The sequence below is a fragment of the Ursus americanus genome, chromosome 14 (genome assembly GCF_024610735.1).
Source record: "Ursus americanus isolate L20-20 chromosome 14, mUrsAme1.1.p, whole genome shotgun sequence".
Taxonomy (NCBI): Eukaryota; Metazoa; Chordata; class Mammalia; order Carnivora; family Ursidae; genus Ursus; species Ursus americanus.
In genome coordinates, this window is record NC_142140.1 from 43,619,124 (window position 1) to 43,837,240 (window position 218,117).

The 218,117-nt window shown below is 55.3% G+C and overlaps 11 protein-coding genes and 1 pseudogene across 21 annotated transcripts; 5 read left to right on the forward strand and 7 right to left on the reverse strand.

The window, feature by feature from the left end:
* Positions 1-10,735: 10,735 nt before the first annotated feature.
* Positions 10,736-15,966, reverse strand: TMEM59L (transmembrane protein 59 like). The gene is made up of 8 exons (XM_045778589.2): positions 15,759-15,966; positions 14,672-14,828; positions 14,461-14,570; positions 13,176-13,328; positions 12,483-12,585; positions 11,859-11,976; positions 11,641-11,758; positions 10,736-11,385 (listed from the first exon to the last, which is right to left on the reverse strand). Exons 1-8 carry the CDS (start codon positions 15,921-15,923, stop codon positions 11,257-11,259), a joined length of 1,053 nt encoding a protein of 350 aa, XP_045634545.1. The 5' UTR covers positions 15,924-15,966; the 3' UTR covers positions 10,736-11,256.
* A 6,070-nt stretch (positions 15,967-22,036) lies between these two features.
* Positions 22,037-35,516, forward strand: CRLF1 (cytokine receptor like factor 1). Of its 3 annotated transcripts, none has more exons than XM_045778744.2 (9): positions 22,037-22,283; positions 26,880-27,161; positions 27,465-27,594; positions 27,763-27,932; positions 28,947-29,104; positions 29,195-29,363; positions 31,701-31,888; positions 32,005-32,047; positions 35,405-35,516. In XM_045778744.2, exons 1-9 carry the CDS (start codon positions 22,172-22,174, stop codon positions 35,407-35,409), a joined length of 1,257 nt encoding a protein of 418 aa, XP_045634700.1. In that variant the 5' UTR covers positions 22,037-22,171; the 3' UTR covers positions 35,410-35,516. The 3 variants fall into 3 exon arrangements, with proteins under 3 accessions (XP_045634700.1, XP_045634698.1, XP_045634699.1); XM_045778742.2 differs by lacking the exon at positions 35,405-35,516 and adding an exon at positions 32,536-33,045 and having other exon boundaries at positions 32,000-32,047; XM_045778743.2 differs by lacking the exon at positions 35,405-35,516 and adding an exon at positions 32,536-33,045.
* Positions 33,172-35,988, reverse strand: REX1BD (required for excision 1-B domain containing). Of its 2 annotated transcripts, none has more exons than XM_045778746.2 (5): positions 35,834-35,988; positions 35,657-35,739; positions 35,070-35,274; positions 34,038-34,117; positions 33,172-33,402 (listed from the first exon to the last, which is right to left on the reverse strand). In XM_045778746.2, exons 1-5 carry the CDS (start codon positions 35,933-35,935, stop codon positions 33,330-33,332), a joined length of 543 nt encoding a protein of 180 aa, XP_045634702.1. In that variant the 5' UTR covers positions 35,936-35,988; the 3' UTR covers positions 33,172-33,329. The 2 variants fall into 2 exon arrangements, with proteins under 2 accessions (XP_045634702.1, XP_045634703.1); XM_045778747.2 differs by having other exon boundaries at positions 33,172-33,421.
* Positions 35,989-37,464: 1,476 nt separating this feature from the next.
* On the reverse strand, positions 37,465-40,972 carry UBA52 (ubiquitin A-52 residue ribosomal protein fusion product 1). Of its 2 annotated transcripts, none has more exons than XM_045778621.2 (5): positions 40,860-40,972; positions 39,662-39,775; positions 39,307-39,393; positions 37,753-37,855; positions 37,465-37,662 (listed from the first exon to the last, which is right to left on the reverse strand). In XM_045778621.2, exons 2-5 carry the CDS (start codon positions 39,762-39,764, stop codon positions 37,569-37,571), a joined length of 387 nt encoding a protein of 128 aa, XP_045634577.1. In that variant the 5' UTR covers positions 39,765-39,775; positions 40,860-40,972; the 3' UTR covers positions 37,465-37,568. The 2 variants fall into 2 exon arrangements, with proteins under 2 accessions (XP_045634577.1, XP_045634578.1); XM_045778622.2 differs by having other exon boundaries at positions 39,662-39,772; positions 40,860-40,970.
* Positions 40,973-42,163: 1,191 nt separating this feature from the next.
* Positions 42,164-49,907, reverse strand: KXD1 (KxDL motif containing 1). 2 transcript variants are annotated; one of them, XR_015726696.1, is made up of 6 exons: positions 49,782-49,907; positions 46,834-46,955; positions 45,685-45,837; positions 43,991-44,037; positions 42,729-43,029; positions 42,164-42,302 (listed from the first exon to the last, which is right to left on the reverse strand). XR_015726696.1 is itself a non-coding variant. In XM_087867155.1 (5 exons), exons 2-5 carry the CDS (start codon positions 46,932-46,934, stop codon positions 42,800-42,802), a joined length of 531 nt encoding a protein of 176 aa, XP_087723281.1. In that variant the 5' UTR covers positions 46,935-46,955; positions 49,782-49,907; the 3' UTR covers positions 42,529-42,799. The 2 variants fall into 2 exon arrangements, 1 of the variants encoding a protein (XP_087723281.1); XM_087867155.1 differs by lacking the exon at positions 42,164-42,302 and having other exon boundaries at positions 42,529-43,029.
* Positions 49,908-55,882: 5,975 nt separating this feature from the next.
* FKBP8 (FKBP prolyl isomerase 8) lies at positions 55,883-65,791 on the forward strand. Of its 2 annotated transcripts, none has more exons than XM_045778675.2 (9): positions 55,883-55,996; positions 57,391-57,743; positions 60,548-60,717; positions 60,918-61,006; positions 61,286-61,506; positions 62,142-62,314; positions 64,094-64,171; positions 64,688-64,819; positions 65,260-65,791. In XM_045778675.2, the coding sequence occupies exons 2-9, from the start codon at positions 57,416-57,418 to the stop codon at positions 65,344-65,346; spliced, it is 1,278 nt and encodes a 425-aa protein (XP_045634631.2). In that variant the 5' UTR covers positions 55,883-55,996; positions 57,391-57,415; the 3' UTR covers positions 65,347-65,791. The 2 variants fall into 2 exon arrangements, with proteins under 2 accessions (XP_045634631.2, XP_045634632.2); XM_045778676.2 differs by having other exon boundaries at positions 61,289-61,506.
* Positions 65,792-74,573: 8,782 nt separating this feature from the next.
* Positions 74,574-149,694, forward strand: ELL (elongation factor for RNA polymerase II). Its single transcript, XM_045778392.2, has 12 exons — positions 74,574-74,729; positions 119,288-119,335; positions 125,606-125,727; positions 126,168-126,331; positions 128,317-128,591; positions 132,323-132,447; positions 139,932-140,028; positions 141,198-141,732; positions 144,932-144,998; positions 145,225-145,396; positions 146,600-146,644; positions 147,347-149,694. The coding sequence occupies exons 1-12, from the start codon at positions 74,595-74,597 to the stop codon at positions 147,461-147,463; spliced, it is 1,902 nt and encodes a 633-aa protein (XP_045634348.1). The 5' UTR covers positions 74,574-74,594; the 3' UTR covers positions 147,464-149,694.
* A 3,097-nt stretch (positions 149,695-152,791) lies between these two features.
* ISYNA1 (inositol-3-phosphate synthase 1) lies at positions 152,792-156,035 on the forward strand. The gene is made up of 11 exons (XM_045778646.2): positions 152,792-152,881; positions 152,988-153,116; positions 153,264-153,425; positions 153,715-153,847; positions 153,948-154,141; positions 154,369-154,518; positions 154,602-154,817; positions 154,943-155,107; positions 155,194-155,307; positions 155,378-155,595; positions 155,733-156,035. The coding sequence occupies exons 2-11, from the start codon at positions 152,997-152,999 to the stop codon at positions 155,932-155,934; spliced, it is 1,674 nt and encodes a 557-aa protein (XP_045634602.1). The 5' UTR covers positions 152,792-152,881; positions 152,988-152,996; the 3' UTR covers positions 155,935-156,035.
* A 216-nt stretch (positions 156,036-156,251) lies between these two features.
* On the reverse strand, positions 156,252-170,653 carry SSBP4 (single stranded DNA binding protein 4). 4 transcript variants are annotated; one of them, XM_045778647.2, is made up of 18 exons: positions 170,241-170,653; positions 164,404-164,476; positions 163,987-164,048; positions 163,814-163,898; positions 160,123-160,212; positions 159,554-159,619; positions 159,272-159,331; positions 159,111-159,180; positions 158,879-158,946; positions 158,725-158,792; positions 158,346-158,391; positions 158,206-158,241; positions 158,046-158,100; positions 157,886-157,956; positions 157,715-157,793; positions 157,278-157,306; positions 156,893-157,116; positions 156,252-156,643 (listed from the first exon to the last, which is right to left on the reverse strand). In XM_045778647.2, the coding sequence occupies exons 1-17, from the start codon at positions 170,297-170,299 to the stop codon at positions 156,907-156,909; spliced, it is 1,227 nt and encodes a 408-aa protein (XP_045634603.1). In that variant the 5' UTR covers positions 170,300-170,653; the 3' UTR covers positions 156,252-156,643; positions 156,893-156,906. The 4 variants fall into 4 exon arrangements, with proteins under 4 accessions (XP_045634603.1, XP_045634606.1, XP_045634605.1 ...); XM_045778650.2 differs by having other exon boundaries at positions 157,009-157,116; positions 170,241-170,650; XM_045778649.2 differs by lacking the exon at positions 159,554-159,619 and having other exon boundaries at positions 170,241-170,651.
* Positions 170,654-182,920: 12,267 nt separating this feature from the next.
* Positions 182,921-186,586, forward strand: LRRC25 (leucine rich repeat containing 25). Of its 2 annotated transcripts, none has more exons than XM_045778801.2 (3): positions 182,921-183,057; positions 183,459-184,496; positions 186,136-186,586. In XM_045778801.2, the coding sequence occupies exons 2-3, from the start codon at positions 183,712-183,714 to the stop codon at positions 186,272-186,274; spliced, it is 924 nt and encodes a 307-aa protein (XP_045634757.1). In that variant the 5' UTR covers positions 182,921-183,057; positions 183,459-183,711; the 3' UTR covers positions 186,275-186,586. The 2 variants fall into 2 exon arrangements, with proteins under 2 accessions (XP_045634757.1, XP_087723282.1); XM_087867156.1 differs by having other exon boundaries at positions 182,954-183,057; positions 183,703-184,496.
* Positions 186,587-188,883: 2,297 nt separating this feature from the next.
* On the reverse strand, positions 188,884-189,710 carry LOC148108953 (pancreatic progenitor cell differentiation and proliferation factor pseudogene; annotated as a pseudogene).
* Positions 189,711-189,813: 103 nt separating this feature from the next.
* GDF15 (growth differentiation factor 15) lies at positions 189,814-192,581 on the reverse strand. Its single transcript, XM_045778629.2, has 2 exons — positions 192,299-192,581; positions 189,814-190,754 (listed from the first exon to the last, which is right to left on the reverse strand). Exons 1-2 carry the CDS (start codon positions 192,579-192,581, stop codon positions 190,111-190,113), a joined length of 927 nt encoding a protein of 308 aa, XP_045634585.2. The 3' UTR covers positions 189,814-190,110.
* Between the last annotated feature and the right edge of the window lie 25,536 nt (positions 192,582-218,117).

The following is a 218,117-nucleotide window of genomic DNA, read 5'->3' on the forward strand; positions in this document are numbered from 1 at the left end:
AGTGCCGATGGATCACACGTCCTTTATTCATTCATCCACTGATGGACATTCGGGGTGTTCCCCTTTTGGTGACTGTGACTAGTGCTGCTATGAACAGGTACGTACAGATGGAGGAGTCCTGTTTTCACTTCTCTTGGGTACATCTGTAGGAGTGGAATTGCTGGATCACAGGGCAGCTCTGGGGGGATCTTTCTGAGGAATTGTCATGTATTTCTCTTTCTTGTTTACCATCCACCCTCCCCCTGGAATGTCAACTCCGCAAAGGGCGAGGACTCTCTTTCCTTCCTGGCTATGGTAGTTGCACAACATTGTGAATGCGCTAAATGCCACTGGATTGTTCACTTTAAAATGGTGAATTGTGGGGCGCCTGGGTGGCGCAGTCATTAAGCGTCTGCCTTCGGCTCAGGGCGTGATCCCAGCGTTCTGGGATCGAGCCCCACATCAGGCTCCTCCGCTGGGAGCCTGCTTCTTCCTCTCCCCCTGCTTGTGTTCCCTCTCTCGCTGGCTGTCTCTCTCTCTGTCAAATAAATAAATAAAATCTTTAAAAATAAATAAATAAATAAATAAATAAATAAATAAATAAATAAATAAATAATAAAATGGTGAATTTTACGTTATGTGAATCTCGCCTCCATGGGGGAAAAAAAGGTGGGGCATATAGACCACTTCCTTCCAGGATTATGCGTGGGCTCAGTGAAGAGCAAACACAGTCGCCCTTGATCTTGCTCTCTCTGTCAGCCCAGCTGACAGCACCTCCGGTGCCTCCTTCAAGTCAGGTCTGAGCTAGGTCCACCGGCTCTAACTTACCCGCAGTCTAGAAGGTTACCTGCCTGCGGCCCCTCCCCCCCACCACCATAGCTACGCCTCCTAGGGTCCTTCTGGGGGCTGGTGACCCCCAGACTTTTCCCCTGGCCCTGACCATGACCTTGCAAAACAGGGAAAGTGAAACTCAGAGAGTGGAAGAAGCCTACCAAGGCCAGGAGCAAGAAAAGGGACCCTCCCTCTCTGACTCTGAGGCTCGAGCCCTCCCAGAGCCCCATGCTGACCCCTTTTCTCCTTTCTTTTAATCAGGCATTCAGCAAGCACTTATGGCTTCCTGTGCACCAGGCCCTGTGGCGGGCATGGGACACATGTGCCAGACAAAACGAAGAGAGCCCTGCCCCTTGGGGGGAACAGCCTCGCTGAAAAGACATTGAATACTCTCAAGATACCAATTGAATGGTGTCCGCCCAAAAGACGTATCTACCTGAAATCTCAAAGCGACTTTTTTTTTTTTTTTTTTTTGGAAGAAGAGTCTTGGCAGATACAATTAAAGTGAGGATCTCAGGATGAGATCATCCTGGAGCAGGGTGGGCCCTAAATCCAATAACTTGGTGTCCTCATAAAAAGAAGGAAAGCTGGGGGTGGGGGTGGGGGCGCCTGGGTGGCTCAGACGGTGGAGGGGGAGTGTGTGACTCTGGATCTCGGAGTTGGAAGTTCAAGCCCCACATCGGGTGTAGAGATTACTTAAAAATAAAATCTAAAAAAAAAAAAAAAAAAAGAGGGAAATTCAAAGAGAGAGAAGGCCATGTGAAGAGAGAGGCAGGGACTGAGGTGATGCTGTCACAAGCCAGGGAACAGCTGAGCAGCCAGAGCTGGAAGAGGCAAAGAAGCGTTCTCCCCGAGAGCCTTCAGAGGTAGCGTGCCAGCCAGCGCTTTGATTTCAGACTCCTGGCCTCCGGGACAGCGAGGGAATACGTTTCCTGCGGTTGGTGGCCGTTTGTTATAGCGGCCGCAAGACACTGTGCACGCAGGTGCAGCAGAAGGGAAGATCAGAGTGGTCTCTGGGCATCCTCCCACGTTTTTCACACCCATCACAGGTCTCCTCCTCCAGGGAGCCTTCCTGGCTGCCCGGCAGAGGAGGACTATTTTCTTTCTGCCCAGCCTGGCGGCCCAGGCTGTGTCTAGCTTGGGACCTTGCCAGGGTCCTAGCCTCCTGCATCCAGCCTCAATGGGCAACAAATCTGTTGGTAAATGAATGAATGAATGAATGAATGAATACGTGAATGAATGAATGAATGAATGGGGTTTTCCTGTGCAGACTATGCTCTGACTCACCTTAGTCACTTTCAGCCCTGTGGCCTCTCTCAGGCTTCCCAGTGTCCCCCACCATCACCCCAGAAGCCAGCCTCCACTGGCTCCTCCTACAGGAGGCAATGGTCCCCACCTGTGTGTGACCCGGGCTGGGGACAAACAGAAAAACCCAACTTTAAAGATAGATGGAGACAAGTTGCATCTTGGCTGCCATTTTTTGTTTGTTTGTTTGTTTGTTTTAGTTACCAATGCCGCAAACTGTGTGTTCTCACCACATCCCCAAAGGGAAGGAACATGTATTACTATCTCCTCTGGATCCTTTGCTAAATTATACCTGCAAAGACTCTATTTCCAAATAAGGTCATGTTCTAAGGTTCCAGGCGGATGTGAGTTAAGTGGGGCTACCACTTAATCCACTACAGGTATTTATCCAACCGAAAGGAAAATATGGTTTTACCGAAGACATGAACACGAGGGGTCATAAGAGCCCCAAACTGGAAACATCCCCTAGGGCCATCAACAGGTCAGTGGGGAAACAAACGGCAACACCATCACATAATGGAATACTACATGGCAAGGAAAAAGAACAGACCACCACTGAGTACCTCCCACAAGTGGATCTCCCCAGTCCTGAGTGAAAGAAGCCAGCACGAAGAGGACACACGATACGATTCCGTTTATGTGACATTCACACACAGGCCATACCAATCTGTGACAGGTTGGGGCCACCTGGGGCAGATCATCAGGGATGAGAGGCCTTTACCACAAAGAGGCACAAGCAGTTAGGGTGATGGAAATGTTTTCCATCTTGGTGACAGAGCAACAGGGAGGTTTACATTTGTCAAAACTCGTTGAACTGCGCATTTAAAAACAGTTGTGTTATTGGACATCAATTATGTCTCATTAAAGCTGACTTATTAAAAAGCAAACAAAAAGTGAAACTGGTCAAATGGAGCCCACGTGATAGAGGTCAGACCCAGGGCCACCTCTGGGGGGTGACCAGCTGGAAGGGGGCATGAGGGAGTCCTCCCACCCAGGGCTGGGAGTGCTCTGTATTTGGGTCACAGGAATGTAAACATTCACGGAGCTGTAAAATGGGCACGCCTTGCCATTTGTAGATTACGCCTCACTGAAAATGAAAGACCCTGGGGTTCAGAGAGGTAAGTAACTCTCCCAAGGTTCCAGCAGGAGAGCGTCAGAGTTGTCCTCCTCTGGAGCTCAGCACCAACTCCTGGTCTCGTCCCTGACCCCCTCCATTCAGTCGCATGGGGGTCATAACAGAAGACTCTGTTGTGTGTGTTACAAGGAGAAGGACAAACCTGATACGTGTGATCGGATCAATGACCGAGGCCTTTCCAGATGGTGGTAACGGTCATAAAGGCAATGGGCTGAAAGTGACGAGGCGGAAGGGACTGCTTTAGCTAGGAGGTTAGGGAAAGGCTCTTTGAGAAGATGATGTCCCAGCTTTAATAAAAGCAGGCGACAGAATGGTCTAAGATGTTCTGGGACATTCCAGAACATTGTAGAAGGGCCCAGAATGTTTCAGAATATTCCAGGTGGAAGTAATATGTAGGGTCCACGCCTGGTGCCAGAAAGAGCCTGAGGGACAGAGATGAGACCACATTGTCTGGGGTGTTGTGGGCAAGGCTTGGAGTGAGAAGGGAGAGTGTCGACAATGATGTATTGAGAGCAGCCTCCTTGGTGTGTGGGACACAGCTGTGACTGAGACTGCTAACGCGTCGCATCTGGCAGGGGGAACATTTATTAAACCAATCATCACACAAGCAAAGAAGCAATAAGTTAATTGTCAACATGATAGAGGCTTGATTTGGGGCGTAGTGACTTAGAGGGGCCAGGCTGAGCCAGGAGGTCAGAGGGGGATATTCGGGCTGAAGAGTTGCCCGGGAAGACAGCAGAAACTTTTAGGCAGAGGAAAAAACCTGTGTGGGGATCCTGAGGAGGGAGAGTGCCAGGAGCCGCGGGGAACCTGACAGGACAGGGTGTGAAGGGGGGGCAGTGGGCAGTGTTACGTGACATAGGACGCCTGGAGGCGTCAGCTTCCCTGTTGGGTTCATGCCTGGCCCTGAGCAGGAACTGGGGCAGCCCCCAGCTAGGGCCCAGCCTGAACTGCCCCCCACCCCTGCCCCAAGGGAAAGACATGAGTCCCCATCCTTTTTCTTTTTCTTTTTTCAGATTTATATTTATTTATTTGACAGAGAGAGAGAGAACACAGGCAGGAGGAACGGCAGAGGAAGAGGGAGAAGCAGGCTCCCCGCTGAGCAGGGAGCCCCCGGGGACTGGATCCCAGGACCCTGGGATCCTGACCTAAAGGCAGACACTTAGCTGACTAAGGCACCCAGGCACCCCGAGTCCCCATCCTTTCCTCCATGTGTTTACAAGTGTTGCCAGGTGCACCTTGCTCCCTCTCTCCCTTCCTGGACAGATTACCACCTCTGGGCCCAGAACTCAGGCCTGTCACTAGGGAACCAGGACTGCTAGTTGCCATGGCAACGCTACACTACAGGGACACATGGGCGCTCCTGCCTTATGCCATGACGCCAGCCACCCACCCACCCACCCTCCATCAGGCCTGTATCAGTGTGGGAGGAAGACACAGGAAGGGGCAGAGGGTGCAACGTCCTAGATGACTCACAGAGCTGGGGGGAAAGACAAGGAAACTGAGGCTCAGAGAGCTATAGAGAGTCAGAGCTCTTCCTCAAGGTCACTTCTGCCGGCCCCTACTCCTTGGAAGAACCCTGGACAGAGGCAAAGGGCCTTCTCACTCCTGAGACTCCAGAAGGGGCCAGGAGTTACTTGGAAGAGGAGTCTGAGGGCATTTGCTTGGCACTTGGGGTGTCTCCCTCAGAGGTCCCAGGTGGCCCTGCTGGGAGAGTCCTCAAAAGTCTGCCAGTATGGGCGCTAAGGTCACACCAGACCCAATCACGCCCTCCCTGTGCGTCCAGTTTGGGGTGGGGAAGGAGACAGATCATGGAGCCATAAGCAAGTCAATGGAGGAGAAAGACTCAGCAGGTGATGAGCTGAAATAAGGGCCTCAGGGAGGAAGGAAGATCCTGTAAAAAATGAACCAGGGACAGGGCCAGATTATCCAGGGAAAAAGAATTCTGGGGGGAGGGTACTGCCGCGCAAAGGCCCTGAGGTGCGCGCTATAGCAAGGGGAGAGGAAAGTAGAGGGAGAAGCAGACAGGAGGTGGCGGGGGCCAGGCCATGCGGGCCTCGTGGGCAGTGAGCGAAGCCCTCAAAAGGGTGGCTGATAGGTGTGAACATTGGTTTTCTCTGCACACACAGACACACACCTCCCATGCACACATGCACACACCCCCGGCACGCCTCTAACACACCCACGTATCGGAGACACCCTGCCCTCTCAGATTCTATCCATCCCTGAAAGCCCAACCAAGTCAGCTGCCACCTCTTCAGGCAACCATCACTCAACATGTATTTGGAAGGGACTCCTCTCCCCACACCACACACCCACGGCGCTCATAGTTTCTACCCACACCACCTGGCATTATTCATTCCACATCTATGAGGCACCCACTCTGGGCCCAGCCCTGGGCTGGTCACCAGAGCTTCCAGAATTCATAGACTAGACACATAGCAGCAAAACATACAAACTAAAATAAATAAATAAATAAATAAATAAATAAATAAATAAATAAATAAATAAATAAATAACCACTCTGCCCTTAGGGGGCTTAGTCCCAAGAGAGGGGAGGGGGATGAAGAGACTGGGACCCGTCACAGGTTTTCAGTTCCAAGAAGCCCAACACAAACTGGCTTAAGGCAAAAAAGGGACAGGGTGGACTTCAGGCGCATTTGATGCAGGACTTGCAGCACTGGCAGGAAGACGTGGCCTCTCTCCGTCCCTCCGGGAGGCTCTGTTGTGGTGGGAACCAATGCCCTGTGGCAGCTGCAGACTCACATCCTCCCAGCTCAGCAACCCCAGCTAACAGCGCGTGCCTCTCTCCCAGTAAATCCCACCAATGCCTGAGAAGGCTCGGGTCATGCTGCTCAACCTACCCTAAGCCCCCTAAGCTTGGTCCCACCAAACCAGAGCTCTGTCAAGGGGGAAGAAGAGAGGGGCACCTGGGTGGCTCAGTCGTTAAGTGTCTGCCTTCAGCTCAGGTTGTGATCCCAGGGTTCTGGGATCGAGCCCCGCATCAGGCTCTCTGCTCAGCGGGAAGCCTGCTTCTCCCTCTCCCACTGCCTCTGCCTGTGTTCCCTCTCTCGCTGTGTCTCTCTCTGTCAAATAAATAAATAAAATCTAAAAAAAAAAAAAAGAAGGAAGGAAGGAAGGAAGGAAGGAAGGAAGGAAGGAAGGAAGGAAGGAAGGAAGAAGAGAGCAACAGGTGGCAGGTAGATTCCTGTCAAATCCGCAGAGGCCTCCGAGCAGAAGGAGCAGCTATAGCAAAGGCCTGGAGGCTGGACCACTGATTCATGCGGAGGCTACCGCGGAAAACAGTGAGGACAGGACCCATTTTGTCTTCAGACCAAAAGGTAGGAGGGATATAACAGGAAAGGTGGTTGCCAGGTTGGAGAGTATTGAAAGCCTTTATTTTTGGGGCACCTGGGTGGCTCAGTCGGTGAAGCACCTGCCTTGGGCTCGGGTCGTGATCGCAGGGTCCTGGGATCAAGTCCCACATCCAGCTCCCTGCTCAGCAGGGGAAACTGCTTCTCCCTCTGCCCCTCCCCCTGCTTAGGTGTGCTCTCTCTCTCTCTCTCTCTGACAAATGGATGAATAAAATCTTTAAAAAAGGAAAATTTAAGGGGCGCCTGGGTAGCGCAGTTGTTAGGCCTCTGCCTTCGGCTCAGGGAGTGATCCCAGCGTTCTGGGATCGAGTCCCACTTCGGGCTACTCCGCTGGGAGTCTGCTTCTTCCTCTCCCACTCCCCCTGCTTGTGTTCCCTCTCTCACTGGCTGTCTATCTCTGTCAAATAAATAGATAAAAAATCTTAAAAAAAAAAAAAAAGAAAACTGAAAACCTGATATTTTTTAAAAAAAGGAAAATTTAAAAAATAAAAAAGATAAATGATACATAAGTTAAAAAAACCCTTTATTTTTCAAGATTTTATTTATTTATTTGAGAGAGAGACAGAGAGAGCACAAATGGGGGTGGGGGAAGGCAGACGGAGAAGCAGACTCCCCACTGAGCATGGAGCCAGACATGGGGCTCGATCCCAGGACCCTGAGACCTTGAGCGGAGCCAAAGGCAGATACTTAACCGACTGAACCACCCAGGAGCCCCTATAGCCTTTAAAATGTAAGCAGAGCAGGGGCGCCTGGCTGGCTCAGTCGGTAGAGAAAGTGACTCTTAATTAATTTCAGGATTCTTCATTCGAGCCCCACGTTAGGTGTAGAGATTATTTAAAACTAAAAATCTTCAGGTGCCTGGGTGGGTCAATCAGTTAATCGTCTGCCTTTGGCTCAGGTCATGATCCTGGGGTCCCGGGACCCAGCCCCGCATCAGGCTCCCTGCTCAGCGGGAAGTCAGCTTCTCCCTCTGCCTCTGCCCCTCTCCGTACTCGCGCTCTCCCGCTCTCTCAAAGAAATAGATGAAATCTTTTTAAATCTTTTTAATAGTAAATAAATAAAAGGTAAACAGAGGAAATCAGGTCGTGTCAAAGGGCAACAGGGAGTCATGGGGGGGTCAGCAGGGGAGGGATAAGGTCTAACCGCATGGAGGCAACGGACTTGACCAGGTGAGGCTGCTTCTAGAGTCTGAGAAACAGGGAGACATTCAAGCAAAAATAATTAATAATCACCTGCCCCATGCCAGGTCACATCTGAGGCTCTTGGGAGCTGCCTTCACGGCGTTTATAAAATTACGTTAAAGCAGGCCGACCTTGAAACAAGTGATTATTAATTAGCTGTAAACGTCAGGGCAGGGGCCGGAGCCGAACATGAGGCTAGCAAGGGATGCTGGCCCACTCTGAGGAGGCCAGGATGTCTTTTCCTGAGGAGGACCCCTTTTAGATGAGAACTCGGGCAAAGCAGGGCCGTGAGGGCGTTCCTGGCGTAGGGACATGCAAATGCAAAGGTCCTCGAACAGGAAGGAACAGGGTGGGCTCCAGGACGCCAGAGAGAACCACTGTGGCTGGAGCATAGTGGGCAAGGGGGAGAGCCTCCGTAGAAGTGATTGGAGATGCTCGTGTGGACAGATTGGGGGATGCCTCATTGGCCCATGTGGCTGTTTGGACTACTTGTGACAGCAGGAAACCCCGGGCGGGGCGGGGGGGGGGATGATATCCAGGATCAGATTGCTTTATCCTGACACCTCCAAGCTCCTGCATGGAGCTAGAGGGTGGCTGGAGGGGAAGCAGGGAGCTCCAAAGGGAGGCAGGGGCAGCTGTTGGACGAGAGGTGGTGGTGACCTTGACCTTGGTGGTTGCCAAGGAGATGGAGAGAAACATGTGGGCTGGAGGTCAGAGGAAACAGGCCCTGCCAATGGGATAAGGTGGAAGGAGGTCAGGGAAGACTCAAGATGCCACCCAGGTGTTCAGAGCCATTGAGATGGGAGGCGGTGGGCAAGGCGACTAGGGTCCCCTTTGAGCTGGACTGAGCCGTTACAGTGGCCATGGAAGAGTGGTGATGGTCACACAACATTGCGGATGAACCTAATGTCACAGAATTGTACACTTAAGAACCGATCCAAGTGGGGCACCTGAGTGGCTCAGTCAGTTAAACGTCCAACTCTTGATCTCAGCTCGGGTCTTGATCTCAGGGTGGTGAGTTCAAGCCCCGCATTGCATTCCACACAGGGTACGAAGCCTACTTAAAAATAAATAAATAAAATTTAAAAATTTTAAATTTGGGGGTGCCTGGGTGTCTCAGTCAGGTAAGCATCCGACTCGACTTCAGCTCAGGTCATGATCTCAGGGTGATGAGATCGAGCCCCGCACTGTTAAGCTCCTCGCTCAGCGGGAAGCCTGCTTGAGATTCTCTCCTTTCTCCTCCCCACCTAAAATAAATAAACCTTTAAAAATAACTGATTAAAATATGTGATATATGGGGTGCCTGGGTGGCACAGCGGTTAAGCGTCTGCCTTCGGCTCAGGGCGTGATCCCGGCGTTATGGGATCGAGCCCCACATCGGGCTCCTCCGCTGTGAGCCTGCTTCTTCCTCTCCCACTCCCCCTGCTTGCTTGTGTTCCCTCTCTTGCTGGCTGTCTCTATCTCTGTCGAATAAATAAATAAAATCTTTAAAAAAATAAATAAATAAAAATAAAATATGTGAGATATATATATATATATATATATATATATATATATATTTGACCATCACAAAAAAAAAGATAGAGGAAAAACCTTAAATGTGCACTAACTCTACCTAAATAAAATGAGAAATGAAGTACTTAGGTCTCACTGGCCGCGTCGCAAGGGATCCATAACGCCACGTGGCTGCGGGTGTTGCAGACAGAATGTTTCCCTCATTGCAGGAAGTTCTATTGGGCAGCACTGGTCTGCTGCTGCTTCTTGCCTCCACCCAGGGACCGTTTCTTGGCAACATTCCAAGAGGCTGCCTTCAAAGCCCACCGGGACCCAGAACAATACCCAGGGGGCGAAACTGTCTTTTAATGTTGGATCCTGATGCTCATGGTATCAGGCAAGGTGCTGGCAGGAAGGGATGCCTCAGGAGTCAGTAAAGGGGCTATTTGCAAAGGTGTGGGCAGGGTTGGGGAACTGACATGAGGGGGTGCAGCACCCCGGGGGAGCAGTAGTGGGGAGCTGTGACCACGCACAGGCTGAAGGTTGGGGGATGCAGGGAGGGACACCAGGAGAGAAACACCCTGACTTCTCACTCTTCCCTCCTCCTACCTCCTGCCTGTGCTGGTCCCCGCCCACTCCCACCCCCTCCCCGGCTGACTGTAGCCGAATGCAGAGAGCCCAAGCGGATCTCCTGGGACGCAAAGCAAGGTGAAGGATGGATGGCTGATAATCAGCCCCACTTGGTTCCCTCTAACCCCCTGCCCCCCACCCACCTGTCCCCCATAGGCCTCCATCACCCCCTGAAAACCTCCACCCCACTGACCACCACACCACTCATCCCAAACTCTCCCCAGGAATCTCTGACTGCCAGCAATAGAAACCACTTCAGTTGACTGAAGCTAAAAGGGGATTTTTTTGGAAGGATCTCTGGGAGTCTGCAGAATGGACAGGAAGGATGGAGAGCCAAGGCTCTCATCGGCATAGGCTGCTCCTGTCCTACAAGCTTCCTCTCCGATGCAAAGTACAGGGCAAGAATGCCAAGTCCGGACCCCTTGGACAGGGAAGGGGATAGGACCCACGGTCAGTGCCCTGAAGCTGCCCCCAGTGGGGCAGAGCTCCATCCCCGAAAGAAAGGGGAATGGAAGCCAGATGGCTGCAGCATTAACCAAACATTCTCCTCAAGATTCGACCTATGCATTTCAGAGGAGGGACCCCAAAAGGGAGGCAAGAAGGGGTACCGACCCATCCGGGCCAAGCAAGTAGCATAAGCCACTCTTCCAGGGACATCCCTAGTCGGAAGTGTGATGTGGGCTGGGCAGCAGCAGAGGGGCTGTCCCCATCTCAGGAAGGGCCAAGTGGACAGGGACCATGGCCTTGCTCAGGTTATTTTCCCAAGGGCAGATGGAAAGACAAACAGAAGTAGGCTCAGTCCAAAATATCTTTTATATACACGGTTTATTCCTCCCGACCCCCACACTGCAGCCCCAGCCTCAGCCGCCCTCCCAGCGTGGAGCTGCCCACCACCAACTCTCTCAGGGGCCTCCTCTCTCGGGACTGGATCTCTGGAGGGGGGGGGGGGAAGGAGGGAGCCCTAGCACAGGGTGGTTCCCCTGTGTCCTCGGCCCCCATCCTCCAAAGGAGAAGGGAGGAAGGAGGGAGACAGCACAGAACTGGGGTTTGAATACTCAAGAAGCTACAAGATAGAAGACAAAAGTAGCACACTCTGGGAAAGGGGGAAGCAGGGAGGAACCAAGGCCAGATCTCTCGTCCCCCCCCCCCCCCAGTAGGGGCATGGCAATCCCAGGACCCAGAGGGGCAAGAGGCGGGACTGGGGAAAGAAGGAGGATCAAGGATGGAGGAGCCCAAGGATGGTCCCACCCTGACATGGACTCCTGGGCACAGGGCAAGGGAGGCCCGAGGAGCCCCTGCACTGGGTGATGCATGGGCCGATCGAGACCTACAGCTTGGTCAGGTCCAACTTCAGCTTGTAGGGTGGGGGGCTGTCCCCAAAAGCATGCGACGGGGGAGGATACAGGGGCCAGTCTGGCTCTACCATGAAGCCCTTGTGCTGCTCCAGGGTCAGGGGCTGCAGGGGGAGGAAGAGGGAGGGAGGGAGGGCTACTGAGCCCCCACCCAGCCAGGGCTCCTTCCCACCCCTGATCTCAGGTCACCCCATCTAAGGGTTGGCATTGTTTCCCCACACACACTCCATAAGGAAGCGAAGAAACTTGCCCAGTGTCCCACAGCAAGTCAGGGGACCTTGTCTTCAGCGGAGAGCGGGTGGCCCAATTCAGAACCAAGGAGCAGCCCTTCTCCCACCCCTCCGCCCGGCCCCACCCACCTGGAACTTGAGGTGCTGGCCAGGTGCGGTCACCAGGGTGGAGCAGCTCAGCCACAGCATCACCAGCACAGAAAGGAAGAGGCAGCAGGCCAGGATCCAGCGAGGGAGCCCCGAGCGCCTGACCCGTCCAGAAGGCACGCTCAGCGGTCCTAGTGGGGTTTGGGAGACCCTTCCCTCCAGCTACACTCCCATCCCACCCCCAGGGTCCTGCCACCCACCGGGACATGCAACTGAGGAAGTCGTTGTCCTGCAGCTCATCGGATTCCACCTTGGCCTTACTGCTGGTCTTGACTCGGATCTTGGCCTTCCTTACCTTGTCCAAGGGGCCTACAGGGTCTGAGAGACAGGTCATCTCTTAGCAGCCCCCAGGCCTCCCCCAAGAGGCCATGGCAGCCATGGAGAGGACAAAGGAGACCAGGCCCTGGGGCAATGGGGCATGGAGTCCTGGAATGGATCAGAACCCTGGGAAATGGACCATGGAATCCTGGGAAATAGACCATGGAACCTGGGAGCGCTAGGAGATGGACCACGGAACCTAGGAAGATGAATCACAAAACCCTGGAAGACAGACCACGGAACCCTGGGAGGTGGACCAGGGAAGCCTGGGAGGATCATGAATCTCCAGGAGAAGAATAGCAGACCCCTGGAGATGGACTGCGGAATCCTGGGAAACAGACCACAGAACCATGAGAGATGGATCATGGAACCCTGGAAGATGGACCAAGGAACCCTAAAAGTTGAGAAAGAGAAATCCCATTCCTAGAGGGTTCATTTGCCAGGAGGATTCCTTCTGGCACCGGAGCCACCTGTAGAAGGAACATTGGTCTAGCCTTGGACCTTACCCACATGCACCTCCAAGGCCTCAGGGTGGGATCCCCGCCAGGTCACCTCTACTCGCTGCAGACGGGCCCCCTCATGCCCCAGGCTCTCTACCACAGGCTGGGTCTGGGTCAGGAACAAGACAGCACAGAAGAGCCATTTAGAAACGCACCACCTTGGCCCTGATGTGTGTCCCATGTAGGCTACATTGTCCCATGCCCAGCCGGCACATAGTTCCGCTGGGTGCAGAGAGGACACCCTTCAGTGGGGCTGTGTCCTGTGACATCTGGGATATGGTTCCCTGCTCCTGCGGGCCTCTCAATTCTTCTTGACCCGATCCTTTAACTCCTGAAGTAGGAACATTATTTAGGCCAAGCCCATAGGATCACAGGGATTGGCTGAGAGATGGTTACATGACCCAGCCAGGGCCAATCAAAGTAAGTCTCAACTGAGCAAAACCTTCGGAGAGGTTATACTCTAGAGCCTTAGGCATCTACCCAGCTATCAGGTGGGAAGAGCTTGCCTGGGAATGCAGCTTCCGCCAAGGGCAGCAGAGTCAAGGAGGGGAGTGAGACCATGAAGCCCTGAACCTAGCTGGGTCTGAACACTGATCCCCCGAGGACTTGGCATCCCGTGAGCCAACAGCCAGTGCATCCCGCCGTCTTACCCTGATCACCCACTTACCACACTGGCACAGCCCCCACCAGAGCGCTCACCTGGAACACCACAACCTTCCCGTTGTCAGTCTGCAGGTAGTACGTCCAGGTGGAGGAGACAAAGCCCTGGGCCGAGTTGACAAGGTCATTGCAGAGGGTGGAAAACAAGTCCAGGAGCGAAAGGGCCCCACTTGGAGCTTCCAGGACCTTTCTCTGCCAAGGGAAGGCCCAAGGCACAGACATGTCACCAAGGTAGGGAGGTGAGCTGGGAGAGTTCACCGTGACCGGAATTTGCTAAGTGGTTTGGGGCGACAGGGCATCATGCCGTGAATGCTGCATTTGGCTCGCTGCTGCCCTTGGAGAAGGGGATTGCCCTTTCTGAGCCCTGAAATGGGGATGATTCTCTTCCGTCCTGGGGTTGTTACAAGACTTTAACTAGACGATGGCACAGCACCAATGCATAATATGTAGTAGCTGCTATTATTAAAAATTCCCATCATCATTCTTATTTTGACAGCATCAGGAGAGAATTCAGAACAGGAAGGAATGATAGCGCAGCGTGCTTTTATGAACAATGAAGTCCTGGAGGGGGTGGAGGAAAACGGGTGAAGGGGAGGGACTTTCTGGGGAACCTTAATCCAGGGGTCTCTGGCTGTGATAAATGATTTCCTATGCCTTAGTTTCCCCTGATACAGTGTTTCCTAGACTCACTCACGGACATGATGGGTGAGCAGTTATTCTCTCTCCCTGGGGTGGGGGGGGTTGCTCCTCCCTGAAACTCAGTTCGGAGCCCCCCCCCATGACAGTGGCCACCTGTTCACCAAAAGGAAAGTGCTTAGACCAGCACCTGGCATGCAGTAGGAGCTCAATAAAGTCAGCTCTGATAGCACTGAGGATGAGTGAGGTGAGGGGTGGTCACAAGCCTGGGTGGCACCAGCTTTAAATCCCATCTCTTGCCCAGCCCTAACTGTGTGACCTTGGGCAGTAGCTTCGTGGGCATGAAATGGGAGTGACACTGTCCCAGGTGCCTCTAGGTGGCATGAGGAATTTGGGACGGGCTGTGGTCAGGCCCAGACCAGGACAAATGATTGATATCCACTGGCTGTTTTCTGCCATTTACTCCCTGTACGGTGGTGGGAGGGGAGGCGCTTCCCATATCACAGAGATGATAATTAAGGCTTGAGGCAAGATATGACTCCATCGAGGCTCCCCAGTGAGGATCCCCAGTGAGCCCAGAATGGACTACAGAGCCTGGGAGACTCCAGACGTGAGTGTAGATTGGGGGGGCGGGGTAGAGAGAAGGGGGAGGGGATGGTCCCAGGGCCACAGGTGGGAGGGTGCCCACCTTCTGCTCTGGCTCTGGCTCGGGTTCAGGCTCCGGCTCCGGGTTCTGGCTCCAGCAGCCCTCGCTGCAGGCCTGCTGCTCCGTCTCCTTCACGTAGGCCTCCACACAGGCTGGGGGTGAGGTAAGGTGGGGAGGGGGCAGGAGGGGTGACTAGAGGGGGACCCTTCCCAGGCCACCTCTCCCCACCCTGGCCCACCCGGCCAGCCCTCACCTGCTTCACACTCAGTCTGGGTGGCGTTAGGCTTGGAGCTCCTTGCCACAAATCGGCAGATGGAGAAGAGGCGGCAGCCGCGCTCACAAGCACTGATCAGGACAGCCCTGTCATACTCATAGGGGGACTCAGAAGGGTCCTCCTCCTCAAGCTCTGCCTGGGAAAGGGGACATGGGTTTCAGGCGGGGGTTGGGGTGGAGGAGGGCTGCACTGCACACAGTCAGAGCAGGAGGTAGGAGATTTGTTGTCCCCTCCCTCTCCCCCCAAACCCAGAGAGACTGAGGTGGGGAGGGGAAGGCTAAGAATATTAGTGGGGGTTCTTAGCTCTGAGGAAGGGAGAGGGGGGTGGACCATGGAGGACACTGGGTTTGGGCAGTAGTTGTAAAATGGATAAGTTGAAGAGAAATGACCCCCCCCCCCAAGGGTCCAGGCAGGAGGGCAGAGATTGAGGGGGATTCTCAGGCCTGAGGAAGGAGGGAGGAGGCTAAGAGGAGGAGGTTTTGTCATCTCTTCTGGCCTGGGAAAATGGAGATCCAGCTGGTGGGGGGTGGGTGAGGATGTGAATGGGGGCTGGTAGCCCTTGGAGAGGTAGGGAGGAGGATGTGGAAGGAGGAGGAAGAGGAAGAGGAGGAGGAGAGGACCGTCAGACCTGAGGGAGGTGGGGGATGGGCGCCCCAAGGGTCTTTGCGCAGCAAAGTGCGGCCAGAGCCAGCGAGGGGGCCTAAGAAACCTCAATCCCCTCCCCGCCCCTCCCTTGGAAGGACCCCCCAACTCCGCATTCATCGGAGGGACTCGCATCTCCAAACCCTCTCCCAATCCGAGGGACCCCCCCCAGTCCCTTCCCCGCGGGAGGAACAACCCCCATCTCCATCCAAGGGATCCCCGACCCCAGCGCTCGCCTCGACAGAAGGGACCCCAGTCCTTCCCTCACCAGAGGGACCCACCTCCATTGTTGAATCCCCATTTCCGACTCCTTCCCGCTCAGAAGAACCCCTATCTCGCGCTCCCAACGGAGGGAACCGCATCCCCCGCCCCTCCCCCACCGGAGAGATCTCGGGTCCTCCGGCTGGCGCCGCATGCGCTTCACCTGCGAGAGCTGCGGACCAGGATAGCGGTCGCGGCACCGCAGCTGGCAGCTCTGCGTATCCCCGAGTTGCGGGGCGAAGGGGTCGCGGGCGGGCGGCGCAGGGGTGGCAGGTGGAGGCTGCAGCAGCAGCAGCAGCAGCGGCGGCATCAGCGCGACCGAAGCCATGGCCGTGCCGGGAGCGAGGGGCTCGGGGGGACGCCGGCTCCTGGCAGGCACCGAGGATGCAGCGGCGGCGGCGGGGACCGGGTCGCTGACGTCACCCGAGCGAGGCAGCCTGGGAAGGGGGGGCGGGGGATGCGGAGAACGGGCGGGGTAGCCGCGCTGCGGCACCGTCGGGGTGCGGGCGGGGCGGGGCAGGTGGACCGTGATCCCCTGCCGTCTGTCCCATCCCGGGGGTGCTATGGCACCGCCCTCGTATCCACGGGCTAGAGGATCTCAGCCAGCGCTATGGGGCCAAAAGGAAGCAAATAGGGTGATTGAATGGGGTGTCTCTTGGCCAGGGGATTCAGGGATGGCCTCCCCGAGAAGGCAAAATTTGAGCTGGCCACGCGGGGAGGGCAATCCAGGCACAGGGAACACCGAGTGCCCTGAGGCGGGAAAGAGAGTGTTGGAAGAGAAGGTAGGAGGGCGGTGCTGCCGGAACCAGAGACTGGAGATGAGGGACATGAGCGAGGGTCACAGCGCTGTGTCAGCGAAGGTGTCCGGAAGGTCCGTGGCATCATGTCCTTTGCTACCCAAGTGAGAGAGATGGCAACTTTGTAATTGGTTTGCCTCTTGTAGGAAGCCCTCCCAGGCCCTTCAAGGTCCCCCCAGCCTCGCCCACTTCTGGCCCAGCGGTGACCCACAGGCCTGGGGGATCTAGCGCTCTCTACCCCAACTGGGGGCCTCTCGGCCCGGGGCTGAGTGAGAGGGGGCACAGAGGTGCAAGTAGGCGCGGGTGGGAGTGCTGCTAAAATTCCTAATTCTTGTGGGAAAACTTGGGACAGACAGGACACTTCTGGCTTCCATAACTGCCACACTCCAAGGTGACAGATTGGAGCCCCATGGATCTCGGTTTAAGAGGTCTCCCTAGCTTCCTCTCTGTCGGGCATGATAGTGGAGGCGCCTCCCTAAGCCTAGGTCCCCCGCAAAGACGACCCCCCCCCCGCCCGCTGGCATGCCCCGTGCAGGTGCCTGCCGAGGTAGCGCTGCCGCCCGCGTGGCTTCCGTCTACGCTCCGCCCCCACAGACGGGGCGGCAGCCACTTGGGGTCGGGGGGTGAGAGGGCGCCGCAGGTTCCGGCAGAGGAGGAAGGGACCCCGGGGGGGGGCCTGGTGCACCCCCTCCCCGGCCGGCCCCGGCGCTTTCATCTCCGCAGCCTCGGCCGGCCCCCACGTGGCTTAATCAGGCGCGGCTGTGCCTGGCGGACCCTGAACATCTGGATCCCGGCGCGGCCCCTCCCCCGCCCCGCCCCTCCTGGGCTACTCCGCTGCGACCCTGCGGCAAGGGCCTCCAGCCCGCGGTTTTCGCGAAAGCTAGTGAACCCCGGGTCTAACCCGCCGGAGTCAGAGCCTGTGCCTTGGGAAATAGCCATTGGTTAAGACCAATGCTGTCTCCCATTTCACGGTGGGAAACGTAGGCTCCAGGACCCCTCAGCAGAGCTAGGATTCAAGCCCACACTTGTCAACTCGGAGCCCTGCGCGCTTCTTCTACAATTACTGTGCTTCATTCATCCCAAACAAAGCCCTTCCCAGGAATTTTCTTGCAACAACCTCTAAGGAAGTACCGGTAGCGTTGTCTAATTTACAGATGAGGAAACTGAGGCTCAGGGTGGGAAAAGGGGTGGGCGAGCGAGAGAAGCAAAGAGAGGCGGGAGGAGGTTGTGGCATCGGACATAAGAGGCGTCACTTAAAGCGCAACAGGAGGGAAAGACTCCCCGCATCCTTTTGCGGAAGGGGAAACTGAGGCTGGAGAGGCTGGGGCGCTGGCCTAGGTTGCCAGAGAAGAGCGAGAGGGCTTGGTTGCCGCCCACCCACCCCCCTTTCCGCTCCACTAGGCCGCTGGGGGCTGGAGCGGAAGGAGGACTTGACCCTGGCCCCCCAGGTGAGCCCCCGCGCCCCTCCTGCCGTTCCCGAGGGAGCAGGTCCAGGTGAGGGGCGGGAGGGCCGGCGGGCGGCCGGGGTCGGGTTTCAGGAAATCCGCCGACATTCCTTCGGGGCTTAAGAGGGAAAGTTGACTCGGCGCCGCCCCTCGCCCCCCCCCCCACTTCCTACCCCCCGGGGCGGCCCGGCCGGGGGCGGCAGGCGCGGGGCGCTGCGGCCGGCCTGGGCGTGAATCAGCGGCTGGCCGGGCGTCCGGGAAGCGGCGGCCGAGGTCAGGGCGGGCATCGGACAAGCGCCCTTTGTCCCTTGCCGCCCTCACCACGACCCCGCTGACCCCCACCCTCAAGCTGGGTACAGGCTGAGGAGGAGGCACGGCACGGTGGCGCCGGCGCTTGCTGACGGAGGGGCGGGGGGAGGGGAAAGGGGCACAGCTGTCCGCCCCCCACACACACACCGCAGCTGGCGCCTCCTAGAACCCAGACGGCCGAGGTTCTCCAGGGTGCCCAGGGGCGGGGAACCCAGGCCTCCGGGGCCAGTGCGCAGAGGCCCTGACCTAGACCTAGGCAGCACTCCTGAGGCCCCACCTCCAATGCCTATGGGGTCTGAATTTCTCAAGTTCAGCGCACAAAGCTTTGAACCTAGGCATCCCAGGTACCCGGCTCAGGCTCCAGAGTAGAAATGATAAAGCTGCCTTCTCCTGCACACAGGTCCTGAACCCAAATTCTGCTGTCCCAACTCATGTCCAGGTCCCCTGCTTCCTGGGAACCCAGGCCTGGAACACGGGTGCTAATCCCGTACTGAGGGACCCTGAGCATGGGAGAAGCAGTGCTGTGCTCTACTCACTCCCACTGGCTCTGGGTTCCTAGGGACCACTGAAGGTGCTGTTACTACTGCCTTCTCCCCAGGGTCCCCTCGATGCCCTTCAGTTACACAGGGAGCTGGGGCTGGAGGGTTTCCTCCAACCTAATCCTTAGATGCAAAGTGTGCGGACTAAGAAGGAGCCCTTCCCTGGCCCAGGTGGGGCCCTCTCTCCATCTGCCCCCTCAGTACATTCCCAGCCACCTTCAAGGACTTGGGTCAATATTTGCCAGAAGTTGCGTCAATGCTGGTTCCCCTGCCAGCGCAAAAGGCGGTCGGACTGGGAAGGAAAGGGTTAAACCTCTGGGAGCACTGCGGGCAGGGAAACGAGCACCTGGGGGTCAAATCTTTCCTTAAAGTCAAAGGTACGATGTAAAGGTTACCCGGGGGAGAGAGGGCTTGCTCCAGGGCAGGGCTGGGCAAATGATCCTTACCCTTCTGTGGGTAAGGACCAGAGAGGGATGGCTACCAGCTTGGGTCACATAGCAAGTCAGGGGGCGTGGGCCTCACTTGGGACCCCAGGCAGCATCATTCACTGGGACCCCAGGCAGCATTATTCACTAGGACTGAGTTTTCTTGCCACTTGGAAGAACTGAGAATTCATCCTTCCATTTTGCAAATATTCATTGAGCTCTTCTGTGGCCCTCACTGGGCCCAGCATGAGGTCCTAATGGCTCTCAGGGCACTCACAGTGGAAAGAAAATAAGTCTCAAGAGAAAGACAATGTTCAAAAAGCTGTGTTAGAAAGATAATTTTTAAAGGTGAAGGGGATGAAGGGTGCCTGGAAAGGGTGGGGGGCCCCTCTGAGGTGACACTTGACTCATGACCTGATGGAAGAGAAGGTGCTAAGTGGGGGGAAATTTGGGGGAAGTGCATCCCTGCAGAGGGAACAGCAAATCTGCAAAGACCCTGTGATAGCAACAAGCATGGTGTGTTTGGGGAAACAGGGCTGCAGTGACTGGAGCAAAGTGAGGGAGAGGAAAGGGAAAAGGAGAGTGGAGGAGAGGAAGGGTGCGGGGGGGGGGGGGGGGATAGGGCGGCTGGGCAGAGAAGACCTGCTTTGCTTCTTTTAAAAGCTCCCTCTGCCTGCCATGCAGACGAGGAAGGGCAGGAGGGTCCCTGGGGATGCCCAGGAGGAGGCCGGGCACTATCCCAGAGGGAGATGGTGGGGCCTGGACCTGGACGGGGTGGGGAGAAGGGGTCAGAATCTCAGAATGGGGATGTGTTTTGGAATCAGAGCCAACAGGATTTGCTGATGGATTGGACATGGGGGATGAGCGAAGGAGAGAGTTGTCACGCACGCCTCCAGGTCTCTGGCCTGAGCACCTGGGTGGATGGGGGAGCCTTTTCCCCGAAACCCAGGGATGACTGGGGGAGGAGCAGAGATTGGGGGGAAAATATCAAGATTTCTCTCCAGAAGCCTGAAGTCCTGCAGGAGGGAGTCAAACTTTGCAGGGCAGAGGTTGTGGGGGAGGGGCTGTGCATCTCCTGAAAACACAGTTCCAGTCAAGAACTGCCACCGCCTCTTAACCCTCCCATCACCGGGCAGGTGGAACTATAGTCCCATTTTTCAGAGGTGGCAAACTGAGACCTGGGGACCACCCCTGCTCCAAAAGAGCATGCCCCCAGCGCCGGGTACTGTGCCAAGGGCTTAGACTCTGGCACCTTCTGCGGCATTGCATCTTCTCACAGAAGACCTTAGGCTGGCTGGGAGCCGCCCACTGTACAGAGCAGAAAACTGAGGCCGAGAGGCCTGGTTGCATCAGTAAACGGCAGCATACCACTCCAGGGCTTTACTCTCCGCCTCAGAAACCCATCCAGGATCCAGACTGTGGGTGTGCAGAGCCTCCAAGATCCTGTCCTCCAATCCTCTTTTCTCTGACAGTCTGGGGTCTGAGCTGGGGATCCAAGTAACAGGAGTGCAGGGTAGCCTTGAGCAAACAAGCTGGGGACTCCAGAGCCACCCTCACACTTTTACCCCATTGGCTGGTTAGGGATATGGAGAGAGGGTCCAGGCCTCTAAGGGAACCCCCCTGTAAGGGGGAGTTAGAGCCCTTCCTCTCTCTGGGCACACCGCTGGGGGCAGGGCTGAGACTCGAACCTCCGGGTTGGAGGCGTCCCTGGAACTCTCGTCTCAAGCACCCCCTAAACCTCCTTGGAGGCCAGGAGCCCTTCTAGCTTGGGCGCCGAACCGGGTGCTGAGCGGGGCGGGGGGGGTTCCGGCGCCGGGGCCAGGGGGGGTCCCGAAACCCAAGCAGTGGCCAAGAATAATAACACGGAGAAGGATCCCGGAGCAGAAAAAGGAAGACAGACTATGCGTCGCTCCGGGCAGCCGGCGTTACCTGGAGTCGGCGGGCGGCGGCCGCCGGAGCGATTACTCACTGCGTGGCGCACCCCACCCGCGGGCCGCTGAACTGATGTTTCCGTGGGGAGGGGTGTCACCGAGTCGGGGGGGGGACTCCTTACAGCTCTCCTTCTGGGAATCCTTCCCGTTCCGCTTGCGGGCACTGGGCAAACCCCCGTCCCCGCTCCCACCAGAGCCCATTTCTCCCCGTCTGTCCACGCGGGAGCTCCCTCCTAAGGTCCCCGGGAGCCTCCCGAGGAACCTCAGCCCTGTCCTGCGTGAAGGGGACAGCTGAGCCAGGGCGAGGGCCCGGGACTCCGTTGCCTTCCAGCCTTTTCTCAGTCTTCCCTCCAGCAAAGCCTGGGACCGAGGCTGCGCGCAGAGGACCGAGGAGAGGCGGGATGAAATGGGAGGCTGGGGGCGCTGGGCCGAGAGCGGTGGGACCGGCGCGTCCAGGGCGTGGGGCTGGGGGGGGGTGGGGTTGCGACTCTCAGGCCCCTGGGGAAGAGGGGGGGTGGAAATGGGAGCAGGCGGGGCTGAGGGACCACTCGGGGGGGCGGGGCCAAAATCTGGGGTGGGGGCCGAGACAGGATGGGGGGAGGAGCGGGCCAGGGCTGGGGGCCGCAGGAGACACTTAAGGGGCACAGGGCTGAAAGCAGGGTGCAGGGAAGTGGACAGGGGTATGGAAACGGGATTGGGGGCGCCAGGTCCCAGACTGGGGGTGGGGAGCCTGGAGCTGGCGGGGTTGGAAAGAGAGTTCTCAGGCTGGTAGGGGCTGAGTGGGGGCTTCCAGGCCCCGGGACAGGGCGCACGCGGTGCGCAGCGGGGCGGAGGCCGGACGGGTGGGGCGCGCGGTGCCCGCGGGCGGGCGGGCGGCGGGGAGGCCGGTGCGGGGCCCGCCGCCCCCCCGGGGCCGGGCCGGGCCGGGGGCGGGGCCGGGCGGGGCCAGCGGCGCATTAGCGCCTTGTCAATTCGGCTGCTCAGACTTGCTCCGGCCTCCGCGCCCGCGCCCAGCGACGTGCGGGCTACCCTGCCCGCGCCCTCCCGCGCCGGCCTCGAGCCCCGCGCCCAGCGCCGCCGCAGCCGCCGCCCGCCGCCTCCTGCCGCGCGCCCCCGGCAGCGCCGGCCCCATGCCCGCCGGCCGCCCGGGCCCCGCCGCCCAATCCGCGCGGCGGCCGCCGCCGCTGCTGCCCTTACTGCTACTCTGCGTCCTCGGGGCGCCGAGAGCCGGATCAGGAGCCCGTGAGTACCCGGCGTCCTGTTCCCTTCTTCCCGCCTGGGCCGAGAGCGTGCGCCCCGGGGGCAGCTGCGGGGGGAGGGGGCGCGGGCGCCACCTGGACGGCCCGGGAACAAAGGAAGGAGCCCCCGGCGCGGCCCTCGGGGCGCCCTCACCTGCGGGGCGCACGGCGCCGCAGTCCCCCGGCCCGAGGGTCCGGCTTCCGCGCCCTAGGCCTTCTTACCTGGGCCGCCGGGCCGGGGATACCCGGCCCTGACCCGGGGGGTCGGCGGGGGGGGCCGCGGCCTGGGACTCTCTGAACTCCGGGACGCGGCGGGTGCACGCAACAGTGCCCGCGGACTCGGAGACCTAGAGGCCGAGGGGCACCACTCCCGGGCAGGGGCGCACGCGGTAGGCGCGTTGGGTGCTGGCCCTGGGCGGCCCCCCCCCCCAGTGGAGGGATGAGCCCCGCGAGGAAGGCGGGGCGGCGGGAGGGGGGCCGCTCTGGCCGCCTGGCGCGCGGCCCGGGGTCCCCGGGGACGCGCCTCTCCGCGGGCCGGCGCCGCCGCCCTCCCCTGGCGGGACCCCGCGCGCGGGGGTCCGCGGAGTCCCTGCCACCGGCGGGCCCGGAACCATTCCTGGCCAGGCTGCGGGTGGCTGAGAGCCTCCAGCGAGAGAAATCTTTGTGAGAGAGTGGGTGAGAGTGAGAGGGAGCAGGAGCCAGAGAGTCCGGGCACCGCGGGCCCAGCCTTGGTGGGGAGGGGGGGGGGCAGGGGGAACTCACAGCCCCGCAGGCCGAGACCCCTGCCCTGTCAGGAGCTTCTGGGTTGCTGCATTCTCTGTACCCCCACCCGAAGCACACCCCCTCCAGGACACCGTCTCTACATCCAGACCCTCTCTGGGACACACCCAGAGACACACAAAGACACACTGGCTTGTGGCCCGTCACCCTCGCCCTCAGATGAGCGCACACTGCATCCCAGATGCACATTCGCACACCATCGGGGCGCGCACACACACATTCCATGCCTGACACACACACATTCGTGGTCACATACATTCCGCGGGGGGAGGCAACACAGGGGTATACACGCAGGCACAGCCTGCCCTAACCGTTCACAAGAACTCCACGCACCCCATCCGGGCGCTCCGGTCCTTTCGGGACAGCACATAGTGCTCCCCAGGCCATCCCACACTGCACAGAGCTGTTACAAGCTTCCTGTGGTGCGTCTCCAGAAAGGACAGGGTCCAGGCACCCCCTGGGGGCACTTGCCGAAAGCCCAGCGTGCCCAAGGTGCCTGGGCAGGTGAGGGGCTGCCCCAGGCCCTCGTGGGGCCCCTGGCAGCTCTGCTAGGCAGTGAGCAGCACCCGTAAAGGCTACTCTTAGTGGCCGGCTTTGTTTCCCAGCTCATAGAACAGCAGGCAAAGGTGGTGGTGGTTGGGGGGGGGGATTGTTGTGCGTGTGTTTTTTCCTTTAAGGGGGAAGAAATTAAATAAAAGATTCTCACACCTCAGCAATATGTTTCTACTTACGGTGTGTCTTAGCACCTGACCAGCAGGCGGGTGGGTCGTAAAGTGTCTGCAGGTACCAGTGGGACGGGAGATGGGGACCCCTGTCGGGACCCCGGGATGGAGGCCACCCTCCTGCCTTGCTTGCAGAGAATCTCACACTTTTCCCTTTTAAAACACGTGGTGTTCCTTTTTAATAACGGCAATGGCTCCAGATTGGGAAGGGAGAAGGAAAAAACTTTTAAAGGCCCCAGCTCTGTGTGAAAGGCAAGGAGGCAGGGAGCAAGGGGGTGGCGGGTGGCTGTCCAAAAGCTGAGCTCAGGGATCTGCTTTGGGGAGCCTTCTAGGAGGTCCCCCCAAACCAGGCAAGGGCCCCTGCAACCTTAGTGGGCTGTTCCCAGCTGCTTCGCCTGGCTTGCAATGCGTGCATCCCGGTCCCGGGCGCCTTGGCCCATTGTTTGGGGAGGCCTGAAGGGGGCTGGGAGTCAGCTGGGACCCCAGAGCTGGGAGGGGCTGTGATCTTAATAGTTCCTAGGTGCTGCAATGTGCTGGGTTCTCTGGACATCGTGATCACATCTCATCAATCTCCCCAACAGGTAGAACTTATTTGCCTCCCACTTTATGGAGGAGGAAACTGAGAACAGGAGAGGGGAAGCCCGTTGCTCAGGTGTTCCAACTGGGACTGGCACCGACGTCCCAGAAGTCCTTCCTCTGACCTTTTCTGGTGGAACGTGGGGGGGGTGGCTGGCCTGTCCAGGCCCGCCTGGCCTTGCCCTCTCGCCCTGTCCCCCGCCCAGCCCCAAGAGGGCAGCTGCAGCTGCTGGCAGGCAGTCCACGCCAGCCCAGGCCCGGTGGGTGTGGCAGAGGGGCAGTGCCCCCCAGCCAAGACCCCCCAGAGAGCCCCTTCCTGGCTAGACCATGCTGGTGGGTGGGGGGTTGGAGGGGCGTGACCTACCCCCAAAGGGTTGAGAGTGGGCCTGGGGTCCAGGCAGGCCCGGCTGTGCCTCCCACCCTGCTGGGGGGGCCCAGGCAGGAAGCGGTGGGTGGGCCGGGGCAGAGACGCTGGCACGCCCGAGTTCATGCCGAAGGAATTCCGAATTAGCGGGCGGCTGACTGCCTGGGACCTCCGGGGCGGCCCCCTGGCCCCCGCCCCCGGCCGCCCCCGCCTCCTCGGCTCTGGCCCGCTCAGCCGGCTCCTTCGCACGGACGCTGAGACCTCCGGCGAGCCCTGGGCCAAGCCCCAAACGCAACTGTGATCCCAGGCTCCAGCAAGAAATGGCCTTCAAGCCAAGTTTGCCCCGGAAAATTGTCAGGGCCGGCTGGGAGAACCGCGTCCACCCCACCTCGCCCATCTGGGGCAGTGAGGGCCAGCACAGGGCAGTTGCTGGCATTCAGAGTGCTTCCGAAGGGGCCGGGATCACCCTGTCCTTGGCTGCCATCACAGAGAAGCTGGGCTACCCCCCTGTCCCCTGCTGCCCCCTACCCCCCTCCCCAGTCCCTTTTTACAGCTGCCTGGGGATCCTTTTAAAATGTAAATCCTCCCCTGTGCAGATCCCTGGAATAACCCCTCCCTGTAGATCTGGTACTGCTGACCTCCCAGACCTCATTCCCCACCACTCCTGCCCCAGGACCTTTGCACTTGCTGCTCCCACTGCCTGGTCACTCTTTACTAGATATTCTCATGGTGACGTCTTTCACTTTATTCAGGTCTCAGCTCAAATGCCTCCCCAGATAGGCTTCCTGGGCCACCGAGCTGCCACCACTAACATGTGCTTCACTTTCTCCCTTATTTATTCTTAGATATTTATTTGTTCTTTCTCCTGTTGCTCCCTTGGATTCAAGGCCCACGAGGGCAGGAATTTTTATTAGCTTGGTCACCATTGTGCCCTCAGCTCCTGGCAAACTGTAGGTGCTCCATGCGTGCATGCATGAATGAATGAATGAACAAATGAGTGAATGAGTCCTCAAAACTGTTCTTGGTGGAGGGGGAGACCCCTTCCCAGAGGCTCAAAGAAATAAAATGAATGGGCCAAGCTTCCACAGTGAGCTGGGGGCATTTGAACCCAGGTCACCCTGGCTTAAAAGTCTCACAGGTTTGTCCTTAAGACAATATTTTCACTCCTCTCAAACGTGGTTGATACCATGATTCCCACTTCCCAGATGGGGAGACTGAGGCTCAGAGAGGGGTATCAGGGTCTTGGACTGTGCAACCCCTCGCCCTTATCTGGACCTTGACTTCTCCTTGGATAAAAACAGACTTCTCTTACGTTCTAACCTCCAGAAGGGGAAGCCCTTGGCATCCCTGAGAGCCTCGTGGCCAGCACCCAGTTCACACACAATCCTGTTTAGAAAGTCACTTTCCATCTAATCTTCACAATGGCCCTAGGGATCATGAGCTTTCTTGTTCCCATTTTGCAGATTAGGAAAAACGAGTTGAAGGAAAGAACAATGATGCCAAGTCCCTTTGGATGGGGGTTGGGGTCCTAGAGTTTGCCCCAGCCTCCTTCAGTTCCAGCAATAGCGCAGAGCAGAACTCTGGAGACCAACAAATCGGGGTTTAAATTGTGTGCCCTGTCTTCATTCAGTGACTTTGGGCAAGAGATGATCTCACAGAGCCTCGGTTTTTTCATCCATAAAATAAGCAGGATTCTAGTAAGAGTCAGGGCACCCCTTTTTAGAAGCGTCTTTCCCCCCAAAGACACACTATGTGTGACGCTCTAGGGGTACCAGTCTCTTATTTCTAAATGCCAAAAATAAAATGCATTTTTTTTTTTAAAAGGCAGAATGTAATAGTCGTCAGGACTGAGTGGGCATTTAGGCCTGCGTTTTGTGTCCACTCCCAGAGCCTTGAGGAGGTCCGTGAGGAAGCGTCTTGGAAGGACCTCAGTTGTGGAATCACACAGTCCTGGGGCTGAATCTTGGTTTTGCTACCCACCTTGGGTTGGTCACTTGGTCTAATTGAACCTCAGTCTCCTTCTCTGTAAAATGGGAGGGAGACCATAGTAAACAGCTCCTTCGCGGGTCTGCCACGAGTCCTGGAGGTCCTATCATGGTTGGGGGGGGGCTCAGGGCGACTTATCTCAGGCCTGACAGGCCCTCCTCTCTGACCCCAGACACAGCTGTCATCAGCCCCCAGGACCCCACGCTCCTCATCGGCTCCTCCCTGCAGGCCACGTGCTCAGTGCACGGGGACCCGCCAGGGGCCACAGCTGAGGGCCTCTACTGGACCCTGAACGGGCGCCGCCTAGCCCCCGAGCTCTCCCGGGTGCTCAACGCCTCCACCCTGGCCCTCGCCCTGGCCAACCTCAACGGATCCAGGCAGCAGTCTGGCGACAACCTTGTGTGCCACGCTCGCGACGGCAGCATCCTGGCCGGCTCCTGCCTCTATGTTGGCCGTAAGTGGGCCCCCAGGACAAGCAGGGGTAACTCTGGAGAGGGGCATGAGTCACGGGCCCTCTGGCCCAGGACTAACAGTGACAGTGCTGGTACAGACTGAGAGGTAGGGACCTCTGGGGTGGAAATGAGAGCCTGGAACCCCCAGCCCCTATCCCCAAGAGATTCCAGGCAGGTTGTCCCGCCCACATCCGCTCTCTTCACCCTCCTTCCACTCCAAGGTGGGGGCCCGGCTGGTGGCTAGCAGCTTCTCCCCCTATCCAGGGCTGGTGCAGGCCCTCAGCCCCCTGCACCCCCTTCCCCAGTGCCCCCAGAGAAACCTTTCAACATCAGTTGCTGGTCCAAGAACATGAAGGACCTGACATGCCGCTGGACGCCGGGGGCCCATGGGGAAACCTTCCTCCACACCAACTACTCCCTCAAGTACAAGCTGAGGTTGGTGGTGGGCCTTGGGTGACGCGTGTTCCAGCCTGGCTCTGGGGCCTCGGCAAAGCCCACCGTCTCCAAGCTGGGTGTCCTGTCTGCACTCTGGGGCTGCCATGGGGAGGTCTGGGGGGCCTGAAGGGACCTTCCTGTGCCCTCACACCCCCTCCTGCCCCGCAGGTGGTACGGGCAGGACAACACGTGTGAGGAGTACCACACCGTAGGGCCGCATTCCTGCCACATCCCCAAGGACCTGGCTCTCTTCACGCCCTACGAGATCTGGGTAGAGGCCACCAACCGGCTGGGCTCGGCCCGCTCCGATGTGCTCACGCTGGACATCCTGGATGTGGGTGAGCCCCCCACCCCAGCTACTAGACCCACGAAGGATCCTGAACCCCCTCTCCTAGCTCAGCTCCCGGCTGCAGCTCCAGCCCGGACCCTGCTCGTTGGGGCTGGGAGGAACTAGGCATCCACCCATAGGTCCCCAGTCCCCTGAAGCAGCCAGGATACCCCCACTCTGTGGAAAACACCTGGCCTGGCTGCCTCCCCCTCGGCAGCCCAGGTGTGCAGGAGGGGGCCCCGGGGGAGCTTGGAGGGGGCGCCCAGGTCGGGAGGCGCCCCAGGAAGCCTCAGCCTGGAGCTGGGGGGGGGGTGCGCAGGCGGGAGGCAGGAAACGGATGATCTGCGAGCAGAATTGGGCCTAATCTAATTAGGGTGTTTCTCAGCCCCAAGCAGGCCTGTGCCTTAACCCTTTCAGACCCTTACAAAGGCCTCAGGGGGAGAGGCCAGACCTCCGTGCTGCCCACAGGGCTCCCAGAAGGATCCCCAGGAGGCTGCTAGCCGCCCTCCACCCCAGTCTGCTTCTGCTTTGCTTCCTCAAGTCCTGAAGCTTCAGCGGGCAGGTTCTGAGCCTCAGTTTCCCTCTGCTCCAGCAAGGCAGTCCTATTGAAAACCTCTGCAAAGTAGGAAGGATCTGGAGGTGCAGGTGGGCAGTGGAGGGTCAGGAGGAGCTTCTCAGGGGTCTGGCAGCCTGCTGGCCCCCTGGCCTCCTGGGCATAGTAAGAACAATGTCATCAGCCAAGCAGTGTCTGCTTTTCCATAATTCCCTGAAGATGGGATTATGTTTCTCCTGTCACAGATAATAATGGTGATAACAGCTAACATTAATTGAATGCTTCTAGGTGCTGAGTGTTTCCCAAATATTATCTAATGTAATCCACCCGCCTGGAAGGGGGGAGGGGGGAGAGGGCAGAACCGAGGCAGGTGCCACCCAAGCCATGTGCTCTGAGATTTGAACCCAGATGGGGGCCGGTCAGGTCCAAGCACGGCTGAGTGATTAAGCCCTGCCCTGCCCCGTCTCTCAGTGACCACCGATCCCCCACCCGACGTGCACGTGAGCCGAGTTGGGGGCCTGGAGGACCAGCTGAGTGTGCGCTGGGTTTCCCCACCGGCCCTCAAGGACTTCCTCTTCCAAGCCAAGTACCAAATCCGCTACCGAGTGGAGGACAGCGTGGACTGGAAGGTGCCTGACAATCCCCACCCCCCCACGCCACGCTGCGCCTCCCCTGCCCCCGCCCCCGCCTCTGGCCTCTGACCCTGCCATTGCCACCAGGTGGTGGACGATGTCAGCAACCAGACCTCGTGCCGCCTGGCCGGCCTGAAGCCAGGCACAGTCTATTTCGTGCAAGTGCGTTGCAATCCCTTTGGCATCTATGGCTCCAAGAAAGCAGGGATCTGGAGCGAGTGGAGCCACCCCACGGCCGCCTCCACCCCTCGCAGTGGTGAGCATCCCAGCAGGGCTGGGTGGTCGGGAGACCAGTCCCAAAGCAGCCAAAGCCTTTGTTTCTTTGTTTCCTCCAAGACAGCAGAGGTCTCAAATTGGTGGCCCTTAGGGGCCAAATCTGGCCCTTGGATCCATTTTCTTTGACCTGCTTGAAGAAAAAAAAAAAACAGTCTGACCTACTTGCAGACATTTAAAAACAGAAAGTTTTCACACAAATATCCTAGGTTTCCTAGAAAAACTAATTGTCTAGAAAATGTTGGAGCACCTGGCTGGCTCAGTTGGAAGAACATTTGACTCTTGATCTCAGAGTTGTGAGTTCAAGCCCCATGTTGGGTGTGGAGAGTATTTAAAAATGGAAACTTAAAAAAAAAAAAAAGATTTTATTTATTTATTTGAGAGAGAGAGAGCAAGCAAGAGAGAGCATGAGTGTGGGGGGGGGCGCAGAGGGAAAGGGAGGAACAGACTCCTCCCTGAGCAGGGAGCCTGATGCAGGGCTCAATCCTAGGGCCTTGAGATCATGACCTGATCAGGTCCCGAAGGTAGACTCTTAACTGACTGAGCTGCCCAGGTGCCCCTAAAAATAGAATCTTTAAGCAAAGAAAATGTAACAGGACACTGCCAGTGTGTCCACAGCTCCCATCAGCCCCCATCATTCAGGGGTCTCACTCTCCAGTTGCCCCATCCCCACCTGGCCCATTTTGCCCACCTGTACCCCCTCCCCAGCCCCTAAAGGCAAGTAAGTTTGAGACCTCTGCTTCTAAGGCTGATCGGCTGCCAACTCTCCCTCTGATGGGCCTTGGTTGCGTTGCCCTTCTGGTCAAGGTATGGGGATGGGGGAAACCTGGGTGTGACTTCCCTTGCTCTCTGAGGTTTCTCTAAGCCCATGATCCTCCATTCTCTCCTTTCTGAAATGTTATGAAATATGTTAATTGAAATGTCTGGCCTCAGCTTTTCCATCTGGAAAGTGGGTACAATAATCATACCCACCTCAAGCTATTGTTAGGGTTAGATGACATAACCCAAGAAAGTGCACTCATGCTGGGCACTGTCTAAGTGTTTGCCGGTACTAGTTACTAAGGTGCCCATCTCTTGCTCCTCCATGATTTCATCCCAAGGAAATCCCTTTTCTCAGGTGAGGACACTGAAGCCCTAGGACGTTCAGCCAGCCCCCAAGGTCACACAGGGATCTGAATTCAGTTTCCTGAAGTCCAGGCCCATGCTTGCAGGACTATGGGGAAACTGAGGCCCAGAGGGGTCCCAAAGCCAGGGAGGGGCACAGTCAGGCTCCAGCCAGTTCCCCAGCCCCCATCCTGGGCCCCTCCAGGTTCTGGGGGTGGGCGGGATCTAGCGGGGCCGGGAGGGGCCTGCGCCTTGGCCCCTGCTCGTGCCCAGCACCTGCGATTCTTGCACGGGAGCCAGCAGGCGGCTGCGTCCGCTGGAGAGGCTGGGGAGGCCGGGGGAGGCCAGCAGGGGCGGTGGGGGCCGTGGCCGTGCCAGGGCCTGTCAGCGGGTTCCCGGCGTTATTTATGACGTGAGGCCGATGTCCTTATCTGCCGGCCTGCTAGGGGCTGGCTGCGGTGCGGCCGGCAGCTGGACTGACAGGCCGGCCTCCCACCTGGTCCTCCCAGCCCACTCCCCATCCCACTGGCTCCCGCTCTCAGGCCTGTCCTGGGGACTGCCTCCCCGCTGTCCCCCCTCCAGGTCTCCTCTGTCTCCCTTCATCCCTCTGTCATTCTCTTCCCCTGTGTCTCTCTGTATTTTTGCCTTTTTTGGTTTCTGTGCCCCTATACACCCATGGTCTCTGTCTCTGCCTGCTGCAGCCCTCTCTTGATCTCGCCCTTTTCTGTCCCTCTGCATCTCCTTGGCTGTCCCCCATCGCTTTGGCCCTCCCCACATCTCCCTGTCTGGCCTTGTCTCCATCTTTCCATCTCTGCCTCTCTCTCTCTCTCTCTCTCTCTCTCTCTCTTTCCAGCTCTCACTCTCACTGGTGACTCTCTCTCGCCCTTTCTCTGTCCCTTCCTCGGTGTCTGGGTCTCATCCCTCTGGCCCTGGCTCCTCTCCTTCTTGCCCTCCCTTTCCCTCACACCTGGCTCAGGCCACGGGAATCAGGTTCTGCAGGAGACATGGGGGAAGAGCCCCCTTCTTCCCCTGCCTCCCACCTCCTCCCGGGCTCAGCTGGCCTGCCGTGCTGGGCGGTGGAGAGGACCCGATCCCGGAGACACCGGGAGGGAGGTGCCCAAGGGGAACACGGTCCCACCGAGAAGCCGAACGTCCCTCTCCTGCCCTCGCGCGCCCTCTGCCGGGCGCGCCGTGACGCTGCCGCTCCCCCCATCAGAGCGCCCGGGCCCGGGCGGCGGGGCGTGCGAGCCGCGGGGCGGCGAGCCGAGCTCGGGGCCGGTGCGGCGCGAGCTCAAGCAGTTCCTGGGCTGGCTCAAGAAGCACGCGTACTGCTCGAACCTGAGCTTCCGCCTCTACGACCAGTGGCGAGCCTGGATGCAGAAGACACACAAGACTCGCAACCAGGTAGGAAGGAGAGACCGGCGGGCGAGGGATGGAGTGGTGGGGGCAGGGAGGGAATCGGGCTGGGGAGGGGGGAGGTCCGCAGGCCGCAGACACTGCCTCCTTCCTTCCAAGCACAGGACGAGGGGATCCTGCCCTCGGGCAGACGGGGCACGACGAGAGGTAAGGGGAGCCCACCCCAGCTGGGTGGGTGGGCAGGGAGGGAGACGAGGGCCCTTCCTGGTGGCCACAAGGCGTGGGCCCCCCACCCTCAGCCTTAGGGTTGCTGAGATGGAATCCCTTCCTCCATCTCCTATTGATCAGCATTTATGGCCTTTAGCCTAGTAAAAGCATCTGACCCCCGAAAATGTCCGAAGTGGAATATAATCCTCAGAAATGAACATACTCACTGCAGTTAGCATGTATGAGCACCTACTGCATGCATGCTCACCTTGTGCCAAGAGCTTTACCCACAGGACACCCCTGGGGACAAACAGATATTCTTACTTCTCAAATGGGGAAACCAAGGCCCTGAGAGGGGCAGTACCCTACCCAAGGTCCCCAAGCTGAAAGTGGCAGGGACAGGACCTGAACTGGGGCTTCTTCAATTGCTCTGTGGTACTGGCCCCTCCCAGGCTCCCTGCTTAGCTTGGCTTCCCCTCTGCCTGCAGGTCCTGCCAGATAAGCTCTAGGGACTGGGGCCACCCTCCCTGCTGCGTGGAGACCCGGGGGCCGCACCCAGGCTGGGGGCTAACTCTGTACCCTCACCTCAGGGCACCCAAGCACCCTCGGCAGGAGCTGGGATGGGTATTCTGAGGGTAACAACATCTTTGGCCTCCACGTGAGGCCACTCTTGGGTGCAACTCCAGTGGGGGTGTGCGTGAGGGTTGGCTAGGCTGCCCAGAACCCCTGCCAGGGCTGGGGGTGAAGAGGGGTCATTACTCCCCCTGCCCCATCCAGGACCCCTGCAAACAGTCTTTTTAAATAAACAAGCTATTTAGGTGCCCTGACTGTGAAGATATTTGGGGTTGGATTGGCCCAGGGTAGGGACTGGGGGGTTTAGGGGAAGCATGAGGAATCCTAATGACCCTGTGGGATTGGAATCTTTGCATCCCAGAATTTCAGACTCTCCAGGATGTGAAATACCTGGTTTTAAACTCATTGGAAGGTGTGATTCCAAATGCCAGTTCTACTGTCAGGGAGCAGGGGTGCGGGGCCTTGCACCTGTCATTCCTGGCCTTGTGGGGCCTCCTCCTCCCCAGGGACACCCCTCCCAGCACCCCAGGACACAGAGACAGTGGAGCAGCTGCAAATGAAGGGTCCTTTATTGTGCGAGTCACAGAAAACTCAAGGGCGGTGAGCAATCTGGTGAAGCAGGACCCCAGCCAGCTGACGGTCCAGGGGTGGGCTGGGTGCCATTCACCCCACTTCCCGTAGCCCTCGGCGTGTCCCTGGGGAGCCACCATCACTCGGCAGATTCTGCATCAAACCTAAGGTCCTGAAGAACCTCGCTGATTGCTTCCATGGTTTTAATTACCCTACAACAGTGGATGGGAACTATAAATAAAACCCAGATGGGGCGAATTAGCCGCCACTGCGCAGCTCCTAGGGGGCTGTGGCAAGCCCCGGCCCTCCCACCTGCCACCAAAGTTCCAGGCAGCACCAGTGGCCACGAGGACCATTGGGATGCCAGGGAGGAGGGGTGGCCTGTGGGTGAGAGTGGGCAGAGAGAAAAAGCCATCTGGGGCGGGTGCCATCCAAAGGCTGTGCTGTATTAGAGCGGACAGCAAGTGGGAGTGCACTCATGCGTGCTGGAGCGGGGCTGGAGGCAGGAATGTGCAGGCCTGTGTCTGCTGGGCCTGGGCAACCACGTCCAAGCTCTAAGTCCAGCCATGTGAGCGGGACTGGCATGTGTGAGGTGCCCAGCTGTGTCCCGGAAATGCACAGCGAGTCTGGTGTGAAACTGCAGGGCACGTGCACTGGGGGCAATGTGTGCTGTATGTTGGGGAGCCACTGGGTAAGGACTCCAGTGTGCATACCCTAAGGGTTGTGTGCGGGTCCAGAGGGTCAGCCAGCGCGACTGTGCCAGCCCTGGGGCACACCTGGCTAGGCATGGGGGCCTGAAGGTGCACGAGCCTCTACCACTGCCAGCCCACTAGGAGGGAGTGCTCACTTCATCTTCAGCGGGTGCATCTCCAGAGCGTTCTCCTGCCCAGACAGCTCCGGTGCCCCCATCAGCTGCAGCAGGGCCACCTGGTGTGGGCAAGGAACAGGGAGCATATCATGGCTGGCAGAGGCCCTCCCCCGCCCTCCCACACAGACCCGGCAGGGAGGCACTGAAGCACCCAGGAAGGCAGCCACGACCGGAGTCTCAAGGGGCGGTGCTTTGCACGGGAGGAGTCTGGGATTCAGTTTATAGGGGCTCCTGGGGAGCACCGAGTGGGCAGGCGCTAGAGTGAGTACAGGGGTGGTGGCACGTGGGTGTGGCCGCAGGAAGGCCTGGTATGGGAAGAACGGAGAAGGCTCAGCCAGGAACTGGTGACACGGGTGGAGTAGGCAGGGCCTCATGGTCTCAAGGACGGGAAGGGTGGAGGTAGGCCAAACACCTAGACTGGGACTGGGGTCTCCTAACGCAGCGAGGCCTGGATATCCCAGTTTGGAGTGTGATGTGGGCGTGGCTTCACGTGGGCTGGGGCTGGGAATACTGGGTCTCGGCCAGGATTGGCTGTAGGGGCAGAGTGGGCGGGGCCTTGGAACCCTGGTGGAGGAGTAGGCCCAGAACCCAGGCTGGGATATAGGATTACTCAAGAGGGGGCGTGCCGTGGAAATTCACACTCTGCAATCTGCAGGGGGCTGAGGACCAGACCTGAATCAGTGGGAACAGCCAAAGGGGTAGGAGCGGAGTGGGGGCAGGCTCTGTGCATCCCGGCAGAGCGCCGGGGCTTCGGAGGGGCTGAGATGAAATGGGCGTGTCCTGGGACTAAACAAAACCGGAATGACCCGGAGAAGGACTGGAGGGGTCAGGGCCAGAGAATCTCGAGTGAAACCTTAGCGGAGTTTTGAGGTGGGAAAGGAAGAAGTGGGGTCTGGGACGCCGCGGGTGGGGTTGGGGGGCCGGATTCTGGCCCTTCCCTCATGAGGCGCATAGTGGGCCGTGACACACCGGGCGCTGGGTCGGGGACAGGGGCTGGGGGTGGGGCCTCACCGTGGCCAGGCGCGTCTGCTCCAGCTGTTGCAGGCTGCGCACGTGGCTCGCGAGCAGCGGCTGCCCTCTGGGCCCGGCCAGCTCGGCCTCCACCGCCAGCACCTCCCGCGAGGCGGCGGCGAAGGCCTGGGTCACCTCGTGCACCGTGCTCCGGTAGCGCGGGAAGTCGTAGGGCGGGCCGCTTCGCAGGTACTGGAGGTGGCCTCTGCGGCAGGTGGGGGTCCTGAGGCTACGCCCTCAGGCTCTCAGGCCCTGCACCTGCACTGACCACCTGAAAGCCCCCAGGAAGTGTCCCTGGACCCCAGAGTGTGGAGGACGCTCTCTGACTCCCGCAGGGTAACCGGAGATGGGCCCACTCCTGCGCTTGGGGAAGGGAGAGACGCCACGCGCAGTGGCCCATCCGGCAGAGGGGCCGCGCCCCGGGTCCCAGAGGGGGAAAGCAAAGATCTGGTCCCCTGGCGAATCCCGCCCCACCTCCGACAACTCAGCCGCAAGGCGATCCAGCTCCGCCCCCAAGCACGCCTATCCCCAGCGCCCACAGGGGGCTGAACTCTGCGACCCCGGCCCACCCCTGTGCCCGCACTTACTCCTCCAGCCGGCGGAAGGCCTGCGCGCGCTCAGCTTGCAGCTGGTGGATGCGCTGCACCAGCGCCCGGATCGGGGCATCTTTCTACGGAGTGGGGGGCATGGCTGGGGCATGAAGCCGGCGCCCCCAAGCCTGCACCGCCCACCCCGCGCCTGTTCCTGCTCGAGCCAGGGCTCACCCAAGGCCACGCCGGCTCCTCGCGCTCCGGGACACCGGTAGCCACCGCAGTACCGGGCACCGAGGGGACAGCGGAGTCCGCCGCGGCCTTGGCAGTGATCATGACTGCGCAGCCCCGGCCCGGCCCAGGACTAGGGTGCTCAGCAGCGCCAGGCGCCCCCTGCAGGCCAGGAGGTCTTCCGACCCCAGCCAAAACGGAAACCTGAGGACCTGGAGCAAAGACCGGAGGGTTAGGCCTGCCCTGCTCCACCCACCCCACCCCCCCCCCGCCCCCAGCTTGATCAGGTTGAGCGCCTGCTTTCCATCGTCTGTCCTGGATGTAAGGCGTAAGGCTTCGTATACAGCAAGGCCGTCCCTCGGTTTGCATACATTTATCCCAACATCGACTTCATTTCAACCTCACATCCTCCCCCCACTCCAATAAAGAAAACAGAACCCTTGTCGTCCAAGGTAACATGGCTGTGACATGAGTATTTGAACAGAGGTTCTGATACTGGAGAGCCCAAAAGGCTGGAGTCCAGCTGACTTTAACAAATTTATCAGGTACTATGTGCACTCCTCAGAACTGGGCCTGTGCAAAGGCCCAGAGTCTGGGGTAGGGGTTAAAGTCAACAGGGCCTCATTTTAAGTGCAAGGAAGGCTTCGCAGCTCTCTGCTGGGGATACACTACGTAGTTTGAGCTTTCAGAAGCTTCTTTCTCCAGGGGTAAATGTGGGAAAGACCAGAAAGGTGTTGGTAGCCTAGCCTAGGGAGCAGGGGGCAGTTGACAGGGAGGAGACCCATGGAAAAACTGAGACACCAGCCTTTGGCTGGCACCCCAGGTCTCAGCTACTACAGGATCACTGTCCTGGCCTGGGTCGTCATCTGACACCTAGTCCCAATCACCCTGAGATAAATAAAAGGATGGCCTTCCCAGAGCCAGTCCAGGGCACTACAAAGCTTATCTGATTCTCAAAAGAGTATCAGCACGAGTTTTATAAACACCAAGGCCCACGCCTCCAAGACTGACCTCATAGGTCTCGGGAAGGGCCCAAGGGCTCATGTTCAGCAGAACAGAGGTTTTACACTAGGTGGGGTGTTTGTCTACCCACCCACACCTCAACACCCCCAGGGCACAGCAGGAAAGTCATCAAAGTGCCTGAGGAGGGGGGCGCCTGGGTGGCACAGTGGTTAAGCGTCTGCCTTCGGCTCAGGGCATGATCCCGGCGTTATGGGATCGAGCCCCACATCGGGCTCTTCTGCTGTGAGCCTGCTTCTTCCTCTCCCACTCCCCCTGCTTGTGTTCCCTCTCTCGCTGGCTGTCAAATAAATAACTAAAATCTTAAAAAAAAAAAAAAAAAAAAAGTGTGTGAGGAGGGCCCAGCCAGTGACGCGGCTGACCTGCAGTCCCACAAGAGCCTGGGCTGGGGGCTCTCTATCCCCATTTATAGATGAAGAAACCCGGATGTGCAGGTTCGCTAGGCTACGTGGCAAAGGGCCGAGACCACAGCACATTTTACAGATGAGACAACCACAACCTAAAGGACACAGGATGCTCAAGGGCTAGGCAGACTCAAGTAACAGGAGGCCCTAAGGGACATGCCCACGACGGAACCAGCTCCTCGTTGGACAGACCACCACACAGACACCAAGTTACTGCTCCAGTCAACGAAAGGGAAACTTTATTGAGGCTCCAGGGCCTTGGGGCTTGGGCAGGAGGCCGCCCTGCGGGCAAAGGAAGAGCCGGTGGAGGGGCCTTATTTGACCTTCTTTTTGGGGCGCAGGTTGTTGGTGTGGCCACACTTCTTCTTGCGGCAGTTGACAGCGCGGGGGTGCAGGCGAGCATAACACCTGCACAGAGACAAGAGCGACTGGTGAGGGCACACCCTAACTCCAAGCCCTCCCCACCAAGGCAGCCGCCCCCGCCCCCAGAGGACCCACTTGCGGCAGATCATCTTGTCGCAGTTGTACTTCTGGGCCAGCTGGCGGAGGGAAGGCTCGATGATGCCACCCCGGAGGCGAAGCACCAAGTGCAGGGTGGACTCTACGGGAGGGTTAAAGAGAGGCAGTGACTGAGCCCAGCCCCAGCACCTCCGGTGCAGAGCAGGGTCCTCCAGACCAGAGCTTCTCAAATGTGATGGGGTGTTCGACACGGAGGTGGACACACTGGCTCACGCCACCCCAGAACCTCCCTCTCACTTCCCACTTGCCCTTGGGGAGTCTGAGGCTAATATATGCCAACTATAGTGAGCATTGGGGTTTCCGGACAGACAAGGCAATTTCTAAGTGGTGCAAAGATGATAAGCAAAATAATTAAATCTAGTTGCTACAAAAAGTGACATCAAGGGGGTACCTGGCTGGCTTATTCAGTAGAGCATGTGACTCCTGATAAAAATAAAATATTTATTTATTTATTAAGATTTTTTAAGATTTTATTTGTCAGAGAGAGAGAGAGAGAGAGAGTGTGTGTGTGTGTGAGCAAGCAAGCACAAGCAGGGGGAGCAGCAGGCAGAGGGAAAAGCAGACTTCCCGCCAAGCAAAGAGCCAGATACGGGACTTGATCCCAGACCCTGAGATCATGACCTGAACCAAAGGCAGTTGCTTAACCAACTTAGCCACCCAGGAGTCCCTAAAATCTTTCTTTTTAAAAAAAATTTTATTTATTTTAGAGAGAGAGAGAGCACAAGCAGGGGAAAGGGTAGAGGAAGGGGGAGAGAGAATCCCAAGCAAACTCCCTGCTAAGCCTGACTTGGGGCTGAATCCTAGGACCCTGAGCTCATGACCCCAGCTGAAATCAAGAGTCCATCGCTTAACCTACTGAGCCACCCAGGTGCCCCAAAATAAACTCTTGGGGGGAAAAGAAAACAACAACCAAAAACGTGGCACCAATTTTCTTTATAGCAGTGATAAAATTTCTCTTATCATTTTCCCCCCAAGATTTTATCATTTTGAAGATTTTATTTGTCAGAGAGAGAAAGTGTACAAGCAGGGGGAATGGCAGGCAGAGGGGGAGACAGGCTCCCTGATGAGCAAGGAGCCCAGTGCGGGACTCCTGGGACCATGACCTAAGCCGAAAGCAGATGCTTAACCGACTGAGCCACCTAGACATCCTTAAGATTTTATTTTTAAGTAATGTCTACACCCGACATGGGGCTTGAACTCACAACCCTGAGATCAAGAATCCCATGCTTTCCTGACTGAGCCAGCCAAATACTGTTTTACCGCATTTTTAAACAAAACAGTCTTAAAAAAAAAAAAAAAAGGTATGCAGATAAGCAAGAATATGAGAAACCACTGCCACTTGGAAACGTAAGTGGAGACCATAAGATGCCTCCCCTCGATGAAAACATTACTTCATAAAAATACAACTCATCAGCACCATCTGATCTTCACCTTAAGACAGCCACCTCCCCCCCATTGCCAATGAGGCCATCAAAGCTTGATCCTTGGTCCTAGACTTAATGGGGCCCTGTCCAGCCACCCTACTCCCAGTACCTTTCTGGATATTGTAGTCTGACAGAGTGCGGCCATCTTCCAGCTGTTTGCCCGCAAAAATCAGACGCTGCTGGTCAGGCGGGATGCCTGGAGAGAAGAAAGCTCAGTTACTGAGGCTCTGGCAAGCATATTATTAGCAGCTTCTCCTCTCCCCACAGGGATGCTCTGGCATTACCCCCAATCTGTCAAAAGGGAAACTAAGGTAGAGAGAACAAGCTGCCTTCCCAAGATCACACAGGGGAAGTACTGGCCAAGGCTGAGGTCTCTACGAGCCCAGCACCCATCTTGCACATGACAGTGGCTCCTCTGGGCTGGGGACTCCTGCGGGACAGCCTCTGGACTCAGCCCAACTCACCCTCCTTGTCTTGGATTTTGGCTTTGACATTCTCGATGGTGTCACTGGGCTCGACCTCAAGGGTGATGGTCTTGCCCGTCAGGGTCTTCACAAAGATCTGCATCTCTGCGTCTGCTGGAGGGTAGGGAGTAGAACGGAAGGGTGAGAACTGCAGGTCTGAGCAGTTTGAGCTTGAGGGCTGGCAAACCTTGGCCCTGTCAGCCCTGTGCCAGCATCAACCACAACCAAAGGCCCACCCCAGTGCCTGTCTCCTTCCATCCCTCTAGGCCTGCAGCCCAAACTTGTCCTATAATCAAGGATCATGCTTCCTCCACCTTACTCCCTGACCCCTGTGGCAAAGTCTGCTTCATGGGAACAAGGACCGTAATTATGCTCCTTGGGCCCAGCAAATGAGATTCTGTCAACTTTGATCATAGAATGAGTAGTACATGGCTGGGGCACTATTTTGCCAGACACCTTTTCTTCAAGTGGGGTCTGGAGATCCCATCCTCCTTCCCCTACCCCTCTGTAAGCCACATTTGCTCCACAAGCAACCCTTCCTGCAACCTGAGTGGGAATCCCATTTTAGTAGCCACCCCTCCAACACACTTTCCTCCCTTGCAGTTCTCTACAACTCCAAGCTCAGACACCCAACACCCTGGCTTCCTTCCCAGTTTATACCCAAACTCGCCAGACCACGCTTCCTACCTTTGCTCCAACTCATAAACAGTATCTGCCAACCACGTGCCAAGTACTTGTTTACACATAACTCCATCATCATCCCCCCCCCCAACAACAAAAAAAGCCTAGAAGGTGGACGCTACCACCCTCTCCTTACGGATGTATTAAAGAAGGCAGGTAGAAAATAATCTTGTAGGGGGAAGAGGACTTAGTAATTCTAAAACGACTAGCGCACTACATGGCACGGGAAAAAGCTATACGCTTCATATCCCTCCTTTATTAAGGGGTTTGCCCGGGAAGACCATCCACGCCCCCAGGCCTTGTGGGAGAGCTTGGGCTGGCAGGGCACACAGGACCCTCTCCCAAAGGACGGTTCACATCCCGGGACCCAGTCCGGGCTCGGAATCCCAGCCCCACGAGGCCAACTCAGCCGTCCGGGCCACCCTGCCGAACCAGGCCCGCGCGGACGGGTGCCGGGCCGCCTCCTCCGCTACTCGGACGCCCGCGGCCTCCCACAGCCTTCCGCCCGACCCCCGACCTGGCGCGAATCCGCAAGGCCGCCGCCACCAAACCGCTCGGCCACCTCGTTGAAGAGAAAGAGGGCGGCGGAACCGGAAACCAACGAGTTGCCGCCGAGAGCGCCTGCGCACCGAGCACGCTGCGCGCTTGCGTCACAATCCGCGCCGCGCGTTTTACCCCACCCATCGGCCCCGCCCCGCTGCCATGTTGGGTGCTGGCAAACGAAGCCGCGGCGCATGTGGGCGAGTGTAGCCAACCCGCTTCCGGGCTCGGGCCTCGTCCTCCAGGTCACGTGAAGGGAATGGCCTCACCTTTCCAGGTGTTTCAACCTGTTGTCTGTGGGTTAGCCAAAAACTGATGGCATGTAGCCGCCTCTCGGGGAATGCTTGCTGACTAGAGTAGAGACCATTTGTGCTAAAGCGAAGGAATGAAGCAGGGGGTCAGCGCGTCCAGGACTCAGGGGTCAGGACAGGGAATGTAGGAGGAGGCGCAGGGGTGGGACGTGCGAGACTCTTGGGAGCCACCTAACACCAGGAGTCAGTTATTTGAAAACTTTCTGGACTCTGTGCGTGGATGAATTTCAAGGCGGTGCTTACCAGGGCAGTGAGGGCAGGTGGAGCTGGGGCACTCAAGAAAATGGAGTGCGACCCAGGGTGTTTTGGGCTAAGGAGGGCTTTAGTTAGGACAAGGGAGTCTTGTGGATAGCTAAAAAGTGCAGGAGCGGGAAGGGTGGGGACTGAGAAGTTACTTATGGGTTTGGCAGCGTAGCTCTTTATTTCCTTGAACGCTTACCAGCGCCCCCTATTGACAGGCAAAAGCACACACTCTTGGGTCTAGGAAGATGCCTTTAATAACAATCTCTAAATGCTTAAAAGGTGAGGAAATTCTACAGTGTCTATTGAGGGATGGGACCCAGCCTGGCTCCCTGAGGAGTCCATCGTGAGGCAGATCTGGAGAAGTTATTCATAGAGGTAAGGGAACAGTGTTGTAAGCAGTGGGAAGAGCATGTGTGAGTACATAGGTGGTGACAGGAACTTGGATTATTATGGTTGCTACCACTGGAGACTCCCACCAAGAGCAACCACATCTCTTTCTAGCTCAGTGGTGCCTGGCCGTCCATACCCCTCCTGTCTCACATCCTGCACTTGTTCCCCGTATGGCCTACTGGGCCCAAGGATGGAAGGAAGCCACTGCTAAGTACACCCTTCCCTTTTTAGTAACAGAGTCTTTTTATTGATAACTTCCCAATAGCATCTGTAAACATCGGGTACAAAAATATTCCGTTTAACTCTGTTTTCCAAGGTGGCTCAGCTTGCTCCGTGGAGGCCCTGGGAGAGGCCTGCTGGGCCTTCAGGGTTCACACCTCTGGTCAGAGAAACACAGGCCTTATCAGGCTTGCAGCTGAATGGCCAGCCTCCACCTTGAGCCTTCTACAATTGTCTCAGAAACCTCCTTGAGATACCTATTGGAGACAGTATTCGATACTTTTGTTGGAAGAAGGGACAGGGAGACCAGAATTAGTAGGTGCAGGGACGGGCTGGGGTGAACTCAGACAAGACAGTGCTGGTCCACTTTGAGGAGGTCTCAACCGGGGCACTGGGGCAGGGGCTATCTGGCTCTGGTCTCTGGGAGCCTTTAAATGTTGTTTAGAGCAGACCGCAAGCTTGGCTCTGGAAAAGCTCCTTTATGCCCACCCCAACAACTCCAGCTGAGCTGGTCACCCCCTGGCCTGGCAGAGGGGTCTGCAGAAGACAGATGTTCTCAGTGCAGAAGAAGTAGGAATGACAGACCCCCTAGGAATTCCACACCCCAGAGGGAGCCAAGTCCCCCCAGGAGCCCTGGGTGACAGAACAGGGTGGCGAAGCTGCTGATCTCCAAGCAGGATTACCTGCTGCCATCTCAGACACCGGGGGAGTGCTGCCACTGCCCTGAGACCCCTCGGGGCTCCAGGGAGTAGTGTTACTCGCCCGGTGTCTCCTCATCATCTGTCTGGCTTCGGCCATTGATGGCAGGAGAGCTGGACCGGACATGGGAGAGGTCCTCGAAGCCGGGGCTGAGGGAGGGTGAGATGGTGTCAGGGCTGGTGTCACAGGAGCCCGTGCTCTGTTCCGAGGTGGCAATGGTGGTTGTGGTGCTGGGTGGGATGGGGTCTTCATCCTCATCCTCCAGGAGGGATGCTTCTGGGATGTCTGGGGGATGGAGGCGAGGAGTTGGCTTAGTCACCATGGTGGGCACCGTGATGAAGGATTACCTGGCCAATGACCCCTGACAGCTCCCCTGCCACCCCATGGGGCATAATGTGGCCCAATTTATAGAGGAGGAAACTGAGGCCCAGGCAGGTGAGAGGTTTTCCTTCAAGGTGCGGTCAGGACCTGGCTTCTCTGGGGTCAAGCCAACATGGGCCCTTGGGGTGAGCCTGGGCCTGATTCTGCTCTCTTGACTGTGTTGCTGGGCCAGGCCTCTCACCACCCTTGCCTCAGTATTCTGCTCTATAAACCAGGCCTGATGACAGCATTGCCTTTTTTTTTTTTTTTTTTTTTTTAAGTAAGCCCTATGTTCAACGTGGGGCTTGAATTCACAACCCCAAGATCAAGAGTTGCATGCTCTACTGACTGAGCCAGCCAGGCTCCCTGACAGCACTGCCTTTGTGCCTATGGTTGTTAGCAGTCTTGGGGACGGGGGGAGATATTGGCCCATTTGGCAGAGGGGGCAAACTGAGGCTTGGCATGGGGGATGCTACACTTCCTCTGAGAAGTCACTGCTCCTTTGGGCTACAGTTTCCCCCTGTATGAAATGGGATACTCACAGCCCCCACTTCATGGGTGGTTAGAGGTAAGAGCCTGGCTCATAGGGCTATGTTACATCCACTTGGGCAAGGGCTGTCATCGTTCTTATCCACATTCCCCTGTGTAACCTCCCCCCAGGAAGGGGTCCTGGTCGCAGCACCTGCTCTGCAAGTTGCCAACACCAGCCAAGCACCTCCGCCCCTGCCCCCTGCTCCAGGTCTCTCTGGATCTACTGCCCACCAGGGCCTGGGCTCAGTGTCAGCCCCTACGGTGACCTTCTAGAAGCCAGGCCTGGGGTAAGGGCACTGGCATCTGCGGGTGCAGAGGCCAGGCATGGGGCACAGGAGCCCTGGGTGACACTTACGGCTGAAGGCCTCCGGGTGCTGCCTGGCCAGCTTCCCTTTCAGCGTCCTGCAGGGGAAGGGAAGGCATACAGGGCTGAACCTGCCAAGCAGACAGGCTGGGCCTGGTGCACGCCAGGAACCCTTGCTGCCAGCTCCAGGTGGGTGGGGGATGAGAACCCCCCCCCCACATACTGTTTGTCACTCTCTGCTCCCAGGCTGGAGGGAGGCCCATGTGCTCAGCCCTGCAGACCTCTCAACCCTAGGGCAGGTGGCAGCCCCCCGCTGTCACAGAGCTTGTGCATGTCCTCGGTGCTGCGTCTGGCTGGGCCCTCTACCCGCCATGCCCTTCTTAGGTCTAACCCTCCTCTGCCCAGATAACCTTCCAGGAAGCTTCCTCACCCCCTCCTCGGCAGTCACTCCTCTGGGTGACTTGTCCCAGCCTGTCCCCCATCAGGGGGATGAGGGTGGCTGTGTGGGGCCAGGAGTGGCTACCCACACCCCAAATACTGAGTGCTTGGGCCAGAGGAATAACCTGGGGCTAGGGAGTCAGGGGAGTCAGAGTCTGCTTGACAGAGGGGGTCAAGGCTATGTGAGAAGGAGGTACTTGGGTGGGGTTTTGAAGGTTGAATAGGAGTTTGCTAGATGGCTCAAACAGCAGGTAGAGTTCTGCAAGGCAAGGGAACAACACATGCAAAGATCATGGAACAGGAAGGGACTCAGCATGATGAGTCTGTAGGGCACAGTCATTTTGTAGGGCTGGTTTGTAGGAATGTTAAACTGACGTTCACAGAGAAAAGCCTGCTTCATTTTTAACCAGCTATTTTTCCTCTTTTCCCCCAAAGTCATGAAGTTATGTTTACAAAGAATGAAAAGGGGGTCTTTGGGGTGGAGTCTCATCATTGATTGTGGCCAGAGAGTCCCGTTCCCCCCCCCCCCCCGGAAGTACCACCACTGCTGGGTCCCCACCCACGGGGCAACGGAGCAGAAACAACAATCTTCTTCCTGCACAGATACGCACAAAGGGTGCCAACGCTTGGGGTTCCTGCTCACCCCAACACCACGCCTGGGCAACCAGCCCGATGAGACGCCCCAGAAAATACGAGCTTTTATAAAGGATTTAATTGGCCTGTCTCATGATTTCTGCTCCTGAGTCTGCCAGTGGGTGCGGCCGCCCCCAGGGCCAAGGAAGTGGCTCCGTCAGCGGGAAGGACGGCCACAGCTCTGGCTCCTTCTAGGCCCGGGCACGTGGCCATGCTCGGTAGCGGTGGCACTGACGCAGGCTCTGGGCGCTGCATGGAGCGTTCTGTGTGCTCGGGGTTTGAGCATCATTTTTCTCTGTCCTCACAGAAAACAGCTCAGAAGGGGACCCACGAAACCCAGCAATCTCATCCGCCTCTTGAGAGAACACCTGGGCTGGGGACTGGAGGACCAGAGGCTTGCCTCACCCTGGCCGCACTTGCCTGCCTTTTGCACGATGCATCTGGTGCTATGCTGCATTTTTGAAAAGATAAATAAAGCTTAAATTCAGAAACTTCAAGATGTTTTATCCCAAAGTTCGGATCTTCTCAGATGCTAAGTGAGCATTGAAGCCTCATAAAACGAATGGGCTGAATCTCCCCCATTGCTGTTATGGGGAATGGATGGTCCTTATTGAAGAGGGGAGGAACCTGAAACTCAGAGGGGGAGGCAGAGGCGGGAGGAGCTGAGGACCCACCTGATCCTGCGGAAGATACTATCCAGGTCCCGCTTCATCTCCACCAGGGTCCTCGTGTGGTGCAGGAAGCGCTCACTCATTTGCTGCAGGCGGGCGCTCGACAGGTTGTTGAAATTCAGCAGCATCTCGTTGGTCTTCTCAAAGCGGTCCAGCCTGGCAGCAGAGAGAAGGCACCAGCCCTACAAACCAGCCCTACAAAATGACTGTGCCCTACAGGCTCATCATGCTGAGTCCCTTCCTGTTCCATGACCTTTGCGTGTGTTGTTCCCTTGCCCTGCAGAACTCTACCTGCTGTTTGAGCCATCTAGCAAACTCCTATTCAACCTTCAAAACCCCACCCAAATACATCCTTCTCACATAGCCTTGACCCCCTCCGTCAAGCAGACTCTGACTCCCCTGACTCTCTAGCCCCAGGTTATTCCTCTGGCCCAGTTCTGGCACCATGGGGCCCAGGAAGGTCTGTGTCTGGTTTTGTCTCCCTTCACTGTGGGAGTTCACCAGGCCAAGCCTAAATCTGACCCAGACAAACCCAGCATCCCTGTCACAGGCTGAGAGAAATGGAAGGGTGTCAGGTCTGTGCTGTGTCATAAATGGAAGGAAGAGCTTTGTCTTAAATACACAAAAATCAAGCCACAGGAGGCTGTGCTTCCATCCCAAGATTGTGTAAGACTTTCTTCCCCACAGAGCAGGTTGGAATTAGGGTGAGGCTGTGGCAGTCACAGTGCCAAGCCCCAAGGAGGGCAAAGGCTGTTGACGGGCCCTCCAAAAGACCATGGGTACTCTCCAGAGACAGCCTAGGCTCTGAGAGACCAGGCTCCTAATGGAGACTAGCTCATTGGCTTCCTTAAATCCCCTCCTGCAGCCCCTTCCTTTCCCAACTCCCCACCCCAGGCCCTGGGATAGGAGCTGCTGCGGCCCCTGCCAAGCCATCCGCAGCTGCAAAACCATCCCAAAGCCCTGCTTCCTGTGCCAAGGCCTCGCCTCCAGGCCAGGAAGGAATTTACTTTGGAGCCAGCCGGCAGATTTGCTCATTTCCTTCATTTTATCACCAGTGTGGGCCCAGGGTAAGGGCGGGCAGGGCAAGAATGCTGGCCGGCGGGTGGATTCCTTCCCACGCCTGGGGGCCCACAGCCCCTGGCCACCACTCACATGTTTTTCTGAGCCAGGATGATAGCGTTGACGTCGTCTGTGTTCACCATGCTCAGGATGCGGCTGCAGAAGACCCTCGAGGCCGAGTCCGGGGGGTCCATCTCTTCCTCCTCCTCCGCTGCCTGAGAACAGGCAGGAAGAAAGTCTTCAGTCTACGCCAGGCAGTGGGGTAGGTGGGGCAGAAAGGAGGGGTGGGAAGCCTGGGCCCTGTGACCATAACTCGGTCATACCGCCTGAGCCTCAGCTTTGTCATTCTGAGAATTCAGGGGTGTTGGGAGGACGTATCTATAAATTGCACCCAAGCACATCAGAATCCCATCACCCACCTCTGTGGCCCTCACTCTCCATGGGCCCAAGGCCATGGCCACCTTCCACCTGCACAGATCTGCCAGCCTCCTCCCACATCCCCCTGACTTTGCTTATCCCATCCCAGGGCTTTTGCAGCTGCTGTCCCCACATGCATGACTGCCCCCTCAAATCATCACCACCTCCAATATTTTCTCCCCCAAGAGGTCTTTGATGACTACCCCCTACTCCAGTCACATTTAGCAATTTGTTTTTTCATTGGCTCATTTTTTTCCTGAAATTATCTTAGTTATCAGTTGACCGTTTGTTTTTTTTTTTTAGACTTATTTATCTTAGCGAGTGTGCGTACACACATGCAAGTGGTGGGGAGGGGCAGAGAGAGAGGGAAAAGGAGAGAATCTCCAGCAGACTCCCTGCTGAGTGCAGAGCCTGACCCCGGGCTCGATCAAACGACCCCAAGATCATGACCGGAACTGAAACCAAGAGTTGAACTTAACTGACTGAGCCACCCAGGCGCCCCCATCAGTTGACCTTTTTGCCTGTCGCTCCGAAAGCAATGTCAGCTCCAAGAGAACAGAAGCACATCTCTGCATCCAGAGCCCAGCCCAGAACCTGGCTCATAGCAAGGGATCACCAGAACTTAGCTTGGCGGCTTTCAGACTCAGCTCTGACAGCAGACTTTTATTAGCAAATTAAAGCCAAGAATTTCAGTCAGGCTGTGGGCCCCAGCAACCTACATGGCTCTGTGGCTAGGCAGATGACCATGATGGAGGGTGGGGGCCACAGGTTCAGCACTCACCCTCCAGGGGCTGGGGGTGGCGGTGTCAGGCAAAACTCGGAATCTTGACATAGCTTGGCTCTGGGGTCCACATATCTAACTCCCGATACAAAGGTCCAGCTGCAATTGGTTGCGATTCACATGCAGGACCAGGAAGGGCTTTCAGAACCCACTTGATCCACCCTCCTCTTTATTGAGCACTTACTGCATGCTACCAAACCACTGTTTGGTACACACAACTGTTATCCTTAATTACGAATTAGGAAACTAAGACTCAGAAACTGAGAACTGGACCATTGCCACATAGCGAGTAAACCTGAGTCATGACTCAAATGCCCACAGTCTGCAGGATCCACAAAGGTGTAAATGTGAACAGATGTTCAGTGCCCACCTATGCCAGAACAGCTGTTTCTTACAACTGACTTCTGCCAGACTTCTGAATTTTTCCAGAAAAAAAAAAACCCAGAAACGTGGATGGATGGATGGATGGATGGATGGATGGATGGATGGATGGATGTGTGTGAGTGTGTGTGTGTGTGTGTGTGTGTGAGAGAGAGAGAGAGAGAGAGAGAGAGAGAGAAATCGCCTCATTTACAAATGTTAGCCATGAATATTTTTCTCCCCGCAAAGCATGGAGGCCAAGAGTTATTTGTTTGCAGCCCCTATGTGCCTTCTGGAAATAAACTGCCACACCTGGTGAAGTTCCCCCCCACCTAGTAATCACTATGTTTATTGAATTCCTACTATGTGCCAGGTACCAACACCCACAGTATCCACATTTCCAAAGAAGCCTGATCATGCATAGGACACCTGGGCAGAGTTCCGTGGCAGGAAGCCCCACAGCTACTGCTTGGCAGGTGCAAGATTTGGACCTGTGGAAAACGGCTCTGCTTCCAAGTAGGGCTCTTTCCTGTCTCTGGCTCCCAGATGTGAGGGCTGAGGGATTCAAGAAACACTCTCCACCCATCTGCCTTTGTCAGGAAGACTTTCCTAACAGCTAGTCTGGCCCACATCCAAGGTGGAAACGACCCAGCAAGGGCTCTGGTCCCTGCTCCAAATATAGTTATGAGGGAAACACGCAGAAAAGGAGGCTGTGTGACCTTGGGAGAGTCCCCTCACCTCCCTGAATCAGTTTTCTCATCCAGAAAATGAGAATAACAAAGAACCAGAATCTTACAGCACTGTCTGTGGGGACTGAAACCAATAGTGATAAGGAGCTGGGCTTGGAGCAGGCTGTTTCACCACGGGGAGTATAAAGTCCAAGGGTGGAGCCGGGGAACAAGCATTTTAGCAAGGGGCTCCCTGGTACTTCCAAGAACAGGAGCAAACACATGTACAGCACTTCATTTAATCCCCAATCATCCCTATGAGGCAAACACTATTATCTCCAAAGGCAACTAAGGCTCCCAGGGGTGGGCTCAGTTACCCAAGGTCACACGACAAGGCGGAGACGCCATGATTCCACTCAGTTATTTAACAGAATTTAATTTGGCCGCCCAAGCTCAGCAAAACCCGCGAGTTAGGTGGGACTCTTATACCCCCTCACGCCCCGCCCCTGCAAAGCGGGGAAACTGAGGCCCAAAGAGGGCAAAGCCCAGGTCCGGGTGACACTGCACAGCCTGAACACAAGCTGCCCCCGCTCCCGCGCCCCGGATCCGGAACCGGCCCGTGGCGCCACCGGCGCATACATTGCGCGGTCGGGGAAACTGAGGCCTGTACGCAGGAGGGGTGCCCAGATGTGGCCAGCGGCGCGCCCCACCCCGCGACAGCCCGGGGGCCGCGCCCGACCCGGCCCGGCTCCCCAGCGGCCCCGGCGTCCCCAGCCCCACCCAAAACTCGGCCCCGGCGTCGGTGGCAGCAGCACCTGCACATCTGGCGGCCTTGCTCGCGCTTCCGGGATGGCGCCCGAGCCCCCCCGACGTCACCACGCACCATGCGTGCGACCGCGCGTGTAGGCGACGTGCTCGGGGCCGATCTGCGTGTTAGGAGGCGCGGCAGGAAGGGGTGGGGCTTAGGTGCAGCTCCCGTTCGCGAGTGCATCACAACGAATAGCCAATCAAGCAGTCCCTCTCGCGCTTGCGTGGTTTCCAAGGCCGCCAGAGGCCTGACAGCCCGGAAGGGGGTGGGGGACTCTAAAAGCCATCCTACTTAGTAGGTGGTTAGGACCGAGGTGCGGCAGCGGCAGGTACTCCCTCAAGGTCATGCAGTGCTCAAGTGGCCAGTGGTACCCAGCGCCAGGCATCCTGGTTGGTAATCAGATTTATCCAGTTCAAAAATCCTGCTCCGCTTTTGGTGACCTATCTCTGGTCCAGGATCCCATCCAGGAAGGATCCCATGTTACGTTTAGTCATGTCTCCGTAGTCTCCACTGGGTGACAGTTCCTCGGTCTTTCCTAATCTTGTATGACCTGTAGTACTTTTGAACAGTGCTGGTTTTGTAGACCACTCATCAGTATGGGTTTGTCCAATGTTTCCTCAGGATTAGACTGAAGTTTCTCACTTTGGGCAGGAATCCCATGGAAGTGACTTTGTGTCCTTCTCAATACGTCATATCTGGAGTCACAGGATATTGATGTGTCTCATTACTGGTGATGTTGACTTTGGTTACTTGCTTAAGGCAGTGTCTGCCAGTTTCTCAACTGTTAACTTACTCTTTTCCCCTTTGCAATAAGTATCTTATGGGGAGGATACCTTAAGAGACCATGTAAATAACCTAGCTTTTTTTTAAAAAAGATTTTATTTATTTATTTGACAGAGAGCCAGAGAGTACAAGCAGGGTGTGGGGGAGGAGATGGCAGAGGGAGAAGGATAAGCAGGCTCCTCGCAGAGCAGGGAGCCTGATGTGGGGCTCCATCCCAGGACCCTGGGATCGTGACCTGAGCCAAAGGCAGACCCTTAACTGACTGAGCCACCCAGGAGCCCTGATTTTTTTTTTAAACATATTTTCACCCACTAGTTTTAGCATCCATCCATGGCTCTTGCCAGCAAAAATTACTATGGTGATTTTCTATTAATTAGTTATTAATTGGAATTCTATTGTCGACAAGAACTGTCCATTCTTCTCTAGTTTTGCATTTATTCAGGTATATATAACACTATGAACTCATGTGTATTTATTTTACTTTGCAGGTTACAATAATTTCTTTTTTTCTCTTTTTTTTATGTAGGCTTCTTGCCCAACATGGGACTTGAACTCATGATCTGAGATCAAGCGTCACACGCTCTACAGACTGAGCCAGCCAGGCGCCCCTACAATTAATTCATTACTTACTTTGCTGCCCCTTTAGGTTAGCTTCTGTGTTCTTTTAATATGTCTCCGTCTTGGGGCACCTGAGTGGCTCAGTCAGTTAAGTGTCCGACTCTTGATTTCGGCTCAGGTTGTGATCTCAGGGTCAGGGGATCGGACTCTGTGCTCAGTGGGGAGTCTGCTTGAGATTCTCTCTCTCCCTTTCCCTCTGTTCATCCCCCTCAAGTAAAAAATATATATTAAAAAAATATGTCTCCATCTTTCTCTGAGTACTTCCTTACTTTTAGCACTACATGATGTTCCAAACTTGGTTTGGAATATCCCTGGAATCAGCCATTTCTCCAAGGCACCTGGTTCCTTTTCTTGGAGAATGGTATTGAGAAACCAAGATCTGTGTGCTGGGTGTCCTCACTGCTACTGGGGTATCATTGTTCAGAGACCTTCTCAGCAGTAAGAGTTAGAAAATACACGTGTGCATACTAACCAATACATACACATGTATATTTACTTCTATATGTGTTCTCTTTTATCTGTCCTGAAAACCATGAGTTCATAATGATACAAAGATGCACTTTAAGGGGCGCATGGGTGGCACAGTCGTTAAGCGTCTGCCTTTGGCTCAGGGCATGATCCCAGCATTCTGGGATCGAGCCCCGCATCAGGCTCCTCCGCTGGGAGCCTGCTTCTTCCTCTCCCACTCCCCCTGCTTGTGTTCCCTCTCTCGCTGGCTGTCTCTATCTCTGTCGAATAAATAAATAAAATCTTAAAAAAAAAAAAAAGATGCACTTTAAGTGAGAGCATTCAAGTTAAATGTATGAATGAAACAGGGCAAATAGTACTTGCTCAATAAATGTTAGCAATCAATTATTGTTAGTTATTGAGGTCTTATGATGTCTATATGTTATATATTATGCACCTAATTTTTCCAGGTCTCAGTTTACTAACTACGAGTGATCACAGAATCTGCCTCTTAAGGTTATTGAGAGCTTGGAAATACACACATGCCCTTGGGTACATGGAAGACTATGAGTCCTGAAATTGGACATATCTGAGTTATATTTTTTTAAAGATTTTATTTATTTGACAGAAAGACAGCGAGTGAGAGAGGGAACACAAGCAGGGGGAGTGGGAGAGGAAGAAGCAGGCTCCCAGTGGAGGAGCCTGATGCGGGGCTCAATCTCAGGACTCCGGGATCACACCCTGAGCGACTGAGCCACCCAGGCACCCCAGACATAGCTGAGTTCTAATTCCAGCTCTGTCACATTCTAGCTGAGTGGACTTGGGCAAATGGCTTAACCTTATAAAAGCATACAAATTAATTCCTTACAATAAGGCTTGGCCCACTATAAGCCCTCCATAAACTAAGGGTAAAGTTTTATTACTCCCATATTCTGCTGCCTTTATTCATTGAAAAGTTAATGAGGACCAGGATTCTTATACATTTAGATCAACAGTTTTAAAAATTGTTCAGTAAACCCTCTAGGTGCTTTCTCTGGGTGTGGCCCGTATTCTGGGGATCCAGAGAGTAGTTGGTCCCTGCCTAGCCCTGGAGGATGAAAGGAGACAGGGTCTGACATAGACAGTTCCAGTACCAAAGAGAACAATGCAGGGCTATAGAAAGGAGAGACACAAGCCTGGAGGAAACTGAAGAGTGGGGTATGAGGACTCATTTGGGGTCAAGGAAGTACATCTGGATGGTACATCTGGATGGGGTTTTGAGATAGGATTAGGAGTTTTCTCGGTGCTGACAATCATTCAGGACTGAGAGAATAACAGGAGCAAAGGCAGGATGGTGGGAACGCCCATAGCATGCATTTGATTTCTCTAAGAATCTGTGAGCCAGGCAGCAGCCAGTGCTGAGGGAAGAACCTGGGTGGGGGATGCTCGGAATCATGGCTCTTGTCTGCAGACTGCAGCAGAAGAGGCCCAGGCTGGAAAAACCAAGCTTTTCAAAGGGTCCCTCGGGCTCTGTTGGAAGCCAGGAAACATTTATGAGGGTCCTGGAAGGGGTGGGGCTACAAGTTAAGGCTAAAAGGGACTAGATTGGCCCCAAATGTTTTGTGCAGAGTGGAGTAGAGACAAGAAAATATTTTTCTCCTTTGTGCGCTCAAGGGAGAGGGTGAAAAGTGATGGGAACACTCAGACCAGTGATGGGGACATTGTTGAAGGGAGGCCTAAGTTTGGGGACTGGAAGCAGCTCTCTGCCACTTTTTTAGTTTTATTTCCTATTTAGTGCTTATCACAGCTGCAATTAGAGTCTTATCTGAATCACTGTGCAATATCCAGTTCCCTAGGTGAAATGAAAGTTCAATAGGGAAGAGACCTGACCTATATTGTTTTTCATCACTGTGACCTTGAACAAGGCAATTACATTATTTGTGCCTCGGTTTCCCCATCTGTAAGATGAGGATAGTCTTGCCAAAAAACATGCATCCGATCCTAAAGAAGGCAAGAAAAGGGAGAGAAAAGGAGCACAGAGCAGGTGAGTCAGAGAAAAAACACACAGGAAGTAAAATTTAAGCCCAAATAGGTCCATAATCATATTAAATGTAAATAGGCCAAATGCCCCAGCTTAAAGACAAAGATGGGCAGACTAGATCAGAAAGCAAAACCCGATTCTGTGGTGCTTACAAGAGACACACATACAACATAAGGATACAGAAAGGTGGAAGGTAAAGGTTGCAAAAGTATGGTGCATTTAAAAAATAAGCCAAAAGATGGGGCGCCTGGGTAGCGCAGTCGTTAAGCGCCTGCCTTCGGCTCAGGGCGTGATCCCGGCGTTCCGGGATCGAGTCCCACATCAGGCTCCTCCGCTGGGAGCCTGCTTCTTCCTCTCTCACTCCCCCTGCTGTGTTCCCTCTCTCGCTGGCTGTCTCTCTGTCACATAAATAAATAAAAATCTTAAAAAAAAAAAAAAAGCCAAAAGAAAAAAAAATGAGCCAAAAGTGAACACGTGCCATCTTAATATCAGACAAAGTCCACTCCAAGGCAAGAAACATTGAAATAAAGAGGAGTACATCATAACAACAAAAAGTTCAGTTCACCAGGAAACTATGACAATTGCAATACCGTGCAGTCAATGGCATGGCCTCCAAACTGCAGAGCATTTGTCTCATATGGCTGACGCGAGGATTAAATACATGTGAAGTGTTTGCCTGCACCTGTGATGTCTGAGTGTCAGCCATTACTATTACTGTTGCAATAGTTGCTGTTATCAGTTTATACTTAACTTTGTTGTTTACTTATTAGTATCATTATTGTTTATTACAGTTCTTCCTGCCCTTATAATAGAGGTGGGGCTGGATGGTTAAGAGACTCCACTGTGCAGATAAAAACACTGAGGTTCAGAGATGAAGAGGGAGTAGTCCAAGTCCTTCAGAACCAGCACTGGCCCAGGGTTTATTTGATGTTCTTTCCCAAGAAATTTCTCACATATCTTCACCACCCTGGCACCTCTCTGGCTGGCTAGCCTGCCCTCCTTCCAACCACAATGATTTCCCTGAATTCCCTCCACCTCCTCTCCTTCTATGCCAGTCACTGTGTAGGCCCCTGTGCTAAAACAATGACAAACAACAGACCCTTCCCAGACTATGGGGTTTTTCCAATCTAGTGGGCAAGGCAGAGGTAAGTCACATAATGGTACAGACATACAATCATGATGAAATGAAGGTTCATCATGTTGAGAGGATAGCCTTGGGAAGGTCAGGGAGAGCTTCCTGTAGGAGATGACCTTGGAAGGAGCGCCAATCTGATGACTTAATTACCTCCAAAGCCAGTTACCTCCTCCAGTGTTAGCTACCTCCAATAGCCATTCATTCATTCATTCATTCATTCATTCATTCATTCATTCATTCATTCAAACTCCCATAACACAGGTGCTAGGCACCATTCAAGGATGCAGGGGGGACAAAACAGGCAAAATTCCTTCCAGGATGGAGTAGAGAGGGATAAAGGGAGGGAAGCAAAAGAATGAACGAGATCATTCTGTAAATGGGTAACTCCTGGGAAGGAAACAAAATAGAAGGAAGAGTAAGCGTCCCCCCCTTTTCAAAACAAGATCCGTAAAAACCCGTCTAATCTAAGCTGCCACCTTCTTCTGAGGTCATGGGTAATTTATCATTCTCTAGCAGAGGGTGCAGGGAGGAGAAACTCCTTCCAGCAGCCCTGCTTGCCAGCCGCTCACCTAACCATTAATTGAGTTTCTTCTATATGCAAAAGGCAACCTTTCGGGGATTGGACAGACCACGCGAGGGGTTCTGTGTGCCCTTGGGTGATCGCTCCCCCTCGAGACCTTGGGTCCATATCTGTAATTAGAGCTTACGGGTGGGTTATCCAGCAGTCCCAGAGCTGCACTGACGGTCAAGTCTGAGCTCCTTAAGGAAATACCTTTTAGGGCTGTCCTCCCAACAGCCCCCCCCAACCCCCTGCCAAGGTGAGAATGCGTGGATGGGAGTGTTTAACCCCATTTCGCAGATGAGCAAGATGAAGCTCAGACTGGAACGGTGAGTCCCTCTAGGCAGCGCGGCGCCGATTGGCGAAGAGACTCCAGTCCGGAGACCCCGCCCCCGCCCCCGCCCCCCCCCCCGCTTCTGGTGGCGCTTCAGCCTCTGCCCCTTTAAGAACACCCCGCGGAAACAAGCAGGAAGGGGGTGGTGCTTGCTCCCGAGACAGATGTGTGCACGGACCAATGGGTGCTGCAGTCGCAGCAGCGGCGGCCAATGGGAGCGGTGGGGGCGGGGCCAGGCTCCCGAGCCTAGTTCCCGAGGCGCGGCGGCCGCGGCTGGGGGCGGGGAGGGGGGCGCAGGACCCCAGACTGGGGTCCCGGAGTCGGAGGCACGTGTCCCGGCGCGCCGACGGGGTTGCGCCCGCTGGGGGCGCTGCCCAGGCCTGGGCTGGTCTGGGTGCCGGGGCGACGGGGGCTGGGGCCGATGGGCGGGGCCAAGCGCCGCGCGGGGGGGAGGCGAGCCGGGGGGCGCGGAGGGTCGGAGTGCTAGAGGGGGCGCGGCTGAGCGCGGGCGGCCGGGGGTGGAAACCGAGGGGACTGAGGGGAGTGGGTGGGGGCGGTGCTGGCAGAGAAGTGCAGGGCCGGGGGCCCCGAGGGGTGCCGGGGGTCGGGGGCCCAGACTGGTGGCGTCAAACAGGCATGAGGCGTTGGGGACCTGGGTGGGAGGTTGACGGAGAGCCAGGTCCGGGCGGGGGGATGTCTGGAGGGCGTAGGGTGTTATGCGGTCGGGAGAGGAGCGTCTGGGGACATCAGGGTGTTTACGGGTCGGCTGAGCGGCTGTGGGGGGAGCTGGCCTGGGCTGGGGGCGGTGGTTGGGGGCGGGGGGAGGGCGAGTTATGCGGGCGCAGGGGATTGTGGGGGTGGGGGCTGGGAGGGTCTCAGAAAATGGGGCCGGAGCCCGGAAGGAGCAGGCAGGTGAGGGTTAGGGAGGAGATGCTGTGGGTTAGAATGAAGGCTGGGCTCTATCACCTCCGAGCTTGGGGCCTGGGGGAGGGGGCAGTTGTTCATAGCCAGAGGAGGAGGCTGTAGAATGCCGTGGGGGTCTTGACCACTCCTGTAAAGGAGGCTACTTTGAGAGAGTGGTCTGGAGGCTTGAGGAGAGGAGAAAGCTCCCAGGGAAGGGTTTGGGCCAGGGTCCTTGGTGTTGGGGGAGTGGTATTAGATTCAGGGTTTGGAAAGAAAAGGCTTGGGGTTTCTAGTGGCAACCCTTAGGAGAAGGGGCTGCTGGTGGTAGGGAGTCCTGGTAAAGACACAGTCCCTTTGGGCTCTAAATATAGATTTCCTGAGCCTTCAGGCCCCCTAAAAAAAAAATCCCAGCACCCCGTCTGGGCATTTAATCAGATAAAGCCCCAGGTTCAAATTCTATCCCTGCAGTTGCCTTGCTCTGTGACCTTGGGCAAATAAATAGCTTTGCCCCTCTGGGCCTCAGTTTCCTTTTCTGCAAAATATGGGGGTGGGGGATGTTTCCTACTTCTCTGGGTATTTGTAAAAACTAAAAAAAATAATTAGCTGTAATAACAGCTAACATTGCTTGAGACTGATTGATGCCCAGGGTTTGATGTGTGGATCAAGCCCGGGTTGGTCTTTACCCACTGTCTAGATGAGGAAACTAAGGCCTGGAGCCCCTAAGTCACACAGCAGGTGATTGGCAGTGTGGTGAATGGATGCAGAGGAGAATTTGAGGGGCTGGGTGGGATTCTTACCCATCCATTCCCCCCACCAGGGCCAATTCCCATCCCCCCAGCAGCATGGCATCCTGTGCTGAGCCCTCTGCCTCCGGGCCTGAGCCCACTGCCCCACCACCTGCTGGGGTCCCACCACTTGAGGACTTCGAGGTGCTGGATGGGGTGGAAGACGCAGAGGGCGAGGAGGAGGAGGAGGAGGAGGAGGAGGAGGAGGAGGAGGAGGAGGAGGAAGAAGAAGAAGACCTGAGTGAGCTGCCACCACTTGAAGACGTGGGGCAGCCTCCACTGGAGGAGGCTGAGCAGCCTGGGGCCCTGGCCCGAGAGTTCCTGGCCGCCATGGCGCCTGAGCCCGAGCCCGCCCCGGCCCCGGATGAGTGGCTGGACATCCTGGGTAAGGAGCAGGGGTGGCTTGGGTTGACCCACACGGCCTGGACCGCTGAGGTTCAGGAATGACCTTGGCCTAGGCCCCCTCTTCTCCCTTGAGCCTCATTTCCCCCCTCTCTGCCATGAAGTAGGTTGGAAGTAAAACATGTAGCCACGGTGATCGCCCGCCACAGGCAGCTGGTTGAGACACTTCATATTTAAAAACCTCTTTCATTGTCACATGCTCGCATACACACACGCACACGCACGCACGTTGTGTTATATCCCTGTTTCCCAGAGCTGCTAAGAGCAGCTCAGAGAGGCTAAGTCGCCTGCCCAGGGCCACGCAGCCGGTACGCCAGGTGCTGGCAGCTCCCAACCCCCCACTGCTGGTTTTTTTTTGGCATTTGTCTGACAAGTGCCTGTGTCCTGAAAAATGTGTCCAGGGGTCAGATAGATCTGGAGAACATCCCATTTTGTTCAGTCCTCTGTCTGGCTTATAGCATGAATTAGCATTGCAGCTGCTCAGAGAAGTCCTACCAGAAAAACTAGGGAAACCCACACACGTGCCCCACCATGTACCCCATGATAGCGACTCCAGAAACTAGAGGAACATATTGGTACTGGTACTGATATCTAGTATATTAAATAACGTTAGTATCCGCTAATAAATATGGTAGTGAAACGTTAATCAGATCACGGATACTGATTTTAAAGCAATAGTATCAAATAATCCTGATTTGATAATGCAAAATTGTTACTATTATCATCTCTACTGCTGATAGAAATGTTACTTCTAAAAATAACACCAGGTTGGACCACCTGGGTGGCTCAGTCGGTGAAGCATCTGCCTTCAGCTCAGGTCATGATCTCAGGGTCCTGGGATCGAGTCCCACATCGGGCTCTCTGCTTGGTGGGGAGTCTGCTTCTCCCTCTCCATCCTCCCCTCTCCCAGCTCATGCTCTCTCACGTTCTCTCTCGTTCTCTTTCAAATACATAAAATATTAAAAAAAATAAATAAAAATAACACCAGGTAATATTTACTGAGCAAGCATTGGGTCTGTGCCAGGCCCACACGTCATATTTTAGCCTCACAGCAACCCTGTGATGTAATTCTTACCATATCCCCATCTTTTTTTAAAAAGATTTTATTTATTTATTTGAGAGAGAGAGCGTGCACGCATGAGAGGGGAGAGGGTCAGAGGGAGAAGCAGATGCAGGGCTTGATCCCAGGACTCCAGGATCATGACCCAAGCCCAAGGCAGATGCTTAACCAACTGAGCCACCCAGGTGCCCCACCATATACCCATCTTACAGATGTGGGAACTGAGGTTCAAAGAAGTGGAGGTGTTTGCCCAACAGACGCCTCCTTGGCTATATTAGAATTTGGGAAGCTCTTCTTTACTGATATTAAGAGCTGCCCTGCTCTTACCTCTGAGCACGAACCTGACTGTCCATTTATATTTGAGCTAGCCGCTTTCTGAGGTCAGAATTTGGGCTTCTGTACAAGGAAACTGAGGCCTTGAGAGGGTACATGATTTGCCCAGAGTCCGCCGTGATGAGAGGCAGTGCCTGGTTGTAACCCTACCAGCACATCCACCATTGGTGCCCAGAAACTTAGAGACACAGGGATTCTTAGGGATCCACTAGATCAGAGGTTCTGAGACTGGATGTGGGGCATGTACAAGTTGGGGAACAGTACAGAAATTTGGAATATTCTAGAATATTACAGAATATTAATAGATATTTCCCTGTCCCTCACCTTTAGTCAAAGGTCTATTTTAGTCAAACGTCTATTCAAATATTATGGAATCCAGGTAAATGTCAGGAATATGGGTAACTGCAGATATCAGTCTGATGGGCCTCACAGGTGTAAGCCCTCAATTGCCTCAGTGGTGGTCGTGGGATGACAGTGGCTGTCTTTGTTGTGGGGGTTCCTTGAATGGATTCATGAGGGTGTTGGGCCTCATGGCTGTTCAGTAACTATTCGCCATGACCATTTGGCCATTCCTGTGATTGCTTGGGGCTTGGAGGAAAACATGGGCTGTGGGCCCATCAGGGGCACTGTTGCTTATAGGCCCTTTGGCTGCTAAACTTTGAAATGTAGTGATGTGGTGCTTTGGTAGGGACACACTCATGGTGTCACAGACACTCTGCTAACCAAGCAGACTGCTCACTGGGTGACACCAGGGGTCTCCCTGATGATCCCGTTTCATGGCTGGGTAAATCAAGGCCTAAATGTTGAAGGGCTGGATTGGAACATGGAGAGGGAGTGGAGGGTGGCTCCAGAGTCTCTTTCCTGGACATCCCTCCCAGCCTGATTCTGCTGAGCAGGATGACTTTTCTCAGCTCTTTGCCCTGGCTGAGTCTTAATTTTCTTTTCTTTTCTTTTTCCTTTTTTTTTTTTTTTTTTTAGATTTTATTTATTTATTTGTCAGAGAGGGCAGTGTGCGCACAGGCAAGGGCAGTGGCAGGCAGAGGGAGAAGCAAGCTCCCTGCTGAGCAAGGAGCCCAATGTGGGGCTCGATCCCAGGACCCCAGGATCATGACCTGAGCCGAAGACAGACGCTTAACTGGCTGAGCCACTCAGGCGCCCCGAGTCTTAATTTTCTTAAGATAATGGTCAGATGGGCCATTATCGTTACCCCTCAAATTGATTCTTTCATGCCTAGTGTCCAGCCAGGGACAGTCCCGGGTGCATGGGATCATTTACTCAGTAAGTGGCAGAGCAGCTGTTTGAGGCTCAGCTGGGTGCTGGGAGAGGGGTGCTCGAGAAGCAGGCACCCATCTCACCTGCCTGGTGACAGGCTGCTTGTCCCTGGTCCCCGGCAGGGAACGGGCTGTTACGGAAGAAGACGCTGGTCCCGGGCCCACCCGGCTCAAGCCGCCCAGCTAAAGGCCAGGTAGTCACTGTGCAGCTGCAGACCTCGCTGGAGAATGGCACTCGGGTGCAGGAAGAGCCAGAGCTGGTGTTCACCCTGGGCGACTGTGATGTCATCCAGGTGGGAGGGGGCGAGGGGCCTGGCAGCCGGCCTGGGCCAAGTGGAGGAGGCCGGTCGGGATGGAAGGGAAGTGGTGGTGGCTGGAGGGCAGGGGCTGGGCTGGGGGGTGGGGGGTGGCGGGTGGTGGTATGGTCAGGGTGGGCATGGCATTGCTACGGTGTACCTGAGCCTGCCTGACCCTCTTGCCCCCACATACCCAGGCCCTGGATCTCAGCGTTCCGCTCATGGATGTGGGGGAGACTGCTATGGTCACTGCTGATTCCAAGTACTGCTATGGCCCCCAGGGCAGGTGAGAACCTGTTACCAGCAGGGTCCCCATGGGGAACCCCTTTGCTTACCAATTTTATAGAAAAAGAAACTGAGACTTAGGGAGGAGACATCACTCACCAAGTCAGGTAGCCCATGAGTGGCTAGTTACTTCCCTTTCGTTTTACTGAGGAGGGGGTGACGGTGGGGCCAGCTCCCAAGTCTTGAGCCCTTTCCCCCTGCTCCCTAGCCAACCCAGTGTGTCTGGGGTTCATTCATGGTGGCCGCTGGGTCTGAGTGCTGCTCTTGCCCCATCCCCCAGCAGGAGCCCATACATCCCCCCACACGCGGCCCTGTGCCTGGAGGTGACCCTGAAGACTGCCGTGGATGGGCCTGACCTGGAAATGCTCACAGGGCAGGAGCGTGTGGCTCTGGCCAACCGGAAGCGGGAGTGTGGCAATGCCCACTACCAGCGGGCCGACTTCGTGTTGGCTGCCAATTCCTACGACCTCGCCATCAAGGCCATCACCTCTAGCGCCAAAGGTGACTGCCAAGTCAAATCCTGCCACCCCCTCCAAAGGCATCCACTGGTGCCAGAAACATCAAGCCACAGAGGGACTCAGACTCAGAATGTTCTAGAATATTCCAGAATATGGATAGATGTTCAACTATTCCTAACCTTTAGACTAGAGTCCACTGTAGAGTTTTGATACGTCCCTGATCAACGAAATGTTAACAGAACACGGGTAGATGTTGGAATGTGGGTGACCGTAGACCATGTCAATCCGTGTGCCCTGTGGTTTTAGCCTTCACATTGCTTAGGCTCCATCTGACTGCTTAGGAGTGCCCTGAGGATGGGCTGGTCTTGGCCCATGTTAGAGATAGGGAAACTGAGACCAGAGAGGCTTGAGGTCCTCTGAGGAATAGATGGTAGAGGCCCTGCCCCTTGGAAATCAGAGCCCCTCTCTCCAGTCTCTTGGGACTGGGGAACTCAGAGGCCCTCCCCACCCAGTCTCCTGGGCCACCAGGTGCAGAGGGAGTGGGCCTTGGCCTGGGTCACACAGTGTGTGGGGCGCCTCTCCCTAGGGTAGAAGGCAGCCGGCGCTGCACAGATGGGTGGCTGTGGGGGGCTGGTGGTGTGGTAACCACTGCCGCAGTTGAGCGCCATCCCCCCACAGTTGACATGACGTTCGAGGAGGAGGAGCAGCTCCTGCAGCTGAAGGTGAAATGTCTGAACAACCTGGCAGCCTCACAGCTGAAGCTGGACCACTACCGCGCAGCGCTGCGCTCCTGCAGCCTCGTGCTGGAGCACCAGCCCGACAACATCAAGGCGCTCTTCCGCAAGGGCAAGGTGAGCTGCGGGCTGCGGGTGGACGCGCCACAGGCCACGGGCAGATGGGCGTAAGCTGCAGGTGGGCAGGCTGATTCCCCCCACCCGGAGCAGTGGGGCTGGTTCCAAACTCTGGATTTGAGACAGGCACAGGTATCAACCAGCCAAGCTCTCTGGGGTACAGGTGGGGAAACTGAGTCCCAGACAGGTGCTGGGGTGTGGTCTGGATCATAGCAATTCATTGAGGCCAGACTTGAACCCTAGGTCTTAGGTTTTCTCTTACCCCTGACACTGCTCTGTGGTCCTTCGGTGACTGCTCCTTGTGTGTAATTCTCCATGGTTCACATGTCTCTTGGAGTAAAAAGCCAAGTCCTCATTGCAGCCCATGGGGCTCTGAGCCATATGGTCCTCCCGCCATCGCCTTCCACCTCTCTTCTTCCTTCTCTCCAGCCTACTCAGCTTCACTGCTTACTGCCCAGGTCAGGGCTGATCCCACCCTAGTAACTTTGCACAGGCTCTGCCCTCTGCCTGAGACGTTCACACCCCAGATCTCCCCATGGGTCCCTCTTTCACCTCCTTCAGGTCTTTGCTCTGATGTCACCTCCTCAGGAAGCTCTCCCTGCCACGCCCACCTGACCCCCTGCCTTGTCTTCATGTTTTCCATGTTGCCGTCGGCACAGGCAGGTGTCATCGTGGCTGTTATGTCCCTTACTAGAAGCTGGAGATTTTGTCTGTTTGACTCACTGGTAAATTTCTAGCCCTGCAAACAGGGCCAGGTACACAGTGGGTGCCCAGTAAGTGCTGTGGAATGTAGGGATGAATTTGGCCTGTGTAGACTTGACCATAATTGCTTTTGTCCCCATCTCGGTTCATCCCCACCTTCGTGTGTGTGTGTGTGTGTGTGTGTGTGCGCGTGTGTGAGTGTGTAAGGGGAAGAGGTTCAACACCTTTTAGTAGCAAACTGAAGAAATTGAGACACAAGCAAATGGTGGGTCTCCTAGCCTGTTTATGAGAGGCATGAGCAGGGCCTCCCTCCAAGCAGCATTTTTTTAAGCACTTGTGTGTAGGGTTCTGTGTAGAAACGTGGGACAAAGATGCTGTCTCTATTTTTTCAGGGGTCTACAATCCTCTTGGGGACAGTGGGATTGTCTGCTCATGTAGCCTCACACATGTATATTTGCTGGTTGTAGGTGACAGAAACCTATTCAAACAGATTCAAGCAAGAGGAGGAATGAATAACTTGTGGAATTGCTAAGTACAGGGTGTTGGCTTCAGGCATGGCTGGATCCAGGCGTTAGCAATGTTGTAGGGTTGCTGTGCCTGTCTGCTGTGGGTTTTCCCCTCAGGGTGACCAAGATGCTTCTCCCTGCCCGCTTAAAACTTCAAGGCTTCCATTCTCCCCACTTAGTATCTAGTCTCTCAGTGACACCAGCATAGTTCAGGTGGATCTTATCGGCTGGCTTGGAATCATTCACTGTCGTCACAGCTTTGCAAAAGCTCAGTGGCTTCTTGAGTCAGCTAGGGTGGCAAGGGAGGAGGTGAGGACAGCACCCAGGTTTCCTGCAAAGGCTGAGACAGACATGCTGGGGAGGAAGCAGATTGGATTGACACTGAGCCTAGTGGGGTGTTTATGTAGTCTGAGGGCTCGGGAATGGTATAAGGGTGGCTGGATCCCTGGGGTGATTGTTGGTGATAGATTTGGGATTAGTCGGGGTGGTCAGGAGCCTGGCAGGGCTGGGCCTTTTGAAGAAGATCATGGTGTATTGTGGTTCCAGTGATGCCATCCACTTCCTCTCCCAGGTGCTGGCCCAGCAAGGGGAGTACAGTGAGGCCATCCCTATTCTGAGGGCAGCCCTGAAGCTGGAACCTTCCAACAAGGTAAGCAGAAAGGGGGCAACCTTGGGACTTGCCCTGCCAGCCTGTCTGGGAAGTCATCCTGTGGTCTTCATCTTGTCCTTCTTGCTGTGGCCCTCCCTGTGGTGTTCCAGCTTGGGCAGTGACAGGGAGGGGGTGGGTGGCTGAAGAACCCCAGCCAGCTTGCTGAGACCCTTGTAACCCCTGCGGAGATAGTCTGGGCTCAGCCCTCCCCTGCAGGGATCCCAGAGGCCAAGGGTGCCACCAATGTCGCCAGTGTCAGCGTCCTCAGCTTTTTTACCAAAATCTTCCTCTCTCCTGGCCACCTTGCGCTCTGCCCCATCCACTGTTTACCTAGGGGGATAGAGATGGCAGCCCCCACTTTGCTGATGCCCCAAGAGGGGCAGATGGAACTTTCATGTCCCAGTGGTCTTAGCCCCAAAGTGACCAGGGGCCCAGAAAGGCAGAGCTTCAGAAACAATGGTCAGGTTGGCTGCTGCTGCTTGTGTTCTTAGCCCAACTGACACCCACCTTTTGCAGACGATCCACGCAGAGCTTTCCAAACTGGTGAAGAAGCATGCGGCCCAGAGGAGCACAGAGACCGCCCTGTACCGGAAAATGCTGGGCAACCCCAGCCGGCTGCCTGCCAAGTGTCCTGGCAAGGGTGCCTGGGTGAGCTGGGGCTGGCAGGCACGGGGATGCTCCCAGAGGAGGGGTAGGGGGTAAGGGCGGGGGACGCCATCCGGAAGGAGCTTCTTCATTTTGCAAGCATTGATGTCCTTGTCAGCTGGGCTGTGTTGGACCATGTTGGGGACACACAGAAGCCTCAGCCCTGTGCAGCCAGGGCTAGAGCGGAAGAGGAACACAACTTGGAGGGCTCCGGGTGGGGAATGGTAATGGTAGCTCTTCCAGAGGGGAAGGGGAGGCGTTCTAGAACAGGGGGACACTTGCCTTGAGTTTTGATGTATGAGTAGGAGTTTGCCAGAAGGTGGGAAAGGCATTGTCAGGCAGTGGTTTCCTGGGAGGCCTGTTTGGGCCATGTTGGTAGCTGAAGCCCAGGGTATCAGTCTTGACCGCCCTCCAGCCTTCTCTTCCCTCCCCTTTATCCACAGTCCATCCCCTGGAAGTGGCTGTTTGGGGCGACTGCTGTTGCCCTGGGGGGCGTGGCTCTCTCTGTGGTCATCGCTGCCAGGAACTGACCACCCAGGTGGCCACCACCCCCTCGCACACCACGGACCCCACCCCGCGCTCCCTAACTTCCCCAGGCTCCCTGTCCACTGCCCTGTCTGATCTAGCCCCCTCCTCTGGGGCGGGAGCAGTGAGGTGTGGGGGCCACGTGGCCCCAGTGAGCCAGGAGGGACTATGGCCCTATAGGAGGAAAGTGAGGCAGGGCCCGGGTTCCATGTCCAGCCCGGAGGGAGGGGGCCCTCATTCCTCCAGACCCAATTCCCATTCCCACCCCCACCCCCTTGGGTTAGGTCTCAACAGAGGCCAGCCTCAGTTTCTCCTTCCCAACAGGCCTGGGGGCAGCCCTTCCCCAACCCAGTCCCTGTCCAAGCGTCATCCCCCGCCCACACCGCCTGCTGCCCTCTGTCCAGGTTCTCCCTCCCACCCCTCCAGTGAAATAAAGCCTCCTACCCCGCACTCTACTGGCTCCAGTCCCTTCTTCCACTGTCACTTGGGGCTGGGCCAGAGACAGCCTGTGTCACATCCAGGGTCATGCAGGACTAGAACGGGGGGTGTCTCCTCTCAGGCCACGGCAGACCTGCTTTACAAAGGGGACAAGAGAGGCCTGGAGAAGTGGGGCGATGAGTTCAGGGTGCTCAGCTGGGCTCTGTGGGAGTTCACACCCAGTTTTGCTGGGTACTCCACTTCTCTTGTCTCTGTTGCCCCATCTGAAAATGGGGATCCTGACAGGATCTAACTGGGGACAGTGCTGAGACGTCAGCAACCACAGGGGGCTGGCTGTGCGGCAAGCAAGCAGCCCCATGTCTGGGTAACAGCACAGCCAGTGCAAAGGCCTTGGAGCAGGACTGAGCCCGGTGCATTCAAGGCTGAGAAGAGGGTGTGGTCAGCAGAACTGGACCCTGTGGGGCCTCAGGGACTATGGGGAAGGGTTAGGGTTGATTCTAGGAGCTCCTCTTGATCTCCTTTAGTTTTCCCCCCAACCTGGGGCTGTAGGAGCTTCTCCCTTAAATGCTGCCCACCGTCAGAGCCAGAACAGGCAGAGCCAGTGGTCAGGCCTCTGTCAGCACAGCACCTGAGACCCTTCTCACGGCTTCATCCTGCCTCCAGGAGAGGAGCGCTCCAGGAATAGATCACCACCACAAGTATCTGTCCTGCACCTGTCCCCTAACAGCCACGGGAGGGAAAGCCACCGGCCACAGCCACCTGGCAGGAGATAGCGGTTAGGCCTTGAACTTGCCTGTACCAGGCCCCTGCCCTGTGAGCCACCTGGATGACTCTCTGGGCACAGATCTGTGGGTGGCTTGAACCTGCTGCTCCTTTCCACCATTCAGCCCCCTTAGGCTTATACTTTGTACCCACACAGCAGGGGGGCTCTGGGTGGCGCTGTGGCAGGGGCTGTGGGTTGGCCAGGCTTGGGGGGCCAGAGTCCTACATAGGACACCCCCTCTTTCCTTGGTCTTGCTGACCTCAGGCTGGGAAGCTGGCCTGAGTGGTGACCAGTGGGACGGTAGGCTGGCTAGGGGGACTTCCTGGCCTGGGTTGTGAGGGTCACTGCTGCTGTCCTTCCCAAGCTTGCGGTGGCATTAGTCCACCAGGGACCTGCAGTGGCTTCATTCTGTGCCCATTCTTCTCATATTCTGGAGACAAGTCCTTTGTTGGGTAGGGATATTACAAATATTTTTCCCATTCTGGGGCTTGCTTTTCATTTTCTTAGAGCAGATGTTTTAAATTTTGTTGAAGTTCAGTTTATGTTTTTGTCCGTATTTGCTAACCAGGTTTATAGGGATTTTCTAGGCTTTCTTTTAAATGGTTTATGGTTCTATGGAGATCCACGATTCACTTTCAGTGAACGTTTGTATGCAACGTGAGGTTGGAGTTGAGGTTCATTTTCCAGATAGCCCATCCAGTTGTTCTAGAAACATCTGCGGGGAAGACTTTCTTTTTCCTAGCATGTTATTATGGCAGCCTTCTTAAAAATCAACTGATACACATGCGTGAGTCTTCTCACCTCTGCTTCATGCCCAGGGTCTCTGTGTCCTTGGGATCTCTGTGTCCTCTTCATGGGTCCCACACTGGGCTCCATGCTGTCCTGAAATCTGTAGCTTTTTAGTAATGCCAGAGTCAGGCTTTGCTCCAAGGTTCTTTTGGTCGTGCCTGTTATTAGCTGAGCATACCGAGTCCCAGGAAGGAGTCACAGGGTCCCATCACCAGAACACAATAAGCAAGATTAGGCCCAGGTCAGTCTGCCTTCAGAGCCCATGCTCTGACCACCAGTCAGTTCTGTACCTCCCTGCAAGTTAGAGCCAGGAAACGAGAAGCTTTGAATGCTGTGGCCAGGAGTGTGAACTTTAGTAGGTTCATGCTCTTGGTCATTCCATCCTCAGTGGTCTGAATGGGGGAGGGGACGATGACAGTGTGTCCAGGACGAGGGGCATTGAAGTTTCCTTGAAGGCACAGGAGTCCTTTGGCAGGCGTGAGGAGTGCTCCCAGGACTGGCGTGGCATGCGCAAAGGTGTGCTGGCGGGGCAGTACGTGATACATTCAGAGGACAGCTAGGATGGATTTTTCTTTCATATGGAAACATGTACCAATGCCTCCTGTATACTTTGTCTTAGGCAATGACTCAGCCTGGCCTTGCCCTTGAGGGGTGCAGCTCACAGTGGGCTGTGAATTGGAAGTGAGCATGCTAGAATGAGCTGTGTGTGTGTGTGTGTGTGTGTGTGTGTGTGTGCACCTTTGTGAGCAAGAGAGGGAGAGGGAGAAGGCATTCGCATCTCCTGAGCACTTCAGTGGGGTGTCCTTTGCATGCCTCCATCTCATGTCATCATTAAAGGACACCCTCCTGGGTCATCCAGCGTGGGACCATGAGATCCCTGAATGCCTATCCTCTATTTCTCCTCCCGGTGGAACTCCCTTTCACACCTTTCCATGCAGTTGGGCCTGGTTCCCCATCAGCCCTCAGGGATGGGTCTGCAACCCAGGCCTGACCAACCAGAGCATTCTAGCCCCCTGGCTACTGTGATTGGCTCGCAGATGGTCATGTGACCCACAACTAGCCAATCAAAGCCTGCCCTGATACTTCAGGAGCCATGGGGAAGTAGGTACTCTTCTCTAGAGGCTGCTGAGCTGGTGGGATGATGGCCTGGTACTGCTGTGGTTATCTTTGTCTCTCCAAAGAGGAGCCTGAGAGTGAAGGCCACACACAAAGCAGAGCTGAGAGAGAGACCTGGGCACGTCCTGGTGACCCCATTCAGGTCCTGGAGCTAGCTGGGCCTAGAGTCTGTCATTTCTTCCATCATTAGAGCCAATAATTGTTTTTGCCTAAGTCAGACTAGATTTTCTGTTGGTTTGTGGGCATTTAGAGGAGGGGGGTCCACTGGGTTATATCAGTTTTGTTTCGTGGCCTGCTGTGTATTCCTTGGGGAGCCTCTCTCACTGGGTAGAGGACAGAAAGGAGTGATCATAAATGTTTGTGGGCAGATGGGTGGGTAGAAGAAAATTACCGTGGAATCATCAGTCACCTGGGCTGATGGAGGTGTTTTAACTGACATTGAAAATTTCCCAGGAGGCCTAGCAAGCACATAGGCCACCTTTGAGGAAGAGTCCTCACGGCCATCACTACAAACTGTTCCCAGGTAATGCTAGGCCTTACCTTCTTCATGGCTCATGGTGAGGATAATACAGCTGATTCATGAAGCAAAATGGAGGTTTGGGGGTACTTGAAGGCCCTACTAATGTAGATCAGTAAAGAAAAACTAAGCAGGCCTAGGTTGTCCAAACCCTGCACATTCCCAAGAAAGGAGTGGCCCTCGGGCTACTCCTGGCAGGTCACGTCTAAGTTCTTGGGATGTCCTGACTGATAGTCTATGCTAACAATATAATTTAGGGTGGGGCTTTTGGTCCCATGGTTTCAGCTTGACCTGTGGAGGGGCTGGAGACTGAAATCAAGCACATGGGTGGTCAGCCCTCCTTCCCAATAAACCCTGGACAACGAGGCTCAGGTGAGCTTCCCTTGTTGGCAGTACTCTGTGCATGTTGTCGCAAAGGTTGCTGGGAGAATTAAGTGGTCCACACCTGGATGCTTGCCTGGTTTCTCCTGGTCTCTGCCTATGCGCTCTTCTCCTTTCACTGTGATCAATCATAGCCATGAATATCACAGCTAGACTTGCTGGCTCTGAGATGCCCAGCTGAGGGAGCACTGGAGCAGGCATGGCACCCTAGGGCTGCATGCCAGCTTCCCTACCATGCAGAGGGGCTAGCTCCAAAGTGAATGCTCTCATGGATCCTTGCATTCCCCCTGTTACAAAATAGTACATTTTAAAGTCCTAAGGCTCATTGGCTGACTAAGCACCTGAGCTGGTGGGAGGCTGTGGGACAGGTGTGCAGAGATGTGGCTCCAAGGGCTGTGGGCTGCAGAAATTGTAAGGTGTTCCTGAGATTTCTTCTTATGTATCATCCCAGGACCAGAAGTGGGACAGATCTCACTCCTGTGATTATGTTGTTATTGGGCACAGTTGACTTTAAGATATGGAGATAATCTGGGTGGGCCTGACCTCATTGGTTGCAGATGAGGAAGTCGGAGAGACTTGAACTATGAGAGGGATTCAACATTCAACATTCAACATTCTCCCTCTCAAGAGAGGGAGGCTCTCTATCACTGAGGTGGAGGGGGCCATGTGGCTAGCACCTGAGAGTGGCCCCCAGCTGACAGCAAGGAAATGGGGACCATAGTCCTACAACCAGTAGGAAATGAGTTCCGCCAACAACCTGAAAAAGCTTGGACATGGACCCTTCTGTTGAGCCCCCAGATGAGGATGCAGCCCAGCCAACACCTTGCTTGCAGCTTCATGAGACCTTGAGCAGAGGACCAGTTCAAACATGCCAGACTTCTGACTCACAGAAACTCTGAGATAATAAACGTTTGTTGTTTGAAGCCACTAAGTTTGAAGTACTTCGTTATGCAGCAGTAGCTAACTAACTAATACATGTATTGGCAATAGCTATTAGTTAGCAGTTGCTGACTAATGAATAGTGGGTGTTCATCCCAGTGTGGTTGAAAAAGACAAAAACTGCAGATAACATAAATAGGTGGCAGAAAGGGATTATACAGATAACTTATTGTAAACTCATTAATAATAATGATTTCCATGATGAAGCCATTTGCCATTTCTCCAGGGCCAGGCTCTTATGTAAATGTTGTGATTATCCATATTTCATGATGTGAGCACATCGAGGAGGGCAAGGCATGTCCGAAGCCATATAGGGAATAAGGAGCAGATAGGGAATAAGGAGCAGACTGGGGTCACTGTTCCCTTCACAGAGCTAGAGCTTCTGCAATGAGCTTGCCAGGTGGAGTATGTGTCCAGGGGCCATCCAGTGGTGATCAACCAGCTTCCTGGGGTTCCACTGGGAGCCACTAGGGCGTGAAGCATAAAGTGGAGAAATGTTTGTTACTAAGCAGCACAGCCCATGGTTGTGGTGTTCTTAATTCTCTCTTTTTTTCGGGGGGGAGGGAAGGTAAGGAGAGGGGTTGGGAGGGGCAGAGGGAGAGGGAGAGAAAATCTTAAGCAGGCTCCACCCAGCGAGGAACCCGACGGCTTGATCTCACAACGCTGAAATCGACCTGAGCTGAAGTCAAGAGTCAGATGCTTGACCGACTGAGCCACCCATGTGCCCCCTTCTCTTTTCAAAAATATTTATTTAAGTATCTCTGCACCTAACATGGGGCTTGAAGTCACAACCCCGAGATAAAAAAATCACACACTCCCCAACTAAGCCAGCCAGGCAGCCCTGTTCTTAATTCTCTTAACTTCTCCAAGCCTCGGTTTCTTTATCTGGTGGACGAGTCCAAACCACTCTCTTCACTCCAAAAGGTAGTCTTGGATGCCAGACACTGAACACAGAGCCTGGTGCATTTTAAGCACTCAGTGTTACTACTGTTGTCTATTTATGAGCTAAATCCACAGAGGCTCAGAAAGGGGTCATGCCTCTCCCAGCGTCACACAGTGAGCTGGTCAGCCCTCAAAGCTGGCTCTTCCCGTGTTCTCCATTCATCAGTCCAGCTGTCTCTATCCTCCCCATCCTTCACTCCAGACCGCTCACGCCTCACCTACCCTATTCCTTGCCCTTCTGTGATCCCTCTGGGCAGTGCAGCCCTGCCTGCTCCAATATTTACCTGGCCTAGCTCCTGGATAAACAGCTGGGCCCAGACAGCAGGCAGAGGGCTCAGTGTGTCTGAGCAAGTGCTGGCATCTTTCCATTTAGGAGGGACTGATCCCAGCTGAAGGGTAGAGGATTCCAGAGCTTTGACCCTGGGTTTAGGCAGGCTGGAGTTGGAATCTCTGCAGCAGCCTGGAAAACCATTCTGAGCCTCATTCTCCTCATCTACAAAATGGGCTGATAGCTGTGTTGTAAGAATTAAATGATATCATTTATTCATTCAACACATTTCCTGAGCACCTACTCCATGCTGTGCCCTGTGCTGAGGGTGTTCAATGAAGAAATATATAGAAAGGGACCCAGGTACCTGAGGCAGAGTGGAGGGTAATCAGGGCTCTGGGTCAGAAAGATCTTAAGCTCAAGTTCCAGCCAGCCCGCTCACTGGCAGCGCCTCTCCCCTTGAGTGCTGCCTCGCCCCTCTGAGCCTTAGTTTCTCCATTTGTAAATGGAGATATTAACGGCAGGTATGGGAGAATGTTTCCAGGAATCTAGCATTGCCTTGGGCTCAGCAATTTATGGTGGGGGGGGGGGTAAATGGATGATAGTGCCAACTTGGCAGTGGTGGACAGAACTAAGGGGGTCACCTTGGTAGAGATACATAAAAGGTCCCTGAATTTCACCTTTCTCTCTTAACCTCAAAATCTCCATCTTATGACCACTGTCTATAATTAGATTGAAGGGGAAAAGAAAGCAAATCAAGAACTTCCCATAGGTTAGGAGATCCAGGAGCCCAGGAGAAGCTTGCCCGGGCAAGCCAGTTGCTGTTTTCCAGCCTCAGTTTCCCCACCTGTAGAATGAGAGATTAATAAAACTGCACAGTTCCTGTGAAAAAAAGTCTGGCAAGTTCTTGAAAAGTTAAACATAGAATTACCATAGCACCTAATAATGTCACACATAGGTATAGACCCAGGAGAAGGGAAAATATTCAGTCACACAAAAACTTGTACATGACTGTTCACAGCAGCACTATTTATAATAATGAAATGGTGAAAACAACCCAAATGGCCATCAATGGATGAATGAAAAACAAAATGTGGTCCATCCACACAATAGAATATTACCCAGTCATAAAAAGGAATGAAACATTGATACATGCTACAATGGCACCAGCCTTGAAAATATCAATTTTGAAAATAAAACAGCCGCTATTTTGCCAGCAAAATGGGTTTATTCAGGAATAGCAGAGGAACTGCAACTCAGGACACGCAAACTATGATAAAACTATTGGCAAAACCGAACAAAGGAGTTGAAACATTACCTCCTAAAGAAGGAGGAAGTTGGGAGGGGCTGTTATGGAGGAAAGTAAGAGTTCAAGGTAGTGACAGTTTCTCATTGGCTGAGTTGTGGCAGGTTCATTGGCTGGGCTATTGCTGGGCTAGGGGAAAATCATCCTTCATCCTGCTGGGGTAGCAAAGTAGACTCCTTTCTGTTGGGGTTTGCACTTGACAATGAGTCAGTAGGGCACAGAGCTCCCTCTTCTGACTTCCTGACTTTATTTATTTATTTATTATTTTTTTAAATTTATTTTTTTTAAAAGATTTTATTTATTTATTTATTTATTTATTTATTTATTTATTTATTTGACAGAGAGAGAGAGAGCCAGCGAGAGAGAACATAAGCAGGGGGAGTGGGAGAGGAAGAAGCAGGCTCCCAGCAGAGGAGCCCAATATGGGGCTCGATCCCAGGACTTTGGGATCATGCCCTGAGCCAAAGGCAGACGCTTAATGACTGAGCCGCCCAGGTGCCCCCTGACTTTATTTATTGAGAGAGAAAGAGAGAAGGGGCAGAGAGTGAAGGAAAGAATCTAAAGCAGGCTCCATATCCAACAAAGAGCCTGACTTGGGGCTTGATCTCACAACCCTGAGATCATGACCTAAGCTGAAATCAAGAGTTGGACTCTTAACCCACTGAGCCACCCAGGTGCCTCGACTCTATTTTAATTGAGGTTGTCTTCATTTAGTTTTTAAAAAAAGTCATGCTGAGTCTTTCACTGAGTGCCAGTCATAGAAGATCACATATGCTATGATTCCATTGATATGAAATGTGCAGAATAAGTAAAACCATAACAATAGAAAGTAGGTTAATGGTTGCAGGGGCTGAGAAGAGGGGATGTGGAATGACTGTTCGGTAGGGTAGGGCTTTTCTTTAGGGGTGATGAAAATTTCCCCAAATGAGATAGTTGTAGTGGCTGCACAGTGTTGTGAATGTACTAAATGCCACTGAATAGTACACTTTAAATGGGTTAATCTTATGATACATAAAATGTTTCGTTAAAATGGGAAAGCTGGACAACCACCATATCTCAGGAACCTTGAGGATATAGAATTTTATTCTATTAAAACTGTACCCTTATCATGAGCAAAATTTACCTCCTCCCCAACACCCTTAATTCCTCAACAGCCCGGGGCAGGGAATCCCCTCTACTTACCTTAAGGGAAGCTCCACCAACCCAACCCAGCGTCCAACGCGCTCTCGGTTTGCATAGCCACGCCCACTCATCAAGCCGGCAGCGGCCCCGCCCCCCACGTGTTTTGCAGCTGCCCCGCCCCTTTCATGCATTGGCTACTGCTCTCAACAGAAACCAAGGACGGAAGGCTAGGAGCGACCTCATAAATAATGCATCACGTCAGAGGCCGGTGGGGCGTGGCTTCGGCCCTTGCCTGGTTGAGCCAGGGTGATGAATTATGCATGTTGAGGCGGGGCCTGGAGGTGTGCGCGTGTCGGGGCGGAGTCCAGGCACGGAAGTGGCCCCCTCTGGGGCCTTGAGAGGTGGGGCATCCACGCCTCATGAATATACAGCACATCGGGGCGGTGACTGTGAGCTTCGCCAGGCCCATAGGGGGCACGACCAGCTGCATTCATGAATAATGCAACACGCGGTGGGCCGTACAGAGGTGACTGTGGGCTTCGCTAGATCAGAGGGGGCGTGGTCATCCGCGTCTCATGAATAATGCAGCGCGTCAGCGGGCCGCGGGGCGGGGCGGGTCGGCGCGCCGGCGCTGGAACCGGGAAGGGGGGGCGGGGGAGCGATGGTCGCAAGATGGCGGCGCTAAAGGAGGCTCGGAGCTACGGGCTGTCGTGCGGGCGGGTCAGCGACGGCAGCAAGGTGTCCGTGTTCCACGTGAAGCTCACCGACAGTGCCCTGAGGGCCTTCGAGAGCTACCGCGCCAGCCAGGTGAGAGGCGCGGGGCCCGGCGAGACCGTCGGGGACGTCGAGGCGCAGGCCGGCCTCATGCGCCCCTCGCGGAGGCGTCCTGTACTGGGGGCTCGGGGTCCGGCGTCCGGGGTGCTGCTCGCGGGTCCCTGGGCCGACAGGTCGCGGGGTGGGCACCTGTCCGGCTTGGAGCGCGGGGAACCGCGTTTCTTCACGGCTCTGGGAGGTGACACTGGCGGGCGGCCCGGGGCGGCCGAGGGGCCCTGAGCTCGCGCATCTGGTCTGCGGGGCGGGGGGTGGGGGGAGGCGCGACTGAGTCGGCACCTGGAGGCGTCCGGAGCCTTCTCGGGTTCACCCAGCCCCTGAGCAGGAACTGAGCTGTTCGTTCACCTGGCTGGGGGACGGGGGAGGGGGTTGGGGAGGCTTGAGGCTTTTCCGTCTGGGTCCCAGGCAGGGTGGGTCAGTGGGGCACCTCTTTTGGGGCACCTGTGGAGAACCTGTTCCGTCTGTGTAGGGAGGCTGAGTCTGCACTTGAGGGCCGGCTTTAAAACCAATGAACCCCTTGGAATTGGGCTTACTGTTCTTGGTTTGTGGGAAGGGGAGTTTGGGCAGAAACTGACAGCTTGTTTCCAACTCCCCTACCCCTCCCAGGTGACCCTGTCTCACTGGACATTTTTTGAGAGTGGGAGTGTTTTGGGTGGGGGAGAAGCTGTGCATGTGTGTGGGGTCGCTGGCACGGTTCCTTTCCCAGGCTGGGAGCTCTTGGTGGGCACCTGGGAGGGAGCTCTGGCCACTGCACCTGGCTGCTTACTCTCAAACTTCTCAGGGGCTGATTTAGGCCCGTCTGGGGAAGTTAGAGGCGTTTCACTTCTGCCACCTGGCCCAGGGTGCGTGGGTTGGGGGGAGGCTGCTGTGCACCTTCTTTCAGGCTTGATTTGGGAGCACATCTGGGGCCCTGGTCAGAAACCTGCTTCTTCCCATTTCTGTTTGTCGTGGTGCCCTCTGTGTCGGGACAGAAGTTGCAGGTGCCCAGAGTGGTCAGGACCTGAGGGGAAGTGGTTTGGGAGCCCTTTTCCTTGTTGCCTGGAAAGTGGTGGGTTTATAGTCATGAAGTGGCTGGGGAGGGGTCTGGTGTCTGGCTTAGGGAGGCCCTGCTCCCTTGTGTGTGTTTGTGTATACTGGGAATGGGGGGGCTGAGGGCGGGTGAGGAGAGAGACTAACTAGGAAGGAATGTGGCTTTCTTCCTGCCCCAGACTTGTTCAGCACCATTAGCTAAGCCGGGAATTTCTTCCCCTGTTACGTTCCCACCACTTTCCTGGTGCCCACCCTTCCCGTGCTTCTTCCCACTTTTTTTGGGCAGTTTCCTTCCTGTCCTGGTGTCACAGTTTCCCATTCGTAGAAGGGGTCTTTTTTTTTTTTTTTTTTAATTTTAAAGAGCGAGTTCTCGCTTGTCCAAACGATTCCTCAGGATGAGGCTAAGGTGCCCTTGCAGGTGAGGAGTTGCGGAGGGGGGGGGGGCGGGGAACGACACACACTGTCTAGCTTAAGTCTCCCTTCCTTGTGGAATTCCAGTCTGGAGTCTTTTCCCTAGGCAATTTTGACTTGTTCTGCAGGAAGACAGGCTTTCCTAGAAACAGCTGGGGGAGAGCTCATGAGTCATGTAAATAAGGTGAACTTGGTACCTGGTCACTTATGTGCCCCGCCTTCCCAGCCATGCTGCCCTCGCTTGATCTAGTCGTCCGGAAGGCCTGCCTGTATGTCCACCTCATGCTGTCACACGGCTATTTTTAATTTAGGGTGTTGGTTACATCCCCTAACTAAGCTGGATCTTCCTCATGTGAGGGTGAAGGTAACTGCAGACTCCGCCTCATCCCACTTGGAGCCCAGCTGTGTATGTCAGCCAAGAGGGGCTCCCTTGAAGAACTTCTCTAAGCCAGTTGGGGCATCTTGGCTAGCTGGGCTAAACTTTGAGGGTGACCCAAATTTGCATTTTTCTCAGAAGCTGATTGGTCATTTAAGTTACTCGGCAATTTCATATTTAACATTACTTGTTGGGCATTGTAGTGGACTGAGCTAAAATCAGGGCAGCTTGGGTGCTTTTGAGTGGTGGGCATGGGGAAAGTGACTTGAAGAACTGGTTTGTGTGACTAGAGGAGTGTATGGATTATTAACAAAACCTCTTATGTACAGCTGTCAATAGTGTCTGGAGTTTTCTATTCTGTAGTGCTGTGGTTATATGGTTTGCCAATGGCAACTTGTGGAGAGGGTTTTTATTTTTACTTTTAATTGCAAAGAGGCTTTTACAGATTCAGATGTGGCAGGGGACTGGAGAGGAAGTTCCTGTGAAACTTTCTCTGTGGCCCAAGAGAGCCTGTAATCCTAGCTCTTGGAGTAGCGTGAGTCAAAGTCCCCCATGGTCCAGAGGGGTGTGGAGTCTGAACTGCCTTTGTGCAGACCTGGTGGCCAGCCTGGAATGTGGCAGAAGGTAATATACGCAGCTGCCACTGTCTAGACTTGGGCTTCATGCAGTTTCTCCTTGAATATAAAAAAACTCGAGGGAGTCCTGATGTGGCTACTCCCATAGATCTCCCTTTTCACTGTGATGGGCTACTTCTGGGAGAGAAGAGAGAGGAAGTGTGGACCCATTCTTCCAAGATAGCGTCATGCACCTGCTCAGAGAAATGTTCCCTGGCCACTCTGAGGAAGTGTCCCTCCTTGGGGCGCCTGCCTCAACCACCGGGTATTTCATTGTTGGATTTGGTGGGCTCTGTTGCTGAGTGACTTTCTCCTCCTGGTTTATAAGCTGCTTGGTGGAGAGGAGCATATTGTTGTTCAGTAAAAATTGAGGGCCCGGGGAGGGACTCAGGAAGCCTGAGGATTGTAGCCTATCTGGGTTTAAATCTTGGTGCTACCTGCTTGAGGCCTTGGGCCAGTGCCTGACCCCCTCCCAGTCCGGATCCTCCTCTTTGGAGCTATGAGGATCCTAGTGCCCAAACCTCTCCCAGCTCCACATCCTTCTTGTCCTCAGGATTGTGCATGTCCCAGTATCTGACCCCTCCCAGCCCTGAGTCCTTCTTCTCTCAGGATTGCAAGGTCCCCGTGCCCTACCCTCTTTGAGCTCTGGATTCTTCTCAGGGCTGGGAGGGTCCTAGTGCCTGACCATTTCTGAGCTCTAGATCCTCCTTCTCAAGATTGTGAGGGTCCCAGGACCCAACCCCTCCCAGCTCCAGATTCTTCTCTCAGGGCTGTGAGGGTCCCAGTGCCTGGCTTCTTTCTGACCTCTGGATCCTTCTCAGGACTATTGAGGGTCCCAGTGCCCTGCCCTGTCTAAGCTCTAGCTCCTTCTTCTCTCAGGGCTGTGGGGATTCTTTGGCACATGTGTGGCCATCAGTGCAGCCCTGACACCTCCCTCCCTCCCTCTGTGTTCTCAGCCTTTGGTGCCTATACCCAGAGCTGGTTCCACCTGGAGGTTTGAATAGAGACTGTGGGAGACAGGGAGCCTGGGCTCCTGCATCTGCCTAAATCTGATTGAGCACCTGACTTGTACAGGGCTACTGCTCAAGTGCTGGACATTCAGAAGTGACCAAGATGAGCCCCTAGCATCATGAGCTGACATTCTGGAGGCAGGAGACATATTGTGAACAGGGCAGCACAGAAATTGGTACAAAGAACTTGTCAGCAGTCAGCATCAGGAAGGAAATATAATGGGGTGATGTGATGGTGCACGGCAGTGTAAAAGGTACCAATTGAGAGAGGTGCTTCTAGGAGATGCCAGAGCTGAGGTCTCCCTGGTGAGGGGTCCTGTGCAGGGAGGGGTGGGGGTTCCAGGCATGCTACCTTCAAGCCTTAAGACCCAAGAGGCTGGGGAGGGTGTTGGGGCGTGGAGGGCAGCTGCTGTGGCTCTGTCCTGGGGAAGGGTGTGTGGGGAGAGGAGGTGGAAGGGACCTGCAGCAAATAGTCCATGACTCTTGTAGAGCTGTGCTAGGGGCTGCTCACCCACTGCTAAGGGGGCGGCTGTGTGGATGTCAGCTCGGGCACTGGTGGCAGGAGGAGCCTTAATTTAGCCTCTGGTCCCCTCCCACAGCGAGGCCCTGGGAGGTAGGCTTGTCTCCCCTTTCTGGAGAGGGGTGCACACTGGGACCAAGCAGGGCAGCTTCTTGCCAGCCCTGTCTGCTTTTCAGACTGGCTGTCTTCAGGAATAGCTGGGGGCTGCCCCTCTTGGCTGTGGGCCAGGCCCCTCTAAGCCCTTTGTCCAGGCTTCTGACATCTTCTTGGTGACCTTGGCAGGAAGGCTAGCTTGCTGTTTCCCCTATGCATTGGGGGCAGTTGGGGCTTAGAGGGTCCTCGTCTACCTGCCCAAGATCACTTGGACTGTCCTCACTGGCCCAGGCTGCCACTTGAGTTGGGAGGGAGTTTGAGCCACCGGGGTGCAGCTATGGAAAGTTGGGACCATGGTCTCGAGTTCTCGTTAAACGCCAGCGTTCTGGACTCCTGCAAGCCCTGGTGACATGAATGGCTGTGCAGATTCCTGAGGTTGCTGCAGTGCCCCCTGCCCCTGAGAACGCCTAAAGACGGGGATAACCAACACCTGTGGATCACACCCCACATGCCAGCACTGGCCCGAGCTGCACACGCTCATTTATCTCACCGCTGTCTGTCAGCCCTGTGGTGGGGAATGGTTCCCACCTCTCAGGTGAGGAGATCGGAAGAGACTCTGGGAGGCCAAGTCACTGGAAGGAAATCCCCAGCTCGGACGGGACTGAGAACCAGTCGTCAGGCTTGAACTCCATGCGTGGCTCCAAGCTCTGCCCTCTCTGAAGGGAGGTGGTCCGGTGGGCTGGGCCAGGTGTCAAGAGCATGGCTTCCTGTCTCCTGCCCTCTGGCTGTAGGGGTTCAGTGTACTTGTGTGTTTCAAAGTGGGCTCTTCATAGTTCTGGCTGGGGTGAGTCCTTCCTAGAAGGTGCATGTCTCGTAGGTGCCGTGGGAGGATGTGTGAGTGACCTTGGGTGTGGGGTAAGTGATGGAGGTTTCCACAGGCAGCCAGTGAGGCTGCATATGAGGGCCCAAACCCGGCTTCAGCCACTGTGACCCTTGACTAGGCTTCCGGCTTGCATGCTGATCCTGCACCACGGTGACTGTGGCGATTGTGTGTAAACAGCAGTCTGCTTGGCGGAAACCCACCCTCTGTTGACTCATCGGCAAGGCCAGAGTTCATCACCCTTGAAGTAGTTTTGACATCATACCCGGATTGTGACATCTCTGGGGAGTCTTTGAAAATAACACTGCTTCTCCCGTTCTGAGTAACTCTGGTCCTGGAGCAGACACTGGGTTCGGGAAATCTGCTTCTGTGGCAGCAGCCCTGCTTCATGCAGCCTGGCCGGGCCCACGCTGGCCATCCCTGTTGTGCCTTTGGGGTTTGGCCTCCTCTGGGTCCTTCATTTTTAGGGCCTTGCTCCCCCCCCCGACCTTTAGGATTTTCCCTTTAGTCTGTGGTGAGCACAGCCTGGAGTTGTCTGACCTCCTGTAATATGTGACTGCTCTACAGTCACCAAGTGCCCAAAGGGACGCCTTTGAGACCAAATGACCTCTGACCTGTAGGTGCAATGAGTGGTAGACAACTACAATGTGTAGTTGTTTTGTCACTTTACTCTTTAATAAAAAAGCTGGTGTCCAAATGAACCATCTAGAGAGACCTCCTGTGCCCACACCAAGTGGCCGCACTGGAGTCTGATGCTAATTATATTCTCTGGGCTCGGTCCCTCCCTGGCCACATTGTGACGCGGATCTCGGCTGAGTCACCAGGTCAGCGGGGCACGTTGGTGACTCCCCACAGCCCTTCTGGAGGGGAGTGGACATCGTATGTTTGTGAAGTTCGTGGGGTCACCGAACTCTTATTTAAAAGTAACACATGTTAAGAAGTTTACTGTAAAGGGAGTGTAGTTCAGCGTGGAAACTTGGAAAATACCTGAAAGGACTTCCTGTTCCCATGGGCACAGGCCATGGTTGTTGTTGACACCTGGGCGCCTTCCTCTGCCTTGTGTCCAGGCAGCTCATCATCACAGCGGTACCCTCATATGGTGTCAGATCTTACTTCTTCCCTGACACCATCTTGGTTCTGTTATTGAATATAACCGTAAGCTTTACTTTCTAGTGACTGCGTCTCCCTCGCAGTGTGCACTGTGACGGATCAGTATTCCTCAAGTATGTGTGTTTGGGGCAGCACACCAATCCTGGGGATTCCCGTGTGCTGGGAGCCTTGTCTGCCGTCCTGCGCTATGGGCTGTGCAGAGGCGCTGCACGGCAGTGAGCGGCATCTCTGGTGTGCCTGTGAATCAAAGGGGAGCATGAGGCTGCGTGTGGCCGAGTGGACACCACTTCTGTATGTTGAAACTGAGGTTCGGGAGAGATGTGGTCTGGCCCGTGGTGGTGAATGGTCAGGGAGGGCAGGGCTAGAGGCGGGCGGCTGGGGAAGGAGGCTCTGAGGGCCTGAGCTGGGGTGGCACTGGGGAATGGGCAAGGGGACAGATGTGAGAAGTATTTGGGCAGCCATCTGTGGCTAGTTGGGGAGGCAGACATTTCTAACCTTTCCTGATTCTGGCCATGTGGCAGAAACATCTTCACACTCAGCTTGATTGTTGTGCCTGAGCCCGGATTGTGAGAGTCGGGTTATGTGTGGCTTGAAAAGATGTTGACAGCTGTCTCTGGAGTGACGCTGGGCTGGAGGAAAGATGAGGACAGCTGATCAGAGAGCCGCTGCAGGTCTGTGGTGGGTGCGTCTCATTGTCACCATCGATGTCGAGGGATGGGGTAGTAGATGTGTTTGTGCTGCCTCATTGATGCTGGCTGTGGAGCCCACACCTTTCTGCGTTGCTGCTTTTGTCCCCAGATGTGGATGTCATGTGGTTCTTTAAGTGGAAGGTGTTTTGAACTGATGTGGCAGTTCTGGAAGCCAGCAGCCTTTTTCTTCCCAGTTCTTAGATGGTGTTCTTTGCTCGGGGGTAGTTGGATGCCAGGTTTCCCTTATTGTGCTGGTGTGACCAGTTTCTGGTTAGTGGGTGCTCAGGATATTGGGGGAGCCAAGGCTGGATGGAGGGCAAGTGATGCCATCCAAAGCATTGGGAAAGTTGGGTCAAGGGGCTTGTGCCCACTCATCTCTTCCCAGCTTTCTCAGATGTGCTGTGGAACAGGCGGCCTTGGATCACCCCATCCTTGAGAAGTTAATGAGCTGCCTGGTATTGAGGACTGTGGTTAATCCTCCATGCCTTTGTGCTGTTGTGGGTGTTTTCACTGTTCTTTAGATGGGGAGACTGAGGCTTGACTCGGGGACACCTTTCCTGAATGTGTGCCCTTCCAGCAACCCCCACTCCTACCTTGCGCTGTCGGTGGGTGTCAGCTCCTTACTATTGGCCTTGCTGTCCCTGGGTCCATCTAAGACACGAAGGGAAGGTGTTCTAATAAGGAGGTGCCTCCCTCAAAGGATGCTGAGGACCATGAGTTGGGGTCAGGTAAACTGGCTCTAGCTAACTCCAGTTGACAGCCTGGGGACCCAGGCTTCTTCCTTAGTCTCAGTTTTCCTGGGTTGAAGCAGCACCTAAGATAGTAGTGGGCACCCCAGGTCAGAGGGTCCTGTCATCCCATCCCGTCTGGTCAGTCACCCCCCCCCCCCCGCCTTGTATGCACATGTTGGTATACCACAAGTTTAAAATATCTGCTTGTTTGTGTCTATTGTAAAGGGTTTCTTTTTTAAATTAAGAAATGGCTTTCCCCAGATTCTTTAGCAACTTTCCTGCCAGGAAGCCCACCCCACTGTGTTGAGGGAGCTGGGCCCTTTTGCATGTTCCCCTTCTCTATCCCTTGAGCAGCCTCACCAGGTGGTGATGGTGGAGTGGGCAGTGAGCAGGGGCCATACAGAGCAGAGGAGGGGCAGGAAGTGCTGGCTGAGTTTCTGAAGAGACTTCTGACCTGACCTGGTGGGGGGGTGGTGGTGACTGCTGACCCACCAGGCTGGTGGCCACTGCGTATGGAGTGTGAGGAGTCAGGCCCAGAGCTCTGGATGCAGTGGCTCCGCCTTTGCCTTCAGGTTACATGTGAGCTCTTGGCTGTCGGGGAGTCACATAAGGGCAGTCTCGGGGGCCAAGCCCCCTCTCCACTGAAGAATGCTGTTTCTTAGGGATCGGAGGTGGGGGTTCTGTTTCCTCCATCGTCTACCCTGGGCAAGCGGAGCCCCAGTGTGTAAGGGCTGAGTAACAAGGGACCATCCCTTATATTTCCTCACACTCCTTGGCCTCTTTCTGATATGGGTATGTGTCCTCCGCAACCCTTACCTGGACATGTGCATGTGGCCTCGTTGTTCTGTTTATTAGACTGACTTGGGATTTGCTGGTGGGTTGAGGCAGGCCAGGTGCTATTCTGGGCCTGGGGGCTTCATGGTGGGCAGGCTAGCCAGGCTGCATCCCAAGGTCCTCACATCTCTGTGGGGGAGGCCCACATGGTGGTGATGGTGACCATGGGTGATGACTACCAGGAGGGAGAAGCACAGTGGGCTGTGGGCAGGAGGTGCCGTGGGAAGTGGGGCAGGCAGAACCGTCTGGGAAGAGGCTGAGATTGCCGAAGTCTGCGTGAGATCTGAGAGGGTGGCCATAGGAGGGAGGCTGGGGTAGTGGGGCAGCTGGAGGGCGTGGGGGTAAGGGGTGTCCAGGCAGGAAGTTGGGGTTAATTTCATCATCTAGCCAACTAAGCATTGTGACTGCAGTGACCTATGCGGGTGTAGACGAGCTCCATCATCCCCTGCCTAGGCTCACTGGGGGGGGACTGACCCAACGCTGATTTCATTCCACTGCATGGACAAACTTTTTTTCTGGGGTGTTGCATCCTATGACCATGGTCAGGGAGGCCTTGGGAGTGCTAAGACCAATGAGTGAGTCTTTACTGGAACCTCTTAGAGCCTTTCTTAAATTGTATTTTTATTTTTATTTTTATTTATTATTTTTTTGGTCTTCTCCTTGTAAAGGGAGATTCAGGTTTCTTGGAGCCTTTTTAAAAAAATTGTGGTGAGATACACATAACATAAAATTACCATCTTAACCATTTTTTTTCCTTCTTAACCATTTTTGAGTGTACAGCTCAGTGGTATTAGGTGCGTATGCAACCATCATCGCCATCCATCCCCAGAACTTTTCCGTCTTCCCAAACTGAAACTCTGTCCCCATTGAACACGAACTCCCCATCCCCCCCCCCCCCCAGCCCCTGGTGTCTGCGGTTTTGGTTTCTGTCTCTGAATTTGGTAACTTTTGGGATCTCATATAAGTGAGATCATATGGTATTTGTCCTTTTAAATTTTCTTAAAGTTTGTTTGTTTGTTTATTTAAGCAATCTTTACACCCAACATGGGGCTCGAACTCATGACCCCGAGATCAAGAGTTGCATGCTCTGAGCCAGACTGAGCCAGACAGGCGCCCTGGTATTTATCTTTTTATGACTGATTTCTTTCACTGATCATGATGTGTCCAAGGTTCATCCATGTTGTAGCATGTGTCAGTTTCCTTCTGTTGTAAGGCTGAATAGTATTCCATCGTATGGATATACCACATTTTGTTTACCTGTTTGTCTATTGATAGGCACTGGATTGTTTCCATCTCTTGGCTGCTGTGAGTAATGCTGCTGTGAACATGGGCATACAAACCTCTGGTCAAGTCCCTGCTTTTTTTTTTCTCCCAGTTTTATTGAGATGTAATTGAGATCCAGCACTGTATAAGGTTAAGGTGTACAGCATAGTAATATGACTGAAATATATCGTGAGATGATGACCACAGCAAGTTTAGTTAACATTTAGAATCTCATGTTGGTACAAAAACAGAAGGAAAACTTTTTTTTAAAAGAACTCTTAAGATGTACTTTTTTTTTTTTTTTTTTTTAAGATTTTATCTATTTGAGAGCGAGAGTGAGGAATGAGAGAGAGAGAGAGCACAAGCTGGGGGCAGGAGCAGAGGGAGAGGGAGAAGCAGACTCCCTGCTGAGCAGGGAGTCCAACACGGGGCTTGGTCCCAGGACCTGGGGTCTTGACCTGAGCTGAAGGCAGACACTTAACTGACTGAGCCACACAGGCACCCCTAAGATCTACTTTCTTAACACCTTTCTTAGATACACTCTTCACAACTTTCTTGTATATCATACAGCAGTGTTAGCTATAGTCATCATGTTATACATTACATCTCTGGTGCTTATTTATTGTATAACTGGAAGTTTGTACCTTTTTTATTTTTTTAAGATTCTATTTATTTGAGAGAGAGAAAGAGCATGAGAGGGAGGAGGGTCAAAGGGATAAGCAGACTCCCTGCTGAGCAGGGAGCCAGATGCGAGACTTGATCCGGGACTCCAGGATCACAACCTGAGCCGAAGGCCGTCGCTCAACCAACTGAGCCACCCACGGACCCCGGATGTTTGTACCTTTTGACCCCTTTCCTCCAATTTCCCCTCCCCCCACTCCGTGCCTTTGGTGACCATGAGTCTGATCTCTTTTTCTGTGGTTTATCTTTTTCTTTTCTTTTTTTGTATTCCACATGTAAGTGAGATCTTGCAGTATTTGTCTTTCTCTGTCTGATTTGTTTCACTTGAGTCCTTGTTTTCAGTTCTTTTGAGTATATAGCCAGAAGCTGAGTTGCTGGATCATATGGTAATTCTGTGTTTAACTTTTTGAAAAAACTGCCACGCCGTTTTGCACAGCGGCTGCCCCATTTTACATTCCCACCAGCAGCGCCTGAGAGCTCTAGTTTCTCCAGCCCGCCATCCTCACCAACACTTGTTCTTTTCTGGGTTGTTTTTTGTGTTGTGTTGTGTTTTGTTTTGTTGCTAATAGCCATACTGATGGATGTGAAGTGGTCTCTGAGCCTTTAAAAGTGTGCGACTCTCGGGGCACCTGGGTGGCTCAGCCATTAAGCGTCTGCCTTTGGCTCAGGTCATGATCCTGGGGTCCTGGGATCAAGCCCCGCACTGGGCTCCCTGCTTGGCAGGAAGCCTGCTTCTCCCTCTCCCACTCCCTCTGCATGTGTTCCCTCTCTCACTGTCTCTCTCTGTCAAATAAATAAATCTTAAAAAAAAAAGAAGTGTGCGACTCTCCAATGAGAGTTAGGGTCTTTTAGGCTTCTGACACCTGCTAGACCATTGATGGGCTCAAGAGTCCCGTTGTAAGTGACAGAGAGCTGGACCCCAGTGGAATCTGGCCGTGTTGGTCCTCACACTTGAGGTGGGCTTGGGGTAGCTTCAGGTCCTGCCTGAGGGAGGATCTTGATCAGAGTCACCTGGGTGCAGATGGGAGGAAGGGCAAGGAGAGCTGTTACCATCCCCCAGCCCTCCCAGTGGCAGGACTTCTGTGTCCCTTCCTGTCCTCAAACCAAACAGAGGCCCTGAGGGTGATGGGCAAGGCTAGGCTCTGCCCTTCGGCACTTGAGGCTGCTGGGCCCTTCCCTGGCCATAAGTTCAGATAGGGCATAATTTGTGCTATGGTGAATTTACCTCTTTGTGTCCCATGTTGAATCACAAGGTGTCTGGTGGGAAATGGGCTTTCTTCCAGATAGGAAGTGGCCTGGAGGCCCCTCAGGTCGGGTGCTGCCCTTTGCGGGGTATTGGACAGGTAGGGAGCTATGCCATTGTGTTTGCTCCTGCCTTTGGCTTGGCCTTGGGCTGGGGCCTGTGTTGGTGCTGAAGGTGGATGGGAAGGAGGAGTGGTGTTTTTTTCTGACCCTGTGGGCAGATGCAGTCCACTTGCCTCAGGGCTTCTGACTGTGGAGGCCGTGCTCCCTGCCTCTGTCATGCTGCCGTCTCCCCTTCTCCTGGAGGGGGATGTGTGTGTGTGCCTGGGGCTCCACACTTGCTTTCAGGCCCCATGGGTAAGCACAGGCTGATCAGAGGGGCTGAGGGGCTGAGGGACTGGGCTGAGGCAGCTGTCCCTTCATGCCGCCCTTCCTGGTGGTGGTGGTACTGCTGGGACCCAGGGGGTTTTTGGAGCAGTCTCGCCTCCTGCCATTGGCCTGAGGAGGATAAGTGGGCTGGGAGGTTCCTTTTTTTATTTTCCCCTTTTTTCTGAACAGTGACTTTTTGGAGGAAATTCAGCTTCCTGATATGGACCTTGTGGTTCACCCCACATCTGGAGGGGATGATGTAAGGGTCTGATAGCAAAACTTACAATGAGAATGCCCACTGACTGAAGTCAGGACAGCTTGGTTTGCAGTAGCTGGGCTGGAACATGAGCTTAACATGGCTTTGCCTTTGACAGTGGGCACCTCCTGCCTTTGACAGTGGGTGACCTCCCCACCATGTTCTCAAGGTCCTGTCAGGGATCCCATGCCTTGTCCCCATCCTGGCTGCTCTGTCTCCTTCCTTCCTTCCTTTTTAAAAAAGGTTTTATTTGTTTATTTGAGAGAGAGCATGATTAGGGGGAGGGGCAGAGGGAGAAGGAGGAGCAGACTCCCTGCTGAGCAGGACCCTGGGATCATGGCCTGAGCCAAAGGCAGGGGCTTAACTGACTGAGCCATCCAGGCTCTGCTCTTGGCTCTTTTCTCTTTTCTCTCCTCTCCTCTCTCCTTTTCTCTTCTCCTCTCCTCCTCTCTTTTCTTTTCCCCCCTCCCTCTTACTCTTTCTTTGTTTTATTCTTTAAAGATTCATTTATTTATTTTAGAGAGAGCATGTATGCAAGTGAGCTGGGTGAGGGGGATGGGGGGCAGAGGGAAAGAATCTCCAAGCAGACTCCCTGCTGAGCATGGAGCCTGTTGCAAGGCTCAATCCCAGGACCCTGAGATCATGACCTGGGCCAAAATCAACAGTCAGCCAACTGAGCCACCCAGGCACCCCATGGTGGCTCTGTTTTCTGTGCTGTTAGTGATAGAGCTTTCCCCATATTATTTGTGGTAGTGGACCTCTTTTTGTCCTCAAGGAAGCTGAGGTCTGCTGTGCCTAGTGTTGCTGCCAAAGCTGCTAGCCCCTAAAACGAAGGCCTCTGGCATGTTTGTTGCCATGTTAGGTGAACAGAATTGGATAAGGATGCCAACAAACTAGACTGTTATGGCATTCTCTTCTTTCAATGCCGACCTTAGAGTCTAAAACATGTTGGTAAACCATGACCCAAGGCACAAATCCAGCCTGCCAACCGTGTTTATATTTTATTGGGACAAAAGCATCGTTTATGGCTGTTTTTGCTGTATGACAACATCTGAGTCTTTGTGACAGAGATTGTCTAATTCTCAAAACCTATGATATCGATTCTCTGGCCCTTTATGGAAAAAGTTTGAGAGCTGCTGGTTTGGAGTATTGGGATGGGTGTGTGACATGAGGACTATGTGTGTTAGTGGAGTGTGCTGTCCAGGCCTCACACCCTGGGCCCCTGTGCTGTGGCATGCCACCCTGTGGGTCGTGGCTTCCTGTCACATCTCAGGGCTGGACTGACATCTTGGCACATCCTTTTGTTCTGGCCCCTTCATTTCACTGATGGGATGCCTGGAGGGTGGTAGCTAACCCGAGGGCATGTGGTCAGTGTAGATTAATTTGTCTCGGACCTGAGGGTGTCTGCTCTGGGAGTGTCCCCCTCCTCCTCCTGATTTCGTGCAGACTTGAAATGCTTCCCAGGAGCTTTTCTCAGGCACAGCGGCAAGACTGACACAGCCTCTGGTGGGCCTGGCTTTTTTGTTTGTGACCTCCTGGTGAACTCTGGAAACACATTCACACACAGCCTGGGAGGAAGGGCCCAGCATGGGTGTCCCTGGTGGAGCTGGAGGGTGGGCCTCTGCCTCCCATTGGAGTCAGGCTCTGGCTGCAGCATCCCCCTCCCTTCCCTTCCTCTCCTCAGCCTCAGTTCCATGGGGATATAGTGGGACCAGTGTCATCTTCCAGGGGAGGATTGTGCTCAATTAAGGGTTGGTTGTTTGTATTGGCGTCTTTCAAACGTGTGCTTCATGGCATGAAGGACAAGCAGATGACAGCGGCTTCAGATGAGTCCCTTGTGTGGAGACAGTGGGCAGCAGGTGTCTCCTGTTCCCTAGGAGTGAGCTTTCCATGGCCTGGGGGGCCTTGGTGAATCTTCCAGAGCGTTCTCAGCTCAGGATGAGTATCATCTATAAATGGATTCGGAATTAGATACCAGCAGCCTGAAAAACCTGGAGAAGGGCTTCTCAGGCAGGCCTCTCTGCCAAGGGGCTGAGGTTTCTGGGTTCTGTCAGCAGAAATGGCATGATTTTGCTGTTCCTTTCTTTTCTTTTTTTTTTTCCTTTTATTTCTCTTTCTTTCAAGATTTATTTATTTGAGAGAGAGAGAGAAAGCGCGCAGGCCTGGGGGCGGGGCAGAGGGAGAGAGAATCCTGAAGTAGACTCCCTGCTGAGTGGAGCTCAATTCCAGGTCCCTGAGATCAGGACCTGAGCCAAGATCAAGGTTTGGCCACATAACCTACTGAGCCGCCCAGGTGCCCCTGCTGTTCTTATCTTTTGACTTTGTTTCTCCCTTTTCAAAATCAGGTGGAACTATTGAACTGCTGCAGGCTGGGTGGGTGAGGGGGTTGCAGTGTGGTGGGGAGGATCTGGTGGGGGACGTCCCCGCCTGGAGAGACTGCAGGGAGATGTCTGAGGCAGAGACAGGTCACAGCTAGAAGAATGTGTTCCTTCCTCCCCTGGTCACACTATTTTTGGTGTTGGACGCTCGCAGATGTCTGCCTGTTCCAGCGAAATGTGCTCAGCTCACAGTGGATCTGGCAAGTGGGATGAGGACAACCAGCACTGGTCGCCTGTGTTCAGCTTGGCTCCAGCTTGCTTTGGCACTAGGATGAGGCTTTGCTGGCACCCTTACCTGTGCACAGGGTCCTGCTGGTTGGGGGCCTTGTGCACAGGGCCTCATGACCCAGTGATCTGTGGCAGTTTCTCCTAACAGGAAGTGGAGCTGTGTTAAGAAGGATTCTGAGATGGGCTTTGGCCTGGAGTTGATAATACTGGCCCTCCCACCCTTTAGCTCTGTCAACTAGTGTCTCTGTGGGGAGGGTCCTGTCTGGCCTCTGAACAGATGAGGTTAATGCCCCCACCCTGTCCTCTGGGTGATCCTGGGCTGTGAGAATGTGGCCAGTTGACAGGGTTTGCTGGTGCCCAGGTATGCAGGGCAAGGCTCACAGGCTGTCAGCAGAGTTGGGCTGGGCTGATGCCGTTCTGAAAAGACCCGAGGCTTTGGACCCCTATCTCCTCGGGTGGATGGCAACTCACTAGGGTCTGTTTCCCAGATCCGTGGCTCTGATTAACATTTCATTCTGGAATCTTCACATGGCTTCTGCCACCTGCCTCTCCTCTTTCTTGTCTTGGTCTCTCACGTGTAAATTCACTGAGGCCTGGATGTTTTCGGGTGATAGGAATTGCCAGGCGTGTGATCTGCTAGGCACAGCTCAGCTTTGGGGAGTGGCTGGTCTGAGTGGATGTGGTACTACCTCCGTGCTCTCTCCTTGGGGCTCCTGGTGCTGTTCGGGGCTCAGCTAGTCAAGAGCAAGCACATTGCGTGTTGCAGGTGTGGGCGTTCCTCTGCTGTTGTGAAGTTCAGGGGGCGGACAAGCTTGGGGGTGTTGCAGGTCATTGGAGGATGCAGGGCTCAGGCGGGGAGGTGGTGGAACAGGATGCCTCACCTTGGGTGAGTTGGGGCTGGTTCTGAAGCAGCCTGCAGACCCAGGAGGTTGCCACTGCCTGGTGTTCACGTGGGTGTCCATTGGGCCTAGGCACAGACGTTCCAGCTGTCTGAGCTGCTGTCCCTTGGACAGCTGAAGGCCAGGGTAGGGAACAGTCTATATTGCTTCCCAACCTTCACTGGTATTGACATGGCTAGGTGGCTGCGAAGTTCAGAGCAGGACACAGGGCTGGGAGGAGTAGGGGAGAAGGGACTGACTGTACAGTGATACCACCCTTTGGGCCTCAGTTTACCACCCTGCAGGGTGGGGGGTCATCATTACATTGTATGTCTGTGTCTTCCTTACATGCTGTAGCCCCGGCTGTTCAGGAGAATAATTAAGGCCTGAAATGTCTCAGAAAGTTAGGACTTTCCTCCTCCATTGGTACCCTGGGTGAAGGGTCTCCTGGCACAGACACCGTAGACCCCAGGCCAGCTGGCTCTATGGGTGCTCAAGGCTACAGGGTCTGTGTGAGTCCCCAGGACCCGTTGACTGGACAAGTTAGTGGCAGGACTCAGTGGTGGCTATGGAGGGCTTCCCACAGAGGGGGCTGTCTCAGGACAGCCGCAAGGCATGTTGGGGGTGGGGAGTGGGGACACGACTCCCGTGTAGACACTGTTGGGCCTTAGCCAGGATGCAGTCTGGATAGCTGTGTTTGTGTGAAGTTGGGCCTAACATTTCTTGTTACTTTTTAACCTATTGATTAACCCTGTGGGTGGTGGTGAGCTCACCTTAGGCTTGACAGGTGGGGTCAGGAGGCCCAGAGTCCGAACTCTGTAAGTTGGCCAGTTCTGGGGAGATGAGCATTGCTGTTCTGAAAACCGAGTTCCACACTTGAGGGTTCTGAAGCCTCTAGCTGCTTCCCCTTCTGTCTGCCCCAGTCACAGATGAACACGACAGAAATCAGATGTGCACAGCAGTTTTACGTAGGAGTCCAGGAGGAATCCTGAAGTCTGCGGAAAATTTAGGGGAAATTTAGAAAAGTGAGCCCCATGTCATCGTTTTTACTCAGGATGTGTGTTGAGATTTTGGTAACCCAGAGAGTCACAGGATTGCGCTTAAAAAACAGAACAGGAGTGACATCAGTCAGCCCACACAGGCAGATCGCTTAACAGAGCAGCTGGCCTCCCTGTCCTGTGCCCACTTACGGGACTGGCCTTCCTCAGCCCCTGTGCCAGCCTGGCCCATCTGCACAGTGGATGAGCAACCATCACCCAGGGCCTGAAATGAAGCCGTGTGTGCGTATCTTCCATGCACTGTGGCCACCTGGTGGGTCATCCCCAGACTCTCCAGCCCAGGTGAGGCCTGGGCAGTGGATAGTGACTGAGTGGAATGTCCACGTGTGGGGTCCCAGTCAGACCTGGGCATCTGGCCCACAGTGTGTGTCCTTAACCTTGGCCAGACTGCAGCCAGGTCCCAGGTATGACCATGAAGGAAGCATGTGCTGGGCAGTGAGGGTCCCAGGTGAAGAGTAACAGGCTCATGGGCTCTAATACTGCCTGTGGGCCAGGAAAGCTCCCTGGTGAGAGGATATTTGCCAGGACCTGCAGGAAAAGTGGCTTTTCTGGGCCCTGAGCAGGTGGTGGGGAAGAGCCTATACCCTGAGGAGGCCTGGAAGGATGTGCCGAGGGAGCAGCCTGGAAGGATGTGCCGAGGGAGCAGCCTGGTCCTCTCCCTCGGGTACCAAGGTCAGGGTGATAGGTCAGAGAGGCGGGAGGGTGACCAGGACACACTGCACCACAGGGCATCACATGCTTCTGGGCTTCAAGACACAGTGCACTGTGCCCACACCTGGAACGCTCTTCCTCCAGGTCTTCCTGGCCCTCCCCCCGCCCCTTCCTGTTACATCTCTGGTCGGAGGGCCCCTCCTCCATGTGCCTTCCAGCACTCAGTGTGTCCCTTGAGGTCGGCCTGCTTCTGTCACAGCTGTCTGGGTCTGCTTCAGCACATGGGGGCGCGGTGAATCGTTTGTTATCGGATGAAGGTGTGGGAGGGCCATGTCAAGGAGGGACGCAGGTCCTGTGTGATCCCCTGGTCCAGCTCACCTTGCACAGTCTTTTTTGTTGCTCCAAGGGTGAGCATCTTGCTGTGGGTCTGGATACTAGCAGCTCAGCTCCCATGGTAGAGCCCTGGCCTGGTGACACCTGGTAACTCCTTGGTGGAGGCCTCTCCATTTCGTGTTTGATTTTCTTGCTGTTCTCCAGCTCTGCCAGATTCCTTTTCCATAAAAAAAGCCCTGCCACCTCCTTTTCACTTGCATTATCCCGGTTCTCAGCCCAGGAAGGTGGTGTTCACCCCCGAAGCTGCCTGCAGCAGCAGCTTGGGCCCGCGGATGGCCAGTGTAGTTAGACGTGCCCTGGCATGGCTGCTCAGGGCATCTTCCCGGTAGTGGGCCTGCGCCTGGTGTGCCACACTGATTTTAACGCTTTTCTTTTTGAGCTGAATTCCCTTTTTACCAAGTAAAACCAGATGTAAAGTGCCACTTTATAATGTAGGTGACAGGACTGGGGGCCAGGGAGTCCTACAGTGCACCCTGGCTCTGTCCAGGAGCTGGTGGCCCGTGGCAAGTTCTTGGCCTTGTGTGGTTGTGGACACTGCCTTCCCCTGCAGGGTGCTCCCAGTCCCTGGAACCCGTGTGTGCGGGGGTGCCCTGGACAGCAGCATCAGGGCCGTTTGCTTGGGGCCCCAGCCTGTATGTTCCGAGCAACCAGGCTCGTGCCCAGCATTGGCACACATGGCCAGACTGCTGAGTGGTTTCCCTGGGCAGGGGCTTTTGGGTTCTGCATTTATGGTCCCCGAACTTCTTCCCTAAGTTGGTTCAGAAGCAGAAAGATGGAGGTCATGGGTTTTCCTCACAGAACACTGACCATGCTGCATGCCCCATATCCTGGCACTTTGCGATGTAACAGGTGGCAGATGTCCTCATTGAGGTTTGTCTTCCTTCAAAGATGGCGTTTGGGGAGCTCCCATGTTTGGGGTACTGGAACATCCTTGGTGGGGGACATTTAGCTTTTCAATTCTGAGCATTTGCTCCTAATTTAGCTGGTCGCAGGATTTTCTGTGGTGGTGGGGTTAGTGGTCCTGTTTGCAGCATTGACTGAGGCCAGCTCAGTCTGCATTCTGGCTGCCTTGCCTGTGGCACTGTCATCGCAGTACACCTCGGGGCGAGTGCCTGCTGCTTACCAGTGCTTCTGCCTGGAGCAGGGGCTGCAGTCAGTGCAGACCTGCGCCTCTCCCTCCTCAGGGGCCTGTGCTCCCCGCCCCCCTCACCTGAGAAGCCTTCCATCCTCTCCTGACTCACTCCTGTCATGCCCAGGCCCCATAGAAAGTGCCCTGTCAGCATAGATAGCTCTGTGGTCACGGCTCCCGGAAGCCTCTTTCTACCCACAGCCACGGGGCCTGTCCTGTGTTCCTGTGGCTCATCACCCCAGGGTGGCTGTGCGTGTTCCCTGGGTCCCCTGCTGTCTTGGAGCCCTTGTTCATCTCCGGCTGGACTGAGAGTGTGGGTTCTTTTTATTTTATTTATTTTTTCTTTTTTTTTGAGTAGGCTCCACACCCAGTGTGGAGCTCAGTGCAGGGCCCGAACCCACAACCCTGAGATAAGACCTCAGCTAAAATCAAGAGTCTGACACTTAACCGACTGAGCCACCCAGGTGCCCCAAGAGGGTGGGTTCTTACTGGAGGATATTGAGCCATAGTGATAGGGGCCACTCCTGGGGCCTTCCTATCCCACAGCTCTGGGACATATGATGGCCTAACACAGGGCTTCTTCCACTGGTTGCAAACACCTTGTCTCAGCCAGCTGGGTAGTGGTGCCACTCAGTGCCGCTGGGGGATGCTTATAGTGGCAGTGAGTGATTGCTGGTCATGTGTCTCCCATGCCCAAATCACCCTCCCAGCGTGCCTGGGGACTCTGCTGCTCAGACTCCGGTGTGGTCTCCTTGGCTGCCCAGGGCCTTTCTTTGGAAGTCTCCTCTCCAGCGTCCATGCCCTCCCTGCCTCCCCACCTTCCTACCCATCAAGAGGCACATTCCCAGAGCCCAGGACTCTCCCCAGGACAGAGTGTGCGTGGGAGGGCAGCACACACCAGGACTTTGCTGTGAGCCTGTAGATTTGATTGGACCTTCCTTTTCTGGATCAGTGGCTTCTGACTTTATTTTGCTTACATGTTGTAACTCGCTCTTGGACACCAGCCAGGTGTGTCAGCCATACCTGCGGGAAGTGCCTGGGATTGCGTTCTTCATGCACATCCTGCCGAGGCCCGTGGGTCCCACCTCATGACTCCTGTCCATCCTTGCCTAAGCAAGTGGCCCCTGGCCTGAGACGCTGGCCCAGCCTGCCCACACAGAACCAAGGGAGGGCCCAGCTCTGAGCTCCTGCCCCGTGGGTTGCGACTTATTCCCTCCACCTCCCAACTCCACCATGCCTTTCCCACTTCCTCTTGCACACCAGATTATCTGATTCTTCCTAATTTTGTGGTAGTGCTGGGCAAAAATGATACCTCCCTCTCGTTGTTTTGCTGATGACTTCTCATGTGTTTCAACCACTTGCAGCTATCTTTTCAGTCTGTGCTCTGTTCATTGCCATTTCCTGTTGGTTGGTCTGTCTTTTAATGGGGCTTTCTCCAGCACGGGTTGACCCTGGTTCTCTCTCTGAGTGCTGTCTGCTGGCCGAGAGGGTGAGGGTGGCATCGTGGTATGCTCATTCCTTCTCCCTGCTGTGACCCACCATGCTCCTCATGGAGCAGGATCCCCTCTCTTGCTGTGAGCTTTGGCCTCAGTTGGCGGCTGGAAGTGGCGCTTACTTAAGGCTCTGCTCTGGTGAATTAAATGTGTGAAGTTGGCACCCAGCGGCCTTTTGTCATTACCTTGAGTGTGACTGTGGACCCAGCTAGCTGGTGACTTTGAAGCACTCAGGCCGTGTTGTCAGGCTCTTTTCCAGGATCTTGGGTTTGCTTCACCTTCTCTTAGTGACATATTATTGAAAAAACTAAAGTGGCATTTGTGAATTGGAAAATACTACTAAATTCTGTATGGCCCCTGATGGTTCCCAAAGTCAGTTCATACACATATCATGTTCAAACCCACAACTGCTGACTCTTAGAAGCAGGGACAGTCAGTCAGGGCCATCGTGCTAGGCCATGTGAAGTGCTTCCTGTCCCTGGTGCAGAGCAGAGGCTCACCGGGAGGTCTGGGCACCTGTGCCATGGTGACCTCTGCAGGGTCAAGGGTGCACTGTCAGCTCTGACCACACAGCCTCTTCCTTAAAGTTCATGGTTCCTCCTCTGTCCCTCCATCCCTTCCTCCTGCAAGGACATTTCCCATTTCTGCCTCTGTCAGAGAAGGTAGTTGGAGGAGGAAGGTGCCAGCAGTCCTGCTTGGAGAAAACCACATTCGGTGTGCAGGATTTCATATATCATGACTGGAGGGCTGGTGGGGCAGCTGTTCAAGCAATCCATGACAGACATCCACATGGTGAGTTCTTGGCATCACCTGAGGGGGTTCACTCAGATGTTGAACATGCACCAGACTTGTTGTGGTGATACCTACCACATATGTGACAGGTGTGGGAGCATGAGCATGGCTGGTAGCCGTGTTTTACTTAAATGAGCACTTATTATTATTGATTGCTTGTTATTACTTTGCTGAATACTGTTTGAAGTTGTTGATGCAATTTTGGGAAAGGTTCTGTGGTTCTGATGATTCTCTTGGTTTGGGGGCAGGGGCACTCCCTTTGTTAGGGCCTGTCCCATCGGCTGTCCCTGGTGGGGCCTCCTGGTGCACCCAGAGAGAACTGATGCAGTGAGGTCACGTGCGTGTTACCTCTGCATTGCCTCTCAAGGTTGAGGGGGTAAACTTGCCAGGCCCTGACTGCAGCCTTTGAAAGTAAAAAATGGGATCATTCCCATTTCACAGATGAGAAAACTGATTAGCGCAAGCATGACATCCATCATCACCCAAAGTCACCTGGCCAGTTAAGGGGTGGTCTCCCTGACCCTGGTGGCCTTGCCCCCTTGCTTGTGTCAGGGTTGGTTTTTGTTTGTGTGTTTCTTCTTCCCCAAGAATGTTGCAATGCTTTATTTTACAGCACTCAGAAACTTGGAAGTGGGAGCTAGAGGTCACGTGTGTGGCAGAGCTGGTTTGTGCTGTTCCATACTTTGTGTCAGCAGCCTAGAGAGCTAGATCACCAGCCCTATGAGACCAAGCCAGGGACGTTAAATATGTTACTTAGATCCCACAGCTTTTATTTTTTAATTTAATTTTTACATTTTATTTTATTTACTTTTGAGAGAGAGCGCGCATGCGTGCACAAGTTGGGGGAGGGGCAGAGGGGGAGGGAGAAGCAGACTCCATGCTGAGCAGGGAGCCCAATGTGGGGCTTGATCCCAGGACCCTGGGGTCATGACCTGAGCTGAAGGCAGATGCTTAACCGACTGAGCCACCCAGGCGCCCCTGTCACACAGCTTTTAAATGGCATATCCTGAAGCGGAAGTGAATCTTCTGATCTCAGCTTCTGGCACGGAGACAGAAGTTTTGCTTTCAGTTCCCAGTAGCTGTCAGTGGCCTAGTGTATCATTCCTGTTCTTGAGCCCTTGGTTCCCTGTCCCTGCTAGGACTGGTCGATTGATGTGGAAGCTGGGCAGGGGTGCTGCTCAGATCTAGATCTCCTGTAAGGAAGGGATATGACACCTTCAGGCACTGCCTCAGCTTTCAAGGGAAGTCGGGCCCTTTCCCTCCAGCCCTGGGCTGGGTTTGAGTGTCCAGGAGTGGTGTGGAGGGGGGAGCTCGGGACCAGGGCTGTTTTAGTGCCTTTAACTTTGTCATTCCTGCCTGTGTCTGTGAGTTTCATGTTGAGTTCTTTGTAACCCAGGCCCCTGGCTGTGTGACATTTGCTCACCTCCCAGTATGGTGGGCAGCAAGGTGGTGGTGTGAAGCCAGACCAGCCTCACGCCATGAGGGAGGGCCTTAAAAGGCCTTGAGAGTTAACCAGACCTCTTGTCCTGGTCAGTTATGGGTTCCTAGCCTAGAAGTCCAGAAAGGGTTTGGATCGTACTGTGCATCTCACTGCTGATACATGCGGCTGCCCAGCGCCAGCAAGACAGTTCCGTTTTCCTTTCCTAAATAGACCTTCTGGCCCTCCTCCGGCGGATGCGGCTGGCCTGGAGTCCGGCCAGCTTCTGCTCCTGTGATGGCGCACATCATGAGCTGCTCCCAAAATTTAATTTCAGGCCTGAAGTAAAATGATTATAATGACCTTGGGTTGGCGAGTAGGAAGACAGGAGACCTGATCTTTCCTTCTGGATGTTTCTTGTTACTGATGTGATGTTTGCTTACTTGGAAGACTTGATATTATAGCCATAGTGAGCCACTGTGCTCCTCCAGTCACCGAGGCTCACCTCACTGTTCCTTCTACCCAAACTACCTTTCTAGTAATGTTTTTAAAAAGTTGTTTCTTGCATCTGACTTGGTTTTATTTATCTTTGAGCGCAGGTAACTGTCCGGTGTGGCTTGTATTCAGGTCTGGTCTGGCCTGGTGTAGCCCTGAGAGCCGCTGAGTGGTCGCAGTGGCACTTTCCCAGGGCACCCTTGGGGAGTGCTGCTGGAGGGCAGCAGTTGCTCCGTTGTGCACCCGGGTTGTAAAATGCTCCAGGAGCTCCTGCCGCATTCAGAATTTTGGCCAGCATCTTCTCAGGTCAGCGCTTGAGCCCTTTTTGCATGCGGAGGAGGTTTCTGGATGACGCAAGGACACACTCTGCCCATAGGGGCTCGCATGGAGCTCTCCTCCCCTCAGACAAGCCACGTGTTACACGCTCAGGCATGGTGGTCTTGGCTCATTGCTGTCACATTCTCACATTTGACTTGGGGGTGCCTGTAGGTGTCTGCGTGGGAACCTGGTGGGTCTGAGTCGAGTCTTCCTTGTTAAGGGACACCTCTGTGGCTATCTTGCCTGCCCTGCTCATTGGGTCACTTGGGTAGGTTAGAAATGGAAAAATAGGCCACGTTAATGTCATTCTATCCTCCTGAGTGGGGTGTCTCGCTCCCATTTAATGGTCTCTGTTTTCACCCAAGAGGAAGGCCTCAGGCTGTGTGTTTGGGAAAGTCCAGGAGGGACAGAAGTGTCATCATACTGCCTGGGTCCAGGGGAAGCTCTGTGGAGCCGTGGTACAGAGAGGGTTTTTTCTGGAAGGTGCAAGGCAGAGCTTTCCAGCATGGCCTGGTGGGCAGCTCTGGTGACAGTGGCCCCTCTTGTCACTCTGGTCTCTCAGCTGCCTCTGTCTCCTGCCTTTTCCTTTTTAATTTTTCAGACAAATCCCTGGGCTTGTAGAGATGGTTTATCTTAATTGGTATAAGCCCTCACCTTCTTGGTTGCCCTAGCGGTCCCGTCTCGATGCAGTAGACGAAGGCAGCCTGTGCTTGCCTCTGCTCGTCCCTGTTGGCTTTAGAAACCACACTGGATCGGGAGCGGCAGCATGGTGAGATCACTGTGTGGCCTGGCCTGCTCGTTGAGGTACTCAGAGCCGCGCTTTTCATTTTAGGGGTTGGAGGGGATCTAAGGAGGAATCATGAGGGTGGGCCTGGGGCACATACTTGTCCCAGCCTTTCCTGGAGTCATCTCAGCTTGGCCAGTAGGTCTTCATGGTCCTATTTTCCAGAAGAGGAAACTAAGGCTCAGGGAAGCTTGTCCATTTACCCACGGCCACAAGGATAGGAAGGCAGAGGCCTGGGTGTGTGGCCTGGCCGCTGGACTCAGAGCCCTGCTCTCTGCTCCAAGCTGCCCTCCCCAGCTTCAGCTTGCCTGTTGTCACCTCTCTTCCTTGGTCATTGAAGGGTCTTGGAACATCTTGGGCAGAGAGGGCAAGGGGGCACCCATGTGCTTTGGGCCCTGGTGGCCATGCAAAGTGGCACCTCATTTGGGTCAAAATGCTGGAGGTTGGTGTCGGAAGCTGCCTTGCTCATTACTTAATGCCGAATTTATAAGTAGGTCACTGAGTTTACAAGATACCTCAGTTGCCTGTGGTCAGGCCTAGGTGGGGCTCAGAGGTGAAGAGAATGATGTGCAGAGTACGTGCAGAGTACTTGAGTTTGGGCAGGGCCTCCCAGCCTGGCATGCTGATGGAGGTTGAGCTGAGGACAGTGCACAGGCGCTGGCTGCCAGGGGGTAAGGGGAGTTGGGGCAGAAGGGGTAGCCACTCCAGGGAGCACCGTTTTTGCCAACCTGGAAACCTGTGGGAGGCTCCCAAGAAGGGGAGGCTCAAAAGAGTCCAGGCAGGGGGTAGGCAGGGGCTCCCAATAGAGCCTGGGGTGGGGGGTGGGCAGACCTCTCAGTCATGTGATGTCTTGTGCTCAAGTACACCTGTGTTCATGATGTAATTATGGCATTTTTAGTAACTAGAACCAAACGCTTGTGAAATTTGTCCATGTGTTCCCTGCTGCATGGAGACCCCCTACCCTACCCTTGTGGGTACCAGGAAACACCAGGGATGTTGGTCTCCCAGCAGCACTGGTATGGAGATTGGGGTATCGATGTTCCATGCCTGAGCTAGCGTTACGTGGCTTTTCTGGTGAGTCCTTACTCTGACTTTCTGCCACCAGGAGTAAATATTGGTTTAGAAACAGCAGATTAGTGAGGCTAAGTTTTTCTTTCTTTCTTTTCTTTCTTGAACTCCAGTTGACTTTATAAGTACCCTTCCAATGAAGCCATCCATGGCTGAACCTTAGTTGGGGCAGGTCCTGTCAAGACAGCGAGTCCTAGGCAGGAGCCTTGGTCTTTTCTGGACACAGATCCCTCTCAGATGCCCAAAATATGTAGAATTACCAAAGCAATGTGCTATGTGAAGAACGAGTAAAGTGTTAAAGAGAAATATGTGACCTAGTAACAAACTTAATGTGTTAAATGATGAGGTTTAATTGCCGCTACATACATTGTAATTTCAAAATAGCGGTGAGTGAAACGACATTTGAAGGCATCAGCACAACCGTCATTGGATGTGCTAAAGCGTATCAGAGTTGACGCTCCTCGTGCTGCTGCACAGTTGACCCTTGACCAATGTGGGGATTGGGGGTGCTGACCCCGCCACACAGTTGAAAATCTGTGTATGACTTTCGACTCCTCAGAAACTTAATAGCCTGGGGCGCCTGGGTGGCTCAGTCGTTGGGCGTCTGCCTTCGGCTCCGGGCATGATCCTGGCGTTATGGGATGGAGCCCCACATCAGGCTCCTCTGCAGGAAGCCTGCTTCTTCCTCTCCCACTCCCCCTGCTTGTGTTCCCTCTCTCACTGGCTGTCTCTCTCTGTCGAATAAATAAATAAAAATCTTAAAAAAAAAAAAAGAATGAAACTTAATAGCCTACTATTGACCAGAGGCTTTACCGATGACATACACAATTAACATATGTTTTGAATGTCTTGTGTATTATATACTGTATTCTTACGAAGTCAGCTAGAGAAAAGGAAACGTTACTAAGGAAATGATAAGGAGGAGGGGCGCCTGGGTGGCTCATTCGGTTAAGTGTCCGACTCTTGATTTTGGCTCTTGTCATGATCTCAGGGTGGTGAGATGGAGCCCTGTGGCAAGCCAGGTATACAGCTGCTTGAGAGTCTCTCTCTCCCTCTGCCTTAAAAAAAATCATAAGGAGGAGAAAATACATTTAAGTACTATTACTGTATTTCTCGAAAAAAACCTATGTGTAAGTGGCCCTTGCAGTTTAAGGCAGTGTTGTTCAAGGTCAACTGTGTTTGTAACTGAAAGAAATGCTAAATTTCAGTTAGTGGAAATAGATACGTTTTTTTCCTTCCCACTCAAATGCAGGAACACCCCAAGTTCAAGCACTGTCCTATGGACTTTCTCTGATGCAGTGCCCTCAGGAGCTATCCTGGTGGGGGCTTCTGAAAGTTGCTCTGACAGATGAGGAAGCTTCCACGTCTCAGTCTTGGAACCAGGACTCCTCAGAGAGGTGGGAAATGCCACTCTTGTGGCTGCAACAGGCCAGGTGGTGCCAGGACTTCAGGGAGGGCTTAGAGGAGAGCAGGGATGGGTCCGGAGCTAATACCAAGGGCTCCAGAGCCAGCCTGGGACAATCTCAGCATCAAGATAATTAAGGATTGTAATGCATTTGAGGCCATTGCAAAAGGCACTCCACAAATCTGTCTGTATTAGGGTTCTCCAGAGAAACAGAACCAATAGAGAACAAGAGGGAGAGAGATTTATTTTTAAGGAATCAGCTCATGCAGTGGTGAGGTGGTGAGTCCAAATTTGCAGGGCAGTCTGGCAGGCCGGAGACCCAGGGAAGAGCTGATGATGTATCTTGAGTCCAAAGGCAGTCTGGAGGCAGAATTCCTTTTTTCTCCAGGGGATTGTGGTCTTCTGGCTCGTAAGGCCTTCAACTTATTAGATGAGGCCTACCTACATTGTGGAGGATAATTTATTCAAAGTCTACTGATTTAAATGTTTTTCCCATCTAAAAAATGTCTTTGCTGTAGCATCTAGACTGGTGTTTGGCCAACAGCTGGGTTCTGTGACCTAGCCAAGTTGACACATAAAATTAACCATTACACTGCCGATGGCAAGCATGGAAATAAATGATCGAGGAGAAGGGAAGGCTCCTGCTTACTATAGGATGCTGAGGCTGCTAGAGACAGGAACTTGGTTTTCTGGCCGCAACACTGAAGCTGTGGATGGCAGGGTCGAACCCGGACTGTGAGTTGGGAGAAGGCATCCACCGTGAGCTGCACAGGGAGAAGGTGGACTGAGCAGGGCGGCCCTGCCGGGGTGATCAGTATTCACAGCCCTGTGAAGGCAGACCGACTCCGTGTGCTGAAGGTGGGGTGCCATGGAGGACCACTGTCACCTCGAGGCCTGCAGCTGGAACACACAGTGAGTTTCATCGTGGGTTGCATGAGGCCGACCTGAAATGTGGCACACTCTAGTCAAGAAAGGGGTGCTGTCCCGAATTATCCAAAAATGGCAGTGCCTAAATGTCAAAGAACTGTTGAGAAACTTCCAGATTAAAGCTGGCTTTCAAGATGGGGTGGCTCATTGTGGTATGCCGTTCTCCTCGCCAGAGGGAGAGTGATGCGAGGACACCACTGAGTTGGGTTGCAGCGTGGAAGGTGGACAGTGGTGTGAAATGTCCTGTTAATAATAAGCATAGTGGGGCGCCTGGGTGGCGCAGTTGTTAAGCATCTGCCTTCGGCTCAGGGCGTGATCCCGGCGTTCCGGAATCTAGTCCTACATCGGGCTCCTCCGCTGGGAGCCTGCTTCTTCCTCTCCCACTCCCCTGCTGTGTTCCCTCTCTTGCTGGCTGTCTCTCTGTCACATAAATAAATAAAATCTTAAAAAAAAAATAATGAGCATAGTGAGGCTGGCTGCTGCCGTGCGGTTGTGGAAGAGAATACCTTCACGTTCCCAAAGCATGCCATGTGTTAGGGTTGAAACGTGGTGATGTGTGAAGCTTGCTCTCCGGTGATCCAGGAAAGCAAGCATGCGCACCTGAGTTGGTTGGTATATGATGGTGTGCGTGTTGGGAGGGTGCAGGGAGAAAACCCACATGCCTGTGTGCATGGTCAGCGTGGGGTTTAAATGCATTTGGGTGTTCTTTGCACCCTTGCGGCTTTTCTGTGAGTTTGGGCTTGTTTTCAGATCACGTCTAGGAGAGAGAACTGGGCAGTGGCGCTTATTCCCTGCTTTTGGAAGCAGCATGTCTCACCTGCCACACGGTGTAGCTGGGGCTGCCTTGAGCCTCTGTCAGCCTGGTCCCAGGCTCTAGGCCCTGGGGGTCAGCTATGATGCGACATAGTCTCCTCCTAGGACTCACCTTCAAATAGGGAGAGACTATTTTAGCACGTTGGTCAGGGAGATGTCCTCAGTTGGTGGCAGGGGTCTGAGGGAGTGTGCCTGGTGGGAAGTCTATCTGAGGAGCCTTCTGTTGAGAAGTCAGTGGGGTGGATCCCAGGAGCAATGCCATAGACGGGGGTTCACACAAGTGCTGGGTTTGAGAACCCTAAAGGGGGCCAGTGTGGGCCCGAGGGCTGCAGGGCAAGATTTGACGGATGCTTGTACAAGATTGGAGCCTACCTCTTAGGAGGCTGGGAGGAGCTGGGGAAGCTGGTGGAGCTGGCTGGGAAAGGGGTACAGTGTCTGGATGTCATTGAGTGAGAAGGTCCACTCAGGAGGGAACATGGCAGGGGTGAGCCTGGTCAATTTGACAGGGAGGTGGCCAGCCTGGAGTCCACCTGGGCTTGGACTGCTGTCCGCAGACCTCTCCATGACAGTGAGATTGTCTGATTTTACATACTTTAAGAAATACTCTTGTGAAGCTCCGAGGATTGTGCTACAGCTCCTGGAAGGGCTCCTCGTTACAACTACGCAGTTCTTACCTGGATCTGCAGTTTGCTCAGCAGAACTTGAGCTGCCTCCTGGTTTCTGGGGCGCATCAGCTTTTGGCAACTACGTGATGCTCATCTTGTCACTCTGAGCTGAGATCAGTCACTTTTGTTTTTTAGGCAGGTGACAAAATGTTCTGTAAAAAGGCTGTTGACAGTTTCAGACATCTGGCTCGTTCGTGTTTTCGGGGCAAGGCTCTTCCCCAGCAGGTGGGTTAAGGAAAGCAGAGCTGCAGAAATGGGGAGTGCCCCGCGTAGCCCCAGCTGAGGAGGCTGGTTAGCCAGCTTTGGAGGGTAGCAGGCATGTCCAAAGCAGCATGACCCCATCGATGTGGAAGGAAGGGCAGTTAGGAGAAGAGACACATCCGAAGTAGCTGAGGGCCTGCTCTCTCATTATTTTTAAGAATTTTCTATTGATTTATTTGAGAGAGAGACAGAGTGAGCACAAGCAGGAGGAAGGGCAGAGGGAGAGGGACAAGCAGACTCCCTGCGGAACAGGGAGCCCAATGGGGGCCTCAGTCCTAGGACCCCAAGGTCACGACCTGAGCCGAAGTCATACGCTCAACGGCTGAGCCACCCAGGCACCCCTGCTCCCTCCTTATTTGAGGAGGGTCCTGAGTTCAAGTGCGTCCTCTGCTGCTTACTGAGTAGGTGACCTTGAGCAAGTTGCTTGGCTTCCCTGGGCCTGTTTCCTTGTCTCCCTGAAGCTGACCCTGGAAATGCATGGCCTTGTACATAGGAGGTCCCTATGGTCAGGCTCTTGAGGCCCAGGGGGTACTGGGCACCTAGCAGAGCCCATGCTGCTCTGTGCCCTCACCACACAAGAGGCGGTACCACTGCCCCGTGTGCTTTGCAGGATGAGCCCAGTTTGGCGCCCTTTTTCACTGGGCGGTGTGCTCGAAGGGATGGCCCATCTTTCTGTGGAGTAGTCGGTTGGTGGATCTTGGTGGATGCTTACACATGACTTAACCCAAGAAGGGACCGATCCTTTTGTGTCATGGGAGCCAGGCCGCAGCTGCCGTGCGTAAAGCAGCAGTGTGGGACGAACTTCCCTCAGCTGCTCCCCTGCCAGGCGCCCTCGGGGGGTGGGTAGTTGAGGGTGTGTGCCCCTCGGATGTTCTTCAGCCAGCCTGCCGGCACTTAGAGGGGCCACACTCAGCACCAGGTGGGGCTAGCAGGCGGAGTGCCTTTCTTGGGATAGGTCTGGAGCCCGTGGCTGAGATTATAGCTGGATGGGTAGATAGGCTCTGTCCCTCTGGGCGCCACAGCTCCTGAGCCTCCAGAGTCTGAAAGTCCAGATTATTCTGGGAGGGTCCATTCTGTTTGTCCCAACTGATAGAGGATCTTGTCCCAAAGACAACAGTTAGGCCCCCTAGAAGCCAAGCCAGGATCTTAAGGGATTGGTCTGTCCTTGGCTCTGATAGTGATGAGAGCTGAGTGCCTGGCGGCTGCAGGGAACCTCACTGAGGAGACATGGTGACACTCTGTGGGTGCAGGATGCAGGGTGTTGTTTGATCCTGGAGCCTCCCTGCAGGACCTAGCCCAGCTCTGACCCCCGAACCCCAAGCCTGGCTCGCTGCACAGTGCCTGCTCACTCCTCCAGGAGAAGGAATACCATGGGCTGAGGGCAGCCGGCTTGGCTTTCTGAGGCTTCACTGTACCCACGTTACATGCGTTGGTCACATCTGCTCTGCTCTCATTAGAGAGTAGGTCCAGTTGAGCCCTGGACCCAGTGCCCTCCGTCTGGTGTCAGCAAGAGTGTGTTGCCAATGACCGAGGGACTCAGAACTGCCATGTGGGTGGGCGCAGAGCCCCAGACAATTTTGACACTTCTTTGAGATGTTTGGAGTGTTCTGGCTCAAAGTATTAGAGCTTCTAGAACAAGAGAGAGTGACCCCGCTCTCTGGGGAGGTTGGCTTGTCCGGACATTCCCCTGAAGCCTCAGGGATGTCTTTGGAGGTCTCAGAAGGGATTTCCCAGGTGAACCTCGCCCTGTGTTCCAAGGTTGAATCTCTGAACCGACCTTCTGGCAGAAGCAGCCTCCTTGGCTCAGAGGCAGTCCCCGTTCCCAGGGCGCTGGCTGGCAAGTGTCAGGGTCTGCCTTCTCTTTGTTCCTGAGCAGTTAGGATTTACTCCAGTGCACTGATAAAGCTGGCAGAGGATGTTGAGCACGGCCTGGAGCTGACACCCAGGCCGGTTGGAGGCTTCGCTAGGGCTGGAGGGGGTGGAGACACTATGGAATCAGCGCATGCCCAGGTGGCAGGGCTGGACCAACACTGAGTGCTGCGGCTGGGAAAGTTCCCTGACCTGGCGGCTCCCTGCTTGCAGGTCATGCTGTGTGTGTGATAGGAATGTAGGAGAGTGATCTTTCAGTAGGCACTGACCAGAGGCCATGGGGTACCATTGCGCCTCAAAGGAAAGAGAAGGCTGGGTTTGCAGCCAGGGCTTTCTTTGTCTGTGATTTGGGCCTGCATCTCTGGGGATAAGTTTGTGGCACTTTGCAGGGAGTGGGCGATGAGATGGGAGACGTGCAAGCTGTGCCCACTGTGAGATGTGGAGCGTTGGGCAGCCCGCTTCCTGGGCCGTACCCCGGAGGACCCGGTGAGGTCAGGCCCTCAGCTTCCTCCACCGTCACTCGATCCTCTCTCAGCTGTCTGGGGGGCGGGGCTGTCATGCTCTCCACCCCTGCCCACCGGCTCTGGGTAGAGTGAAGGTTGACACTGAATTCAGTGCCCGGTGTGATGAGTTTTAGTCGAGTTAGAAAAACAAAAGAAGCCCACCCAGCACTCAGGCTCCTCATGAGGCTGTCAGAAGAGCATTATTGCAAAGTGCTGTGTGTTTTCTTGCTCGTTGATCCGCGTTTCCCATGTGTTTTCATTGGCCTGGTCAAGGACTGTGAGAGAGATGAGAGGCCAAGGACACACCTTCCTGAGGTTGGCTCCTGCCTAGACAGAGAAGTCTCGGGTCCCAGGAGCAGAGCGAGGGACCGGGGACTGGGGTTCTGTGCCTGAGTTTGTTCTGTCCCAGAAGGTGAGTGGTAACACACAAAACGAGATCTGAGGTTTGGCAATTTGGCTATTTGCCACCGTGGGGATAGAGGGACCGAGGCCAGTGTGTGGACCTGGCCCCTCCGCAGGCTGTGCTCAGCACTGCAGGCCGTGTGCACTGCGGTCATGCAGCAAATATCAAGGTGGGGCAGCTCTTAATTTTTCTGTTTGAGGAAAGGCAGAGGGGAAAGATGAAATAGTAATGAGGGGCGCCTGGGTGGCTTAGTCGTTAAGTGTCTGCCTTTGGCTCAGGTCATGATCTCAGCGTTCTGGGATCAAGCCCCGCATCGGGCTCCCTGCTCAGCGGGAAGCCTGCTTCTCCCTCTCCCACTCCCCCTGCTTGTGTTCCCTCTCTCGCTGCCTCTCTCTCTGTCAAGTAAATAAATAAAATCTTAAAAAAAAAAAATAGTAATGAGACATAGGTGTTGAAAAGAGGGCCTGGCCTAGGCATGGGTGGCACCACTCAGAGAGGTGGCAAGGGCTGGCAGCTCATGTTAGCCACACTCCCCTGGGAGCAGGCCTGAGACTGTGAGGGCATCTTACAGAGGGCCGTGTGTTCTGTTGATGCAGCAGGGCTCAGCGGCATAGAAGCACTTCAGTGTGAAGAGTTTTGTTTAGCAAATGTGTGTCTCATCCCATTATCATGGGGTCATGCACCTTTCACAAGGAGTTTGGATAAATTGTGAAATTGGATTAAGATCAAATGGGGCAGTGACTGAGCATGAGCCATGCAGGGACCCCAGGGCTGGTCTTCCTGTGAGGTTGAGATAAGCTCTGCTGGTGGAGTGGGGACCCCAGCCCCCCATGACCTCCAGCAGCCTTGTCTTCTCTTTGTGCCTCATTTTCCTCTCTTGTAACAATGGTTATCTAATACCTGAGTAATTGAACATGGGGTTTTACGATGGAGGCTGGTGGTTTGAGATATCACAAGTTGTTGTGTTCGATTTGGCTGCAGATTCTGTACCGAGTCTGTGCCTAGAGAGTCATGTAGCACCCTCTTTTGTCAGGGCTCAGGTGCTTCCCACTCTCATCTGAGTGGAGCATGCGCCAGACCCTGCCCTGCGGGTCCTTCTGCCCTTCCTGTGTCCCCATGTGCCCTGTGTTCTGATTCACTTGGTGTCCCAGCTGTAGGGTCATTGCTTTGGGCACCCAGGGGTAGTCGTGTTGGCTGTTACACAAGGGGACACAGGGAACCCAGTGGGGGAACGATCTTGGCCCCGTGTGGCCCCAGCCCAGCTTGTTGGCTGTACCAGTGTATAAGCCTTGAAGTAGTGAGAGCTGTAGTTCAGGGTGAGGGGCAGGTGTGGTGGGAGGAGGACAGTACCTGGCCCACCCCACCAGGGTCATGAGGCCAAGTCCAGACGGTGTCTGAGTGGTCAGCATCCAGGGAGCATCCGTGGTCATGATCCAGAGTGCGCAGACACGGGAATCTGAGAGAGACACTTCAGTGGGGGCTGGGGGGATGAGAGAGCTGGACCCGGCAGTTCCCTAGAGCTTCTTTTCTGGGAAGGGAAGGGAGAGTTGGTAAAAATAGCAATTTAGAAGATTTTCATAAAATAGAACTATTTAAAAAAAGAAAGGGGGTAGCTATAACACCAGAGAGCAAGTCCCATAAAAGAAAAAAATAAGTGCCACTTCATCAGAATTAAGAACTTCTCTTTGAAGGACACTGTTATAAGAAGGCAAAGACAAGGCATGGACTGGGAGAGACTTTTCAAAACTCACGTGATAAAGCTCTTGTATCCAGAACATATAAAGAACTCTCAAAACGCAATGCTAAGGAAATGACCCATTTTTTTAAAAATGCGTTACAGCTTTGTGTAGCTTCACCAAGAAGATGCAAGAATGTCAGATTAGTCCATGAAAGACATTCCACGTTAGTGGTCAATAGGGAAATGCAGATTGAAATCACAATGAGCTACCACTTTACACCTATGAGAATGGCGAAAATTAAACAGCTGACAATGCCAAATGGTGGTATGGACAGGACGCAGCTGGGCTCCCCTCATTGCTGGTGGGAACGCAAAATGATGTGGCCACTCTGGGAGATGGTTTGGCAGCTTCTTGTAAAGTTAAACAGATGCTTACCAGAGGACCTCCCAATTGTGCTCTTGGGTGAAATGAAAACTCATGTCTGTTCAAAATACTGTATGTGAGCGTTTATGGTAGCTTTATTCATTAGTCCCCAGAACAGGAGATGAGCCTTGTGTCCTTCAGTCAGCAAATGGATAAACAAGCTGGTACAATACAGCAGGTTAACAGCAGTAAAAAGGAATGGGCTTTGGAGAGCAGCATAGATGGATCTCAGAGGCATTCTGCTAAAGTGTATGTGGTCAGCTGGGTAAGGGTCTGATAAATGTCCAGGACTCAACCCCTAGAACTTGTGAATGTGACCCTAGATAGAAAAAAAGGACTTTGTAGATGGGATTTAAGTTAAGGATCTTTAAATGGGGAGATTGTCCTGAATTATCTGGTTGGGCCCTAAATGTAATCACAAGTGACCTTGTAAGAAAGAGGCAGGAAGGGGCACCTGGGTGGCTCCCTTGGTTGAGCCTCTGCCTTTGGCTCAGGTCATGATCCCAGGGTCCTGGGATTGAGCCCCACATCTGGCTTCCTGCTCAGCGGAGAGCCTGCTTCTCCCTCTCCCTCTGCTGCTCCTCTTCTTGTGCTCTGTCAAATAAACAAAATCTTAAAAGGGGGGGGCAGGAAGAGATTTGACACAGAAGAGAGGGTAGTATGACCACAGAGGTAGAGATTGGGGTGATGTGGCCACAAGCTGAAGGATGCCTAGGGTACCAAGAGGCTGGAAGAAATGAGGAAGGATCACCCCCTAGAGCCTCTGGACAGAGTGCAGCCTGCTCTCACCTGGATTTCAGCCCGGGAATACTGATTTCAGACTTCTGGCCTCCCGTACTGTGAGAGAATACATTTCTGTTGTTTCCAGTCACCAAGTTTGTGGTGATTTGTTACACTGGCTTCAGGAAACTAAGACGGTATGATTCCATTTATGTAACCTGGGAGAGGCTCAACCACAGGGACAGAAAAGAGATCTGTGATCACCAGAGACTACTGGGGATGGTGGAGGGTTGGAGTGCAGGTGGGTGTGCGGGAAATCAACAGAAAGAAGGTAGTCCTTCTAGCCTGCCTTTATTTTCTGACCCCAGAAGAGCAAACAAAACGCACGGGGGTGGGGGTTGTCCAGGTCACAGTTTCAGGTGATTTGCATCTTTTTTTTTCTCTAATCCTCAAACTTTTCTAAACCTCAAACAATACTCTGTGTACCTCCATGAATTTAGATAGAAATATGTGCTGTGCTGGCCATTATGTGGGTCCTGGTTTACACCTGACCCCTGGCCACTCGGAATCTCTTTTCTTGCTTTTATGTGTCCCTCCACGTAGTGGTGAATGTGCTGCCGTTCTCCCTGTCTGTACTTCACAGAAACGGCCCCTCACGGTCACAGACACTGTCTAAACTCTCCACAGCCTCGGCATCCTGCTCAGAGTCTGCCAGGAAGTTGCAGGGAGGATTCCTTGAAAGGAGTTTCCCAATTGTTTGTGCTTTACTGGAAAGGGGGGGACAGCTGCCAGGAGGTCGGCAGCCAGGCCTTTCTCAGGACCAAACTGCCCTCTTTCCTGGCCACATTCTGCTCAGGAGAGGACTGATGGATGGACTGCAGCCCCTGAGAAGTGCTGGGGCGCCTCACTTGTGCTTTGCCAAGAAAGACCCTCTTTAAGGAGGAGCAGACTCCTCTTTTTGGTCCATTTTCCACAGGCACTTCTGTGTTATGGGGGTCAGGCCGTGTAGATTGCAGGGAGCGTGTTTCCTGGGGCAGAGTTTGACACTGAGCCCAACAGGCACTTGACGACTGGGAGGGGAGAAGTTCAGTGCTGCTTCTCACGCAGGGCCCGTGGCGCATGTCCTGGGGCTCTGTCCAGGTCAGGCCAGTCCTCACTTGTCCTGCCTCTGCCGGCTCTGTCCCTCTTCCCCAGATGATGTGCAGACTCCGTGCCTGTCTCTCTCACTGGCCTGCCCCGTGTCCATTCTGTGTGTGTGGGAGGTCCGGCGCATGTACACTTTTTATTTTAAACCTTTCACGTGGGAATGTTAATGTGGAGATGACAGAGATAACCGTCGGCCCTGTGCCGTCACCCAGCCTTGCCCTCCGTGAGGGCCTGGCCCTTCTCGTCGCAGCTCTTCCCGTGCCCTCCCCCTTCTGTTTGTTTAGTTTTGTCGGAGCATGTGTAAAACAATCCCAGGTATCTTTTCATGTCATCCTTGGCTTTTTCAATGACCGAGGGGACTGTTAACAGATACGGACTGTGTTTTTCAGACACATCACGCGTCTCTGTGAGAGCACCTGAGGCGCAGGCCCTGGCACCCTTGCAGGCAGTCTCCGCTGGGTCTTCACGTGGCTGGGCCCATGCAGAGCCACATGTGATGTGCATGTCAAGTCTGGTAATTTATAGCACTCCATCCTTCTGCCTTTTGTGCCATCCATCTGTTGAAGAAACCAGGTCATTTGTCCCGTGGAATGTCCCACGTTATGGCCCACATTCTGCTCTGACGATTGCTTTCCCCTTTGTTTCCCTCATGGCAGCAGTTAGCTCAGGGCTTCTCTGCCTTGGCACTGCTGACACTGGGGGCTAGATCACTCTGGGGGGGTTTTGTGGGCCCAACATCCCAGGCCTCCTTGCACCCGTTTCCAGGAGTGCCGTCCTCCCCAGCTGAGTATGTCTCTGGACATCGCCAGTGTCCCCGGGGGCAGGATCACCCAGTTGAGAACACCGAGTGTAACTCAGCGCCTTACCCAGTGTGCTTCCTGGACCTGGAGGTGGATTTTGTAAGCTGTGTCCTGTGGCTTCACCCAGGAAGTGCTCTTCGTGGGGAGCTATACCGGGATTCTGGCCAGGGTGAGGTTCCAACTCGCCCTCTCCCAGTCCCAGCATAAAGGGGTCTTGAGCAGCTCTCCTGCCTCCTTCCATGGGGCTGCCTGTTCCCCTGCTCTGCTTGCTCCCTGTGTCTTCCTACCTACATCATCTTCATGATACCTGTGGGAGCTGCTTGGGGCCAGAAGACTGCAGGGTGTTCTGTGGTGATGCCTCCTCACTGGCCACCCCCACCAGGCCTCCTGACTCAGCCTGGACTCTTTTTTTTTTTTTTTTTTTAAGATTTTATTTATTTATTTGACAGAGATAGAGACAGCCAGCGGGAGAGGGAACACAAGCAGGGGGAGTGGGAGAGGAAGAAGCAGGCTCATAGCGGAGGAGCCTGATGTGGGGCTCGATCCCATAACGCCGGGATCACACCCTGAGCCGAAGGCAGACGCTTAACCGCTGTGCCACCCATGCGCCCCTCAGCCTGGGCTCTTGGCTGAAGCACAGCACCAACAGTGACACTTGTCCCAGTGAACTCTGATTTCAAACCCTGCACACGCCCAATAGGAGATGGCGTTCTGCTACGCAGGGTCCTGATAGGGCCAGTGGGAGGGACGGCCCTCCATGCCTGCTGCAGTCACTGCAGTCACTGGGCTGCCTGGCCCCTGGGGAGGATGTGACCTCTGAGCCTGTGGTGGGAGCGACGTGACCCCTCAAGAGGGTCTGCAGGAACTAGAGGCATCATGTGTAACTTGGCCAGCCTGAAGCGCAGCCCACACAGGCACTGAGCATGACACATACAGACAGGTAGGACCGTGTCCCAGAGACTGTTCTAGGAAGTTACATGACCTGGTGACTTGCTAATCATAGTCTGGGAAATAATGCAAAAGCTCCCGAGGCAACAGGGAAATGGGCAGCTCCCCAGCTAGTCTGTTGGACCCTCCTGGCCTTGACATGTTCTCTGTCTTTTGCCTTCTGTCCTGCTGAGGAGGCAAGGTAATAGGTGACAAGGCTCCCCTAACAAATGACATGTCCCTGGTCCCATGAGCTGTTGTCCCCTGCAGGGAACAGCCAGCCAGAAGGCAGTGGTCGGCCGTGTTAGCACGGTGAGCCCATGCATTGCCAGGCGGGTGCAGAGAGGGAGCGCTGGTCCCGCTGCAAAGGCATCGCTGACAAGGGCTGTGGCTGCTCGCTCCACAGACACTGTTGGTGCCCCGCCTTGGTGGGGGGTCCAAGAGCCCAGGAGGAAGGCCTGCACCCGCCACACGGCCGCTGACTTCCATTTGCAGCATGCCTTCTGACCCAGGGCCGCTGTCCCGCTGCTCCCTCTGCAGCCCCTGCTGCTCCGTAGTGCCACACCAGCCTCCGTGCCCCCCCACCCCCGTTCAGGTCTGCTCTCTTGCCCTGTGCACCGTACCCCTCCCTTGATCCTTCCATGTGCGGCCATGGCCACGGGGTGGGGTGGCCTATGTCCAGTTGTCCTGCCCTGCCTGCCATGCTCTGTGAGGCACGGCCTGGGACCGGAGGGACTCAGTGCATAAAGGGGTAAGTGGTCCAGCCACGCTAGAGGTGCACGGCCGGCATGTCCAGCAGGCAAATGTGCAGAGTCTGGCTGCTGCACTCCCCCAGGGCCATGGCTCAGGGAGGTCGGGGTTAGCTTGGCACTGGGAGAATGCAGCCCTCCAGTTAGCCTCGTGCATCAGGTCATATGGTGTCAGGACCCTGGGATAGTTTGCTTCTATCTCCGCACCCCCACGCACCCCAGTCCTTGTGCCTCACTGCCACCCTTTCAAGGCTACACTTCCAAATCCTTACTTGAATGGTCACTGATTTTCTATAGAAATGTAACCACGAGACAGTCTTCCATGTTCATACACACATTCCCTGTGCCCCCGTGCTCTTCATCCTGTATGCAGATCCGCATGTCCATCTGGTGTCACTCTTCCTTCTTCTGAGGGACTTCTGGAACCTTCCTTGCAGTGCAGATCTGCAGAGATGATCTCAGCCTTTGTCTGCCTGAACAAGTTTTTGTTTCACCTTCTCTTTCACTGGATAAGGAACTCTAGGGGCATTCATTGTTCTTCCCTCAGTATTTTTTTTTTTAAAGATTTTATTTATTTATTTGACAGAGATAGAGACAGCCAGCAAGGGAGGGAACACAAGCAGGGGGAGTGGGAGAGGAAGAAGCAGGCTCATAGCGGAGGAGCCTGATGTGGGGCTCGATCCCATAACGCCAGGATCACGCCCTGAGCCGAAGGCAGACGCTTAACCGCTGTGCCACCCAGGCGCCCCCTTCCCTCAGTATTTTACAGATGTCCTTCCACGGTCTTCCAGGCTTGTTTCTGATACTTGGCCTTGTGAGTCTTATCTTTTGCTCCTTGGTTCGTAGCATGTCAGTCATCAGTCATATGATTTGCTTGTGGTGTACTGTGACATGGTTCTTTGTTTTCCTGCTGGAGCTTCTTGGATCTATGGAATTATTGTGTTCCTCACATTTGGGCCATTATTTCCTCGGATGCCATGCTCTTGGGATTCCAGTTATGCATATGTTGGAACTCTTGGTACCATCATCCCACAGTTCACCAAGGCTGTGTTCATTTTCCTGTAGACTTTTTTCTGTGTATGATTCATTTTGGATAGTTTCTGGTAGTTTGTCATCAGGTTTATAACCTTTTCTTCCACATTGTCTAATATTAATCCCACCTCGTGAGTTTTTCTTTCCAGAGATTTCATTTCTCAGCTCCAGAAGTTCCATGTGGCTCTCTTCTCATACCTCATATTTCTCTTCTCACCAGTCAAGTTTCTTTTAAGCCCTTGAACATTTTTCAAATGTTGTTCTAAAGCGAAGCCCTTGTCTGTCAGTTCCATTGTCTCTATCCTTTGTGAGTCTGTTTTCATTGGCTGAATTTTCTCCCGGGTTTGGGGGGGGCAGTCACATTTTCCTATAGCTTCACATGTCTGGAGGTTTTTGGTTTTGGATACTGAGTGTTGTAAATTCCATGGGGTTGTGTGCTGGATTTCGTTGTCTTTCTGGAAGTGTGTTGGTTCTGGCGCTGGCTGCTGGCAGGCAGTTTGGTTGGTGGTGGATCAGCTGATCCTGCGGAAGCTTGTTTCTGAAAGTTTTTAGTAAAGGCAACTGAGTGAAGCCTTTACTTGGCTAGTTTCGCTCCACTGCCAAGTGGGGTAGAGCGAGGACTCCCCTGGACTGACAACACATATGGCATCTCCTAGGCCACTTCCTCTGGCTTGGGGCCCTGCCTTGGGGAGTGGCCCCAAGCCTTCAAGTGGAGCAGCTCAGAGCCCTGTGCGGGCTCTGGGAGAGGCCCTGCCCGGCCCCCTCTTCCACGGGCCTCTGCCCACACATCCAGCCCCTTCAGCCTCCCCAGCCCAAGATCTGGAAAGTTTCTTGAGGCAGTGAGCTGGGCAGTCAGAGGCTGCCACAGGGGCCCATGGCATTTGGGGTTCTCCCTCAGCCTGTCTGCCCCACCCTGAACCTGACTCAGAGGGAAGGTTAAGAATTGGTGAATTACGCAGCCAGCTTTATTCCAGTAGGTTCTTGGAGTTGACAGGCTTGATGTGTTTTGAGTCATTCAAATTAAATATATTTGCTTTACAGTAAATAGCTGAGAACTTTTGTTCAGAAAAATAAAAACCTTACTTTGATCTAAAAACGGATTTCCATTGCAAGTAGCAACCCCCTCCCCCCAACAAAACAGTGTGTGCCAAAGGCCACTTTAGTGGATGGTGGAGACACACAGTGGTTTCAGTACATTTTAGAAGTCTTAGAGATTTCTCTTTTCTTAAACCTTCTTGTAACAATCTTAATTTTGTTATGCTTCAATGAAATGTTTCCGGGCCTCTGAGCGGGGAGTTTGTGGCAGGTGCAGCGGTCACATGCCAGCGTACAGGACACCGCAAATCAGATCCCTGCAGCCCTTGGAGAGGCGGCCCAGCTGGCGCCTGTGGTTCCTCCGAAATCTTAAGGTGGGGGGGGGTGTTGCACAGTGGCAAGCAGGTGCCCCATGTGGAAGAGTCTGCACAAAAGGTCGAGTTAGTCTGCCTTGGGGTGGAGGAGCGTATGGGCAAGAGCTACAGCTGACTCAGGCATCCTCATTAACCCAGATTACCAAGGGTGGGCCCTGCTGGGCCCGTAAATGTGGCTATGACTGACCGGCTGTCCACTGTTGGGTGGCGTGGCCTGAGTGCCGTTAGAATACACCTTGTCATCCAGTGAGTGTGAGGGCACTGAGGGCTGCTTCTCCCTTTGTTCTAATGTCTTACCAGGTGGGGCCCCTTTCCCCTGCCTGCACAGGGCTGGCAGAATGTAGTTGGGTCTGGTCCTGGTGACTGTTTTTGTTAGTGGCTATAGACGGGGCCTGCGGGGAGTCACCCAGGTATGTATGTGGATTGCTCTGCTGTTGACAAGAAGGGCCTGGTTCTCCTGCTGGAGGGAGGAGGCACCATGAGAACCAGGGGCCTGGTTCTGTGATGACAGCCAGGCTGCATGGGGACATGTACTTGGCATTGTTGAGAAAGTCTGGGTTTTTAGGCCTCGCTGCCAGCTTCTTCAATGGGTAAAGTCACCGCCGTTGGGAAATGAGTCTTCTCAGGAAAGGAGTCTTCTAGATAACTTGCTTGACAGCTACCAAACCAGTTAGATGCTTCACTAAATGGCCCACAGGGAGCATGTGGTCCAGGGAGAGGGTGGCCCACCACACCGGCTGGTGTGGGTGCTGGTTGTTGTCACCCAGGCTCTGAGGGGGCTGCCCTGGTGGAATTCCTTCTGGGGAAATGCGCCCTTTTGGGTTCCTCCCCATTATTGCTCTACAACCAGACTTGCATCATCACCATTGTCATGTCCCCGGTCCCCCAAGCCCCTGGAGCACACAGGCCTTGCCCTGTGTTAATAGGAGACACACATGGCAATAGTTAGCCCCAGGCTGGCTCCTCCACGGGGGTCTGGGCTAACAGACCTGGAGGTGCAAGAAGCAAGCCCCAGCTGCTTTCTGCCACTGTGGCGTCCCATGTGTCTGCTCTGGGCCTTGTTCCTGCTGTTCCTTCCGCCAGGAGCGGCCTGCCTTCCTGTCTTTGATGATCAGGTGAGGTCCGTAGAGAGTTCCAGAGGACTGTTTTGCCTTAGCATTGCCTTTGCTGTGGTGTTCTTGTGTCTTCTGCTGTTCCCTTCCATCTACTCTATATCCTGCCCTGGAAATGGTTAACAGACTGGAATATCTACCCTGGGTGTTCCGGGGTCCTCTCTGTTCAGGTGATGTTGCTCAAAGCCCAGGAGTCTTCAGAGAAAGACCCTCTGTGAGCCTGAGGGCAGGTCACGCTGTCATGGAGGTGTGTTGATGGCCCATGGAACTTACCCATTTTAGGTGTAGAGTCTGTGAGTGTTCATACACCACCCTAGACGTTGCCTCTGGAAGCCTGCAGCCACTGCCTGCTCCCACCCGTGGCCCAGGCACTCACTGATCTGCTTTCTGTCTCTTTAGTTTTGCCTTTCCTGAAAATTTATATGAACAGAATCAAACAATGCAGGATGTCCTATGTTGAGGTACTTTTACTTAGCCAGTGGCTTTGAGGTTTGTCCGTGTTGTGTCCATGAGGAATTTGTTCCCTTTTCTTTCTGGCTAGTATTCTGTTGTTATTTAGTCCACTAATTGATGGACGTCTGGGTTGTTGCTGCCTTTTGGATACTAAGAGTGATTCTGCTGTGCACATTTTTATATACGTTTTTGTGTAGACCTATATTTTCATTTCTCTTGGGTCTGTCCCTTGGAGTGGAAAATGCTGGGTCATACGGTAACTGTGTTTAACCTTTTTAGAAACTACCAGATCATTTTCCACAGTGGCTTTGCTGTGTGTGCTCCCACCAGTGTGTTGGGTATTGTCCTTTTCGTTTTAGCCATCCTGATAGATGCATGGTATCTCCCTGCGAAACCTGGACTTCACTGACGGCTGCTGGCTTCTCATGTGCTCATTGGCCACCTGCAGGTTTTCTTTCTGGTCTCTATCTTTAACCCAATTCCAAGCAAAGCCCTCTTAAATGTTGTGTCTCCAAGGGCCGAGCCAGCCCGGGGACCCCACAGGCGCTGTGTTTCTCATTCTCTGAATGTCAGCCCAGGGGTGGGTGGGTCAGTTTGTGGCTTATAGGATGGGTCAGCTGGTCCTGCTCCTGCTTCGGGGAAAGCCTGGCCCCTGTCTTCAGAGCACGATGACCCTCCGAAGCAGGGGCTGGTTTTCAGTGCTGGAGCGGGGCAAGGGACTGGAGGATATCCCGTGTTTGACAGGCTGGCAGTGAGAGGTGATGTGCTTTGGAAGTGTAGGGTAGTTTCTAGAGGGTCAGATCCTATGGGGGTAAGTGCTAGTGCTTGGTGTGATCTCTCAGGACATTTGGAAATTCTGCCCCAAGGTCACTGACAAACTGCTCCAGATGACAGAGTCCTTGAGATTTGGCAAAAGAGAAGGCTCTTGGTAAACAAAGTGTGTGTGTTGGTGCGGGGGGGCGGATATATGTGCGGCTTGTGTGGTCCCAGTTGGCTGAGCCATGTCTGCCTCATACAACCACAGCCCTCAGCCCAGCAGCTCATGGACCCATGTACACCGAGAGGCCAACCTGCCCGTTGGTTGGTTCTTCCTGTGATTCTGGAGAGCTGCTTCACCCACCCAGGGCCTGCGGTGGACCTGATGGTTTGGGTGGGGAGCAGACAGGTAGTCACTCCAGACACCCGGTGTCTGGGAGTGTAGGGGCCAGCTGGGAGGGCCTCCTCTCACTATGGGTGGGGGTGTGGCTGGGGCGCAGGCCCAAGGGGCAGGCTCGGGTGGAGATGGGAGAGCCCAGCCATCTGGAGGAGGCTGGGGAGGACAGTGGGCACAGAAGTGAGGAGGGTTTGGGGGCTGAGGGAAGGGGCCATGGTGACAAACCAGGACCACACTGTGGGGTGATATGTGCTGTACAGAAGGTGGGTGCTCGGGGCCCAAGATGGGTGAGAAAGAGAGGTGCGACCCTCCATCTGGATCCATGTTCTTTCTAAAATTCTGACAGAAGGCTGATCTCTGAATAGCTGAAGCTTAAAGTATTTTGAGTTTTTAAGTGTATTTTTTCTTGTGACATTTGGAAATTCCGCCACCCGAAGCTCAGTGACAAACTGCTCTGAAGCTGTGACGTGGGAGCTGAGCAGGCCTTGGGCCCTGTCGTGGCAGGGTGTGTGGTTGGGGTTGGCGGGGGGCATCACCTCATCACCCTACCTTCTGGCCAGCGGTGCTCATCCATTGTAATTCACTTCTGAGGGGTGTCTCCGAAGCAGGGCGGTCTGGGCTGATGTTGATTTGGGTGGAACAGTGAAGGGCTGCCCATTGCCTGTGTCTCCGCTCTTACCTCTTATATACTTGGCCCCCATGCCATTCAGGAACTCCTGCTGATCCTTCAAAATCCTGCTCCAGTGACCTTTCCTGTAATTTTCAGACATGTGTGTGTTTTCTCTCACCTCTCCTGAAAACACTGTCCTTAGCCTACTCTTTCTATAACTGGGAAGTGAGTCTCTGGATTTCGAAATATAGTTATTGACATTTTTCCATTTTTGCTTTTTTGCAGGAGTCTGTTTCACTGAGACCGTCAATCCGATTTCAAGGAAGTCAAGGGGTGAGTCTTTTTTGTCATAAGGATATCTGAAATTGTGACAGTGTGCTCTCTGGCCTGTCATGGTGTGCTGGGCACAGAAGCAGGCTGGCGGCAGCATTTTGGTCACATCCACCTGTGTGTCAGGCCAGGCGCTGTGCTGAGCTAAGGTCTGCCAGCTTGGTCCCATGGCCAGGGCCAAACCAAGAGGCTCTCTGGGGGCGAATGCAGCTTTTCTGTCCAGCGGTCCCTCAGAGTTTCCCCTTCCTTCCTGTAGCCAATGCATAGCTGACTCCCAGGCCCCCAAGTCTCTGTTCTGATCTGATCTATGCGCTGATTCAAAACTGAGGTATCCTAGGCCAAGGAGGCCTGGAGCTATGGCCTCCCCAGGAGCTGGTTTGTTGGTGCACCTGGGACCATGGGTGTCTGATTTTAGTTCTGGGCTGCCGATGGGGGGAGGGGGTTGTTATAGAAACGTGTTTATTTCTGAAATGTATCCATTTCATTCTAAATGACCATCTTACAGAAAAATTGGAGAATAAAAAAAAAAGGATGAGTTGTTCTCAGTCCTTGCCCCCCAAGGCTTGGGGGACCCCCCTGTGTCCCTCATCCACCAAACATACTTTGGAACATTTCAGTTTTTTTCCCTGGTCTTTATTGCAAGTCTTTTTTATTTATTTATTTTTAATCTGAAGTGTCGCCACAAGTGTCTGAGTCAGTTTCCACCTGACAGCTGGCTGGCTGCCTCCTTTTGGGGGAGGTCTGTGGGTTTCAGCCCTGCCAGTGTGCTCTGGAGAGACAGGGCCTCTAGAAGATCCACGAGTCTGTGTGTGCAGATGCAAAGATACCAAGAAATCCATTGCAAGGCATTGGCTCCCGCAGTTGTGGGGCTGGTGAGGCCGAAGTCCATCCATGCGGCAGGCAGGAATGGGCACTGTGGTCCACAGACGAACTTCTTTGTCTTCAGGGAAACCTCAGTTTCTCTCTTAAGGCCTTCAGCTGATTGGATGAGGCCCACTCAGATCACTGAGGGTCATTTTCTTAAAGTCAGCTGGTCGTGGATGTCACCACATCTGTGGAATACCTCCACCCAGATAAGTGTTCATGGCGTCACTTGGGGCTGTGGCCTGGCCAGGTGCACATGTGAACTGAACTGACCATCATACCAAGACCTGTGAAGGTCAGCAAGACCCCCTGAAAGGCCCCAGAGTCCCTGCTCCCCCAGTGCCTCCTCTGGGACATCTGCACCTCTGTCAGGCCCCTTCAGAGTCTTGTGGCAGCCTTCCCTTTATCCTCCCTGGGACATTTCCCCAAGAGCAGAGGTCAGTGTTGGGGGCAGGTCTCCCTGGGCTTGCTGCCAAACTGGCCTCATGGCGCCCTCTGGTGGCCAGTGGTCATTCTGTGCCCTCAGCAGTCAGGGAGAGAAGAGGAAGTGGATCCACGGAAAGGGCCACTGAGTTCAGTGGCTTATCTAGTGAGCAGCATTTTCTGGTCATCAAGACACCACATGACCCCTCACATAAGCCAGAGAAGCACCACAAGGTTCTCCTGGGCTGTGCCTTGTGTTGCCCAAATTTATGTGCAAAGCCTGAGAGCCATATCCATTCAACATAGGGGTCCTATCACCGTAAATTTAGAATCATGCTGTACCCGCTCTTCCTTCTCTCTGGATTTTCTCATGTGTAACAGAGTTTCTAGAAGGTTCTGAGGGTACAGAGGCTCTGTGCCACAGCTCTGGTCAAGCCAGACCCATGATTCTCCACTAGGAGGCTATTCCCTATGTGAGCCCATGTGAGGGCTGGAGGGCGCCAAGCGGCGAAGAGGAGTGCTATTCTTTCCCTGCTTGCTGTGAAGGGTCAGGCACTAGGTCTACCCTCTTTGTCCTCTGGACCTTGTCTTCCTCCTCCTGGGCATTGATGGGATGCCTCCCCTCTCCCCTGCCAGTTGTGAGGGGCCTGGCCTGGTGCTAGGCACAGAGCAGGCCACATCTGCTTCGTCACCCTGCTGCCGGAGGAGGCAGGGCACCTGGGCCCTCCCCTCCCACTTCTCCTGGTCGCTCAGTTACTTGTGCATAGCTGAAGTTGGAGATGAAGCCAGTGGGGTAGGCTGGACAGAGCGAGGAGCAGGCGGTCAGTGGGATGGGGCTGGGCAGGCTCATTCAGTGTTCATGGTGCATGGGCTGATTCCATGTTTGGCTCCTTGTAAGAGGGTGATAAGGACCCTCTTTCCCAGAGGCCCATGAAGCTGACAGACTGAAGATTGAGACCCCATCTGTAGGCTCCTGAGCTCAGGGACCTTGGCCAGTTGTTTTCACCATCCTTCAGCCTCCTCGCCCAGGAGATGGGCTCTCTGCCTCAGGGGTTGTATGTGTGCCTTAATGGGGCCTTAGGAGAACCAGTGTCCTCCTTGCAGCCCAGAACAAGCTCACCTTGGTGTGCTGGTGTCCCCCTTGGTGTGCACAGCCAGCGTCGGGCTTCAGCATTGAGCACCGCCTGGGGTGGGAGTCCCATCTGGCCCGGCAACCTCCCTGCCTGTGTCTGCAAGCACCGTGAGAGCCCGGCCTGCCCAAGGAGGTTGTGGTGTGCAGCTGGGCCCCGGCGCTGGCTGGTTCCTTGGAGTGACTAACGGCATTTGCCAGGGTGCCCGGAGAGCCCGGCCCACCTGTTGCATGCTGGGCCTCTAGGGTGTGATGTGCCAGAGCAGATGTTCATCTTTGTTTCGTTTGCCATGTACATGTTTGTGTTTGCATTCTCTGCCTTCTCTCGGACACTGAGCTGGCTGACCTGGGCCCCTCTGCTGTCCGGGGGTCACTTCTAAGTCATTAACCTGAAAAGTCAGCCTCCAGAGGGGAAGAGAAACCCCCACCTGGCCAGCCCCGCCCTGAAACTCTTCAGCTGATGAAAAAAGAGAAGTAGGGTTGGTATCCAGGGCAGTTAAGGGTCTCGGAGTTTCCCTGTGCTGTGGCAGGAGCCTGAACTGCACTTTCCAGAATGCGGTTTGTCCGCTCTGGTCAGAGGCGTCTGACCAGTTCTGTGTGTGTCTAGGAGCCGTCTCTGTGGCAGCAGTTAAGGGCGCGCACAAGGTTGAGCCCCCCGCTGCTTGTTGCTGCATTGTTTGTAACAGGGACAATTTGGAAATGGTCTAAAAACTTTCTAATGATGGGGGGTTTCGAAGTTGGGAGCCAGCTGTGTGCCAGGGTTGAACAGAGTGCAGGGGCTGTGCGCTCCCTCTCCTGAGCTTCCTGGGCGAGTGAGAGCCTGAGAGCAGCTCTTGGAATGCAGGCAGGCGCTTACAGTGCACGCTGGGGTTGGGGTTGAGGGAGTGCCCCTGGGCGGAAGAGGATGCTCTGCGCTTGGAAGTCAAGTTCGGCAATGGTAGTTCTGTTTACCCAGAATATGTTTTATTCTGAAGCTTCCTCGGGAAGTGAGAGTAACCAAGAAAACAAGTGTCGCCTGAAAACTCTGGCCAGAGAGCAGACCCTGGTCAGTTGGTGTTTAGCTTCCCGGACGTGCCTGTTGACCTCGTTCTTAGCTGAATGGAATAGCAAGTGCTTTCGCTCACCAGTTTTTGCCCCCAGGAATTGCTGTGTCTTCCCAGCCCCCACCTACAGCGAACACGGGGCCCTGCAGAGCGGGGGGGGGGGGGGGGGAGGCAGGCCCCGCTCCGGACAGATTTCAAAGGGAAGGGCACTGGCAGGAATCTGTGCCCCTCACAGGCTCAGAGGTGCTCGGGACCGCCCAGGAAGGACACACCTGTTTGCTGCTCCAGGTCGGTGCACACAGATGCTCGGTTAGGTTAGAGTGACCTACCCCACAGTCAGGGCTGACCTCAGACGCACCCAAACCTGCGTGCTCAGGCCAGCTCAGGGCCACATGGTGGCCCCCGTGGGGCAGCTGAGACTTGGTCCAGAAGGCATATGCTCTGGCTGAGCAGGGCTGAGTTTTGGGCCACGTCCTGGAACATGTGTCAGACTCTTCGCTGACCCAGAGAAAGCCACGCGTTCCTGGGCTGTTCGTGCCCAGCTGGCTGATTTCCCTGCCTGGTTCCCAGTGACTGGTAACCAACAACCAGGGTCATTAGGGAGCGGCGAAGCAGCCTCTTGACCAGAGGATTCCACAGGCCGTGGTAGTGCTGGGGAGGAGCTGGGACCGAGGGAACGGGACACACCAGGCTCCTGGCAAACCTCCCTTCTGCTTCCCTCCCTCCCCCACTCGGGTGCTCCCTGCTTTGTCCCGAGGATACCGGAGACCTCTGTGTGCGTCCTTCCCTGTCACGAGTGGCATGTATGTTCTCCTGTGCATCAGGTTCAAGCCCTGGGTTCCTCACCATCCTGGGGCTCCAGTGGCTACACAGACCCTTACTTCTGGGCTCTGCACTGGGACCCCCCACTTCCAGAATGAATTTTGAAAGTGGGCATATGCGCCTGTGTGGAAAAGGTTTAGATGGGGTAAAAGGGTCACAGTGAAGAGTCCCCCGTAGCCCCCACCCAGAGAGAAGCACAGTCACTTTGGGACTCAGACCTGACCTCCTTCCCTCCTCTCAGGGGTGACAGCCCAGTGAGGACCATTGTCCTCGAGGCAGCCACTGTCCTCTGAGCAGACTGAGGTGGAACATGCCGCCTGGGGGAGGGGAGGGGGCACAGCTCCACCTGAGGCAGGATGGGATGAGGGAGAGGGTCAAGGAGGGGGTGGAGAAAGAGCGCCCCCTACAGCAGCAGGTGTCAGGCTCCACTGGAAGCTGCTTTCTACTTGCTGACTTCCTGGCACGTGAGCTTCCTGCTGCATTCTGGGCTGCCGTGTCCGTGTGTGTCTTTGGCTGCATCTCCTGCAGCGGCCCTCAGCAGCCTGAGCCTTGGCATCTGGGCGGCGTGTTTCCAGCTACTTCTATGATGGAGAACAAAAGTCACATCCAAGAAGGGATGAGCGGACAGCACAGGGTGGCCAGAGGTGTTGGAAAGGAGATGTCGTGTGCAGGCAGGACAGGGCTCAACTGCCATGCCTGGGAGCCACTCGGAGCCAGGTTGGCTCCACTGTGCACATCCGGGCCCTCCTTGGGGCAGGGACTGACCGTATGCTCGGCAGCTCACTCAGTGTCTGGGGGCCAGCTCTAGGCCAGGTGCACATGCAGGTTCCCTATGGGTCCATGCACTACCCTGAGGGGTGGCGCAGGGAGGCCATGAATCCAGGTCAAGAGCAGCGTCCTTCCTTGTGACCTGAGCCACTGTGTCCTCAGTCCTTCAGTCCTCAGGCTGAACTGCCCTTATTTATCCGTGACAGCGGGGCAGGGGTGGACTTCAGCTAGGCCATGTTCCATCTGGTGCTGATGAGGGGTGTTGGTGTGCTCATCTCATTGGAGAGGAAACAGGGCTTGGGCGTACTGAGGTGGTTTGGCAGCCTGGGGATGAGACTGGAATGTGGCTTGCGCATCCCCTTAACCTCCACTTACCACTTGTGCCCCCCTTGTGTGTCTCCCAGCTGTGATGAGCTCCTGCACTCAAAACCCAGGGATTACTTTATGAGGGGTTACCACTGGTGACAGAGGGTTCTAGAGGCCCACCCTGCACCCCCAATATGGGCCAGCAACCAGAGCATGGGGTCTTCCTACCAGCTTCCTCCATAGCTCCTGGGACCTCTACCTAGGGAAGGTTGGTCTGGAATCCGGCAGTGGCCTCTGGGCATGAGGCTGTCTTACCTGCACTGAGCCCTGCACCTTGGCTGGGACCATTGCTGTCTGTCTGTCTGCCAGCCAGGCTGTCCATTCCTTCTGCAGAGGCACTGCCTAAAGTCAGGGTTACATTAACCAAGACATTCATCCTGTGTCACATGTAGCCGTGTCATGGTTTGTTGGGGCTGAGTGCTGCCCATCCATGAGCCCCTCAGGGCCTGCGCCTGCCTTGTTCTGAGCTACAGGGCAATGAGTGGAGTCTGTATCCCACAGGGGAGCAAGGGTCGGAACATCTTGGCTGCCCAGTGTGCCCTGATGGCTCCTGATGCCCATCTTGTCTTATTTCATCTTCACGCATGTCCCAGGCCAGATCTGCCCCATTTGCTGGGCAGGAACCTGGATCATGGCCCAGATCGGGGTGGGGTCCCTGTCTCTAGGTGTATGTTAAGCGCTCTGTGCTCCTCAGACCGAGATGCCATTGCTGCTTAGAAAGTGCTAGCACATTCTCATTGTGTCAAGTTGTGGAGATGGTCTGGGGTCCAGTGGAGGGGCCACCCTATGGTCTGTCCCTCCCCCACGCCCCCGTGTTGTGAACCTCTCTCTCAGTGATGTCTCCCATTCTCCACACAGCACATCTCTATCCCCCAGCCTGACTGCCCCACAGAGGCACGGACGTTCTCCTTCTACCTCTCCAACATTGGCCGTGACAGCCCCCAGGGCAGCTTCGACTGCATCCAGCAATATGTCTCCAGGTGAGGTCCTGCCTGGGCCCAGTGCCCCCTTCTTCTTTCTCTTCTTCTTCTTTGTTTTAGGTTTATTTATTTAAGTAATGTCTACACCCAGCACGAGCCTTGAACTCACGACCATGAGTTTGAGAGCTGCACGTTCTGTGGGCTGAGCCAGCCAGGCCGCCCCAGTGCCCCCTTCCTTCCTTTACATGAGCCTTGCTGCTGCTGCTACTTTCAGTGTGTCTGGGGCACGGGGGCAGGTCCTGGCCTGCTGCCTCTGCGCAGGGGCCTGGGTTGCCTTGTTTCTTCCAGATCAAGATGTGCCGTGTGGAAACCAGGCTGCTCAAGTTAGCGCTGACCCCATTTCCCAGCTGGGGGTAGTGGGGGGGGGGGCACAGGCTCCTAGACCGTCCCTCCTTGTCATCCCAGGAGTTCACCTTGGCTCCTGGCCCCTTATCTTGCAGCCATGGGGATGTTCACTTGGACTGCCTGGGCAGCATCCAGGACAAAATCACGGTGTGTGCCACCGACGACTCCTACCAGAAAGCACGGCAGAGCATGGCACAGGCCGAGGAGGAGACACGGAGCCGTGGTGCCATCGTCATCAAGGCTGGAGGCCGCTACCTGGGTGAGGATGAGGCCTGGGACTCCACCTCTCGGGGGGCTCATGCCTGCTGGGCAGCTGTGGGGGTGGGGAGCAGGAGAGACTCGGGGCCTGTCCCGGCCAGGAGCTGAAGTGATGGGTTGACCGGGGTGGCCCGAGCAGGGTGAACCAGATCATTGTCGGGTCAGAAAGGAAGGTCCTGGTACACTGGCTGAGTCAGCTGGGGCTGTGGCATCTGTTGATCGCCCAGTTTGAATAAGAGCCCTGAGAACTCTAGGAAGTCCAAATCCACGGGCCCCTCTCCCGGGCTCTGGCCTTGGGGATCTCTACCCATCAGAGAGATAGACACACTCCCCGACAGCAGGGCTGCGGTCTGTCCTCCTCCAGAGGCCAACCCTGCCCTCACCTGCCTGGCCGGCTCTTCCCCAAGACTGACACGGCGAGTGGCAAGGTGCAGATGGCGAGATGTACCCTGTGGCAGGCAGCCTGCTGCTGGATTGGGGCCAGTGAGGGGCCGTCGGGTCGCACCTGGGAAGGAAATGTGTTGACTCCCTGCTGGATGAGAAGGCTCTGGCGGCACATCGTCTGCTTAGAAACAGTTTTGCTGAAGTTGAGACACCAACATGAAAAGTGTTTACTTGTAGGAAGCTCCGTTCCTGCTTTAGTCTTCCCAGCACCTAGGCCCAGACAAATTCAAGAGTCATCAGGATTCAAGGCCAGGAGGAAGGGTGTTAGTCCTGAGGGAGGCGTAAAATGTCTTACAGCAAACCAGGACCTTGATGGCTTTTGAGGTTTTTTCTTTTTTAAGAAAAGGTAGGAGGATTTCAAAGCCTCCCAGAGGAGCAAGGGGTTTCACTAGCTTGCCAACACTGTGTCCGGGTGGACGTGGCCGTGTGTGCCGAGGGAGCCTGTGCTCTGGGCTGTGAGCCGCTGCTGGGGACAGAGCCGCCCGAGAGCAGCAGCCAGAATCCAAAAATGCTTCCTCTGCCTGCTCTCACCTCGAGGTGCAAATGTGGACATGCGTATACAGCTCAGTAAATTTCTGGTCTTTCGGCCGAAAACTTGGTCAGAAATGTGGCTTCTTCTGCCACTTTGGGTGCAGCAAGAGTTTTGCTGTGGTTTCGGTTCTGCCGGAGGCACTTGTCCCCTGGCCTCTGAGGACAGACGTCCATGTCCCACTGTGTCAGGCCTCTCCCTGGCCCTGAGGATTCTGACAGCACTTCTTCCTGTATTAATTTGACAAATGAGATTTAAGGGATGAGAACAACAACAACAACAAAAAAATCCTCACGGAGAGCTTTCTGGCCCAAGGTCCCGAGGCATGCGCTGCCCTCGCTTGGCTGAGCGTGTTCTCTCCGTGGCAGTGCTGCTGTCCAGGATGGAGTTAACGGTTTCTGAGTGGAGGCCCCTCCCTCCAGAGTAGAGCTGGAGTCTGTTTGCTCTAGAAGGGTGGGGAATCAGGCTGCTGCCCCTGGGACTCTGAGCACAGCCATGTCCGCCCAAGAAGCGCTTGGTCGGGCTGCAGCTGGGGAGCTGCTCATACCCCGGGGTCTCCAGAGAATCTGCCCCAGCAGCCTGATACCTTTGTTCACTCCTCCTTTTTCTTGAGAGAGAATGGGAGATCCTGTAAGGACAGCACGGTGCTGTGATGTGTAGGTTCTGGGGGCACCTGCCTCTGGCCATTCCAGAACCCCACTGTTTTTACCGTCAGCCCCCTCTCCCTGTAGTGGTCGGGCTGCCCGTGATGAAGTCCATTTCCTGCGGCTCCTGCTTCTGACCTTGGGGGCCCTGCAAGTGCCCGATAAGCTGTATGTGGTCAGCAGGTGGTGCACTCAGCTGTCCCGGGTCCCCATCGACCTGGCCGGGCTGGGCAGGGCTTGAACTGCCTTCCCCTTGGGCTGGCGGCCATCAGTGGGCATCCACACACTCGCTCAGAACTTGGCAGAGGGACACAGAGGCCCACACCCCCTCACCTGTTCACATCCCTAATGCCTTGGCTCTTGTTGCAGGCAAGAAGGTTCAGTTTCGGAAACCAGCCCCGGGGGCCACGGATGCTGTGCCCTCCCGGAAGCGGGCGACCCCCATCAACCTGGCGAGTGCCATCAAGAAGAGCAGTGTCGGTGGCATTAGCGGGGGCAGTGGGGTGTCTCAGAGGCCTTTCCGGGACCGGGTGCTGCACCTCCTGGCGCTGAGGCCCTACCGGAAGGCCGAGCTGTTGCTGCGGCTACAGAAGGACGGCCTGGCCCAGGCGGACAAGGATGCGCTGGATGGCCTCCTCCAGCAGGTTCGTGCTTGCCCGGGGCCAGGTTGAGAGTCCGGTCAGCCTCGAGTGGCCTCTGCACAGGGTCTGGACACAGGACAGCTGGGAAGGGCTCTTCCCGGGTCTCTTCCAGGATTCTCAGCTGCCTCAGAGCCTCGGCCTCCTGGGTTAGGACGTGCTTAGGGCTGGCACGGACGTGTCCCTGGCCGTGATGCTTGCTGTCCAGTGGCCCTGAGGTTGGCTCAGAGTGAGGTCCGCACCCTCCTCACCATCTACTAATGCACAGGCGGCAGGCGCAGCACAGAGGGTCCTAGACTTCAGTTGCCTGAGGATTTTAGAATCAAAAGAAGCCTGGGGAACCACAGAATAAATTAACAAGAGCTCAGGCTCCTCAGTCAGGTGGGCTTCCCTGCCACTCACCAGCCGTGGCTCTGGGCCAGGGGCTTCCTTTGTGGACCCTCGGGCTGCCGTGTGTGGCCGCAGCTTGACTGCATCTCCTCTTGAGGGGTGGAAGGCTGAGCTGGAGGGCGCGTGATGGCAACAGATGGAGCCTGCTGTTACAGAACAGCTCGGGCTTTGGAGCAAGAGCTGTAGGCCTGGCTGCTTTCCCTGGGCCCTTCCTGTCTCCCAGAGCCCATGGAGGGATCGTGAGGACCCCTGCGAAGGGGGGCAGCTTGCTCCGGCATCGCCACATCAGCTGGGCCATGCAGGTACCTCGGAGCCCCGCGGTGAGGGTCCCATCCTGCAGAGGAGGCATGGTCAAATCTCTAGGGGTTCTGTCCAACAGCTCACTTGCCCCTCTTGCCTCCTGCCTTGGACACTCTGGGCGCACAGACAGTGCAAAATCACATGCTGCGATAATCAGTAGTCGTATCTTAGGATGAGCCGCGAGGTTCGCTGCCCCCTGTCACCCGGACCCTGGCCCCAGGGGCCTTGCCAGGAAACTCTCTGTGGATGTGGCCTCTTTTTTTTTTTTTTGGTCTTTTTTTAAGAGTGTGCACACAAGCAGGGGGAGGGGAGCAGAGGGAGAGAGAGAATTCTAAGCAGGCTTTGCAGCCAGCATGGAGCCTGACATGGGGCTTGATCTCACGACCCTGAGATCAAGAGCCGGACGCCTGACCAACTGAGCTACCCAGATGCCCCTGGATTTGGCCTCTTGAGCCACTGTCCCCTACTCAGAGCTCATGCAGGTGAGGACCAAACTGCACAGTTCCTCCCTCTGAGCATATGAGTTGGCCCAAGGCCTATTAGAAAATAGATAGGTAGCTTCGTGGCTCAGAAGTTTTCTTTGGCAGAGGGACTTGCCAAAGCATCCAGAAAGCTCCAGAACCAGGAATGATGTTCCTAGGGGGCTTGTTTCCTTGGAAAGTCACAGGTGTCAGCCTTATCCCTGGAAACTCAAGGGAAGCACAAGGGAGGCCCTCGCCCTGGGCCAGAACTTGGAGAGAATGAGGCAGGGCTGGCAAAATGCTGGGTCTTTAGACGTGAGCCAGGACTGAAGACACAGGCCTGCCCCTGGTCGTGCCTGCAGCCCACACTGCTGTCCGGTCAGGCCACCCTCAGCCCCTAGTGTAGCGTTCTTGGAAATGCCCTTGCTCCCACCTTCCTCTCTTGTCCTGTTTGTGCCCAAAATAAAAAAATCAGCACATGAGCCCCTCAAACGCAGAATGTGAAACTTGGCCTTCCAAGCACACGGTTAGACCTGAGATTTACCCTCTGAGCAATCTTCCAATGTGGCCAGAGTGCCAGGCTCGGTTTTCCAAAGAGATGGGGATCTGTCTGTTGGTACTGATGTCGTTCTGCCAGGGGTGCCCACTTTTTTTTTTTTTTTTAAGATTTTATTTATTTATTCGACAGAGATAGAGACAGCCAGCGAGAGAGGGAACGCAAGCAGGGGGAGTGGGAGAGGAAGAAGCAGGCTCATAGCGGAGGAGCCTGATGTGGGGCTCAATCCCATAACGCCGGGATCACGCCCTGAGCCGAAGGCAGGTGCTTAACCGCTGTGCCACCCAGGCGCCCCAGGGGTGCCCGCTTTTTTAACCTCTCAGATGCTGTTGTTGCTCCCAGCCCTTTCCTGGGATCAGTGAGGCACCATGCTGGGCTCTGGCTTCTCTGGTTGATTTGGGTTCAGCTTCCTGGGGGGCAGCCGATCTGGTGTCTGTGGGCAGAACGCTCTCCCCATGTCTACTCCCATTTCTTCTGAATGGCCCGTCTGCTCTGCGCTTCTGTATTTACTACCCAGCGTGTCCTCCCCGGCGGCTGTGGGCAGTAGCGGCACCCCAGCAGCTTGAGGGAGGGGAAGGTCTCGGGGGAAACTATGGGCTGGGCCTTGCCCGGGCTGGTCATTTCCAGCTTCCCCTAAGTGATCAGGGATTCCGATGAGCAGCACAGATGACACCACACTCTTCAAAGGCACCTTCCCTCTGCCTTCTGTGAAAACATCCGAGGCAAAGATTGAAAGCATCTGTCTTGGGTGCTGGATGGGCCCACAGAAACCACAGGCTCATCCTCTGTGGGTGGGAGTGTTGATGGGTGGGTGGCTCTTCTGGAGAGCATTTTAGCAAAACGCATTGAGAGCCATAAAAATGTTCAGAGCCTCTGACCCACTAATCCCACTTCTGGAAAGCTGGCAGAAGGAAGCCGTCGCCAGCGTGGAAAAACCTGCCCGCAATGGTGTCTGTTTATGCTACGGGGAAACTGCAAGTGGCGGCAGCATCCAACAAAGGCGAAATCTCTGAGTAAATCACAAGGCAGTTGCTTGGTGGAATATTACTCAGCCATTAAAAAATGCTCCCTGTGGAAACCCTTGTGACCTAGAGTCCTCTTAACAGCCTGTGATAGTGAAAAACAGCAGCTGGCGCGTCAGCTCCCCACGGCCATGCGCTAGAGGCCTAGCGAGATGGTCACGGGAGCACCCACTTTGGAGCGGGGCCTGCACTTCTCCAAGCATCCTTAAGGTCAATGTCCTGAGTCCATCTTTGCGGTCTTGGAGACAAGCTCAGCCATTGTTAATCAGCCCGAGCAGGGCTAGCTGGTTGCGGGGAAGGTGGGTGTAGCCTGGTCCCTGGAGGCCCCGGCTCCCCTATCTGCTGTCATCTCTGGCACAAGAGTGCCTATCCAAGAGGGGGGTGTCAGTCTGTTCAGCTGTACCCGAGTAATATAAACTGGGTGGCTTACAAACAGCAGACAAAGTTTGCTTCTCACGGTTCTGGAGGCTGGGAAGTCGAAGATCAAGGCGCCAGAAGATTGGGGGTTTGGTGAGGGCCTCCTTCCCGGTTCACAGACTGTCTTCTCACTGTGTCATCTCTTGGCAGGGGTGGGGAGGGGGCCTTCTGGAGTCTTTTTTATAGGGACACTGTTCATATTCTTGAGGGCTCCACCCAGATGACCTAATCACCTCCCAAAGGCCCTACCATCATTTTGGGTGTTGAAATTTACCATGAATTTTGGTAAGACAAAAACAATCAGCCCATAACAGGGGAGGCTGGTGATGGGGTCCTGGGAGTGTAGTCGGCAGTCCCCCCGGCTTTGGAGCCAACCTGTCTTCTAGCAGCTATAAGACATGTGCATCAGGACCTGATGTTCTGATCCTTTTGCATCCCAAGGCTTGCTGCCCCAGTGTGCAGGGGATTGAGGGGGGGGGTGCTGTCCTCTTTCCCCTTGTATGTCTCTGTCTCCCACCCTCCATCAAATAGTTCCAGTAACTTCTGCCTTTCCTGGGCTTCCAGCAAGGTGATCCTGTCTCTGTCTTACAGGTGGCCAACGTAAATGCCAAGGATGGCACGTGCACGTTGAAGGACTGTGTGTATAAGGACGTGCAGAAGGACTGGCCTGGATACTCGGAAGGGGACCAGCAGCTACTGAAGCGGATGCTTGTCCGGTAATGCTGCCTCCCACGCCTGGGTGTGTCCCCGCACCCTGGTTCTGGGACAGATGGCATCCTGAGGATGCCTGGATGGTCTTGTGTGGTCCCGAAGGCCATAGGGCCCTTGAGCAGGATGGAAGGATCTGTGGAGACTCTGGCAGCCTTTCCCACTACCTGGGATGCCAAGTGCTGAGGCAGCCCACTGTGGCTTCCTGTTGGGGGAAAGGCCAGCCCCTGTGGAGTGGAGTGGAGGGTGCGGGTTATGCACCCGAACACCAGAAGGCCCAGACAGAAGGATTCAGTCCACCCAGCTTGTTCCACGCTTGCTTTCCCATCAAGCTCCTTCCAAAACCTGCGCATCACCACGGGCTTCAGCTACAGGCTGCCTCCTTCTTAAAAAGAACCTCTCAAGAACTTGAAGCAGAGAGAAACAAAGCAAAACAAAACTCCCAACAGGCGTGATTGAGCAGCATTAATTAAACACATTCCCTCTCAGATTAATTGGGACCCGAGGTCAGGAGTGGCCTTGGTGGCTCAGGGGAGGAGTGGTTAAGTAGGCCCCTGCCTGGCTCAGGCGAGCAATTAATGATTTCCTTTTCAACTGATGCCTGACTTGGGAGCACGGGCTGTGAAGCGCCGTTCAGAGCAGGTTGATACACTAATTAGTCTTTAAATGGTTTCTCAGGGACTTGAGTTATTTATGAGGTTGTGTTTTTTGGGTTTTTTGAAGTTCAGCTGTTTAAAGCAGTAATTGCATGTAGACTTGGGGCTACTCTAGGTGAGCCGGGAGTTTCTCCTCAGCCCCGCAGGGCACTCCTCCCCAAGCCAGCACCTGCTTCCCAGCCAGCCCGGGGTCACCGCTCTGACTGTCCGAAGGTCTTGCGGAGGCTGAGGAGCTGTTCTCAGCAGAAGACCACTCGCGCCCCCTGTCCCCTCTCTGGCGTCTCCTGTTGCCCTGGCTAAACACGTCTAGGGTCGGTACTGTCACCTCCTACAGGTGTTTTCATTCATCAAACATTTTTGGGCAAAGAGTCTGGTGTTGAAATGGTCAAATTTACCCACCCAACTGCTTTGAGGTGACGAGGGACACTGCATGGCTGTTCTTGCCCTCCCTCCGTTCAGAGATAGGTAGCTGCTGTTCTCGGACCCCAAGGGCCTTGGCCACACTGAGCTCTCCAGAAGGGGCATGGCCAAGAGCAAGTAGCCTTATTGTATGTGTGTGTGTGTAGGTGGGGTCAGTAGGAATCTCGGCTCTGGAGCTTTGTGTAATTCAGGGCTCGTACTCCTCCCTGCTCCGCTGAATGAGCGGTTAGGACTTGTGTGAACCCAAGGCACTTCGCTTTCTCCTGGGCACCCCTGGTGTTCCTCTCTCTGTCTGCACGGGCCAGCTTAGGGACCAGCCATGCCCAAACCGCTTGTTGCCAGCAGCGCCTACTGTCCTGGGAAGCTTGAACCGGCTGGTTTGCAAAGGTCAGGGTCAGCATCCTCAATGCCCGCAGCCATACTGAAGGTCACCCCAGCCACCCATCTGCGCAGTCTTTTTTTCTTCAGTTTAGGTTGTTCCCTCCCTGAAGAAAACCCCATTTACAGCGGTTCTTGAAGCCTTGCAGCAAGAAGGAAAAATAGGGCCTGGGGGTATTTCTGCTGGTGGGGACCAATATCACCCCAGAAGCTGGGTCACCTCCTTTTCCTACAGCTTGTTCAAAATTCATACCTGAGTTACGCATGCTGATGCTTCCAGGGTCGGCTGGACCCCTCAGGCTCTGCTCTATATGGATACCCACTCTGGCATCTTTTTTTTTAAAGATTTTATTTATTTATTTATTTGTCAGAGAGAGTACAAACAGAGGCAGAAGCAGGCTCCCTGCTGAGCAAGGAGCTCAATGCGGGACTTGGTCCCAGGACCCTGGGGTCATGACCTAAGCCAAAAGCAGACGCTTAACCAACTGAGCCACCCAGGCGCCCCTTCCAGCATCATTTTGATTCTTCCTCTGTGTTTCTATTCCCCGTGCGTGTAGCTGCTGGGGCCCGTCCTGTCCCAGGTGTTCCAGTGCACGATGAGGCCTCGGCAACTGTGCCCAGCCCTGCAGGCACTCCCTTCAACCCCACTGCCATCTGCACTTGTCCTGGCCTTGCTTCCCCGGGGGCAGGTGTCTGCACCATGCGCCGAGCCACGGTCACCATCACACGTGCTTTCCGTGGACTTGCTAACCTGCTTAGCTGCACTGTTGCTTTCTCTGCTCTGCGTCCTCCTTGTCCTTCACTCCAACCCCAAGCTTCCCCCAGTGGTCCCATGGCCTTTTGTCACTCTCAGCAGATCAGAGGTCCTGTGGATTCCTGCAGGAGCCGCTCCCCTCTCGCTCACTCTCCTGCGAGCTCTCCTGTTCCTGGGTCTGGCTCTGCCCTGGTGTCCAAGGCATGCAGCTCCTGAGGAAAGGGCTTTGGGAGGTCCCTTTACCATAGCGTGCTCAAATTGGATTGACAGTTGGCCGGGTCTGGACCTTCAGATCCCAAGGACTTTTGCCTCCATGTTGAAGGCCTGGCCCCCAGGGGTTGCTGGGTCCCCACCCAGCCTCGTGCATGTCTGTGGTCACAGGGTGACCTGGCAGGCACTGGGGGGCGAGCGCCTCTGCCCTCACAGCCAGAAAACTCACCCCATCCTTCTTCCAACCCTGCCTGTGCTCCCGAAAAGGCTTCCTGTGCCCCTTGGGTGTCCTCGCATTACATAGGGTGGGGGGTGGGAGGCACAGCCTGGGGGGCTGTGCTCGGTAAATTGTCACCTTCTTGCCTTTCCCATTGTCACTGCTTGCCTCTTCAGCTTCTCCCTTCAACTCCTCCTAGCACATCTCTTCGCCGTTGTTTCTAATTCCCGCTAGTTTCTGGTCTTTTGTAGTATCACATTCTTATGCCATGGGAATGATGTAATTTTTATTTTTAAAATTGTTATTGTTGAAGTCTAGTTGACTACAGTGTTACATCAGTTCCCAGCGTGTGGCACAGTGCTTGGACGGCGCTTACCACGAGAAGTGAGAGGTATAGCGTAGTCGCTGTCTGTGACCAGAGCCCACTGTCAGTGCGTTAGCGCCCACAGTCCCCGTGCTGCACTCCACGTGCCTGCCCCCGTGACTTCCTTACCTTGTAACTGGAAGTTTGTGCCTCTTCCTTCCCTTCAGCTATTCCTCCCATCCCCCCATGCCTCTCCCCTCTGGCAGCCACCAGTTTGTCCTCTGAACTCGAGTCTGTTTCTGTTTGTTTCTTTGTTCATTTTATTTTTTAGATTCCACACGTAAGCGAAATAATGTGGTATTTGTCGGACTTGTTGCGCTTAGCATTATGCCCACTAGGTCCATCCACATTGTTGCAAATGGCAAGATCTCATTCTTTTTTATGATTGCGTAATATTCCTTTGTTTTTATATACCGCATCTTTCTATCCATCCACCCCTCAGTGGACGCTTGGGCTGCTTCCCTATCTTGGCTGCTGTAGATTATGTGCTATAAACATAGGAGTGCTTGTGTGTTTCTGAAACTGTTTTTTGTTTGTTTGTTTGTTTGTTTGTTTGTTTGTTTGTTTTCTTTGTGTAAGTACCCAGTAGTGGAATTACTGGATCATATATTTCTGTTTTTAACTTTTTGAGGAACATCCATCCTGTTTTCCACAGCGACTGCAACCGGTTTACATTCCCACCAGCAAGGCATGAGGGTTCCTTTTCTCCCCATCCTTGCCGGCACTTAGTTGTTGTGGTTTTTTTTTTTTTTTTTTAAGATTTTATTTATTTATTTGAAAGAGTGAGAGAATGAGCACAAACAGGGGAAACAGCAGTGGGAGAGGGAGAAGCAGGCTCTCTATTGACTAGGGAGCCCGACACGGGGCTCAGTCCCAGGACCCTGGGATCATGACCTGAGCTGAAAACAGATGCTTAACCAACGGAGCCACCCAGTCGGTTAAGTCTTGTCTTTTTGATACTAGAGATTCTGACCTGTGTGAGGTGCTAGCTCACGGTTTTGGTCTGCATTTCCCTGATGATGGGTGATGTTGAGCGTCTTCTCCTATGTCTGCCGGCCGTCTGTGTGTCTGTGGGAAAACGTCTATTCAGGTCCTCTGCCCTTTTAAAAATCAGATTATTTGTGCTTTCTGGTGTTGAGTTGTGTAAGTGCTTTGTATATTTTTGGTATTAATCCCCTAGTGGATATATAATTTACAAATATTCTCTCCCCAGGAAAAAAAAACAAAAACCAAAAACAAACATCCTCTCCTGTTCTGCATGTTGTCCTTAGTTGAGGAACATTTATTTTGGTGTAGTCCCGATTGTTTATTTGTGCCTTGTTTCCCTTGCCTCAGGAGACGGATCCATGAATATGTTGCTAAGGTTGATGGACAAGAGATGACTGTGTTTTCTTTTAGGAATTTTATCGTCTCAGGTCTCACATTTAGGTCTTTAATCTATTTTGAGGTTTTTTTTGTGTGTATGGTGTAATCACGTGGTCCAGTTTCATTCTTTTGCGAGTAGCTGTCCACTTTCCCCAGCACCATTTATTGAAGAAACTGCCTTTTCCTCGTTGTATATTCTTGCCTCCTTTGTCATGGATTAATTGACCATATAAGCGCGACTTTATTTCTGGGCTCTCTATTCTGTTCCATTGATCTGTGTGTCTATTTTTGTGTCAGTACCGTACTGTGTTGACTATTATAGTTTTCTAGTGTATCTCGAAATCTGGGCTTGTGATGCCTCCAACCTTGTTGTTCTTTCTCACAATTCTGTGGTGTTAATTACATTCGCAGTGTTGTACAACTGCTGTCTCTGCTAGTTCCAGAACGTGTACCCAAAACGGAACCCCACGTTAGCAGATACTCCCATCCCCAGGCGCCCCGCAGCCCCTGGCAACCACTAATCCTTCCGTCTCTGTGGATTTGCCTGTTCTGGACGTTTCATATCAGTGGGATCTTACAGCATGTGGCCTTTTGTGTCTGGATTCTCGCACTCAGCATACGGTTCTGAAGGCTCACTTCGGCTGTAGCGCGTCAGAGCGGCGTTCCCGCCTGCGGCTCGGCGCGCTGCCGTGTGCGGACGGCCACCACGTCCGTCCGTCACTCATCTGCTGCTGGACCCTTGCGTCGTTTCGGCCTTTTGGCGATTGTGGACAGTGCTCCTGAGAACACTCGTGTACAAGGGTTTGTCCGGACGTAGATTCTCACTTCTCTCCAGTACAGGGGGAGGGGTGGAGTTGAGGTTTTTGAAAAACTGCCAGACTTTTTTCCACTATAGCTCCACCATTTTATATTCCCACCAGCAACACACAGAAAGGTTTTTCTGCTTTCCCCACTTTCTCACCAATACTTGTTATGTTCTTGTTCTGTTTTGTGTTATTCTAGCTCTCTTGGTGGGTGTGAGGTGATATCTCATTGTGGTTTTGATTTGTGTTTTCCTGACGACTAATCATGTTGAGAACTTTTTCATGTGCTTATTAGCCATTTGTGTATCTTCTTTGGAGAAACATCTATTCAAGTCCTTTGTCTTTCTGTGGATAGTAGGCTGGTGTTTCTCTTGTGGATTTGAAGTTTTCATCTGCTTATAGAGTCTCTCTACCCTTTCAAATGCATTCTCTTGTCTCTCTCTTTTGGACTCTGACGTTTGTTACCTGGAAGCCTCGGTGCAGCCCTTCCAGGCTTTCCTGAGTGGTTCCGTTTCCTCAGGAGAGCTGCTGAGATTTCTCTGAACCCCCACGGGCCCCGCTGTTCCCTCGTCTCCTGAGGCCACACGTCTGTCTATCCTGTTGTCCAGGGGTGGCTTGAGCAGCCTCCTGGCTTCCTAGAGAAGGCTGGGCTCCTTCACTCCTGGACACACTGTGAGCTCCTTCCCCACAGCCCCAGAGCCCCAGAGCAGAGCAGGGACAGCCCTGCAGGAGCCCCTTCTCTGAGGTCTCTGAGGTCTCTGAGACTCTGAGCCCAGACCCGTGGGGTTTTACAGCCTGGGGCCCCATTTTCTTGGTTTCTATAGGATAGTCACCGCTTCTGCTTTCAGCGTTAGATCGTGCTGCTCTCTTTTCCCTTACTCCGTCATGCCTTTTTAGTGGGGGCTGGAAAGAGAGCAGATGTAAATGCCTGTGGTTGCTTCTGTGTGGCTGGACAGCAGACTCGAGGTACCTGTCTTGGCCGCGTTGGACCGTGTTGCCCTGGTGAGTGCTTGCACGTTGCAGGCACTTTTCCTGGGGCTCTCCTTACATCTGGGGAGACCACGGAGGGAACAGCAGCAGCGGTCTATCATGTGGCTGTCAGTCAAGGAGGTCTGCTTGGCTCATCACTGATTAAGAGCAGTGAGTGCAGACGCGGTCCCCATAGCCCCAGACCCTGGCAGGGCACCGCACAGGACACCGGGCTGGCTGCAGGGCTCCCATGAGACTCGCATCTCTGGGAATATGAGAGGGGATCAGAGAGGGGCCTCAAGCCAGGGTCACTAGTGGGGCCTCCATTTGCCCTTTGAGTGTCAGGCTGTCTCCTCCCTCATCCCCGGCTGCATCATCATGCTCAGGTACTTAGGCCGGTGGCTGCCCCTGTCATCCTTGAGGAGGTATTGTCATGTTGGCTCCCAAGAAGGTGGGTCTTGAATCCGGGAGGCCTTCCTGTCACGCGAGGGCATCTCAGTCCCCTTCAGCATTTTCTAAAGTTTCTGCAGTGGGGCGCCTGGGTGGCGCAGCGGTTAAGCGTCCACCTTCGGCTCAGGGCGTGATCGCGGCGTTATGGGATCGAGCCCCACATCAGGCTCCTCCGCTATGAGCCTGCTTCTTCCTCTCCCACTCCCCCTGCTTGTGTTCCCTCTCTTGCTGGCTGTCTCTATCTCTGTCGAATAAATAAATAAAATCTTTAAAAAAAATAAAATAAAGTTTCTGCAGTAAGCATTATTAGGATGAAGAATTTTTTTAAAAGAATTTTTATTTATTTATTTGACACAGAGAGAGAGAGCACAAGCAGGCAGAGTAGCAGCGAGAGTGAGAAGCAGGTTCCCCGCCGAGCAAGGTGCCTGATGCGGGGCTCGATCCCAGGACCCTGGGATCATGACCTGAGCCGAAGGCAGTTGCTTAACCAACTGAGCCACCCAGGCGCCCCAGAATGATTGTTTTTAAAAGGAGGGGCCCGTGCCCCGGTGTACCCGGCTCCCACAGGGACACAGCACAAAGCTTGTATACTCTGTCAGTTTTACTTGGGTCTCTGGGTGTCTACATGAGTGGCTGGTCCACTGACCCTTCTCTGGGCACACAGGACACCAAGGGGACAGTCCTCGGGCTGTGGATGAACCTGGGGTGGGCTGTGTTTGGGCAGCTGTGTGCCACGCCCTGAGGTACCCAGTGTACTTGACCCTGTTCTGGTTCATCGGGACAGTGGGGCCCAGTGCAGATCTCTGGGTGCAGGTGAGACAGTGTGGTGTCTGTGGGAAGGCAGGGGGGCCTGGGCGCGCCCCGCACGTTGTGCAGCCTTACCTCTACCCTGGCTCTCCTTCGTAGGAAGCTCTGCCAGCCACAGAGCGCAGTTGGCCTCCCTGGAGACTCTGCTGCCTCCAGTCCTCCCAGAGAACACGGAAGCTCAGCCTCACCCCCTCAGGTAGGAGCGGTGGGCGAGGATGTGACAACGCACAGAGGCCATGGCAGTGGCGAGGGAGGAGCGGCAGGATAAGGGCCAGTGGGCCAGGCCTGACCTCAGTGTTTGGGCAGCCCATGGGGCCCTTGGCTCAGAGCTGGGTGTTTTCTTCAGTGAGTGAGCAACTGCCTGGCTGTCCCCAGACTCCTGGGTCCCTGGTGCAGCTCCCTCGAATACTGGTGGGTGCCGTGGCTAAGGGAGGGCAGCCTCCCGGATTGCCCCAAGCCCCGTGCCCTGTGTGCAGCAGGCACGGTAGGTGCCCTTGCCCTCCAGGCTGTGTGAAGTTTCCGTAAAATCGAGTGTGCCGGCTGCAGGCACAGAGCCCCGTGAGTGGTGGCCACTGCTGATCTAGTCAGTAGTCAGGACGGGCAGTCAGGTGTCCCCAGCTGCACGCTCTGGCTCGTGAGTCCCTCGTCCCATGTCCCTTATTTACCCCCCTTCTCTCCTTTGCCCTGGAGGCTCCCAGCCCATGTCCAAGGCCCTGAATCCTCCTTGTGAAGAGGTCAGGTCTGTGCCTGCCCTGGCTCTGGGCCAAAGTAGAGGGCTGACAGCCTCCTTACTCTTTTGCCCCCCCGGTGGTGGGCCTGCCACCTACCATCTTACTCTCTAGCCATTTCCTAGGGTCTGGGCGATCTGTGGTCTGGCCTTGCCTCACATGCCTCAGCCTTCTCCCTTGTGAAGTGGGGGTGTGGCCTGCACCATGTCACAGGGAGTCCCTTGGGGATCCAAGTAGTCCTGGGTCTGGTGGGGGGTGGGGGGAGTCCCAGCTGGTGGGGCTGCCATGTGTCCTTCAGACTTGGTTCTGTCACCATCCCCATCACCTAGGGACGATACTGAATGCTGCAATGTTGCAGACCAGTCCCTGGAGGTGGCCCTTCTTGAGTGCTCAGCTGGGCAGTTCGGCGGATGCTGCCCTTCCTTGGCTCTGTCCTCAGGGTGGGCTGAGCCTAAGTTAGCAAGGGCCTGGCTCTTTTCTGGGTTCCCCCTTGTGGCCAGAGTGGGCCTTGCAGGCAGACACTGGATTTCCTAGGGCCTCATGAGCTCAAGGCCTGTTGTTCTCCAGCCACTTCTCAGGAGACACCAGTGGCTCCAGACACAGTCTCCCTTTTAAAATTGTTTCCCTCCCATTGCAGAAACGATCACAGCCTCCTGATTTCATCGACTCCCTGGTCAGCAAGAAAACCAGGATATCACATTTTACCCAGAGAGCTCAGCCTCCCATCAATGGGAAGCTGAGTGCACCCCATGGCCGTGAGGCCTTGCTGCCCACTCCGGGCCCACTAGCTGGCACAGACACCCACCTGCCCCCGCGATTGGAGCCCCCGCGGTTGGAGCCCCCGCGGTTGGAGCCGCCAAGGTTGGAGCCGCCAAGGTTGGAACCCCCAAGGGCCCATGACCCTCTGGCTGACGTCAGCAATGACCTGGGCCACGGTGGCCGGGACTGCGAGCACGGGGAAGTGGCCACCCCGGCCCCGACTACGTGCCTCAGCTTGCCCCTGCTGACGGACTGTGCCCAGCCCAGCAGGCCCCACGGTGGCTCATCACGCAGCAAATCCAAGAAGAAGTCCAAGAAGCACAAAGACAAGGAGAGAGCTGCTGAGGACAGACACCGGGCCCGATTGCCAGACCACATGCCCAGCCCCCTAGGAGCCCCACCAGACGCCCCGGGTACGTACCAGGAGGCAGGCCTGGGATGGGCGACGCTCCAGCCCACTCCCACCATTGCTCAGAGGGGCTCTACCACTCCATGAGCCCCCACACTGGCACGCCCTACACATTCAGCTTCTTTGCACCCTGTGTTCTTTTTTTTTTTTTTTTTTTTTAAGATTTTATTTGTTTGAAAGCGAGAGAATGAGTGAGAGAAGAGAGAGCAGGGGAAGGGGGAGAAGCAGACTCCCCTGCTGAGCAGGGAGCCTGATGCAGGGCTTGATCCCAGGACCTGGGGATCGTGACCTGAGCCAAAGGCAGACACTTAGCCAACTGAGCCACCCAGGCATCCCTGCACCCTGTGTGTTGTTGTTTAAGATGTTTTATTTATTTATGAGAGACAGCACGAGCAGGGGGAGAGGCAGAGAGAGAGGGAGAAGCAGACTCCCTGTTGAGCTGGGAGCCCCATGTAGGGCTCGATCCCAGGAACTGGAGATCATGACCTGTGCTGAAGGCAGAGGCTTAACGATCCGAGCCACCCAGGTGCCCCTGCACCTTGTGTTCTTACACAAGGTTGTGAATGCTTCAGTGGTCTCGGCCCTGGAGCCTTCTGCGGTCCTGCTGTGTGCCAGGCCAGTGCTGGGAGCACAGAACCTCTGAGCTGGGGCCCATGGGAGGGGACAGTGCACCTGGAGAGGAATTAGTTCCAGGCTCAGCTCTGTTGTAGGGAGGTCGCAGACACTGAAAGGGAGCAGGGTGGGGCTGGAGTTCAAGGAAGGCAGGAGGGTACAGGGCCTGGCTGGAGAGGGGCAGTGCCTGGACTGCCACAGGCCTCTGGTAAGCCTGCTGACTAGTGAACATTCCAGCCCATGGAGACTGGGTTTGGGAAGCTGTCCATAGAACAGCAGGCAGTAGGAGTCAGAAGGAGGTCACAGAGCAGGGGAGAAAGCCAGACGTTCAGAGATCTGGGATCATAGCAGCAGGATGAGAGGGGTGTGAGGCTGGCGGGGCTGTGTGCTGCTGAGCCAGAGAAACTTTGTTAGGCCCAGAGATACTGGGGCGGTGTGTGGACAGGTCAGACTTGGGGTGGGAGTAGGGGTCTTCACCCCCAGGGCCTGGGCCACCTGGAGTTCATAGCCCGGGGAGCCCAAGCTGGGCACCCTGTGTGGCTGCTGACCTCATCAGCATGGTGGCAGCCAAGACGCCGACCGGTCTGTGTAACTCGCTGCTGCTTTCAGCTTATTTCCGAGGAAGGATCCAAGCAGGAGGCATTCCTGGGGCAAGGGTAGAGCTGCTTTCGCCTTAAGGCTTTTTAATGAGTTGTTCAACTGCACTCCAGAAAGGCCTTTGCCAGCCCCTCCTCTGGTCGGAGGGCAGGTGTTGGCAGCTGCTGGGTGAGGCAAGGTTCCCTGGAGAACCTGCCCGGAGAGACGAACCCTGAGCAGGCCCAGCCACGCAGCACGTCCCATCCCAAATGGTGAAAGCAAGGCCCAGGGAAGGAGGACACATGGCGCTCACACAGCTTCAAATCCTGCCCAGGGCACGTTGGCCTGGGTAGCTTGTCCCCAGGTTAAGTGGGGAAAGTGAGATTTGGACTCAGGCAAACCAGGGAGTAGGTGGCCCAAGGGAAGAGATAAGGACAACTAAGGCACTAAATACTGCTTTATCCATCTTAATCTGCGTCTGGCCGGCGCCTCAAATGTAACAGTAATGGCTGAGCACGGAGGCCTCCCGGCCCGCTCCCGGGCTCCTTCGGGGACAGGGTGCTCTGCCTGTGCAGGCAGCCGCTCCAGCAGGAGCCGCCCACCTCCCTCTAACAATGGCATTGTTCTTTGTGCACCGTGCCCCTCCCTCAGACGCGCTGGAGAAAGTTCCAGGTCAGCACGTGAGGAAGCTTCCTTGCTTTCGTGACTCCTGTGGGAGGGACGGCGTCGATTAACCCACTCCTCTGTGTGGCACGGGCCGGCCCCGCCCCCCGCGATCACCTCTGCCCCAGACAGCAGCAGCCCCCCCGCCTGGCCGGCAGATGCTCTCCTTAGCCGGCCCTACGCTGGCGCCCCCTTGCACTCACAGCCCCAACTCATGCCCCTCAGGGTACCTGTCCCCCTGTGCCCTCTGGCCATCCTCGTGCCTGCTCCCCACTCTTGCTCGTCCGTGGACCCCTCCTCTTGCCTCCGCGTGCCTTCCTGGACAGGCTGGTGTGCAGGGGGCGGGGGAGCCTTCTCACCATGGGGCCCAGACCCGGGGGAGGAATAGGAGAAGCTAGTGGAAGGGGCAGATGAGAGCAGCAGTGGGGAGGGTTCGCTTTAGGCCCAGGCCCCGTGGTGGGAACCAGCTCAGCCGGGGCTGAACGATGGCCCAAGCACAGCGAGGGCTGCAGTAGGAGCAGGGCCTCTGAGGTTTGCCTCAGGCCAGAGCTCAAGGGTGTCTTAGGTGCCAGGAGAATCTGTCCCTGAGCCTTGGTTTCCCTATTTGTTCCCTCACCTGGTAAAGATCTCAGAAGGGCTAAATGAGGCCATGTTGACTGGGCCCACAAATGGCAGAACACTCTGGAAGGCATCTCATACAAAGCATGTGTGGTGGCGGCATGGAGTAAGCCGTCACATGTGTGGTCATTGGCCTGCAGCCCCGAGAAGTGGGAGACGTGTGCTCCGTCCGTTGGTGGGAGTCCTGTGGCACAGGGAGTCCCAGGTGCTTTCCTGTCCGAGGGACACACGGTGCATACTGAGGACACGCTGCATGGTGACAAAATCTCTTCTGTGCTGGGAAATAGGCTAGATTGTAGTTTTGGTCAACTGCCCACCAAGTGCCGTGGACAGTCCCGTGTCCTTCGGTTCCACTTAGTGGGTGGCCTGGGGTGCGGGCAGGAGCCAGGGCTTCCCCAGGTGGCCCTCTGTCTCTGTCCCGCCAGGCCAGAGGTGGGCAGGGGGGTTGCTGGTTCCCAGAGTAATGACCTTCTACGTGCAGTCCGCAGAGGCAGCAGGGTCTCTGGGTGGTCAGGCTCTGGCCAGGTTGCCCAGGCACTGGCCCTGTGATGAACTTGGCCTTGCAGCTGCTTGCTGAACACATGCACGCGGCACCCCGTGGGCTCTCTGCACGTCCTCCCTTGAGGCCCCCGAGGTGGTCCCTGCCCGGCCCTCACTCCCTCTGCCCATCCTGACTCCCCTTCTGCTATCCCTCCGTTCCTTCAGACAACAGACCTTTTGCTCTTTCTTTGTAGGTTTGAACGGGACCTGCAGCAGTTCAAGCGTCCCCACGTCGACCTCAGAGACACCTGACTACTTGCTGTGAGTACTTCCCTCGCTGGCCCCCGCTCTCTCCCCGCCCCGCACTCTCCCCTGCACTGCATGGATGGAGTGGGGGGGGATTCTCAGCCACACAACCTTCCTGCTGGAGCCAGGAAGTCACCTGCGACCTTGAGGCCTGGGTGGGGCCTGCCAGGCAGCCGTGGGGACTCCAGCCTCTCCCCTGTAGTGCCCTGAGCCCTGCCAGACCCTCTTTACATCTCCTCAGAAAATACGCCACCATTTCCTCCTCGGAGCAGCGCCAGAGCTACAAAAACGACTTTAACGCGGAGTATAGCGAGTACCGGGACCTGCACGCTCGCATCGAGCAGATCACACGGCGTTTCACGCAGCTGGACGCCCAGCTCCGGCAGCTGTCGCAGGGCTCCGAGGAGTATGAGGTAGAGCCCCGCCCATAGCTGCCCCCCCCCCCCCCGCCCCGCACCACGGCGCGAGTGTTCCCCGTCCCACCGCGGTGTGCTCTCCTCCCATGCTCTGCACCCGACCTGCGTGAGATGGGCCCTTTCTCGTGGGTGCAGCCAAACCCAAGGCTTCCAGCCCCACCCGTGGCCCCAGAGTCTGGCCGCTGCCCCTCCCAGGTGAGGAGGTCTACCAGTGTTTCTTCCTGGCAGGGCCTGGCAGGCCGTTGTCCCTGGCTGCTGGTGTGGGCGTCCCTGGGGCTCTGCCATGGGAGTCCACAGGCTCTCGGGCCCAGCTCGGCCTTCTGTACAGTGGGGACACTGGAGACTGACTCCACAGGTGGGAGATGACCCATTGGGGCAGGAGTCGTGTTCAGAGCCACTGAAACAGCCAGGCCCTATAGAGTTGGGTCACATGGGTCCCTCTGCAAGAGTGCCTGGGGTCCTCCCTGCAGCTCACAGCCCATCCATGCTGTCAGAGCCACAGGGATGGGGCTGAAGAGTCCCTGCGGCCCCCTCACCCTCTGATCAAAGGCACTCCCTAAGCCGGCCCATGTTGGGAGCTCACTGCTGGGGGTGGGGGGAGCTCCACCCTTGGTCACCAGCCTCCCCTCATACCACCTTTCAGAGCAAGTCTGATTAATTGGGGTGTTGGGGTCTGTCTCCTCTTGGGGGGGCCACTTCGGTTTCCAGAAGAAACAGCCCATAATCAGAGAAGCAATGAGGGTTCTGAGGGTCTGGGACAGAGGAATCCCATGGTCTTACTCTTCTCCCTCCTGCAGCCCCCGCATGAGCATTCCCCAATATCCCCCTGTATCCCCAGGTGTGGGGAGGGGGGGTTCTGCGCTTGACCTTGAACAGTGGACGGGCCAGCTGGGTGTGAGGGGAAGGAGGCCGCCCAGCGTGCTCTTTGCCCTCTCCCTCCTACTGTGCTGGCCATTGTGTTTGTTGCTGAGGCCGGGCCCCTGCCCCTCACTCCCCTGGCCTGGCATCCTCCCCCACCTCCCCTTGCTCACCCCCCCCCCCCAGCCTGCTTCTCTTTACTTTGGTCAGCTTCTCTTGAGGCTATTGTCTCAAGGCTGGCGGTGACTCTGCAGGTCACAGGTTATCGGGGAGAAGGGATCACTCAGTGGGGGTCTCTGCAGGCAAAGGCATTGTTCGCTTTCTCTTTTGTTTTTCCTCCAGACTACTCGGGGGCAGATCTTGCAAGAATATCGAAAAATCAAAAAGGTAAGTCTCCACCCCTTGTGGGGGGTGGGGTGGGGTCACACGAAGCTGTCTCCTGAAGGTGAGCTGCCCTAGAGAAGGGCCTTGGCGGGGCTGGGGTCTCAGGTCCTCAAAGCAGCTCCTGCCCCCTCCCCCCCAGTTACAGCAAGAAGCTCAGCCCATCCCTCCCTTGGCAGCAAAGCACCCTTGGGCACTCCCACTCGAGTGACTGCAGCCCCCAGGCTCTTGCCAGCTCCCTCCAAGGTCAAGGGAGGAGCTCAAGTTCCCCACCCCCAGATGTGCCACTAGAAGGAATGTCTCCTCAGGGCTCTATCAGTTCTCGCTCCGAAGGCCACTAGCTGTGGGTTCACCACGTGTGTGCCCCTGTGCGCCAGGGCATTTCTGTGCCAGCCAGGCCCCCGCCCAGGAAGGAGGCTTCATGACAATCCTGCCTCTGGCCACCCTCATCCTGGCAGTGACCCTCTTTCCCAGGATGGGGCTTGGGGAGGGATACCCGCCCAGGGCTCTGGCCTAAGGTAGAGCAAGGGTCCTTGTCATTGTGTGGTGGGCACTGGCCTCCAGGCAGGGGGAGTGGGAGCCCAAGGTGGCCCGTAGGCTGGCACTAGGCTGGCACGCGCCCCACGAGGCAGTGCTTGTCCTCGCCCCCCGCGCTCTGGGACGCCGGGCGGGCTGGAGGACGCGGCTCAGGCCTGCGCTCTCTTACAGACCAACACCAACTACAGCCAGGAGAAGCACCGCTGCGAGTACCTGCACAGCAAGCTGGCCCACATCAAGAGGCTCATCGCCGAGTACGACCAGCGGCAGCTGCAGGCCTGGCCCTAGCCTGAGGCCGCGGGGCAGGAGGTCCTGCTTGGCCCGCTAGGCCAGCTCCCCTTGCCGGGCTGACCCTTCTGGATGGCGGGGGAGCTGGGGCGGGGGCGGGGGGGGGAGCTACAGAACGGAAAAAGAGATTTATTTAAAAAAATAAATACGAGGAAGACCACGTTCATCTGAGCCAGCAACGCCGGCTTTCAGGGGAGCCCCGCAGACCTGGTGCCCGCAGCTCACAGATTCAGGTGGGGGGGCCGGCGTCTCATCCCACTCCCTCGGCCCCCCCACGTCTGAGGAGCCCCCACCCGGGATGGGCTCTTCAGGAAGCCCACCTCCTCTCCGGCCCGCAGCCCGAGGGGCTTCAGTGCCCCCTCACGGAAAGACTCCAGGGCCAGCCTGCCTGCCTTTTCTAGTTTTCTACAGAGACAGCCACTTTTAGCTACTGCTTCTGAGACTCCGTCTATTTTTGTATGAGAGAGAAAGCATCTTTTCTAAACCTGTGCCCCCCTCCCTGGACACCAGGGTCCGGATGCCACCCTGTGTCCTTCCTGCAGTATTCAGATGCCGGCGGCAAGTTCAGTTGTTCCTGAGGGCTGAGGAGAGAACCGAGGAGGGGGTGGCGGGTGGGGGGTGGGGAGGTGCAGCCGGCTCGCCTCCCGGGCTGGGGTCTGGCTGTGCTCCTGCCGCTAGCCCTCCCTCTGGTCTCCAGCCTCTCCCCGCCTAGGCAAGGACGGGGTCTCTGCCCGAAGGGGGTGGAGGCCCGCCCAGGTCTATTTCGAGAACTCCAGCTGGCCTCCGAGCAGCAGCTGCCAAGCTGCGGGAGCAGAGCAGCTCTCAGCCCACCAGACCTGCCCTGCTATTTCAGGCCCTCAGCTGTAGGGGGTCACTGGGGGTTTTCTGTGCTACGAGCTCGCACTGCAACAACAGTGTCAAATTTTATTTTATTATGTTCTCGATTTCCCCTTTGCTGCTGCTTTTCTTTTCACGCCGAGACCGTGTGGTCTCCATGCTGTTGACCTCACTCCATCCCTCAGTTTGCTTGTGGGTCTTGGGGTCATCTTAGCAGAGCCACCGCAGGGTTTGCACTCAGGGAGGGGCTGGGGGTCGATGGGGTCAGGGGACCCCCCGAGAGCGAGCTCAGAAAACGTGCCCTCTCCGCCCACTCTGGGGGCAGGGGATCCATGGACACCATAATTGCTGCTTAGTAGCTGTGCCTAGTCTAGTGTCCCCCAAAGTGTCGGGGGACCACGCGCACGCATGTGTGCGTGTGTGTGCGCGCATGTGCATGCGTGTATGTGTGTATGTGTGTGTGAGGGGCCCCGCCGGGGTGCAGTGGGGCCTGAGGCGTGTGTTCACATTCAGGGCCACATTCAGCGAAGCCACCCAGGACTGGGGAAGGCAGAGGGAGTGGCTGCAACCTGGAGCCTGGGGCTCGCCAGCGGGGGGAGGTGGGGGGCTGCTGCCGCCAACACTAGCGAGGCAGGGAGAGCAGAAATGCTCAGTAGACGTGTCTATTTTTCTAAGCCACGGGGATGTCTCCTAATGGCTTCCCAAAGAGCAGGCACCTGCAGTCCGCCCCCCCCCCCCCCCCGCTCCTTCCTTGGGACCCCTGGGATGCCCGGAGCACCGAGGGAGCTGATCCTTCATGTTTCAATAGCTGTTGTTTTGTTTTTTCATTTGGGATGGAGTGGGGGGAGGGCCGAGCGGACCCCAGGGATCCCCGAGTTCTGCAGACAGCTGAGTCGTGTGCGCGGACTACTCGGCCGGACATGCAGACTCGGCTGAAGGATTGTTTAAGGAGGCCACAGTTGGAGGGCTGACCCGGCCCTCCGCCCTGGGAACCAGTTCAAGGGACTCCAAGTTGAATTTCCTTTTTGTTGTTGGCTTTTTGTTGTTTTGTTGTTGTTGTTGTTTTTCTCCTTTTAAGGAATTATGAAGCTAAGAAAAGTTTTGTGCTTTGGGGGTTGATGGACAAAAGTTCTAGCTGATTAAATATGGTCTAACTTATTGATACTGTGTTCCCCCCCCCCTTAATATTGTACTGTGGAGAAAAACTATTTTGAGCCATGGAGTTGGTGTTTACAAGAACTTTTCACTTTTGCCAAAATGTTACTATTGAAAGGCATCCGCGTCTTCAGTTTCCTAATATTTTCTTAAAAGATCTAGTGTCCTTTTTGTACACTAAACCAGGTGAATGCTGATTTTTTCAACCTACAATAAATTTCACTGAACCGAACCTAGAAGCCCCAAGTGCCTGGGAGCATTTTTGTCTGTCACAGCCGGGGCCTCTTGGCTCCCTTGTGGGGGTGGGCTGGGGTCAGGAGGGTACCGAGCCCTGGAGCACCATGGCGATGAGCAGGTGTGTGGCCGGGGTGGGGGCGCAGGGAGGCCGGCAGGTGGAGGCTGACTGGCCGAGGCGATGGGCACTGCTGGTGCGAGGCATGAGGTCAGACCGCCTGGTCGTAGGTAAGAAAGGATGAAGCCTCGGGATACGGGGGCAGTGGGGAGCCACAGTGGGTATATGAGAAGGGCTGTGTCCCCCAGTGTCGACGACAGGGTAGACCAGGTCCAGCCGGGGCCTTCCGAAGTGCCACAGCCCCCAGGAGTAGTAGGGACACATGGGGCCAGGGGAGTGCCCTTCCCTGGGGAAATGAGCTGTGGCTGGGGAAAACGGCAGTGATGGCACTGTTCTGTTGTTTCTCCCCGCCAGGCTGGCTCACTGGGGCTGCCCCTGTGCCCATGATGGGGATGGGGATGCCGAGGCCCAGTGGAATCCCCCAGGCCCAGGATGCCGGTAGCAATGGCTGTCCTTGCCCCATGCTCCAGGTGAGGAGAGGAAGGCGGGGGTCAGGGTCCTCCTCTTGAAGGACAGGGTGTGGGTGGGTATTTATTTTAGAAAGGAAAAACAGACAAAGAATAAGCCTGGGATGAAAGGGGTCCAGGGGTCAGGGGCTCTGGGCCTTAACCTCCTGGACAGCCCCTCTGGCCCCAGCCTTGGCCTGAGTTCTAAGGTGGCCCGGGAATCCAAGGGGCACAGGAGGCAAGGTCGGGCGGGCCCTGTGGGGCAGAGCATACCCTGCTCCCCCTTTTAGGGGATAACCTCTCTGTCCCGACAGTACAGGGTCCAGGGCCAATGTCTGCTTCCTTGAACCCTGTCATGCCTCAGCTTGGCCCTGCCCACGTGCTCCCATAGGCCCTTCTCCGACTCCCCTGCAGCCCCTCCCACTGCCCAGAGGCACTGTGGCCATCAGGCCCTGAGTGCACCATAGCTGCAGGGGGTCCCATCAGGATCCTTCCTGAGCCAAGGATGCCACAAATCCAGCCCCCCAGGGGCCCCAGAAAGGTCTTCCCGACCTCACAACCTGTAGCGTGGCAGAGGGGCTTGGGGCCGCCCACTCACCCCTGCCTGCCACTTGCTGGCCAAGGTCCCTGGTTCCCATCTCACCAGCACTCTGATCCCATAGCCCCTCCTGTGTGCCGAGCTCCGCTTGGGCACTGGCACTTAGTGACGGAGACAGCCCTGCCCCTGCCCTCAGGAGCCTGCGTTATAGTGGGGACAGGGGTCCCCAGTTGCTCCAAGGCAACACAGTCTCCCCCCTCCCCTCACCCAGGCAGTCCCTGCGATCACTGTCCGGTGCCCGACGGACTGCTCTGCCCTTTCTCTCCTCCTGGCACCTCCCACAGGCTGCCCAGTGCACGCTAGGGCTCCCCAGGCCTGGGCGTCGGCACGTTCCCGGGTCAGCTGGCACTTGGCGGCGCACGCTCCCTCCCTCTGGCACCAACTGTATTTCCGTTCTTGGGGCTGGCATCAGATCCCACAGGTTAAGGGCTCAGTCCCACGAGACCGCCCACCACTCCAGACACCTGCCCCAAGTCTCTGGCCACCCATACTCTGAGCAACTGGATATAAACCAGGGCTTCCCACGGCTCCTTCTTAGGTTTGCTAGAATGGCTCACAGAGCTCAGGAAAACACTGCCAACAGCCACATGGAGGGAGATGCTGAAGGCAGGGTGTGGAGAACGGCGCCGGGCGCCCATGCCCTTCTCCAGATGTGCCCCCTCCCACACGCCATGTGCGGTTTCGGGGTGTTTATGGAGGTTCCGTTAGCAGGTATGATGAAATCACCAGCCTTTGGCGACTGAACTCCATCTCCAGCCAGAAACCAGGAACAAAACCCTAGTATTTATTAAGTATTCCCTGTCCCCAGCCTTGCGGGTCTGCACTGGTCCCCAGACTGCTCCCCCCGCCCACCGGCCTCCTTTTCATCTGCCAGTGCACCCTCTCCCCCAGGTTTTTGCTAGGGCAGTTCTTCATCTCTCCTGATAACGGATGTCTTCAAGTCTCAAGACTCTTCCAGCGACCACCTCCTCCCAGCAACCTGCCCGGTCAGACCCTACTTCTGAGTTGGCTCGGGCTAGGGGTGCCCCAGTCTCCTTCCGGCTCCCCCACACTGGAGTCCCTTGAGGACAAAGCCTGGAACCGGAGCCTTGGAGCCCCCAACCTCCAAGGCCAGGCCCTGACCATGTTTCCTGCGAGCGTTCCCAACTATCCACCTTTTGGGTCAGCTCCAGTGGTGGAAACTTTCCAGCCGGAGGAGGCCGCTTGTTTTGGAAAGTTCCTGGGGGAGCCGCCCCCGCCCGCCCGCCGGGTTCCCACGCTCCCTTATCACTGGGTGCTAGGGGGGCGCAGTGCTGTGCCTGCCTAGCTCCTCCCCAGCTGACCTCCTTGGCCCTGCCCCCTCCCTTCCCCTCCTCTCCCCACCGAACACTGGCCCCCTTCAGCCAGGCCCTGCCAAGCCCTCCTGCTACAGGTAGGGAAACCCAGGCCTCGCAGCGCCGCCTACACACTCCGTGTGAGCCCTGTCAGGCGTGCCTGGTGGGGTAGTCCCGCTCAGGAAGGGGGAGCAGAGGCGGCCGCGGCTGGAGGAGGGCCTGGCTGTGGAGTCTGAGCCCCGGCTCAGTCTTTGGCTCCAGTTTGCGCTGCAGTGTCTCGGACCCAGGTGCCCAGCCCTCCTGCCCAGCTCCACCTCCTGCCTGGTGGCTGGGCCTGGCGCTCTCTTGCAGCCTTAATGCCCTCTTTTTGTAAAATGAGGAAAAGTGGCCGCGCGCCCTAACCGGCTGCGGTGAGAATGGAATCCACGCGCCCGGTGCGCGGGCGGGGGTCTGTGGCCCACGTGGATATCCCGCCGCCCCCGGTGGGGCGGGAACCCAAGGGCAGCGATGGCTCGGGCCTACGGGGCCTTGAACCCGAGTCCTCCTAGTCCTCCCTGTCCGAGGCCGGAGCGCCCCTCCTCCCCGCGCGCCCCTCCTCCCTGGCGCGGGTGGGGTGAGGGGCGGGGCGGGGCGGGGGCGGGGCCGCGGCTCTTTTCTCTGGAGTTCGCGCGCCCCGAGCCCTCGCCGTCTGCCACTGTCCGAGTTGAATCCGCGCCGGTGAGTGCGGCCCCGGGGCGTGGTGCGGGCTCCCTGGGGACCGCTGTCGGCTCGGTCCGCCGGCTCTCGTGTCCCCGCTGACCTCCTGTCCACCCCGCGCCCCTAGCTCTCCGCGATGGAGGCCACAGCCGATTTCGTGGTCGAGAGCCCCGACGTGGCCTACGGCCCCGACGCCATCGAGGCTCAGTACGAGTACCGGACAACGTGCGTCAGCCGCGAGGGCAGTGTCCTCAAGGTAGGCAAGGGACCCGAGGTGGGGGGTGGGAATGGGGGAACCAGGGAGCTGGGAGGGGACGGGAATTACCCAACGTCGAAGACTCTGTCCCTGTAGTGAGGGAGGAAGGGCCTGTGGCCTCAGGCTCACTGCACCGCCCGCCCCCAGGTATACCCCACGTCCACGCGCTTCACCTTTCGGACCGCCCGGCAGGTGCCCCGGCTTGGGGTCATGCTCGTCGGCTGGGGCGGGAACAACGGCTCCACGCTCACCGCTGCCGTGCTGGCCAACCGACTGCGCCTGTCCTGGCCCACGCGCACCGGCCGCAAGGTGGGGGGTCGGGTGGGGCTCGGCCGGAGTCCCTGCCGGAGGGGGAAGGGCCTTTAGGGGGCGGAGCTCTACGAAGGAGGAGACCCTCCCGGAACGGAGCTTAAGGTGCCGGCGGGCTCCCGGGGGTGGGGGGAACCTCCAAAGCGGGGAGCGGCTTCTGCCCTGGCTTGGAGCGCTGAGCGGAGGCGCCCAGAAGGAAGGCGGAGCTTGAGGGTGCCGGGCGGGGCCCTGGCCGGCTAGTGGCTCTCGCCACGCCCCACCTCACTCCGCCCCGCCTGCCGCCCCCCAGGAGGCCAACTACTACGGCTCGCTGACGCAGGCGGGCACCGTTAGCCTGGGCTTGGACGCCGAGGGCCAGGAGGTGTTCGTGCCTTTCAGCGCACTGCTGCCCATGGTGGCACCCGACGACCTCGTGTTCGACGGTGGGCGGGGCCCTAGGCAGGGGGCTGGGGCGGGCGGCGGGGCCTGGAGGGGCCCACGTTCTGGGTTGGGCGGAGCTTGAGGGTGTCCCCCCCGCCCCAGGCTGGGACATATCTTCGCTGAACCTGGCTGAGGCGATGCGGCGCGCGCAGGTACTGGATTGGGGGCTGCAGGAGCAACTGTGGCCGCACTTGGAGGCCCTGCGCCCGCGGCCCTCTGTCTACATCCCCGAGTTCATCGCAGCTAACCAGAGTGCGCGCGCTGACAACCTCATACTGGGCACTCGCGCACAGCAGGTGCGGCCCCGCCCAAAGCCCTGTATCCCTTGCCACTTGTTGCTCTTGCCTTTTGCCCCTGAGTTATCACCCACCAACCCTACCATCCCCCGCCCCCCACGTTATTGGCCTTTTGTCTCCTCGTTCCCATCCTGAGCTTCCAGACCTCACTTTGCACTTGGGGAACCGAGTAGCCCAGACCTCCCCAGGTCGAGGGGCCTGTACAACCTCCTTCCCTCCCTGCCCAGCTGGAGCAGATCCGTAGGGACATCCGTGACTTCCGGTCCAGTGCTGGGCTAGACAAAGTCATCGTGCTGTGGACAGCGAACACGGAGCGCTTCTGCGAAGTGGTCCCAGGCCTCAATGACACCGCCGAGAACCTGCTGCGTACCATCCAGGTGCGTACGTCCAGGGTTGGAGAGAGGGGTCAGGACAAGCCCTCAAGGACCCGTCCGTGCTGATGGCCCGCCTACGTCCACAGCTGGGCCTGGAGGTGTCGCCCTCCACTCTCTTCGCTGTGGCCAGCATCTTGGAGGGCTGCGCCTTCCTCAATGGGTCCCCGCAGAACACGCTGGTGCCTGGGGCGCTCGAGCTGGCCCGGCAGCGACGCGTCTTCGTGGGTGGAGACGACTTCAAGTCCGGCCAGACCAAGGTCAAGTCCGTGCTCGTGGACTTCCTTATTGGCTCTGGCCTCAAGGTGTGTGGGCCTGGGGGGTGCACAGCTCAGGAGGGGGGGCCTGGACCCCAAGCACCAGACTTGTGCGCCGCGGGGCTTGTGCGCCGTGGGGCCTGCAGCTGCCGCGGGACCCCTTGCTCCCGCAGACCATGTCCATCGTGAGCTACAACCACCTGGGCAACAATGACGGGCAGAACCTGTCGGCGCCGCCACAGTTCCGCTCCAAGGAGGTGTCCAAGAGCAGCGTTGTGGACGACCTGGTGCAGGGCAACCCCGTGCTCTACGCGCCCGGGGAGGAGCCCGACCACTGTGTGCGTGGGCCAGGGGCCGCTGCGGGGGGGGGGGGGGGGGCTGGCGGAGGAGGGCGGGGACCCCGTGACCTCGTGCCGCCCCCCAGGTGGTCATCAAGTACGTGCCGTACGTGGGGGACAGCAAGCGGGCGCTGGACGAGTACACGTCGGAGCTGATGCTGGGCGGCACCAACACGCTGGTGCTGCACAACACGTGCGAGGTGCGGGGCCGCCGGGCGGGAGTGGGGCTGCCCGCCGGCCCGCCTGCCTTCTGACCCGCCGGCCCCGCAGGACTCCCTCCTGGCCGCGCCCATCATGCTGGACCTGGTGCTGCTGACCGAGCTGTGCCAGCGCGTGAGCTTCTGCACGGACGCCGACCCCGAGCCGCAGGGCTTCCACTCCGTGCTGTCGCTGCTCAGCTTCCTCTTCAAGGCGCCGCTGGTGCCGCCGGGCAGCCCGGTGGTCAATGCGCTCTTCCGCCAGCGCAGCTGCATCGAGAATATCCTCAGGTGTGCCCCGGCTTTGGGGTCCCCGTCCGAGGCCCTCATGTCCACTGGCCCGCTCGGCACCGGGACTCTAGGGATTGGAGGCTGTGGGGTCCCCAGCCTCGGGGTCTGGCCCCGCTCAGCCCCAGCCTTTCCCCCAGGGCCTGTGTGGGGCTCCCGCCACAGAACCACATGCTTCTGGAGCACAAGATGGAGCGCCCCGGCCTCAAGCGAGTGGGGCCTGTGGTCGTCACCTGCCCTGTGCCTTGCAAGAAAGGACCGGCGCCAACTGCCCCCAACGGCTGTACAGGGGATGCCAACGGGCACTCGCAGGCCGAGGCACCCCAGATGCCCACCACTTAAGGCCATGGCCATCCTTCTCCCCCAAAACTCTTGCCCCGGCTGCCCCTCAGGACCCAACCCTTCCAAGACCCCCGAAGACAATAAAGCCAGTGCCACCATCAGCCACAGCATCACCTGTGGGTTCTCAGCGCCTGCGACCTAACCCTAACCCCCCCCAACTCCAGCCCTATCGCCCGTTTTTCACGTGGTAGGCTCCTACCTACCCTTGAGAAACTGATGCCCCAGCTCTTGAAACTTCTAGGACCCTAGAAACCTCTGCCTAACCCCATGATGGGGGTACGTGGCCACAAGCCACAGCGAAGAAATCTGAGACCAGATACCAAAAACCAAAACCAAGTTACATTTATTGATGGGGCCCACCCCTGCCGTCCAGGGGAAAGGAGGTCCCCAAGGACAAGGAGCCCCCTGGGACAAAATAGAAATGGCGGGAAGGGCCTATACAGGAAAAAACGTCTCTGAGGTCCTTGCGTTTTGTTTTGTTTTTTGTTTTCTTATAAAATGAGAGTCCTTCGTGCGGGGCCTCCCAGCTGTCCAATCCTTGAACTGGATGGAGTACAGTCGCCCGAGGTGTGACCTCAGACCCTCACCCAGCAGACTGCCCGAGCCCCTGGACCTTGGTCCCAGGCAGGGGCACTGGGCAGAAGCCGAGGCCGGCAGTGGGCAAGGGGCTGCTGCCCCATCACACGCTCATGGTCATCCCGGGCGAGTACTGCGGAGAGACGAGGGGGTGGCGCGCGGAGGCGGGCTCAGCTCCGGCCTATACTGGGACCCGCCCCCCGGGGAGAATGGGGGACGGGGCGGAGGGAGGGGAGGAGACAGGTGGCGATGCGTGGGGAGACCGCCCTGGGGTGCGGGTCCCAGGGTGGGGTTGGGATAGGGGGCGGGCCGGTGAGATTAGGGCGGGAGGGGGAGAGAGGGAGGAGAGGGGAGGGGAAGGATGCCGCGGCCGCCCCCCCACCTGGCCCGCCGCGGTCACGGTCTTGCTCTGGCCCCCCGGCCGCCCCGCCGGGGTCTGCCCGCCAGGCCCCTCCGGCCCGACGCCGCCGCGGGGGGGGAGTCGACGCAGTCGCTTACGCTTTCGCTCGGGAACGGGTGTAGGAAGGTCCCGGCGGCCGCCATCTCGCCGTCGTCCCGCGGGGTGCCCGGGGCGTTGCTCAGGCCGGCCACGGCGCCGGGGGAGCTCTGGGGGCGGCCGCGGTCAGCGCAGTACTCCCCGCCCCGCGGGCCAGGCCCTGCCCACCGCTCGGCCCAACCCGAACCAGGCCTCACAACTCTGTCCAAGCCCGCATCCCCGCACCCAGGGAGCCCCAGGCCCCGCCCCACGCAGGAGCGCGGCCCCTCACCTTCGGCAACCCGTCCATATCGCCCGAGCCTGTGGACCGACAGACGGCAGACCGCGGCTCAGATGCGCCTGCGCCAGGCCCAGCACCAATCCCCCCGCCCCCGCCGCAGCTCAGGGTCAACTAACCCCTGCCTGAACTTGCCCCGCGGCCGTGCCTCCGTCTCTGGGCCCAGCCCGCTGGGGCGCTGCTGGGGGTCCCGGATGGAGGGTCCGGACGGGGGTCAGTGATGGCACTCTTGGTTTAGCTAGTGGAACTTCCTCCCCCCGTGCCCCCCATCGCAGCTCCTGTCAGTGAGCGGCCCGCGGAGGCTCAGGGTGCAACCAGGACGCCGACAGAAGAGCCAGGGAGAGGGGCGGGAGCAACCGCCAGGGGGCGCAAAAGGCTCGCGAAGCGGCGGGGCTGGGGCGTGGGGTGCGTGTCTCGGGAGGCCCACTCACCCAGGGATCCGTTCACGTGGTGAGGCTCCATCGCACTCATGGCCGCCATGGGGCCCTCCGGACCAGGGCCGAGCGGGAACTGCGGGCGGGGGGGCAGCGTGGGACTCGGGCCACCAGATCCCCGGCGGAGCCACCGCCTTCCGCAGCCCCCACCCTGGACCCCACACTCACATTAGCCCTGCCGGCGCCCGGCCCAACGGGGTTCATGATCGTGTACATGCTCTCGCCGGAGTTGGTGGAGTCTGGGGGGGGAGACTGGGGCGTGAGGGGCTGGGGTGGGAGGGTTTCTCCAGGCAAGCACACCCCCCCCACCCCGCCCAGGCTGTAGCACCTCCAGGGCTGGGCATGATGGGTGTTCCAGGGGGCCCACCTCCTCCTGGGGGTCCCTGCACAAGGAAGGAGACAAAAGAAGGTGAGAAAGACCCCCCCCCCCATCTGCCAACCACCCCCCTGCCTCCTGGCTCCAGCGGCCCAGCCACAGCGTCACTCACCGTGTAGCTGCCGGGGGAGGAGGAGGAATAGGGAATCTGGGAAGAAGGGCAGCTATGAGCAGCTGGCCCACTCTACCCCCACACCGCTCACCCACCCCTCCACCCTCCCCCTCCCCTGCCCCCCTCCGCCCGCCACTCACCGAGTTTCCACTGGGGCTGGCCCATGGGCCTCGCACTCCAGGGCCCCTAGAAGAGATAGCGGGTGGACCCTGGGGTGAGGCCAGGTGGTACGCAGCCCCCCACGACACACTCCGTGACTGCCCCACCCTGCCCCATGTGCCCCCAAATAGGCCAGCAGAGCAGCAGACCATGGCTGAGAGTTGGTAACCAGGGATGGATTCTAGTCAGCCTTCAAATCCCAGCCTATCACTCACTGGCCTGTGGGCCTCAGTTTCCCCACCCAAAACAGAGTAAACCACCAGAGCTGTTGTGCAGACTGAGTCTGGTCCAGCAGAGCTGGCCCATGAAGCTGGGTGGTGGCCTGCACGGGCACACCCCAGGGGTCTCTCCTGGCCTTACATGTTCATGGTGGGCAGGCCTGGGCCGGCGAGGGAGTTGGGTGGGGGCCGCATGCCACCTCCATAGCTCTGGGAAGGCAAAAGGGCTGTGAGTGCAGCTCAAGGTGTCGGGGGAAGCCCCTGACGCGCACCCCCTCTCCTGGCCCAGCCCTCACCTGGGGTCCAACACTGGCCATGCCCCGTGGAGGTGTCACTCTCTGCATCGGGCCCATGCTTGGATGCCCTGAAGTGGGGGCAGAAGGAAGGGGGCTCAGGCCAGTAACACTCCCCAGGGTGGACATGTGCTGTAGGAGGGTGGTTCTGCACCAGGAGGCAGCAGGGACGAGGCACTTGGAGCTGGGGTCCTAATGGGTGGGGGGTGGCAGCAGCTGGAGCTTCCCTACTCACCCTGAGCACGCGGGGAGGGTTCCATGGCGCCAGGGAGGAGGGGCTGGGAGCCGGGGAGGCCCACAGGAGGCTGCGGGAAGGGGGGGGGAGTGGCAGCACTGAGTGTGGGTACCCCCACCCTGGCCCAACTCCTGCCCCCCATCCCCTCATCCCTCTCTCACCTGACTCGGCATCCGCAGGGTGGGCCGGGGGCCCCCTGGGAACCGCGGTGACATGAAGGGCTGGAAGAGGTGGGCCGGGGATCAGCACCTCCCGCCACCCGCTCACCCCCCAAAGCTACCCCGTTCCTGCAGCACCCGGGGCCCCAGCCTGGACAGCCCCCTCCTCCGGGACCAGCCAGCAAAGCGCAGCCAGCCAGTGCCCGGTGCCTGAGTGCATGGGGCGGGGGGCTCGAGTGGCTGGGACGTGCGTGTGCAAAGGGGCAGGGTGTCACAGGTCCTTACCTGAACATGAGGCCCCATAATGGGGGCGTTGGGGTTGTGGGGGGGCTGCTGGGAGCCGGGGGGGCCCTAGGAGGACAGAACCAGGTGGGTTGGGAGGAGCGAGGTCCACCGAAGCTTCACTGCTCTCTGTGGCCCTGCTGAGCTTGGCCAGGGAGGGTGAGGGGACGCCATGGAGGCGGGAGGGTGGGCCAGCCCTGCACTCCTCCGAGTGGAAGACGGGGTTTGGGGTGAGGGGCCCTACGGGAACAGTCACGGGCAAGACCCATGGCTCAGAGAGCCATGCTCTGAGGCCCTGAGCAACCAGGCCCGCGCAGACCAACCTCGCAGAGACCCTGCCCTCTCCCGCACTGGCGCCCGGTCCGATTGACCCGTCCCCTGCGGCCCCTCCCCTGCCGGCACCACCAAAGCCTGCATGCAAATACCCACCTCAGTGACAACCCCCCTACCCCACTGAGGCTGGGGCCTCTCCCCGTAGGATCTCCTCACCCCCATCATGGCCCGTGCTGGTCACCCTCTGAGACACATGCCCACTTGAGTTGGAGAACAAGGGTCATCGGCCCTGGCTGTACCTGGAAGAAGCCGGGTGCCATGGGGCCTGCTGCCATTGCGTCGTTGGGGGCCATGCTCCCCATCACAGGACTGGGGGCCGCTACAGCACTCTGCAGGGGTGAGGAAGACCAGGAGAGCCAGGTCATGTCACTTCCTGCTTGAGTGTCCCCTCCTATCCGCAAACAGCCCACTCTGCAGAACAAGGAAACTGGGCCATCAGATCGCCTACCCATGTGAGGATGTGAAGAGACCTGGAAGGTTCTCTACGTGAAGGAGGAGCAGCTGCCCCTGTCCCCACCCTGGTTTTAGCAACCCTGACTCAGCGCCCTCCTCAAATGTGCGGTGTGGCCGAGGACCCAGGCTTTGCCTCTTTGCTGTACCCAAGATACTGAAGGTGATCGGGGCCCTGCGAGACGTAGCCCACAGCCCAGGGAGGAGGCCAGGGACCTGGGGATCCCGGCTCCTAAGGAGTCAGTCCCAAGCCTGAGGATTCTGGGGGGTCTAAAAACGTCAATGACCCAGGACCCCGTGGGTACGTGCCTCCTGCATCTGGCACAGACTTGCTCTTTCCATCGAAATCTCACCTCAGACTAGTGGGGGCGCCGTCCCTGACTCTAGCCCCGGCCCAACAGGCCCCATATCCTCCTGGCTGGTAAGGTGGTTTAGCTGGACTCCCAGCTCTACCCAAGACACCCCAAATAAACACAAAAATCAACTGGCAGCTTCGAGATGAAACTCCGTCCCAGAGGGCTCCTCCCTGGAGCTGCTGAGCAGACCACCCCCCTCCTCCTCCAGCAGGGAGGGGAAGGAAGAGCAGGACTACTGGGGTGGGGTCTCCAGGCTCCAGACCTCTCTTCAGTTGGAGGAGGGAAGAAGACCGGGTGCTAGACAAGGGAGTTCCCATGTCAGCCAAGGGTGGAGATGCTGGTGGCAGGCCAGAGCTGGCAGGGGGACAGGCTGACAGGCCACTTCCTCTGATAGGTTCCAAGTCCCAGGCTTGTCTGCCTTTGGGAACAGAGCAGGGAGGAGGAGGGAAATGGAGGCCTAGCCTACAGGGTAGAGGGGACACATCAAAGGATAGAGGAGGAGGACTCTGCAAGGACTGAGTAAAGACAGTACTTCTCTGGGGTCCCCTTGACTCTTGTCTGTCTGGATCATCTGGCCCCACTCCACCCCCAACAGGATCCAAGAGGAAGGGTATGGTCTGTGTGGCGGCTACCCCTGGGGCTGGCACAAGCCATCACACAGGGACGCTCAGGAATTTGCAAAACTGCAGCCACTTCGGCTCAGAGGAGTTAAGTATTTTGCCCACAGTCACACAGCATTTCCTGTCCCCACGGAAGTGGGGAGAGGGCTCTCTGGCTGGGTCAGAGCTGGACCCCTGGAGACACAACCCTTCCCCTGGGTATTGCAAGCTGCCCCCCTCCCTTCCTGCCCCTTCCCAAAGATGAACCTCCGAAGGACTCCTGCCCAGGCCCCAAGCTGGGGGGTGGGGGCAGACACCTTCCCTGGCCTAAGGTGACTGAAAACACTCCCAGGGCCTAGCACCAACCTTTTAAAAGCCCGAGACCCTAGGAATGGGGGGATAAAACTCTCACCCCCTCCAAACTGTCAGGTCCCTCCTGCCTCCACCTCACAACGCGCCCCCCCAACACACACACAGCCTGACAGCTGGAGCTGCTCTTGTATTCTCGCAGGCGCCTGCCTCAGTGGCTGGAGGAGGTACTTCTGAGCCCTCGGTCTGTCCGCTCCCCCCAACCTACCCCACAGGGAGGGTGGGAGAGCAGTTCCCCCCTTTCAAGCCGCAGCAGGCGCCAGAGCATTTCCTGGTGGGGCGGGGGAGAAGAGCTACTCTCTGGGCTGCCGATGAGGTGTGGGGGCAGGGAGAACAAGGGGCACCCCTCACCCAATGCGTCTCCCCAACTCTAAGCCCAGAAGGGTTAATACAGGGCTGGCCCACCCTCCCTGGCGGGAGGCCCGAGCTAGACCCCCCACGTCAATCATCCACTCGGAGACGCCCTGGCCCATCCCGCGTTGCTATGACAATGGGTTGGGCGCGCTAGCGTTTCCTGGAGACGCCGAGGTCGGCCGCAGAGCCGGGAGGGGATGAACTGAGCCCCTATTCGGAGGAGGCCCGACCGCGCAGGGGAGGCAAGCACGGCGCTCCCCCCACGTTAGAGCAGCAGCCGGGCAGGATGTGCGCCTGCAGCCACAGGGAACCCGTCACACCATGGCCAGGGCGCTCCCCCCACCCCACGCCTGCTGTGCCTGCACCATCTCCCCCGACGACGCACTCCGCTGCCATGGTAACCAGCGCGCTCCCGGGAAGCGCGCTCCCGTCGATGTGGAGAACACTGCGTTCCGCCGCCCTGCCCTCCCCAGAGGGGCCCAGAGAGGCCGCTAGAGGCGGGGGCAGAGGCGAAGCCAGGGGCAGGGGTGGGGAGGGAAGGGGGCGCTGCACAGGCTGGGAGGAGCTAGGGCTCGACTGGGAGTGCGCGCCCACGCGGAGTCATGCACGCACACAGCTCCAGACACCCCTGGAGCCCCAGTTCTGGCAGGAGAGAGTCAGGGGGACGGCACACGAGCAGTAGAACCCGATGGGGACCATCAGTGTGACCCTGGCTCCCATATACATTGTACAGCGGGTGCGAAGCGTCTTCGGGGGCACGATGAACCCCCACCCCTCGCGGGCTGCACCCCGGCTCTACAAAGGCCTGCCCTTGAGGGGTGGGGGAGCGCTTTATGTGGGGGGGCGGTGCACGACCTTGACCAATTGCAGAGCGAGATGGGGACGGCCACGCCCTGGGAGGCCCGAGGGGGCACAGCAAGGCGGATTGCTCAGGCTGTGAAGACGCCAGCTGTAGGAGAGTGGGTGCACGAGGGGGAGGGGGAGAAGGGGGAACTCGCCTACAGCTGCGCCGCCCCTGGACGACAGCTGAGCCGCTGCTTCCCCCTTGAGTGGGCCCAGAGCCCCCAAGCCCTTCCCGTCTGGCCGGAGACCTTTCTGAGAAGCCAGGTGGCCAAGCCCAACAGACAGGACGAAGAGGATGAAGGCAGGGGCCATCTGCTCCCCATGACAATGAGATGCCACCAGCCCTTTCATGTTATCCCCCCTCCTCTCCAGATAGGCCTCTGACCCCCACTCAACCCGGAGGGAAACTGAGGCCAAAGAGGTGGGGTCAACAGCCCCAATGACCAAGCAAAGTCAGGAACTGTGACCAGTGCTGGGCCTCTACTGCTCAAGGGTGCACCTGCCAGTTAGCCAACCCCACCGCCCCCTGGGCTCGGGAAGGCTGGGGTGGGAGGAGATATGCAGTGGTGAACCCAACCCCCAACACATGCGTGCGCGCGCACACACACACACACACACACACACACACACACACACACAGCTGGGCAGATGGGGAGGCAGAGCTCCTGGCTCCCCAAGGGATTCAGATGAGGGGGAGGAGAGATAGGGCTGGCCGCAGAAGGTGTGGGGGGAGCTGTGGGGACCCTCAGGGACTGGGTGCAATGGAAGGAGCCTCCCCCACCCCATGAGTGACCATAGACTGAGCAGAGGGCATAGGGACTCCCCAGAAGCGGCCAAGATCCCAGATCAAACCCCAACACCAGGCCCACCTGCCCACCCAAGCCAGCCCCAAGGCCACAGGCCCCCAAACCGGCCCATGCCCAAGAGCCCTGGTCCCGGTCCCTGGGGCAGGGACTCACGTAGTCCTGGAAGGCCTTGGCCTCATTTGAGTGCTCACATGCCTCTCTGCGGTCGGGCGCTGCACAGTACAAGTCCCAGAACACGCTGTGGGCGGCAAGGGGGGACGATAGTTTCCCCATGCGTCCCCACCCAGCCCCCCTCCATGGCCCACCCTGGTCAGCCCCACACGCACCACCACCAGGAATGCAGGAAGCCTGGGGGTTCCCCCAGCGTAATGTTCTTCTCCCATCGGATCTGCAGGGGGAAAGCAAGACAGTGAGGGTGCCTGCTGCCCGGCCCTGCCCAACTTCTTCCAACCTGGGGCAGCCCCAGCCCATCCTGGTGCCTGGGGAACAGGGAACCAGCAGCCCTGAGCAAGGGTGCGGCACCCGGGACAACTGAGTAAGGGGCAGAGAAGTGAGCACAGATCCTCAGATGGCCAGACAGATGCCTCGACCCGAGCCCACAGGCCCTGACCCACCCCAGCCCTCCGTTCCCAGGGCCAGCAGAGGGGCAACCCAACCCCACCACTAGAGCCCCAATGGAAAGGGGTATGGGTAGTAAGGAAGGACCCAGCTGGCGGGGGGCTCTGCTGGCGAGACTGGCTTACCTCAGACAGAAAGGTCTGGGCTGACTTCTGGGCACCGACGTGCAGCAGGTACTCGTACACATATAGCGCCAACCTGCAGGCAGGAAGGGTGGGGGCGGGCTCAGGCTCTCTGGAGGCCTGCGGCCGGCCCCACAACCCCCTCCCCAAGGGTCCCTGGGAGAGGCCTCAGTGAACCCTTCGTGACACCATCCTCAGCCTCACTTACTGCCCTCCGATGGTTCACCAACGCCCCCCCATCTATCCCAGACATGATGGCTTCAGCAGGTGCTCAGACCTGCCAACTCCTACACACCCAGCAATACCCAGCCGGCAGGCCCTTCCTCTACGCAGCACTCCCAGCAGTCCCTGACCCCCGACTTGCAAGCCATCCATTCTGCTCAGTTCCACATCCCCTCGTGGACTAAGTCCTGGCGCTGTCCTGCCAGTGCTGTTGCCTTTGTCCCAGGGAGGTCTTCTGGCCAAGAGAAAGGACTCCTGGAGGTCACTCCAGACTCGGCGCTGGGTAGGGCCTCCCAGCGGGTACCCGAGGCCATGTGGCCATGGGCCAACACCTAACTTCCTTCCAGCCTTGTCTGCTAGGCAAAGAAAGGGGCCCTCTAACCTGAGGTCATCCTCCTCCAGGTGTCCCCAGACCCCCATTCTCTTTCTCAGGACCAGTGCCCATCCACCTGTGGTGGCCATGACCTAGCTATACCAGCCCTGCAGAGGGAGCGTGGAGAAGCAAGGGCAGGTGAGGGGCAGTAGGGCCTCCGGTGCCACTTGGCTGCCATGGCGCTGCCTTGTGGAAACACAGTGCCCAGTACCCCTGGACACACCAGCTTGGCTGCTGCCTGCCCCGAGAACACAGGCCACGTCCCAACCAGCGGTGTCCTTCACAGGCCGCACAGGGAGGCCCGGCCCCTCTACACCATCTTCTGAGCCTCCGCACCCTCGGCGCCCACCACCCCTCAGCAGTCCTCCCCACCAGCAAGCAGAGAAACAACTGCCTGCCTCCTGCGGTCACCCATTTCCCAACCATCACAGTTACCGGCCCCTCCCCGTGCTCCCAGGGACCTACTGTCCGTCCGGGCCCCGGGGTGGGCTGGGAAGGTAGGGTCTAGATCCAAGACCCGGGGGGCTCCCCAAGGGCGGGCCTAAGCTGGAAGCCCTTCCAGGATGCCTTCCCACTCAGCTGGCCACCCTTCCCTGGCTGAGGGCCCCATCCTAAAATAACCCTGCTTTGACTCATGTTCCTGTTCTCTCCCACCTTCCCAGACAGGCTTCTTGATCCTCATGTACCCGCCCCCCATCCACTCACCCCCCCTTCCTCAGCTGCCCTCAGACCTCACTGAGGCAGTTCAAGCCAAGGTAGCATGTGCTAGGGAAGGACAGAGGTGGACATCTGAGGGACTGGGGTGGGCAGCTGTGCCAGGGCAAGGTGTGCCCCCGGCTTACACCACACCAAGTGAGCTGTGACAGCCACCAACAGGGACAGGGCACAGAGGGGTATGGCTCGCAGTGGTCACGATACTCCAAGTGTGGGTTTTCCTCAAGACTGGCTGTAGACTCTGCCACGTCACTACACACCTCTCAGCCCTTGGACCCCATGGCCTCCAGGCTTAACCGTCCAACTCACTCCCATAATTCTCTTCCTTTCTAGAGGCTTCCTGAGCCTTCAAGTGGTCTGCATCTGCCAGCCCCCAGTCCATCAGTGAAGGAACAAACGTGACAAGCCAACAGGCTGAAGCAGAGCCAACCAGCCCAGGCCTGCCCCCACCCCCCCGGCAAGGAGAGAGGCTGAGAGAGGTCCAGCCAGTCCCTCACCCCTTTTGGGGGTCACTGCAGGAAGCAGGAAAGTCTGGGGGTGAGATGCCCAGAGATAAGGGAGCAAGATGGGATGGGGGGATCCAGGTAGGCAGGTGTAAGGATAGGGGCAGGGAGGCTGCAGTCTTGCCCTCGGGGACATTCTGACTCAGGAAGCTTCCTGAAGAAATGACCCTTGGCTCCCACCACATCCACCAAGGACTCACACTGCCAGCCATCAGGTCTTCCTACACCTCCCCTTTGCCCTTGACTGTTCAGGGGTGGCATCTGATCCAGGATGCAGGACCCCACCCCTGCCTGCTCCCCTCCCCGCTCCATTAGCCCTGCCCCAGCTCAACCCTGGGCCCTCGCTTCTCTCTCTGGGTAGCCTCCTCTCTCGCTTTGATGACATCTTCATGCAGCTCCCCATGCGGTGCTCCAGCCTGGCCCCACCGAACTTGGGGATCACGTAACATCTAGTGGCCCATCCTCAACATGCTCCCCACCTAGCTTCCTCCTCTCCCACCTCCCCTGTCCCCCACCCCAATCTGACTTGGGTAGTCTGGCCTTGACTCACAAAGGTACACAGGAGTGTGAATACCCACCCGGTCATCCCCCTGACATCACTGCACTTACTGAATTTAGGGAAAAAAGTTAAGGAAAAAGCTCTGTCTTCTGCTTTGGAGCCCTCTTCCTGCCTCCTCTACCACACCTGGTCTAGGCCACTACCATCTCTTACCTGGATTTCGACAGGGCTCCCCCAGGGCTGCTCTCTCCCCAGCCTCTAGTCTACATGCGCACACACACCCTATAACACTCCTCCTTCATTCCCTCCAATGCCCCAACACATGCACACTGGCCCTCCTCCACCCCAGGGCCTTTGCACAGGGTGTTCCCCCACCCAGGGCACGGGCACCTAGAGACCTATGTGGCTCAAATGTCACCTGTCACAGTCTTCCCTGTCACACCAAACCTCCACCTGCCCCATCCTCCCCCTAGTCTGACACACTGCCTGCAGCTCCTTCTGGAATATAGCTTTGGGAGGGCAGGGACTTGGGTCTCTTTCGTTCACTACTGAAATTACAACACCACCCAGGGCATCTCGGGACCCTAGCTACCTGAAATGAATGAACAAACCAACACGGGGACTCCCTCCTGCGAGGTCAGGATTAACACAAGCAGTCTGGTAAGCACCAGTAAAAGTTAGCTTAGTATTTCAACGTTTAGGATTTGGGGTTTTATCCCCAAAGCAAAGAGAAGCCAGAGAAGATTTTAAGTTTTGCTGATTTCTCTTATGTGTTCATATTTAATTTTTACCAGGATTGAGTCTCAGGGAAGGATCATGAGCTGTTTTGTTTTGTTTTGAGTGAAAATTTTTGAAGCCTGGATATCTGACCATGTTGTTTTGAGACCTTCAGGGCGCCACCCCATGCGCGGCCTCCAGCTTGAGGTGTCTCTGTCCAGGCCCTGATCTCAGTTACAGGGAAGGGCCTGGGCTCTGGATCCAAATCCTGGCCTCCCCACCCCTAACCAAGGCTGGCAAATGACCTACAGAACAAAGAGCACACTCATGGGAGGGGCTTCTGCGGTAAGAGGGCAGGTGGATGGAAGGAACGAGTGACCTAGAGGATATGGGGAGCCCAGACCCCAAGTGCTCACAGGAAGAAAAGCTCACGGGGCTACTCGGATGACAGAATGGGGTGTCAGAGCCTCGGAGACTACAGTGCGGCCCCACCACTGTAATTAGCAAGAATTATGGGAGGTAACGGAGGCTCTGAGCACTAGCACAGCGTCCTCCTCCCCCTTAAAGCCTCTGAACTTGCTCTGGGGGCTGGGAGACGCCCTCTACTCAGGGCCTCCTGTCACTTCCAACAGAGGGACGCTCCAGCCCACACATTTCTTCCCCCAGCCCCCCCCCCCCCACCCTCAAGGCCAGGCCTTTGGGTGTCTCCTCACCATCTGTCTGGCAGCCTCCATGCTTGCCCCTTACAGCCCTTCGCCCAGCCAGTGGCCTGGGTGATGACCCCCACTCACAAATTCCCCTCTGTCTCCTCCTCCTCCTGTTCCTTCCACTTCTCAAGTCTTTCCCTGGAAGCTTCCCTGTGTCCACTGGCTCTGCTTAGCCTCCAGGACTCAGTTCGGGGGTTCCTTTCTCAAGAACCTCTTGCCCATCTGCCCTCCTAACAAGGATGCCCACAGCCACACCTGGAAGCCCAGCAAGAGAGCAAACACAAGGTGATTCCCTCACCTGAGGGGCTAAGGAACAAACTACCCGCGGTCATGCACCCCTTCTCAAAACCAGTCCCAAAACACAAGACACCAACCACGGCTGTCATTTATGGAACTATTTAAACCTACCTGGCAGCCCTTCACATGGGCAGAACCTCTGGGGCCACAGGCGGAAGGATATAAAGGGGACAAAAGGGCCTTCGACAATCCCTGTCACCTTCGTCCTCTTATTTAAAAAGCCCCCAAACCAAGGACCAAAAGCAAGTGCTAGTTCCGGGTGGTAGGTGCCCTCCAGGCTACCCTGTAGGCTGGGAGTGTTTATTATTGGATCCACCATCCACGCACCCAGCAGGTACTCAGTCCATTTCTGGGGCAGGCTGTCCCAGACCTAGTGTTGAGATGAGGACCAAGAAGCAGGCCCAGGACAGGGACCTGAGAAGGAAGACGGGCAGGAGGAGGCAAGACTGCGAGCAGGGAGAACAACACAGTACCAGAGAGCTGAGGACCTGAGCAGTGTAACCCCCCCACACACACACCTATTTCACAGAGGAGGAAACCGAGGCCCAGAGACAGGAAGTGGCTCGGCTGGTGGCTGCCTGTGTGGGGTGCTCTACCTGCAGCCTCTCACCCCTCCTTGTGAGAATCCTACAAGGCCAGTTGTCCCTATTTCAGAAACCGATGCTCAGAGCAACCAGCGGACCTCTCCGGGGTGGCCCGGGCTCCTAGCCCCACTCCCGCCTCCTGAGAGCTCTCCCGCACCCCAGACCCTGAGACCTCAGCACATCGCTTCCTCTCCAGGGCCCGGGCACCCCCACGGATGAAAGAGGGGAGGTGACCATCAGGTCTTTCCCCAACTTTCTTCAGCAGCAGAACCCTATCTCCAAACCAAGGCTTAGACGGGGCCCTCTGTAAGCAATGGATGAGCCCAGGACAGGTCTGGCCACCAAGGGCACTGGAAAACAGGCACGACTGGGCCTTTAGGCTCCGCATGAGGTGTTTTTGCAGATCCCAGCGTCCTCCCACTGCGAGCCATCCTCCCACCGTGAGCCAGTGTGGCCTCCCCGGGGGCCCCACCCAGCTACCAGCGCGGGGCTGGGGCTAGCACCCCTCAGGCCCTCGCCTCTCTCGAGCTCTTCCTGACGTGCAGGGGTCCCTAAATGGTCAGTGTCGCCCGCCCCGGAAACTTCGCCGGAGACTGTGGGAAGCCGCGGGGTACGCGACCTCACGCGCACGCGCGACCGCAAACTCGCGCACCCAAGTCTCGACCGTCGGGGAGGTCTCGCGACCCTCGAGTCCCGCTCGGGTCTCTCGCGCCCCCTCAAATCCTGCGCCCTCGTGTCTCGCGCGCCCCTGCAAATGTCGCGACCCCTCGAGCCGCTCGGGTCTCCCCAGCCCTCGAGTTTCACGTGCCCCCTCAAATTTCGCGAACCTCGGGTCTCCCGCGCCCGCTTCAACTCTCACGACCTCTCCGCTCTCGCTCACCCCCTCGCAAACCTCACGACTCCTTGCGCGCCTCGCGCCCCCGGAGTCTCACGCGCCCCTCAAATCTCGCTCTTAAGCTCCTCACACCCCTTAAATCCAACGCACTCCCACCCATCTCGCGACCCCTCGAGCCCCTCGGGCCTCGTGCGCCCCTCAAATCTCGCGCCCCTCGGGTCTCGCGCGCCCCCGCAAATCTCGCGACCCCTCGAGCGCGCTCGGGCCCCGCACGCCCAGCCCCCGCGCCCACGTGCCCCGCGCCGTGCCCGCCGGCATTGGGGTCCACGGAAGCTGCGCGGCCGCCGAGCCCCGCCCCCGGCTCCCGCGGCCCCGGCCCACCGACTCACTTCTCGCGGGCCTGGCTGTCGGAGGGCACGGCCGAGCCCTTGCCCCCCTTGGCGTACATGCTGCTCCGAGCCGCCGCCGCCGCCGCCGCCGCCGGGGCCCACACCTGTCAGGCGGCACCGCGGGCCGCGCTAGCGGTCGCCATAGCTACCCCGCGCCCCGGGCCTCACCGCCCCGAGCCCCGCGCGGGCGCCGCGGGCATCGTCCGCGCGGGGGAGCTCCAGACGGCCAAGGCGGCGGCGGCGGCAGCGGCGGCAGCTCCAGCTTCAGCTCCAGCCACGGGTTTTATTTTCTTCCTCTCTTCCCTCAGCGCGGGCTGTTCCGGGAAGCGCGCGCCCCCTCCTCCCGCCGCGCGCGCCCCCGCCCGCCGCCTCCCTGCCGCCCGCGGGCGCCGCTCTTAAAGGGGCGATGGCGGGCGCGCGGATGGGTCCCGCTGTGGGGACCGTGGGCCGGGCGCGCACGCGCAGTGCCCGCCGCGGGGGGGGGGCGGGTACACGCACGCACGGGTGGGGACGGCCACCTGGGGACACACAACAGGATACAAATGATCACGGCTACACACACACTCCCCAGATAGGACCAGCCACCCAAATTGTACACCAGGAACGCAGCCACACACAGTTGCAGCTACACTCTCGGACACAGAACTCTGCACACACAGATCCACATAGCTACTGGAACAATTAGTGAGAGTTCCATAAAGCAATAGTCAGTCACACGGGATGTACCACCCCTTAGAACTACCCCTACACAGCTTGAGAGGGAACCGCCGCACATACAGCTCACCCAGGGACACAATGTCATATACACGGACGTTTACACAGTGGCTATCAGAACAACAAAACACGCAGACCACCACTCACATAGACACACAAACACACAGACGCAAGGAGGCTCAGCTATGCTACAGCTTCCGACATGCTGGGGAAAGAGCCCTTGCGGCTACTTGTGGTCCCCCTGGGGCCTATCCAGGGCTCCACACACCGACCTGGGGTCTCACAGTGCCACAGCTGAGTCAGCATCATACAGTCACATGGCCTGTGGACACTCACAGACCCACAACACACACACAACACAAAACACAAAGAAAACCACACAGGGATACCGGGTCACACCCAGGGAGCCATCCTGCACGGCTCCACAGTCACACCCTGTGTCAATAGTAGTCGCTGGGTGATTGTCAACTGGGTCATTCCTGCTGCCATTTTTCAACTTCTGTGTTGCCAGCTGTAAATGGAGCGCAGCCCACCTTTAATTGCCCCTCTGCAGGAGTCAGGACAGTAGGCAGTGGGTACCCCATTCCCCCTCCTGGGGCCCTTCTCCCTCCAGGGGGTGTGAGATGGGGGCAGACACTGAGGTAAGGGCCCCAGGGCAAGGGTGCCTGGGAGGGGTGGAGGCCTGTGCACTGGACCTGCTTGCCATGGGTGGGGGGAGGCAGTCCAGTTGTGATTCCAGGTCTGGATGTTTCTGTGAATATCTGCCATAGGTGTTCTTTTTTCCTGTGCATGACTGAGTGTGTGTCTGTCTGTGTGTGAACAAGCAGTTCCCGCGTGAATGCACGTGAGCATCATTATGCCTGAGGGTTGGAAGGGACCCAGTGAAAGGTTGCTGTCTGGTCACCTGACCCTGGCTCTGCGGGCCAGTGATTGTGTGTCTTTGGCAGTTGTGGGGACCGAGTGACACCGTCAGGTTGTGTTCACAAGTGTGTGTGCGTTTGTGTGCATGTGCCTGTGCCTCCGCGCGTGGGTGGATTGCGAGCTCCCTGGGACCCGTGTTGGGTGATTGTGTGCTCAGGTTTCTTGGTCGTGTGTGTGTGTGTGTGTGTGTGTGTGAGCGCGCGTCTTGATGGGAGTGCCCCCTCCCACTGTGAGCTGACCCCCTGTTATACCTCCCTCTTAGAGGCTGCGCCCCCCAGTGGAGATCCCCACCCCTCCGGCCTTCTGGCAGTCGGGAAGTCGGGAGCCGCTGGGGTTCCAGACAGGCGGAGAGGAAGGGAAGGGCCAGGCTGGCCCCAGCCCCGCCTCCATCCCCGAGGGGCCTCCGCCGGGGTTGGAGGGGGACGCCAGCCCTTCCCACTTCCTGTCCAGCCGGTCGTCCCCTCCCCCCGCTTCCTCTCCCGCGGGGCCCCCCGAGCCCTGGGCCGGCGTAAAGGAGGGGCCTGCGCTGCGAGGTAGTGGGGGTGCGGCCGCCAAGCATCTGTAGGGCCTTGAGCAGGCGACTGCCAGCGCCCCGGACGCCACCGGCGTACGTGGGCTTCAAGGGCACCCTCATCGTAATACCCGCTCCCACTACCGCTCTCCAGTGCCTACTTTCAACGAGACACAGAGAAAGTGTGGCTCACCCAAGTCACACAGCGTATTGGTGACAACTGGGACACCCAGGCCCTGCGGACGCTTCCCCTGCCACCCCCAGGCACCCCCTATTTATATCTCAATGCTCCGTGGCTCCCCAGGATTCTGTGTCCTGCGCGGGTCCCTCGCCCTGTCTGAGCCACCGTTCCTTGAGTCGCTGTGAGTTTCCAACCTCCCCACAAACATTTACTGAGCGTCTGTTGTGTGCAGGGCTCTGGGGACCCAGGCAGGACGCGTTGCTACTGCTTGTGGAGCAGAGATTCTGACGGGGAAGGCTGATCGTCTAAAGCTGGCGAGTCAGTAGGATGATTTCAGGGAGTACCACATGCTGGGCAGAGGGAGGGGTTCCCGGTGGAGGACCAAGCGACGGCGGAGTGGGCCCGGCTCCCGGAGCAGGGTGGAGGCGAGGGGAGAGGAGGAGGGAGACGGAGGCGCGAGCTGAGAAGGGGGAGGCGCGGCCGGCTGGAGCGACAAGCGCGGTTCTCATGGCAACGGGGACGGTTCTCCAAACACAGCCTCGGTGCCGGCGGAAAAGTCCGAGAAGAGCGAGCTCTGGGCCCCACGCAGCGTCAGGGAAGCTGAGCCGCAAGCACATCCAAACAAGGCACACGCCTTGCAAAAGCCGAACCCACAGAAGAGCCCCCCCCCCCGCCGCACCCATACGAAGGAGGGGCATGGGGAGGAGGAGGAAAGTTTTGTTTTGTTTTTTTAATAAGGGGAGGGGTGGATCTGAAAGATCTGAAAGCAAAATGTTCAGACTGCAGTCACAGAAGTGCAAAGGCCCTGAGGTGGGTGGGTGCACGGTTAAGGTTTTGGACGCAGAGCGAGGAGGGCAGTTTGGCTGGAGCAGGGGAAAGAGGAGCCGGATCACTCCCGAGGGGACGGGTTGAGATCTGTTCCAAAAGCACTAGGGAGCCACGGGAAAGTGTGTAGCCGTGAGGGGCAGGATCTGCAACAGGATTTTAAGAAGCTCCATGGGGCTCCTGGCTAGATTGGGATGGCCTGGAGGATGCAGGAGGTTGCCCCGGTAAGAGGCCCAAGTACACATGGCAGGCCCCGGAATTGGTTAAGGGGCCCCGGTGGGGACCGCAAGCAGGGAAGGCTAAGGGTCTAGGCTGGATCGTAGACCTGCGATCCCTCCACCAGCTCCCGGTCGCCCCCGTGTGGCTGCGCGGGCAGCCTTGAGCTGATTCTCTACCTCTTGGGATTACCAGCGGGGTTGGGGGCGGTGCCTGGGGGGGGGCCTGAAACGGGCTGCGCTTGTCGGACTGGGGGGGTTGCCTGGAGGGGAGGCTGTCCCTCCCCACTCCCTTCCAGTCCTTCCATTCTTCATACCCACCCTTCACAGGTCCACCTCACGGCCTTTACCCTAGCTGTTCCTGCTGCCTGGAGGGCAGTTTGGCTTCTGGCCTGGCCTATTCTAGTTCCTTCTTCTCCCCCCACCCTCTCCCTCCTTCCCCTCTTTCTCCTCCCCTCCCTTGTATTTGCCTTCCTTGGCCATCTCCCCTAGATTACGGATTCTGCACTGGCCCTGGTTGGATTTGTCACTGTTAACGATAAAATGGTGCATCAGAGAATCTGCTGGCAGCCTCCACCTCCCACTGGATCTGTCCTCCCTACAGGCACAGCCCTGGCGGCCGGTGAATATGTTGCAGGAGTCGCTCGCAAGTCTGGTTTGGGTTTTCCTAATGATGGTTTTTCCTCTCCACTGGAGATGGAAGCAGCGCCCCCCCCCTCATTAAAGTGGCCGGCTTTGGGAGGGGCCAGGATCCGGAGGGCGGCTCCCGCAGCCCCGCCCCAGCCGAGCGTGGGAGGCGGGCCACAGCTGGGAGCAGGGTCTGGGCCATGAGATGTTTCGTCTCAGAAGCTGTAATTATGGGTAATTTTCTAACTGCAACACAAAAATTAAAACACAAACAACACCGGGAAGGGAGAAGCCGCAGCAGCCGGTGAGCGCTAGAGCAGGGGTGGGAGTTCCCTCCGAGACCTGGCGGGAGGAGCAAGGCCCCCAACGGGGGGGGGAGTTGGTGGGGGGCAAAGGCTCGCTCAGACGCGCTAGGCTCCCTGAAGAGGAGCCGCAACCCTTTGGAGTTTCAGTTTCCTGTACTCTTAAGAGCGATCGCCTGGAGGCAGAAGTCCCCGGATGGAGGATGAGCCTGGGTTTGACTCCTGACTGTGCAGGTCCGCTTGTGAGTCTTTGAGCAGGAGGCGACTGAACCCCCAAGTTTGCAGAGCTGCGAGGAACTCTAGGCGAAAGAAGGGACCCATGAGGACTGGGAGGAGAAGCCTCCACCAATCCCACAGCTCCCCCCACAGCACCTGTGTCCATTCTCCACAAGGCTGAGCCTGAGCCAGTACACTGCCCTGCTTCCAGAACTTTCTGGGGGCTCCAGTGCCCACAAATGCCCCTCCTGCCCCTCCTCCCTGCACTTGAATTCCAGAGCTAAACCAATCATTAGAAATTGGTGTGCTCGGCCTGGGATCAGATCATCCCTGGAAAATCCACCCAGCAACCTCATTGGAGAGGCAGCCTATCTTCTCCCCATGTTATAGAATGGGGAAACCGAGCCCTGAGAGGTACTGAGGGGGTCCCATAGGTGACCTAGAGGCAGCACTTCACCCATTGGCCTGCCTGCCCTGTCTGGGTCTGGGATACTCACTCTGGGAAATTGGAGGCGTTCTGTGGAAACCTCAGGCCTGGGGGGAGAAGCAGGGAAGAGAGGAATGTGGGGGGGGGGGGAGCCTGTAGCAGCTACAGAGAAAGTTCTGCAGATAAAACTAGGCTCAGCACAGGGAAGCAACTTGCCTGAAGACACAGCAGAGAGTGGAGGACCAGGTCCCACTCTGGAGTGCGCTGTCAACACCCCTCCCTTACCTCTCCTCTCCAGAGCTCCGGTCTCTTCCTGCAGCAGAAGAAAGAGTTTCCATGGCACCCTAAGGTCTCACTCTCTTTCTGGGCAGTAAAGGGGAGGAGTCTTTTCTTCCCCCATTTGGAAGACCCTCAGCTTAATAACAACATCGGGGAATGGATACTTGCTAAGCACCAGAAATTGGGTACTTTTTGTCCACGATCCTGTTGTATGCATCCAGCTCATCCCTACCCCAGGGCCTTTGTATGTCTGTTCTCCCTGCCTGGGACAACTTTCCCCGAGCTGTTTCCCATAGCCTGCTTCTCTTCATCCTACTGGCCTCAGCTCCAGCGATGTCTTCTCAGAGAGGCCCTCCAACCTGGGTCACGTTGGATTTTCCTGAAAATCTTGTTTTTGCACATTTATTTCCCATGTGCCCAGTAATCCATGAGGTCCATGAGGGCAGAGGATTTGAATGTTTTGTTCAGTCCTTAGAACAATGCTTGGCACACAGCAGGAGATCAATAAATACCTGTTGCTAAACAAATGAATTAAAAATTACCACTGCCCCCCTGTGCTGGGATCCAACACCTCCAGCGTCCCCAGGGGTCTCAGCCTGATTGTGACACAAACTGTCATTACCATCCTCCCATCATTACCATCCTCCCTAGCCAGGGTGGAGTCTGGAGGTCCAAAGGGCCAGGGACCAATTTTCTGCCTCTGCCAAGGTCACCAGGACTTGCAATTCTGAGTCTTGCCACACGAGGACAGCAGAGACACGCAGCACCAACTCCTGAGGGTCCCCGCAGGCCTCGCCCTGGTGCCCCTTTGGAACAGCTCTTGAGATCTCAACTTTCAGACTTGGAATGTTGTCAGCTTCTCTTGACCTTGCCCATGCCACCAGGTCAGCTTCCAAATATATACTTCCATTTTTATGTGTTGAATTATTTCATGGCAAAAAAAGAGAGAAAAATACAGAAAAAATCACCCAGTTCCCCTACCACCCCAAAAACTTCCCATTTTGAATCTGACCTGCACATCTTTTATTTCCTCTTTTTTTCTGCATTTTTTTTTCCTCCGGAGGTCTTTTTGACTAACTTTTTCAAAACTGTGGGTTTTGGGTGCCAAGCACCCCATCTTGCTCTCCAAATCCCCTTGCACTCTGTTTAACTTTTTCTCCATTAAACTATTATTTCCTAACCGCTTTTAAATTTGGTAATTTAACGGCTCATGGCGCCCTCCCCACTGGAACATCAGCTCCTCAAGGGCACCAGTTTTGCTGCATTCAGAAGGCACTCAGTAAATACTTGAGGAAGCAACAAAATCTTACCAAAAATAAACAAATAAAGCCTAACAAATAAAACAAAATACCGTTTTTAGCCAGCAGCCGCAGGCAACCGCTATCATGAACTCAAGTCCAAATCCATGTATCCAGGAGTGACCTAGAGATTCATCGCGTGCCTTGGATTGGTTCCACAGACCCTCCCAGGTAGACGCAGACGAGTGCATCTTGTGTTTGAGAACAACATAGCCTAATGGTCAACCACACAGATTCCGGGCTGACCCTCAGTTGCTGTTGAGCCTTGGGCAAGCTAGTCAAACACACATGCCTGCTTCCCTATCTATAAAATGAGGGAGGAGTCTTATCAGTTTCTAAGAACTGGCAATGTCAGTCCCTATCTCAAGGGGCTCTCGGGAAGATTACATCTCTTTCTCTCTTTTTTTCTAAGTTTATTTTTTATTTATTTTAAATAATCTCTACACCCAGTGTGGGGCTCAAACTCACAACCCCGAGATCAAGAGTTGCATGCTCTGGGCACCTGGTAGCTCAGTCCTTTAAGCCATGGGCTCTTGATTTTGGCTCAAGTCCTGATCTCAGGGTCCTGGGGATGAAGCCCCGCATTGGGCTCTGTGCTCAGAGAGAAGTCTGGAAGTCTGCATTAGGATTCTCTCTCTCCCTCTGCCCCTCCCCTCAATTGCTGATGAACTCTCTCTCTCTCTATCTCTCTCTCTCAAAAAGAAAAAAAAAAAAAGTTGCATACTCTACCCACTGAGCCAGGTGTCCCAATCACTCCACCTATCTTAATTTGGGGTCCCCGAGCGCAGGCCCTAAGAACAGAATCCTGGATCTTAAGTGTTTGGGGAGGTCATTCCCAGAAGCCGTGATCCTGGCGCGAAGAGAGCGTAGGAGCCCTGCAGGGGGCGCCAACCAGCAGGCTCCCAGGGGCCGGTTTCCCAGGGGTTCCCCCCCTCCCCCGCCCCGCCCCGGGGAGACCGCCCAGAGCCCTCCTCGGAGATGTCCTCCCGGAGGTGGTGGGGAGCTGAGGCATTTGTAATCAGCTCGCCTTCCGTCTTGTGGTCGAGGGCTGGTCCCAGGAGAGCCCTGTGGGCCAGCAGCGTGGCCTCCCACTGCCGGAGCAGCCCTCTGCTAAGCAGCGAGCAGGTGGACGGCGCTCGCTGACCGCAGCCGCCTCGGTGCCACGTTTTGTTTGCCCCCCCCCCCCCCCCCCCCCGCCAAGAGCGTTCAGTGGCTTCTCAATTTCTTCTATAACCAGCGTGGCCATGTGACCTCAAACAGGCTCTTTCCGCATCGTTAAAAATCCAGCTCTAACCTTCTGAATTCGATTTTGGTGCGTCGGTGGACCCTCACGTACCCCTCCCCCTTCCTCCACAGGACACCGCCTGCGTCTAAAGTTGCCCACGTCCCCCGTGCCAGCCACACGCTCACGTTCACATCTGCTTCTCGGCCCTTCGCAGCCTCCCCACAAGGTGGTTTTCACTGTCCGTCTTTTAGGGAGGAGGAAGCCGAGGCGGGGAGAGATTAAGGCACCGGGCCTGGGTCACACAGCGGTGAAGTGGTCAAGCCGACCTCAGTCATCGTTTGCTGGATGCACGCCTGATCTGCGGTGGCCATGTCTGTCCACAGTCCGGGTTTGCCCCTAAGTCAGCTCTGCTGCTCCAGCCGGGCCCTGGGTTGTCACACCTGCCCCTGGTCCTGACCTGGGGCTCCAGAGCCCCTCAGACCCCTTAAGATCCCGGGGCCTCTAGGTGGCCTCAGCTGCTGGGTTGGGCGGCCTGGCCCCCTGCCCTCCACCCTCCCCCAGGTGAGACGGGTCCCTAGGGGCAGCCAGACCATGAGCGGTGCTGGGGAAGGAAGTCTGGCATTCAAAGGCTGTACTTTGAGTACATGGGGGATGGAAATGGCAGGACAGGGGCTGGGGCCAGAGGTTTGGGGGCCTGGCCCCAGGGAGAATCAGAGTTGGAGAGAAGGGCAGATTCCGGACAAGTGTGAGAGCCCAGGAGCTCGATGGGAGGTGGAGAGTAGGGGAGGGCAAACCCTTCATCCCACTTCAGCTCCCCAGTCTCAGGCACACTGGGGACAGGGCCCAGGCTGAGGCCTCACCCAGCACAGGTGGGTACATGGGGGTCAGAGGGTGTGGGGCAAATACGGCTACATTGAGGGGGCCATGGATTGGTGGCCCTGGGTCTGGGTTATCCTGGGAAATTCTGTATATCTCTCTATCTTTGTCTTTGTGGGAGGTCTTTGCGTTTTCCTGACTGTTTGGGGGGTCGCTGAAGGTCTCTAAAGGTCTCTGGGTATCCTGGGGTCTTGGGGATTCTGAGTTGTTCTAGGTATCTCTGGGGATTTCTTTCTTTTTCTTTTCTTTTCTTTTCCTTTCCTTTTTTTTTTTTTTAAGATTTTTATTTATTTGAGAGAGAGCACAAGCAGGGGAAACCACAGACAGAGAGGGAGAAGCAGGCTCCCCACCGAGCAGAGAGCCCAATGTGTCCCCACCGAGCAGAGAGCCCAATGTGGGGCTTGATCGCAGGACCCTGGGATCATGACCCGAGCCAAAGGCAGACGCCCAGCCAACTAAGCCACACAGGTGCCCCTCTCTGGGGATTTCTGAAGGTCTCTAGGTGTCCATAAGGACCTCTGGAAGTCTCTGTGCTGAGACACTGGCCCTGCCTGGCACTCAGGCTTGTTTCAGACCCAGGCTCAGGGCATGTCAGACAGGGAAGAGGTGGGGTATGGAGGTGTGCCCTCTGGAAGCTTCCGGTCCCCCTCAGGCAGTGGAGCCCAGAGCTGCCCTGCTTCCCACAGCCTGGCCACGACCTGATGGGGCGGCAGCAAAAAAGCCCAGACCCCAGGTCCCCCAGGCCCCAGGTCCATGAGATTCCTGGCATGCTCCAGAACCCAGGACCTCCCCATATGTCAGGAATTTCCAGACCCCCAAGCCCCAGGACCTAGGCCTCCCACACTCCAGACCCCTCTAAATGTTCCAGACTCCAGGTCCCCCAGGTCCCTGAGAACCATCTCCAGAACCCATTATCCCAGGCCCCAAGCCTGCCTCCCTCCACCCCAAACACACACACATAGCCCCCGTGCTGGGCGCTTCCTCATTTTCTCATTTCCTCCTATTCTAAGCGGCCTTAGTGCTCCATGCCGCCGACTCCTCCCAGGGTGTGGGGCGTCGGGGACATACATCCACCCACGCCCGGGCCTGGTGCTGGCTGCTGCCCCTCTGTCCCGCTTATCCCAAAAGCCCGAGTGTCTTTATGTGTGCTTCTCGGCTGAGTTCAGTGTTTTAATTGAAAAACATACATGGTGAGGTTCTCTAAAGCAGGCTCCCCACTGAGCAGAGAGCCCAATGTGGGGCTTGATCGCAGGACCCTGGGATCATGACCCGAGCCAAAGGCAGACGCCCAGCCGACTAAGCCACACAGGTGCCCCTCTCTGGGGATTTCTGAAGGTCTCTAGGTGTCCATAAGGACCTCTGGAAGTCTCTGTGCTGAGACACTGCGATCTGCTAAGAGGTAACTATGAATATTCGTTTTTCATATTTCATCTGAAGGTTCTCTAGCCAATTGAAATCTAGGAGCTTTTTTTTTTTTTTTTTTTTTTTTTTTTTGAGAGAGAGAGAAAGAGCACAGAGGGAGAGGGAGAGGGAGAAGCAGATCGCAGATAGACCGGGGCTCAATCCCAGGACCTGAGCCAAAGGCAGACGCTTAACCAACTAAGCCACCCAGGCGTCCCTAAATCCATAAAATCTTAAAAAACAAAACAAAACAAAAAAGCTCGCCACCTTTCCTGCTTGCTTCTCGCTTTTCTTTTCCTCTGTGTTGCTTTTTCTACCTGCTTCATATTTTCCTGGTAGATCCTGCGTGTCTCCAGTCTCTCCAACTGCTACAAGAGCCCCACGAGGACAGGGATTTTGTCTGTTTTCTTCAGGGCTGAACGCAGAGCTCCTAGACCAGTGCCTGGCACACAGTAGGCCTCCATAGAGGTGTGTGGAGAAAGATGAATGAGTCTTTCCTTATCAGTTCATAGGGCTCTATCATTTTGTTTTTACGACTCTGAGGCACCCCCGCGGGATGGATGGGCTGTTATTCATCTAACCAACCCCTTGGGTTGCTTCCTTGCCCCTCCCCCCACCCCCATAACAACATTGCCATGAATCATCTCTTAGCTCTGCCATCTTTTTGCCTTCCCTCTTTTTTTAAACGGTTCAAAATACACTTAACATTTACCATTTTGGCCATTTTATAGTGAACAATTCAGGGGATTTTTAGTACATTTACAGTTTTCGCCAGCACCGCCAACATCTAGTTCCAGAACATTTCCATTGTCCCCAATGGAAACCCCGTCCCCATGAGCCCGCCCTCCCCCTTGCCCTCCCCCCAGCCCCTGGCAACCACCAGTCTGCTTTCTGTCTCCATGGATTTGCTAGTTCTGGACGTTTCATATCAGTGGAATCACAGTCGATGTGGTCTTTTGTGTCTGGCTTCTCTCACTCGGCGTCATATTTTCAAAGTTCATGCACGCTGTAGCGTGTGAGGGCTTCGTGCCTTCTTACGGCTCAGCAACATTGCGCTGTATGGATACATTACATTTTTTTATCCACTCATCAGCGAGTTCATGCCCCTATTGCCCTTCTCATTTTGTAAACGTGAATTACTCAGGAGCGTCCCAGAAGTGGGGTGCTGGGTCAGCAGGCACAAGTGTTTGTAACTCTGGTGGCCTGTGTCCGCGGGCCTGTCGCTGGGAAAGCACCACAGACGCTCCCGCAGCAGTGCGCAGGGCTGCCAGTGTCCCCGCCGCCCCGCCAGCACCGAACATTATCACGCTTTTGCAGTTTTGCCAATCTGATAGGGAAAAACACACGGTACCTCAGAGCGGTGATTTTGCGATTTTTCTGAGGAGTGAGTACCTTTGGGGGTGTTGAAGCAACAATTTGCAACTTTCTATAAAGTCTCCGTTCAAAACCTTTGGTCAATTCCTCTGAGTTGGTAGATGGAAAAGGGCAGAGTTTGAGGAGAGGGGAAAGCATGGGGGAGTGGACTTCAGCTTCCCACAGTCAAGGAGAAGGCTCTTAGCATTTACCCCATTTTACAGGTGCGGAAACTGAGGCACGGAGTGCTTAAAGTTGCACTGTGAGTCAGGGTCCAGAATGGATTTGAAACTGGTCTGCTTGATGCCAGGACCCCGGTGAGGTTGAGACCCTCTCCCGGCCCTTAATCTCCTCCTTAATCTGCCCTCCTTGTTACTGCCCTTCTGGCCTGACTCAGACCCCCCTCTACTCCTCTGCAACTCTGGCCTCCTCCCCAGGTTCCCTATCTCCAGTCACCAGACTCACTCTGGAGGAATCTTTTGACACAGTACCCCTCCACAGCTCACACATCTATCTTCCTTGGCTCCCTGGGGCCCTGGGAATAATGCCCCACTCCCGGCCTCTGAGGCCAGCACTGCCCACCCCCTGCCCATACCACCAGTTTCTCCTCTTAACCTGTCCACTCCAGCCACTCCACTCCTAAACACACCGTCCTAGCCAGCCATGCTTTCTCAAGCTGCAGGGCCTCTGCTCCTGTTGTGACTTCTGCCGGGAATCTGCCATGCATTTGTTTCTGCCAGCTAGTGTGACTCATCCTCCAAGCCCCAGACTCAATGTCTCCTTCCCCAGGGAACCCTCCTCACAGCCCCCTCCAGCATGGAGGACTGCTGTACTGAAGCAGGAGCTCTGAGTCTGTGGGGGAGGCTAGCAGCTTGGAGACTCAAAGCCAGGTTTTAGGAATCCTTGGCAAAACCCTACTCATGTGTTGAAGCCCCAATGCTAACGCTTCCTCCTCCAGGAAGCCTTCCAGGACTCTGTCCTTCTCTCTGATCTGACCTGGTTCCACTGGACTGGGTCTGTCTGTGTCCAGCTCTGTCCTCTCCAAAGACTGGGTGCTCTACCCGAACCTGGCCGTACTGAGGCCTTATGGAAGTCCAGCATGGGTGATTGTTGAATGAACATATGAACGCGTGGGCTGGGCGTCAACGGAGCTGACACCAGGAAGCGAGTTGATGAGGTAGCAGTCGGTCGGTTGGGGTATTATTGGGGGACATGTAGTCACTGGGTTCCAGCAAAAGAGAAGCAGGTCGCCCCTCCCCCTCCCGTGAGAATCCTGGGCCTGAGGCCTTGCAGGGGGGCGGGTCTCTGTGTCTTCATTCTTCCCCTCAGCATTGCACCCGGACACCAGTTCCTCTTCCCCTGAGTCGCTGGGTGCAGATCCTGAGGAGCGCCCTGGACCACAGCGGATCCGCGGAGGGTGCTGACCACTTGGGCGCCCACGTCCAGGTGAGCCACCATGCAGCCCCTCCCGCGCCGGAGCCTTCCAGCACTGCCGAGGCAAAAGCGTGGCGGTGGGATCAGAAAGATGGGACGGAGGCGCTAGAATTTGGGTCCGGGAAGGGGCCTCAAGCCAGATTGGAGGGGGTTCCTTACAGCAGCCCCATCCGACCCCGGCCCACAATTCCCAGCACCCCGCAGTTCTGAGATGAAACAATTAGCGGGGCCCGGGGCGGGCCGTTTCCGGGGCAACCGCTTATTTTGCATATGGTCCCGTTTTGGCCAATGAGGGAGCCTGAAATATTCTTGGTGGGGGGGTGGGGCTTGGGAGGGAATGGGCGACTTAACCTGAAGGGGCTCCACTGGGAGAAGGGGAGGGGCTGACTGGGATTCGTGTTCTCGCCTTCCAGGAACCGCACGCACCGGGATTACGTACCCATTCCCCAGAGGGGGCTACTGAGGCCAGAGGCCAGAGCCAACCAGAGAGGCGGCAAGCGAGGGCCTGCGTTTTACCATTTTAGATGCAGCCTGGCCACTCTGAGATAATAATAATTACAACTACAACAACAACAATAACAATAATAATACACAAGCAGTGAGGGTGAGGTGACCACAGGCTAAGGGCCAGGCGTGGATTCTGGTGTCTCTGCCTAGGTTGCTTGAATGGGGGGCTCCCTGGCTTGGATGCTGGCGTTGCCACTGCTGCTGCAGGATCGAGGCAGCCAAGTGTTTTCCTGCAACGTGTCTTCCGGGAACGTGGACTGGAACACAGAGTTCACAGCCGTATGCCTGAACTTCAGTGGCCAAGGCCTCAGACTGCCCCAGAACCAGTCTCTGCAGGCCAGGGAACTGCTCTACCTTAACCTGTCTGGGAATAGCCTTCAAGAGCTACCACTGCTCTTCTTTAAACCCCTGAGAAAACTGGTGGAGCTCGATGTGACAAACAACCCACTGGACCGCGTGGCCAGGGAGCTGGCTATGCGCTGTACCCTTGACCTGAAGGCTGACTGCAGCTGCGTCCTAGAATCCTGGCACCAGGTCCGACAGGACAACTGCTCCAGCCATCAGCCTCTGGAGTGCCGGGACAAAGCTACTGGTGCCTGGCGCAATGCCTCTACCTTCCTGGAGGCTAGCTGCCCCCCTGGCCTGTCCTTGTCGATCCTTGGGGCACTGGTGGCCAGTGGAAGCCTGCTTCTCGGGCTCACCATCACTGGCCTAGTGCTGGCCTGGAGACTCCGGGGACGCTGGAGGGTCAGTAACCGGGATCTGGACAAAACAGGCGCTGCTCAGGATGGTTCTCGGCCTGGCTCTGGCAAGCAGCCGAGATACAGCAGCCGGGGCCTCAGCCCGAAGTCCCCAGCGGCTGCCCTGCCCAGACTCTCCATACCTGACTATGAGAATGTGTTCGTGGGCCAGCCAGCTGCCGGGCACCAGTGGGCCGACCATGGGTGAGTGATTCACACCTGCCTGCAAGGCTCTGGCCCCAGATGGCCGGGGTTCAAGTCCCTGCACCTTCTCTTGTAGGCTGTGTGATCTTGGGCAAGTCGATTTCCCTCAGGGCCTCTGTTTTCTCATCCGTAAAATGGGGATAATAACAGCTCTCGTCTCATAGAGTTGGGATAAGGATGAAGTGAGTTCCTGTATATGAGACAAGTTTCCTCCTTCATGACGTGCAAACTGAGTTTCTGGGTTGCCAAGAACGGGGAGAAAGGAAGCTGGTGTTCCAGGCGGAGTAGGAGCTTCACAGAAATAGTCAGTGGCCTTGGCTCAGATCCTGTGTGACCCAGGGCTATCTCTGAGCCTCTGTTTCAGGCTCTGTAACATGGGGACAGCTCCCCTTTCCACATGTCCCTTTGACACTTGAGGTGCTCAGAAAGCAGTGTCCTTCTCTCCCCACGAAGCCCTGATGCCTCTAGATTTGGCTGGACTTAGAGGGATGGGTTCGACTTTTCCAGCTTGGCTGAGGGAATGAAAGGAATGGCTGTAGGGGGCAGCCCCAGCAGGGGTGAAGCCCCGGAGGTGGGAGAGAATGGAGAATCTTCTGTGAATCAGTTTGAGTTGGGAGCTGAGGCTGGGGGGGGGGGGGCGATGTTGGGAGGATCCAAGCGGGAATGGAACAGGGTCATGGCTGGGTGTGCGCAGGGGAATCCACGAAGTGGGGAGGCGGGTGGGAAGCTGTGGTCGAGAAATGCGAGAATATGCAAAGCAGATGCAAATAGGGCTCGGAAGCAGAAGTGGCCTGCCGGATGGAGTTGAAGGCTCCGGGCTCGGGCTCGCTAAGGCAGCTTGTGCTGTGATGTTCACCCTGCGTCGCTGTCACCAAAGCCTCAGGATCAGTCTCCTCCAGAAACATTGTATAGAATGGGATCTGTAGTCCCCTCCACACACACAATTCACTTGTACACATGGGGGCTCTGGGAGGCAGGGGAGTGACTTGCCCAAGGTCACACAGTGAGTCTGAAGCAGAGTCTGACTCCCAGTCCTGTCTATCCCTAGACAAGCATCTATGTGTTTGGAGTGATTCATTCTAAAGCATGAATAACTGATGGACACTACTTGCCCAAACCAGAGTAGGGTTAGAATGTTCTAGAGGTAGGAGAGTTCTTCTCGGGGTGGGGTGGGGATGGGGGGGGCCTTGCCTACCATACGTAGCTAGGCATCATTAAGAAGCTACCTCCGGGGCGCCTGGGTGGCACAGCGGTTAAAGCGTCTGCCTTCGGCTCAGGGCGTGATCCCGGCGTTCCGGGATCGAGCCCCACGTCAGGCTCCTCCTCTATGAGCCTGCTTCTTCCTCTCCCACTCCCCCTACTTGTGTTCCCTCTCTCGCTGGCTGTCTCTATCTCTGTCAAATAAATAAATAAAAATCTTTAAAAAAAAAAAAAAAAAAAAAAGAAGCTACCTCCTCCCAGACCAGTTCTCCTTTCCTCAGAGAAAGTTGGGAGGCTGGGAGAACACTGCCCTGTGCCTCAGTCTCCTCATATGTAAATACTAGGAGGGGACTCAGTGCCCAGAACTTTCTTGGCCTCTCAAAGCTGACGTGCCTACGCCCTGAGTGCTCCCTTCCCTCACGTCTGTCTGTCTCCGCAGGGCTCACCCACCAGAGGACAGCGACTTTTACATGAACTACGAAGGGCCTGACCGTGCCTCCCAGCCTGTCTACTGCAACCTTCGGTCGATGCACCAGACCCCGCTGGACGAAGAGGAGTATGTGATCCCCGGGTGCTGAGCCTTCGGTGCCCTGAATTCCAGCCCGCCGCCTTCTATGGGACTTGGGGCATTCTAGCTCTTCCCTGGCCCCAGTCTTCCCATCCGAGGAATGGCGACAGGGAAGGACCATCCCTGTGGCCCCAGGGAGGCTCTTCAGCTCCCTCTCCAGCCCCCGCTTTGCTTCTCAGCTCTCTCAGCTGCTGCAAGGGGAAGAGGAGAGGCTCTGACATGGGGACAGGAGGGTCAGTTTGTGAATCTGTCATCACCCTCCAGTCAGCGTGCAGGCCGTGCTTAATAAATGCTGCAGGCCTGACAAGTTTGCTGGCTCAGGGCAAGTGGGTTCCTTGAGGTGGGGGTTCCCTAAGCTCCCCAAACCAGATTCTCTGAGACTCCTGAATTGTTCCCCACTCTTGGTCTGTCCCCCCTGTCCCTCTCAGGCCCCATTCTCAGGCACTTGGTAACCAGGCTCAGACCCCAGGGCAGGCCACACCAGCCCCAGAGGGATCATCATAACAGGAATGGGACTGTGCCCCTCTCCTGCTCACACACCCTCCATGGCTCACCACTGTCCCCCAGGACTTCAGCCTGGCGATTGAGGCCTGCGTGATTCCGCCCTACCCACCTCGTTATCACTACCCTCTTCTCATCCTTTTGTCCTTCTGGTCTAGGCCTCCTCACCACCCAGCCCATCTCACTCCTGAAGTTTTCATTTGTCCATGCCATTCCTTTTGCCCAGAATGCCATTCCCTTCCACTTTTTCTCACTCTTAAACATCTTAATACAGGTGTGGAACTCTGGTCTGAGTGTCAGGAGGCATGGGCCCAAGTCCTGACTCTGCTGTTAACAGGCCCTCAGTTCCCCCATCCGTACAACAAGGCAATTAGTCTCTGCAGCTGTCTCAGCTTTAATATGTTGAGATGTCTTCCCTCGTCCTTCAAGGCCAGGTTCAATGCCACTCTACTGAGAAGCCTTTCTCGGTTCCTCCTCAGGCAGAGTTAATCACTCCCAGAATTCCGCATATTTCAAGAGTTTGTTCAAACTCACCCCTCAGCTGGGTTTCCTGTCAGCAGCCCCCAGCATGGCTCCTGCCAACCCCCCAATCTAGGGAAGACAGCTGGACATAGATACCTTCAGTCCTGAGAGGTCAAGCCTGGGCTGGAGGGAGGGATGGGGCCAAGGGCTCCAGAGGGAGATGAATGAAAGAGTCTGGAAAAGGCTGAGCGTAAGAAGGGAATCTGGAGTGGGTTTTGAAGGATGCATGTTTGAGAAGTGGAGAGGACATGCCTACTGGGCAGGGGGACCGGCCCGGTAAGCAGCAACTGGAGGTATGAAAAGGCACACGGGCATACCAATGTTCAGCGAAGGCAACAACTGATATTTGGGGAGATACTCATATGGCATCTATTAGCTTTGGGGGACCCTGGGATTGAGCTTAATTTTGAGGCTCTCTTGGGTTCCTCAACACTTGGGAATGATCTGGGGTGGGAGAGGGAACCTATAAGGGTCTTTAGCTTCCTTGAACCCCTGCATCCCCACCCTAGACACTGTTCGAGTACCCACTCCTGCCCCCGATCATCTGTCTTCCTCGCCTCCAGCATAAATCAGATCCCAGCCCTCCCCAGCTCCTACCCCTACACATCTAGCCCTGGCTCTTCAAACACACCCACACCCCTCACCGCCACCAGTGAGAGTTGGTGGATTCTGGCCCCCACCCACCTCTCTGGCCCCATCTTCAACTGTTTTGCGGCTGAAGACTGAGCTTGTTCCCAACTCAGGGCCTTTGCACCTCCTGTTCTGACTTCCTCAAATGCCCATTCCCCAACTCTCCCCCGAGTCCTGTTCTTCCTCCAGGTCTCAGTTCAGATGCCATCTCCTCCGGGAGGCCCCCTCCCCCGACCATCTAAATCACTTCTGCCTCCACTCATTAATGGATTCCCTGAGTTGACTCCTCAGCACAATTCATATTGCGGCCCACACTTTCTTATCATTTACCTTTGTCCTCACCTGTCTTCCTCACTCAACTGAGCTCAGATGGGTGCTTTTGCCTGTCTTGTCCTTTCTGTGTCCTGAGTGCCCAGTCACGGCCTGGCACAAAGTGGGCATTCGCTGAATACATTCAGGGGCACCTACAATCATTCAGGTCTGCCTCTGGGTGGCGGCATTCACAGGGGACACACCTCACTCACTGCTGGAAAGTAGGTACTCTGTCCCCCAGGCCCGCATAACATTACCCTTTGGAGATACTCAGGGTGGTCAGGCAGGTAGGTGTGGGGAGGGGGCAGACACGGCACATCTCAGGGATTCCAAGATCCTAAGTAAGAAGACTATATAACATGGGAGATGCCAGGTGCATGAAAATGTTCTTCACGATGTATTTATTTCCACCTGTTTGGTTTTTTCTTCTTAAACTGGCTGCTTGGAGTTTATTTTCCACTTGGTGCAAGGTACACAATTATGGGGTGTCAGGGAGGCACGCATGTGGCTTGGACAGAAAAGAGTGGGGTTCTCTCAACTTCCTTTTTGGTGTTTTGCTGTTTTGATACAAAAAAACCCAACTGCTTCTGCTTGCTGCAGCCTGCCTAGTCTAGGGGGAGGGGAGGGGAGGAGAGGGGAAGGGCTCTGATGAGCCTAGTGCCTCCTGAGACCTGGTGGCTGGAGGTGGCCACAGGACTGGGGCGGGGTGTTGGCTTTGTCAGGCTGGCCACCGAGCTGCTTCCTCACAGCTTCCAGAGCCAAGTCATAGGTGATCTCTGGAGGCCTGCAGAGATCCTGAGGGTTCTGGGGACCTCAACACTGTAGCCATGAACAGAAGAGTGGACTTCCTGAAAAAGAAGCTTGCCCAGCAGTGACCTGGGTTAGCCTTGGGGAGACTGGGGTGGTGAGGGATGGCTTCCCCAGAATCCTCTGCACTTCTGCAGGGGCTGCTACTGAAAATGGAACACAGATGGTGCCAGTAATGGCCATGGGTGGTCAGGAGCAAGGGGGTGGAGGGGATGGCTCCCATGCTATTGCTTGTAGGCTGGTGGAAACCAAGTGCAGACAGAGCCCCAGAACTCCCAGCCGCCTTAGCTGCGCAGGGCGTGGCCCCCCTTGCTCTTTTTATATGAAAGACTAGAGGTACCACTAACACGGAGGGAGGTGCCCCAAATAGAAGTGATGGGACTCTTCTAGGTCGGGGGCAACATCACACACAATACACTTGGCTGCAGACAGACATGACCCTGGGCTGCCCGTGTTTGGCAAGATGACTCCAAGGCAAGGAGAGGCAGCATGACAGTGATAGAGACAGGACCATATAACTACAGAAACAGGAACACTGAGAGACGAGATATGGAGGGACACTGACACCCAGAAGAGTCTCAGAACCAGAAACCGAGGAACAAGGAGAGAGAGAAGCAGAGGCAGAGAGAAGGGTGTCCTTGAGGTGCATCGGTGTCATGAGCACCGTCTAACTGCCTGACATCCCAGAACACCCCACCACGCGTTCCCTGAAAGGTTCCACTCACCCTGATACCAGGTCCCCTGTGAGAACTGACGCCAGGGAGGGAAAGGCTTTTCCCAGCGTCACCAGCTTCATCCTGGACACCACGGGGCTCAGGTCAGACAGCTTTATTTTTATTACCACAGTTTTAAATAAGTGCACACCGTCAGACCAGCCCTCCAGTCCCCAGGGAGATCATCCCAATAAATTAATAATAAATACAAACTTATAAATACAGAGGTTTGGGCGGGACGGGGTAGACAGCAGTGGTGGGAAATCGGGTATCTCAGGTCCCACAAGCCCATTCGACAGGCAAGGATCTCTGAGGTCACTTCCATCGCTCACAAGCCGTAAAAGTGAAAGACTAGGGCCACTCATACGCAGTGGCAGTCCTTGGCCACGAGGTCGTCGAAGGGCGTAAGCGACACGCGACCGTCACTATCTTGGTGCATGAGCACCACCGGCTCATAGCTGGCGGGCACGCAGCACGGCGCAGGCGCAGCTTCGGGATTCAGGCCATGCAGGCGCGCCTGCATCTGCGCGTGCGTGTTAGCCGACCGGAACTGGCTTGGGCACGCGCCAACACACATGCGCACGTCTAGCTCGCGAGGCGCCAGCACCCAGTCGGCCCAACCCAAGTCCTCGAGCGACGCGCGCAGGCTTTGAAGGCGGCAGCAGCGCCCCTCCCCGAGGGGGCAACCGTCCCCGCCGTGCGCGTGCGCGTTGCGGCGCCCCCTGGCCGCACGTGGCCGCCAGTGCAGCTCAAGCTGGGGACGTGCAGAAGGCAACGTCGCTCCCAACCGGTCCCACTGAGGCAACAGTCGCAGGCGTAGTACGGGTGCCCGAGAATCTCCAAGGCTGAGTTGACGCTGCAGCGGCCGAGTCACGTCCCACGAACTCGGCTCCGTCGGGGACAGCCTGAGCAGCGCCCGATGCAGGCGGGAGGCCGCGGGGAGCCCCTCAGTCAGGTCGGCCCGGGCAATGCGCAGGTGCAGGTGGCCGCCCGACCCAAGTCGCACTGAGGAAGACAGGAAAGCCAGTCAACCACGGTCCTACTGTGCGCCAGGCGCGGAGTGCCCATTTCCTCCCACATGCCAAGCCGCCTCCCACCTCAGGGCCTTTGCACAAGCTTCTTCCTCTACCAAGCACACTATTCCCCTGAATCTCAGTGTGGCAGGCTACACCTCCAGCCCGTCTAAAATAGGCACTGCCCTATTTTATTTTATTTTATTTTATTTTATTTTATTTTATTTTATTTTATTTTATTTTATTTTATTTTATTTCATTGTGTATCATTTCATCTCCCCTAGTGAATCCCCTCACCAGGGATTTCTGTCCGCTTGGCCACCACCATGTCTGGCATAGAGTAGGTGCTTAGTAAATACTTGCAGGAATTAGGGCGACTGGGTGGCTCAGTCGGTTAAGCTTCTGCCTTCGCCTCGGATCATGATGCCAGGGTCCTGGGATCCAGCCCCATGTCAGGTTCCCTGCTCAGCGGGGAGTCTGCTTCTCCATCTACCTCTGCCCCTCCCTACCCCTCCTTGTGCTCGCTCTCTCCCTCAAATAAATAAATAAAATCTTGAAAAAAAAACTTGCAGGAATTAATGTATACATGATACTAAGATTCAGACGCTGGTTCTGCCTCCTCTGGCAGTCAAAAACATTTTATTGAAGGCCTACTAAGTGCTGGGGCCGGGGATACAACAACTAGCTACTGTACTTTCAATTCTCTGGGTCTTGGTTTCCATAACTGAGAAATGGAGGATATCCGAATCCCCAGAATTCTCAGATCCCTAGGCTGGTACTGGTGTTGGGGATACTGGAGGGAGTAGGGTTTGAGGGCCCTGGACTTGGTCACTAGGCTCAGAGAGGACAAGAGGATTACCTGGAATCGCACAGCTCTAGTGGGATTAGGGTGAGATAGTAGCGCTACCTTCCGGCCTGACACTCCTCCTCTAGCCCGTCCCAGTCCCCAGCGTTGCCCAGATCTCCTTCTGCCCTCTCTTTCCCCTAGATCCTCCGTGGATGGCGAGAAAATATCTCCTCCCTCCCTAAGGCACATGCCACGTGCGACTTCAACAGGGCAGTGTCAAGGGATTGCGTCAGATTTGTAACCAGTACAGGCAGATTCTCCTCCCCCGCTCGCCTTCGCGCCGCCTGCTCCTCTTGTCCGCTCCACTCCCCTGCATCCTTTCTCCTGGATTGTGCGCCCTCCCCCCACCCTTACAACCAAGGACAAGGACCCCACCCACACCCACCCCAGCCGCCCGACTTTGCCTCTGGGAATTCCAGGCTCTGTGAGTTTTCAAAAGAATCCCTAGCTTCTCTGAGCCTCAGTTTCCCCATCTGCGATCTGTAACATCTCACTTTGGCCAAGCCTCGCCTTGTCCCGGCATAAACGGGCCACCAGCTCCCCCATCAGTCCCAAGGGGAGATGTTCTTGGCCGATTCACAGATGGGGAAACTGAGGCTCAGTGGCAAGCCTGGGCCCCTACGACTCAGAACCGCTGGTTAGATGGGGGGAGCTGCCCAGGGGACGGAGGTCTCCTAGATTTCACTCACGCTTTGGAGTGAGTATCCGGACTTGAGCTGCAGGGATGAGGTCAGAGTTTGCATCAGCCCAGCTTTGGTTCAACCACAGCCTGGTCTGCAGGTGCGCGTAGCGTTTCCGAAACTCCTGGGCTCTGGAGACATCCGTACTGGAGTGCGTGTCTGAGGGTCCCGGAAAGGCTGGGAGGTGCTCCTGGGTCAGGGACAGGGCGCCTCCCGAAGGCAGCCACGAGAACATCAGCAGCATCAGCAGCATAGGAGAGCTGGGTGGTGGTGTCAGACCTTGTCCAGGCATGCCGGTGCTAGCGGAGCTCTGAACTGAGACACCGGACGCTGCTGGACTGGCCTTTATAATCCCCGGACTTTGTCCGCCCCCGCCTGCCTGGTCCCTTCCGCCCTGGGTGCAGAGTAAACACTCCAGGGACCGTAGTTGGCTGACTCTTGGGCTGCTTTTCAGAAGGAGGCCCTTATGGGAGGGGTTCTCCTGGAGAAACGCGGGGACCCTCCCCCTAGAAGCCTCTCTGAGCCTCAGTATCCTCTTCTATGAGGTGGGGACTTTTTCCCAGCTTGGTGGACTGATGGGAAGAATGCTTTTGTCAAAAAAGACTTATTAGCCGCCAACCATGTGCTGAATTCTACAGCAGCGCCTTAAGAGGTGGCCTTCCCCCTCATGGGATTTTCTTTCTCCCTTCTCGGTTAGGACCAAAGGCTGAAGATGTTGAAAAACAAAGGAAGCAGAGGAGAAAGGGCCAGAGAGAGCCAGAAAGTACAACCTTAGCCAAGACAGTCCTCTCTAGCCCATCTCCATTTCTTCATCTGGAAAATGAGACCTGAGACTTTCACTGCAGAGAAGTTCCAATGAGGTAGAAGGGCCAGGGCCAGATGCATAGGAGGTATGTGGTTAACTGGGCTTGTTTGCAGTCACTCCTCCTTCTCTGTGGGGAAACTCCTACTCGTTCCTCAAAACCCTACTCTACGTTCCCAGGCTCAGCTGGGTGCTCCCAACCCCCACCCTTTCCCCTAGTCCAGCCTTGAGCTCACAGCACTGGGAATATCTGTGCTTGGCTCTGTCTGCCCCAGACTGGAGGCCCTTTGAAGACTTAAACAGAGATGACGCTAGTCTGGGACCCTGTCCTTTGGCTGGGTGGGCCCAGAGCAGATGTGGCAGGGAATTGGAGTGCTGGGGTTTAGGACAGGGAGGGCTGGTGTCAGGTCCAGCCACCAGCTGGTGGAGGGGCAAGGGGTGTCCCAGAAAGACCCAGGTCTTCCCCTCTGACCCTTCTCCACTGCTCAGGACCCCTGGCCCAGCCCCTGTGCGTGCTTCTAGCTTCCTGGCCCCAGAGAAGATGGGCAGCTGTGTGAGGCACATGGAGGGATGTGTAAAGTGTGACACAGAGTGTGTGCAGGCGAGAGGCGCGAGGATGTGCTGGGGGGGGGTCACATAGCCAAGTCTCCCCTGGAGAAAGAGGGTCAGGCCTCCCCCACCCCCAGCATGCACCCACTGGGGAGACTCGCCCCCCCCCCCCCCGCCGTCTCAGTCTCAGCCTCTGTGCAGTGGGATTATCGTCCAGCTATGAGTCCCAGTCCCCTCCCCACCATCCCGTGATGCTCCAGGCATTCAGGTGCTTGGTAAACACACTGGCTCCTGCCACGGTCACGTCCATCCTGACACGGGCTGTTGGGAAGATGGGCTTCTTGCCTCACCAGCTTGGCACACATGGTAGGCGCTCGATAACGGAGGTTGGACCGACCAGACGAGGAGCTGGGGCCACTCCACAGCCACACTGCTGTGCCCTCTGCAGACGCCAGCCCCAAAGGCAAGCCAGAATGCTGAGTAATCCGAACTGGTAGGGACAGGTCAGCCAGGGCCGCCAATGGCTAGACCTGACCTAACCTGGGGTGGGTGGGGCAGAGGGGGCGCTGTCTAGCAGCCATCCCTGCAAGATCAATGATGGCGAGATGCCAACATTCGCTAGCCTCCACCCTCAGACACTGTTAGCACACTTCTGCGTTACTAAATAAGGGAACCAAACCAAGAGGGGCAAGCAGGTGCGTAAGGTTGTAGGGGGCGACTCCACACTGGAGACCTCACATACGTCCGGCTCCTGGCTGGCCATCTGTTTTCCTGGCATTTCTAGGCCTGGGATAGGATTCTGAAGTTCCCTCTGTCTACGACTGGTTGTTTTTGTTTTTGTTTTTCTTCCAAATTTCAAAGCCTTGTGAAGAGTTTTTCCTGATCCAGGTCCCAACAGACTGGACATTTGTCAGCTCCAGAGAAGCTGGCCTGGGTTGACGTTCTGGCCCACTCCTCCGTGGCCATGACACGTGGGACAAAGGGCATCAACTGGCAGAGCCTCAGTTTCCCCGTCTGTAAAAGGTGGTAATGGCACTCTGTGTCAGGGTTGTGGGGAGAACACACGGGGAGTGGGAATGTTTGCACCTGCTGCGCGTCAACCTGATCATGATTCAAATCCCAGCGCCACCCACTTTGCTGTGTGACCATAGGCAAGTCACTCACACTCTCTGTGCGTCAGAACAAAGGCAGTGTGTTGTGAGAAAGGAGAACGTTCGGTACAGAAATCTTATCTTTTTTTTTTTAAGATTTTATTTATTAACTTGACAGAGACACAGCCAGCGAGAGAGCGAACACAAGCAAGGGGAGTGGGAGAGGAAGAAGCAGGCTCCTAGCGGAGGAGCCTGATGCGGGGCTCGATCCCAGGACCCTGGGATGATGCCCTAAGCTGAAGGCAGATGCTTAACAACTGAGCCACCCAGGCGCCCCAAAATCTTATCGTTCTTTTTTTTTTTTTAAAGATTTTATTTATTTATTTGACAGAGATAGAGACAGCCAGCGAGAGAGGGAACACAGCAGGGGGAGTGGGAGAGAAAGAAGCAGGCTCCTAGCGGAGGAGCCCAATGTGGGGCTCGATCCCAGTACTCTGGGATCACGTCCTGAGCCGAAGGCAGACGCTTAACGACTGCGCCACCAAGGCGCCCCCAAAATCTTATCATTCTTAACAGCACCCATAACAGCTGCCACAGACTGGGCACCCGGTCACATACCAAGGACAGGAACCCCAGTGATTCTGAGTCCCCTCTGCCCACTGACGCCCCCTAAGCAGAGAATGACCCCTGTGGACGCCAACCTCTCACGAAGATACACAAGAAATCATATATTTCAACCGTTTTACTTGCTTTCTGGGGTGCCGTTTGGACACTGTCCAGCAGACCCTGGGGTCCCAGGCATGGGGCTTTTGAACAAGGCACTCACAGGAACTCTGGACGTCAGGAAGAAGGGAACCAGAGGGGCCAGGGGCCAGGCCCTCCCCCGGGGACAGAAGATGCAGTCACCTTCAGCAGGAAAGTTTTCTCCAAAAGAGAGCTTTAGGACGACCTAGAGACCTGAGACATTAAGGGAGCCCCAGAAACACACCAGGTATCCCCAGGGCAGGCAGAAAGCCAACTCTGTTCCCCAAAACCCTCCTGCAGAGCCCGGGGATGCCACAGGCCTTGGGAGCAGAGAGCCCGATTCCAAACCGGCTTTCTCTGGGATCTCCTCAAGCCCAAGTATGTGCGCCACGAAAGCCACTTGCCCCAGACCCCACCCCTCAAACACTTGGGTGACTCCAACCCAAGCAGTGGGGAGCCAGGGCCACCTCCCAGAGCCTGGGGTTGCTTCTCTCTTTCCCATCTCGTCCCCTTTCTCTGTGCCCCATGCGTACTGGGGAGGCAGGCCCTTCTGTGGGTCTCTGGACAGCTGAAGGAAGGTTTGGTGAGGAGAGGGAGGAAGAGGAATGGATTTGGGGAAGAAGGAACAGCTAAAGGCTGGACAGGAGTCCCTCAAGATCTGTGAGCCCTCAATGCTCAGCTTGTGGCCGTGAGCCTCAGTTTCCCTGTCTGTAAAAGGTGATCATGGTACCTCTTCCAGGGGTTGTAAGGAGGACTCATAGGCAGTGAGCGAGTCAGGGGACAATGTGCTCTCAGCATCTGTTAGGAATTAAGTTTCAAGGCATGGCCATTGGCAAGTGCCCACCTCACCTCAAAGGCTGCCATTCTGACCTGTGGGCCTGGAGCTAAAGGGGTGACATTATGGTCGGGCTATGAGACATATGCCAAATGCTTTTTTTTTTTTTTTAAGATTTTATTTATGTATTTGACAGAGATGGAGACAGCCAGGAAGAGAAGGAACACAAGCAGGGGGAGTGGGAGGGGAAGAAGCAGGCTCATATCGGAGGAGCCTGATGTGGGGCTCGATCCCATAATGCGGGGATCACACCCTGAGCCGAAGGCAAACGCTTAACCGCTGTGCCACCCAGGCGCCCCATGCCAAATGCTTTTAACCCCGTCTTCCTGGTGGCTCCGGCGCTCCAGGGGCCTGGATGCCACCTCTGGGTTGGACAAGCAGTTGACTCCCAGACCCCAGTAGGACTCACAGTGGGCTTGGCGCCACTGGAGACAGTGGAAGTAGGGCCCGGAAAAAGCGGGATTTCTCATGGGCTAGGCTAGAAGAGATGCTAGGCTGGAGGTTTCCTGTGGAAGGAGAAAGAGAAACTGGCCACTTGTGGGCCTCCTTATGTGCGGGGCGCGGGGTGCCAGACCATACAGGGTGCCCAGTTTCCAGATTCCTTGGACCTTCAGAATCGCTAGACAGCCCCCCTTCCAGGTCTTGGGGACACCTGCAGAGCGGGCCTGTGGTTCTAGGGCCCTCGACCTAGTTACCAGAGGACAGAAGTTTACTGGGAAATACACAGCCGGGGTGAGACCAGGGAGGGTTCAGAGCCCTCCCCGGAGCCTGACACCTCCCCCACCCCAAACTCCTCCCCCGGGATCCTAGGGAGCCCAGTTCTCGAGGGCATCTTCTGCTGACAACTTTAGCTGTGTTTGGCCCTCCATTGCCTCAAATCTGGAACCAACCTGAGCGGGTTCTGCCCACCTTCCCCGACCCCCACATGCAGACCCCCAGCCAAGGGCAAGCACCATGCCCTCCTGGCGCCTGCCTCTCTGGGTTCCACAGGCGCTGTGCACTTTCAGGAGAGTTGCTGGCCCCTCTGCGCCTCAGTTTCCCCATCTGCGATCAGGCTGGGGTTATAACAATCCCATGTTGGCTGAGCCCCACCCTATCTGGCCACATATGAGGCTGCTAGCTCCCTCATCGGCCATGGTGGGGGATGGGATATTCCTGCTGAGTTCACAACTGGCTCAGCAGTGTGCCTCTAAGACACGGAACCACTGGTTTGATGTGGGGACCGCCCAGAGGGGTCTCCGACACTTCACCCACACTTCAGGATGTGGTTGGGGTGTGAGTCTTTCAAGTTCTTGGTCAACAGCAGCATGGTTGGGGTGTCTTTGAAGTGCTTCTGGAACTTCTGGAATCTGGGGACATCCAGACTGGATTGCATCTCGGAGGGTCCTGAGAAGGTCTGGAGGTTCTCCCGAGCCAGGAATAGGGCATGCCCCAGTGGTGGCCCCCCGGGGGTCGGCAGCATCAGGGAGCAACGGGACGGGGTTGGTTCCAGCCCAGGCGTGGCTGTGCTCCTTGCTCTCCTAGCTGGGACTCCCACTGTAGGACCAAACTTTATAGTCTGAACTTAGCCACCCCGGCCTGCCAGCATCTCCTGCCCGCCCCTGTGTACAGACCAAACTTACTCCAGAGGCCACAGCGGGGCCTGGTTCCAGGGAGGTGCTCCCGATGAAGCTGGGGCACCACTCAGAGCCTCAGTGTCCTCCTCCATAAAATGAGAACCTCAGCTCAGCTTGGTGGACTGGTGGAAAGGACAGTTTTGTCCAAAAAGACTTATTACAATGTCACCAACTGTGTGCTAAATTTCACGGCAGGAGCTTAAGAAGTGGCCTTCTCCCTCATGGGATTTTCTTTCTCCCTTCCTGGTTAGGACCAAAGGCTGAAGATGTTGAAAAACAAAGAAAGCAGAGGAGAAAGGGCCAGAGAGAGCCAGAAAGTACAACTTTAGCCAAGACAGTCCTCTCTAGCCCATCTCCATTTCTTCATCTGGAAAATGAGACCTGAGACTTTCACTGCAGAGAAGTTCCAATGAGGTAGAAGGGCCAGGGCCAGATGCATAGGAGGTATGTGGTTAACTGGGCTTGTTTGCAGTCACTCCTCCTTCTCTGTGGGGAAACTCCTACTCGTTCCTCAAAACCCTACTCTACGTTCCCAGGCTCAGCTGGGTGCTCCCAACCCCCACCCTTTCCCCTAGTCCAGCCTTGAGCTCACAGCACTGGGAATATCTGTGCTTGGCTCTGTCTGCCCCAGACTGGAGGCCCTTTGAAGACTTAAACAGAGATGACACTAGTCTGGGACCCAGTCCTTTGGCTGGGTGGGCCCAGAGCAGATGTGGCAGGGAATTGGAGTGCTGGGGTTTAGGACAGGGAGGGCTGGTGTCAGGTCCAGCCACCAGCTGGTGGAGGGGCAAGGGGTGTCCCAGAAAGACCCAGGTCTTCCCCTCTGACCCTTCTCCACTGCTCAGGACCCCTGGCCCAGCCCCTGTGCGTGCTTCTAGCTTCCTGGCTCCAGAGAAGATGGGCAGCTGTGTGAGGCACATGGAGGGATGTGTAAAGTGTGACACAGAGTGTGTGCAGGCGAGAGGCATGAGGATGTGCTGGGGAGGGGGCACAGAGCGAGTCTCTTCTGGAGGAAGAGGGTCAGGCCTCCCCCACCCCCAGCATGCACCCACTGGGGAGACTCGGGCCCCCCCGCCCCGTCTCAGTCTCAGGCTCTGTGTAGTGGGATTATCACCCGGCTTTGGAAGGGTCCCAAAGTGTCCCGAGTGATGTCCCCAGCAAGCAGGAGGTGCTTACACCTGCTCCTGTCACCATCACCTCCAGCCTGACCGCCGCTCGTTGGGAGGTTGGACCCAGCCGCTTTCCATTCAGACCCTGTCGCTCTCTAGGGGTAAGAAAGCCAGGGCCCCAGGGGCAAGTCAGGTAGATAGAGCTGTAGGGAGGGATCCCACCATGTCCCCTCAGGCCATGCAGGCCTTCTCTGCATTTCGTCAGAAGGCCTGGGTCCCCAGGGACACAGAGGTTGGAGGCCTGGAAGGATTTCTCTGAAGACATCTCCACTCACCCCCTAGCTCTCCTGGGAGGCTGTCAGGTATGAGGCTTTGCGGAAAAGTAACAGATGGTTCAACATTTTCAAGTGAACAGTGGAGTGGCATGTAGCGGTTGTGCCGCCATTGCCTCTGTCTTTTCCAGAACATTCCCCTTACCACACAAGGAGACCTCATCCCCTGAGCAGTCACTTCCCCTCCGCCTCCCCCAGCCCCTGGCAACCACCAATCAGCTTTCTGTGTCTATGGGTCTGCCTGCTCTGGGCGTTTCATATTAAGTATATGGCACCCGGTTTCCAATATGGTGGGGCGGAGGGTAGGGCTCCGCAGGCCAACCATTCTCCAACACAGATGGGTGTCCTAGGATTCAGCTTAACCCTGTGTCCGATCGCAGATTCAGGGCTCAGTCCTACAAGACTGCCTCCACTTCAGAGGCCCAGAGCAAGTCCAGGTTGTTAACGGCGGTTCTGAGAGACAGGCTATAAATCAGAAGTTTCCAGGACCTCCTCCTTGGGTTCAGTTACTTTGCCAGAGTGGCTCGCAGACCTCAGGAAACCCGTCTACTCACCAGATGACCGATTTATGATAAAAGATGTTAAAGGATACGAATCAGTAGCCAGAGGAAGAGACGCGCAGGGCAAGGTACATATGGGAAGGGGCGCCGTCTCCCCAAACCTCCATGTGGATCAACCCAGAAGCTCTCTGGGGAACCCCACCTGTTGGGGTTTTATGGAAGCTTCATCACACAGGCATGGCCGATTCAATCATTGGCAGTTGGGAGCTGATTCAGCCTCCAGCCCCTCTCCCCTCCCCCTGAGGTCGAGGGCAGGGGGTGGGGTGGGACCGAAAGTTAAACTCTCCGATCACACGGTTAGGTGTCTTCCAAAAGTCACCTCGTTAAGAAAATAAAAGACATCATTGTAGCTCTCGGCGCACCTGGCTGACTCAGGTGGTAGAGCACTGAACACTCAATCTCAGGGTCATGAGTTCAAGCCCTACATGGGGCATGGAGCCTACTTGAAAGAAAGAGAAAGAAAGAAAGAAAGAAAGAGGAAGGAAGGAAGGAAGGAAGGAAGGAAGGAAGGAAGGAAGGAAGGAAGGAAGGAAGGAAGACATATTTATAGCTCCCATCACAGGAATTCCAAGGGTCAAAGCCCATATTTCTTACGATAAGTGACAATGTCACACACAAATGTGAAATCATACGATAGGTGGCCTTTCACAGCTGGCTTCGTTCACTGAGCATGATGTTTTCAAGATTCATTCGTGGTGTGGCGTGTGTCAGGGTTTCAGTCCTTTTTACGGCTGAGTCATTCCACCCAACCGACGGACCACGTTCTGCTCACTTGTCATCCGTTGATGGTCATTGGGATTGTTTTTACCTTCCGGCGATGGTGAATGGGGCCGCTGTGAACGTTCATATGCAAGGACTTGAGGATCTGTTTTCGGTTTTCGAGGAGATAGGCCCAGAAGTGCCATGGTCAAATCTTGATTCTGTGTTTAACGTTTTGAGGAGTGGCCGGAATATTTTCCACAGCCTCTGCCTTTTTCCTTTGAAACTTTTATCAAGATACGACTTCCATAAAACAAAAAGAAGCCATCTTAGTGTTGGGCTCGATGACATTTCACGCACAGTAGGCCTGTAGGGTCACTTCCCAGCTGAGGTTCCAGATCATTCCTGGCCCCAGGAACACCCTTGGCCGTCTCCCATCACTCTCCCTATCCCTGGATAACAGCCATGCCCCCTTCTGTGACCGTGGATGAGTGTGCCCGTTTTCCAACCTGATGTAACACAACTGCCCAGTGTATTCTCTTTACGGTCTGGCGTCTTCCACCCAATGCCATGTCTGAGACTCTTGTCCTTTATCCGTCGTGTGGTCCACCCTTTTCCCTTGCAGTATTGTGGTCCGCTGTACCCAGCCGGGGGGGAGCTGCTAGCTCGTGAATGGGCGACTGTCACTTTATGAACAGGACCAGTAATTAATGTATTCCTGGAATTTCCCGAGAGGACACAGTGCCACGGAGGGCTTGGGGGTCCCCAGGAACAGGGAAGGGGGGACATTAGCTCCATGCTGTTTCCGGTTCACCAAACTCTGGAATGCTGGCAGCCAGGCCCATCTGGCTCCCCTTTACAACATCGTTAGCTGATGACCTCATGGCCAGTCCCGTGGCCAAGCTGGGAGAGGCAGTGGGACGGACTGTGGGCAGCCAGCCATCGATGAGCTCAGCAGGCCGGGACCCTACATTCCTCGCTGGCAGCTTCCATGGGTCCCCAGGGGCCAATCCAAGGTGGAAGTAAATAGCATGGGGGCCAGGGGTCAGGCCGTCCCTGCCACCTGGCTTGGCCCCAAACTGCCCAGAATTTTCCCTCACCACCTACTCTTGGCCCTAGTCACCCTCCTCAAACACATGCAACACATGACAGAACGCACACCCACTTTTATTGTTTGTTCCTCGTGACAGGAGGCAAACAGTCACGGCAAGAGGTCCGGAAGAGGCAAAAAAGCAGGTTATTTGAAAATTTCCTATCAGTTTGCAGCACAAGGAAGAATTGATATCCCATTCTGTGAACGTGCCTCCGGGCCCGCAGGCACCTGTGTCATCTAGAAGGTTCCACAGCCAGCCCTGGGGCCAAATCCTGGCTCAGCCCTCGAGATGTCTAGCAGATCTGGAAGCACTGATAATCTCTTTCCAACGCTGGTTTCTCAGTACTACCCCCGTAGAGAGTAGCACTGAGTAGTAGAGGAGGCTTGAGTTGAGCGATAATCCCAATATTTTAGAATTAATAACCATCATGAGGATAGGTGGTTGGGCAGCAATGTCTGCTTTAGCCAGAATTGGATTGAGCTAGGCCTCGGCGAGTTTGCTTGGAAAGAATGTCCCCTTTCAACAAATTCCTAGTTATCTGTTAAACCCCAGCTTTGATGTCCTATCTTCCGATAAGCATTTCTTGCTCTCTCTCCAGGTTCACTAAGGCTGAGGGCCCTCCCTCTGGCACCATCCTGCCCACACAGGACTAGGGTCTCTGGATTCTGGCCCTGTGGCCCCGCAGACCAGCACCTTCTCAAGGACCAAACAAACTCCAGTATTTCTAAGCAGCTGCAACGAAATCCCACAAAGGGGGTGGCTTCAAACAACAGAAAATTGTTTGAAATCAAGGATCTGCAGCGCCGTGTTCCTGCTGAAGGCTGTACGGGGGACCCTTCCTGGCCTCTTCCAGCTTTGGGTGGCCCCCAGTGTTCTTTGTGTAGGGGCCAAGGGCAGGCAACCCCAAGATGGGCACTTCGGCATAAACAGTATTTTGAGTTAAAAGCAATCAAAACCCAGCAGATTCAGGAAAAGCTCTGTTCCTCCCCCTCAACTGCCTTCTTGTACTGGGAAGAGAGGTATTTTTTAAAAATTTTGTATTTAAATTCAATTTAGTTAATATATATTGTCTTGTTAGTTTCAGGGGTAGAATTCAGTGATTCGTCAGTTGCATAGAACACCCAGGGCTCATTCCATCCAGTGCCCTCCTTAGTGCCCATCACCCAGTTACCCCATCCCCACCCACCTAGGAAGAGAGCTATTAACGGAGATTCCACTTTACCTAAGAAACGTATCTACATGGGGCACCTGGGTGGCTCAGTCCTTAAGCGTCTGCCTTCGACTCAGGGCATGATCCTGGCGTTATGGGATCGAGCCCTGCATCGGGCTCCCTGCTCCACTGGAGCCTGCTTCTTCCTCTCCCACTCCCCCTGCTTGTGTTCCCTCTCTCTCCAGCTGTCTCTCTCTCTGTCAAATAAATAAATAAAATCTTTTTAAAAAAAGAAAAAACAAACCTATCTACATTATAGGGCAATCTTTGTTTTCCAAACATCTCCTCTCACCATCCTGCTAGTGGTCTTTCTCCCCTTTCCTCCTCAGACTGCCACCCCTCTCCCGAGCTCATGTAAGCATCATGTTGCCCCATTGTCTTTGGAATTTCCATGTCTGTGTGGATTCCCTGTACGTATGCATGCTATTAAATTTTATTTTCTCCTGTTAATCTGTCTCATGTCAATCAGATTCTTAGTCCTGCTAGAGGGACCTTGAAAGACAGAGAATTCTTCCTCCCCAACAATTGGCTCCTGGCCACGTCACTCCAAACTCTGTGTCTGTCTTTACATGGCCTTCTCCTCTTCTCTGTCTCTCCTCTTCGCTCTCTAAGGACACCTGTCATATTTAAGGCCCACCATAAATCCAGAATGATCTCATTCCCGATTTTAACTTAATTACATCTGCAAAGGCCCTTTTGCCAACTAAGGTCACATTCACAGGGACTGAGGGATAGATATCCGATCAGGCGTGGCAGGGAAGGGCCGCAAAAGCTGCAAGGAGACATCCACAGCAGGGAATGGGGGTGGCAAGGGGTGGGGGGATGCCAACCTCTACAGCAGAGTGGTGAGTAAAGAAACAGATACCAAGGGGGACATTTCTGAGCCCCTATCATGTGTCAGGTGCTGAAAACACAATCTTTATAAAACCCGATGTGCTGGAGGTGTGCATTTCACAAACGAAACACTGAGGCCAGCGGGGTTGGCTTGCCGAGGCCACATGGCTGGCAGCCAGCGAGACCAAGGGTGGAACCCCTTAGAGTCAGCCCCAAGCCTGCTCCACCTCCCTCGGAGCCCCTAACATGATGGGATGTGGCCACCCTGAGGCTGAGCGTGAGATGCCGTGGGGTGGAAGAAGATTTCCACCCCACCCTTCTGAGTTCTTGGCGGAGACCTCCTGTAATGAAAGACGGATTAAGAAGAGAAAAACAGAGGTTGACATGTGTACCTCAAGGATACACAGGGGACACAGGAAAACAGGAAACTCCTTGAGGTGGCCCAAGCCATCACCTTAAATACCATCTTTAACTAAAGCCAAGAGAAAGCTGTTGGGGGTGGGGCTCGAGGCTAGTTCTGTGCTTCTCCACTGATAAGATTCTCTTGTGATTTCGAGCCAGCTTTTTTGTCCTGATACAGCGGCGAGGAACGCACTCTTACAAACGGAGGCTCTCCTTATAAGTGTAAATTTTCCTTACAGAAGGGTCACATCTACTCTGTTTTTCCAGAGCTTTTCCTGTGTGGGCCGTTTCTCAAAATAATCCTTATCCCAAAGAAGCATTTTCTGCAGGGGTGTCTTCTGCCACCTCCAGATGGGAATGAGACACACATACTATGGGGCGTATGATGGGTTTGCAATACTTGGGCATTGTGGGACAAATCCATGCTCGGGTAAAGGAGATTCAATCCTGATTTTGTCAGTTCCTGGCTGTGTGATCGTGGGCAGGTGTCTTGACCTTTCTGTGCCAGGCTCCTCCTCTGATGTCCTGATCCCTGGACTGGCCACAGCTATGAGGATTCACAGGTCTTTCTCCTTTGTTCTGATAAGGGTAATTCGGCTACTAAAATAGAAGCCGTCCCAGTGGCCCTGCGCACACCACAAGTCTAGTCCTAAATCAGCCTGCTCTTACAGGAGACCTTACATAAACCAATCACAGTGCTCCCTGTTCAGCTTTCGCTAGTTCACCTTACCCTAGAAAATAGGACATGCTAGCCTTGTAAGGAAATCCCTGACCTCCTAGGCAATCATGCCCTGTTTCCGAGTCGCTGCTTCAAAAGTTCTATAAAATCCCCACATTCCTCAGGAAGCGTGCTTCTCTGCTTGTCAGGCATGTACTCTCCCAGTTCGTGGATTGTTCTCCCTCGAGTAGAGGGCATCAAACTCGTTGCTAAATTGTAGTATTTTTGTCATTGGACGGTGCTCCCATGAGAGGTGCTTTATTTTTCTAAGATTTTATTTTTTTATTTGAGGGGTGCCTGGGTGGCTCAGTTGTTAAGCATCTGCCTTCGGCTCAGGTCATGATTCCAGGGTCCTGGGATCGAGTCCCACATCCGGCTCCCTGCTCAGCGGGGAGCCTGCTTCTTCCTCTCCCACTTCCCCTGCTTGTGTTCCCTCTCTCGCTGTCTCTCTCTGTCAAATAAATAAAATCCTTTTAAAAAAGAAAAGAAAAAAGGTTTTATTTATTTATTTGAGAGAGTGAGCAAGAGAGAGAACATGAGTGGGGGGAGGAGCAGAGGGAGAAGGAGAAGCAGGCTCCCCGCTGAGTAGGGAGCCCTACCTGGGGCTCAATCCTGGGACCCTGGGATCATAACCTGAGCCTAAGGCAGAGGCTTAACTAACTGAGCCACCCAGGCGCCCCTGAGAGGTGTTTTAAAGAAACCCATCTATTCATTCATTCACTCGTTCATTCCACAAATACTGCTTTAACACTTATCACGTGCCAGGACTCCTTTCAAGTGGCCGGAGAAGGCTCTGGTATGGAAGGAGTAGAGAAAAGGGAACACCCGGCAGGGGACATGGCCTATTCAAAGGCCCTGGGGTTGCAAACTCTCCCACCAACAACCTGGAGGGGACAGACTGGCTCAGGAACTTGAAAGCAGACCCAGGCCCAAGAGGCTGTTCATGGTAGATGAGCCTGTTTGAAATCCTGGTTTGGCTTCTCCTCAGTGAACAAGTGAGCTCTTCACATCCTGGATTTCTTGTCAAGGGCAATTTTCCTCACGTGGAGAGGCTTATTTGCAACTCTTTGGGATCCGGGTGAGATTAAAAATCTGTGAGCCTGTAGACGCACCCCAAAAAGGACCCAATCGATAGCAAGGGCTACTTCTTGGGCAAAGACCGTTTTATTATTAAAAAAAACAACACATTTTTTTATTGTGTAAAAGACACATAACATAAAATATATCATTTTAACAATTTTAAAATGTGCAATTCAGTGGATTTAGCACATTCACAGGGCTGTGTCACCACCACATCTGTCTACTTCCAGAACTTCTCATCACTCCAAAAGGAAACCCTGTGCCATTCGTTCCCCTTCCCCTCCCCCTGCCAACCACCAATCTACTTCCTGTCCCTATAATTTTGCCTCTTCTAAACATTACATGCAAGTGGAATCATACAATATTTATATTATATTTTGGCAATTGTTCCTAGTGCTGCTGTCAAAATGCCTGTACAAGTTTAGTTTGACCCCCTGTGTCCAGTTCTCTTGGGCCTAAACCGAGGAGTGGAATTGCTGGGTCATGTGATGATTTTATTTTATTTTATTTTATTTTATTTTATTTTATTTTATTTTATTTTAAAGATTTTATTTATTTATTTGACATACTGAGAGACAGTGAGAGAGGGAACACAAGCAGGGGGAGTGGGAGAGAGAGAAGCAGGCTTCCCACTGAGCAGGGAGCCCAACGCGGGGCTCAATCCCAGGACCCCAGGATCATGACCTGAGCTGAAGGCAGACACTCAATGACTGAGCCACCCAGGTGGCCCTGATTTTGTGTTTAACTTGTTGAGAAACTGTCAAATCCTCTCTCGTCAGTTTTATTTCCCTTATGAAAGACTTCAGGTATACACAAAAGTATCGATCATAAAATAGTAAACACTCACCTACCTCATACCCAGCTAAAGAAAGAAACATTCCCCCCAGAAGTTGAAGCCCCTGTACACCGCCCCCCATCATCCATCTGCCATACTCTCCTCTCCAATCTCAGGGAAGTCTCTGTCTGAAACTGGGATTTGATCCTTCCCAGGCCTATTTTTATAATATTATATATATATATATATATATATATATATATATATATATATATATATATATATATATATATATATATATATATATATATATATATTTAAGGGGTAGGTATATTTAAAACTTTGTCAGCAAGGGGCGCCTGGCTGGCTCAGTCAGTGGAGCAGGCAACTCTCGATCTCTGGGTTGTGGGTTCGTGCCCCACATTGCGTGCAGAGATGACTTCAAAATAAAATCTTAAAAAAACCCAAAACAAATTTATCAGCAAAATGGTGGAGTGGACAGCTCCAACCTCTTCTGCCCCCACAGGAACATCAAACAAAAACTAACAGAATTGACTTTGTCGGAATCTGGAAAAGAGTCAAAGGTTTGCAGCAACTAAGCAAATGTTGAAGAAAACAAAACAAAACAAAACAAAATAAAAATAAAGGCAATTTGAAAATGGTAGGAAAGCTTTTTTTTTCTTTTTTTTTTTAAGATTTTATTTATTTGAGACAGAGAGAGTGAGCACAAGCAGGGAGGAGGGTCAGAGGGAGAGGGAGAAGCAGACTGCCCGCTGAGCAGGAAGCCCGACACACAGCTGGATCCCAGAACCCTGGGATTATGACCCGAGCCTAAAGCAGCTGCTTGACTACTGAGCCACGCAGGCACCACTGAACATGGTAGGAAAGCTCTGTGGCATTTTTACTTGCCCTTGCCAAGAGACGATGCCCTTGCCAAAGCTGGTTGCCCTTCCCAGCTCAGTAGTGGTGGTTTAGCAAAAGCAACCTGTTTTGGGTGTTAAACTCTGGTCCCTGATTCTGGAGGAGGCAGAGCACATCTTCTTCACAAATTATTTTGTAGGTCTGTTCTAACCTACTCAGGGCTTCTTGAAGGACTGATAGAGAACGCTCATCTCCGAATTGCCTGACTCAGAGCTCAGGCCAGAAAAGTGGCGTGCATTGCTCAAAAACACTGCAAGACGAACTCACAATCTGCAAACATGTAGGATAAAAGATTATGGTCAAAATCACTTACCTAGGGGTGCCTGGGTGGTTCAGTCAGTTAAGCATCTGTCCTCGGCTGATGTCATGATCCCAGGGTCCTGGGATCAAGTGCCGCATCGGGCTCCTTCCCCAGGGGGAGCCTACTTCTCCTTCTGCCTGCTGCTCTCCCTGCTTGTACTGTCTCTCTCTCTCACACAAATAAATAAATGAATAAAATCTTTAAAAAATAATCAATCACCTAAACCCTGGGAGAAAAATTGGGGGAGATTCTTTGGGAAATTAAGACATTCAAAGCATCTGTAGATATGGAGGGAATTTAGAAAACTATGTGCATGGGGGTACCTCGGTGGCGCAGTCGTTAAGCGTCAGCCTTCGGCTCAGGGCATGATCCTGGCGTTATGGGATCGAGCCCCACATCAGGCTCCTCTGCTATGAGCCTGCTTCTTCCTCTCCCACTCCCCCTGCTGTGTTCCCTCTCTCGCTGGCTGTCTCTGTCAAATAAATAAATAAAATCTAAAAAAAAATAAAAGAAAGAAAAAAGAAAAAAAAAAAAAAGAAAACTATGTGCATGGCCCAGAGCTAGACTTAGGCTCAGAAAAGACCAGGGAAGACCCTAAGTTTTCATCTCAGGGTGATCCCTAGACTCAGTAGAAGCCTGACTTAGTGTTGAAGGAATGCCCCAGCATGGAACTGATCTGCAAAGACTAGGAGAGGTGGATTCTTTTGTTGTTTGATTGTAGGGTTTGTTGTTATTGTTGTTTCAGCTCCTGGCAGTCAAAGAAATCTCTATCAAGACATTAACTGAAGCTGAGCTAAAGAACGGAGGACCCAGTGACCACACACAATACAGAATACAGTCTTTGCACAAAAGAGTTTGCAAAAGTACCTACACAAATTATTTTTTTAATTTAAATTCAATTAATTAACATACAATGTATTATTTGTCTCAGGGGTACAGGTCTGTGATTCATCAGTGTTATATAATACCCAGTGAGTGCCTACACACATTAAATAATACGGCCTTCAACAATTTAAAGACAAAAACAAAAACAGCAAGCAAGAGGAGAATCTGATTGCCACAGTTACTACATTATAATGTTCAAATGCTTAGTTTTCAACAAAAAATCATGAGGCATGAAAGGAAACATAAAATTATGGCCCATTCAAAGGAACAGAATAGGACGTCTGGGTGGCTCAGTCAGTTAAGCAGCCTACTCTTGATTTCAGCTCAGGTCATGATCTCAGGGTCATGAGATCGAGCGCCATATGATCTGCTTAAGATTCTCTCTCTCCCTCTCCCACTGCCCATTCCCCCTGCCTTGTGCACTCTCCCTCTCTCTCTAAAAAAAAAAGGCTACCCATCACATATAAGCTAACCTCAATAAGATTTTTTTTAAAGATCTTTGAAAGAAAGAGCATGAATGGGGCAGGGGGCAGAAAGAGAGGGAGAAGCAGACTCCCCGCTGAGCAGGGAGCCTGACATGGGGCTCAATCCCAGGACCCCAGGATCATGACCGGAGCTAAAGGCAGACACTTAACCAACTGAGCCACCCAGGCTCCCCTATCCTCAATAAAATTAACAGCCTGAGCAGGAAGTCTATATCCAACAAAACCGTTCTTCAAAAATGAGGAAGAAATCAAGACATTCTCTGATAAGCAAAAGCTGGAGGGAGTTTTTACCATTATATCTACCCTTCAAAAAATGCTAAAGGGAGTCACAACCTGCAAACATGTAGGATAAATAAAAGCTTAAACAGGTTTAAATAAAAGGACACTAGACACTAACTCAAAGCCATATCTAAATATATATGTTTCAAACAACAGAGCTCCAACTTGTAAGAAACAAACATTGGCAGGATTGAAAGGAAAAGCAAATAGTTCTACAAAAGCAGTTGGAGAAGGCACCTGGGTGGCTTAGTTCGTTGAGCGACTGCCTTCTGCTTAGGTCATGATCCTGGAGTCCCAGGATCGCGTCCAGCATCAGGCTCCCTGCTAAGCAGCGGGTCTGCTTCTCCCTCTGCCCCTCCCCCCATGCTCTTTCTCAATCTCTCTCAAGTAAATAAATAAAATCTTTAAAAAAAAAAGCCGTTGGAGATGCCAGTACCCCACTTTTAATAATGAATAGAACATCTAAACAGAAGATTAAGGACATAGAGGGTTGAATAATACTATAACCAGCTAGACTGAAGAGGCATCTGTAGAAAATTTCATGAAAGAAGAGCAGAATACACATGCCTATCAAGTTCACATGCACTATCCTCCAGTATGGGCCACAGATTAGGGGGAGAAAAAGTCTCAATAGATTTGAAAATTTGAAAAATTGAAGTCATGCAAAGTGTCTTCTGCAACTACAATGGAAAACATGAAGCTAGAGATTAATAACAGAAGGGAAGTTGGAATGTTTGCAAATATGTAGATATTAAACAACAGAGTTTCAAAGAAACTGTGGGTCAAAGAAATCACAAAGGAAGTTGGGAAATATCTGGAGACAAATGATAACAAAACACAACCTACTAAAAGTCATGGGATGCAGCAAAGGCAGTGCACGTATTAAATCTTCAGCTATGAGTGACTATGCTGGAAAAGAAGAAAGATCTTGAATGAATAACCTAACTTGACACTTTGAGGAAGTAGAAAAAGAACAGTGAATTTAAATCAAAGCTAGTAAAAGGGAGGAAATAATAAAGATTAGAGCAAAGTTAAATAGAGAGCAGAGAAAAATAGAATCACTGGAATCAATGAAACCAAAAGTTGCTTCTTGAAAAAGATCAACAAAATCAAGACATTTTTAGCCAGGTTGACAAAGAAAAAAAGGGAGAAGATGCAAATCATTAAAATCAGAAATAAAAGTGGGTGTATTACTACTGACTCCGTAGAAATAAAAAAAGATCACAAGAGAACACTATGAAAAATTGTATGCCCAGGTGCCTGGGTGGCTCAGTCAGTTAAGCGTTTGCCTTCGGCGCAAGTCATGATCTCAGGGTCCTGGGATCGAGGCCCATGTCTGGTTCCGTGCTCAGCGCTCGGGGGGGAGTCCGCTTCTCTCTCTCCCTCTTCCTCTGTCCCTCCCCCTGTTTGCATTCTCACTGTCTCTCTCTCTCTCTCTCTCAAATACATAAATAAATAATCTTAAAAAAAAAAAAGAAAAATTGTATGCCAACAAATCAGATAACTTGGATGAAATGGACAAATTCCTAGTAACACATAAATTACCTAAACTGACTTAAGAAGAAATAGAAAATCTCAACAGACCTATAATATATAAAGAGATAGAATCAGTAATCCAAAACCTTCCAATAAAGAAAGTCTAGGACTAGATGGCTTCCCTAGTGAATTCTACCAATCAATTATTGAATGATTACCCTCGAGCCATGCAGGCCTTAGGGGCACTGACCCCCTGAGCAGTCCAAAATCAGCATATAACTTTAAAAAAATATATTTTATTTATTTATTTGACAGAGAGAGAAAAAGAGCTAGAGAACACACAAGCATGGAGAGCTGCAGAGGGAGAGGGAGAAGCAGGCTCCCTGCTGAGCAGGAAGCCTGACATGGGGCTTGGTCCCAGGACCCCAGGATCATGACCTGAGCTGAAGGCAGAGCTTAACCAACTGAGCCACCCAGGTGCCCCTAGCATATAGCTTTTGAGTCCCCACAAATTTAACTACTAGTAGCCCACTTTTTTGTTTGTTTTTTTAAAGATTTTATTTATTTATTTGTTTGTTTATTTATTTATTTATTTGTCAGAGAGAGAGAGCACAAGCAGGGGGAGCAGCAGGCAGAGGGAGAAGCAGACTCCCCACTGAGCAGGGAGCCCGATGCAGAACTCGATCCCAGGACCCTGGGTTCATGACCTGAGCCGAAGGCAGATGCTTAACTGACTGAGCCACTCACTAGTAGCCCACTGTCGACCGGAAGCCTTACCTATAACATAAGCAGTTGATTAACACATATTTTGTATGTTATATGTATTATATACTATAGTCTTATAATACAGTCAGCTAGAGAAAAGAAAATGTTGGTAAGAGAATCATAAGAAGGAGGAGATACATTTATAGTCTTGTACCATATCTATTGAAAAAATCTATGTACAGACCCATGCAGCTCATATCCATCTTGTTCAAGACTCAACCATAATACTAATTCTTTCTAACTCTCCCAAGAAATAGAAGAGGAGGCAACACATATAATGAAGCCACCATTACCTGACAATAAAGACAGACAAATAGAAGAAATTAAAATTACAGGGGCACCTGGGTGGCTTAGTCGGTTGAGCATCTGCCTTCGGCTCTGGTCGTGATCCCAGGGTCCTGGGATCGAGCCCTGCTTCGGGCTCCCTGGAGCCTACTTTCCCTTCTCCCTCTGCCTGCCACCCCCCTGCTTGTGCTCTCTCTCCCTATCAAATACATAAATAAAATCTTTTTAAAAAATGAAAATTACAGCCTATGGGAAAAGAGAGAAAAAAAAATATATATATAGGTCTCTGCCCCTGGTTTCTGGCATAGAATTCCCGAAGCCTTTGTAATTTCCTAAGTGATAAAAGCACCAGGAGCATCTTTTGTTATACTGTTTGGTCTTTGACCCCATTTCCTGGCACAGGGCTCCTAAAACCCTTGGAACTTCCTGATAGGAGTGTCTTTTGTTGTAATGAGGCAACTCTGGGTGGGCTCCTGGAAGGGGGCTGGTCACCGGAAAGGCCAAGCCATGATTAGAAGTTTGGAATTTTCAGCCACACCTCCATTCTTCAGAGAGGGGAGAGGGGCTGTAAATGGAGTTAATGATTTATTATGCCTACATGATGAAGGCTCCATAAAAGTCCCAAAAGTACGGGGTTCAGAGAGCTTCCGGGTCAGGGAACATGCGGAGGTGCTGCAAGAGTGGTGCACCCAGAGGTTGGAAGCTCTATGCCTCTTCCCACATTCCTTGCCCTACAGATCTCTTCCATCTGGATGTTCATCTCTACCCTTATCATATCCTTTCACAAGACACAGGTAAACAGTAAGTGAACTATTGTCCTGAGTTCTGTGGGCCACTCTAGGAAATCAGTGGAATCTGAAGAAGGGGTCATGGAGACCTCTGATTTATAGCCAGTCCATCAGGACCACAGTTTACAACCTGGACGTGCTCTGGGCATCTGAAGTGGTGGGCAGTCTTGTAGGACCGAACGCTTAACCTGAAGGATCTGACACTATCTCCAGGTATATAGTGTCAGAACGGAGTTAAGTTGTCAGATACCCAACTGGTATTGCAGAGAATTGCTTGTTGTGGTGTTGCAGAAGGGTTGTGAGTGTGGTAGTTGGGTAAGAGTGAAGGAAAAACACGTAATGAGCACTGAGGTTTTTCCTTAAACACAGATCAATATACCTTAAGAATATAGTTGCAAAATTATATTGCTACATATATATATATATATATATATATATATATATATATATATATATATATGAAATGGACAAATTCCTAGAAACACGTAAATTACCTAAACTGACATATATAATTATGTTGCTAAACCAAAAGGGGGCAAACTAAATCCAAAAGTGTATCAAAAGGATTACACACCATAACCAAGTAGGATTTATCTCAGGAATGCAAGGATGGTTCAACATAAGAAAATCAATCAATGCAATACTCATATTAATGAAACAAACAGAAAAAAAATCATCTAAATTTTTGCATTAAAGACCTTTGGCAAAATCCAATATCCTTTTATAATAAAAACTCTCTAAAAACTAGGGATAGAAAGACCTTCTCGCACATCATAAAGGACATTTATGAAAAACCCACAGCTAACTTCATACTCAATGGTGAGAGGCTGAAAGCTTTCCCCCTAAGATAAGGAACGAGACAAGAATGTCTACCTTCACCATTGCCACTCAACATCACACTGGAAGTTCTAACCAAAGCAATTAGACAAGAAAAATAAATAAAAGGCATCTAGGGGCTCCCGGGTGGCTCTGTCAGTTAAGTGTTTGCCTTCCGCTCTGGTCACGATCCCAGAGTCCTGGGATCAAGTCCTGTGTTGGGCTCTCTGCTCCTCAGGGAGCCTGCTTCTCCCTCTCCCTCTGCTTGCTGCTCTCCCTGCCTGTGCTCTCTCTCTCTCTCTCAAATAAGTAAATAAAATCTTTAGAAAAAAAGGCATCTAAATTTGAAAGGAAGAGGTAAAATTACTTCTATTCACAGATGACATGACCCTATTTATAGAAAATCCTAAGGAATCCAAGAGAGCGCTAGAACATATTTGCAAATCACATATCTCGTGAAGGTTTAATATCCAGAATATACGAAGAACTCCTACAACTCAACAACAAAAAGACAAACAACCCAATTTAAAAATGGGCAAAGGACTTGAATACATATTTCTCCAAGAAATATACATAAATGGACAATTAACACGTAACAAGACACTGAACAACATTGGTCATTAGGGAAATGCAAATGAAAACCACACGAGATACCACTTTGCCCTCAGTAGCGTGGTTATTATCAAAAATAATGTGTTGATGTTGAGAAATTGGAACCTTCTTATACCACTGGTAGGAATGTGAAACGGTGCAGCTGGTGCGTGGTTTGGTGGTTCTTCAAAACGATAAACATAGAATGCCCATATGATCGAGCAATTCTACTTCTGGGTATATATCCGAAAGAACTGAAAGCAGGGACTGCAACTGAGCATGTACACGGACCAATGTTCAGTGTAGCACTATTCACGACAGTGGAAAAGGTGGAAACCACTGAAGTGTCCATCACAGGCTGAATGGATAAACAAATGTGGTATATCTAGGTCATGGGATATTACTGGAACATAAAAAAGAATAAAGTTCTGATCCATGACACAACTTGGATGAGCTTTATATTTTTTAAGATTTTATTTATTTGAGAGAGAGACAGAGAGCACACAAGCAGGGGAGCAGCAGAGGGAGAGGGAAAAGCAGGCTCCCCGCTGAGCACAGAGCCTGACTTGGGGCTCGATCCCAGGACCCTGGGATCATGACCTGAGCGGAAGGCAGACACTTCACTGACGGAGCCACCCAGGCACCCCTAACTTGGATGAACTTTAAAAACATGCTGAGTGGAGTAAGTTAGACAGAGACAGGCAAGCATTTTATAGTTACACTAATACGAAATATCTAGAATATGCAAATTCATAGAGACAGAAGGTAGATTAGAGGTTACCAGGGGCTGGCGGAGGAGGGACAGGAATGAGGCATTCTTGCTTAATGGTTAAACAGTTTCCATCTGGGGGTGATGGAAAAGTTTTGGAACTAATCAGAGGTCAGGTATTATGCATAGTCAGCCTTGTAAATGTACTTAACACCACCCAACGGTACACTTAGAAACAGCTAAAACAGCACATTTTGCGTTCTATATATTTTACCACAATACAAAAATGCAAATAAAAAAACACCTTTATAACATTGGTATCACACTGTTTGTTCCCTTTTGCAACCTGCTTATTTTCACTCCATGTTCGGTTTGGAGGTTTTTGCCTGGAAGCCTGGCTCATCCTTTTTCTGTGCCATATAGTATTCCACGGAATAAGTACACCCTAGTGTTTTTCTGACATCCAACTCCTCGTTATCGTAAGCCAGGCCGCTGGGACGACACGCACGTTGGGTTTTTCCGGGATTCACAGCAAGCAGCAGAAGGGCCAGGTCAGAGGGTCCGGCCACCCTCAACAGCACTGGCACGGCCAGATTACTCTTGAACGTGGTCAGATGGATTCCCTCGCCCATCACCACCAGTGTACTCGCAGCGACCACCGCCCATTGTCTCTAGGCCCTGTCTGGGAGCCTCGCTAGGGGTGAGGAGAGGTCTCAGGGTGATTTTTGTTCCCTAAAAACTAGGTTGAGCTTCTAGTTTGGGTCTCCTGATTCACCTTCCCTGAATCACCTGTTCCTGCCTGTACTTCACGGACCATTGTGTCCCCAAATTCACATCCACCTGGAACCTCAGATTGTGACTTTTAGGGTCTTTGAGATATAATTATTCACATTAAAATGAGGTCACCCTGGGGGAGGGCGGGCCCTCATTCCAGTGACTGGTGTCCTTCTAAGAAGGTCATGTGAATACGGAGGCAGAGATGTGAGTGACGGATCCACCAAGGAGTGCCGGCAGCCAGCAGAAGCCAGAGAGGGGGCCTGAGACCAATTCTCCCTCACAGCCTCCAGCCCTGCCGACGCTTCCACCTGGGACTTCTGGCCTTCAGACTGTGCGAGAACACGTTTCTGCTGCTTTAAACCACCAGTTTGTGGTAACTGTCATGGCCACCCCATGAAACAACGTCCTCCACCCATCTTAATAATCTGGTGGGGTTTTTTTTATTCCACCTAGCGTGTCTTCGTATGTTCTGGAAGCTATTCCTTGATCAGTTAAATGGATGGCAGACATCTTCTCTCAGTCCCTGGCTGTTCAATTACTTTATGGATTTTTGGGGGGTGTCAAAAAGTAGGACACTGTGATCGAGTTTAACGTAACCCAAACCCTCCAATTCCTTTTTTTCCTCGTCAAGGGTGGGTTTTCATGTGCCAGGCGGTTAAGGCTGGTGTGTGGCTCTCCTCTGTGTTGCTTCCAGGCTGACCTCTCCGCACTGCGGGTTTGGGCCTCGGCCAGCCCCTCCCCTTGCCCCCCATTAACACTCCGTGGGGGAGGGGTGCGGACAGCTGAGTGTGAGTCAGCCGAGGCCAAGCCGCCTGGGGCGGAAGTGGTTGGTCAGGCCCTGGGACCGGCTGTGTGGGTTCCTGGCCGAGGGGGGCTATGGACAGAATGAGCGGGCAGGAAGTGGGTCAGCTGAGGCAGCAGGCTTCGGGACTCCACGTGTTCGCTGACCGGAATGTTTGGCGGGGGTAACCCCCCCCCCAGAGCCTGCGCTTCCCCCCTCCCCCCCAAGGCTCCAGCGCCCCTGCCATGGCTCGGCTAGCTGCAGTGCGCTTACTATGAAGCACCTGCTTGTGCCAGGCCGTGGCGGGGCAGGGACGCACAACCCTGCCAGGTGGGGGTGGGTGTCAGCTCCTTATCACGGGGGAAACGGAGGCAGCAGGGCACCCTGTCTCACCTTGGCTGGCAAGGGTCCTCTCTGCCTCTCACTGTCCTCACTCGAAACACGGGACTTTGGAAGAGAAAATATCTAGGGAGTTTTCACATTTTCTCTCTGCCCCTTTTTGAATCTCTCCCTTGCTCTCTCTGCATTTCCGCTTTTCAGTCTCTCATAGTCTCTTTCTGTCTTGGCCTCCCCACCTCCCCCCATCAGTACCACAAAGGGCGGTGGGGACATGCCACCGGAGCCTGCCCCTCCCCCTTTCCGGGGGACCTGGATATGTCCGGGCAGGTCCGACACACTCCTTGTAGAAACTGCTGAATGCCTCGTGGCAAGTTGCCAGTGCAGAAAGGGGGTAGGAAAGTGAAAGGGTGTGGGGAAAGGACTTTAGGATTTCCGGTTCAGTACTTTACCCCCCTCACCCCTACCCAGGACTGTCACACTCAACGTGTTTCAAGTTGACGTTGGGTTTTGAGGTATGCATAGGAGTTCTCCGGGTGTAAATGGGGGCAGGGGGGCTTCCCGGCAGAGGAGATAAGCTTGGGGTCAGTGGTACCAAGAGAACGGAGGTTCAAATGCCCACAAGAGGAGTTTGGCTTTCTCCTGTAAGCGAAAGGTAGCCATGGAGGGTATGAGAGGAGGGGAGGGGCCCCCATTAGATCCCCAGAATGGGGTGGACTAGAACTAGGAGACTGGTGTCCAACACCCTCATCTTCACGTAACTGAGACCGTCCAGGCGAGAGCTGAGGGAAACTGTTGAATGGGGCCAAGCGCGGCCTCTCCAAGCCTTACCCTCCCATGAACCAACCCCCATCTGCCTTGGACTTTTCAGCTGCCTGTGTGTCCCCCATTATTAATGGGGTCCCCTTCACTGTACTCCCAGCCCGGAAACTGCTGGATCCTTGGTGTATCCCCAGCCCCAGGAACCAATGCACAATAGGCACTTCATAAGTGACCGGAGGCAGCCACGGGCTAAGGCAAGGAACAAGCCACATGGGCGGGAGGGCTGGAGAAGGAAGCTGGCCTTCTGGGGCGTGTCTTCTGCTCCCGGGAGGCTCCAGCGCCTCTCTGCGCCCCCTGCTGGCCCCAGGGTAGAACACAGAGCTCTCGCCCCTTTCCTCAGTCCTCCCGTAGTTTATTACAT

Excerpts from the sequence above, each read along its gene's own strand:
- TMEM59L (XM_045778589.2), bottom strand. The coding sequence starts at position 15,923 with ATGGCTTCGGTCGCGCTGATGCCGCCGCTGCTGCTGCTGCTGCTGCAG. Across the intron at positions 14,829-15,758 it reads CTGGTCCGCAGCTCTCGCAG|GCAGAGCTTGAGGAGGAGGA; the intron begins GTGAAGCGCATG and ends CCCCTTTCCCAG. Across the intron at positions 14,571-14,671 it reads CCAGACTGAGTGTGAAGCAG|CCTGTGTGGAGGCCTACGTG; the intron begins GTGAGGGCTGGC and ends CCTCACCCCCAG.
- CRLF1 (XM_045778742.2), top strand. The coding sequence starts at position 22,172 with ATGCCCGCCGGCCGCCCGGGCCCCGCCGCCCAATCCGCGCGGCGGCCG. Across the intron at positions 27,595-27,762 it reads TCCCTCAAGTACAAGCTGAG|GTGGTACGGGCAGGACAACA; the intron begins GTTGGTGGTGGG and ends CCTGCCCCGCAG. Across the intron at positions 29,105-29,194 it reads AGGACAGCGTGGACTGGAAG|GTGGTGGACGATGTCAGCAA; the intron begins GTGCCTGACAAT and ends CATTGCCACCAG.
- REX1BD (XM_045778746.2), bottom strand. The coding sequence starts at position 35,935 with ATGATCACTGCCAAGGCCGCGGCGGACTCCGCTGTCCCCTCGGTGCCC. Across the intron at positions 35,740-35,833 it reads AGGAGCCGGCGTGGCCTTGG|AAAGATGCCCCGATCCGGGC; the intron begins GTGAGCCCTGGC and ends CCCACTCCGTAG. Across the intron at positions 34,118-35,069 it reads AGCAGACGCGCCTGGCCACG|GTGGCCCTGCTGCAGCTGAT; the intron begins GTGAGGCCCCAC and ends TGCCCACACCAG.
- UBA52 (XM_045778621.2), bottom strand. The coding sequence starts at position 39,764 with ATGCAGATCTTTGTGAAGACCCTGACGGGCAAGACCATCACCCTTGAG. Across the intron at positions 39,394-39,661 it reads CAAAATCCAAGACAAGGAGG|GCATCCCGCCTGACCAGCAG; the intron begins GTGAGTTGGGCT and ends TCTTCTCTCCAG. Across the intron at positions 37,663-37,752 it reads GACAAGATGATCTGCCGCAA|GTGTTATGCTCGCCTGCACC; the intron begins GTGGGTCCTCTG and ends GTCTCTGTGCAG.
- KXD1 (XM_087867155.1), bottom strand. The coding sequence starts at position 46,934 with ATGGACCCCCCGGACTCGGCCTCGAGGGTCTTCTGCAGCCGCATCCTG. Across the intron at positions 45,838-46,833 it reads ATCCTGGCTCAGAAAAACAT|GCTGGACCGCTTTGAGAAGA; the intron begins GTGAGTGGTGGC and ends CTCTGCTGCCAG. Across the intron at positions 43,030-43,990 it reads GCACCCGGAGGCCTTCAGCC|ACATCCCAGAAGCATCCCTC; the intron begins GTAAGTGTCACC and ends TCCATCCCCCAG.
- FKBP8 (XM_045778675.2), top strand. The coding sequence starts at position 57,416 with ATGGCATCCTGTGCTGAGCCCTCTGCCTCCGGGCCTGAGCCCACTGCC. Across the intron at positions 62,315-64,093 it reads CGCTCTTCCGCAAGGGCAAG|GTGCTGGCCCAGCAAGGGGA; the intron begins GTGAGCTGCGGG and ends TTCCTCTCCCAG. Across the intron at positions 64,820-65,259 it reads GTCCTGGCAAGGGTGCCTGG|TCCATCCCCTGGAAGTGGCT; the intron begins GTGAGCTGGGGC and ends CTTTATCCACAG.
- ELL (XM_045778392.2), top strand. The coding sequence starts at position 74,595 with ATGGCGGCGCTAAAGGAGGCTCGGAGCTACGGGCTGTCGTGCGGGCGG. Across the intron at positions 74,730-119,287 it reads AGAGCTACCGCGCCAGCCAG|GAGTCTGTTTCACTGAGACC; the intron begins GTGAGAGGCGCG and ends GCTTTTTTGCAG. Across the intron at positions 145,397-146,599 it reads AGGGCTCCGAGGAGTATGAG|ACTACTCGGGGGCAGATCTT; the intron begins GTAGAGCCCCGC and ends TTTTTCCTCCAG.
- ISYNA1 (XM_045778646.2), top strand. The coding sequence starts at position 152,997 with ATGGAGGCCACAGCCGATTTCGTGGTCGAGAGCCCCGACGTGGCCTAC. Across the intron at positions 154,519-154,601 it reads ACCTGCTGCGTACCATCCAG|CTGGGCCTGGAGGTGTCGCC; the intron begins GTGCGTACGTCC and ends CTACGTCCACAG. Across the intron at positions 155,308-155,377 it reads TGCTGCACAACACGTGCGAG|GACTCCCTCCTGGCCGCGCC; the intron begins GTGCGGGGCCGC and ends CCGGCCCCGCAG.
- SSBP4 (XM_045778647.2), bottom strand. The coding sequence starts at position 170,299 with ATGTACGCCAAGGGGGGCAAGGGCTCGGCCGTGCCCTCCGACAGCCAG. Across the intron at positions 158,947-159,110 it reads ACCCTCCCCGCGTGCTCAGG|GGCATCCAAGCATGGGCCCG; the intron begins GTGAGTAGGGAA and ends CCCCCACTTCAG. Across the intron at positions 158,392-158,724 it reads GGCCTGCCCACCATGAACAT|GGGCCCTGGAGTGCGAGGCC; the intron begins GTAAGGCCAGGA and ends TATCTCTTCTAG.
- LRRC25 (XM_045778801.2), top strand. The coding sequence starts at position 183,712 with ATGGGGGGCTCCCTGGCTTGGATGCTGGCGTTGCCACTGCTGCTGCAG. Across the intron at positions 184,497-186,135 it reads CACCAGTGGGCCGACCATGG|GGCTCACCCACCAGAGGACA; the intron begins GTGAGTGATTCA and ends CTGTCTCCGCAG.
- GDF15 (XM_045778629.2), bottom strand. The coding sequence starts at position 192,581 with ATGCCTGGACAAGGTCTGACACCACCACCCAGCTCTCCTATGCTGCTG. Across the intron at positions 190,755-192,298 it reads CCGGATACTCACTCCAAAGC|TGCGACTTGGGTCGGGCGGC; the intron begins GTGAGTGAAATC and ends TGTCTTCCTCAG.